This window comes from Stegostoma tigrinum, chromosome 7 (genome assembly GCF_030684315.1).
Source record: "Stegostoma tigrinum isolate sSteTig4 chromosome 7, sSteTig4.hap1, whole genome shotgun sequence".
In the NCBI taxonomy this organism is placed as follows: domain Eukaryota; kingdom Metazoa; phylum Chordata; class Chondrichthyes; order Orectolobiformes; family Stegostomatidae; genus Stegostoma; species Stegostoma tigrinum.
In genome coordinates, this window is record NC_081360.1 from 5,299,607 (window position 1) to 5,587,964 (window position 288,358).

The 288,358-nt window shown below is 43.8% G+C and overlaps 2 protein-coding genes, 1 long non-coding RNA gene and 1 pseudogene across 5 annotated transcripts; all 4 read right to left on the reverse strand.

Annotated features, from left to right (window-relative positions):
- Positions 1-51,673: 51,673 nt before the first annotated feature.
- LOC132209805 (uncharacterized) lies at positions 51,674-56,799 on the reverse strand. The gene is made up of 3 exons (XR_009445913.1): positions 56,686-56,799; positions 52,289-52,519; positions 51,674-52,171 (listed from the first exon to the last, which is right to left on the reverse strand). It is a non-coding gene; the product is annotated as an uncharacterized LOC132209805 (long non-coding RNA).
- A 9,854-nt stretch (positions 56,800-66,653) lies between these two features.
- On the reverse strand, positions 66,654-73,545 carry LOC132209836 (KAT8 regulatory NSL complex subunit 1-like protein; annotated as a pseudogene).
- Positions 73,546-98,691: 25,146 nt separating this feature from the next.
- acadl (acyl-CoA dehydrogenase long chain) lies at positions 98,692-184,668 on the reverse strand. Its single transcript, XM_059647641.1, has 12 exons — positions 184,480-184,668; positions 177,122-177,169; positions 169,702-169,780; positions 166,851-166,902; positions 165,538-165,714; positions 150,114-150,136; positions 149,799-149,962; positions 143,650-143,751; positions 127,804-127,917; positions 126,258-126,385; positions 103,493-103,579; positions 98,692-99,967 (listed from the first exon to the last, which is right to left on the reverse strand). The coding sequence occupies exons 1-12, from the start codon at positions 184,666-184,668 to the stop codon at positions 99,877-99,879; spliced, it is 1,254 nt and encodes a 417-aa protein (XP_059503624.1). The 3' UTR covers positions 98,692-99,876.
- Positions 184,669-206,469: 21,801 nt separating this feature from the next.
- On the reverse strand, positions 206,470-230,017 carry LOC125453934 (myosin light chain 3, skeletal muscle isoform-like). 3 transcript variants are annotated; one of them, XM_048534098.2, is made up of 7 exons: positions 229,725-230,016; positions 216,594-216,621; positions 215,042-215,185; positions 214,740-214,913; positions 208,725-208,802; positions 208,556-208,598; positions 206,470-206,772 (listed from the first exon to the last, which is right to left on the reverse strand). In XM_048534098.2, the coding sequence occupies exons 1-6, from the start codon at positions 229,845-229,847 to the stop codon at positions 208,570-208,572; spliced, it is 576 nt and encodes a 191-aa protein (XP_048390055.1). In that variant the 5' UTR covers positions 229,848-230,016; the 3' UTR covers positions 206,470-206,772; positions 208,556-208,569. The 3 variants fall into 3 exon arrangements, with proteins under 3 accessions (XP_048390055.1, XP_048390057.1, XP_048390056.1); XM_048534100.2 differs by lacking the exons at positions 216,594-216,621; positions 229,725-230,016 and adding exons at positions 216,761-216,785; positions 216,954-217,069; XM_048534099.2 differs by lacking the exon at positions 206,470-206,772 and adding an exon at positions 206,829-207,068 and having other exon boundaries at positions 229,725-230,017.
- Positions 230,018-288,358: the final 58,341 nt, after the last annotated feature.

The window sequence follows — 288,358 nt, forward strand, 5'->3', positions numbered from 1 at the left end:
ACAGAAAACAGAGGGTGGTAGTAAATGGAAACTATTCAGCCCGGAACTTGGCGATCCGCAGGGATCTGTTCCGGGACCTCTGCTCTTTGTGATCTTCATAAATGGCTTGGCTGAGGAAGTGGAAGAATGGGTTAGTAAGTTTGCTGATGACACAAAGGTTGGTGGAGTTGTGAATAGTGTGAAGGGCTCTTGTAGATTGCAATGGGACACTGACAGAATGCAGAGCTGGGCAAAGAAGTGGCAGATGGAATTCAACCCAGAAAAGTACGTAAAGAATCATTTTGGATGGTCAAATTTGAATGCAGAATATGGGGTCAATGGCAGGATTCTTGGCAGTGTGGAGCAACAGAGGGATCTTGAGGTCCACATTCATAGATCCCTCAAAGTTGCTACCTGAGTTGATAGGGTTGTAAAGGAGGGATATGGTGTGTTGGCTTTCATTGGCAGGGGAATTGAGTTTAAGAACCATGAGATTATTCTGCAGCTCTGTAAAATTCTGGTTAGACCACACTTGGAATATTTACTTCAGTTTTGGTCGCCTCATTACAGGAAGCATGTGGAAGTTTTAGAGAGGGTACAAAGCAGATTTACCAAGATGCTGCGTGGACTGGAGGGCACGTCTAATGAGGAAAGATTGAGAGGAGCCAGGGCTTTTCTCTTTGTAGCAAAGAAGGATGAGGGGTGACTTGATAGAGGTGTACATGATGGTATGAGGCATAGATAGAGTGGATATCCAGAGACTTTTTCCCAGGGCCAAAATGACTATTACGAGGGGGCATAAACTTAAGGTGATTGGGAGAAGGTGTAGGGGAGATGTCAGAGGTAGGGTCTTTACACAGGGAGTGGTGGATGCGTGGAATGCGCTGCTGGTGGTGGTAGTGGAGTCAGATACATTAGAGACATTCAAGTGACTCTTGGATAGGCACACAGATGTTAGTAAAATGTAGGGTATGCAGGGTAGTTTGATCTTACAGTAGGATAAGTAGGTACAACATCATGGGCTGAAGGACCTGCACTGTGCTGTACTGTTTGTTCTATGGATGCATCCTAGATTCTTACAGTTAAGGGAGAAAATTGCAGAGACAACAATTTTTTAGGCCTCTATGAACATAGGATTAGTCCCAAGGGACTGGAGGATTGCAAATGTTAACCTAATGTTTAAGAAAGTGATACAGATAACTCAGGAAACTACAGGCCTGTCAGCTTGTCTTCAACAATTGAAAAACTGATAAAGGCCATAGTATGGGGAGGTAAAAATACACTTAGAGAAAAATAAGTTAATACTAGACAGTCAACGTGGCTTTGTCAACAGTACATCATTTCTGACAAATTTAACTGAGTTCTTTGATGAGGTGACACAGGCAGTGGATTATGGTAACCCTGTGGATATTGTATATTTGGACTTTCAGAAAGTGTTTGATATGGTGCCATACGGTAGGTTGGTTAGCAAATTAGAAATGTTTGTGATTGACAGGTCTTTGGCAGAATGGATCAGATGTCCGCTAAAAGACGGGAAACAGACGGGAGGTATTGGATGGGTAGTTGTCAGGTTGGAGAAGAGTTGGAAGTGATTTTCCCCAAGGAGCGGTGTTGGGACCTTTGCATTTTATGATTTATAAAAAAGGGTTTGAAAAAGGGTGTTGATGGCTAAAATCTCTATGATACTAACAGTGAACAGGGAGAAGTGAATTACGAGGACGATGCTGAGCAGCTTCAGAGGGACATTTTCAAATTGCAAGTGGGCAGACACCTGGCAAGTGGATTTCAATGCAAAGATACGCAGGATAATGTGTTTTGGTATAAGAAACACAGAAAGATAATATAGGCTTAATGGCACAACTTCGAGGGGAGTACATGAGCAGCCACCAAGTTGAAACAGTTCTTAAGGTGGCCTATAGGATTCTGCATTATAGAGTCATGACATATGAAAGCAAGAAATGATTTACAAATCATTGATAAGATCACATTTGGAATGTTGTGTTCAATTCAGGACACTTTACTTAAGAAAAGATATGGAAAATTATGCAAAGATACTGGAGAGAATTTAAATGAGATTTACTAGAATGATATCACAAGAAAACATGACTGAGATTGAGCTTAATCTCCTTGGAGCAGAGAAGGAGGGGGTGACCTTACTGAGGTGTTCAAAACGATAAACAATTTCGACAGGGTCAAGAAGTATTCTGTGTCCACTTCCTGGTATGTCAATAACTAGGGGTCACAATTTTAAGATTGTCAGCAAGAGAACTAGAAGCGATATGAGGAGAAACTTCTTTATTCAGAAGTTAGGATTTGGAATGCCTTGCCTGGGAGAGTAGTGGAAGCAAATTTCACAGGAGGCTTCAAAAGAGAGCTAAATATACATTTGAAAACAATGAAGTTAGAGGCTAAGAGAGATAAGGATAAAGAGTAAGATTAGCTGGGTAGCTCTTTTGTGAGATAATATAAACACAAGAATGGCCTTCTTCTGAGCTGTAAAATTCTATGGTTCTATTACAGCAGGCAGTGAAGAAAGCTAATAGCATGCTGGCCTTCATAACAAGTGGAATTGAGTATAGGAGCAAAGAGGTCCTTCTGCAGCTGTACAGGGCACTGGTGAGACCGCACCTGGAATATTGTGTGCAGTTCTGGCCTCCAAATTTGAGGAAGGACATTCTTGTTATTGAGGGAGTGCAGCGTAGGTTCACGAGGTCAATTCCCAGAATGGCGGGACTACCATATGTTGAAAGATTGGAGCGACTGGGCTTGTATACACTTGAGTTTAGAAGGATGAGAGGGGATCTGATTGAGACATAAGATTATTAAGGGATTGGACACTCTGGAGGCAGGAAGCATGTTTCCGCTGATGGGTGACTCCAGAACCAGAGGACACAGTTTAAAAATAAGGGGTAGGCCATTTAGAACAGAGTTGAGGAAAAACTTCTTCACCCAGATAGTGGTGGATATATGGAATGCTCTGCCCCAGAAGGCAGTGTCTGGATAGTTTCAAGTCTCTGGATAGTTTCAAGAAAGAGATGGATAGAGCTCTTAAAGATAGTGGAATCAAGGGTTATGGGGATAAGGCAGGAACAGGGTACTGATTGTGGATGATCAGCCATGATCATAATGAATGGTGGTGCTGGCTTGAAGGGCCGAATGGCCTACTCGAGCACCTATTGTCTACCGTCTATTATTTAACAGAAACCCAAGATAAACATGACCAATGAAGGTCAGTCAGAACCATGGTTTTTCTCTTTTTTATATATAGAATCCCTACAGTGAGGGAACAGGCCCTTTGGCCCAACAAGTCCACCCCACCTAGACCCAACCCTCTATAACCCACCTAATCGACACATCCCTGAACACTACAGGCAATTTAGCATAGCCAATCCACCTAGACTGCACATCTTTGCACTGTGGGAGGAAACCCACACAGGCAGACAGTCGCCCAAGGATGGAATTGAACTTGGGTCTGGTGCCATGAGGCAGCAGTGCTAACCACTGAGCCATCATGCCACCTCTTACATGCGCCCATTCTAATTCTAGGATTGATGGCAATGCAGGTCGAATAGTTTCCCATCTGTTACACAGATTGTCTCTGTGTCTTGCTGGAGGCAAGATTAATATAATCAAGAAGACAGTCACTATAGAATCAGAGTCATACAGCATAGAAACAGATCTTTCAGTCCTACCAGTTCATGCTGAGCATAATCCCAAACTAAAGTTGTCTCACCTGCCTGCTCTGGCCCATATCCCTCCAAACCTTTCCTATTCATGTATTTATCCAAATGTCTTTTAAAATGTTGTAATTGCACCCACATCCACCACTTCCTCCGGAAGTTCATTCCACAGGTGAACCATCCTCTAAGAACATTTGCCCCTCATATCTTTTTAAAATCTCTATCCTCGCATGTTAAAAATGTGGTCCCTAGCCCAGAAATTCCCCAAAGGGTAAAGATAACTACCATTAATGCTATCTTTACACCTCATCATTTTATAAACTTATAGTCCCACCCTATCCTGCCTTGCTTTATATATCAAACCTTTCATACCTGGCAATATCCTGGTAAATCTCTTCTGAACCCTCTCCAACTTAATAATATCCTTCTTAGAACTGGGTGAACAGAAATGGACACAGTATTCCAGAAGAGGCCTCAATATCTTGTACAACCTCAATATGACTTACCAACTCAAAAGAAATGAGCAATGAAGACAAGCATGCCAAGTGCCTTTTTAACTACCCTGTTTGTATGTGAGGCAAACTTCAAAGAATTTTGTACTGAACCCCAATCTTCTACAATGCTACCCTATGCTATGCCATTATTTGTACAAGCCCTACCCTTGTTTGTTGTCACCGACTCCCACAGCTACCTAGAATACACCTCCTCCCACCCACCCTCCTGCAAAAATTCCATCCCCTATTCCCAATTCCTCCGCCTCCGCCGCATCTGCTCCCACGATAAGACATTCCACTCCCGCACATCCCAGATGTCCAAGTTCTTTAAGGACCGCAACTTTCCCCCCACAGTGATGGAGAACGCCCTTGACCGCGTCTCCCGTATTTCCCGCAACACATCCCTCACACCCCGCCCCCGCCACAACCGCCCGAAGAGGATCCCCCTCGTTCTCACACACCACCCTACCAACCTCCGGATACAACGCATTATCCTCCGACACTTCCGCCATTTACAATCCGACCCCACCACCCAAGACATTTTTCCATCCCCTCCCCTGTCTGCTTTCCGGAGAGACCACTCTCTCCGTGACTCCCTTGTTCGCTCCACACTGCCCTCCAACCCCACCACACCCGGTACCTTCCCCTGCAACCGCAGGAAATGCTACACTTGTCCCCACACCTCCTCCCTCACCCCCATCCCAGGCCCCAAGATGACTTTCGATATTCAGCAGAGGTTCACCTGCACATCTGCCAATGTGGTATACTGCATCCACTGTACCCGGTGCGGCTTCCTCTACATTGGGCAAACCAAGCGGAGGCTTGGGGACCGCTTTGCAGAACACCTCCGCTCAGTTCGCAACAAACAACTGCACCTCCCAGTCGCAAACCATTTCCACTCCCCCTCCCATTCTCTAGACGACATGTCCATCATGGGCCTCCTGCACTGCCATAACGATGCCACCCGAAGGTTGCAGGAACAGCAACTCATATTCCGCCTGGGAACCCTGCAGCCATATGGTATCAATGTGGACTTCACCAGTTTCAAAATCTCCCCTTCCCCTACTGCATCCCTAAACCAGCCTAGTTCGTCCCCTCCCCCCACTGCACCACACAACCAGCCCAGCTCTTCCCCCCCACCCACTGCATCCCAAAACCAGTCCAACCTGTCTCTGCCTCCCTAACCGGTTCTTCCTCTCACCCATCCCTTCCTCCCACACCAAGCCGCACCCCCAGCTACCTACTAACCTCATCCCACCTCCTTGACCTGTCCGTCTTCCCTGGACTGACCTATCCCCTCCCTACCTCCCCACCTACACTCTCTCCACCTATCTTCTTTACTCTCCATCTTTGGTCCGCCTCCCCCTCTCTCCCTATTTATTCCAGCTCCCTCTCCCCATCCCCCTCTCTGATGAAGGGTCTAGCCCCGAAACGTCAGCTTTTGTGCTCCTGAGATGCTGCTTGGCCTGCTGTGTTCATCCAGCCTCACATTTTATTATCTTGGAATTCTCCAGCATCTGCAGTTCCCATTATCTCTGGTATATCTCTTGTGTGGAGTTTGCGCATTCTCCCCGTGTCTGCATGGGTTTCCTCCGGGTGCTCCGGTTTCCTCCCACAGTCCCAAGATGTGCAGGGTAGGTGGATTGGCCACGCTAAATTGTCCATAATATCCAAGGATCTGTAGATTAGGGGGAACGGGTCTTGGTGGGATGTTCTGAGGGCTGGTGTGGACTTGTTGGGTTGAAGGGCCTATTTCCACATCATAGGGATTCTATGAGCTATGAATCTTCTCCAGTTTAGTAATACCCTTCCTATAGCATACACTGTACTCCAAAAGTGGCCTTAACGTCCTGCACAACCTCAACATGACCAAATCCTATGCTCAATGTTCTCAGCAATGAAGGCAAGCATGCTAAAGCCACTCTGTCTATTTGTGATACAACTTTAAGAACTATGTACCTGAACACAAAGGCCTCTTTGTTCAACAACACTGCCTTGGGTTGTATAAGTCGTGCCCTTGTTTGCCTTACTAAAATGCATTACCTCACATTTATCCAAACTGAACTCATCCACCATTCCTCAGCCCACTGGCTCGACTGACCAAGATCCTTTCGTAACCTGAGAAAACTTCCTTCATTGCCGACTACATCACCAATTTTGGAGTCATCCACGAACTTACTAATCATTCCTCCGAAATTCTCATCCAAATCATTTATATAAATAACAAATGAAGCAGACCCAGTACCAATCTCTGTGGAACACTGCTCTTGTTGTGAAGGACTCTTCATGTAAATAAAGGGCAATTTGGTGACAGGACACCAGTCTCAGTGGAGTTATTTCAGTAGCAAATTGAAGTAAGCCTGCAATCATCCAAAACTCCACTGCTGTGACTTAAACTTATACCAATGACCAGGGGCACAGATTTAAGGCAAGGGACAGAAGGTTTAGGAGGGGATGAGAGGAAAAACTTTTTCACTCAGACAGTGATGGGAATCTAGAACTCACTGCCTATAAGGGTGGTAGAGGCAGAAACCCTCATAACATTTAAGAAGGATTTTGATGTGCACTTGCAATGCCAAGCCAGAAAAGACTATGAGCCACATGCTGGAAAATAGGATTAGAATAGTTGATTGTTTTTGACCAGCATGGACACAAAGGGTCAAAAGGTTCTTTTCTGTGTTGTAGATCTCTATGACTCCACAGCATTCTCCTGTTTTAACATTGTGTGGAGGTCAGAGAGGTGACAAGAATTTTAAGCAATCTTTTTCAAAACAGGAGCTTCTCACATTCTGGAGTCAATAACCCTTTGTTGGTCTGTGATTTCTTTAGTACTGACAGCCTTTGGTATCTAGTACTCTTCGTAAGAGGGAGCGTGATTTAAGGCAGTCACATGAGGGGAGGCTAGATGGGTGTGGTACAAGGTTTGAGCCAAGCAAGGAATTAGCAGTTTTAGCAGACGACAAACTTTAACAAAATGACTGCTTGCAATACAACTAAGTATGGTACCTACTTAAAAAGAAACATCAAGGACAGAAGAAAACAGTAAACCAAATATATGGCAGCCTTGGGTCCTCCATATTGGTATGCTGCATAAAGAAGAGATAATACTGTACTCGATACTGGAACAATACACTTGCCTGTTGCCTCTTCGAAGACATCTGCTCTGCTCCCACAGTAACCACCTTGTCTGCTCCCATATACTTTTCATGCCGTAAGGAAAATGCTTCATCTGAAATGTCTTCCAGCTGTGAATAAAGTGCACATTGACCAACAGAAACTAAAATCTTGTTCCATTAACATAAACTTAAAAACATCAGCACAAGGAAATAGAAAAGCAGAAGCAGCAATGACAAAAAAAAAGTAGGGATGCTGATGCCCTGCCAAAATAAGTGCCAGGACTTTCAGGAGTTTTCCCCTTATTCCTCGCCTAAAAAGGCAACCAACTGCACAAGAGTTTCCACCTCCAACCAATTTAGGGTGGAAGTCCGGTTTATGTTGGTGAATATTGCAAATCTCCTAGCACGACATCCAAAAGCCACTGCCATGAAAATGACAGAAATCTCTCAGTAGTGGGGGGAAACATCTTTCATTGAAAAGAATAAGAAACAGACAACTGAATAGAGGGATGGTGGTTAATGTGGAGACAAAAATTTTTGAAGAAGGCTAAGATGGGTGATTATTACAGGATTGTACAATCCTTAAATTCCTGGGCGGCACGGTTACTATAGAGTTGTATAATCCTTAAAATGTTGGCACAATGAGAGCAACAACAATGGTATAAAATATTAGGTGGTACCAGTGATCTGGAAAGCAAAAAAGGGCAAGTACTACAACCAGTATCAATACTGGGAAATGCAACTGATCTAAAATCAGCTGGGCAGTTGCAGTCCCAGAGTTATCAGTATGTTTGTAGAGGGGTCATTAATAAAAGTTACTACCAGTTATTAGAACTGTAGCTGTTGACTTCAAACATACCACTTCCACTGGTGTGTGTTGTTCCTTTGATGGTTTGATGGGCACAATTCGCCAGCTGTTGACAAAAAGGAAAGCAAATTCAGTCAACAAACCTATGAATTGTATAGCATAGGAGTGAGCTATAGGTCTGTCGTTCTTGTGCTAGCTACTTATCCAGTTAGCCCCACTCCTCTGTGAATTCTCGTGGCCCTGTGAATTCTGCCCCTCAACTTTGTTTAATTCACTGTCAAATGTTACTGCTGAATTTCCATTCATCACCATTTAAATGCAGTGCATTCCTGACTGTTCCAATATTTATTGTGTAAGACATATTTCTCACCTCCTGTTTGATATTTTTGCTTTTTATTTTAAATTTGAGCCGCGTCAGAGAAAAAACATTCTATCTTGAGCAAAGCAGTGAGAACAACATATCACAAACTTTAGCAATGTAACATAGAACCAGACTGAAGTATCAATAAAGAGCTGGAGCACAGCTGTTTTATACTTTATGAAGAATGAGAAAGATCACAATAATTGATATCCAGTTGGAATCATGCAGACTAAAAACAGATTAAATAGATAATTGGATGAACACTGTACAGTGTCTTGGGATGATTCTGAAATGATTTACTTCTTTTGTCAGTTGGAGCTGGAGCACCACCTTTGGCAGAATCCACTGCAGACATCATAATACATCAACTTTTCAGTGAACAAGACTAATGTGAATTGAAAAAAAGTTATCACATCTTGGGAACATGGAGAAACACTCACCACCCCTCCAAAGACAAAACATAATCACTACAGAATCATTTCAAAGTGCTGAACTTGTTGATTTTGCTGCTGACTACAAAATCTACTCAAAAACAGAGGAAAAATGCAGTTTCCATTTATAACATATAACATCCTCAGTAAAACACTTTGCAAATGAATAAATGCCTCCAAACGGAAAAGTTAACTGTTTCGCTCTGCCAATCCTACTGAATATTTTCAGTAACTTTTGTTTATTTCAGATTTTCAGCAACCATAGCATTTTGCTTTTGTAGCAGGCTGGTTATTTCTGAAGTAGAATCATTACTATGCAAGCAATCATGTCAATCAATTTACTGTGACAAGCTTTAGCGGTGTCAGTGATGTACCAATCCAAAGTAGAACTAGTTTAAATGAGGAAAGGCAGAGCGCAGTAAGAGATCATTTTTGAATATGCTGATTGAAGAAATCTTAAAAGCTTTATCCTTTATTCTAGATCCTGCAACCCTGGAAAACATCCTCACCATTTACCTTAGCCATTTCTCTTTTTTTCGACAAATTTTCATTCAAGACACATTAAACAAGTACCTGGTGTCTACCGTTACAGTGTAGACAGCAAAGTGGATGAGGAGCAGGCTCAAGAGGCTGAACTGCCAATTCCTGTCCCTATTAAGGTTTTGGATCTGAAACATTCCAGAATAGCTCCCCATTTTTGCTCCTCCCTCTTTTTTAAAAACTGCAGGATTAGGTTTGTTTGCTACCTTCCAATGCTTGGAGATGTCCTTGAAGCCAAGGAACACTGGAAGGTATAAACCAACGCATCGACCATTTCTGTAACCAGCTCTTTAAAAACTCTAGGACGAAGGCTGTCAGATCCATGCGGTTGTCATTACCTACTCCTATTCATTCTTCCCATACTATATTTTACTTCTATTGATTTCTTTAAGACCCTCAATCTTGCAAAAACTAGACACACCATTCTTCATATATAATGGGAACTGCAGATGCTAGAGAATCCGAGATAACAAAGTGTGGAGCTGGGTGAACACAGCAGGTCAAGCAGCATCTTAGGAGCACAAATGCTGACGTTTCGGACCTAGAACCTTCATTAGAAAAAGAGGAGGGAGAGAGGGTTCTGAAATAAATGGGGGCGGGGGCACAGATCAAAGATGGATAGAGGACAAGATAGGTGGAGAGGAGACAGACCAGTCAAAGAGGCAGGGATGGAGCCAGTAAAGCTGAGTGTAGATGGGGAGGTAGGGTGGGGATAGGTCAGTCCAGGGAGGACAGGTCGAGGGGGCGGGATGAGGTTAATAAGAAGGAAATGAAAGTGCGGCTTGAGGTGGGAGGGGATAGGTGAGAGGAAGAACAGGTTAGGGAGGCGGGGACGAGCTGGGCTGGTTTTGGGATGCAGTGAGGGGAGTGGAAATTTTGAAGCTTGTGAAATCCACATTGAAACCATTGGGCTACAGGGTTCCCAAGCAGGTCCCTGCAACCTTTGGGTGGCATCGTTGTGGCACTGCAGGAGGCCCAGGATTGACATATCCTCTAAGGAACGGGAGGAGGAGTTGAAATGTCTAAGGAATGGGAGGGGGAGTTGAAATGTCTAAGGAATGGGAGGGGGAGGAAACCAGAGCACCCGGAGGAAACCCACACAGACACGGAGAGAATGTGCCAACTCCACACAGACAGTTACCAGAGGGTGGAATCAAACCCCGGACCCGGGTGCTGCAAGGGAGCAGTGCTGACCTCTGAGCCACCATGCTGCCGTATTTTTGTTACTTTTGTTTTTGCTTAGTACATATTAGTTCTTCAAGTTGTGTCTCTACCATAACGTCTTTTAATGTACAGTCCAAATCTACCCTCAGTCAATTCATGCCTCAAAGCAAGTTTTTTTTAAAGGATGCATTTTGTGGGATATGGGCGTCACCGGCTGGTAAGCATTTAATTGCCCATCCCTAGCTGCCCTTGAGAAGGCAGTGGTGAGCTGACTTCTTGAACCGCTGCAGTCCAGCTGCTGCAGGTTGACCCACAAAACTATTAGGGAGGGAATACCAGGATCTTGACCAAGGCAGTGAAGGAACAGCGATAAATTTCCAGGTCAGGATGGAGAGTGGTTTGGAGGAGAAATTGAAGATGGTGCTCCCAAATATCTACTGCCCTTGTCTTTCTAGATGGAAGTGATCGTGGGTTTGGAAGACGACGTCAGAGGATCTTTGGTGAATTTCTACAGTGCATCTTGCAGGCAGTACATCCTGCTGCAACTGAGTGTTGGTGGTGGAGGGCGTGAATGCAGTGTCAATCTAGCAGGTTGTTTTGTCCTGAATGGCATCAAGTTCTTGAGCATTGTTGCAGCTGCACTCATCCAGGCAAGTGGGGGACATGCTATCACAGTTGATTTGTGCCTTGTAGTTGGTGAACAGGCTTTGGGGAGTCAGTGGGGGAGTTACTTGCTACACTATTCCTTGTCTCTGCCCTGCTCTTGTAGCCACTGTTTATATGGTGAGTCAAGATGAGTTTCTGATCAATGATAGTGGGGGTATTCAGCGATGGTAACACTATTGAATGTTAAGAGGCAGTGGTTAGATTTTCTCTTGTTGGTGACAGTCATAGTGTGACATTTGTGTGGCGCAACTGCAACCTGTTACTTATCAGCCCAAGCCTGGATATTGTCCAGACCTTCTTGTATTTGGACATAGACTGCTTCAGCATCTCAGAAGTTGCAAATAGTGCTGAACTTTGTGCAATCATGGGCAAACATCCCCATGTGAAACCTTATGATGGAGGGAAGGCCATTGATGAAGCAGCTGAAGATTGTTGGGCTTAGGACACTACCCCGAGGAACTCCTGTAGAGATGTAGGTAGTTTGTTTTGAATTAAATTTGAGACCATAGTTTCTGACTTAAACAAATCACTTCCAAGCATGACACAAAATTCACATTGTGGCTATTTGTCTTGACACACCAGTTTATTAATAAACCTTTTCTCACAATGTATAACCAAATCCAAAATTGCTGGTTTGACAGGGAGCTTATACAGAAAACTATTTTCACACATTGCACCAACTCATCCTTCATACAATTAGATTTGTTTTGTTTAATCTGTAAGATAAATAAGATCTCTTTTCCCTTTTCTAGTTTGACTATCACTTCTAAAACTGAAGTATCCTGAAATATATTATTCCTAACCTAGGTCACTTTTTAAACTGCAGCTCAAAAATGAACATTCGGTCAAACCTATTAAATTTCCATCAGTGCTTTTGTAATGCCTGATTTGTTGAAAATGTTTGATGTTCCAATAACATGCCATTAGCTTTGAGATTATTCTAAATTTTACTTTACCTGCCCTTAGTCACAAATACCCATTACCTTTGTTAATCTCACTATCCCTTCACGATCCATTAATTTTAAAAAAACCTGCAAAGAGCCTTGGCCTCAAATTTTCAAACATTAAACAACCTTTAAGATGCAAAGGTTGAACATAATGGTATCAATCAGATGTGTAATGTACAGAGGTTAAGAAACTGACATCTGTCTCCTTAGAGCAATTAAGATTAAGGTAGCATTTAATTGGGCTATTCAAAATGTTGCAAGGGCTTTCAGACAGAGAGGGATAAACTGTTTCCACTGACATACGGGTATGAGTCAGAGGGCACAGACTGAAGGTAAGACTAGATTTCCTATAGTGTGGAAACAGGCCCTTCGGCCCAAGTGCCCCACCCAGACCCATCCCCCTATAACCCATATACCCCTGAACACTATGGGCAATTTAGTATGGCCAATCCACCTAGCCTGCACATCTTTGGACTGTGGGAGGAAACCAGAGCACCCGGAGGAAACCCACGCAGGCACGGGGAGAATGTGCAAACTCCGCACAGACAGTTACCCGAGGCTGGAATTGAATGCAAGTCCCTGGCGCTGCGAGGCTGCGGTGCTAACCACTGAGCCACCATGCCGCCCATGATTTGACAGATGAGCCAGAGAGGGACTAGAAAAGATTTTAAATACAGTGCCTGGAAGCAGATTCATTAGTAACATGCAAGAAATGAGTTAGAAATACACTTGTAAAAAGAACATAAAATTGCAGGCTGTGGGAAAAGATGGGAAGACTGACTTGGACTGTTCTTTCAAAGAGGGAGTACATGCGTTGTATACATCTCGGAATACATGGTCTGATCAACACTCTGGAAACTCAGTCAGTGCTTCTACTCCTGAACATTATCCAATGGCTGAGAGAGAGGGAGACACAGAAGTTCACATGATGAAACAGCCTGCCAGCACTCAGTGAAGGACGATGGGTTAGCAAAACAGACTGCTGTCAGGAGATCGTGGGGAGTTGGTGGGGGGGGGGTTAGAAATAGCAAATCATTCCTTCAGGAAAGGTAGTTTTCCATGTCTCAAAATCAAATGCATGTGTGATACAGGTTTTGAGATGTCAGGTAAATGGTACACAAGGTGTTAACACATCACAAAATCAACAAAGCTTAGAAAACCTGGTCAGCATTGATGGAGTTTATGTGCTGCATAACTCTACGACTGTGATAGGATTTAGGACAAAATTATCAAACTACATGTTAGATCTATGCCGCAGTCTGAACTGCCTGCATATTAACAGGAACATCAATTTAATTCTATGCAATCTAAGAGGAGATTCCGTGACATGCATCTAACAGGCTGAAGACAGGAAAATTTTTAGTTTTATATTTTGTACAGTTTTTGCACTATACACCACAACATGAGTAGGGACATGAGCAGCAGCATACACAACCTGGTCCAGTCAGTTATCTGTTCTTTTCTCAATTAGTATGATTTTATTGATGCAATTAATTATTAATAATTTTATTAAAAGACTGATATTTTTAATAAGGTGTATGTTCACTTCCTAATGAAAGAAAATGTACTTACAGTTTCATGATCAATTATACAACCTCAAAATAATTCTGCCATACATGTACTGTTTTATATTTACTCATTGTGTCCTCAAATAGTTGCAATGATTTAAGGTCAATGGTAATGCAACGTTTAAGTTACTGCTTGAAACAATACCTGGAGAACTCTTGATCCCTCAATGCTAGCCTTCTGCTAGATATAACAATAAAATCTTTAATTAAAAAAATCTACCTCGGTGTAATTATTTCCTCATACTGTAGCTTCTCGATCTTGGAGGTGGCAACCAATGACATCGGTATCACAATGTTATCGATATCATAACAACATTCACTCTGCTGTCTTTGCCGTGAAGGAATCTAGAATGGCACAATATAGAGCATTTTTCATTGTAGATGCAAGAATTTGCTTTACTACTTTTCTGAAAAAAAGTAAAAGTGACATCATCCCCATTTTGATAACATAGCAAGAGTACAATCCCATCAATTTTCTGCTGCCCTTCTTCTAGAAGGCTCAGGTTTTTTGCTACATGGCAATTCAATGAACACCAGAGCATTTGATAATACACAACCTCAGGACCATTGTATAAGATATTTAATCAAAATTATTTTAAAGCAGAAACAAATCTACTCATGTTATTCTCCCTTTATACTGATATTTGTTGAGAATTATCCTGATACATGCTTTGGCAAAACGCTGTTTTATTTTAAAAGCAATATTTAAACAACACCATGTTCAATACTTCTGAAAATAACCAATCACCATTGTATGAATTGAGAAAATAAATGGCAAAGGACTAGTTGACTGAATAGGGTGGTGAAGGAAGTCCCATTCCCACTTGATGAATTCGAGGGAAGGTCACTAAATCAGACTGGAAACTCTCAGCCAATTTCTCTATTCCTAACATGGAAATAACCAAGGTCATCTTGGGCAATCTCTCTCATCCTACTTAAGATGAATAGAGATCAACAATGAAATGTGGAACCTAATGATCTATGTGGCTCACCCACCTATATAAAATCGGAATCAATTAGGTTGCAAAAATCAAAAGTCTATCAGTCAGAATCAAATTAACATACAAAGTTATCACAATTCATTTCATTTTTTAAAAAGCTATTTCATTACAAACCCAATCAACTGTTGTGGGAGAGGATTTATGATCCTTTGTATGGTCAATTCACAAAGGACAATAATAACTCATGTTCTTAATTAATCCTAGCTAAGTTTATCCTTGTTCTTTCTCCTCAAATTCATCCTCACAAATAGTACATACAAACAGCTACTATGTCCATCGACTGGGATGCCCTCATCTTTAAACCGACCCCATTCAAAAAGCAATGAAGACACATCAGTACTCTAGCATCTGAAACAAACATGACTAGGATAGACATATCTAGATCAAATAACCACCTCCTGTGATTTAATCAAAATCATGCCTTTGTCAAAGGATAAATTTCTATTATTGCAAAATCTTTTGGAAAATGGCCACTTCATCCTTGCAGAAACATTCTTACATTATGGCTGTATTGAAAATAAAGTTTAATTGGTATAGAGAACATAGAACTGTAAAACACAGGAAAGGGGCCCATGATGGTGTGCTGAACATGAGGCCAAATTAAATAATCCTTTTTGCATGCCCTTGCACCCACATCTCTCCATTCCTTGTGTATTCACGTACTAATCTAAAAAAATCCCTTAAATGCCCCGTCGTATCAGCCTCCACCTTGGCTGTGTGCTCCAGGCCCTTACTGAAAAAAACGTGCTCCTCACAGTTCCCTTGAACCTTCCTCCTTTCAACTTAAATACATTTCACCACCCCCCTCCACCCCCCCACCCTAGGAGTAGACATTTCAACTCTGAGAAAGGGCCCTAAAAAAGGACTGCACAGTGACTCAATGGTTAGCACTGCTGCCTCACACGCCAGGGGCCAGGGTTTGATTCCGCCCTTGGATGACTGTCTGTGCGGAGTTTGCACATTCTCCCCATGTCTGCATGGGTTTCGTCCAGGTACTCCGGTTTCCTCCCACAGTTTAAAGATGTGCAGGCTAGAGGGATTGGCCATGCTAAACTGCCCGTAGTGTTCAAAGATGTTTAGCTTAAGGGGATGGATCTGGATGGGATGCTCCAAGGGTCGATGTGGACATAACCCTATCTATGCATCTTACAGTTTTAAAGACTTCTATCGAGTCTCCCCTCAGCCTCTGCCACTCCAGACAAAACAATGCAGGTTTTCTAGTCTCTCCTTATAGCTCGTACCCCCTAATCCAGGCAGCACCCTGGTATTTGACTATGTATAAATGACTTACATGTAAAAACAGCAAAAGGTCCAAGTATGGATACCTGTAGAACAGCATTAGGTCACGGATCTTCAGCCTGAAAAACACCCTTCCACCACTATCCTCTGCCTTCCATGGGTAAGACAATTCTGAATCCATGTGGCCAAGTCGCCATGAATTCCATGCATTTAATCTTTCTGATCAGCCTACTATGACAGACCTTACTGAAAGTCTTACTAAAATCCATATAGACAACATCCACTGCTCTGACTCATCAATCACCTTTGTCGCCTCTTCGAAATATTCAAAGTAAGAAAGACATCACCTGCCCTGCATAAAGCCACGCTGACTGTCCCTAATTCGGCCATGCTTTTCCAAATGCGCATAAATCATATCCTTAAGAATTCTCTCCAATAGCTTCCCAACCACCGATAAGAGACTCACCGGTCTATTTTTCTGGATTATCCCTATTTCCCTTGTTGAACAAAGGAACAAAATTAGCTACTCGCTGGTTATGTAGTACCTCCAGTTGCCAGCAAGGACTCAAAGATCTTGGTCAAGGGCCTAGCAATCTCCTTTCTTGCACCTCTATTGAGCCTGGGGTATATATCATCGGGCCCTGGGGACCTGCCCAGCTTAATGCTCTTCAAGAGACCCAACACCACTTCTTTCTTGATCTCAAAATGCTTTAGGATATCAGCACACTTCACACGAATCTCTCTACCCTCCATATGCTAATCCTCAGTGAATACCGACGCATTTAGGATCTCACCCACACCCTCATTGAATGGTACTACAATCTCCGTAGTTATTCTCATTTTAATGGATGTATGGTTCGCCTTGTATTCTCTTTAACTCTACTTGACAAGGTCATTTCACAGCCCCTTCTTGCTCTCCTAATTGCCCACTTGGGTATTTGCAATATTCAGAAGGTATTTCTCATTTATGTTATCTTCCTCCTCCCAGCACTCCAGTGTTAGGATACATCCAAAGAAGCATACAAGGACAAAACAAAAGCGATCGGTTTAGGCAATTCTAATAAATTACAGACATGAAATCTTACATCTTTTGTCTGTGGAAGTGATCTTTGGTATGTTGATGACCTGGAAGCTTCGGTACCTGTTGGGCTGGAACATGGAGTTTGTTGAATAGGGGAAAAGACTGATGTCTGTGCTGTTTTTACCAAACAGCCAGGAGTTTCTCTGGAATTTCGCAAAGAACAATGCCATTTACTTAGAGCTGAAATACAAAAAGACGTGCAGAAAATAGGAGAGATTACATCATTATGACAATGAGATTCTATAAAGCTATTTAACCAATCTGATTTTAGAAACTGGTGTGGGTACTCTTAAAACAGTGATTCAATAATATTAGTTGTGATTTATTATGAAGTTTCATTCATTTTAAATCTAAAATAAAATAAATAATTATGAAAAATTACAAGTAAATAATTTTCAACTCAAATTGATTAACAGAAAACCAAATGGGTATTATATATCACAGAACAGATTAATTAGAAAAGGCCTAGATAAATTGGGAGATATTGTTTAATGTAGCAAAATACAATGTGTAGGAACTAGGGAGGGGAATTACAAAGTAAGTGTTGAGAGTGAGAGTTTCTTCAGCGGAATCGAAAGGAGAATCTGGCGTCGTTGTGGACAGGGGAAGAAATAAAAAGGTAGAAAAAGTGTAGTTTCAGAAATACAGGCAAGAACAATCAAACTAACAAATGCACATTTTATATAGCCCCATTCACAGTCTCAACATATGACAAAGCACTTCACAGCAAATATAAATGACTTGACTTCAGAGTCATGAATTGGCTACCTGCAATTTGGCTGTCATATTTTCCAAAAACAGAGATAAATGATGCTCCGAAACTGAGCAAACTCCCAACCTTTTCTTTGAATAAGGCATCTCATCCAACTGACAGTATATCCAACGCAGGATTCACTCAGTACTGCAGTGGAGTGTCAGCCCAGGTTATATGATCAAGTCCTATAGTGAGTCCTGCACCATGATCTAACCCCAAGAGAGTATAAACACCGGTGTCTTTTTATTTTTATGCTTTTAAAGCATTGGCCTGAAATGAAACTGAATGGCGTTAAAACAGTGGATTTAGAAAGATGGCTGCATGCATTGCAAGTAAGAAATTTGATACCTATTGTGAACAGCAGCTGAGGGATCACTTACATATAAAGCTGAGATAACAAGGGTGTAGACCTGGACGAACACAGCAGGCCAAGCAGCATCAGAGGAGCAGGAAAGCTAACGTTTCAGGCCTAGACCCTAGTTCAGAAAATTGTGTAAAGCTGACTGGGTTGTGGACTAGGGACCAATTATCAAAGCCAATGGTCCTGAATGAACCTCCTAAGGAAGTGGTGGACGTGGGTACAATTACAATGTTTAAAATACATTTGCATAAGTACATTAATGGGAAAGGTGTTAAGGGATATGGGCCAGGAGTAGACGAGGCTGGAATCGAATCTGGGTCCCTGGCGCTGTGAGGCAGAAGTGCTAACTAGTGTGCCACCGTGCTGCTCTTTAGTTTAGTTTGGGATTATGTTTAGCATGGACTGATTGGACTGAAGGGTCTGTTTCCATGCTGTACAACTATGTGACTGTCAAACAGCTGAACATCTTGGACTGTGAATAACAGAGATGGCAGTGAAACCTGGAGAGAACCTAGGTCTGTATCAGACAAGAGCTCACTCTCAGTTCTCTACGGTAAGCACTTTAATCCTGATAAGAATGACTGATCTTTACTTCACCAGATGCTGACAGTTGGGAATTTGAATTGGATTAAGTCAGAGACCCTTCGTAAGCATTCCAGCCTTCTGCAAACCAGTGAAAACATTTGAAAAACCAAAGTCGAGGAGAAACTTTTGGACCAGCAAGAGCTAACCCTTGTGAATACAGGCTATTTTTACAATGATGTTTTAAGTTTCCCACCGCTCGTGTTTCCCTCCCCCTATTCGTCTTTATCTGCAGGTGTGCAAGGGGAGTTTATAAGGGACTTAGAATTTACATTTATAGATTTTACTTAGTGCAACTGCTTACCTATAGCTAGAATCTAATCACGTGTAATAAATAATAATTCTCATTAAGTGCAGAAACCTAGTCTGTGTCTTCAATCAGGACTGAAAACCAGGTAGGTTAGAAATTTTGTATTGTCCTCTTTGTGCTAACTCTGCAGTGCACTATCCAGCAAGCAAGACTGGGAAGATGGACAAGAGGTCACAAGTATTGGCAAATGAGAGAGGTCAACTAGAAGGGAAATATCAGATTAGCGGGTGAAAAAGAGAAAGATGAAACAGATGAAACTTTCAGAGGGAGGCAGACTCTGTGGATACAAGAAATGTGTTACTTATTATACTTTTCCCTCAACAGTGTATCTGCATTAAGAATAACTGATATACCAAATCAGGCTAGGTACCAGTATTAGTGGTGTATCGGCAAGGTTAGGTTGAAGTCAACATGCAAGCTTCACGCTTTCAGAAGATCATTCATGGAATGCAGCCATCACTGGTTGAGCCAGCATTCATTTCCCATTCCTAACTGCCTATGAGGAAAAGTGGTGGTGAGCTCACTTCTTAAACCACTGCAATACATTTGACGCAGGCACACTCACAATGCTGTTAGGGAGACAGATCCAGGATTTTGACACAGCACTCAAGATTATCCAGTAAATGTTGTCTAATTGCAGAATCTAATGTTGAACACTGTTGCAAGTTTTGCCAGCATGAGTTGTGTTGGGCATGGTCAGTACATTGTTGAGAAGACCTTAACAGAAATGGCAACATGATAAAATGTGAGGTTGGATGAACACAGCAGGCCAAGCAGCATCCCAGGAGCACAAAAGCTGACGTTTCGGGCTTAGACCCTTCATCAGACCCTCTCTGATGAAGGGTCTAGGCCCGAAACGTCAGCTTTTGTGCTCCTGAGATGCTGCTTGGCCTGCTGTGTTCATCCAGCCTCACGTTCTATCATCTTGGAATTCTCCAGCATCTGCAGTTCCCATTATCTCTTAACAGAAATGGCATTGTATATGATCTGTCAGTCTTTGGGACTGATGGTCTACATAGCTGGAATCTCACCAACACTGAAATTGTATATACCACTTAGGTATGATAGGCAGAATATCTTTTTGGCATGATGGTAATTTCCTGGTGGGGGCAAATACCATTTGTATTGTGCTGTTACTGCAAAGCTCACCTTCACCAGTTGCTCAAATCTTTAAAATACTCTACCCTTCTGGAGATATAATAAAGGACTTTTCAGGAGTAACAGACCCCACCTTAGAGCCTTTCATGAGTTTGTGCAATATGTGGAGAGAAATTGTCTGATATGGGTAGCTATTATCATGCAAGATGGCTTTTAATGTGCTTATCAGTTACAAGTTTGCAGGGTAAAAATGTGACTGTGGCCTTGTTCATAAGGTTGTGGTTTAGGCCAGTCCTATCGCAGATGAAATTGTAGGAATCTTAAAATGTATGCTGAAGGTAGGTTTGTGGTAAGGGAGTTAATTTGACTGTTCCACTTCAGATGTAAATTTAAACACAGGATAGAGCCCATTAAGACATGTAAGGAAATTCTCACACAAACTTTAGATTCAACTGAGCAAATCCATAATCTACATATCAAAATGTGCAAGAGGTTGGTGTCAATCCATCTTTCATTACACCTTTCATGGAAACCAAAGATGTTTGCAAAACTGGGCAAATCAGGAATCCTATGGTAACATCATTCACTTGGACTTACAAAAAGTTGTTACTGAACTCAACTGCATAAATTGCTGAATTCGAAAATTTAATGACAATGATTCACAAAATAGGGCGGGTCTAGATTGCCACAACATAATCCTGCAGTACAAACGTCTACAGATTCCTTGAGTGATGTATTGGAGAATAAGGCGGCAATGTCAAATGATCACACATTCCGTTGCTAGCGATATGGAAGTCCTGATTGGTCCTCACAAATGTGAAGGAACTCTTCAGTGTATCAGTAGAAAACTTGTTCAAGATTGTTTCTACTTCTAGCTTTTGTGCTCCTGAGATGCTGCTTGGCCTGCTATGTTCATCCAGCTTCACACTTTGTTATCTTGTTTCTAATCAGACCGTTTGTGCCTGGGAAGGGAATTTCATGAACTGAGCGTCAGCAAATTTGCTTCAACATATCAGACAGAAGAATGATTTGAAAATTTCTTTTGCTGACAGGAATGCATTATTTTACCCTATATTGTCTAAAATGCTGTTATATGAACACAACAAAGTTAAGTGACAGTGTCAAAATACGTAAACAGATAATGGAAAGGTGTAGGAGAAACAGGGTGGTGGTGATGGGAGATTTTAATTTTCCCAACATTGACTGGGAATCATACAGTGTTAGGGGTCAAGACAGAGCAGAATTTGTAAGATGTGTCCAGGAGGGTTTTCTAGAGCAGTATGTATGTAGTAAAACTCGGGAAAGACCCATACTGGACCTGGTGCTGGGGAATGAACCCGGCCAGGCAGTTGATATTACAGTAGGGGACTACTTTGGAAATAGCGACTACAATTCCGTAAGTTTTACAATACTCATGGACAAGGATAGGAGTGGTCCTAAAGAAAGAGTACTAAACTGGGGGAAGGCCGACTATACCAAGATTCGGCAGGATCTCAGGAATGTAGATTGGGAGAAATTGTTTGAAGGTTAAACCACATTTGATATGTGGGAGGCTTTTGAAGAGAGGTTGATTAGCCTGCAGGAGAGACATGTTCCTGTGAAAATGGGAGATAGAAATGGCAAGATTAGGGAAACATGGATGACAGGTGAAATTGTGAGACTAGCTAAGAGGAAAAAGGAAGCAAACATAATGTCTATGTGATTGAAAAGAGGCGAAGCTTAGGAAGAATACTGGGAATGTAGAGCAAATCTGAAAAAAGGAATTGAGGGGACATGAGATATTGCTGGCAAACATGGTTAAGGAAAATCCCAAAGCCTTTTATTCATATATAAAGAGCAAGAGGGTAACTAGAGAAAGGATTGGCCCATTTAAGGACAAAAGATGGAAGGTTATGCACTGAGTCAGAGAAAATGGGTGACATTCTTAACGAGTACTTTACTTCAGTATTCACCAAGGAGAGGGACATGACGGATGTTGAGATTAGGGATAGATGTTTGCTTAGTCTAGGTCAAGTTGACATAAGGAAGGAGGAAGTGTTAGGTATCCTAAAAGACATTAAGGTGGACAAGTCCCCAGGTCCGGATGGGATCTATCCCAGGTTGCTGAGGGAAGTGAGAGGGGAAACAGCCGGGCCCTAACAGATATCGTTGCAGTGTCCTTAGACACAGGTGAGGTCCCAGAGGACAGGAGATTTGCTAATGTTTGTCCCCTTGTTTAAAAAGGGTAGCAAGGATAATCCAGGTAATTATCGACCGGTGAGCCTGACGTCAGTGGTAGGGAAGCTACTGGAGAAGATACTGAGGGATAGGATCTATTCCAATTTGGAAGAAAATGGGCTGATCAGTGATAGGCAACATGGTTTTGTACAGGGAAGGTCACGTCTCACCAACTTAATAGAATTCTTTGAGGACGTGACAAAGTTGATTGATGAGGGAAAGGCTGTAGATGTCATATACATGGACTTCAGTAAGGCGTTTGATAAGATTCCCTATGACAGGCTGATGGAGAAAGTGAAGTCACATGGGGTCCAGGGTGTGCTAGCTAGATTTATAAAAATACTGGCTGGGCAACAGGAGACAGAGGGTAGTAGTAGAAGGGAGTTTCTCAGATTGGAGACCTGTAACCAGTGGTGTTCCACAGGGATCTATGCTGGGACCACTGTTGTTTATGATATATGTAAATGATCTGGAGGAAGGTGTAGGTGGTCTGATCAGCATGTTTGCTGATGACACTAAGATTGGTGGAGTAGCTGATAGTGAAGGGGACTGTCAGAAAGTACAGCAGAATATAGATAGACTGGACAGTTGGGCAGATAAATGGCAGATGGAGTTCAATCCGGGCAAATGCGAGGTGATGCATTTTGGAAGATCATATTCAAGGGCAAACTATACAGTAAATGGAAAAGTCCTAGGGAAAATTGATGAACAGAGAGATCTGGGTGTTCAGGTCCATTGTTCCTGAAGGTGACAATGCAGGTCAATAGGGTGGTCAAGAAAGCATATGGCATGCTTTCCTTCATTGGATGGGGTATTGAGTACAAGAGTTGGCAGGTCATGTTGCAGTTGTATAGGACTTTGGTTCGGCCACATTTGGAGTACTGTGTACTGTTCTGGTCGCCCCATTACCAAAAGGATGTGGATGCTTTGGAGAGGGTGCAGAGCAGGTTCACCAGGATGTTGCCTGGTATGGAGGGTGCTAGCTATGAAGGGAGGTTGAATAGATTAGGATTATTTTCATTAGAAAGACAGAGATTGAGGGGGGACCTGATTGAGGTCTACAAAATCATGAGGGGTACAGACAGGGTGGATAGCAAAAAGCTTTTTCCCCCCCCCAGAGTGGGGGACTCAATTACTAGGGGTCATGAGTTCAAAGTGAGAGGAGAAAAGTTTAAGGGAGATATGCGTGGAAAGTTCTTTACACAGAGGGTGGTGGGCGCCTGGAACGTGTTGCCAGCGGAGGTGGTAGACGCAGACCCGGTAGCATCTTTTAAGATATATTTGGACAGGTACATGGATGGGCAGGGAGCAAATGGACACAGACCGTTAGAAAATAGATGACAGGTTAGACAGAGGATCTTGATCGGCGCAGGCTTGGAGAGCCAAAGGGCCTGTTCCTGTGCTGTAGGTTTCTTTGTGGAAGAGGCTACTTGGCCTGCTCTCTATCTTAATGAGCTGTATTAAGTGGTTAAAGCAGCTTACCACCACCTTACTGGAAAAGAAAAATGAGAAAGGATGTGGATTGAACCCTTTTCTGCTTAACTGTTACTTCAAACACTTCCACATAATCAAATGCAAACTCACATCAGAAGCCAAGTGATATTCTCAAACAAACAATGTGTAAGTGGAATACACTAGAATTCCTTTAATAATAAGACATGTTTGGATTTATACAGAACCTTTAATTCTCTTCCAAAGTGTTTTACAGCCAGTGAAGTATTTCTGAAATGTGTTACTGTAGTAATGCAGGAAATAGCAGCCAATATGCACACAGCAAGCTCCCACATAGGGTTAGAACTGTTTCAGAGATAGTCGGAACTGCAGATGCTGGAGAATTTGAAATAACAAGGTGTAGAGCTGGATGAATGCAGCAAGCCAAGCAGCATCAGAGGAGCTGGAAGGCTGACATTTCAGGCCTAGATCCCCAACATCAGCCTTCCTGCTCCTTGGCCTGCTGTGTTCATCCAGCTCTACACCTTGTTATCCCACACAGGGTAATGTGGTAATAGCCAGACAAACACCTGTGAAATTAAATGAAAATATTGGACAGGGTACTCGGAATAACTCCGCTTTCACTTGAGGTTACTGATGGCCTTGATTTAATGTTTGAATGGAAGATGGAAAATAAATCATAAAATCAATAGTAATAAAACTAGTGTTTTTCTGAATACAAACTGTCCCCAAACAAAATACTGACATTCAACAAAACTGTTCTGGTGAGATAAAATCATAACTTAGGTTCAGAACAACCCAGGGAGTTTTTTAAAAAAAAACCTCTGCTTTATAAAAACAAAAAAGAACTGCAGATGCTATAAATCAGGAACAAAAACAATGTTGCCGATAAAGGTCAGCAGGTCTGGCAGCATCTGTGGAGAAGAAAATAGAGTTAACATTTCGGGTCCGGTGACCCCATGAGTTCTGAGGAACACAACATGTTAACGCTGTTTTCTTCTCCACAGATGCTGCCAGACCTGCTGAGCTTTTCCAGCAACTTTGTTTTTTCCTCCACTTTATAAGGCTGGCTTACAGATAAAAAAAACACTAATCATACAGAATGGTTCTTAAGAACCATCGGACTCTGCTCTCTCTCCACAGATGCTGCCAGATCTGTTGAGTTTCTCCAGCAATTTCTGTTTCTTCTTCAGATCTTCAGCATTCAGTTTTTTTTTAAAATTATAAACAGAAAGGTGTAGTTGATTGTTGTTTCCCTAAGGAGCAATCATCAATTTCAACAAAAAAGTCAGCACTGTGGGACTGAAAGACTCCTTTCGTGTTTGGCTATTGTGGAGTTCAAATCAACCACCAGTACGAAATACAAAAGAAGGTTATTATTATTTCTACAACCACATGTGACATCCACAATCCAAAGCAATGATGTTGATTGATTTTCACTTATAAAATCAAACCAGGAAAAGCTTGATAAAGAAAAAAAAAGGTTCAATCTATCATGCTGAAGCATCATTTAACCAAGACTCTGCTCGCAATTTACAGGGTCCATTTATCACAGGATGTTGAAAGCAGAATCATTGCCAATTGTTTTAGGCACTAAATCGGTCTTATTATAAAAGCCATACATAAGCCAAAAGAAATAAGCCATATTTAAATGATATTTAGTTGAAGATCCCAAACTAATGGATAATCCTTAAATAAATTTTGATAATGTTCAAAATTCTCTCAGTTTTCAACAGGTGGGGGGGGGAAAAAAAAAGGAAAAGAAAAACAGAAAAGCTCAGATTGCAGGAAGACAGGGCACGTCGGAGTTTCCAAGGCACAAGACCATAAGAATTACAAACAGGTATATGCCGCTTGGCTTTTCAAGCCTGATTATATCAGATATTCCTCACATCCACTTTCCTTCCCTTTTCCCGTAGCCCATGATTCTCCTACTAATCAAGGAAGTGTCTCAGCCTTAGATACACAATGACTCTGCTGCCATCTCCCGCCCCCGCCCTCGCCCTCACCCCCTTCCCCTTCCCCCCTCCCTCCTCCCTCCTCCCGTCTCTGTGGCAATGAATTCCAAAGACTGTGAGCTCAAGAAATTCCTTCTAATAGGAGCAGGTTGTTCGGCCCATCATGTCCAGCGACCCTCTGAAGAGCATACCAACCAAACCCACCCCTTACTCTATCTCTGTAACCCTACATTTCCTGTTGTTAATCCACCTAACTTGCACATCTTTGGGCTGTTGGAAGAAACGGTGGCATGGTGGCACAGTGGTTAGCACTGCTGCCTCACAGCACCAGGGACCAAGGTTCGATTTCAGCCTCGGGCGACTGTCTGTGTGGAGTTTGCACATTCTCTCCATGTCTGTGTGGGTTTCCTCCGTGTTCTCCGGTTTCCTCCCACAGTTCAAAGATGTGCAGGGTAAGTGGATTGGCCATGCAAAATTGCCCATCGTGTTCAGGGAGGTGTAGATTAGGTGGGTTATAGGGGGATGGGTCTGGGTGGGGTATTCTGAGGTTTGGTGTGGACTTGTTGGGTCAAAGGGCCTGTTTCCACACTGTAGGGATTCTAATTCTTAAACTGCAACATCTAGAGGAAACCCATATAGACACAGGGAGAATGTACCAACTCCACATAGACAGTTGCCAGAGGCTTAAATGTGGACTGTAGCCCACTGGGGATGATGTGGTTCCGTAGGCAGGTACTAAGAAAGGTGATGTGGCTGTAGCACCTGGTTTGCTTTAGGACATGGTCGAGCAGTTTCAAGGCCGAAGAGATTATGAGAGAGTTGCAGTGGGACAGAGTTCCACTGAGGATTTCCAGAGGGAGGATTAGATTAGACTCCCTACAGTGTGGAAACAGGCCCTTCGGCCCAACAAGTCCACACCGCTACTTGAAGCATCCCAACCAGACCCATCCCCCTATAAACCACACACCCCTGAACACTACGGGCAATTTAGCAAGGCCAATCCACCTAACCTGCAGGAGGAAACCGGAGCACCCAGAGGAAACCCACGCAGGCACGGGGAGAATATGCAAACTCCACACAGTTGCCCGAGGTGGCAATCGAACCCGGGTCCCTGGCGCTGTGAGGCTGCAGTGCTAACCACTGAGCCACCATGCCGCCCCAAAGGAGGAGGGTAACTTCTTCAGGGAGAGCATCCTTAGAAGAGGCTTCCAAATGGAGTTAAAATTGTTTCAGAGATAGTAGGAACTGCAGATGCTGGAGAATCTGAGATAACAAGGTGTAGAGCTGGATGAACACAACAGGCCAAGCAGCATCATAGGAGCAGGAAAGCTGACATTTCCGGCCTAGACCTTTCTTCTCCATTTCCAAAGAAGGGTCTAGGCCCAAAACATCAACATTTAAGGAGACACGTAGAAGACAGAACAGGCAGGGAGTTGAGGGATATGAAACAAACAGGCACAGGAAGGCGTCAGTTTTTCAGACTGCCATCATGGTCAGCAAAACTTGGTACAGCCCAGGGACAGGTCCTTTGGCACACTGTTCTGTTCTATGCATTGATCCTGTCAAGTCCTGTTAGAATTTTGTTGATTTCTTCGAAATTCCTCCCTTTCTTCTGAGCCCCAGCAATTATAATCCTAATTGTATGTCAGTCCTGCCATATCAGGAATTGGTTTGGTAAGCCTTTGCTGCCCTTGTGTAGCATGACCATCCCCTCCACAAAACTTCACATAATACTCCAGCTGTGGACTCACCTGTATAACTGCAAATATGCCTGCTCCTGTAATAGAATCCTCTCATAATGAAGGCTAATATAACATTTCCTTCTTTAGCACCTACTGCACCTGCATACACACTTTCAATGACTAGTATACAAGGACACATTCTTGTTACACATTCCCTTCTCTCAATTTATACCCAGAAGATAATCTGCCTTCCTGCTTTTGCTACCAATTATACATCGTATGTATCCACATCATACTACATTTGCCCGCTAACTCAATTTGTCCAAATCACACTGAACCATTTATTTCTCCTCGTCGTTTACCCTCCCACCCATCTTTGCATCATCTGCAATTCTGGAGATGATTTCTACAGCCATCTCAAGTACTCAAGGATGTAGACGATCAGGGCCTAGAGATTTATCAGCCTTCAACCCCAACAATTACACCAATGCCATTTGCCTAAAAAAATACTGATTCTCATCAGTTCCTCCCTCTCACTAAACACAGTATTCACCAACATTTCTGGTGTGTTATTTATATCCTTGTTTGTGAACACAGAACCAAAGTACGCAGTTAGTGGATCAGCCATTTCTTTGTTCCCCATTCTAAATTCCTCTTCCTTCTGACCGCGAGGATTCTACGTCTGTAATGACCAATTCTTTTCTCTTCACATCCTGCACCAATTAAAAACTTCAGTCAATTTTTGTTTTCTGAAGTGTCACCGAACTCAAAATGGTGGCTCTATCTGAAGATGCTACCAGGCCTGTTGAGTTTTTCCAGCAATCTGTTTTTGCCTCAGATTTTCAGTATCTGCAATTTTTTGTTTTTTGTTTAGAGATTATGCTGGAATTGCATACAAATGCTAGAGAGGAAAAGTCACCAGGTTTTTACCCCCCGCTTCACAGATGCTACCAGATCTGCTCATCTTTCCCAGCAACTTCTGTTTTTTGATCCTGATTTATCAGGATTTACAGTTCTTTCAGTTTTTATTTAGATTTCTAGCAGTTTGGGGTTCTGTTCCTTGGAGAAGCAAAAAAGGTTCAGACAGAACTTGATACAGATTAACAAGATTGAGGGGGCATAGATAGGGCAGTTAAAAAAGCAAATTTTCTATTAGTAGCAGGATCAATGATCAGGAGTATAGATTTAAGACAAGAGATAGAAAGCCAACAGGAGAGCTGAGGAGACTTTTAAAATTATGAGGATGGTGGTGATCTGGAACTCGCTGCCAGAAAGGGTAGTCAAATCAGAAACTCTCAGTCTTTGTTGACTACTGCAAACACAATGGGCCAAATGGCTATAATGGATCTATTGTGTGTAGTACAACACCCTAGCCAAAATCAATACACTTGGTGAGAATGCAAAGTTAAATTAAAACACAGTCAATGGTCTGTTAACATTCCAAAGTCAGAAGTACAAAGAAACATGCACTTCTTTGAAAAATTTTTGTAATAGGAAATTATGGCTACATAACCAAGTCAATAGTGTGGAGCGGGAGGAACACGGCAGGTCAGGCAGCATCACAGGAGCAGGAAAGTCGATGTTTTGGGTTGGGACCTTTCATTGGGACTGGATGAAGGGTCCCAAGCCAAAGCATCAACGTTCCTACTCCTCTGATGCTGCGTGACCTGCTGTGTTCCTCCAGGTCGACACTGTATGGACTTGGACTCCAGCATCTGTAGTTATTGCCATCTCCGAGTGGCTATATAACCAGCCTTACCAGTGATAAAACTGGATGGAAACAGGGGTCCAATATAGCTACTTGTTCTTCCAGTTTCATTATCCTTGGGTCCATTGCATCAGTTGTGCTATTAGGGCCACACATTTCACAGCACACTGGCCAGCAACATTTACATCGCACAGTTCTCACCTGTTGAACCTGTAAACGTAATTACTAGTTTAAAGCAATTTTACAAACAGCAATTTCAGTTATATCATTTTGTCAACTGGTCTCCCAGTAGACAACAATTTGACCCAAGCCAAACATTTAAAAAGGAGTCACAGACTGCAACTTAGGAAGATGAAAAATAAAAACACTATAAATTTTGTGTATTACCAATATTCCACTGATTTGAAAAATAGGCTAATATTTCCTTTGTATTTAACCATTATCAATATTCAAAAATGAAAGAGATGGTGTCCTTGTAATAACTTCCTTGCAGTTTATCTTTCCATACAGTGCGCTTCAGTCAGCAGTTATAAAGAGAACAAAGACTTTCATACTATCAGATATCTTAAAGTACTTGATAACCAAATGAATTATATAGCATTGTTGTTATATGGGCAAATATTGCAGTTAGCTTATCCAAAACAAGGCCCTGGCACTAATGAGAAAAATTATATGTTCATCTGTTTTAAAAATTGTATTGTAAAAAGGATAGCAAAAACAAGAATACCAAAAGGGCTCCCAGTTCCTTCAAAAAGTGCCTAAAGGATTTTTGACATTTCCTCAAAAAAGTCTTCTTGTTTCAATAACTCACTTGAAAGTCATACCCCTTATGGTCAAGAGATAAAAATAGAAATCGCTGGAGAAACTCAACAGGTCTGGCACCATCTGTGAAGAGAAATCAGTGCTAATATTTCAGGTCCAGTGACCATTCCTCAAAACTGATGATAGCTAGGAAAATGTTGGTTTATATGCAGAAGACAGAGTGGTAGTAAGAAGTAAACGACAGGTGGGGATAGAGCCCAAAAGTGAGAACAGCAGGTGGACAGAGAAAGGAATGGATAATCTGCTAGGAGGGTGAACAGCCGTTAATGGAGACTGCTCATGGCTAGCAATGGGTGGTGTGTAATAGCAGACTGAGATAAGAAGGCCTGGTCGTGGGGTTGGGGTAAGGACATGGGAGAGCTCAAGCCCTAAAGTTACTGAACTTCATAGAATTTGGAAGACTACCGAGTCCCCAGGCAGAAAATGAGGTGCTGTTCTGTCAGCTTGTGCTGAGCTTCACTACAGCACTGTAGCAAGCCTGAGACAGAGATGTTGACAAGAGAGAGGACGATGTATTGAAGTGGCAGACAACTGGAAGCTCAGTCTTTTTTTGGCAAGGTGTGTGTTAGATTTCATTTTCCAAACGAGAGTCCGAGTTGCGGGGTGGTTTTAGGAAACCTTAATTGCAGCTTTCATTTTCAGTGCGGCTTCACTTCTCCAGAGCAATAAAGCACGCGAGTGTATTTCGGAATGTCTTATCGAATTCAATAAATTATTATAACATAATAATACAATATATTATTGAATAATAATATATTATATAATTATACAATTCAGCACCTTCAACTCCCTTTGTTTACTATTGGTCAGCAGCACCAAGTTATCACTGTAATTGGATCACTGGTGCAGCATCTTACACAGTTGAAGCTTGCCTCAACAAATTTACTTGAAGCAGCTTGACTGTTGATAGTCCTTAAAAAGAACAAAACTGTATAGGAACAGCCTGCACGGCCATATTTTGCCCTTCCATACTAAAAGGTCTTCACTTACAGGATCTGTATCTCTCTAGTCCCTTCCCACTCATGTATAGGTCCAGGTGCTTCTTGACGCCCTGTCTGCTTACAAATCCTCTGGCAACACGTTCCAGGCACTCAGTATCCTTTGAGTAGAAAACTTGCCTTGCACATCTTAAATGTCTCCCTTCTTACTCCCCTTATCACCTATCAACGCCTCCACCCCCCAAAACATGAACCTGTCTCTCCTAGTAATTGACCCCTCCACCCTGGAGGAAGTGCTGCCACACTCAGCAATTTCAATGTATTTCCAATTAAGCTAAACATATCATTGAACAACAAAGATGGGCAAGCTCGTGATCCCCTCCCTGGTTCCCCAGGATTTAATGTTACCAGACTCTCATCTACCAGTAATGTTATGGGGACTGCTTTCACTGTTTGAGACTGATTTGAATCTTTATCTCTAATGCTTTTAGTGTATACAAGTGGACCTATAACCACAGAAACTTTAAAGAATATCTGAATTAAAACCTGTTAGTATCATAACAGATTGAATCTCTTGACATTTAATCATCGATTAAAATGTCTTATCTATACCCCGAGTAAAGAACTGCAGCTGCATATCCAACTTCAGTCCAGTAACTTTGAATCTACAGAGCTACTATTGTTCTACTAGTAAAGAATACAAAAAGCAAATATTTTCCCAAGGACCCTAACTACTGTCAGCCATGTTCTGCTGCATTAGTCATAGTAGCCATTGGCCATTGTGTGCTGCTGAATCATGGGCATCCCTGAAAGGGTGTTTTGGTCCCAGGATACTGAGGAGGGAGCAAGTGAACAGACAGGTGTTACACCTTCTGTGGTGCAGCATGGCAGTATTTTTTTTGGGGGGGGGGGGGGTTAGGAGTGAGAGAAAAGTGGACTAGGGTGCTCCGAAGAAAGTGGAAACAACCTCCTGAAACCGCCCCGCAACTAAGACTATCATTGGAAAATGATATCTAACACACATCTTCCAGGGGTGCTTCATACAATCTAGTCTACTGCATTCGTTGCTCACAATGCAGTCTCCTCTAACATTGCAGAAGATTGACAAGGGAGGGGGCAGAAGTGTGTGTTTGGTAGGGACATCTCGCTGGATGTGGCAGAAATGGCAGCTAATGATTCTTTGGATGGGAATACAGGTGGGATGGTAAGGACGGGCAAGAGGGCACTATCACTATTGTGGAAAGTTTCTGAGTTTTTTGAGAAGGTGACCAAGCATGTGGATGAGGGAAGGGCAGTTGACATGGTGTACATAGACTTCAGTAAAGCCTTTGATAAGATTCCACATGGTAGGCTATTGGAGAAAATACAGAGGCACAGGATTGAGGGAGATTTAGCAGTTTGGATTAGAAACTGGCTTTCTGTAAGAAGGCAATGAGTGGTGGTAGATGGAAAATATTCAGCCTGGAGACCAGTCACTAGTGGTGTGCCTCAAGGCTTTGTTTTGGGACCACTGCTGTTTGTCATTTTTATAAATGACCTGGACACAGGCATTGGTGGATGGGTTAGTAAGTTTGCAGATGACACTAAAGTCAGTGGAGTGGTAGACAGTGTGGAAGAATGTTGCACGTTGCAGAGAGACTTGGATAAACTGCAGAATTGGGCTGAAAGGTGGCAAATGGAGTTTAATGCGGATAAATGTGAGGTGATTCACTTTGGGAGGAATAATAGGAAGGCAGAATACTGGGTCAATGGAAAGATTCTTGGTAGTGTGGATGTGCAGAGGGATCTTGGTGTCCATGTACATAATTCCCTGAAAGTTGCCACCCAGGTTGATAGTGCTGTTAAGAAGGCTTACAGTGTGTTAGGTTTTATTGGTAGAGGGATTGAGTTCCGGAGCCGTGAGGTCACGCTGCAACTGTACAAAACGCTGGTGCGGCCTCATTTGGAATACTGCGTGCAGTTCTGGTCGCCCCATTACTGGAAGGAAGTGAAAGCATTGGAAAAAGGTGCAGAGGAGATTTACCAGGATGTTGCCTGGTCAGGAGCGCAGGCCCTATGAAGAAAGGCTGAGGGACTTGGGTCTGTTCTCATTGGAGAGAAGGAGGCTAAGAAGGGATTTAACAGAGGCATTCAAGATGATCAGAGGATTAGATAGGGTGGACAGAGAGAGTATTTTTCCGAGGATGATGACTTCAGCTTGTACAAGACGGTATTGCTACAAATTGAGGGGTGATAGATTTAAGACAGATGTCAGAGGCAGGTTCTTTACTCAAGTGTGGTAAGGACATGGAATGCCCTGCCTGCCAAACTCAGCCACATTTGGGGCATTTAAACAGTCCTTAGACAAGCATATGGATGCTGATAGGATAGTGTAGGGGTAGGGGCTTAGATTAGTTCACAGGTCAGTGCAACATCGAGGGCCGAAGGGCCTGTTCTGCCCTGTATTGTTCTATGGGAGAGTGGTGAGGGCCAAAGCGCAGGAGATGGGCAAGAACTTGGCTCAGGGTCCTGTCAGCAACGATACTGGGAATCCTCAGCTGAGCAAGAAGGTGGACATTTTGGAGGCACCCATATCGAAGTTGGCATCATCGGAACAAATGCGACAGAGACGGAGAAACTGGGAGAATGGAATGGACCGGAGGGTGTGAGGATGTAAGGATGTATAGGCCAGGTAACTGTGACAGTTGGTGGGTTTACAGTGGATATTGGTGGCCAGTGTATTCCCAGAAACGGGAAAAAATGTCGAGGATGGGGAGGAGTCAGAGATGGACCTGGTGAAGGCAAGAGTGGAGTGGAAATTGGAAGCAAAGCACCAAAGTTGGAGGAGTCACGCACAGCAAGGAGGGCTGTTGCAAGTTGCAATGGGACATTGACAAGAAGCACAGCTAGGCAAAGAAGTGGCAGATGGAATTCAACCCTAAAAAGCATGAAGTGATTTGTTTTGCAAGGTTGAATTTGAATACAGAATAGAGGGTTAATGCAGGATTCCTGGCAGTGTGGAAGAACAGAGGGATCTTGGGGTAAACGTCCATAGATTCCCTCAAAAGTCGCTATGATTGTAACAAAAGGGGTACTGTGTGTTGGCTTTCATTGGCAGGGAAATTGAGTTTAAGAGCTGTCAGGTTATGCTGCAGATCAGGAAAATCCACACTTGGAATATTGTGTCCAGTTCTGGTCGCCTCATTATAGGAACGATGTGGAACATTTAGAGAGGGTGCAGAGGAGATTTATCAGGATTTTGCCTGGACTGGAGGGCAGGTCTTATGAGGAAAGATTGAGGGGAGCCAGGGCTTTTCTTATTGGACCGAAGAAGGGAGGCAAGTGACTTGATAGAGGTGTATAAGATGATGAGAGGCATAGATAGAGTGGAAATCCAGAGGCTTTCCCCCAGGGCAGAAATGGCTATCATGAGGAGGCATAATTTTAAGGTGTCTGGAGGAACATATACGGGAGATGTCAGAGGTAGGTTCTTTACACAGAGTGGTGGATGTGTGGAATGCGCTCCCGGCAGTGGTAGTGGAGTCAGATACATTAGAGATTCTTAAGCGACTCTTGGATAGGCACATAGAGAATAGTAAAGAATAGGGTATACAGCATAGTTTGATCTTAGTAGGATAATAGGTCGGTACAACATCATGGACCGAAGGGCCTGCACTGTGCTGTGCTGCTCTATGTTGTACTATAAATCAGAGAAAGAGTTTTGGTTTGGGGCTAGACTAGGATTGGAACAAGGAATCTTCCACATAGCCCACAAAGACACTGGGGCCGATGCGCATACCCACAGCCACTCCTCTGACCTGAAGAAAAAGAAAAGAGAAGAAAAGAAGTTAAAATGAAGAAGCTCTTCAGGGTAAATACGAGCTCAGCTGGGCATAGGAGGCTGGTGGTGGATGGAGACAGTTCAGGCCTTTGTTCCAGAAAGAAGTGGAGAGCCTTGAGACCATCCTGATGGAGACGGATATAGAACATAGAACATAGAACAGTACAGCACAGAACAGGCCCTTCAGCCCACAATGTTGTGCCGACCATTGATCCTCATGTATGCACCCTCAAATTTCTGTGACCATATGCATGTCCAGCAGTCTCTTAAATGACCCCAATGACCTTGCTTCCACAACTGCTGCTGGCAACGCATTCCATGCTCTCACAACTCTCTGCGTAAAGAACCTGCCTCTGACATCCCCTCTATACTTTCCACCAACCAGCTTAAAACTATGACCCCTCGTGCTAGCCATTTCTGCCCTGGGAAATAGTCTCTGGCTATCAACTCTATCCATGCCTCTCATTATCTTGTATACCTCAATTAGGTCACCTCTCCTCCTCCTTTTCTCCAATGAAAAGAGACCGAGCTCAGTCAACCTCTCTTCATAAGATAAGCCCTCCAGTCCAGGCAGCATCCTGGTAAACCTCCTCTGAACCCTCTCCAAAGCATCCACATCTTTCCTATAATAGGGCGCCCAGAACTGGATGCAGTATTCCAAGTGCGGTCTAACCAAAGTTTTATAGAGCTGCAACAAGATCTCACGACTCTTAAACTCAATCCCCGTTAATGAAAGCCAAAACACCATATGCTTTCTTAACAACCCTGTCCACTTGGGTGGCCATTTTAAGGGATCTATGTATCTGCACACCAAGATCCCTCTGTTCCTCCACGCTGCCAAGAATCCTATCCTTAATCCTGTACTCAGCTTTCAAATTCGACCTTCCAAAATGCATCACCTCGCATTTATCCAGGTTGAACTCCATCTGCCACCTCTCAGCCCATCTCTGCATCCTGTCAATGTCCCGCTGCAGCCTACAACAGCCCTCTACACTGTCAACGACACCTCCGACCTTTGTGTCGTCTGCAAACTTGCTGACCCATCCTTCAATTCCCTCGTCCAAGTCATTAATAAAAATTACAAACAGTAGAGGCCCAAGGACAGAGCCCTGTGGAACCCCACTCACCACTGACTTCCAGGCAGAATATTTTCCTTCTACTACCACTCGCTGTCTTCTGTTGGCCAGCCAATTCTGTATCCAAGCAGCTAAGTTCCCCTGTATCCCATTCCTCCTGACCTTCTGAATGAGCCTTCCATGGGGAACCTTATCAAATGCCTTACTGAAGTCCATATACACCACATCCACAGCTCGACCCTCATCAACCTTTCTAGTCACATCCTCAAAAAACTCGATAAGGTTTGTAAGGCATGACCTACCCCTCACAAAGCCGTGTTGACTGTATTTGATCAAGCCATGCTCTTCCAGATGGTCATAAGTCTTATCCCTCAGAATCCTTTCTAACACCTTGCAGACGACAGACGTGAGACTTACCGGTCTATAATTGCCGGGGATTTCCCTATTTCCTTTCTTGAAGGGAGGAATTACATTTGCCTCTCTCCAGTCCTCAGGTACGACTCCAGTGGAGAGCGAGGATGCAAAGATCTTCGCAAGTGGCGAAGCAATTGCATTTCTCGCTTCCCAAAGCAGCCGAGGACAAATCTGATCCGGGCCTGGCGACTTGTCAATCTTAATGTTTGACAAAATTTTCAGCACATCAGCTTCCTCTATCTCTATCCATTCCAGCATGCACACCTGCTCTTCAAAGGTTTCATTCACTACAAAGTTGGTTTCTTTCGTAAAGACAGAAGCAAAAAACTCATTTAGGGCTTCCCCTACCTCCTCAGGCTCCACACACAAGTTCCCTATGCTATCCCTGATCGGCCCTACTCTTTCTTTGACCATTCTCTTATTCCTCACGTAAGTGTAAAATGCCTTTGTGTTTTCCCGGATTCCTTCTGCCAAGCCTTTCTCGTGCCCCCTCCTGGCTCTCCTCAGACCATTTTTGAGCTCCTTCCTTGCCTGCATGTAATCCTCTCTAGCTGAACTTGACCCTAGCTTCCTCCACCTTATGTAAGCTACCTTCTTCCTTTTCACTAGAAGCTCCACCGCTCTCGTCATCCAAGGTTCCTTAATCTTACCCCTTCTTGCCTGTCTCAGAGGGACATATTTACTCATCACTCCCAACAACTGTTCCTTAAACCATCTCCACATGTCTATAGTTCCCTTACCATGGAACAACTGCTCCCAGTCCATGCTTCCTAACTCATGTCTAATCGCATCATAGTTTCCTCTTCCCCAATTAAATATCCTCCCATTCTGCCTAATCCTCTCCTTCTCCATAGCTATGTAAAATGTGAGGCAGTTATGGTCACTATCACCAAAATGCTCTCCCACCACAAGATCTGATACCTGCCCCGGCTTGTTTCCGAGCACCAAGTCTAGAATGGCCTCTCCCCTCGTCGGCCTGTCAACGTACTGCGTTAGGAAACCCTCCTGAACACACCTTACAAAAACAGCTCCATTCAAATCTTCTGCTCGAAGGAGGTTCCAATCAATATTAGGAAAGTTAAAGTCACCCATTACAACAACCCTACTGCGTCCACACTTTTCCAAAATCTGTCGACCTATGCTTTCTTCAATCTCCCTGCTGCTATTGGGGGGCCTGTAGTAAACCCCTAACAAGGTGACTACTCCCTTGCTGTTCCTAATTTCCACCCATACTGACTCAGTAGGCAGATCTTCCTCGACAAAGGAAGCTTCTGTAGCTGTGATACCCTCTCTGATTAGTAGTGCTACACCCCCTCCTCTTTTTCCCCCCTCCCTATTCTTTTTAAATGTTCTAAACCCTGGAACATCCAGCAACCATTCCTGCCCATGAGAAACCCATGTCTCTTATGGCCACAACATCATAGCACCAGGTACTGATCCATGCTCTAAGTTCATCACTTTTATTCCTGATACTCCTTGCATTAAAGCAAACACACTTTAACCGATCCCTTGGTTCCTTCCCAGGAAAATTCTTCCCACTAGCTGGTCTACCTCTTGCTACTGCCTCACCTGCATCAACGCTCACCTCTGGTATACAGCTCAGGTTCCCACCCCCGTGCCATACTAGTTTAAACCCTCTCGAACTACTCGAGCAAACCTTCCACCCAGGACATTGGTCCCCTTCCAGTTCAGATGCAACCCGTCCTTCTTGTACAGGTCCCACCTTCCCCAGAAGGCATCCCAATTATCAACATATCTGAAGCCCTCCCTCCTACACCAGCTGCGTAGCCACGTGTTCAGCTGCGCCCGCTCCCTGTTCCTCACCTCGCTATCTCGTGGCACCGGTAGTAAACCAGAGAACACTACTCTGTTCGTCCTGCTCTGCAGCTTCCATCCTAACTCCCTGAAATCACTTTTTATATCCTCAAACCTATTTCTGGCTATATCATTTGTGCCAATATGTAACACGATTTCTGGCTGTTCGCCCTCCCCTTTCAGAACTTTATACACCCGATCGGAGACGTCCCGGACCCTGGCACCAGGGAGGCAACATACCTTCCGGGAATCCCGATCTTGCCCACAAAATCTCCTGTCGATTCCCCTAACTATCGAGTCCCCTACCACGAGTACTTTTCTATTCTGCCCCCTTCCCTTCTTTGCCACAGTGTCAGGCTCAGTGCCAGAGAACTGACTACTATGGCTTTCCTCTGGTAGGTCATCCCCCCCAGCAGTATCCAAAACGGTATACTTATTGCTGAGGGGAATGCCCACAGGGGATCTCTGCACTGTCTGTCTGTCCCCTTTCCTCCCCCTAACTGTAACCCATCTATCCTCATCCTGAGCCTTAGGAGTGACCAACTCCCAATAACTCCTCTCAATTACCCCCTCTGCCTCCCGAATGATCCGTAGTTCATCCAGCTCCAGCTCCATTTCCCTAACACGGTTTTCAAGGAGCTGTAGCTGGGTGCACTTCCCACAGATGTAGCCAGCGGAGACGACAGATGTAGCCAGCGGAGACGTATGTATGTAAAAAGATTGCACATCCGTGGTAAAGAGGCGGCAGCTGGAGCCCGCAAACTGGAAATTCTGAAATGGCATAAAGCATCTGAGGAATCATGGATTTAAATGGGCAGGGACTGGGCCTAGTGAGAAAAGACCGAGTCAAGGTTGGAAGAGACGAGTTCTATTGAATGAGAGCAGGCGGAAACAAAGGATTGCCCGGGCAGACCCAGTTTGAGAATTCTGGGAAGGTAGAGGTGGGCTGTGGTGCAAGGGTGTATCGGCATGGGTGGCATGGTAGCTCAGTGGTTAGCACTGCAGCCTCACAGTGCCAGGGACCCAGGTTTGATTCCAGCCTCGGGTAACTGTCTGTGCAGAGTTTGCACATTCTCCCAGTGTCTGCAGGGGTTTCCTCCAGGTGCTCCGGTTTCCTCCCACAGTCCAAAGATGTGCAGGTTAGGTGGACTGGCCATGCTAAATTGCCCATTGTGTTCAGGGGTGCGTGCGCGTTATAGAGGGATGGGTCTGGGTGGGATGCTCCAAGAGGTGGTGTGGACTTGTTGGGCCAAAGGGCCTGTTTCCACACTGTAGGGAATCTAATCTGTCTGTTAAGTCTCTCCCTCCTCAGTATCCGAGAGTCTCAACACACCTCCCAGGTGAAGTGGTGTTTTATCTGCACTTCACACAATCTGGTCTACCGCAGTCACTGCTCACAATGCGGTCTCCTCTACATTTTGGGGGAAAGACGAGAGGAGAGAGACAGAGCACAGACGAGGTGGCCACTTATGGCACACTTGTTCTCTACCTGCAAAAATGACCAAGCTTCCAGTTACCTGCCACTTCAGCATCTGTCCCAAGCTCGCTTACAGTGCTCCAGCAAAGCTCAGCACCTCATTTTCTGCTTGGGGACCCTGCAGCCTTCCAGACTCAGTATGGAGTTCAATAACTTCAAGGCTTGGGCTCCCCATGTCCTTACCCCAACTCTCACAACCAGGCTTGGTTATCACAGTCTGCTTTTACATACCACCCACTGTTAGTCACTACCACTCTCCAGCAACAGCTATTCATCCTCCTAGGAGTTAGGCAGACAAAAGGAGTAGATAACGACCTGCTCTTCTTTTTGGGTTTTACCCCATCTATGATTTACTCCTTACTCTCTCCCCACCACCCTATTTTCGGCATATAAACCAATATTTACCTGGCTACCATCAATTCTGAGGAAAGGTCACAAAGCATTAACTGGATTATTCTCCACAGATGCTGCCAGACCTGCCGAGCTTTTCCAGCAACTTCTATTTTCGTCTGATTTACAGCATCTGCATTACCATCACTGAATAATACAGCATGGAAGCCCTCTAATGTACAAGTCCCCAAGTGCTGCAAATGACAGATACACCTAGAAAATGTGCTAATGCACTCGTCTGGGAGTGACATGAAAATCAATGGCAGAAAAGAAATGATGTTGTCAAACTACACAAATTTATTCCATTGAGAAAAAGGAAAAAGTTACTGCAGAGTGGTTTACAAAGATAACCAATAACACTTCAACAATGGTTTAACTGGTCTCCTGCAGATCCTGAAGACCAATGTAAAATTTACTTTCACAAAAATCAGGACTGGTTCATTTAAAAATAAAGGAAAACACACAGATGTTGGGAATATGCAGAATCTGCAACCATCAGCAATGGTTGTCGCCTCACAGCTTAAGCACTAAACACACGTTTCCTCTCAAAAGGTATCAAACATCTCTAACCTTCTGGAATTCCTTCAAACCTAACTCTTTGACCAAGCTTTAGGACATCTTTCCTCACATTACAACACATGTGAGAAATTTTGCTTTAACACGCTCCTGTGAAGCATCTTCTGATGTTTTGTTAAAAGGAGCTATCATGAGGTAGCACGGTGACAATGGTTAGCACTGCTACCTCACAGTGCCAGGCACCTGGGTTCAATTCAGCCTTGGGCAACTGTGTGTGGAGTTTGCATATTCTCTGTATGCCTGAGCTTCCACCAGGTGCTCTAGTTTCTGTCCACAATCCAAAGATGTGCAAGTTAGGTGGCTAAGCTAAATTGGCCAGTAGTGCACAGGGCTAGGTGGGTTAAATATGATAAATATGGCTATGGCGGGTGCTCTTTTGGAGCGCCAGTGTAGATTCAATAGGCTGAACGGTCTATCTGCACTGTAGGGGTTTTATAATTCTCTGGAATAGTAATTATTTTTATTGTTTAGAAGGATCCACTCCAGGCATAGGGTCAGATTAGAAAGCCACATCTGAAACGTTAATTTCCCCATTTTATTCAGACATTGCTTAGGTAGAGGTTCACTTCTACATTTTTTATTTCAAGAGGGACTCAGCCTGTTTTTCCAGCCAGATGATGCTGGCCTAAATCACAGTCACCAGTCCTGTTTGCACATCCATTGACTCCCATTTTCCTTCATGTTCCCGCCTAAACTAGACTGTTGACAGTTTCTGTCACACATCAAGCATCTTAATCAAATGCTGCCTCCCTGAAGCCTTAATGTCTTCACATGTGTCAGCAATGTTGTACTCACTAATGGAGTTCTTAGGGTTCCACGTAGAGCTTCTAGCTTTCTTTTAATAAAGATAGATAATCCCAGCCACCAGCCTTAGTGAACTTGGGAAATCTACTTGCAGAAATGAACACAAATTGTGGAAATACCCATCAGAGGAGTCAGCATTTGAAACATTGTTCTGGGACATACATCATTTTCCACAAGTTCATTCATTCAATCTATTTCATTTTCGGATGCTGACTGCTCTGCCATCTAGTTACAGCATTTGCAGTTTTTATTTGTGTTATTTCAGATTTACAATTTTTAATGTTCAGGTTTGTTAGGCTTGCTGTCTGTTTCAAGAACCCATTCATAAAAAGCCAGCACTTAACTGCATACAAACATCAGGAGTAGAGTAACTTGTAATAAAAACCAGACTTAGAAGTTTAGATTTCATTTCATGTATAGTAAAAAATGTTATTTTGGCAGCATATGATAAGTACTCAAGAAATCCATGTCAAAGTTGTTGAACTGAATGTATACAATTAGCTTGCTCATGAATGAGCTTTGTAAACACTTGCTTTTCAGAGATGAACATAGATAAGAGATTTGGAACAGGTTCGTACTTTGGACTCCAAACTTCATTCCATGAATGGCAAAGCATCAAGAAAGGAAGGGAGTTAGGTTTAATTAACTGTTTGAGAGTTTGCAGCAGGAGCAGTTTCCAGTGATGTCAATCACTGCAAACAATCCACTCACTGTCTGTACTGTTTCCAGGGCAGCAAATGTGTGCATATTGGGAATGCAGTTTGGAATTTGCCAAGGAATAATATGAAAATAACCCTAAGACACTAGACAAGGGTAGTAGGAACTGACGATGCTGGAGAATCTGAGATAACATGGTGTGAAGCTGGATGAACACAGCAGGTCAAGCAGCATCAGACGAGCAGGAAAGTTTAGCATTTCGGGTCAAGGCCCTTGCTCAGAAATAGGGGAGGGGAAGGGGATTCTGAAATAAATAGGGAGATGGGGGGGAAGTGGATAGAAGATGGATAAAAGGAGGAGATAGGGTGAGAGGAGACAGACATGTCAAAGAGGTGGGGTTAGAGCCAGTGCAGGTGAATGTAGGTGGGGAGTTAGGGAGGGGATAGGTCAGTCCAGGGAGGACGGACAGGTCAAGTAGGCAGGATGACATTAGTGGGTAGGAGATGGGGGTGGTGCTTGAGGTGGAAAGGATTGGTTAGGGAGGCGGGGGCTAGCTGGGCTGGTTTTGGGACGTGGTCAGGGGAGGGGAGATTTTAAAGCTCGAGAAGTCCACTTTGATACCCTTGGGCTACAGGGTTCCCAAGCGAAATAGCAGATGCTGTTCCTGCATCTTTCAGGTGGCGCTATCGTGGCAATGTAGGAAGCCCAGGATAGACATGTCATCCGAAGAGTGGGTGGGGGAGTTGAAATGGTTCGCAACTGGAGGTGTAGCTGTTTGTTGCGAACTGAGCATAGGTGTTCTGCAAAGCGGTCCCCAAGCCTCTGCTTGGTTTCCCCGATGTAGCGAAGGTCACAACAGGAACAGCAGATATGGTATATCACATTAAAAGATGTGTAGGTGAACATCTGTTTGATGTGGAAAGTCTTCTTAGGGCCTGGGGTGGGGGTGAGGGGTGAGGGGCAAGGGGAGAGGGGCACGGCAGGTGTAGCACTTGCTTTGATTGCAGGGAAAAGTGCCAGGGGTGGTGGGGCTACAGAAGCCCTCCGCTTCAATCCTGACCTCAGAATAAAACCCGTAGGCAAGGGAGGCGCAGTAGTAGTATGGCACACTGACCTGTACATTGCTGAGACCAGGCACCAACTCTGACACCACCTCCTAGTCTTGGATCATGACCCCACCCCTGAGCACCAAACCATCATCTCCCAAACCATCCACAACCTTAAATCACCTCAGGTGACCTCCCACCCACAGCTGCCAATCTCATCGTTCCCCAACCCTACACCATCCGCTTTTATCTCCTTCCCAAAATCCACAATCGTGACTGCCCTGGTCGACCCATCGTCTCCGCTTGCTCCTGCCCCACCTATCTGGACTCCATTTTCTCCGCCTTGGTCCAAGAACTCCCTACTTACGTCTGTGACAACACCCATGCTCTCCACCTCCTCCACAACTTCCAATTCCCTGGTCCCCAACACCTCATTTTTACAGTGGACGTCCAGTCCCTATACACCTGCATTCCCCATGCAGATGACCTTAAAGGTCCTCTGCTTCTTCCTGTCCAGCAGGCCCGGCCAGTTCCCTCCAATGACATCCTCATCCGCTTATCCGAAGTCGTCTTCACCTTCAACAACTACTCCTTTAATTCTTCCTGCTTCCTACAGACAAAGGGGGTGGCTATGGGTACCCACATGGACCGAAGCTATGCCTGCCTCTTTGTAGGGTATGTGGAACACTCCCTCTTCCAAAGCTACAATGGCCCTATTCCCCCATCCTGTCCTCCGTTACATTGATGACTGTTTCAGCGCCACCTCATGTTCCCACGAGGAGCTTGAACAGTTCATCCACTTCACCAACACCTTCCACCATAACCTTAAGTTTACCTGGGCCAACTGTGACACCTCTTTTTCTTCCTGGACCCCTCTGTCTGCATCTCTGGCATCCACCTGGAAACTGATATCATTTTAAGCCTACCAACTCCCACAACTACCTAGAATATTCCTCCTCTCACCCACCTTCCTGTAAAAAGGCCATCCCCTGCTCCCAATTCCTTCGCCTCTGCCGCATCTGCTCTCAGCTGAGGCATTCCACTCCCGAACATCCCAGATGTCCCCTTTTTAAGAACCACAACTTCCCTCCACAGTGGGAATGCCCTCGACCATGTCTCCTGCATTTCCTGCAACTCATGCGACGCCCACTACCTGCAATAATAAATCCGCATTAAAACCAAAACAGAATCCCCCTTGTCCTGACGTACCACCCCACCAACCTCCAAATCCAACACATCATCCTCTGACATTTCCGCCATCTGCAATCTGACCCCATTACCAAAGACATTTTTCCTTGCCCACCCTTATCTGTTTTCCGGAGGGACTACTCTCTCCATGACTCATTTGTCCACTCCACACTCGCCTCCAGCCCCACCTCCCTGTGACCAAAGCAAGTGCTACACTTGCCCCTAAACCTCCACCCTCACTCCCCATCCTTGGCCCTAAGGCGGCTTTCCACATCAAACAGATGTTCACCTGCACATCTGCGAATGTGATCTACAACACCTACTGTTCCCATTGTGGCCTCCTCTACAAACAACTACACCTTCCAGTCGCAAAACACTTCAACTCCACCACCCCCCATCCCCAAATCCTCAGACGACATGTCCATCCTGGGCCTCCTACATTGCCATGATGGCGCCACCTGAAAGATGCAGGAACAGCATCTCCTATTTTGCTTGGGAACCCTGTAGTCCAAGGGTACCAATGTGGACTTCTCAAGCTTCAAAATCTCCCCTCCCCCAACAACATCCCAAAACCAGCCCAGCTAGCTCCCGCCTCCCTAACCATTCCTCCCGCCTCAAGCCCCACCCCCATTTCCTACCCACTAACCTCATCGAGCCTCCTTGACCTGTCCGCCCTCCCCGGAACAACCTATCCCCTTCCTAACTCCCCACCTACATTCACCTGCACTGGCTCTAACCCCACCTCTTTGACCAGTCTGTCTCCTCTCACCCCATCGTCTCCTTTATCCATCTTCTATCCACCTCCCCCCAACTCCCTATTTATTTCAGAAACCCCTTCCCCTCCCCTTTTCTAAACAAAGATCTTGACCTGAAATGTCAAACTTTCCTGCTCGGCCTGCTGTGTTCATCCAGCTTCACACCATGTTATCTCACTACATTAGACAAATTCTTTTTAAATATCTTCCGGGTTTAATTTCCTTCAATGGAGCCCCGAATAAGTCCTCAGGTTTATATTAAATTACCACAAATTGAACATCAGCAGTACAGTAGCAAGAATATTAAATTCCTGTGTGGATGTAGGCTATTTTCAATAATATGGAAGGCAAGGCAATTTTCTGGGAAAAGACAGGTAGAACGACAGAACGAGATTTGGCAGTTATTAGCAGCAGATATTTTGTGTCAAAAGATCCGTGGACCTAACTTGCAAAGCACAAAGAACAATACAGCACAGGAACAGGCCCTTCAGCCCTCCAAGCCTGGACCAACACATTTTGCCCTTCCATATTTAAAAAAAAATTGTCTTTACTTCCTAGTTCAGGAGCTTAAATACTGCTATTGCGTCTGCTTGCACCACCTCCTCTAGCAGTGCATTCCTGGTCTTCACCACCTTGTGCCTGAAAAACTTGCGTCGCATATTTCAAATTGCTTCCCCCTCAACCCTACCTTGGACCCATGCCCCTTACTAATTGACCCCTACACCCCAAGAGAAAGCCTTACACTTTCCATTCTAACCATGCCATTTACAATCTTATAAAAACTTTTATCAGGACACCCCTAAACCTCGTGTTCCAGTGAAAACAAATCCAGTCTATCCAACCTTTCTTCATACCCAACATCCCCCAGGCCAGCCAACATTCTGGTAAACGTTTTCTGTAGCCTCTCCAAAGCAAGCATGCCATAGGCCTTTTTTTTTTAAAAAACTAACTTATCTACCTGCGCCCCCACCTTCAGTGATCTGTACACAGAGATCCCTCTGCATAACAATACTCCTAAGGATTCAGCCATCCATTGTATAATTTCCACCTGACAGAGACTGGAATGGAAGTAGTATTTTAATCAGTAGGAAAGTGAATGTGACAAATACTAAAATAGGCAGGTGGTGGTTATGGATAAAAGGGTCGTTGCAAGGGTATTGCAGAAGCCTTATTCTGTAAGAAATAGTAATATGTGGTCATGCAGAAAGATGACAAATTACTGCGGATTTGAAAATGCAGGATGATTTGCTTTCAGTTTCCCTTCACCTCGATCCTTTGTGGTTTATGATTGCTTCTCCCCAGTACCACCAGCTGAAGAGTTTCACATGACACAACATATAGGTTAGCCATTAGTACAACAACCATGTATTTCAGCAGTTCTGATAACAAGTGCGAATGTTAACCCTGCTTTCTCACCACAGATGCTGCCAAACCTGCCGAGTTTCTCCAGCAATTTGATTCTGCATCTAGTTATTGTTTTATCATATATAACTATATGCCTTTCCTTTTGCCAAACATCTGACAAAAGGATGAGTGTTGGCTACATGAACAAAACTACCTTGACACCTGTTTTATTGCCACAAAGAAAGGACAAAGATTGGTACCAATTACCTAGGCAGAAAGAGGGATGAGGACCTGTGGAGCAAGTACAAGAAGTTAAGAATGAGGCTGAGAGGCAGGGCCTCAAGGGAGTTGGGAAGATAAAAAATTAAATCACCAGATGTTTAAGTCCCTGGGATAAAGTCCATCAGGACCTTGGCACTTGTCAACAGTTTCAAAAAGTTTACACAGTTTTCCAATACAGAGTCATAGTTATACAGCATGAAAAGTGCCCCATCGGTCCAAATTGTCCAAAAGATGAAGATGCATGGGATTCAGAACTGATTTGGCTATAGAAGGCAGAGGGTAGTGATGGAAGGGTGTTTTTCTGACTGGAGGTCTCTGGCTAGTGGTGCTCCCCAGGGATCTGTACTGGGATCTCTGCTGTTTGAGATTTAGATAAAATGACTGGGATGAAAATGCAGGTTGACAGACAATATAAAGATTGGTGGAATTCTCGATAGTGCGTAACATTGTCAAAGGACACAGTGGGATATGGATCAGTTGCAAGTATGAGCACAGAACACGCAGATGGGAGTTTAATCCAGGTAAAAAAGTGAGGTGCTGCACTATGGGAGATCAAATGTTAAAGGAAAAGTATACAGCTAAGGGCACGACTCTGAACAGTACTGATGTACAGAGGAATCTTGGTGTTCAAGTCCATAGCTCCCCGAAAGTGGCCACCCAAGTGCATTGGGTGGTTTAAAAACAAAAGGCATACGGCATGCTTGCCTTTATTGTTGGGGGAAATGAGTACAAGTCATGTTGCAGCTCTAAGACTCTGGTTAGATCACAGTTAGTATGTGCTCAATTCTGGTCGCCATATTTCAGGAAGGATGGGGAGACTTTGGAGAAGGTACAGAAGAGGTTTAGGAGGACGCTGCTTGGATTAGAAGGTATGAGCTACGATGAGAGGCTAGAAAAACGCTACTTTCTCGGGGGGGGGGGGGGGGGCAGAGGCCAAGGGGAGATTTCACAGAAGTTTATAAAATTATGAGATACATAAATCGAGGAAAAAGATTCTGACTGTCAACTCACAGTTTAAAATGTCTTAAAACTAGAGGACATGCATTTAAGGTAGAACCGTCTATAAACGCAGGACATTCCAGTCCTTTCTGTAAAGTAGGAAATCAGCAGTCAACTTTCAAACAACAATGTGATGGTTACCAGATAATTTGTTTATGTGATATTCAATGAAGGTTAAATAGTCTGAGTTCTGAGGAAGGGTCACCAGACCTGAAACGTTAACTCAGTTTTCTCCTTCATAAATGCTGCCAGACATGCAGAGCTTTTCCAGCAACTTTGTTTGTGTGAGCACTTCCTCCAGTTGTGAAATTTTGGAATTCCCTACCCCAGAAGGTTGTGAAAGTTTAGTATGAGTATATTTTTAAAGTAAACATTGGTAAATCTTTGATTGGCAGTAGCATGTAGGATTACCAGTCTGGGTTAGATAAGTACTGAAGGGTTTGAACTGGCATTATCATGTTAAATGGCAGAGCAGTCTCAATGGATTGAATGCCCAATTCCTGTTCATAAGTGTCTAGGAAAGCAAGCAAGAATTTGCATTTATGTAGCAGCCTCATCCTCTACAGAATAGACCAATCTAGAGACAGGTTGGGCTGGAACAGGACAGGGAGCGAGGAATGCCTGTTGGATTAAATTGAATCTCCTTTAATGCAAGAAGGCTGATAGGTAAGGCCGATGAACTCAGGGCATGGATTGGTACTTACAGCTGGGATATTACAGCCGTTACAGAAACACGAGTGGTGTGCCTCAGGAGTCAGTGCTGGGCCCATTGTTGTTTGTTATCTAAACCAATGATTTGAATGAGAAAGTCGAAGGCATGATTAGTAAGCTTGCAGATGACAAAAATAAGAGGTTTTTGGACAGTGAGGATGTTTCAGAAATTGCAGCAGGATCTTCAAGTGCTGTGTAAGTGGGCTAAGAAACAGCAAATGGAGTTTAACATAGATAAGTGAGGTGTTTCATTTCGTAAAGTCAAATCAAAGTAGGAACTTCATGGTGAATGGTAGGGCCTTGAGTGTAGTAGAACAGAGGGACCTTTGAGTTCAGGTACATGGTTCTCTAAAAGTGGAGCCACCGGTAGACAAGGCCATGAAGGCAGCTTTTGGCACACTGGCTTCCGGTCAGGACATTGAGTATAGAAATTGGGAAGTTATGTTGCAGTTGTACAAGACATTGGGGAGGTCGCACTTGGAGTACTGTATGCAGTTTTTGTCACCTTGCTATAGGAAGGATGTTGTTAAACTGTAAACAAAAAGAAGAGAGTGAAGAAATTTACAAGGATCTTGCCAGGACTCAAGGGACTGTGTTAGAGAAAGGTTGGACAAACTAGGCTTTTTTTCCCTTTAGAGCGAAGACAAGGGAGGAAATCTTATCAAAAAGTGTGTAAGAGGCACGGATAGGGTGAATGCACTCACCTCAGTCATTTTCCCAGGTTTGGGGAATAAAGGACTAAAGGGCATCAGTTTAAGCTAAAGTTGGGTGGGGGGGGGCAGGCATGGGAACTCAATTTTTTTTTAAGCAGAGGGCAGTATGCATATGGAATAAGCTGCCAGCAGAAGTGGTTGAGGCAGGTACATTAACAACATTTAGAAGGCATTGGATGACTACATGGATAGGAAAGCTTTATAAGGATATGGGCCAAGTGCAGGAAAATGGGGTTAGTGTGGATGGACATTTTGATCAGCAAGGACCAGTTTGGGCTGAAGGGCCTCTCTGTGCTATCGGACTCGATGACTATGAAATATGAAATAATGAAACAGGTAGGCACATGACATGAAACTTACTGCACAGAAATGTATGCACTTCAGTAGGAAGAAATAAAATGATACAATTCAGCAGAGCACAGGAATGAAGAAACATGTACAAACACAAACTTAAGGTGACACGACAAGTTGAGAAGACTATTAAAATCCATATACAGTATCCTTGGCTTTTCGAAGAGGTACACAATACAAAAGCAAGGAACTCATGCTAAACCTAAAAAAAATATCAATTTGCCCCCAGCTGGAATAGCGTGTTCAGTGCTGGAAAACATACTTTTGGAACAACGTCCAGACCAAAGGATGCGGACAACAAGCTGCTAAAACAGTATAAGGAATGTGGGACTTAAGTTAATGTAGAGAGAAGCTAGCTTAGTTTTCCTTAGGAAAAAAAAATACGTAGGTATTCAAAAATGTGATGGTATTTGTTAAGGACAAATAAGATTAAACTTATAACAAAGATGAACGATGGTTCCATTGACAAAATGGTCATGATCCCAAAGGACAGAGGTATGTGTAAATAAACTTTAAAAGAAAAAAAAAGGTGAAGAGAAAGCAAACTATGATAATCCAGAATACACTTAGGTTAAGTGTAGTCAAAGTAGCTTCAATAATACCATTCCAATGTGCAAAGAAATACCCTGTATAGCTGTGGAGCAAAAGAAAGGGTGTGAGTTATTGAATACCTTTTCAAAGGACAATTAATAGAGTGGTCGCTTTCTGTGCTGCGTCCTTCTACTATCAGAGTGTCCAGGGATGTTTAGGTTAGGTGAGTTAGGCAGGGGTTGGAGAATGAGTCAGGGTGGGAGGCTCTTCAGAAGGGCAATGTGGACTTGTTGGGCTGAATGGCCTGTTCCCACACTGAAGGGGTTCTACGATTCTATTCTGACACTTCATCTGTAAGTGGTTTCAGGAAATTTTCAAATAATTGATGACAAAAATGTAACGTGACTGCCAGCATTACACTGAAGTACAGTACACTGAAAGCACAATAAAATGGCTTTAATATGATATTTTAGCAATTATTTATATTCTGGACAATTAAGTTAAGGCTCCAAAAATTTTTATGTAGGAATACTACTGATATCTAGCAGCCTCAAAAGTACCACTAGCACCTGGAAGGTGGTGGTCAAAAGGAACAAGCTAATAGCGTTGGCACTGAATAGTTGAATTATACTCTGAGCATTTAAGCTAAAGATTGGTGCTACCATAGATATACTAGCCTAAGATAACCTGTTTGGTACAGTTAAGGTCCAGAATTATGGAATTTTAACTAATAATTCATATTTACACAATAGCTCAAAGCATTTAATGCAGTGCATTGCTGTTTTTGCCCATTGGCAGTAATGTAGGCAAATATTAAGACCAAATTTATGCCACAAATTAAAGTATATAAGTGCTTAGTCAAACTATTGCATTGACATAGGAAAAAGTTTTATGCAGGGTACTAGGAAAATTCACTGCTCTTTAGTATCATTACCTTTTGGAACTCCATTCTGCAAATGATAATTGAAATAGATAAAACTAAGTTATATATCTGAAAGAGATTTTTCTCAAGAAATAAATCGGACACAGGTCATAGGCCATGAACCCAGTAAATGGCTGAAGAGGCTCATGGATTAAGTGGCTTACTCCTGTTCTTATTAAATTTACATCAGCTTGGACTTCATAATTTGAGAGACATTCTGAAAAACATATCAGGACTAGAAGTGATTAAAATGTGTTGAGATAGTGGGACAATTTTGAATCTACAGAGAAGGCTGAATCAAGATTTAATAGAACTGCATAATTCATTTTAACAATAATCGGCAGGAAAACACTATCTTCCTGATCTGGAAAGCAATGAAACAGTGCCATCGATTGAAAACAATTACAGAACCCAGTGACTGCCAAGTCTGTCCAGAATGAAGTGTAAGTTTCCTTGTTGCTAGCTTTGTAACACTAATTATCGACACCTCAAGCCTAATCTTTTGTGACTTCTGCTCTTTAGTTTTTTGTCGTCATCAACATACCTTCATCACAACTCTAGCAGAAAAGCCCTCTGTCACATCCACTATTTGCAAACTCCTTACCTGCATCCTTATGTGACTTGATTTCATTCTTCACTTATAAATTCATTAAGCAACATACCTTTTCAACTAAACTTTAATCAGCTCTACTGATCATCACTGATTATTTATTCATCCCCCCCCCTCTCCATGCTTGCATAAAGAACTTTTATAGTCTGTAAAGGGTGCTGTTTCAATGGATGCAGAAGTGATAACTGTGCATGGTCATGTAGGGAAAATTATATCCAAATATAATTGTGTGAAATAAAATCATGATAGGTGTATGAGTTATTAGCTTCTTTATTAAAAAAAAATTCATTCACAGGATGAGGGCATCACTGGGTGGGCAGCATTTATTGTCCAGGGGACAGTTCAGAGTCAACAATGTTGTTTTGGGTCTGGAGTCACATGTAGACCAGACCAAATAAAGATGGCAGTTTCATTCCCTAAAAAGGACATTAGTGAAACAAATGGGTTTTTCCCAACAATCGACAACAGATTCACTGTCATCATTAGACTCTTCATTCTAGATACTGGCATTCAAATTCCACAATCTGCTGTAGGATTCAAACCCAGATCCCTAGAATGTCAGCAACTTTTGAGAAGATCCGTCCTAGGACAAGCCAAACACAGAGACATGCACGAGAATTCCTAGAAGCATGGCATTCCAACCGGAACTCCATCAACAAACACATTGGCTCCAAATCAATCTACCACCCTCTGAGAAAAAGAGCAGGAAATGACATCACCAACGCAGGGAAACCTAAACAAACAGAAAGCAGGACATAACACCGGTGCTTCACCAGAGGCTCACTGATGTTACCTAGAATGGTGACGAAACGACTGAAAAAGAACCTTCCAGCTCAGCGAGCAAACTTACATCCAGAACGTTATTCGGGTCTCTAGATTAGCAGTCCAGTGACAATACCACCAGGCCATCACCTCCCCCAGATTCATGCAATTTATTTAGCAAGTGATTCCTTGTTCTGAGCGTGAAGGGTGCTTCAAAATCACAGATAATAGGAGGAGGAGTTGTAATGTTTTTACTGTCATTAGTTGCCATTTTCAGTGTCTCACTTTTGCACAGCAATGCTCCTAAGCTATGAAATGCCTGCATAAAATAATGGAAGGAAGACATTACTTTAGAAGTTTGATCCAAGGATCCAAGTGAAATTATTAAAGCTGGTGTCAATGTCAAGGCACCTGAGGGTAGGAAGGGGAGATTGGTTGGTTGGGTGGGTGGGGGGAGGAGGAGTGGACCCGAGGGGTACGAAAGAAAAGCAGACAGGCAGTTTGCCATTTGTACTCTCACCTCTGCTGGAAGAGCTAACTCTTAAGACTTTTCTTGCAGGTGCGACTACCTTCCGTTGCCTTCATGCAGGAGACAAGCTGTAGGATATTTACTGTGTCACACATCACATTTGGAAGTCTTAAGAACGTAAGAACTAGGAGCAGGAGTAGGCTATCTGGCCCCTCAAGCCTGTCTGCCATTTAATAAGATCATGGCTGATCTTTTGAGACTCAGCTCCGCTAACCCGCCCACTCACCATAACCCTCAATTCCTTTACTATTCAAAAATTGTATACACAGATCGACTGGATGATTATATCCATGATTTGGGGACTAAGTGCGGTGTGTCCGTTTGCCTTGCCTTAAAAACATTCAGCGAGGTAGCTTCAACCGCTTCATTGGGCAGGGAATTCTACAGATTCACAATCCTTTGGGTGAAGAAGTTCCTCCTGACCTCAATGCTACATCGGTTTCCTTCATTTTGAGGCGACGCCCTCGAGTCCTAGTTTCACTTGCTAGCGGAACCAACCTCCTTGCCTCCACCTCATCATTTATTCCCTTCATAGTCTTAAATGTTTCTAAAAGATCACTCCTCATTGGATACAGAATTGGCTGGCCAACAGAAGACAGCGAGTGGCTTGGATACAGAATTGGCTGGCCAACAGAAGACAGCAAGTGGTTGTAGAAGGAAAATATTCTGCCTGGAAGTCAGTGGTGAGTGGGGTTCCACAGGGCTCTGTCCTTGGGCCTCTACTGTTTGTAATTTTTATTAATGACTTGGATGAGGGGATTGAAGGATGTGTCAGCAAGTTTGCAGACGACACAAAGGTCGGAGGTGTCGTTGACAGTGTAGAGGGCTGTTGTAGGCTGCAGCGGGACATTGACAGGATGCAGAGATGGGCTGAGAGGTGGCAGATGGAGTTCAACCTGGATAAATGCGAGGTGATGCATTTTGGAAGGTCGAATTTGAAAGCTGAGTACAGGATTAAGGATAGGATTCTTGGCAGCGTGAGGAACAGAGGGATCTTGGTGTGCAGATACATAGTTCCCTTAAAATAGCCACCCAAGTGGACAGGGTTGTTAAGCAAGCATATGGTGTTTTGGCTTTCATTAACAGGGGGATTGAGTTTAAGAGTCGTGAGATCTTGTTGCAGCTCTATAAAACTTTGGTTAGACCGCACTTGGAATACTGCGTCCAGTTCTGGGCGCCCTATTATAGGAAAGATGTGGATGCTTTGGAGAGGGTTCAGAGGAGGTTTACCAGGATGCTGCCTGGACTGGAGGGCTAATCTTATGAAGAGAGGTTGACTGAGCTCGGTCTCTTTTCATTGGAGAAAAGGAGGAGGAGAGGGGACCTAATTGAGGTATACAAGATAATGAGAGGCATAGATAGAGTTGATAGCCAGAGACTATTTCCCAGGGCAGAAATGGCTAGCACGAGGGGTCATAGTTTTAAGCTGGTTGGTGGAAAGTATAGAGGGGATGTCAGAGGCAGGTTCTTTACGCAGAGAGTTGTGAGAGCATGGAATGCGTTGCCAGCAGCAGTTGTGGAAGCAAGGTCATTGGGGTCATTTAAGAGACTGCTGGACATGTATATGGTCACAGAAATTTGAGGGTGCATACATGAGGATCAATGGTCGGCACAACATTGTGGGCTGAAGGGCCTGTTCTGTGCTGTACTGTTCTATGTTCTATGTTCATTCTTCTGACTTCCAAAGAGCATAAATCCAGCCTACTCAGTCTCTCCTCATAATCCAACCCTCTCAACTTTGGAATCAACCAAGTGAATCTCCTCTGCACCCCCTCCAGTGCTAGTATATCTCTTCTCAAGTAAGGAGACCAAAACTGCACCAGGTGTGGCCTCACCAGGACCCTATACGGCTGCAGCATAGCCCCCCCTGTTTTCAAACTCCATTGCTCTAGCAATGGCAGACAAAATTCCATTTGTCTTTTTAATTACCTGCCTACCTGTAATCCTACTTTTAGCGATTCATGCACAAGGACACCCAAGCCCCTCCGCACTGCAGCATACTGCAATTTTTTATCATTTAAACATAGTCCATTTTGCTGTAATTCCTACCAAAATGGATAACCTGACACTTATCAACATTGTACTCCATCTGCCAGACCTTGCCCACTCACAGACTATCCATATCTCTCTGCAGATTTTCAGTGTCTTCTGCACACTTTGCTCTACCACTCAGTTTAGTGTCATCTGCAAACTGACATACGACACTTGGTCCCCAACTCCAAATCATCGATGTAATCATCCAGTCCATCTGTGTGTACGCCCATGTATACGGGAACATCCAAATGCTGACAGTATCTAATTCTCAGAAGTAGAAAACGCTGCATAAATTTTCCTCCTTTTTAGGAGGAATTACAAATGAAATCTATTGAAATAGTACGTTTCACTATTCTAACAGATATTGCTTTCAGAAACAAAAAAATAGACATTGCTGGATAAGCTCAGGAGGTCTGGCAGCATCTGTGGAGAGAAATCAGTTAACGTTTTGGGTGGAATGCCCCTTCCTCAGAAATTTTAGCCACTGCTTGATAGGTTACAGTCCTTTTGAACACTGAAAACGTAAGTAAAACTGAAACTTTGAATGCAGATATCAATGTGCAAACTGAAGCAATTTTCATGATAAGTTAGTAACTGACAAGACAATGAAAAAAACCATTTTGTTTTGCATCCTACTTTGAAAATACTCAAGTGCAACAACTGACTCTTAACAGCTAACTGTGTTAAACCATGTCTTTCACACAAATTCAGTGTCAGGTCCAAAGCCACATTCTGTTATTTGTTCATGAGAAGTAGGTGTCACTAACAGACAACATTTACAGCTCAAATCTAAAAATGGTGACGGTCACTGGTTCGAAGGTGCTGCCAAGGGAGTTTTGATGAGTTACTGCAGTACATTATGCCGACATCACACATTGCTGCCACATTGCATTGACGAACCGATCAAGCCGACCGTTTTGTCCCGGATGGTGGTGAATTTGAGCTGTTGGAGCTGCACCTATTCGGGCAAGCGGAAAATATGCTATCATACCGCCTACTCGTCTTTTATAGATGGTGATGGATAGGCACCGGAAGTAAAGGAGGCAAGTTACTTAACAGATTCCTAGTCTGTGACCTGCTTTTGTAGCTAGTGTCTACATGGCTGTTTAGTTCAATTTCTGGTTAATGGTAATCCCAGGATGTCACTGATCGAAGACTCAGTGACAGTAATGCCATTGAATATCTAGGTGATATGGTTGTCTCTCATTGAAGATGGGCACCGCCTGGCACTTGTGATATGAATGTCACTTGCCATTTGTCAGCCCAAAACTGGGTGTTAAGATTTGCTGCATAAACTGCTTCAGTATTGGAGGAGTTGCAAATGGTGCTAGGCAGTGCACAATGGATATTCCCAATTTTGACCTTATGAAGGGGAGGTAATCAAGAAGCAGCTGGTTCTCAAAATACCATGAGGAACTCCTCCAAATGATATCCTGAAGCCAAGATGATCAACCATTCCCTTGCTATCAAAGGCGCTAATCAGCACAGAGCTCCCCCCCCTACCAACGTCCTGACTCCCAGTGACTCCAGTTCTGCTTTCACAGTAGTCAACAGTATGCAATTAGTAGAAGCAGAAGTATTTTACCAAGTTACCATATAATTACATTTAGTTTTTTGTAAGAAAAGCCAAAAATAATTTAATTAATTAACTACTTAGGTTTTATCTCTAATCCCTAGTTCAAGTCAGCTTAAACCGATAAAAGGATGATGTCTCCTTGGGAATTAATTGGGGAAGTTTCAAATTTGCACCTCATGCATACAGGCCCACAGTTGAAAACTGCCCATCTTTTGATACTAGATACCTCATATCTTCAATTTCTAACAACAATGTTGCCTTAATGAGCAGAAAGTTCACGTTAGGCTGGTACCTTCAATCACAAAGCAAAAACTTCCTGAACTTGGTTTTAAGCCAATCAACTCACCCATCTGCTTGTGTCATAAACATGACCAAAAGGCCTGTGCTTATGCTGCATCTGGAGAGGCCTGGTTCTGGCTGATGAGTCATCCACAGAAAGAAGTTGCTGCGTAGTTCTGTCTGGATGCTCTGTCTTAGGCGGACCTTCCCCAGAACCAAAACAGTCCAAGGAGCCAGACACATCACCTAAAACACTAATAACCACAGTGATTTTTATAATGTGCCTATTAGATAAGGTAACAAAAAGAAACAACATTGAAGCAGTTCCTTTTATCATGAATGCCAAAAAAAACACTGCATTAAAAGTCACTGTAATTAGACTTACAACATCAGAAGTTGTGAGCTTTAGCTTTAAGGCACTGCCCACTCATCCCTTTGAAATAAAGAGAGAGTGCTATTTCACATGCATGCTGTTGCCCCACTATAAATCAAATTAATTGTCCATGGCTCTGCTAGAACCATAAGTTATGAAGATTTGAGAAGGATTTCAAATCATCTAGAATGAACTTTTGAAAAAAATTCTACAGCTTTTGTAAACAGTTCAACATACCAAAAGAGCACAGCACAGGAACAGGCCCTTCAACCCTCCAAGCCTGCACCAACACATTTTACCCTTCCATACTAAAATTGTCTTCACTTACAGGATCCGTGTTCCTCTATTCCCATCGTATAGAAGTATTCATCCAGGTGTTTCTTCAATGCTGTTATTGTGTCTGCACTAGCACTTTCTCTGGCAGCACTTCCAAGGCACTCACCACACTTCGTGAAAAGCATTCCTCACACATCTCAAACTATGCCCACCCTCCACCCGCAAACCCACCTTGAACCGTGTCCCCTAGGAATCAACTCCCCCACCTTAAGAAAAAGTCTCATGCTTTCCACTCTATCCATGCCATTCACAATCTCAAATTTTTTTCAAGTCACCCTTCAACCTCCTGCATTCCAGTAAAAACAAATCCAACCTATCCAACTTTTCTTCATTGCTAAAATCCAAGAGACCAGCACCATGCTGGTAAACCTTTCCTGTACCCACTCCGAAGCATCCACATCTTTCTGCAGTTTTCTACCCAGGCCTCCAACTGATCTATATCCTGCTGTATCCTCTGGCAATCCTACTCAATCTGCAACTCCAATCTTTGAACCATCCACAAACTTACTAATTAAACCAGTTAGGTTTTATTCCAAATCATTTATTCACACCACAAAACAGCAGTGTTTCCAGCACTGATCCCTGTGGACACTACTCATCACAACCCTCCCTTCCAAAAAGCATCCCTCTTCGACTATGCCAGTTCTGTATCCATCTTGCCAGCTCATCCATGATACCATGTGACGTTTCCTTTTGTAGCAGTCTGCCAATGAAGGATCTTCTCAAAGGCTTTGTTGTCTACAAGGACTTCAAAAATCAACCACATTTCCTGCGGCCATCTTAGTCACCTCCTCAAAAAAGTGTCAAATTAGTGGCGCACAGCCTGCCTTGCACAAAACCATGCTGTCTATCACTCAGTGCATTTGTTTCCAAATGCATACGGATCTTGTCCTTGACAATCCAATAAATTCCCCTACTACCAACGTGAGGCTCACAGGCCTGTAGCTTCCTGGATTATCCCTGCTACCCTTCTTAAACAATGGGGCAACACAGTTATTCTCCAGTCCTCTAGATCAATTGTCAATGTTCCAGCAATGTGTTCTCTTGCCTCACCTCAATATACTGGGATAGATCACATCAGGACCCAGAGAATGATCTACCTTAGTACTATCAGTCAGCTGATTTTCACCTCATGGCTGGCCCCTCAGCATGGTTAAATCCCCAGCAGGTTGTTTAACACTTCCTCTGCCACTGTAAAATTACCAGCTGGAGTGGGAAAAGGCAAGAATGTAGCAGGCACAGCACCACAATCACGGCAAAAAAATTGTGCCCCCTCCACACTAGCTACCGTGCCACAGAATTCTAGCCAGTAAAAATTTGAATGGCTGCTTTCTGTGCTGTAAATCTTTCTCATTGCTAGCTGAAAGTGAGCTCTCTGGTCTAATCCAATTTTCTACCTATTATTTCTTTATAGCTTACACCTCTCCAAGTACATATCCAAGCATTTCTTTTTAATAAACAAAATGGATGACAGATCACCACCCTTTTCAATAGCCCTCTAATTTTCCTACCAATTATTAAAGCTCTGCTTTCTTGTTATTGATATCACTGCTACAGGTATTAAGGCATTCCTACTGTCTCTACCTAGACTCCTTGTATTTAATACACCTTTATTAAAATCTCCCGTCAGCCTCAGATTAAAACGTTTTCTTGCAGTCCAAGAATTCTCAATTCTTGGAAACATGCTCACAAATCTCTCATACTCTCTCTGCCCTGATCACAACCTTCCAATAATATTGGTAAGAACTGTGCACAGTACCTCAGCTGACCTAACTCTGCTTTTACACATTTCTGTCTGTTGTGCAATTAGATCTGTCAGGGTTATGAACGTTCAAACATTAAGTATGTTCAAAATTTGAGACTCAGATTTAAGAAAGATTCACCATCAACATCAATCTTTCCCACATGAAGAAATTCCTGCTCAGCTTAGTCCCATATGACTAAATTCCTACCCTGAGACACAGCCCCCAACTGGGTTCCACAGCATCCTCATGAGCAGCACTCCCTCTAATTTTCTTTCCAACTGTGTGGAACGCCCATGGGTATGACAGTGACTTCCAGAATATAAAGTCAATGCTGTGATCAGCATGCAGAAGGCCAACACCATGTGCGTTGGGGTGACTGTACAAACAAACACTCAGCTTTGCAGTTTAAATAAGGACAGTGCCTGCAAGTCAGGAAACACACTTCCCGCAATATATCCTATTGAGTCCTGTAAAAATGTGTTTGCCGCAACAAAGCCACTTCTCATTCTTCAAAGCAGAGTGATTCCTCCATCCCAGAAATTGGTTTGTAAAACTTTTGCTGAATTCCTTCAATGGCAAGTGCTTCCTTACAAAACAGCACACAATATTCCAGGTGCAGTCTCCCAAGGCTCTATAATTTGAGTAAGATATCTTCACACCTATACCCAATTCTCTTCCAATAAAGGTCAACATAGCACTTGTCTTAATAGCTTTCTGTACCTGCATGTTAATGTTCAGTGACTCATGAACAAGGATACTCTGATCTCTCTAATTCAAAACTTGCCAACTTCTCACCATTTAATTACAGTAATCACCCAAGTATCATTCACGTAGAGAACAGGGACTGCCAATGAGCTGAATCTGCAAAGTGACTGAAAAATATTAGTGGCAGCTAACAGATCTCAACTTTTAAGATGAAGGTTTTAAAAACAGAGTGGCCATGATTGGTTATAAAAACCTGATGAGGTCTTGGAATATCAATTATAGAGTTATAGCACCGTACAACACAGAAACAGACTCTTTGGTCCAACTTGTCTATGCCGAACAGATATCCTATCTAGTCTCACTAGCCAGCTTTTGGCCCGTAACCCTATTCATATACACATCCAGATGTCTTTTAAAGTGTTGTAATTATACCAGCCTTCACCACTTACTGTGGCACCCCTTATTCCATAAAGACACCACCCTGTGTGAGAAGGCTGCCCCTTAGGTCCCTTTTATATCTTTCCCCTCAACTTTAACCTGTGTCCTCTAGTTTTGGGCTCCCCACCTGGGGGAAAAAAAAAACTTTGGCTATTCGCCCTATCCATGATCTCATGATTTTAACTTCTAGAATGTCACCCCCTCAGCCTCTAATGACCCAGGGAACATAGCCCTAGCCTATTCAGCCTTGCACTTTAGCTCAAAACCTCAAATTCCAGTAATACATTTGTAATTTTTTTCTGAACTCTTCAAGCTTTGCAACATCCTTCCCATTGCAGGGAGACAAGAAGTGAACATAGCATTCCAGAAGTGGCCTAACCGACGTCCTGTACAGCTGCAATAGGGCCTCCCAAATCCTATATTTAAAGCGCTGACCAATACAGGCAAGCACACCAAATGCCTGCTTCAATATCCTATCTACCTGTAATTCTACTTTTATCTATGTTGTTTCATTAATTTCTCTTGGTTTTTTAAAAAAACGCTTTTGTTTGCACTAGTCCCTCAATGCGCCATTATCACAGCAAGGCTTTTTGTATTTTCCTCCAGGGAGGTAGTTCAGAATGTCTTTTGACATTTCCTTATTCCCTATTTCACATTTTCCTCATGTATTTCCTAAAATACACATGTTAGTTTTTGATAATCTTTTCCTTTTAAGGCATCAGGTTTTTGAAGAATGTATGTTTCTCGTTAGTTTACAATTTCCTTTTGTCAGTTTTAGTCCACATTTGTAGACTTCTAAAATGTTCCTAACCCTCAAAATTACCATATCTGTAGGCCACTTTATATGCCTCCTCACCTTAATATAATCTTTGATTTCTTTCATTAACCGCAGTTGGAACACTTTCCCCCTCCAAGCTGGGTTACTGAAGAATACAGTGTTAGCCATTGCCGCCATCTAAAATAATGCATGTTAAACAATTTCCAAGGCCGTAATGGTCATTTTTCCCCTCAAACCGACATGGTTTCCTTTGCTTAGATTAAAGCTCAAGTTTCTAACTGTACTAGATTATTTTCAAAACTTAGTATAAAATGCAGGTCAGTCCTTCATAAAGCTACTTTACAAGATTACTAAAATTAGCCTTTATTCATTATGAGATCTAAAATAGTTCCCTAATTGGTTAAAAAAAGACTCCACATACATTTCAAAAACTTGACCTACACAATTTCAGTTATGTTTACCCAGTCTACATATAGACTGAAATTCTCCAAGTTTACTAAACTGCTCTTAATTGTCTACTTTATACTGGTGATTTACAGTTCCACTGCTGTTTAGGGTCCTAAAAAGAAGTCCCACTGAAGTTTCCCCCCTCTTGCTGTTTCTTAGTTCTCCCTAAACCGATTCGACATTTTAAAAACTTTAGAACGAAGGCCATCTATCACAGCAGCTCTGATATCTTCTTTAAGAGCTACTCTTCGGCTCTTTCTCACATACCCCTAGCTATTCAGGTTCTAGCTTTGTAAGACCGGATAGCTACAAGGAAACCAAAGTTCTACCTGAACTAACAATTTGTCTGCTTTATTGCAAATGCTACAGCTATTCCAAAACAGAGCCATCAGCCTGCTTTTAACCTGTTTTTGAAAAATCTGACGTAACAGCTAGCACACAATCAAGTTTACGATCATTGTCCCTTCCAGACATACTCTTAGTTACTATCATTACCTTTACTGCTGCTTTGATCTATTACCTGTCTTTTCCCTTTATGAAGAGGTAAGATTGAGTAAATTAAACTATAAACCCCTTGTTACTTCCCTAGATATACACTCACTAGAACACTGGGCCCAGCATTATTCAGGTGAAATCTAACAGTGCAGCTTCTGCTTTTGCCATATGGTTCTTCTAAGCCAGGAAGACCCAGGTTCAAGTCCCACCTGCTCCAGCGGTGTGTAACAACATCTCTAAACAGGTTGTTTAGAAAACATTGACCATCCCCATGCTTTCCTGTTGGGCTAGTAGTTATGATCAACACTGTCATAGCCCTGGTTCAATTCCTGGAGAGGGCATGTATTAATTTAAAAGAATGTAAATTCAAAAACATTTTTAAATTTATTTCCAGAAGCATAAGAAAATGCCATGGGTCTATCAGAAGAATTTTTGAGGCTCTTGTGGTACAGTGATAGTTTCCCAAATCTAAACCAAACATGTAACATTATCTCCACTATCCTCATAGTGATTCTTGTGGTGGTAATAAAGGGGTAATGTCCCCACCTCTGTGCAAATTGGCCTGGGTTCAAGTTCCACCTGTTCTAGAAGTATGTAATATCTTTGAACATGCCGATTAGAAAATATCTGTACCACCTGCATTCCCAGTGCCAGTGCCCCACCAACAAGAACACACTTTCCTTATGCCATGATTTGCAACAACCCATTCAATTATCTAATCATCTTTAATCTATGCCATTTTGCACCTGGTTCAAGTAATGATGCAGAGGTCATCATCTTTGAAGTTCACCTTCTTACGTTAGGCAGCATGAAGATCTAGGCACTATTGAAACCTCTTTCCTATTCTTACCTATATCATCGGTAGTCAACGTTGATCATGACAACTGAATCTTCCCACTTCTACAATAGGTTCCTCTCCAATTTGGAGCATGATTTCTCACCAGAATACACTGAAAATGATTCTTTATCTGGGGAGTGCAGACACAGCAAAGTCCACAGCATCATGGATGATTCACAGCATAAGGCAGCAGAAAGACTGGGAAATAGTGACTGATAATAGTAACAAACAGATCTATCTGCGGTTGCAGGCTTGAAACCAGGATAGTTTCTTGTCTCCAGTATTATAGAGTCTAGGACTTAACTGAGCCACAGCAGAGCACTAACTATTTAGGTACAGAAAGGAATAGGTTCAACAAACAGATTTAGGGTACTAGCTAGGAGAGAAGCGAGACCTCAGAAAGGCATACTTTCTACATTATTCCTGGCAGCACATACACTAGTGAACACAGAAAATGATGCACAAGGAAGTTTTAGTTCCTTAAGATAAGGCAGTTCGAGGGGTACAAGGCTGGTAACAGAGACGCACTTGTAGAATTATCAACACCCGAAATGTTCAGGGCACAAAATTCCAAATACGCAGATGACTAAACTTGAAAATGTTGTAATTTACATGAAGAGTGTAGGCAGGCGATTTGGATGTAGAAATGGCTAGCACGAGGGGTCATAGTTTTAAGCTGGTTGGTGGAAAGTATAGAGGGGATGTCAGAGGCAGGTTCTTTACGCAGAGAGTTGAGAGAGCATGGAATGCGTTGCCAGCAGCAGTTGTGGAAGCAAGGTCATTGGGGTCATTTAAGAGACTGCTGGACATGTATATGGTCACAGAAATTTGAGGGTGCATACATGAGGATCAATGGTCGGCACAACATTGTGGGCTGAAGGGCCTGTTCTGTGCTGTACTGTTCTATGTTCTATGTTCTATTTAATACAGATAAATGCTAGGTGACGCATTTTGGAAGGTGTAAAGTAGGAGGGAAGCATACATTAAACCACAAAATCCCGAGAAGCATTAATATACAAAGGGATCCTGATGTTCAGGTCCACAGTTCCCTGAAAGGGGCAACACAAGGGAGAAGACGATCAAATAAAGCATAGTTACCTTCTTCCGTTCAGACAGTGTACAAAAATTGACAAGTCATGTTGCAGCTGTCGAAATTTAATAAGACCATATTTGAAAATTTGCCTACAGTTCTGGTTGCCTCACTACCTGAAGGACAAGGCGGCTTTGGAAAGGGTGCAGAAAAGGTTTACCAGAATGTTGTCTGGTTTGGAGGGTATGAGCTGTGATGGGAGAGTGGACATTGTTGGTTTGCCTTCACTTGAAGATGAGTGGCCTGATAAAAATTTACAAATTATAAGATGCATGGACAGACAAAGTCTTCCTCCCAGGATATGTGTATTAATTGCTTAGGAACGCAGGACAGCATAGGGATATATAGTGGTTGACACTGCTGCCTCACAGCACCAGGGGAGCCAGGGGTTCAATTTCAGCCTTGCTTAACTGTCTGCGTGAGATTTACACATTTTCTCCATGTCTGTCTGTATGTGTTTCCTCCCAGTTCTCTAAACGTCCTCCCACAGTCCAAGAGATATCTAGGTTAGGTGAATTAGCCATGGGTAATGTGGAGTTACAGGGATAGAATGAAGGTTGGGTCTGGGTAGGATGCTTTTTGGAGAGTTGGTGCAGACTCAATGGGCCAAATGGCCTCTTTCACCACAGTAGGGATTCTATAGGTTTAAAGAAAAAAAAAGGGGAAAGTTTAAAATGGAGATGAGAGAGAGAAATCTCTTTTACTCAAGGTAAGTTCCTGGAATGCACTGCCAAAGAAGGTGGTAGAAGCAGAGACAACAATGGTGTTTAAGAGGCATCTGGAGGCATCGTGTAGGCAGAGTATAGAGGGATATGCACCACTACAGGCAAAAGGTTGTGCGTTCAGAAGGGCATCAAATGATGGTGCAGGTTTGGTGGGCTGAATAATCTATTATTGTGCTGTACCATATTCTTTGCTCTTATTTGCCAAGCATAAATTCTTGTTCATAAAAATGTGTTAAAACTGTCTCAACTTATTAATTTTCCAAACGTCCCATTTCCATTTCCTTCATTATGGGTTGATATAAAAATTACAAATACAGGTTTGACCAATAGATCTATTTCTATGCTTTATGGCTATCTGTCCTCCAAGATTAACTGCACACGACTAAACTTCACAAATCTTCCAGGAAGGTTCTTGACTACAAAAACTTTCAATCACAATCACATTGTTCTAGGCAGAGCAATAAAAGACAGAAGCCTCAAAAATGTACCCGTTCTAAAATTTAGAATCAGCCAAGAGGATCTGGGGCCATCTTGGATGGACTGAATGACTTTGAAGTTGTTATCTCACAAGCTCATTATGTTTCCTATCAAGTGCGTGCATTTTTGACCTCCTACAAAGAATTAATCTAACACCCAAAGAGTTTTTAAACTGGTTTGCATGGATCAGTAATCCTAAAAGAAGAATTTTAATTAAAATTACTTTTCTCACAGTAAATGTCACGGTTTTGCCAAAGAAAGCAACTACTTGCAAATCACATTCCTAACTAGGAAATGCACAGGTTATCACTGAGAGTGAAACAGAGGCAAACAAACAAACTAACAAACAATCTTACCTGTAGACAAAGCTATCAGGATGTTTGCATGTCTTACAACACACAGGAGAAGAAGCAGGTGATAAATTGAGCGGAGGGATCAAACTGTTTACTGATTCCGTTAGCCGCGCACTCTGCAGACAATTAATAAATAATGCTTTTAAACTCAGGGTATGATTCTGCACATGAAGCAAATACCAATGCAGCATATTCCCCCTTGAACTATCCTTAGTATGATGTAACCCGAAGACAATCTCAGAAAACTTCGTCTCTTCATCTCAATTATTTTGCATGTTTTTGTATAATAGAGAATATAACATTACTGGCAGTTCCAGCTATCAACAGGTTACAGCTTTAACTTTTTGTTTTCTACCTGTTTATCTATATTCCTTAGAAGTAGCAAAGGGCTGCTTGGTGATATTTCCACATTGCATTCCAGAGCCGAATCCTTTATCCCCACAGGCACTTTATTATAAAGCTAATAAAGCTGCAGTTTCTGTCAACTCCACCTGCATTTTGACAAAGTCTCCAGAACACTGAGAATTGCCCGGAATCATTGTTGCCTGGGAAACAATCAAACAAAATGACTGGAATTAGGAAACATTGCTTCAAATGAATTACTTTTCTAATTAATTATAGAAAGGAAACCTTCAAAACCTTGTTCCGAAAGATGAAACACCCTCATGATGGAATGGTTGATTACATAGCCTAAAAATATTGAGGTTACAAGTGGCCAAGTGATCGGCCTACTTACGCATTCCAGATAAGGTGAGACAAAAGAGGACATATTTCAGGCCCCGTCTTGTTCTCATACAATGACCTCAGGTCACATTTTCCAACAGGAATGACTGGGTGATGAGTAGTAGTAAAAGCCCTGAAGGATTCTCTCTTGGTTCAGGAATGGAAAAAAAAATTTTTTAAAAATTCCTACTGCAATGTAACTGAATAGTAGTGCGTACAACTATAAAGTCGATGCACATTGGTAGGACACATGAAGGGAGTTTCAACCTAAGCTGTTACACTGGTACGGAGTATTTAATCTTAAAAAAGATATTGGCTGAATGTAAAAAAAAATACACAGCTGGTGATGCCAAGCTTTAAATTACAGAACACAGATCTGTACAATAACCCATACAAAATGGGTTAATGCTCTCAGGTCAGCTGGCTTAGACACGTTAAACATTTGCTTTTTTAAAATTTATTTCCACTGGCTCTCTATTTCACCTTTGCAACACGAACGTGCTTGTAGATTTTGTTTATTTGTCGTATCCTTAACTCCAACTCTGATATCTGGGCTTGAAGCCACGTCCAACGGCTTGCAATTTCAGCATGATCAATGGTCCATCTCTTCTTGGACCTGTACTTACTGTAAAACAAAATGATTTATAATTCCTTTTTGACCGATTTAACAACTTACCATCCTGGCCTACACTGAATTTGTATTGCTTCCTTATGTGATTTTAAATTGTCGTCCTGTAAGATCATTATCAATATACAGAAATACTATGCATAATTTAGAAACTGAAACATTTTTGATTTCATCTGTAAAGAGAGAGATACTGTTTTTTTTACCCCCACCTTTCTCAATGCTCTGAACAACATTGATGTACACAGAGGGATCTTGATGTTCAAGTCCATAATTCCCTGAAAGTGACCATATGTTTAGATAGGGTAGTAAAGAAGGTATATGGCCTGAGTATAAGAGTCAGGATATCATGTTGCAGCTTTATAAGACTTTGCGTAGGCCACACTTAAGAGTATTGCATTCAATTCCAATCGCAACAGCACAGGAAAGATGTGAAGCGTTCAATTACACATTCAGGCAACAGAATGTGGAGTTGCACATTCTCCTCGTGTCTGTGTGGGTTTCCTCCCACAGTCCAAAGATGTGTAGGCTAGGTGGATTGGCTGTGCTAAATTGCCCATTGTGTTCAGGGATGTGTAGATTAGGTGGATTATGAGGGAGGGGCTGGGTGGGTTGCTGTGAGGGTGTTGCGGACTAGTTGGGCTGAAGGGTCTGTTTCCACACTGTAGGGATTCTATGAACTACGATCTCAACTATTCTATGAATCTTCACGATGGACAAATTAAAGCATTGTGAAAGATTGTGTAATTCTTCGATAGCTGTCATAATGCCAAATATGGCTTTTTCACACTTTACTTATTGTCTTCCTCTACATCTGCTTATTCATATAGCCAATCTGGTAGCAAGATAATGCATTAGTAAAAACAGATAGCACAAGCACTTACTTAATGTTCACCAATTAACTCTGCAAAATAAAGAGTCAGGGAAGAATCATACACAAATGCTCAGAGGTATTTCAAGAAGAAAGTCGAGTAAGTTGCAAAAGCCGTATATGGCTTGTTTGTTGATCAAGTTCGCACTATATTAGTAAAGAGAATATGGCTCTAATTCTGCTAGACTTCTACAAATGAGCAGCTAACAGTTATAACAAAACTCCTCATTTCACACACCAGCTTCAGTTACCAGTTAAGCAGAGGAAGAATTTCATTAAGTTTCAGGTTTGGTTTATGAAGCAAACTGTTCATGTTCCTCAAACCTGGTTTTAAAAGTGCATGGTGATTTGCAAATGGACCAGCAAGACAAAGATAAACCAATCCGCTACTCAAGTTGAGTATTATGTAGGCAATTTCTGAACAAACACAGTCAGGAGTTCCCAAAGTAGGGACCAATGGCCAACAGTGAACTCTGACTGAATACTAAGAGCTATGCTCCAGCGCTAACAGGGCCCGTATTTCATAGCCCCGCTCATAACGCTTGCCTTCTGTTCACAATTAGTGGTGGTGACAACTTAAGTCTCAAAAAAGTAACAGGAGAAGTTGGGAAGCACTACACTAGGCATTGCTTCAATAAGTGCAAGTGTAAAAAGAAAACAAAAAAGTCTGAAAAAAAAAAATCACAGCTCAAGCCAGCCAAAGGCAGCATAGAGACAGCAAGACTGAGACAGACAAAGGGGACCTTCAGATCAGTTTGTTTCTATAATCTATAAAGATTGCACATTTGTTCTGTTCATTCTCATTTTTTAAAAATCTGTATCACTGCCAAACTTTAGAATCGTTGCGAAGTCTCTAAATTGTCGACTCAATTAAAACTGTTGTTCAATAAAAAAGTGCTCAAGATTGCAATAAACCCCAGGCTGCCTCTGACATTGAATTTCAATGTTCCTTAATGACCTGACAGCAGGCTCTTTAGAAAGAAAAGAAATTTCAAAATTTCTTTGTACACTGACATCCTAAACACTTATGGTTTATTCTTCCAAAATACTTTTACTGATATACTTTACAGAAAGGAGACATAAAAATTAATTCCAATAAATAGTGTAGCAAAGTTAAGCTTCAAGGCATTTACTTGGAGTAATTTTGCCTGTTGGTCTGGGTGGGATGCTCTTCAGAGGATTAACATAGGAACAATGGGCCAAGTGGCCTACTGCCACACTGTAGGGATTCTACAAGGTTCACTGAGCATTGAACGGATTGGCAAATCCAACTGTTGTGTTTCAAGTAGTGACTGTGCACTTACCTGAAGGGTATCAAACTACATACAGAAACTAGCTGCAGAGTGTGGCACTGAAGAGTCAGTGCAATGATAATCCTTCTTTCAAAACTGCACTAGTGAAAGGCAGTGTGAATGCAATCAGGTTACACAGTTGGAAAAATGCAAACAATGAACAATGAGGTGGTACTTTACCTTTCCGCTCCATAAAAACAAACTTAATTCCCACCAAAATTTTGGATCCAAACAGTGCAAACTAACCCAAGATTTTTGCAATAACTACCATAGCCAGTGCTATCCCAGAAAGTGATCACTCCATGAAGATAAGCAACAATTTTATTTTGCCAGTTTGCACCCAATTTTGTTAACGTCATTTTAATTGAGGATTTAAGCCATCCATTTAACTCAGTGCCTATACATTAAGGTAGTGAACATTAGAACAGAACAAAAGAAATATAAATCATTCACCTTCACTAATGGTGGAAAAATTCAGACTTTTCCTCAATCAGTCCTCTTCACAGTTATAAGCCCAATGTGTTCTTTATCTCTCAAGAAAGAGAGAGATTTCAAAGCAGAATTCAAGGTGCTTCCTGACCAAAGTGCAATATAGATTCAATGTACTGATCTAAGAGTTATCATCAAATGTTTTCATTTAAGAAGCTGCTGCTCACCCATGACCTGGCATGGTCAGAGCACACCATCATTCTTTCAGCCGGTTCCTATTAAAACTTGGGAAGAAAAAAAAGGGGAGACATTAAGGCACAATATGCATTAATTTCTGCTGTCATACCATCTACAAGTGGGCAGAAATATAACAAGACGGACTTCTGTGAACAGTGATTAGCCATCATTTTAGGAAATAAATGTAGCTCAGACCTCAAATCTGAACGAGTTTACAAGGAGAGTACAAAAAATTTATACATTTTAGTCAAGAGCATTCCAGACACAGCATTTAAACACAAGAGGAGTGGGAAGAGAGAATGCACACAAAAATGACAGCTTTCTTCTGTTCTTTTTAAAATTGCTCATCTGTTTCCAATAGTTTCTGCTTCAAAAATTACATATAATGTCAAAAAGGATCTTTACACAGAAAGTCAGAAAAACACTTACTGGTGGGCAATTACAGTCTACAAATCAAACTAGAATCAAGTACGTAGAGTATATATTTGAATTTTTACCTAGATAGGAGGGATTATTTTATGTTAACAGCAGATAAAAAAAACTGTATAATAACTGTTATATTACTGAGCAATTACCAGATTCATGACAAACTTGTGTGCGTCACAGAATACAATTACATTGTGATTTCCAATCAACTCATGTGCACCATTCCACTTTTAACAAAACATGGAAGTTACACTATTCAAGCACTTAGATTAAAATAAGCTAATGAACATTGTTCAATCTTTACTCGAAAACACACTGCAGATAAATGATCACATGCTGTTAAGCTTCAAAACGCAAACAGCTTTTCTGAGACAGCCTCACTATTGTCCACTACATCCAGGACTCAGCTATGGAATTATCATTAAGTGGATGCTCAGCAGTATCACAAAGCTTCTGGTAACTAAATCATGGAGGAACAAGGTACTTATCTAAATACAAGTTCCTAAATCAATTAAGAAAAGCTACTTTCCATTTCTTTAGACTTCAAAGCAATTTTGGCAAACTCACTTTTGCAAGATATGGCTATCACTGTCCAGACCAGCACTGATTGCCAATTCCCAATTGCCACTGAGACAGCAGTGGTCTTTGTGAATGACAGCAGTCTGTCTATTTTTTTTTGGAGGGGGGGGTTACACCTAGCATATCCACAGAATTACAGTAACCAATTTTGATTAACTCCATGACTGTTTATCATAGAAATATAGATATCCTAAATCAATCCTAAAAAGTACCCTACTCTGCTGAAGCTAAAAGCTGATAACAGAACCTGTACTACAACGAATCAATAACTCAAAGTTCATAAAACATTCACAATTTGTTTTGTTTTTAAATGTGTAAATGCCTTATGAAAACCATTACATTCAGTGGAAGCGACCTAATTTACAGGAGTCTTTCCCAGAGAACTTATGGAAGAAAGTTTTTTAAAGCATTCATCAAGCACACATGCTTCCGTTTTGATTTGCATCTAATTCCCCATGGTTCCCCATAGCAGGCTGATGGAGAAAGTGAAGTCACATGGGGTCCAGGGTGTGCTAGCTAGATGGATAAAAAAAACTGGCTAGGCAACAGGAGACAGAGTGTACTAGTAGAAGGGAGTTTCTCAAATTGGAGACCTGCGACCAGTGATGTTCCACAGGGATCTGTGCTGGGACCACTGTTGTTGGTGATATATGTAAATAATTTGGAGGAAGGTGTAGGTGGTCTGATCAGCAAGTTTGCAGATGACACTAAGATTGGTGGAGTAGCAGGTAGTGAAGGGGACTGTCAGAGGTTACTGCAGAATATAGATAGACTGGGAGAGTTGGGCAGATAAATGGCAGATGGAGTTCAATCCGGGCAAATGCAAGGTGATGCATTTTGGAAGACCAAATTCAAGGACGAACTATACAGTCAATGGAAAAGTCCTAGGGAAAATTCATGAACAAAGAGATCTGGGTGTTCAGGTCCATTGTTCCCTGAAGGTGACAATGCAGGTCAATAGGGTGGTCAAGGCGGCATACGGCATGCTTTCCTTCATTGGATGGGGTATTGAGTACAAGAGTTGGCAGGTCATGTTGCAGTTGTATAGGACTTTGGTTTGGCCACATTTGGAGTACTGTGTACAGTTCTGGTCGCCCCATTACCAAAAGGATGTGGATGCTTTGGAGAGGGTGCAGAGGAGGTTCACCAGGATGTTGCCTGGTATGGAGGGTGCTAGCCATGAAGAGAGGTTGAGTAGATGAGGATTATTTTCATTAGAAAGACAGAGCTGGAGGGGGGACCTGATTGAGGTCCACAAAATCTTGAGGGTTATAGACAGGGTGGATAGCAAAAAGCTTTTTCCCCCCAGAGTGGGGGCTCAATTACTAGGGGTCATGAGTTCAAAGTGAGAGCAGGAAAGTTTAAGGGAGATATGCATGGAAAGTTCTTTACACAGAGGGTGGTGGGTGCCTGGAACCCGTTGCCAGCGGAGGTGGTAGACTCAGACACATTAGCGTCTTTCAGATATATTTGGACAGGTACCTGGATGGGCAGGGAGCAAATGGACACAGACCCCTGGAAAATAGATGACAGGTTAGACAGAGGGTTTTAATCAGCGCAGGCTTGGAGAGCCGAAAGGCCTGTTCCTGTGCTGTAATTTTCTTTGTTCTTTGTAATTCACTCAGATAGAACTGATGACGAAAATGACAGTGTTAACAATTCTACTTACAATGGCGTATTCCTATTCAGTGTAATCTCTTCACTGTCTGAATCCTCATCAGTGCTACTGCTGGTTGCATCGGAATCCACATTTTCTTTAGCGTGTGAAAGCAATGCTTTTGCAAAGCATGCATATTCCAAGAGTTCAGAGTTGATTGAAACTGAAATGAATCCAGTCTCCACACCACCACTGTGTTTTATTCCATTAGGAGAGACAGACTCAGTATTTGAACTGTTGATTTTGCATCTTTCCGCCTGCCCTTCATGCTGGCACTTTATATAAACTCTTGAATTTTACACTTAAACTTGGTGCTCAACATGCTTTGCTTGGATGAGCTGTAGACGCTTTTTAAGCAGCTAGCCTTTTTAGTTAGTTCTTGCTGCCTGCCAAGGCACTTGAGTGCTCTGTATTACTTTCAATTTTCATTGTTTTTGTGGAATTTCAGAGTTGTTTCTCCTGGTTTCTCTGCAGGGCCAGTTGCCCGGCACTACTCAAACAATTTTCAGACTGAATGTACTGTGCTGGTACTGCATCCCAAATTTTGTTTCCTTTGGTTGGTTTCAACATAGCTTTTTGCTTTGTAGTTATTCCACCCGGATCATTAAGGGTCATCGAAAGGGAATCACAGGCTAATGTCACCTGATGAGCAATGGTTAATATGTCCATACACTCCAAAGCATTGTACTTCGGGAAGTTTAATTCTTTTATGCCATTATTGTTACTACTTAATTCTGTTTCAGTACAAAATACATTTTGCTAGCTTTAGAAGCAGGTGTTTGCTTAATTCAATCACAAGATTTTTTTGGCAAGAATGACAGCCGAGCTTTTGCTAAAATGTCTTCCTATTATTTAGATTACAGTTAAAAGACAGTACACTCAGTCGAGAATTAGGACCTGTTAATAAGTTGTTTGGAATTGCAGAATGTACAGTTCCAGATCCATAAGGTACATGTTTTGTTTCAGTTGCATCACTGCCAAGCACACGTGTTGCAAATGGATACACAAGTCGAGACCATGCAGATTGTGTGTGTCACTCCCCATTCAGCTTCTGCTATTTTTTTTAAATAGTGTCTTCTTCATGGAAGAATGTGTCAGGTTCAATGGAACTGGAAGATAAGGAGGAAGACGACAACTGGAATCCATGTGGCTCTGTGGCCGTTTCAGTGAGAGCAGGAGCCATTGTAGCTATACAGTGCTGCCCCAACAATCCCACTGCAATAAAGATATTGCCCCTACAGAACAGATGAGTAACAAAGAAGAGACTGACACTGCCAAGTACTTGAAGTCATTGCTTGACATAAAATAATGCTTAATTTAGGCTTTGCTAAAATGATTCCAGAATTGTTCCCTATAAAGCACAAACTCATCATCAACAAAATTATCTCAGATACACAAAATTAACTTCAAAGGTATTGAATCTATTCAGTTAAGTTGCCTGCCTATTTGTTATATTTTCTTATATATGTTAATTTTTAAATAGACTTGCAAGTGGCCAAGTATTCCTGATTCATTTCTAAAATTGAGTTGCTGGACATAACTGTTCTTAATGCCTTTGTTAACCTTACAATTGATAATCAACTTCAAATGCAGACAGACAGAATTTTCACGGTTGAAAGCATGAAATTCTAATCAAATTTATTCAGGATGGGAGATTTTGGCTATGTGGAAAGATGGAGACAGGTATTTTTCCTAAAAAATTTACACATCAGCAAAAGATGAGCACATCTCAAGGGTATCCTGTCTGAGCAATCAGTAAGGAGATTTAATAGCAGCTTTCAAAAGGAAATTGAATAAATACTTGAAAAAGGAGGAAGAGCAGTGGACTGGTACAATTCAACAGGTACTTCAAAAACTGAAGAACACTACGGGCTAATACCTTATTTCCATGCTACACGATTTCAGGGCTTGAAATCGCACCAAAGTCAGGCATCTTGTGCTGAAGCAATGAAACAACATTCCACATGGTACTGTAAAATAACCAAGTCATGCTAATCTGCAATCAACTTCAAACCATCTGCTTGAATTGAATTCATCCACAAGCCTAAAGGAAAAGGCAGCAGGGCATGTAACAACAGGAAAGTCATTAATGGTTGAGCATCACTGTGCTGAGAAAGCTTTGGCCTTTATTATTTCAAAGGGAAGTAGAAAATTAGGGAGGTCTGGCTAAAACTACAAGACACTAGTCAGAACCAGAGCTGGAGAACTGTCAATGTTTTGGACCCCTTATCTAAGAAAACGTATGAGCATCAGAGGCAGTCAACAGTAAGTTCACTACGTTGATCCCAGACGTTAAGAGCTGTCTTATGAAAGGTTGAGCAGGTTCTGTACTCTTAGGTTGAGAAGCAAACTTTTAGAGATAAAAGCTTCTTAACAGACTTGACAGGGTAGATGCAGAAAGCTTGTTACTCTTTGTAGGAGAATCTAGGACCAGATGGCATAATCTCAGTAAGGGGGTTATCCCTTTATGACAGAAATGAGGAGGAATTTCTTCTGAGGGTAGTGGATCTGTGGAATTCTTTAGTCGGAGAAAATGTTGAAGCTAAGCCATTAAGTATGGACAAGGCTGAGGCAGACAGATTCGTTATCAGCAAGGTTTATGAAGGTAGGGCAGCAGAGTAGAGCTTAGGATGATCAGATGTACCAGAATCTGATGAAGAAGTGTACATCTAATAGATGAATTTCAATACAGAGAAAAGCAACGTAAAACATTTTCTTTGAAGTAACATGAAGAAAAATACAGGTTCAATGGTACAACTCAGAGTACAGGAGGAGAGGGACCTCAGGTTCAAATGTCAACGAGGCCAGGCACAGGTAAGGCAGCTTATAGGATTCTCGGGTTTATGAATAGAGTATAAAAGCAAGGAAGTGATGCTAGACCTCTACAAATCATTGGTCAGGCCACATTCAAAGTAGCGTGTTCAGTTCCAGGCACCTTATCTAAAACGAGTGATGTTAAAGCCTTGGTGAGAATGCACAGGAAGTTTATTAAAATGTTACCAGGAATGAGGACTTTGGGTGCAAGGAAAGAGCAGAAAAAAAAACAAACTTATATTTGATATATTAGTATATCAAAAATATATTTGAAAGTGATGAATTTAGAGAGCAAAAAATTGGAACTAGCTGGGACTCATTCATTTGGAAACCAGTGCAGAGACAATGGGCAGAATGGTCTCTCTCTCCCCTGTAAAATTCCATAGTTCCACTTTTGCCTGGATTTCACAGTCGTATATGTTTCCATCTGTAAAAACTACATTCGGCAAGTCCAATTAAAACACAACAATATTTTGAAAGTTACTGCAGTAATCAAAGTCAACATTTTAAATTTGTCTCCCCTCAAATTATAGCTCCAAATATGAATTGACTAACAAAATTTTTCAAACTTCGTACCATTTTGGAGTCTGAAACTTAAAAGGACTACAAGCAGGAGAGTTACTAGAACAGAACCGCAAAACTACAACTGGGATCGTTCAGGAGGGCTCAGTGAAAACCTGGAATTCTTCCTCCAAGAAGTTGAAGAAACCAGCACTGAAATGAAAGTGACAAAACGCTGACAAACTTCTGCTGGGCAAGAACTTTCCGAGGCAGTTTTTTAAAAAACTGATTCATCTACAAAAGCCTCTGAACTAATATACGCCTTTTAAAAAAATGTGCAACCGAAACAATTTTTCTAAGATAAATTATGAAGGAAGAATTATTTAAGTGCTGCTTGATAAATTAAAAGCAAACTCACAAACTTTTTTTCAAAAGTTCACATTATTGAAACTAACGCACTAATGCTAACAATATTTCAACACATTTAACTTGTACTTTGAAGAATGCTTTTTAAACGGTCTCTTGACGGTATCAGCACTACGAAAACTTAAATAGCAGACTTTCGGATACGATCAAAGTAAATACGTCCAACATTTAATGAGTCCTTTCTCCATCGTAAGAGGCGGAAAATCTCGGTGGACATGACTGCGGAACAGATTCATTTTCACCTAGGTAATTCATAGAATTTGGGAGCAGATATAGTTCGAAAGAACTTCGAACTATTTTATTTAGCCTATCCCCGTCCCTAGCTTTTCTCCGCCCCCCATTAAACTCGTATCAAGCATTTATCGAGCTCACTTTTGAAGAAAGTATTTAATCTGCTGGGACCACCGTTACAAATGCAATGTACTCCTCAATGGCAAAGGCTAGGAGCCCCACTTGTTCGGGAATATGGCAAACATCTACCTCACTCGCTCAGCATCTACGCTCCGGTGTGAGCACAAAACGAACCGCGGCCATTGGGGGTGTGCATATACTTACCCACGTTGACCGCAGTGCCAAGCACCGCCCGCAGGCTGTTTTCTGCAGCGCGAGCCGCGTGGTAGGGGGTGTGGCTGGAAACGGACGGTTCTCGCTCACCCTCCCTCGGTTTTCCAGTTCGCGCAAAACACTTCGATCCTTCCCGTCGGCGAAAGAAAACAAACAAATTATTTTTTGGGAAAAGGTACCGTACAGGAAGGAAAGTGTCTGCGACGTCTTCTCCTACACTTAAGCCTTTTCTTGAAAGCAAAGCAAACACACTTGGATCTTTCCGAGACTATAGAAATGGTGACTGCCGCGGTAGTACGGAAGCCTTCACCAGCCTTTCTCTCCCTCCCTGACTTGACTGCTCGTTTTGTAAACAACGGCTGCTCTTGCGCTTATTATTGTTATCCACATATTTCCCCTCCCCCTTCCCCACGGGCCACCTTACAGGCCCGTCGACGGGTCAGGGAGCGGGAGCATATGACGTCTCGTGACGTTCCACTATCCCGATTTAGAATCAGGCTTTCCCACGCGTATCCATTGTCTGCCCAGTCGCCACACTGCTCCTGAGGAACGGGGCGGGGCGTAGCAACTGCCATTCATCACCCTCACCGCCGAGAAAACCGCGTTTGTACGTGAAGGTCCCACCCTGGTCCTGTTAACGATGGGTCAACGGGAGTGCGATTGATAGGATCTGCTCCATAATCTGCAACAATAATCCCCTTCTCCTTTACAAGCACTTGTACCTAAATAAGTCAATTCGGAATCGTTTTTTCTTTGAAAAGTTCAACTAGTCACGTCATCATTGATCTGGAAAGTTAGCTATGTCTCTGGCTACAGAAACTGCCGAACCTGCTCAGGAACCCTGCAGCCCAAATGGTATCAATGTGGACTTCACCAGCTTCAAAATCTCCCCTTCCCCCACCGCATCCCAAAACCAGCCCAGTTCGTCCCCACCCCCCACTGCACCACACAACCAGCCCAGCTCTTCCCACCCACTGCATCCCAAAACCAGTCCAACCTGTCTCTGCCTCCCCAACCTGTTCTTCCTGTCACCCATCCCTTCATCCCACCCCAAGCCGCACCTCCATCTCCTATCCCACCTCCTTGACCTGTCCGTCTTCCCTGGACTGACCTATCCCGTCCCTACCTCCCCATCTACACTCCACTCCACCTATCTTCTTTTCTCCATCTTCAGTCCGTCTCTCCCTATTTATTCGAGAACCCTCCCCCATCCCCCTCTCTGATGAAGGGTCTAGGCCCGAAATGTCAGCTTTTGTGCTCCTGAGATGCTGCTTGGCCTGCTGTGTTCATCCAGCCTCACATTTTATTATCTTGGAATTCTCCAGCATCTGCAGTTCCCATTATCTCTGTTAAAAGTAGTTATCCTGCTCCTCTGATGCTGCTTGGCCCACTGTGTTCATCCAGCTTCACGCCGTGTAATCTCACATTCTCCAGCATCGGCAGTTCTTTGTAAAAATTAATTATCGTTGGCAGCATTACTGTACATTCGGTAGCGATGTTCTTTCATTCTAGGCAATTCCGTCCTACTGAATTTATGATAATACAGCTATTTCAGCTTCCGCGGCATCTTGTTTATTGTTTGGCAAACAATTTAAATGCTGTAAAACATACAGTCGTTTGAAAGACTGCACGCTAAACTGCGGGCAATAATTTATTAGTTACTTGGAAATGAGAACTTTCTCACATGTTCAGTGTATCAGAAAAAAGTGAAACTTACAATGAAGATCTTGACGTGAGCAATTAAGAATTGGTGCGTAAAGCCCCCTGTCCGACCATAGTTACACCTGCTTGCTATGGACGTTTTTCGGACTGTGACCTGGGTAGACCAAGTGTAAAGTGTGAAGGAGTGGCTCCATCGTTTTTAGAAATAGAAGTTTTTTTTCAAGATCAGATCTGATTTAAACTGCTTCTTTACTGAAAAAAGACAAGAATCTGACCAGAAACTCATTAAAAATCATTTAAAAATCCGCAACGTGCTCCATATTATCGAAGTTTGTGACAAAAATCGTATTTAAAATAAACGTAGGGTAAAGAACTAACGAATACAGGGAAAGGTCGGCGCAGCGGGCTTCACTCATAATTTCTTGGTTGTTTTGACGCGTCCTTGGACAGTGAATTGTGGCTCAATTGATAACTAACGAATTTCTGTGGATTCCGTTAAAGAACAGGTCAAAAAACCTTTAAAATCCGTTCAAATTATTCGTTCTACTGCTTGATTCTGATCGGAGCTCAACACCAGAACCAATCTTCCAATGAAACGTGCCGAAGAGAGGTTTTTCCTCATTCAATCTGCTAATTAAATCAATTTTATGGTTGAAGCAGAATGCAAACCTGTTTTATTCAACTTGTCAATCTGAAGCCTCTGGATCATAGCTACATGTTCTGTCAGATTCTTACTTCTCTACATATTCCCAGGATTTACAGCCTTTCCTTTCACTGGAATATTAACACTGCCCACTGTTATACAATTGCAACTGTAAAGCCAAAAGATACCCGTGCCTTTAGGATAGTGTGGAATATTTTAATTAAACCAAAAAGGGGGTCCTCCAGGTGAGAAACAGCTCAAACATTATAAGCTCAAAATGTTGTCTCTAGACACCATTCAAAATGAGAAGAAATCTAAAATTGTACCATTGGATGTTTTTACAGTTTGAGATAAAGTTTAAAAGTTTCACAACCATTATGCCCTTCTGAAATTCTAGTTCAAACCTACGAATTAATCACAAATCTAGGCTGACACTCTAACGGTACCATTAGAGACACTATCCCTGAAATGAGATATCAAGATGATGTTCCATCTGCATCATTTTGTTCCACGTGCAAACTAAGTGGCACTGTTCAAAGAAACACAGGGAGATCTGATGCATCCCTACCTCAAACGCCACCAAGAAGCCCCATTCACTGGCCACTGTACTTCAGATAATTGATCATCAACCTGAAATGCTAATTCTGTTTCTCTCTGTATATGTTCTGCCAGGTCTGGCGAATACTTCCAGAATGTTCTGTTCTTATTATCCTGTGTGTTCCTGTTGCTGTTTGTGGAATCTTGCTTAGTTGTCAATCATATCTGCATAACATTTGCTGCAGTTGAAAGTAACTAATTTATTTTGAGCACTTTGGAACATTTGAGATACATGATACAGCACCATAAAAATGTAATTCTTAACAGATAAGACAGGGACCAAAATCTAAAAGCACTTTTATATAGCAACACAAAAATATTGATGTAGGTATAACTCTAAGTATTTCAAAATATTAGTCATTCATAAATTCAGGTTTCCTACTAACGCCATCTACAAAATACCTTGCAAGAACTGTGACAAACACTACATTGGACAAACTGGCAGAAAGCTAGCCACCAGAATACATGAACATCAACTAGCCACAAAACGACATGACCCACTATCACTCGTATCCTTACACACAGATGAGGAAGGACACCACTTTGATTGGGACAACACATCCATCCTAGGACAAGCCAAACAGAGACACGCACGAGAATTCCTAGAAGCATGGCATTCCAACAGGAACTCCATCAACAAACACATTGGCTCCAAATCAATCTACCATCCCCTGAGAAAAAGAACAGGAAATGACATCACCAATGCAGGAAATGACATCACCAACCCAAGGAAACCAAACCAGATAAATAGAAAACGGGACATAATGCCAGCACTTCGTTGGAGGCTCACTGTTGATGTTACCTAGAATGGTGATGAAACATCTGGGGACAAACCTTACAGCTCAGTGAACCAGCTTACATCTCAAACACAATAAAGACCCACTCTCTTGTGGACTGAGAGGACGAGAGTGCTGTCTTGGAGGTGAAAGGAGGACGTCGGGTTGGCTGTGCACCCTTGCGACCAGTGGATCTTAATGCTGGCTTCGGCCTAACGCTTGTTCAGGGGAGCAGCCAACCTGCAACGATGGCTGCGGCAAGTGCTCGTGCCCCAGGTCAGGGGGTCCGGAACACCATCCGTGTTTCTGTAAAGAAGGTGGATGAAGGTGCACCTGTGGACCGCACCTTCTTCGTGAAGAGGGTCCTGTTGGACTGTTGTAAGTTTGCAGCTGCGGACATTTACTGCCTGCAGGATTTCCCCGGAGGGGGTTTTTACGATGTGACCTTCCAGAGTGCCAAGCTTTGCGAGCGCTTCCTGGAGGTTTTCAAGGAGAAAGGAGGTGAGGGCCCCCTCTCTGTATTGACCGCTGTCCCACTGTTTGTGATGCCAGCACAGAGGAGCCGTATGGTGACTGTACACATGTACAACCCGCATGTGCCAGCAGTTGATGTCCTGACCTTCCTCGGAAGGTATGTGAAGGTGGAAGGGGACCTAACTGACATCGTGGACCCCTTTGGCATCTGGACGAGTAAGAGGCAGGTCAAGGTGACGCTGAGGATGGGCGCAGACGGGAATGTCGCACACCCACCGTCCAGCTTTGCGATCGGCGGGAGCAGGGGCTACCTGACCTATGCAGGGCAACCTAAAGTCTGCCATGCCTGTGGTAGGTCAGGTCACATGGCGGCCGACTGCAAAGTCACCATCTGCAGGGAGGAGGGACACCTTGCAAAGGATTGCCCACGAGAGAGAAGCTGCAACCTTTGCGGGGAAGCGGGCCACTTCTATAGGGCATGCCCGCGGCGGGGTACCACCTACGCCCAGGTCGCCGGCAGGGGAAATGCGGGGCCAGCCCCCCCGGAGGAGAGGAAGGCACCAGGGCCCAGCAAGGACCCCACTAATGTGCAGGAGGGCCAGGCCGTGCAGGAGGGCCCGGCCCTGCAGGATGGGCCCGAGGCCAGCAAAGCACCCCTGCAGGCTCCGATCCCCCCCGACAACCCGGAGCCAATGGAGGCGGCGACAGGCAACCCAGGGGAGTGGACTACAGTCCGGAAAGCGAGGAGGAAGGTGCGTCGACGGGCCCAGGAACCGCAACAATCAGGAGGGAAGAGGCAGCTACAGGGGGGCTATAAGAGCTCCTCTGACGAGGAAGATTCGGAGAGGGCCCACCCGAAGCAGAAGTTAAAGGTCTCGAGGGGGAAGGAAAGCAGCACCCCGCTTCCAGGTGACGGGAGGCGTCCTGAGGCTCACTCCAACACCCAGTCAAGTGCCGCTGGAGCACTGGAGGGCCCCCCGGAACTTCCAGGCGGGAAGGAGGAAACAGCAAGTCCCCAGCCTGATCCGGAGCCGGACCCTCCTGCCTCCGCACCCCTGGTGGGGGGATGCCACCCGGAAGGCAGCACAGACGGTTTCCTGAGCCCAGAGAGCGTCCAGCAGTTAGCCCGGGCAATGGGCATGAAGGGACAGATGGAGGGGCTGGACCTTGGACTTGGGGACGGTACTGCGGTCACTGCCCACAATGGGGGTACGAATTGCGAGCATTAATGTGCGCAGCGTCAAGTCAACCGCGAGATGTGTGTTCACGTTGGCCTACCTGACCACCATCAAGGCGGACCTCCTGTTTCTGCAGGAGTGTGGGATACCGCACCTCGGCAGATACGGGAAATGGTCCGGCGCCTGGACCTGTGGGCCTTCGATCTGGTCGGGGGGTAACGACTGTCGCTCCTCGGGCCTGGCTATTCTGCTGCGGGGGCACAACTTCACCATCTCTCAAGTTCAGGAGGTGGTGGGGGGGCGCCTCCTAGTGGCTGACATCACCTACAGGAATGCTCCCCTGAGGCTGATCAACGTGTACGCCCCAGTGGTACGGAGTGAGCGGTTGGACGTCCTGCAGCGGCTTCCACCCCTGCTGGCTACGTCCAGGCCGGTCATCCTAGGCGGAGACTTCAACTGCATCATTGATGCAGATGGAAGATCCGGCGTGGGGACAGCGGGTGGGGGGATTCAACTGGACGTCACGTCCAGATTCCTGATGGGCACGGTGAAGGACGCCAAGCTGCTCGACGTCTTCAGCACCCCTGCAGACGGAGCGCAGCAGAGGTACACCTGGTCGCGGCCAGACGGGTCTATACGCTCCAGGATAGACTTCCTGTTTGTGTCACGGACGTTCTCGGTCAGATCCACTGGTGTCGAGCCGGTGTTCTTCTCTGACCACTGCCTCCTGTTGGCCGACTGTCACTTACAGGACGACCAGCCAGCTGGCAAGGGGACGTGGAAGCTCAACACGACTCTGTTGACCCCAGAGAACGTCGAGGAGCTTAAGAGGGAGTACACCGGTTGGAGAACCGTGAAACCCCTCTTTGAGTCTCCAGGCGACTGGTCGGAGACGGTGAAGGAGAACATCAAGAGGTTCTTTGTCCTCAAGGGTGTTCAGAAGGCAAGAGAGAGGCGGGGAAAGCTGTCGCGACTCCAGAAAAGGGTGCAGAACCTGCTCCTTCTGCAGTTGATGGGGGTCGATGTCACAGAGGACCTCCGCGAGGTGAGGGGCCAGCAAGCCTCGCTCTTCGCCGCGGAGGCCTCCAGGATAATCTTCCGGTCCAGGGTCCGCTCTGTGGAGCAGGACGAGACGTGCTCGCGTTTCTTCTTTCAGAAGGTGCACAAAGAGAGCTCTGTGCTGAGCCGGCTGAAGGAGGACGACGGCTCGGTGACGTCGTCTCGGCCCGACGTTTTGAGGATCAGCAGATCCTTCTATGCCGGACTGTACGACACGAAGCCCACGGACAGCACGGCCTCCGAGTCGTTCCTGTCGTCTATCACGGAGGTCTTAGACGATGGCACGAGGGAGTGGCTGGACCGGCCAATATCCCTGGACGAGCTGGCCAGAGCCCTCATGTCCTTGCAGAGGAATAGGACTCCCGGAAGTGATGGCTTACCGGTCGAGCTGTATTCTGCTCTGTGGGGCCTGGTCAGCCAGGACCTGCTGGAGGTGTACGATAGTGCGCTTCGGGCAGGGGAAATGTGCAAGTCCATGAGGAAGGGCATCATCACCCTCATTTACAAGAGGAAGGGGGAGAGGGAAGAAATTAAGAATTGGCGTCCCATTTCACTTTTGAACGTGGACTACAAAATCCTGGCCAAGGTCATTGCCAACCGGGTCAGGTCTGTCCTGGAGTCAGTGATTCACCCTGACCAAACCTGTGCTGTGCCGGGCAGGAAGATCGCTGAGAGCCTCGCGCTCATCAGGGATACGATCGCCTACGTACAGGACAGGCAGGTGGACACCTGCCTCGACAGCCTGGACCAGGAGAAGGCCTTCGACAGGGTCTCTCATGCTTACATGAGAGACGTCCTCTCCAAATTGGGGTTCGGGGAGGGCATCCGCAATTGGATCCGGCTGCTCTACGCCAACATCGTTAGCGCAGTCTCGATCAACGGGTGGGAATCAGACAGTTTTCCTGTTAGATCTGGAGTCAGGCAGGGCTGCACGCTCTCTCCTGCCTTGTTCGTGTGCTGTGTGGAGCCCTTCGCCGCCTCTATCAGGAAGGGCGTGAGCCTGAAGGGCGTGACTATCCCAGGCAGCGGAGGCCTTCAGGTCAAGACCTCCCTGTACATGGATGATGTCGCCGTCTTCTGCACCGATCGTCGGTCGGTGAGTAGGCTGTTGGACATCTGCGGCCAGTTTGAACTGGCCTCGGGTGCCAAAGTCAATAGGGGTAAGAGCGAGGTCATGTTCTTTGGGAACTGGGACGACCGCTCCTTCATCCCTTTCACCGTCAGGACAGACTACCTGAAGGTGCTGGGTGTTTGGTTTGGTGGAGCTGGGGCATGCACTAAGACTTGGGAGGAGCGTATCTCCAAATTTAAGCAGAAGCTGGGCAGGTGGACGCTCCGGTCCCTCTCCATCGCGGGTAAGAACCTGGTTGTCAGGTGCGAGGGGCTTTCGGTACTGTTGTATGTGGCGCAGGCCTGGCCTATTACCTGGACCTGCGCCGCTGCGGTCACCCGGGCCATCTTCCACTTCATTTGGGGGTCGAGGATGGACCGGGTCCGCAGAGATACCATGTACAAAGACCTGGGAAATGGGGGAAAGGGCGTACCGAACGCCACCCTCACCCTGACGGCTACCTTTGTGTGTGGCTGCATCAAGCTGTGCGTAGATCCTCAGTACGCAAACACCAAGTGTCACTACTTACTGAGGTTCTACCGTCCCCGGTGTTGCGAAGGATGGGCCTGGCCTCGTTGCCGCGGAACGCTCCGAGTAGTTGGACCGTTCCGTACCACCTGTCCTTCGTGGAGAAATTTTTGAAAGGAAACACCTTTGACCACAAGGCCGTCAGGCAGTGGTCAGCACGTAGTATCCTCGGGACCCTTCGGGAAAAGGAGAGGGTGGATCCCGTCGTGTGGTTCCCCACGCAGACTGCCAAAGTCGTTAGGCAGAATGCCTCATCGCCAGAACTTTCAAACAAGCACAAGGACATTGCTTGGCTGGCGGTGAGAGGGGCTCTGTCAGTGAGATCCTTTATGCATGCCCGGAATCTCTGCACCACCGCACGCTGCCCTCGAGGTGGCTGCGGGGGGGACGAGACTGTCGATCACCTCCTTCTGGAGTGTGCCTATGCGCAGGAGGTCTGGAGGGGGATGCAGTGGTATTTGTCGAGGTTCGTCCTGAGCAGCTCCATGACATGGGACTCCGTGCTCTACGGCCTGTTTCCCGGGACGCTCACCGAGACCAACATCAACTGCGCCTGGAGGACCATCAATGCGGTGAAAGATGCTCTTTGGTCTGCCTGCAACTTGCTGGTCTGCCAGCTGAAAGTACTGACACCGACCGAGTGTTGCAGACTGGCGCACTCCAAGGTCCAGGACTACATGCTGAGGGACACGCTAAAGCTTGGGGCAGCCGCTGCCAAGGCGCAGTGGGGAAAGGCCACGGTATGAAACCCCTCGTCCAGAATGGAAAAAAGGGCCCTATCTGGTAACTGGGCCCAGCTTGCGTCTTCCCCAACTGGTCAGGGGGCCAACGGGGACTGTGCAGGGTGACGACTGCCGGGGTATTTTCTTTGCTTTGTTTTTTGCTTCTTTGTTTTTTTTCCTTTTAGTTGGTGTATGTACTCCCTGGGTAACCCAGAGCGGCTTGCATGACTGGGTAGGTGTATAAATATGTTTTATTTTTTGTACATCTTATGAATAGAGTATTTTTTTTTCAAAAAAAAAGTGACGAAACGTCTGAAAACTCACATCCAGTTTTCCTACTGTCTATGCCTTGCAGACTCACTTAACAGTTGTGTATCTTATTAAATCATGTAACTGAAGCAATATAAATTGAGAAAATCTTAAACTATATGACTTAAATTCAGTATCAAACAATCACATTATATTACTAACAGTGCTCAACAATTTAAGATGCATTTGAGAACAAAGTGCTAGTTCATTGGAAATTCTGTTTTTTCTATTACAATTGGAGCAGTATCAATTTTATTTGCATAATAAGTAATCGTTCCATCTTGAAATTGCTGTGAAGTGCAAAACTGACGGTACAAAACAGAATAATTTGTTTCATTTAATTTTAATGGCTTTAGACTTATCAAAAGAAACACAATTTTTAATAACTTCCATTCCCAACACTTAATTTTAAAACAGTCTTGTTTCTGGGTAGTAATCTGAATCTGATGCAAAGACTGATAAACGTATTTTACCCCAAATCAACTTCCAAGTATGTGTTGCCTCCACAAGATACTATTACAATTTATTTGTTGTTATGTTTTGGGACAAAATGAACGGCCCATGTGATCTTTCCTGAAATCTGCTTAACAACAAGCTTGTGTGTTCATAATGAAAGAACAGATTGTTTCACTGAGAAGAAGGTGTTTACACTTTGAGACAATGGCAATAGTCTGCGAACTAATAGTGGATGGAGAATGACTCCCAAATTCCAAAAAGATGTTGAAAATTTTGAATTGTAGACAGTTGTGCTTTAAACTCTCTATTCATTTCCGAGATGAATGATGGTTGGGCACTTAACATGGCAGCACCTGTAGCTGGATACAAGGCCTGTGCAATTCATGTTGCCATGGTAATGGACTTTGAGAAAGCAAGATACAAAAGAAGCCATTTTGACATTGAGTCACAGGGTTTCTTAAATGTAGGACCAGACGTGGACAACTTTGTTCTGCCAGTCATTGAAATCACAGCTGATCTGATTATCCTCAACGCAACCTGCCTGCCTTTTCCCCATAACCCTTGATTCCCTTGCAGATTAAAAATTTATCTCAGCCTTAAATATACTTAATGATGCAACATCAACAGTCCTCCGAGATAAAGAATTACATAGATTCATTAACCTCAGAGAAGCAAATCCTCCTCATCTTTGTCTTAATTGCACAAACTCTTATTCTGGGATCATGTTCTCTGGTCCTGGCTCTTCGACAAGGACTCCCCTGTCAAATCCCTATTATATGTTTCACTATGTCACTTCTCATTATTCTCCAATCTAACAAGTAGAGGTCCAATCTATTCAACCTGTCTTCATATGATGATCCCTCCATACCCAATATCAGCCTTGTGAACAATCTCTGGACTGCCTCCAATATCAGTACATCATTCTTTAGATAAGGGAAGTAAAATTCATCTGGAGCATGACTCATACCTTGTATAGTTTTAGCAAAAACTAAGGTCTTTCAGTCCACCACATTCACACTGAACAAAAATAACCACCTAATCTTTTTAAATCCCATTTTCTAGCTCTTGGCTCGTAGCCTTGTATGCCTTAACGTTGCAAATGTTATGTGCGATTCTGCCTCTGCTACCATCACATGCAGTGGGTTCCAGCTTCCTAACACCCTCTGAATGAAAATATTTTTCCTCACATCTCCTATAAAGCTTCTGCCCCTTACCCTAAATCTATGACTTCTGGTTATTGATCCTTCCATTAAGGGAAAAGTTTCTTGTATATGCTATTTATGCCCCTCATAATGTCCCCTCTCAACCTCCTCTGTTTTAAAGTAGGGTCCAGATCCAAAATGTCATCTTTCCTGCTCCTCCTGATGCTGCTTGGCCTGCTGAGTTCATCCAGCTCTACACCTTGTTACCCCATATGTCCTATCTCTTTTCATAATTGGCAACATCCTGACAAATCTCCTCTGCATCCTCTCCAGTGTTATTCTATTCTTCTTATAAATGTGGATTTCAGAACAACACACAAAATTCTTGCTGTGGCTGAACTAACATCTTATACAGTTCCAGCTTAATGACTTTGCTCTTAAACGTCATGCCTCAGTTAATAGTGAGAAATACTCCATAACCCTTCTTAACCACATTATTCACCTGTCCTGACATCAAAAGGGACTCCACAGCTAGCAACCCCAGAGAAGACAGTCACACTGAACCCTGCCGCATCTTCACCATCCCCCCAGATCTCCCACTGACTGAGGACGAACGGTCAGTCCTTAGCAAGGGGCTCACCTTTGTCCCCCTACAACCACACATCAACGAATACCAGTCACGGTGGGACATAGAGCAGTTTTTCCAACGTCTTCTCCTCCATGCCTACTTCTTCAACCGGGAACCCAACCCTCCCTCCACTGACCCCTTCACCCGCTTCCAACACAAGTCCTCCTCCTGGACACCACCCCCAGGCCTCCTACCCTCCCTCGACCTCTTTATCTCCAACTGCCGTCGAGACATTAACCGCCTCAACCTCTCCACCCCTCTCACCCACTCCAACCTCTCTCCCGCAGAACGAGCAGCCCTCCGCTCCAACCCCCACCTCACCATCAAACCCGCAGACAAGGGTGGCGCAGTGGTAGTATGGCGCGCTGACCTCTACATCGCCGAGGCCAGACGCCAACTCTCCGACACCACCTCCTACCGCCCCCTCGATCATGACCCCACACCCGAGCACCAAACCATCATCTCCAACACCATTCATGACCTCATCACCTCAGGGGACCTCCCACCCACAGCCTCCAACCTCATTGTTCCCCAACCCCGCACGGCCCGTTTCTATCTCCTTCCCAAAATCCACAAACCTGCCTGCCCTGGTCGACCCATCGTCTCAGCCTGCTCCTGCCCCACCGAACTCATCTCCACCTATCTGAACTCCATTTTCTCCCCTTTGGTCCAGGAACTCCCCACCTATGTCCGTGACACCACCCACGCCCTCCACCTCCTCCAGGACTTCCAATTCCCTGGCCCCCAACACCTCATCTTCACCATGGACGTCCAGTCCCTATACACCTGCATTCCGCATGCAGATGGCCTCAAGGCCCTCCGCTTCTTCCTGTCCCGCAGGCCCGACCAGTCCCCCTCCACCGACACCCTCATCCGCCTAGCTGAACTCGTCCTCACCCTCAACAACTTCTCTTTTGACTCCTCCCACTTCCTACAGACTAAGGGGGTGGCCATGGGCACCCGCATGGGCCCCAGCTATGCCTGCCTCTTTGTAGGTTACGTGGAACAGTCCCTCTTCCGCACCTACGCAGGCCCCAAACCCCACCTCTTCCTCCGGTACATTGATGACTGTATCGGCGCCGCCTCTTGCTCCCCAGAGGAGCTCAAACAGTTCATCCTCTTCACCAACAGCTTCCACCCCAACCTTCAGTTCACCTGGGCCATCTCCAGCACATCCCTCACCTTCCTGGACCTCTCAGTCTCCATCTCAGGCAACCAGCTTGTAACTGATGTCCATTTCAAGCCCACCAACTCCCACAGCTACCTAGAATACACCTCCTCCCACCCAACATCCTGCAAAAATTCCATCCCCTATTCCCAATTCCTCCGCCTCCGCCGCATCTGCTCCCACGATAAGACATTCCACTCCCGCACATCCCAGATGTCCAAGTTCTTCAAGGACCGCAACTTTCCCCCCACAGTGATCGAGAACGCCCTTGACCGCATCTCCCATATTTCCCGCAACACATCCGTCACACACCGCGCCCCCCCACAACCGCCCAAAGAGGATCCCCCTCGTTCTCACACACCACCCTACCAACCTCCGGATACAACGCATCATCCTCCGATACTTCCGCCATTTACAATCCGACCCCACCACCCAAGACATTTTTCCATCCCCACCCCTGTCTGCTTTCCGGAGAGACCACTCTCTCCGTGACTCCCTTGTTCGCTCCACACTGCCCTCCAACCCCACCACACCCGGCACCTTCCCCTGCAACCGCAGGAAATGCTACACTTCTCCCCACACCTCCTCCCTCACCCCTATCCCAGGCCCCAAGATGACATTCCACATTAAGCAGAGGTTCACCTGCACATCTGCCAATGTGGTATACTGCATCCACTGTACCCGGTGTGGCTTCCTCTACATTGGGGAAACCAAGCGGAGGCTTGGAGACCGCTTTGCAGAACACCTCCGCTCAGTTCGCAACAAACAACTGCACCTCCCAGTCGCAAACCATTTCCACTCCCCCTCCCATTCTCTAGATGACATGTCCGTCATGGGCCTCCTGCACTGCCACAATGATGCCACCCGAAGGTTGCAGGAACAGCAACTCATATTCCGCCTGGGAACCCTGCAGCCTAATGGTATCAATGTGGACTTCACCAGTTTCAAAATCTCCCCTTCCCCTACTGCATCCCTAAACCAGCCCAGTTCGTCCCCTCCCCCCACTGCACCACACAACCAGCCCAGCTCATCCCCCCCACCCACTGCATCCCAAAACCAGTCCAACCTGTCTCTGCCTCCCTAACCTGTTCTTCCTCTCACCCATCCCTTCCTCCCACCCCAAGCCGCACCCCCATCTACCTACTAACCTCATCCCACCTCCTTGACCTGTCCGTCTTCCCTGGACTGACCAATCCCCTCCCTACCTCCCCACCTACACTCTCTCCACCTATCTTCTTTACTCTCCATCTTCGGTCCACCTCCCCCTCTCTCCCTATTTATTCCAGTTCCCTCTCCCCATCCCCCTCTCTGATGAAGGGTCTAGGCCCAAAACGTCAGCTTTTGTGCTCCTGACATGCTGCTTGCCCTGCTGTGTTCATCCAGCCTCACATTTTATTAACCAAAAGGGACTAGTGTACATACACACCAACTTTCCTCAGTACTTATCCATAGATCCTTGAAAGCAACATGACAGGTAGATAGGTAATTCAGACAACATATGAGACACTTGCCTTTATTGGTCAAGAGATTGAATTCAAGAGCAGGGTGGTTGTGATGGAGCTGCAGATGATGTTAGTTAGGCCTCAGCTGAAGTAATATGTGCAATTCTGGTTATCACACAATAGAAGGATGTGATTGCATGGGATAGGGTGCACAGGACATTCACCAGGATGTTGCCTGAACTGGAGTGATTCAGCTATGAAGAGAGATTAGGAAGGTGTGGGTTGTTTTCCTCAGAGCAAAGAATACTACAAGGGATCTCTTAGATGACACGTTGTCTCCTGGGTGCCAGGGTCAGGGATGTCTTCAGGATTTTTAAGGGGGAGGGAGAGCAGCCAGAAGTTGTGGTACACATCAGTACCAATGACATAGGTAGGAAATGGGATGACGACCTAAAAAGTGATTACAGGGAGTTAGGATGGAAGCTGAAAGCCAGGACAGGTAGAGTAGTAATCTTAGGATTACTGCCAGTGCCACAGGCTAGTGAGGCTAGAAACAGAGAGGGAGCGCAGCTGAATACTTGGCTACAGAGCTGGTGTAGGAGGAAGCGCTTCAGGTTTGTGGATCATTGGGATACATTCTGGGGAAGGTGAAACCTGTACAAGAAGGACGGGTTGTACCTGAACTGGAGAGGCACCAATATCCTAGGTGGGAGGTTTGCTAGAGCTCTTCAGGAGGGTTTAAACTAGGTTGGCATGGGGATGGGAACTGGAGCTACAGATCAGAGCATGGGGTAACTGCTGTACAGATAGACAGAGCATGCAGAGAATCTATGAAGAAGGATAAGCAGTTGATAGGGCAAAGTGGTAGTCAGTGCAATGGGTTGATGTGTACCTACTTTGATGCAAGAAGTGTCAGGGATAAGGGTGTTGAACTTACAGCATGGATCAGTACTTGGAACTACAGTGGTGTGGCCATTCCAAAGACTTGGATAACACAGGAGCAGGAGTGGTTGTTGGATGTTCCGGGGTATAAATGTTTCAAAAGAAATAGGGAGGGAGGTAAAAGAGGTAGGGGAGTGGCATTGCTAATCAGGGATGGTATCACAGCTACAGAAAGGGAGGTCGTGGAGCAGGGTTTCTCCACTGAGTCACTATGGGTGGAAGTCAGAAACAGGAAAGGAGCAGTCACTTTGTTGGGAGTTTTCTATATGACCCCTCAATAGCAACAAAGACACTGATGAACAGATTGGGAGACAGATTTTGGAAAGGTGCAGAAGTATTAGGGTTGTTGTCATGGGTGACTTCAACTTCCCTAATGCAGACTGGAACCTCCTAAGTGCAAATAGTTTGGATGGAGCAGATTTTGTCAGGTGTGGCCAAGAAGGATTTCTGTCAATATGTGAATAGGCTTACTAGAGGGGAGGCCATATTGGATTTGGTGCTTGGCAACAAACCAGGTCAGGTGTCAGATCTCTCCGTGGGAGAGCATTTGGGTGATAGCGATCACAACAACCCTGACCTTCACCATACTCATGGACAGAGATAGGAGCATACGGTATTGGAAAGTGTTTAATTGGGGGAGGTGGAATTACAATGCTATTAGGCAAGAACTACAGAGCACCAATTGGGGTCAGATGTTCTGAGGAAAATGCACAATAGAAATGTGGAGTTGTTTAGGGAGTAGTTGCTACGGATACTTGATAGGTTTGTTCCGCTGAGGCAAGGAAAGGATGGTAAAGTGAAGGAACCTTGGATAACAAGACATGGTAAACAGCTAGTCAAGAGGAAGAATTAAGCTTACTTAAGGTTGAGGAAGCATGGATCGGACAGGGCACCAGACCCTACAAGGTGGCCAGGAAGAAGCAGAAGAATGGACTTGGAAGAGCTAGATAATAAAATGTGAGGCTGGATGAACACAGCAGGCCAAGCAGCATCTCAGGAGCACAAAAGCTGACGTTTCGGGCCTAGACCCTTCATCAGAGAGGGGGATGGGGGGAGGGAACTGGAATAAATAGGGAGAGAGGGGGAGGCGGACCGAAGATGGAGAGCAAAGAAGATAGGTGGAGAGGGTGTAGGTGGGGAGGTAGGGAGGGGATAGGTCAGTCCAGGGAAGACGGACAGGTCAAGGAGGTGGGATGAGGTTAGTAGGTAGCTGGGGGTGCGGCTGGGGGTGGGAGGAAGGGATGGGTGAGAGGAAGAACCGGTTAGGGAGGCAGAGACAGGTTGGACTGGTTTTGGGATGCAGTGGGTGGGGGGGAAGAGCTGGGCTGGTTGTGTGGTGCAGTGGGGGGAGGGGATGAACTGGGCTGGTTTAGGGATGCAGTGGGGGAAGGGGAGATTTTGAAACTGGTGAAGTCCACATTGATACCATATGGCTGCAGGGTTCCCAGGCGGAATATGAGTTGCTGTTCCTGCAACCTTCGGGTGGCATCATTGTGGCAGTGCAGGAGGCCCATGATGGACATGTCATCAAGAGAATGGGAGGGGGAGTGGAAATGGTTTGCGACTGGGAGGTGCAGTTGTTTGTTGCGAACTGAGCGGAGGTGTTCTGCAAAGCGGTCCCCAAGCCTCCGCTTGGTTTCCCCAATGTAGAGAAAGCCGCACCGGGTACAGTGGATGCAGTATACCACATTGGCAGATGTGCAGGTGAACCTCTGCTTAATGTGGAATGTCATCTTGGGGCCTGGGATGGGGGTGAGGGAGGAGGTGTGGGGACAAGTGTAGCATTTCCTGCGGTTGCAGGGGAAGGTGCCGGGTGTGGTGCGGTTGGAGGGCAGTGTGGAGCGAACAAGGGAGTCACGGAGAGAGTGGTCTCTCCGGAAAGCAGACAGGGGTGGGGATGGAAAAATGTCTTGGGTGGTGGGGTCGGATTGTAAATGGCGGAAGTGTCGGAGGATAATGCGTTGTATCCGGAGGTTGGTAGGGTGGTGTGTGAGAACGAGGGGGATCCTCTTGGGGCGGTTGTGGCGGGGGCGGGGTGTGAGGGATGTGTCGCGGGAAATGCGGGAGACGCGGTCAAGGGCGTTCTCAATCACCGTGGGGGGGAAGTTGCGGTCCTTAAAGAACTTGGACATCTGGGATGTGCGGGAGTGGAATGTCTTATCGTGGGAGCAGATGCGGCGGAGGCGGAGGAATTGGGAATAGGGGATGGAGTTTTTGCAGGAGGGTGGGTGGGAGGAGGTGTATTCTAGGTAGCTGTGGGAGTCGGTGGGCTTGAAATGGACATCAGTTACAAGCTGGTTGCCTGAGATGGAGACTGAGAGGTCCAGGAAGGTGAGGGATGTGCTGGAGATGGCCCAGGTGAACTGAAGGTTGGGGTGGAAGGTGTTGGTGAAGTGGATGAACTGTTCGAGCTCCTCTGGGGAGCAAGAGGCGGCGCCGATACAGTCATCAATGTACCGGAGGAAGAGGTGGGGTTTGGGGCCTGTGTAGGTGCGGAAGATGGACTGTTCCACGTAACCTACAAAGAGGCAGGCATAGCTGGGGCCCATGCGGGTGCCCATGGCCACCCCCTTAGTCTGTAGGAAGTGGGAGGAGTCAAAAGAGAAGTTGTTGAGTGTGAGGACGAGTTCCGCTAGGCGGATGAGAGTGTCGGTGGAGGGGGCCTGGTCGGGCCTGCGGGACAGGAAGAAGCGGAGGGCCTTGAGGCCATCTCCATGCGGAATGCAGGTGTACAGGGACTGGACGTCCATGGTGAATATGAGGTGTTGGGGGCCAGGGAATTGGAAGTCCTGGAGGAGGTGGAGGGCGTGGGTGGTGTCACGGACATAGGTGGGGAGTTCCTGGACCAAAGGGGAGAAAATGGAGTCCAGATAGGTGGAGATGAGTTCGGTGGGGCAGGAGCAGGCTGAGACGATGGGTCGACCAGGGCAGGCAGGTTTGTGGATTTTGGGAAGGAGATAGAAACGGGCTGTGCGGGGTTGGGGAACAATGAGGTTGGAGGCTGTGGGTGGGAGGTCCCCTGAGGTGATGAGGTCATGAATGGTGTTGGAGATGATGGTTTGGTGCTCGGGTGTGGGGTCATGATCGAGGAGGCGGTAGGAGGTGGTGTCGGAGAGTTGGCGTCTGGCCTCGGCGATGTAGAGGTCAGTACGCCATACTACCACTGCGCCACCCTTGTCTGCGGGTTTGAGCTAGAGGTGGGTTTGAGAAAATCTTGCCGGGTAGGATCAAGTAAAACCCCAAGGCTTTCTGTCCTTGTGTGAGGAACAAGAGGATGGCCAGAGGTAGGGTAGGGCCAATCAGGGATAGTGGAGGAAATTTGTGTGCGGAGTCAGAAGAAGTAGGGGAGGTCCTTGGTGAATACTTTCCTTCAGTATTCACCAGTGAGAGGGATCTTGATGTTTGTGAGGACAGCATGAAACAGGCAGATATGCTCAAACAGGTTGATGTTAGGTAGGAGGATGTGCTAGAAATTTTGAAAAACATGATAGGTAAGTCCCCTGGGCCAGACGGGATATACCCAAGGTTAGTAGGGGAAGCAAGAGAAGAGTTTACTGGCCCTTTGGCAATGATCTTTGCATCCTCACTGTCCACTGGAGAAGCACCAGAAGACTGGAGGGTGGCAAATGCCATTCTCTTGTTTTAAAAAAAGGGAATAGGGATAATCCTGGAAATTACAGTCTTACTTCTGTGGTGAGCAAATTATTGGAGAGGATTCTGAGAGATAGTATTTTTGATAATTTGGAAAAGCACAGTTTGATTAGAAATAATCAGCATGGCTTTGAGAGGGGCAGGTCATGCCTCATAAGCCTTATTGAATTCTTTGAGAATGTGACAAAATACATCCATGAAGGTAGGGCAGTGGATGTGGTGTATATGGATTTTAGCAAGGAATTCAAAAAGGTTCCACATGGTAGGCTCATTCAGAAAGTAAGGAGCCATGGGATTCAGGGAAATTTGGCTGTATGAATACAAAACTGGCTGTCCAATAAAGACAAAGGGTGGTAGTACATGGAAAGTATTCAGCCTGGAGCTTGATGTGGTGTTCCGCAGGGATCTGTTCTGGGACCTCTGCTCTTTGTGATCTTTATAAATGACTTGGACGAGTAAGTGGAAGGGTGGGTTAGTAAGTTTGCCAATAACAAGGTGGTTGGTGGAGTTGTGGACAGCATAGAGGGCTATTATAGGTTGCAGTGGGGCATTGTCAGAATACAGATCTCAGCAAAGAAGTGGCAAATAGAATTCAACCCAGAAAACTGTGAAGTGATTCATTTTGGAAGGTCAAATTTGAATGCAGAATACAGGGTTAATGGCAGGATTCTCAGCAGTGAAGAGAATTCTGAGGGCCCACATCCATAGATCCTTTAAAGTTGCTACCCAAGTTGATAGGGTTGTAAAGGTGGTGTATGATGTGTTGGCTTTCATTGGCAGGGGAATTAAGTTTAAGGGCCGTGAGGTTATGCCTCAGCTCTATAAAACTATGGTTAGACCACATTTGGAATATTGTGTTCAGTTCTGATCACCCAATTATGGGAAATAATTATAGGAAGCTTTAGAGAGGATGCAGAGGAGATTTACCAGGATGCTGTCTGAACTAGAGGGCAGGTCTTATGAGGAAAGGTTGTGGGAGCTAGGACCTTTCTCATTGGAGCAAAGAAGGATGAGAGATGACTTGATAGAGGTGTACCAGATGATGAGGCATAGAATGGATAGTCAGAGACTTTCCCCCCCCCCAGGGCGGAAATGACTATTACAAGGGGACGTAATTTTAAGATGATTGGAGGAAGGTATAAGGGAGATGTCAGAGGTAGGTTCTTCACACAGAGCGCAGTGGGTGTGTGGAATGTGCTGCCGGCAGTGGTAGTGGAGTCAGATATTTTAGTGACTTTTAAGCAACTCTTGGATAGGCACATGGAGGATTGTAAAATGTAGGGTATACAGGGTAGATTGATCTAAGGAGGATAATAGGCTGGTGCAACGTTGTGGGTCAAACAGCCTGTACTGTGCTGTACTGTTCTATGGAACCGGAGGTATGCAAAATCATGAGGAGGATAGGTAGGGTTGATAGGAATAAACCTTTACCCTTAGTAGAGGGGTCAATTACTAGGGGGCATAGATTTAAGGCAAGGGCTGGAGTTTAGATGGATTCAAGGAGAAATATTCATCCAGTGGTTGCTGGGTAATTTGAACCATCAAAGCATCCCACAGTCCAAAAATGTGCAGGTTAGGTGGATTTGCCAGGCTAAATTGCCTGTAGTGTCCAGGGATATTTAGGTTAGGTGAGTTAGGCAGGGGTTGGAGAATAAGTCAGGGTGGGATGCTTTTCAGAAGGGCGGTGTGGACTTGTTGGGCTGAAAGGCCTGTTTCCACACTGAAGGGATTTTATGATTAAGTGTTTAAATGAATATCTGAAGTAACACAGCATACAAAAGCTGGGCAATGGCATTAGATGAGATTAGACAGGTACTTGATAATCGATTCAAAACAGGATGGGCCAAAGGGCTTCTTTCTACTCATTTTTCTTTCTTAAATTTTGGCAGGAACAATGAGTAAATTATAGTATATATTACATAATAATGAGAGTTTGCAGAGTGCTGAGATGCAAGGGGATCTTTCAGTATGCAGTTACAATAGTTTTGTTTATTGTGAGAAGAAGTGAACGCTAAAGTAGGAAGACTATGCTTCCATTTTATTGGGCATTGCTGAGACTACATCTCAGATACTATTTGCAATATGTTCTTATTATTTATGGATATAACTGCTTTTGAAGTAGTTGAGGGTAAGTTTAATAGATTAATGCCTGGAATAGTCAGGTTGTCTTAAGAAGAAAAGGTTGAACAGGCTAGACTTGTAACTACTGGAGTTTGGAAGACTAAGAGGTGACTTGATTGAAACATGCAACATACCTGAGAGGGAGCTTTACAGGGTGGATGTGGAGAGGGCAGTTCTTCTGGTTGGGGAATTTAGAACAAGAGGTCACTGTTTAAACATTTGGGGTCATGCAATTAACACAGAGGTATTCCTTTTTCTCTGAAGATTGAGTACCTTTGCAATTCTCTTCCTGAAGAGCAGTGGATGCAGAAGCTTTGAAAATTTTAAAGCAGGGTCAAAGAGATTCTTGATAAGAAAGGAGGTTAAAGTTTATTGGAATAAACTGGAATATATAGAGTTCTGGTTAAAAACATCAAGGAAGAATCAGATCATATGCATAACATCTAGTGGTTTTCTCCTGGTCAAGTGCCAAAAAGATAATTGAAATTCAGAGCTCATTTGTTAACTTGTTCTGAGTCTATAGTTGCTCAGTCAAATAAAACAAAGACTCAAGTCAGTCACTTGGTGCCTGTATTAACTCCTCATTCAGTTTCACACCATAAATATGGGAACAACTGAAACAGATCCAATCTTTTCAAAGAGCAAAGAGTAAATTGCCACTGTAACTTTATACATTTACATATTTATTGACCTGTAACACCAATGTTAAATTGGCTTCATAAATTTTACTACGTGACAATATTTTGAGAAAAATCAAGCAACTTACTTTACAACACACTCAAAAGATAATCTCCCCTCACTGATGGTCGAAAATCAATAGAGCAAACCATCTCCAAAAGGAAGTGTACGGAGAGTTATACAGTAGTTCATTGGCCCATCTGATCAAGGTCCCATTGTACTATGAGATAACGTCTCCAGTACACCACCAATTTTGGTGTCATCTGCAAACTTACTAACCACACATCCTATATTCACATCCAAATCATTTCCATAAATGATGAAAATCAGTGGACCCAGCAGTGATCCTTGCTGCATACTGCTGATCACATCCTCCAAACAACAATTCAGTTAGTCCTAAATTAATCCATCATAAATTATTTAATTGATTTTAATGTAATTTTTAAATAATCCAATTCCTGAGTGAGAAGCAGAATTTCAATTTGGAGTTAGAACACAAGTACATAATTTGCTTTAGTTTTTAAGCAGATCGTCAAAAGTGTTTATGAAAAATGTGTTCATGGAATTTAAAGTAGGTTATTTTAAAACTTCTCTTTTATGCATCTAGTCACAAAAATTCATATTGGATACCAGAACATTCATTATCTCAGTTTCTAATCTTTATTATCTGGAATAGTGTAGAGACTAGAATGTCTCCATTCCTTATTGTCAATCTGACTCAATACAAAGACTAACTTTACAGTGAATATAACAAAAAAAGACAATATTAAATTGAAATCTGTTGAATATATTGAAATTTATTGATATGAAAATCAATTTGTTCAAATATATGAATTCAAGTACATTCTTTTGCAGTTAGAAATTATGAATTATGACACTGGCATGACAATTTATTGACACTGCAATTTACCTGTTTCTGGGAACAAATGTATCCCATGCTGTCTAAGGAACCCATTAGCATTTTGGAAAATTATATTTTTTTAATTGCCGATTTTGTTTCTCTCCAAGCTGTAGTTCTACAGATGCTGTTCTCCCTTCAGTAACTCACTCACAGGACCATTCTTCAGGTGTGAGCCTAGACATTGTTGGTATGCAAAAATCAACATGCAAGCTACAATACAGAATACATTTCACATACAAACACACTTCCCAACAAGAGTCTCTAGACAGCGATTAGGAGCAAGAACAGCGGCGGATTGCCCCTTCTTGGATAAGAGGTACAAACTGGATGGTAAACATGGTAGCCAGTAAGACACACTCTAAGGGACACTGAACTAATACATTATTTACCTCAAGTCAGCTATTGGGAGCTTTGAGATTTCAATAGACTACAATGAATGGCGTAATTACTCAATGCGTGATTATATCGGCAAATACTCATTTCAATTCAAATATTACACCAAGCGAAGCAATGTTATGCTGTACAGCTTTAAGTCAATACTCTCTGCCACATTCTGAGTACCAATATTTAAATTTATTACAGTTGTATCAGATCAGTGTCCATTAGCATTTTAAAATGAAAGTGCACATATAAAAATGGACAAAAAAACAAAACTCAAGTTAAAAAGTTCACTGGAACATTGTTAACTTGTCCCCGCTTTCTTCAAAATGAATGCCGACCTTAGTTGAACAGGTTAACCATTCCAATGGAAACACTACCACTGTGTTCTGGTTTGCTGCCTCAACAATAAATTCATGGACAGGTTTGTTTTGTTCAAGCCAACAACAGAATGAGCTGTGGCCATCACAGTTTCAGAAACAGCAAGTAAACAAAGGGAAATTTAAAAGGAAATAGCACATATCTAAGCCACACAATATGGATTCTGCATTGAAACAGGAATCACATTTAAAAAATCTATTGTTTTCTCTTATCAATATTCAATTTCTCATTTCTAAAATTCCTTGTAGTTTATACAGATTTCTCTCAGTTTTGCATAAATTTAATAGGTAAACGGTATACGTTTTCAGATGCAAAGGTACTTCAACAGAAACAGTGACATTGCAGATCCTATTTTCCCAACATTTCATCAGTCACTTGTAATTCCTCGAGCAATAAGCTCCTTCATTACTTCATTTGTACCACCATAAATCAGCTGAACACGGGAATCCACAAAAGACCTGAAATAAAAAGGTAACATAAGATTCATGGTGTATGATTAATGGGTGCGGATCATAAATTTAAGTAATGGTCGTCCACTTGCCAATTCTCCAAACTAACTAGTAAATAAGTTTTTAAATATCTCCCTCATATTTACTCCTATTATTGACAGGAATGTTATTTCTAAAAATGATGGAACCATCACTTATCAAATAGATCAGGATATGAATCTATACATGGTTTTCCCTTAAAACATATTATGGGAATAAAGGGGGTACTTAACAAAATGTCTATCAAGAAGTGATGTCATCTGTCTCAGATGTAATCCAGTTCCTTGGGTATAGTTCAGAGAGCAGAGGATAGGGACGTCAGACCAAGTCATCGTGCATACTTCACTTATTACCTTAAGACAATAGACAATAGGTGCAGGAGTAGGCCATTTGGCCTTTCAAGCCAGCACCACCATTCATTATGATCATAGCTGATCATCCACAATCAGTATCCTGTTCCTGCCTTATCCCCATAACCCTTGATTCCACTATCTATAAGAGCGCTCTCTCTTTCTTGAAACTATCCAGAGACTTGGCCTCCACTGCCTTCTGGGGCAGAGCATTCCATATATTCACCACTCTCTGGGTGAAGAAGTTTCTCCTCAACTCTGCTCTAAATGGCCTACCTCTTATTTTTAAACTGTGTCCTATGGTTCTGGACTCCCCCATCAACGGAAACATACTTCCTGCCTCCAGATTGTCCAATCCCTTAATAATCTTATACATCTCAATCAGATCCCCTCTCATCCTTCTAAACTCAAGTGTATACAAGCCCAGTCGCTCCAATCTTTCAACATATGATAGTCCCGCCATTCTGGGAATTGACCTTGTGAACCTACGCTGCACTCCCTCAACAGCCAGAATGTCCTTCCTCAAATTTGGAGACCAAAACTGCACACAATACTCCAGGTGCAGTCTCACCAGGGCCCTGTACAGCTGCAGAAGGACCTCTTTGCTCCTATATTCAATTCCTCTTGTTATGAAGGCCAGCATGCCATTAGCTTTCTTCTCTGCCTGCTGTACCTGCATGCTTGCTTTCAATGACTGATGTACAAGAACAGCCAGATCTCATTGAACTTCCCCTTTACCTAACTTGACTCCATTTAGATAGTAATCTGCCTTCCTGTTCTTGCCACCAAAGTGGATAACCACACATTTATCCACATTAAACTGCATCTGCCATGCATCCGTCCACTCACCTCTCCTGTCCAAAGTGGATAACCACACATTTATCCACATTAAACTGCATCTGCCATGCATCCGTCCACTCACCTCTCCTGTCCAAGTCACCCTGTATTCTCATAACATCTTCCTCATATTTCACCCTGCCATCCAGCTTTGTGTCATCAGCAAATTTGGTAATATTACTTTTAATGCCTTCATCTATATCATTAATGTATATTGTAAATAGCTGCGGTCCCAGGACCAAACCTTGTGGAATGCCACTGGTCACTGCCTGCCATTCCATACTCTTTGCTTCCTGTCAGCCAGCCAATTTTCAATCCAAGCCAGTATTTTGCCCCCAATACCACGTGCCCTAATTTTGCTCACTAATCTCCTATGTGGGACTTTATCAAAGGCTTTCTGAAAGTCCAGGTATACTAAATCCACTGGCTCTCCCTTGCCCATCTTCATAGTTACATCCTCAAAAAATTCCAGAAGATTAGTCAAGCACAATTTCCCCTTCGTAAATCCATGCCGACTCTGACCTATCCTGTTACTGCTATCCAAATGATTCATAATTACATCTGGCATCTTTCCCACCACTGACATCAGGCTAACCAGTCTATAATTCCCTGTTTTCTCTCTCCCTCCTTTCTTGAAAAGCGGGACAACATTAGCCACCCTCCAATCCACAGTAACTGATCCTGAGTCTATAGAACATTGGAAAATAATTACCAATGCGTCCACGATTTCTAGAACCACCTCCTTAAGTATCCTGGGATGCAGACCATCAGGTCCCGGGGACTTATCAGCCTTCAGACCTAACAATCTTTCCAACACCATTTCCTGCCTAATATAAATTCCCTTCAGTTCATCCATTACCCTCGGTCCTTCAGCCATTGTAACATCTGGGAGATTGCTTGTGTCTTCCCTAGTGAAGACAGATCCAAAGTACCTATTCAACTCTTCTGCCATTTCCTTGTTCCCCATAATAAATTCACCTGTTTCTGTCTTCAAGGGCCCAATTTTAGTCTTAAAAGCTTTTTTAGGTATGTGAAAAGAAAAAAAAAGTTACTATCCTCCTTTATATTTTTGGCCAGTGCGCCTTCGTACCTCATTTTTTCTCCACGTATGGCCTTTTTAGTTATCCTCTGTTGCACGGAGTGGACCACTATTTTAATTCCAGCTGGGTTAGTAAGTGATGTCTTCATTAATACCACACATCTAAGTTGCTGAATTCTGACAAATATAAATCACCTCAAATCCTGAAGTATTCTTTCAAGATAACTTTTTTTTAAAATCATAGTTGTAATTTGAAGCCCACTTCTTTTTATGTCATTACAACATGGCTCCCAGATTGCTTTAAATCAGAATTGTCCAACATATACCTGGCCAGGCACGTATTCAGAAATAGCCCAAACACCAGTGTTTGACTCACAAGGGCTTGCGCTCTGCCTGCACACCAATTGTGTTTGATCTGCAAAGCAGTGCTCAAAATACAGGCCAAGAAGTGAAAGATACTGCAAAGTGCTGCCCCTCCCAACACAGGTCGTTTCTCTCCCACGTATGCTCCTCGTTATTGAGCCTATCAACATCAAATGCAGCAAACAGGCAGTCTGACACTGGAGGGCTGCAGAGGACAATGGTACCATTTTTATTATCTCAGGATGCATTTTGGATGATGTAACCAATGCACGTCATGACGCACACAGACACTGCCCTCCTAAAAGACTACAGGGGAGGCAACGAGGATAGTGTTTGCAGCAGTGTGGCTCAGGAAGTTGTAGTGTTAAACAGTGTTAATCTCCAGATCCTGAGGAGGACTCGTTCCAGGGGAAAAGTGTAAGAGAATGAGTGATCATGTCTGTGAGAGAGTAATGGAGAGTTTAAGTGCATGAGTAAATGTTTACACATGAGACAGAGTGAATGAACAAATTTGACAGCCAGCACAAATAAAAATGTGACAGTGAAAAGTGAGGATGAGAAACAAAATTGGAAATTGAGGATGAGGGTGAGCAAAAGTAGATGTGCATGATAAAGCAAGAATGACAGTGTGTTAGTGTGGGAGTGATGGAATTAATGAGAGTGGAAGGGTGAGAATGAACTCAAGAGACTGGGAGAGAACTGAACACACAAATACACACATTGACCTATAGTGGTGAACTGAATTTGTTTTGACTAATAGCAGTATCATGTTATTGAATTATTGAAAAATACCACAAGTGTAGGCACAACATAGTAGCAGTGTGAAATGGCTTGGCTTCAAATGTTGTTTTACATCTAGACCTACATTATTGAAGCAACTGCAAATTATCTCAGATTCAGACTTACTTAGCAATTGGATATTCCCACATGTAACCCCATCCACCATGAAGTTGTACACATTGATTGGCTACATTAGTCTGTTGCTCAGAAGCCCTATAAAAAAGTTACATTTATCTTTTATTAGTAATATCTCGATACATAGAGCTTGAATATTGCTGAAATGAGAGAAAAACTTTGTCAACACTCATCAGGACATAGCAAGAATGTCAAATTTTAAACAATCTCACCAATTTATATTGCAGCAGAAGACAAAGCGTTAAAATGGACTCAGCAACAAGGAATTATCAGCTACCCACACTCCCAGGTCATTTAAAAAGGTGCAAAGCTTGAAAATATTTCTTTTGTTTGCACAGAACAGATCTCTGCATATGAAGGTAATACACTTCTAGCAAATGTAGATTAGCCAAGTTACAAGTTCAACTAATTATCTTTAATTGGCTTTCAGTATACTACTAGTGCAATCAAGATTGTTTAGCAAGTGTTGTCCAGTTGGAGAATAACATCTAACACTAGACTTTCTGTAAGGAGAACATATCCCCATCTACATTAACAGAACTGAGGCTAAGAGGGTGAAAAGCATCAAATTCCTCGGACTGATGATAACCAACCTGTCCTGGACTTCCCATGTAGATGCAATAGTCAAAAAGGCACAAACACCTCCACTTCCACAGGTAATTCAGGAAGTTTGTTATGTCCATAAAGTTACTCACCAACCTCTGCAGGTACCTAATGGCCTGGGATGGCAACTGCCCTGCGCAATACCATAAATAAATCACAGAAGGTGGTATGCACAACCCATACCATCATAGAAGCCAACCTTCTATCCATGGACTCCAATTACATGGTTCACTGCCATGGAAAGGCTGCCAACATCACCAAAGACCCATCGCACTCCGGTAATGATCTCCTACGTCTTCTGTCAGGCAGAAGATATAGAAGCCTGATCAATGCACGAGCAGGTTCAGGAACAGCTTCTTCCCAGCTATTATTAGACTGATGAATAAACTCTCTAGACTCAAATAATGCTGATCTTGCTAACGTTGATCTCACCTAGCTCATGCCCTATGCAATGTAACCTGTATGCATCCAAGTCTTTTGATCCGTACATCTTTTGCTTACTATGATCTGCCTATACCGGTCGTAAACAAAGCTCTTCACTGCATTTCAATACAGGTGACAACATATAAATCAATAGTGTGATGAAGTACTGTCTGTACTCGAGCAAGCGAAGAAACGTGCCTTTTGATTCAAATCAGCTGATCACAGGACATATAGCCTACGTATCTGGCATTGCACTCACACTGAAATTCATAGATAACATTGTCAAATTGCATGATAGACGCAGCTTTATTTTAAATGACAACTGTATCCTATTACTGGAAAATACCACCTAGAGAAGACAGAATAAAAAGTATCAGAGATAATGGGAACTGCAGATGCTGGAGAATCCAAGATAACAAAGTGTGGAGCTGGATGAACACAGCAGGCCAAGCATCATCTTAGGAGCACAAGAATAAAAAGTAGGCCATTTAGGTCAGAATTAAGGAAGGCTTTCTTCAATTAGTGGGTGATGAATCTTTGGAATACTCAACAGACAGGACTGTGGAGGATCAGTCATAGAGTATGTTCAACCAAGAGATATTAAAGGTACCAGAGGATATGGATATAGTGTGGGCAAACAGTTTTAAGGTAAATACCAGCCACAATCCTGTTGAATGGCACAGCAGGCGAAATGCACCTGCTCCTACTCCCCATTTCTCATATTCTTGTAGGCCCATATTTAAAGTGAAGTCCAGATCTTGTCAACATTACTTGTCTTAGGGGAGGTATGGCCTAGTGGTATTATTGCTGAACTGTTCAACCAGAAACTTAGCTAACGTTCTTGGGACCTGGATTCAAATCCTGCCACAGCAGATGGTGGAATTTGAATCCAATAAAAAAAGTCTGGAATTCAGAGTCTATTGATGACCATTAATCCAATGTGACTTGTTGGAAAACTCATCCAGTTCACTAATACTCTTCAGGAAAGCTGACCTAAATGGCCTACATTTTAATCTGTCTTCCCTGGTCTTAGACACCCAGCAAGGAGAAACATCCTTTTTGCATATCCCATGTTGAGTGTGTTAGAATTTTGTATGTCTCAATGAGGTCACTTCTCATTTTTCCTAACTCTACAGAATTCAGGCCGAGTCTCCACAATCTGTTGTCACTTGGGTAATCCTGTGAACTCAGGAAACAGTTTGATGAACACTCATTGCACTCGTTCTGTGGCAACTTGATCCTTCCTTAGGTAAGGGTACCAAAACTCTGCAAAATAGAACACAAAGGTACAGCACAGTACAGAGCGTTCGGCCCACAATGTTGTGCAGTGGATTAATCCTAATCCAAAAATAAAATAACCTAACCTACATTCCCCTCAATTCACTGCTGTCCATGTGCATGTCCAGCAGTCGCTTAAATGTCACTAATGACTCTGCTTCCATGACGACCACTGGCAAACCATTCCATGCCCTCACAACTCTCTGGGTGAAGAACCTCCCTCTGACATCTCCTCTATACCTTCCTCCTAACACCTTAAAACTATGACCCCTCATGGCAGTCAATCCTGCCCTGGGGAAAAGTCTCTGGCTATCGACTCTATCCATGCCTCTCATTACCTTGTACACCTCGATCAGGTCCCCTCTCTTCCTCCTTCTCTCCAGAGAGAAAAGTCCAAGCTCAGTCAACCTCTCCTGGTAAGACAAGCCCTTCAAGTCCAGGCAGCATCCTGGTAAACCTCCTTTGCACCCCCTCCAAAGCCTCCACATCTTTCCTATAATAGGGCGACCAGAACTGGACACAATATTCAACATGTGGTCTCACCAGGGTTTTGTAGAGCTGCAGCAAAACCTCATGGCTCTTAAACTCTATCTCCATTAAGAAAGCATACGGTGTTTTAGCTTTCATTAACAACCTTATCCACTTGGGTGGCAACTTTGAGGGAGCTATGCACTTGAACACCAAGATCCCGCTGTTCCTCCACACTGCTGAGAATCCTGTCTTTAATCTTATATTCAGCATTTAAGTTCGACCTTCCAAAATGCATCACTTCGCATTTATCCAGGTTGAACTCCATCTGCCATTTCTCAGCACAGCTCTGCATACTGTCAATGTCTCGCTGAAGCCTGCAATAGCCCTCGATACTATCAACGGCACCTCCAGCCTTTGTGTCATCAGCAAACACACTAACCCACCCCTCAACCTCCTCATCCAAGTCATTTATAAAAACTACAAAGAGCAGAGCCCTGCAAGACACCACTCAGCACTGGCCTCCAGGCAGAATACTTAGCATCTACAACCATTCTCTGCCTCCTGTCAGCCAACCAATTCTGAATCCAGACAGCCAAATCTCCCTGTATCCCATACCTCCTGACTCTATGAATGAGCCTGCCGTGCGTGGGGAACCTTATCAAATGCCTTGCTGAAGTCCATGTACACCACATCCATTGCTTGACCCGCGTCAACCTGTCTTGTGACCTCCTCAAAGAACTCAACAAGATTTGTAAGGCATGACCTGCCCCTCACAAAGCCATGCTGACTCCCTTTAATCATGCTATGCTTTTCCAAATAGTCTTAAATCCTATCCCTCAGAATTATTTCCAAAACCTTGCTGACCATAGACGTAAAACTGACTGGTATGTAATTTCCAGGGATTTCCCTATTCCCTTTCTTGAAAAGAGGAACAACATTTGCCTCCCTCCAATCTTCCGGTACGACTCCCGAGGAGAGTGAGGAAGCAAAGATCTTCACCAGCAGCTTAGCAACCACCTTTCTCGCTTCCCAGAGCAACCTAGGATAAATCTGGTCTGGCCCTGGGGACTTATCAATCTGACTGTTTGCCAAAAATTCCCAGCATATCAACTTCCTCAATCTCGATCTGTTCAAGCCTGTTTCCCTGCTCCTCAAAGTTCTCAATCACAGCAAGGTCCCTTTCCTTCGTGAAAACCAAAGCAAAAAGCTCATTTAGGACATCCCCTATCTGCTTAGACTCCACGCGCAAGTTCCCTACGCTATCCCTGATCGGCCCTACCTTCTCCCTGATCATTGTCTTATTCCTCATGTATAAGTAAAATGCCTTTGGGTTCTCCCTAATCCTTCCTGCCAAACCCTTATCGTGCCCCCTCCTCAGTCCACTTTTGAGCTCCTTCCAAGCAAGCCTGTAATCCTCTAAAGCTGTACTAGACCCTTGCTTCCTCCACCTTCTGTCGGCTGCCTTTTTCTTTTTGAGAAGCACCTCTGTTCCTGTCATCCAAGGCTCCTTAATCTTACCCCTTCTTACCTGTCTCAGAGGAACTATTTTATGCATCACTCGCAACAACTCCTCCTTAAACAGTCTCCGCATGTCTGTTGTGCCCTTTCTGTGGAACAATTGCTCCCAATCTATACTTCCCAACTCCTGCCTGATACCATCATAGTTTCCTTTCCCCCAGTTAAATATCTTCCCCAGTAACTGCTCCTGTCCCTTGTCATGGCTATGGTAAACGTGAGGCTGTTGTGGTCACTGTCGCTGAAGTGTTCTCCCAGCGCGAGATCTGACACGTGTCCTGGCTCATTGCCGAGCACCAAATCCAAAATGGCCTCTCCCCTTGTCGGCCTGTCCACATACTGAGTAAGGAAACCCTCCTGAACACACCTGACAAAAACGGCTACATCGAAACCAACTGCACTAAGGAGGTTCCACTCAATATTGGGAAAGTTGAAGTCACCCATAACAACAATCGTGCTATGTTTTTAAGTGGGAGTGCAAATGATCACTCACCTTCCCAGCAAGCTCCACTTCTTCCGCTCTCTGCTCCTGCTCGTCCTGCCGTCCGAACCAAAAAGAGATTTACTCACCTACCCAGCAGCTTTTGGTCCTCGCTCCGCAACTGCCGCCACACCACGCTAACTTCGATAAATTCTTGCCAATGTTCCAAACAATTGCAGCAAGACCTCTTCCCTCCAGTACTTAAATCTTCTTGCAAGTGCCATCATACTACTTTACTTCTAATTGTTTGCTGTACCTACATATTAACTTTCAGTGGTGGAAAAATAAGGATACCCAAGTCGCTCCGCACACGAGCACTTCCCAAGCTTTGACCATTTAAGAAATTATTTGCATTTCTTTTTTTTTTAAAATAAGGTTGAGGATCTGGTCACCAGATGAAGTTGAGACAGACAGTTGTATGAATGGTACCTCCAAATTTTAAAGATTTAAACATAATGCTAATAAGGGATACATGTTGCTGGAGTTTTTAATCTTGCACTCATCTGGACAAATGCAAGGATGCAAAATTTTAAACAATCTCAACATTTTGTACTACAAGGCAGAATGGTGATGATTGGTTGGCAAGTTGATTTTGACCGGTGAGGCAATGCCATGGAGAAAGTAACAGGTAACTAGAGGCTCCACAAACTAATAGATAATTCAAAGAAGGCTCAAGACATGAAACAATAAAATGTGAGGCTGGATGAACACAGCAGGCCCAGCAGCATCTCAGAAGCACAAAAGCTGACATTTCAGGCCTAGACCCTTCAATCCAGAGGGGGATGGGGTGAGGGTTCTCGAATAAATAGGGAGAGAGGGGGAGGCAAACCGAAGATGGAGAGAAAAGAAGATAGGTGGAGAGGAGACTATAGGTGGGGAGGTAGGGAGGGGATAGGTCAGTCCAGGGAAGACAGACAGGTCAAGGAGGTGGGATGAGGTTAGTAGGTAGGAGATGGAGGTGCGGCTTGGGGTGGGAGGAAGGGATGGGTGAGAGGAAGAACAGGTTAGGGAGGCAGAGACAGGTTGGACTGGTTTTGGGATGCAGTGGGTGGAGGGGGAGGGGAAGAGCTGAGCTGGTTGTGTGGTGCACTGTGGGGAGGGGATGAACTGGGCTGGTTTTGGGATGTGGTGGGGGAAGGGGAGATTTTGAAGCTGGTGAAGTCCACATTGATACCGTTGGGCTGCAGGGTTCCGAAGCGGAATGAGTTGCTGTTCCTGCACCTGTTCTTCCCTAACCTGTTCTTCCTCTCACCCATCCCTTCCTCCCACCCCAAGACGCACCTCCATCTCCTACCTACTAACGTCATCCCACCTCCTTGACCTGTCCGTCTTCCCTGGACTGACCTATCCCCTCCCTACCTCCCCACCTATCTTCTTTTCTCTCCATCTTCGGTCTGCCTCCCCCTCTCTCCCTATTTATTCCAGAACCCTCACCCCATCCCCTCCTCTGATGAAGGGTCTAGGCCCGAAACGTCAGCTTTTGTGCTCCTGAGATGCTGCTGGGCCTGCTGTGTTCATCCAGCCTCACATTTTATTATCTTGGATTCTCCAGCATCTGCAGTTCCCATTATCACTCAAGACATGAAGCACACTCTTTTTGTTGTAGAGTGCAAGACCTTACAATATGGTATATGTTTATCATGTATACAATGTATATCACTTCAAGCAAATTTAATGAGCCTTGTTATGCACTTGACTGATTATCATTGATTAATCAATTAATCTTAATCTGTTGGTGCACTCAGGTGTTACTCAATTGTGGAATTACTCTAGAACTAAATGTTGAATCAAGCCATTTAATGCTCCAACTATGCAGTGCCCACACGGGTGGTATTTTCCAGTAATAGATACTCTTGTCATCCTTACCTCACAAGGCCTACATGCAACTCCAAACCCACAGCAATGTGGTAATTCTTAACTGCCCTCAGGGCAATTAGGGATAGGCAATAAATGCTGGCCTAGCTAGCAACACCCTCAGCTCAGGAATGAGTTAAATAAATAAATATTCAATTTTTAACATGCATGCTCATAGATGCAGAGGTTTTGGTAATTGGTTTTAAGCAACAGAAAGGCAATGATCAGTAAAGAGAAAACGGCATACAATCAAAATCAATTTTCTGAACCAAATTCCAATTAGGGCAGACAAGGCAGCAGAAAACGTGAAAGCCCAAGAGCAAATTATCTAGTTGGCTTTGTGGTTTATGGTAAAACAAAGGAGATTGCAAACAGAAAGAGGAAAATGGAGACACAGAGAACAGCAACGTATAACCTTCGTCTGACAAAAAAATCTTCCGTACATTCTAACAAAAAGCTTTCAGTTGAACTTGCTATAAAAATGCAAGGCACTGGCCAGACAATTTTTAAGGGGTGCTCTTTAGATTTCTCTTCATGCAATTTGGTGGATGATTTTAAATAAATCAGCAGTTGCTTTCTCCATGGCATTACCTCACCAGAGGCAACTTGCCAATCAATCAGCACGTTTTTAACCCTGTAGTAATCAAAAAAAGTAATCCCAGAAAAATATGCCTACATTGCTTCCTTATTTAAACGAGATGCTGAAGCACTTTTTAAAATATGATTAGCCATCTAATTACATAATACAACAAACATTCAGGAGGTGGACTTGTGGTTAGTCAACACAGAACTTGCCACTTCCTCACATTTAGTTTCACATATCTTAATAATAGTTTATACAGTACTGATGTGCATAATCAACTAAATATAAGCTAATTGCATGAAATGACTTATGTTACTCTGGACAGCAGAATTTTGTTCCAAGTTCTCACATACCACAAGCACAACACTATTTCTGATGTGACATTCATTAGCACTAAAATCAATGACCCCTTTCAGAATTTCACTTGGGAAAAAGTGCAAGAGTCATCTTTTCAGATATTTCAGAGGGAGTAGACAGCTTTTTTTGTGAATGCATTATGTCACACCGGAAATGGCAATACCAGATGTTAATCATTGTTAAACCAAAATTGTTGCATTCACCAGTGTCAATAACTCACATCTTAAAAGCAAAATAAAGTAGGAAACTGCAAAGAAGACAGCTCACTGCAAACTCCAGAATGTTTGTACCTTAAGAAGCCATTTAAAAACGATCAAGTTGCAAAGAAATTCTGCTTTACCTCCATTTTGTTTTATTCCATTTCTGTAAATACAGTGAGTGATTTAATTCAAACAAAAGCTGAACAAACTACTGAACCAGAAGAGCTACACAGCTGACATTAAGGATGGCAATACTGATTTATGATTATGAAATTAACTTAGAATGATGGCTGGCTGCTCCTCACTAACCTCTCCCAACAATGTAATCCTACGTTACTGACAGATATTTTTAAAAACCTCGCTTTATCAGCAATGTATTTGAAGACTTCTTTTCTAAACCACTGCAACACAAAAATATAGATATTAGATAGAGAGGTTCAATAAAGGTTACTCCAGGAAACCATTTGGATACAATGACCTTGAGACACTAAAAGCTCTCAATGGTTCCACAGTAACAAGATATGAGAGTCTGTCTGCTTAAACATGCAGGTTTTAATTATTATTATTGCGGTGCTGTCTTAGCATTTTTCCCTCAGTGCGACTAGTAAAAACAAAAGAATCTAAAATAGAGTACTACATGAAACTTGTTTGAATTACAGGTGTAATTTGCATACAATTCAGATTTCCTTCTATCAACGTGTTATATTTGCTTGGCTATACTTGACTTCACTTTTGTTAACTATCAAAACATCTGCTTTTGCTGAGACTGAGACTGCGAGGAGGAGGAGCTGCAACCATGTCATGTCCCTCAAACTTCCTCCATGTTAGATGCCATTTGGCCCATCAGAATTTTGTGTCTTAAATATTTCTAGCTGAAATACTTTTCTCATATAATCAAAATGCTCCAAAAACTTTTCTTTAAAGACAGTTTTTTTTAATATTTAACAATTGTTAGGATGCGGGGGGAAGCTAAGGAACATAAGTCAAAATGAACAAATTTAGTGAATGACACACAGATCAACAAGATTTCACTTTGTACAGGTTTTAGCATTAATTAGAAGCAATGCAAATTAAGCATGAATTAATAGGCAAATGATATTTCAAATAAAAAAGGTAAATTTCATAAAGATATGTCTTTCACAGTCATAAACACCCTCATCATTGCCCGCAATTGTGACACTAAGTAGTGACACTGTTCCACAATATTCTGCGATTTATTCACAAAGAATAGATGAGGAGTTTTACCAAGGACTTTTTCTCTTCACAAGAATTCTGTGTTCATCGTTCTGCTTTCATTTTGCATCTGTATGTCTGTGCTTTTTGCTTTCATCTTCAGCCCCCTGCTTGTAATTTTCACTTGAGTTTGCTGCATAGCTTCTTCAGTAACTTCCTTCCTGCTGGCACTGCTTGTAGGACAACAGTCAGCAGGTCACATAGACCAGCATTTCAAGTTTATTTCATTCTCTCTATATCAAGAAATGCTCTTACGCACATCTGAATGCAAGACCAGTATTTCTCACTTTTCAAGAAACTTAGTCAAGTCCTTTATAATTGATGCAAACTCTTAATAATCCTTTTTCAAACATTCCTGAAGTCAATTCCTTAGATCTTTCAAAAAACTTATAAATGTTCCTGACTATACTGTCACACATTATATTTTCCTACTCACCACTATTTTTACCTTCTAGAATTATAGTTTTCACTAACTACTGTGTAAACTAATTGACACCACACAAATATTTTAGTAATCAGTTACCTTTTGTTTCAGGATTTTCCTCAAAGGCTATTTTGGGACCCTTAACATGTCTGGCAAAACATTTCACAATACCTATAGCACAGGAACTGGTCATTTGATACAAGTATCATGTTGGTCTTTATGGTGCAAACAAGGATCTCTTGACCACTCTTCATCTAAGCCCATCAAATATTCTTCCATTACTTTCTTCCTTTTCATATCCACTCACTTGTGGTTATGGCATCATTGGTCAACCAGCATTTATTGCCTACCCCTAGCTGCCCTTAGGAAAAAAAAATGGTGGTGTGCTGCCTTCTTGAACCACTGCAGTCCATGTGCTGAGGGTAGACTCAATACCATTAGGAAGGGAATTCCAGGATTTTGACCAAATGACACTGAAGGAACGGTGATATATTTCCAAGTCAGGATGGTGAGCGGCTTGGAGGGGAACTTGCAGGTGGTGGTGTTCCAATATATCTGTTGCCCTTGCCCTTCTAGATGCGTAGTGCTGTCTCAGGTCTTTGGCAAATTTCTGCAGCACATCTTGTAGATAATCTAATAGTGCTGTTACTGACCTTTGGAAGTAGAGGAAGTCGATGTGGTACCAATCAAACAGGCTGCTTTGTGCAATGATGGTACTAAGTTTCTTGAGTCTTGTTGGAGCATCCTGGTACGTAAGAGAGTGTTCCTTGTCAATGATTCACAGGCTTTGAGGAGTCAGTTGGTGAGTTACTTGAGTTTCTGGTCAATGGTAACCCCCAAGATTCTGACAGTGGGGTTTCAAATAATGGTAACACCATTGAATGTCAAGAGACAATCCTTTATTGAAGATGGTCATTGCCTGGCACTTGTGACATGAATAAGACTTGCTATTTTTCAGTCCAGGCTGTGTGTTTATCATGTGCATATCTAGTTTCTCCATAAATTAATCTATGCTTGTTGCTTCCATTACCCTGTGGTATGAGTTCCATATTGTAGCCACACTCTTGATAAAGAAGTTCCTCTTAAATTCCCTTTTGGATTTATCAGTGGCCATCTTACTTATGGTCCCAAGTACTAGTATTGCTTGTAGATGAATTTGTATACCTCACTGGTGCTGAAAACCAAACTCCACTACTCCTGAAGTTGTCACAATAATTCAAGGTTTTAAAAAGTACCAGAATTTCTCAATTTACCTGTCTTTTAGACCGAAGTTGACAATAAGCATCGATCAGGTTTCTCCACTTAACAGGAATGACCATTTATTAGAAATAAATATTCTAATTACACAAACAATTATGAACATTTAAATCTACAAGTGTGACACTTCACTGATGCCTGAATGTCTGCAAAATTATTGCATTGGCAACAAGGCATGAATCTTTCCTTCTGGTGTTTGGAATGAGACCTTTCAAATAGATGTTAAGTATGATAGAGTTCATACTTTTCTCTTGCATTAAAAGCTTGAATCTTCTAGGGGTTTCAGTAACATGACATATAATGAGATGTGTGACAGAATTGGGTGACAAGACTCATTTCAACATTGGGATCCTCTCTTCATTGTTTATGATTTTCACAACTGGTATGCATATATTCTGACTGGACAGTGGCCTAATGCCAAATAGATGGTGATTAACATTTGTTAAATGCCTTGTTAATGCCAGGATGCACCTCAACAATAGTCAGACTCACATCTTACCAAACTCAGCAAACAAACTAAACATTTAAAAAATTCAACAAGGAAATCAGAGTGTGTACGTAGTGGACCAGCTTGCCAAATGCTCCAAAACACTTTCACATCGGACAGCAAACAACATCTGAGGGCACATTCCATGGGGACTAGCTGCTCGCACCCTTCATTTACGGATATCGGCAAATGGCATCTGTCAGCCCATCATGACCATCATGCCACCCCACAAATACACTGGTACGCTACTGAGGAAGAACAGACTTGACTGTAGGGCAGATTGGCAACTGGCATTGAGAAGTCTACACAATTTTTACACAGGGGCAGGCAGTCAGCTCAAAGGCAGACAAGGCTACATTTCAGAGCTGCTCACGTGTTCTCTTAGCACTCTATTTTGCACAAAAACAAAGTTGCTGAAAAGGCTCAGCAGATCTGGCAGCATCTGTGGAGGAGAAAACAGAGTTAACATTTCAGGTCTGGTGACCCTTCCTCAGAACTCTTCATTTTGCACTCACCTGCATGCTCACAGCATCCCTTCCTTGTCTTTCTGTGCCATGCCTACACTAGTGCTTCAGCCAGTCAACAAAGGCCAAAGGCTTTTGTGCAGATGTTTTAATGGGGTATTCAGCACAAAAGCTACAGCCAAGTTGCTTGCCATGTTTGGCTGTATATTACATTCTGGCAGTGGGGTAGAGATAGAACATCTTGGTGAACAGCACATCAAGATGCCAATGTGACACGTACTGCATGTGCCAGTTGTCTGCACAGCAAACATTCAACTAAATCGTGTGGTGGGGGTGGTCCTCAATGTGTCAATGTGGCGTGTGTGGGGGCACACAGGTGGGGCAAGGGTAGGTGCTAGGTGGTGGTCTATGCATTGGGCTGATGGATGCGTGGGTGGGTGGGCATGTGGCAGGGGGGTGATGGGTGTGCATGTGTGGGGATGGGGGTGCATGGGGTGTGTTATAAAGTGGAGGTTGACACACCCCACCCCCACGCAAGAACTAAAACCAAAATAACTAGAGGAGTACATTGCCCTACAATCTATGAGTGTGAAAAGTGGGGTAACCTGCTTTTCAGCAACTTCTAGTGGTTAAACAAAATAAACGCCTGACACTCACTTTAAAATCAACAAATAACAAGGAAATCATCGAACTCTAACAGTGAACAAATTAACTAAACTTTAACAAACAGAATAAATCCCTTCGAACTACTAACAATTCTGAACTACAAGACTCCAGTGTTGTACTGTTCCAAAAAATACAAGTCACACTTATATAAAATATGAAAAAGAATTTAGTGTCTTGAAATTACAGCCAGGTTACATGTCTTCTGAAATGTTCAGTGCCTTCTCCGTCACTTCTTCTGTCAGGAATGGCATAATAGCTCAGCGGTTAGCACTGCTGCCTCACAGCGCCAGGGACCCGGGTTCAATTCCACCCTCAGGTGACTGTCTGTGTTGAGTCCGCATGTTCTCCCTATATCTGTGTGGGTTTCTGCTGGGTGTTCCAGTCTCCTCCCACAATCCACAGTGGATTAGGTGGACTGGCTATGCTAAATTGCCTGTAGTTTACAGAGTTGTGTACATTAGGTGGATTAGCCATAGTAAATGTACGGTAGGGGGATACATCTGCATGGGATGCTGTTTGGAGAGGTGGTATGGAGTTGTTGGGCCGAATGGCCTGTTTCTACACTGTAGGGATTCTAATAATATTAACTAGTCATACCACTGCTATTCAGATGGTGTTTTCTTTAAGACATAGAGGAGGCCGTGAGAGCGAGTGATTCCCATTTGAGAGGTGAGAGGTTAGCTCTGGGGTCTTTGTCCAACTGCACCTTTCTTCTATACCCTTGACAACATATCAATATTTCTTACAACAGGATTGGTCTTACGTTGTCAAAACCATCAGATTTAAATTTAATTGGTTTTTGGCATACAAGTGCCTGGTTCAAACTGATTGGCTAAATTCAAAAGCTTGTTGTCTCGGTAAAAACTGCCGCTTGGCCTACTAACTGTACAGCATGTTGATACAAATGGTCCAATTCGGATGTTTTGTGTACTTGCAAACTTTCAAGCTGCAGCTCACAGACAACTATTTTAAATCTGTAAACACAGAGAAAGCACATGATCTTTTAAAGGGAACACACAATACTTACTCCCTAGCATTTTACAAACACCAAATTCAAACTTCTGCCTCCCAATCCACAAGTAGTCTACCCAACTTTGCATTACCTCTGCCCTTAAGAAAAAAAGAGAATGAACCATCATTATGAAAACATGGCTTCAATTCATTTTTAAAACCTTAACTCCATTTTACTACTAGATCAATAGGTCATTAATCTAGAGTTACTCATATTAATTCTACTTATATATAACATTGAACACTACCATTTCTATCTTTTACTAGCATTTCGCTTTTTAAACTCACGATAAAGCATCTGTGATATTTTCACAATCTGCAACACGTACAATCTGTAAATTAAAGGCTTGTAACATGAGACTCCAATGAAATAATCTGGTGTTCTTGTCCTTAAATCATTCCAGAAATGTCAAACCATTGTGATCGGTATACACAATCGTCTCTGATGCATCGTTTGCAACATAAACATTAAAATGTTGTAAGGCCATTACTAAGCTCAACAGCTCTTTTTCAATGGTTGAATCTCTTTTCTGGCAAACATCCAGTTTTTTTTTTGGAAAGATAACCAATTGGCAGCTCAATTCCACAATCATCCACCTGTAACAACACAGCTCCAACATCTACAGAGATAACAAGGTGCAGAGCTGGATGAACACAGCAGGCCAATCAGCATCTGAGGAGCAGGAAGGCTGGCATTTCAGGCCTAGACCCTTCTTCAGAAAATTGAAGGGTCTAGGCCCGAAATAGCAGCCTTCCTGCTCCTCAGATGCTGCTCAGTCTGCTGTGTTCACCCAGCCCTACACCTTGTTACCTCAGATTCTTCCGCATCTGCAGTTCCTACTATCTCAACACCTACATCCTTGCATCAGTGGCAACATTGAATTGTTTCAAAATACTTGGTGTGGCTAAAACGGGTGCAGTGGTTCACACTGCTTTTCAATTCCCAAATGTCTCGTGGCATTATTCTGTCCACTGAAACTTCATGGTTTTTCTTTTAACAAATCCGTCAGTGGTGATACGATGCTACTTGGTACAAAATTTCCTGTAAAATCTGCTCAACCCTCAAAATTGTAGCACTTCCTTCTTTGAGAATGGTCTTGAAAATTCCTCGATGGCCTTTGTCTTCATATTCCTCAATGTCGTCTGTCTGTGCCCTAAGAATGTCACTTCCGCCTTCACAAATTCTGTTTTTGCCAAATTTATGATCAACTTTGCTTTCCTTGGTCTCTTAAAGAGCTCTGTCAAATGCTCCATGTGATCGTTCCATGAATAACTGAAGATCACTATGTCATTTATATAGACAGCATACCTAGTCAATCCTGCAACAACTGTTCATAAGACTTTCAAAAGTGGCTGGTGCATTTTTCATTCCAAAGGGGTTGCTTTAAATTGACATAGCCCATTTACACAGAAACACAGACGATAGGAGCAGGAGGACGCTATTTGGCCCTTCACCACGATCATGGCTGATCATCCATTCAACTCATTCGCCGAATCCTACTTTCTCCCCATATCCTTTGATCCCATTTGCCCCAAAGTGCTATATCTAACTGCCTCTTGAATACTTTCAATGTTTTGGCATTAATTACTTCCTGTGGTAATGAATTCCACAGGCTCACCATTCTTTGGGTAAAGAGACGTCTCCTCATTTCCATCTTAAATGGTCTACCACGAATCTTCAAACTGTGACCCCTGGTTCTGGACACATCCACCACTGGGAACATCCTCCCTGCACCCTGTCTAGTCCTATTAGAATTTTGTAACTCTCTATGCGATCCCTCCTCATTCCTCTGAACACCAGCAAAAACAATTTTAACCGAGCTAAATTAAAACTGAAAGAAGTGCAAATGCTGTAAATCAGGAGCAAAAACAGAAGTTGCCAGAAAAGCTCAGCAGGTCTGGCAGCAGCTGTGAAGAAAAAAAATCAGTTAACATTTCGGATCCAGTGACCCTTTCCCAGAACTGATGGTAGCTGGGAAAACATCAGTTTATAGGCAGAAAATAGGGAGGGTGACAGGGTAGGTAGTAAATTATAGGATAAAAGATATTTTTTCCTCTCTATTCATTTCTGGGACATGGGCATCGCTGGCTGGCCAGCATTTCTTGCCCATCTCTAGTTGCCCTTGAGAAGGTGGTGGTGAGCTGTCTTCTTAAACCGCTGCAGTCCTCCTTCAGCAGGTAGATCCACAATGCTATTAGGGAGGGAATTCCAGGATTTTGACCCAGCAGCAGTGAAGAGACAGTGGTACATTTCCAAGTCAGGACGTTGAGTGACTTGGAGGTGGTGGTGTTCCCATATGTCTGATGCCCTTGTCCTTCTAGATAGAAGTGGTCATGGGTTTGGAAGGTGCTGTCTGAGGATCATAGAATAGATCACAAAATCTCTACAGTGTGAATTCAGGCCCTTCAGCCCAACAAGTCCATACAGACTCCCAGAGCATCCCACCCAGACCCATCCCCCTATAACCCACCTAATCTACACATCCCTAAAAGCACTATGGACAATGTAGCATTGTCAATCTGCCTAGCCTGCACATTTCTGGACTGTGGGAGGAAACTGGAGTATCTGGAGGAAACCCATGCAATCACAGGTAGACTGTGAAAACTCCACACAGACAGTCACCCAAGGGTGGAATTGAATGCAGGTTGCCGGCACTGAGGTAGCAAAGTTAACCACTGAGCCACCAAGAATTTCTGCAGTGCATCGTGTAGATGTACACATTGCTGCTACTGAGTTTTGTGATGGAGGCAGTGAATGCTTGTTGACGTAAGGCCAATCAAGTGGACTGCTTTGTCCCGGATGGTATAAAGTTTCTTCAGTATTGTTGGACTGCACTCATTTAGGCAAGTGAGGAGTATTCCATCACACTTCTGCCTTGTGCCTTGTAGATGGTGGACAGGCTTTGATAAGGCAGCAGATAAGTTAATTGCCGCAGTTTCCCTAGCTTCTGGCCTGCTCTTATAGCGCTGTATTAATGTGGTGAGTCTAGTTGAGTTTCTGGTCAATGATAACCCCCAGGATGCTGATAGTGATAATAACTCCATTGAATGTCAACAGAGGGTGGTTAGGTTGTCTCTCACTGGTGATGGTCATAGTCTGGCATCAGTGTGGCACAAATGTCACTTGCCAATTGTCAGCCCAAGCCTGGATATTGTCCAGATCTTGTTGCATTTGAACATGGACTGCTTCAGCATCTGAGAAGTCACAAATGGTGCTGAGCATTGTGCAATCATCCGCAAACATTCCTACTTCTGACCTTATGATGGAGGGAAGGTCACTGATGAAGCAGCTGAAGATGGGTGGGCCTAGGACTCTACCCTGAGGAACTCCTGTAGAGATGTCCTGGAACTGAGATGATTGACCTCCAACAACCACGTCTATTAGCCTGTGTGTCAGGTATGATTCTGCCCATTGCAGAGTTGCTCCCTGATACCCACTGATTTCTTGATTTGACCCTTCCATTTCTTTGTGCAGCAGCAGCGCGAGCAGGAGCTTGGACCAGCGGCCTATCGGGAAGCTGGTGAGTCAGAGATTTTACATCTTTGAAAAGCTTACCTTGAGCGTCAGAGCCTTCCATTTCACTGTGCTGCAGTAGCACCTCGGAGCAGAGGTTTCCGGGAAGGGAGGGACCTTTTTTATCATCCCTCAGCTATATAAGTGATCGTTGTGTAAACCCGAGACCCTACCCTTGAAGGGCCTTCCACCCATCCACCACCTCTAACGTTATACACCAGGGACAAATCAAGGTAAGCTTCTTTTTTTTGACTCTCTGTTTAGGGGATTAGCAGGGATGGCAGTGTAGGTAGAGGAATGTTCCTCCTGCATGATGTATGAGGTGAGGGATGCCATTAGTGTCCCATCCAAATACACCTGCAGGAAGTGCACCCAACTCTTGCTCCTCCAAGACCAGGGAACTGGAGCGGGAGCTGGATAAACTTCAGATCGTTCGGGAGGCAGAATCAGTGATAGACAAGAGTTACAGGGAAGTAGTTACTCCAAAGCGTGAAGAAAGCTGGGTTACTGTTAGAAGGGGGAGAAAGCAGTCAGTGCAGGGATCCCCTGTGGTCGTTCCCCTGAAAAACAAGTATATCGTTTTGGATAGTGTCGCGGGGGACGACTTACCAGGGACATGCAGTAGCGTACAGGTCTCTGGCACAGAGTCTGTCCCTCTTGCACAGAAGGGAAGGGGGGATAGGAAGAGCGTGATAGTCATTGGGGGCTCAATAGTTAGAGGGGCTGATAGAAGGTTTGCTGGGAACGAAAGAGACTAACGGTTGTTGAGCTGCCTCCCAGGTGCCGGGATCCATGATGTCTCGGATTGTGTCTTTGGGGTCCTGAAGGGAGAGGGTGACCAGTCCCAAGTTGTGGCCCACATAGGCACCAATGACAGAGGTAGAAAGAGGGATAGGGATGTCAGGCAGGATTTCAGGGAGCTAGGGTGGAAGCCGGGAGCTGGAACAAACAGAGCGGTTATCTCTGGTTTGTTACCCATGCCACGTGATAGCAAGGCAAAGAATGAGGGAGAGATTTCAGCTAAACACGTGGCTGCAGGGATGGTGCAGGAGGGAGGCCTTCAGGTACATGGACAATTGGGACCTCTACAAACAGGACGGTCTCCACTTGAACCAGGGGCACACTAATATCCTGGGTAGGAAATTTGCTAGTGCTAATCAGGTGGATTTAAACTAGCTCAGAAGGGGGATGGGAAACTGAGGTGTAGTCCTAGTACACAGGAGGATGAGCGTCCCCCTCCCATTCTTTAGATGACATGTCCATCATGGGCCTCCTGCAGTGCCACAATGAGGCCACCCGAAGGTTGCAGGAACAGCAACTCATATTCCGCTTGGGAACCCTGCAGCCCAATGGTATCAATGCGGACTTCACCAGCTTCAAAATCTCCCCTTCCCCCACCGCATCCCAAAACCAGCCCAGTTCTTCCCCTCCACCCACTGCTTCCCAAAATCAGCCCAGCCTGTCTCTGCCTCCCTAACCTGTTCTTCCTCTCACCCATCCCTTCCTCCCACACCAAGCCGCACCTCCATTTCCTACCTACTAACCTCATCCCACCTCCTTAACCTGTCCGTCTTCCCTGGACTGACCTATCCTCTCCCTACCTCCCCACCTATACTCTACTCTCCACCTATCTTCTTTTCTCTCCATCTTCGGTCTGCCTCCCCCTCTCTCCCTATTTATTCCAGAACCCTCACCCCATCCCCCTCTCTGAAGAAGGGTCTAGGCCTGAAATGTCAGCTTTTGTGCTCCTGAGATGCTGCTGGTCCTGCTGTGTTCATTCAGCTTCACACTTTATTATCTTGCACTTTTCTATGTTCTATGAAACTGACAGGGCAGTAATTAGCCAGGTTGGATTTGTCCTGCTTTTTGTATACAGAACATACTTGGGCAATTTTCTATATTGTCGGGTCGATACCAGTGTTGTAACTGCACTGGAACAGCCCGGCTAAGGGAATGGCAAGTTCTGGATCATAAGTCTTCAGTACCATTGCCAGAATGTCATTAAGTCCCATAGCCTTTGCAGTATCCAGCGTCTCCAACCATTTCTTGATATCACATGGCATGAACTCAATGGGCTAAAGACTGGTATCTGTAATGCTGGGACCACTGGAGGAGGCTGAGATGGATCATCCACTCAGCATTTCTGCCTGAACATTGCTGTGAATGCTTCAGCCTCATGTTATGCACTGATGTGCTGAGCTCTTCCATCATTAAGGATAGGGATATTTATGGAACATCATTCTCCATTGAGTTGTTTAATTGCTCACCATCATTCATGACTAGATGTGGCAGGTCTGCAGAGCTTAGATCTGATCCCCTGGTTGTGCGATCGCTTAGCTCGGTCTATTATTTGCTGCGTTCCCTGTTTGGCGTGCTAGTAGTCCTGTTTGGTGGCTTCACCAGGCTGATACCTCTTCTTCAGGTATGCCTAGTGTTGCTCCTGGCATGCCCTCCAGCAATCACCATTGAACCAGGGTTGATCCCCTGGTTGTTGGTAATGGTCGAGTGGGAGCTCTGATGGGCCATGAGATTACAGACTGTTCTGAAATACAATTCAAAGAGAGAGAACAACGGTTGGATAGACAAAGCAGTTGGTAACGATCTGGCTAGGAGGGTGAACATGTGTTAATGGGACTTTTAGTGTCTAACAATAGATAGTGTGTAATGGCAGACTGTGTGATAATAAGGTCTGATGTGCACGGTAGCGGACTAGGACAATTGAGAGTTTAGGCCCCAAAGTGACTGAACTCGATACTGAGTCCAGACAGCTGGAGGTCCCCGGAAAATGAGGTTGTTGTTCTTCCAGCTTGCAATGAGCTTACTGGAACACTGCAGCAAAGATGTTGGCTAAGGAACAGGATGGTGTGTTAAAAATGGCAGGCTACTGGAAGCTCAGAACAGCACAGTGGCACAGTGGTTAGCACTGCTGCCTCACAGCACCAGAGACCCAGGTTCGATTCCGTTCTTGAGTGGCTGTCTGTGTGGAGTCTGCATGGGTTTCCTCTGGGTGCTCCAGTTTCCTCCCACAGTCCAAAGTTGCGCAGGCAAGATGGCTTGGCCATGCTAAATTGCTCCAAGTGTTCAGGGATGCGTAGATTAGGAGGATGGGTCTGGGTGGGATGCTCTGATGGTCAGTATGGACTTGTTGGGCCTAAGGGCCTTTTTCCACACTGTGGGGATTTGAAAATTCTATGAACTGTAGCTCCACCAAAGCAGCCTGCTTGACTGGCACCAATACTCATGTTTTCCACCACTGAAAGTCAGTAACAGCTGTGAGAGCTACAAGATGCACTGCAAAAATTTCTCAAGATGCTGAAACAGCACCTTCTAAACCCATCCATTTAGTTCCGTCCGGAAGGTCAAGGGCAGTAGATACATAGGACACCAACACCTCCCCTCCAAGCCATTCACCATCCTGACTTCGAATTATATTGCCATTTGTAAACTGACAATGTTTCAAAATCCCGGATATCCCTCCCTGACAGCATTGTCAATCAACTGACAGCACATGGACTGCAGCAGTTCAGGATGGCAGCTCACCACTGCCTTCTTAACTGTACATAAGGATGGATAATAAATGCTACCTAGCCAGTGACACTCATGTCACATGACAAGTTAAAAAAAGAGCCTTGTTGTCCACGTTTGACCAGAAGCCATACAACTTTATATTCATGGGGTCTGTATTCAATGTTGAGGGGCCCCCAAGTCAACTCCTTTATGAATAAATACCACAGTGCTACCAATGGATAGGACATACCAGGAGTGATGGTGGTAGATAGTATCTGAAACAATTCCCAACTGTAGGATGTGATTCCACAAATATCACTATCAGGCAGCTCCTTGACTAGCATGCAGCCCTGAATACGTTAGCAAGGAGGATTTTACAGGGTCTGCAGGAGTGCCTCTGCCTTAGTTGTTTCAAGGCCCTGGATTGAGGCTGGGTAATCTGTGCAGTTTCATTCATTTTTTACTTTGTTGAAGTTTAACATCACTGAATATCTTATTAGGCTATTTCAGAGGAAGTTAAGAATCAATCACATCATTCTAGGTCTGTAGTCATATGTAAACCAGAGCAGGTGAGGATGGCAGGTTGTTTATGACAACTAACAATGTTTTCATCGGCAGCCCTGTTGTGTGAAACTTTATATTCCAGAATTATCAATTCAATTTTAAGTTTTACCAGATGACATGTTGGGATTTGAACCCATGTTCCCTGTTGGATTGTCAGTCCAGTGATTTTACATTCTACTAACATAACTACCACTGGACTATATATATTCATTCAGAACATAAATTGAAAAGTAAACGGAAGTTTTGACACTGCTGTGTTGCAGAGAATGAACCAGTTGCTTTTAAAACAACTCAAATGTTAAAAGTAAATTTATGGATGTTCACTGATTGGTTGCACTTTTGGAGCACCTGGATTTGATACTGCTGGTAGTCAAGACAGCAACAAATGCTTTAGGGCTGAAAAACCTAGCAACAAATTTTGGATAGGTAAGTTGCAGTTTGTCACAGAACTGAGAGGGGGCAGTTCCACTCCATACCTCCAGAAAGGTTGTAAGCTAATACAAGTCACGACCTCAGAGTGGAGGAAAACTTGCATACAAAGACCCCGAAAGGAAGAACTTCTAACTCATGTAAAGACCTAGGTCCAACTGACCAGAAGGTGAATTGAGGAGCTTCTACGATCCTTTTTACCTATGTTTCCATCTAATATATTTCTGGAGAACTGTCTCGTCTGTCTTGTTTATGAAACAGTGTATCCGTGTTTGGATTTAAAGGGGTTATAGCTTAAGTTTGTACAGTTAATAATCTGGTTTGCTACTTGTTAAAAATGATAAGCTTGTTTGTAATAAATAAGTTTTGTTTTCTTGTTTAATTTATAAACTTTATTAGAGCTTGATTTGTCCTGGACAACAGTAAAAAGTCATGTCAATTACTTGTCTTTGTAATTCAGTTATTTATACACTTATGGCAGCTTATGAATTGGTGGTACTTGATGATCAGGATACTCTTCCTATCAGGGACACAACACCACTTTACTGTTGCACAAGCTATTTGGTTCCGAAAGGCCTAATGCCGAGCAGTACATTAATCGCCACTCAATGTGATAAAGTCATAACATCATTGGTTTGGAAAACAGATCTGAATCTTTAAGGAGATAGTTCTACCATGTAGGTCTCCTCATACTATAGAAACATTATATATGATACCAATGTAACATGTATCTGATTACTAGCATGCAAAAAACTGCATCTTGTTTAATTCAAGGCCCCTTTCTCTTTAGGCTACTCATGGTTTTCGCCTACACAGTAGGCAAAGCAGGCCCTTTAGATCCTAAAAGGAGGATGGTGGCAGCAAATCTACTTTACAGAAATTGAGAATCCAGTGAGCTCATACAATATGATGAACTGTGGCGAGGATTCAGCATAGAACATTGAACACTTCACACCACTAGTCACAAAATTCTAATCACCTAACTCAAAATAACCTCCTGTTAGAAGCCAAGTTCTCAAGGTCAAAATTTGCAAAAGAAATTTCACTCCTCACTGTTCATACAGAGTTCAAGTGGACATGGAACAAACATTTCTATACAGAGACTTTCCCTACATTACAACAGAGCCTACACTTCGAAAATACTTCAGATGTTGTGAAAAGCCTTGGAGCTCCCCATGATTATGCAACGTAAACATCAACATCAATTTTTTTCTTATTTACCAATACTCATGGCAAAAATTCTAGCGGGGATGGAGTAGTTTAATCAAATGTTCATAGTATCATAACTCAGTACTGAAGTACTAATAGCAGCATACCGTGAAAATTAACAGAACAAGCCTTAATATTTTTACTGGAGTGAACTAATGACAGCATTAAGCCTTTATACTAAAGAACTCGACTGAAGTACACACAGAAATCAATGCAGCACAAATACCAGTATTTGGCCATGGAAGCCGTAGCTGAATCCAGTCGTCGCTCTTTATGCAACTGCAGGCAGCTGTCAACGAATGCTCTCCCCACACAAGTCTGTGTCTTTATTTCCGCCAGTTTATGCTGCACAGTCTACAAGTGAAAGGAAGAACCACCCCTTACCATAATTTCCAAGGCATTGTCTCATGACTAGATAGCAAATTGTAACATCATTTCTAATACTTCATCATAAGATTTCAGACAAATTAGAGACGATCTTAAGTGTCAACAACAGCTGTTTCACTAAATTTTAAAAATTGTTCATCAAACTGAAAGCAAATAAAAAGGAATCTTTAGTTAGCTGACAAGAACTGAATTTTTCTTTTATTATGCTTTATCCTCCCCTCCAAAGTTAATTGTGGTGGAATGCTAGGATTGCCCTGACAATGACATTTCAATTTGTGAGATTAACTCCTTGCTTACAAAATATCAAAAAAAAGCTTCAGCAAACCATTTGGCATACTTCTTCTGTCATTCAATGTGACCAAAGTTGATTATCTATCTCAAAAGGCTTTTTTGCCCCCATTCCTCTTGATCATTCAGAGCTTTTGTGTTCGTTTCAGATTCAAGTCTATCACTATCATTTTCCAAAGGAGATTAAAAATCCACAAAAGTCGCATACACCACAAGGTTCTAGATTTATCTTCCAGTTCATGCCGGGCACAAAGGGCAACAGAATAGGAACAATGGGAATAATTGGTGGTCCCATTTTCAAGGTTCAAAGCTAGAAAGTCCATCAAGATTTTGTACAAGACTGATCACAGGGATACTGCCCATAGGGATGGAACGGTCAGCAAATATTCATTGCTAAAGTTCACACATAAAGATTGATTACTTGAATAAATTATTGAGTGTTACTGGCAACTATGTAACTTCTCAAAACTCTTGATGAAAAAGGATTAAAAGAAACACAATAATTCCAGAAATAGATACCATGTGGAAATCCACATCCCACTTCTGAGCAAAGAAAAAGGTCTATCATTTTAATGGAAGGTTTTCACAAATATAAGAACCAATCTCTTTCACAACATTATTGTTAAGAACTCGTCAAATTCAATGTCAATTGCTGCAAACTAACCAGGTTGTCAAATCCTATTCATTCAAACTTTTAGATTAGATTTCCTACAGTGTGGAAACAGGCCCTTCGGCCCAACAAGTCCATACTGCCCCTTGAAGCATCCCACCCAGACCCATTCCCCTGTAACCCACACACCCCTGAGCACTGTGGGTAATTTCCCATGGCCAATCCACCTAGCCTGCACATCTTTGGACTGTGGGAGGAAACTGGAGCACCCGGAGGAAACACTCGCTGACACGGGGAGAATGTGCAAACTCCACACAGACAGTCGCCCGAGGTGGGAATCGAACCTGGGTCCCTGGCGCTGTGAGGCTGCAGTGCTAACCACTGAGCCACCGTGCCGCCCATTTCATACAATCTTATTATCTCTTCCAGAAGTTAACATTAAATTTAGTTGACTGATTTTCTTGAATGTCATAGACTATAAACTCACCTGCAAATCAGCAACAGTTTTTCCAAAAACCTTTCTCTGTCTCACATACTTTCTAGTTTCCTCAAACATGAATTCACAGTTTGCAAGAGCCATGTCAGCAATCAGCAATCGTTCCTTTAAACACACAGAGTTACACTTTATTTCAGACAAGAATAAAATGCAACAGAATTCACCACATTAAGTTAACCATCCATCACAGATGATACAAAAAGAAATAGGTGGGGGGATAAATAGTTACAAGGATAATCTTAGATTATAGAAGGATATAGACAAGCTGGTTAGATGACTGATCAGTGGCAAATGGAATTCAATCAGGATAAATGTGAGGTGATGCATTTGGGCAGGACAAACGAGACAGTGGAATACATGATTAACAATAGGATCCAGGGAAGTACCAAGGATCAGGGAGACATTGATGTGCACGTACACTGATCCCTTAAGGTATCTGGACAGGTGAACAAAAGGCCAGACTACAGCCAAAATATTGTGTGCTGTCCTGGAATAGCACTGGAGAGGGAGAAGAGGTGACTTACCAGGATGTTAGTATCAGAGATAATGGGAACTGCAGATGCTGGAGAATTCCAAGATAATAAAATGTGAGGCTGGATGAACACAGCAGGCCAAGCAGCATCTCAGGAGCACAAAAGCTGACGTTTCGGGCCTAGACCCTTCATCAGAGAGGGGGATGGGGAGAGGGAGCTGGAATAAATAGGGAGAGAGGGGGAGGCGGACCGAAGATGGAGAGTAAAGAAGATAGGTGGAGAGAGTGTAGGTGGGGAGGTAGGGAGGGGATAGGTCAGTCCAGGGAAGACGGACAGGTCAAGGAGGTGGGATGAGGTTAGTAGGTAGCTGGGGGTGCGGCTTGGGGTGGGAGGAAGGGATGGGTGAGAGGAAGAACCGGTTAGGGAGGCAGAGACAGGTTGGACTGGTTTTGGGGTGCAGTGGGTGGGGGGGGGGGAAGAGCTGGGCTGGTTGCGTGGTGCAGTGGGGGGAGGGGATGAACTGGGCTGGTTTAGGGATGCAGTAGGGGAAGGGGAGATTTTGAAACTGGTGAAGTCCACATTGATACCATATGGCTGCAGGGTTCCCAGGCGGCATATGAGTTGCTGTTCCTGCAACCTTCGGGTGGCATCATTGTGGCACTGCAGGAGGCCCATGATGGACATGTCATCTAGAGAATGGGAGGGGGAGTGGAAATAGTTTGCGACTGGGAGGTGCAGTTGTTTGTTGCGAACTGAGCGGAGGTGTTCTGCAAAGCGGTCCCCAAGCTTCCCCTACCATATGGTATCAATGTGGACTTCACCAGTTTCAAAATCTCCCCTTCCCCTACTGCATCCCTAAACCAGCCCAGTTCGTCCCCTCCCCCCACTGCACCACACGACCAGCCCAGCTCTTCCCCCCCCACCCACTGCATCCCAAAACCAGTCCAACCAGTCTCTGCCTCCCTAACCGGTTCTTCCTCTCACCCATCCCTTCCTCCCACCCCAAGCCGCACCCCCAGCTACCTACTAACCTCATCCCACCTCCTTGACCTGTCCGTCTTCCCTGGACTGACCTATCCCCTCCCTACCTCCCCACCTACACTCTCTCCACCTATCTTCTTTACTCTCCATCTTCGGTCCGCCTCCCCCTCTCTCCCTATTTATTCCAGTTCCATCTCCCCATCCCCCTCTCTGATGAAGGGTCTAGGCCCGAAACGTCAGCTTTTGTGCTCCTGAGATGCTGCTTGGCCTGCTGTGTTCATCCAGCCTCACATTTTATTAACTTACCAGGATGTTGCCAGGTTTCAATTATGGAGGAGAGAGGTTGGGCAGACTGGGTTGCTTTTCTTAGAGCAGATGAGACTGAGAGGGACATGGCTGAGATGTATAAAATTATGGGGACATAGAGTACTCAAAGAAATTTTTCACTTGATGGAGGGATTATTGACAAGTGGCATATATTTAAGAGAAGGGGCAGAAGGTTTAGAGAAGATGTGGGGGAAAACGTTTTCATTCAGAAGGTGGTGAAAATTTAGAACTCTCCGCCTTCATGGTTGGTAGAGGCCGAAATCCTCATAACACTTAAGCATTTAAATGTATTCCTTGCCACCTCAAGTGCACAAGGTTTTGGCAAAGTGTGGAAAATATGACTAGAATAGGTGGTTATTTTTGACCAGTGCAGACTCAATAGGCCAAATGCCCTTTTTGGTCTGTGCTGCAGACCTCTAAAATAGATTCTATTTTAATTACATCTTATAAGCAGAACACTTCAACATAGGCAGCATAGGTCATATTATATTTTTTTGTGCATTTTGAAAACATAAATTTCATGGCAGGTTATACCAAGATGTGTGGTCCATTGTACCCTGAAGGTGGCAGCACAGGTGGATACAAGATAATGAGAGGCATAGATAGAGTCGATAGCCAGAGACTATTTCCCAGGGCAGAAATGGCTAGCACGAGGGGTCATAGTTTTAAGCTGGTTGGTGGAAAGTATAGAGGGGATGTCAGAGGCAGGTTCTTTACGCAGAGAGTTGTGAGAGCATGGAATGCGTTGCCAGCAGCAGTTGTGGAAGCAAGGTCATTGGGGTCATTTAAGAGACTGCTGGACATGCATATGGTCACAGAAATTTGAGGGTGCATCCATGAGGATCAATGGTCGGCACAACATTGTGGGCTGAAGGGCCTGTTCTGTGCTGTACTGTTCTATGTTCTATGTTCTATGTTCTAATGTCAAGGCGGCATATGGCATGCTTTCATTCATCGGACGGGGTCACGTTACAGTTGTATACAACTTTGGTTTGACCACATTTGGAATACCATAAGACCGTAAGACATAGGAGTGGAAGTAAGGCCATTCGGCCCATCAAGTCCACTCTGCCATTTAAATCATGGCTGATGGGCATTTCAGCACCACTTCCCTGCACTCTCTCCATAGCCCTCGATTCCTTCTGAGATCAAGAATTTGTTGATCTCTGCCCTGAAGGCATCCAACGTCCCGGCCTCCACTGCACTCTGTGGCAATGAATTCCACAAGCCCACCATACTCTGGCTGAAGAAATGTCTTCTCATTTCAGTTTTAACTTTACCCCCTCTAATTTTAACGTTATGCCCACGGGTCCTAGTCTCCCCGCCTAACGGAAACAACTTTCCAGCGTCCACCCCTTCTAAACCATACATTATCTTGTAAGTTTCTATTAGATCTCCCCTTAACCTTCTAAACTAATGAATACAATCCCAGGATCCTTAGCCGTTCATCATACGTTAAATCTACCATTCCAGGGATCATCCGTGTGAATCTCTGCTGGACACGCTCCAGTGCCAGTATGTCCTTCCTGAGGTGTGGGGCCCAAAATTGTAGACGGTATTCTAAATGGGGCTTAACTAGAGCCTTATAAAGACTCAGAAGCACATCACTGCTTTCATATTCCAACCCTCTTGAGATAAACGACAACATTAGATTCACTTTCTTAATTAAGGACTCTACCTGCAAGTTAACCTTTAGAGAATCCTGGACCAACACTCCCAGATCCCTATGCACTTCTTTTTTGCGAATTTTCTCACCATTTAGAAAATAGTCCATGCCTGTATTCTTTTTTCCAAAGTGCAAAACCTCACATTTACTCACATTGAATTTCATCAGCCATTTCCTGGACCACTCTCCTAAACTGTCTAAATCTTTCTGCAGCTTCCCCACCTCCTCAGTACTACCTGCCTGTCCACCTATCTTCGTATCATCGGCAAACTTTGCCATAATGCCCCCGGCCCCTTCATCCAGATCATTAATATATAAGGTGAACAGCTGTGGCCCCAACACTGAACCCTGCAGGACACCACTCATCACCTGTTACCATTCCGAAAAAAAGCCTTTTATCCCAACTCATGCCTTCTGTCAGACAGCCAATCCTCAATCCAGGCCAGTAGCTCACCTCGAACACCATGGGCCCTCACCTTGCTCATCAGACTCCTGTGAGGCACTGTATCAAAGGCCTTTTCGAAGTCTAGATAGATAACGTCTACTGGGTTTCCCTGGTCTAACATACCTGTTACCTCTTCAAAGAATTCTAACAGGTTTGTCAGGCACGACCTCCCCTTACTAAATCCATGCTGACTTGTTCTAATCTGACTCTGTACTTCCAGGAATTTAGAAATCTCATCCTTGACAATGGATTCTAGTATTTTACCAACTACCGAGGTTAGGCTAATCGGGCTATAATTTTCCGTCTTTTGCCTTGATCCTTTCTTAAAGGAGGGAGTTACAATAGCAATTTTCCAATCATCTGGTACTTTCCCTGACTCCAGTGACTTTTGAAAGATCACGACCAAAGCCGCTGCTATTTCCTCAGCCACCTCCCTCAGAACACTAGGATGTAGCCCAATCGGGGCCAAGGGATTTATCAATTTTTAGACCCTTTAGCTTTTCTAGCACTTTCTCTTTTGTAATGCCTACCGTACTCAACTCTGCCCCCGGCTCTCCCTAATTGTTGGCATACTCATGTCTTCCACTGTGAAGACTGACGCAAAGTACTTAAGTTCTTCATCTATTTCCTTATCTCCCATCACTAGCCTTCCAGCATCAATTTGGAGCAGCCCAACAACAGCTAATGGAACTTAAAAGACCCTATACAGACAACAAACAAAACAAACGTCATCTACAAACCTTGCAAGAACTGTGACAAACACTACATTGGACAAACTGGCAGAAAGCTAGCCGCCAGAATACATGAACATCAACTAGCCACAAAACGACATGACCCACTATCACTCGTATCCTTACACACAGATGAGGAAGGTCACCACTTTGATTGGGACAACACATCCATCCTAGGACAAGCCAAACAGAGACATGCACAAGAATCCCTAGAAGCATGGCATTCCAACCGGAACTCCATCAACAAACACATTGGCTCCAAATCAATCTACCATCCCCTGAGAAAAAGAACAGGAAATGACATCACCAACCCAAGGAAACCTAACCAGATAAATAGAAAGCGGGACATAACATCAGCGCTTCGTCCGAGGCTCACTGATGATGTTACCTAGAATGGTGACAAAACGTCTGAAAACTAACCTTCCAGCTCAGCGAACAAACTCACATCCAGAACCTCAACCTGAGCTACAAATCTTCTCAAAACTCTCTAGCACCTATGGGCGCAAAACGCTAAAACTGGCCTGAAGATGTGGATGCTTTGGAGAGGGTGCAGAGGAGATTCACCAGGAGGCTGCCTGGTATGGAAGGTGATAGATATGAAGAGAGGTTGAGTAGATTAGGATTATTTACATTAGAAAGACGGAGGTTGAGGGAGGACTTGATTGACGCCTACAAAATCACAAGAGATACAGACAGGGAGGATAGCAAGAAGTTTTTTCGGTAGATTGGGGGACTCAATTACTAGGGGTCACGATTTCAAGGTGAGAGGGGAAAAGTTTAAAGGAGATGTGCATGGCAAGTTCTTTACACAGACCGTGGTGGGTGTCTGGAACGCGTTGCCAGTGGAGGTGGTACAGGCAAGCATGATAGCATCATTTAAGATGTATCTAGACAGAAATATGAAAGGGCAGGGAGCAGAGGGATACAGATCCTTGGAAAATAGCCAACAGGCTTAGATAGAGGATCTGGATTGGCACAGGCTTGGAGGGCCGAAGGACCTGCTCCTGTGCTGTAATTTTCTTTGTTCTTTGTTCTAAGATCGTCTAAAACTGGACAAGGCAGAAGTCCCAATCTACGCTGTATTTTAAAGAAGCATTGCAAATGATGGTCACTTAAAGGTGCTTCAATCGTTCTTTTCCATCACTTTCCCTACTTTGCAATTTTGCCTACATTTTCTCAGTGTCAAGCTTGGTAACTTCTTTGGACAAGTCCACCTCTTTCCATAGATGCCAGAGACTTCACAATTCAAATGATAAACTGACTGACGGCAATTTATTCCTAATACTGAGCATGTCAACTCTTACTAGAAGGTGAATCACTGGACAATAGTAGACCTGTGGTATGTTTCTGATATATCGTTCGAGCAAAAGAGTAAAGAGATAAAGAGGAAATGAACAGCAGTCGGTGTGGTCAATCAACAGAAGAGGTTGCAGGTTCTTTTTAAAACAAATGTAGGTCAATTAAAATGACCATGGCTGATCAACACTCCAATGCTTTTTACCCACCTCACCCCTACAACCCAGTAATGAAAAAAATCTATCAATTTCTAAACATACTTGAAGACGCAACCTCCATGGCCCTCTGTATAGAGAATTCCAAAACTTCATAATCCTCTGACTAAAAAGACTATCTAATTTACATAAATGATTTGGATATGAATATGGGAGTATGGTTAGGAATTTTGCAGATGACACCAAAATTGGTGGTGTAGTAGGCAGTGAAGAAGGTTATCTCAGAGTACAACGTGACCTTGATCAGATGGGCAAATGGACTGAGGATTGGTAGATGGAGTTTAATTCAGAAAATGTGAGGTGCTGCATTTTGGGAGAGCAAGTCAGGACAGGACTTAGATACCTAATGATAAGGTACTGGAGGGTGTGGCCGAACAAAGAGAACTTGGAGTGCAGATTCATAGTTCCTTGAAAGTGGAGTCCCAGGTAGACAGGATAGTGAAGAAGGTATTTAGTACACTTGCCTTTATTGGTCAGTGCATTGAGTACAGGAGTTGGGAGGTCATGTTGCAGCATACAGGACATCGATTAGGTGACTTGTGGAATACAGCATTCAACTCTCGTCTCCCTTGTGAAACCGGAAAGGATTCAGAAAAGATTTACAAGGATGCTGCCGTAGTTGGACAGCTCGAGCTACAGAGAAAGGCTGAATAGGCTGCAGCTATTTTCCTGGAGTGTCGGAGGCTAAGAGGTGATCTTTTGAAGTTTACAAAATCGTGAAGGGCATGGATAAGGTAAACTGTCAAGGTCTTTTCCCCAGGGTAGGAAGTCCAAAACTAGTAGGCAGAGATTTAAGGTGAGTGGGGAAAAATTTAAAAGGGACCTAAGGGGCAACTTTTTCTACACATAGTGGTGCATGTATGGAATGAACTGCCAAAGGTGGTGGAGGAGGCTGGTAAATTACAACATTTTAAAGGCATTTGGATGGGTATGTGAAGAAGAAGGGTTTGGAGGGATATGGCCCAAATGCTGGTAAATGGGACTAGATTTATTTAGGATATCTGGTCGGCATGGACAAATTGAATATAATTAATTATTTGGCTGCTTATCTGAGTGCAGCAGTCTGACAGCTGTACTTTCAGGCCTCTCTCTCTGATGGAATTTTTTTTAGAAATTTGTTTGGTTTTTGCAAATATCTCTTTTATCAGACATCAAAGGCCTCACCATATGACCTTGCATGAATTGTTGAGTCATAGAGTAGTTTATAGTCAGTCCCACTCCCTCGCTCAGTTGCCACAGCTTTATTTCCTTCCTGTTGTAATCCTTTTGAAATCATTTGTCATTTCTGCATCCACCCACATTGGCTGTTTGTTCCAGGTCATAACCATACATTGTGCTCCTTACATTCTCCTGCTTTTCTTGCCAACATCTTATATCTGTATCCCATCATCCTTGTTCTATAAGCTATTACGAGTTTATTCTTATTTACATTGCTTAAGCCTGTCATAATCTATCAAATCCTACCCAAGTTCCCATGCTCTGTGAACAACAATCTTAGCCTTCCTAACATAACTTTGTAACTAAACCCAAACCCCTCCCCGACAATGCTGAAACTGTTTGATTTATCTTTGTGGAGTTTCACAAGGGCCTTCAGAAGTCTGATAATTAGAAGTGAACACAACATAATAGCCAAGACGCTGCCTAACCTTGGCACCAGAGTGTCAGGCCACATTATACAGTCAGGTACTGCTGCTACTTAAACCTACGATTTCCTGGTAAAGATGAGCATGACTACTTGAGTCAGTAGTACAATTTTTTTGTTAAGAAACAGAAACATTTAGGATGGACAAGTCAAGCTGAGAGTACGACAGAGATTTAAAATTACACAGTCCCAAAGTGCAGGTTCATTCTTGAAAGCATTCTGAATTTGGATTATTGTAGTATTCTAATGAACTTCACGTAATGGGTTATAATGTGGATAAAACCATATATCGATGTAGGTTACATTTGTACTTCTATACTGTGTGTGTCAATAAGGAAAATAATTTAGTTTCATTTCTGAGTTCTGATAGAGGTGTTGAGAGACTGAAAATATGTTTGTATACAATTAAATGAGGTCCTTTCTTACAAACCAAACACCTTGAGGTGATCAGTTCAGTACTTTACAAAAACAAGGGCAGAAGAATTAGGCTGTTATTTAGCATCAAGATGTCCTTTGATACAGAAAGATAGAGGCAGAATAGTTTTGCTTTAGGAAGAATGAACCTTCCAGATGGTCAGAGAGTGTGCAAGTTTCTTTCAGATCAGTGCAGATTATTCAGGGAGAAAAAAAATGCTAATAGAACATAGAACAAAGAACAAAAGAGAAGTATGGCACAGGAACAGGCCCTTCAGTCCCCCAAGCCTGTGCCAATGATTATGCCCAAACTAAACAAAAAAGCAAACCTTCTGCCTTTATTCGGTCAATATCTCTCTATTCCCTCCCTATTCATGTAACCATCCAGATAAATGTCGTCAATGTGTCTGCTTCTACCATCTCCTCCGGCAGTGCATTCCAGGCTCCTATCACTCTTTGCACGAAAAACTTTCCTTGCAAATCTGCCTTAAACTTTCGCCCTCTCACCCTGAACCTGTGCCTCCCCCTTGTAATTGAAACTTCAATCCTGGGAAAAGGCCTCTGACTATCCACCCTATCTATGCCTCTCAATTTTGTAGACCTCTATCAAGTCTCCTCTCAGTCACCATCTTTCCAGTGAAAACAGTCCTAGTCTTTTTAACCTTACCTCATAACCAATGCCCTCGAGATTGGGCAACGTCCTGGTAAACCGTCTCTACACTGTTTCCAAAGCTTCCACGTCCTTCTGGTAATGTGGCAACCAAAACTGCACAAAATTCTTCAAATGCGGCCTAACAAGGGTTTTATATACATGCAACATGTTTTACCAACTCTTGTACTCCATGCCTTGACCGATGAAAGCAAGCACGCCATATGTCGATAGAGTCGGCATGGATAGAGTCGATAGCCAGAGACTTTTCCCCAGGGAACGATTGACTGCCACGAGGGGTCATAGTTTTAAGATGTTAGGAGGAAGGTATAGAGGAGACGACAGAGGGAGGTTCTTCACCCAGAGAGTTGAGAGCGCATGGAACAGTTTACCAGTGGTAGTCGTGGAAGCAGAGTCATTAGTGACATTTAAGCGACTGCTGGACGTGCACATGGACAGCAGTGAATTGAGGGGAATGTAGGTTAGGTTATTTTATTTTTGGATTAGGATTATTCCACGGCACAACATAGTGAGCCGAAGGGCCTATACTGTGCTGTACTGTTCTACATGTCTTCTTAATCACTTTAGCCATCTGTGTTGCCACTTTTAGGGAACTGTGGACCTGCACGCCCAGATCTGCCAGTATGTTAATTTTCCCAGGGGTTCTGCCATTAACAGCATAATTCACACTTAAATTTGATCCTCCAAAATGCATCACTTCGCATTTGGCTGGATTAAGCTCCATCTGCCATTTCTGTGCCCAAGTCACCAATCTATATGTACCCTGTTGTATCCTTTCACAATCATCAGCACTATCAACAACTCCACTAATATTCGTATCATCTGCAAACTTACTCATCAGACCACCCACATTTTCTTCCAGATCATTTACATATACTACAAACAACAGAGGACCCTGTGGAACACCAGTAATTACCGGTTTCCATTCTGAAAAACACCCTTCTGCTGCGACCCTCTGTCTTCTATGGCCAAGCCAGTTTTGTATTCATCTAGCCAACCACTCCAACTTCCATCTGATTTTAGTTTTTGTACTGGTCTGCCACGTGGGGCTTTATCAAATACCTTACTAAAGTCTACATAAACTACATCCACAGCTCTTCCCTCATCAATTATCTTGGTCACTTCTTGAAAAAATTCAGTCAGGTTGGTGAGACATGACCTTCCACGTATGAAACCATGCTGCCTGTCACTAACTAGTCCATTTTCTTCCCAATGTGCATACATCCTGTCCCTCGGTGCTTCCCCAACACAGATGCCAGAATCACTGATCTATAAATTTCCTGGATTATCCCTGCTTCCTTTCTTAAACAAGGGAACAACACTAGCTAAATCGCCAGTCCTCTGGAACTTCTCCTGCAGTCAAGGAAGATGTGAAGATATCTGCTAATTCCCCAGCTATTTCTTCCCTTGCATCTCACAGCAACCTGGGATAGATCCCATCTGGCCTGGAGACCTGTCTACCTTAATGCAATTGAGGAAACCCAAAACTTGCCATTTTAATATATCGACACTCTCTAGTGTATTTGCACACTCATCCCTGACCTCAACATCAGTCATGTCCTTCTCCTCAGTGAATACCAATATAAAGTATTTATTAAGGATCTGTCCCACTTCCTGTAGCTCCATGCATAACTTCGCTCTTTTGTCCTTGAAGGGGCCTACTCTTTCACTTGCTTCCCTCTTTCTTCTAATATATGCATAAATAGCCTTGGGATTCTCCTTGACCCTATTTGCTAAAGACATTCCAGAAGACCATAAGACATAGGAGTGGAAGTAAGGCCATTCGGCCCATTGAGTCCACTCCTCCATTAAAATCATGGCTGAGGGGCATTTCAACTCCACTTCCCTGCACTCTCCCGGTAGCCCTTGATTCCTCGTGAGCTCAAGAATTTATTAATCTCTGCGTTGAAGACATTTAATGTCCCGGCCACCACTGTGCTCCATAGCAATGAATTCCACAGGCCCACCACTCTCTGGCTGAACAAATGTCTCCTCATTTCCATTTTAAATTTACCCCCTCTAATCCTAAGGCTGTGTCCACGGGTCCTAGTCTCCCCGCCTAATGGAAACAACTTCCCAGCATCCATCCTTTCTAAGCCATACATTATCTTGTAAGTTTCTATTAGATCTCCACTCTAATGAATACAATCCCAGGATTCTCAGCCGTTCATCGTACGTTAAACCTACCATTCCAGGGATCATCCGTGTGAGTCTCTGCTGGACCTGCTCCAGCGCCAGTATGTCCTTCCTGAGGTGTGGGGCCCAAAACTGGACATAGTATTCTAAACAGGGCCTAACTAGAGCTTTATAAAGTCTCAGATGCACATCGCTGCTTTTATATTCCAACCCTCTTGAGATAAACGACAACATTACATTCGCTTTCTTAATCACGGACTCTACCTGCAAGTTATCTTGGACCAACACTCCCACATCCCTTTGTACTTCTGCTTTACGAATTTTCTCACTGTTTAGAAAATAGTCCATCCCTGTATTCTTTGTTCCAAAGTGCAAAACCTCACATTTGCTCAAGTTGAATTTCATCTGCCATTTCCTGGACTACTCTCCTAAACTGTCAATCTTTCCGCAGCCTCCCCACCTCCTCAGTACTACCTGTCTGTTTACCTATCTTCAAGTCACCGGCAAACTTCGCCAGAATGCCCCCAGTCCCTACATCCAGATCATTAATATATGAAGTGAACAGCTGCGGCCCCAACACTGAACCCGGCAGGACACCACTTGTCACTGGTTGCCATTCTAAAAAAAAAGAGCCTTTTATCCCAACTCTCTGCATTCTGTCAGACAGCCAATCCTCAATCCAAGCCAGTAGCTCACCTCGAACACCACGGGCCCTCATCTTACTCAGCGGCCTCCCGTGAGGCACCTTATCAAAGGCCTTTTGGAAGTCTAGATAGATAATATCCACCGGGTTTCCCTGGTCTAACCTTCTCATGACCTCTTCAAAGAATTCTAACAGGTTTGTCAGGCACGACCTCCCTTTACTAAATCCATGCTGCCTTTTTCTAACCCGACCCTACACTTGCAGGAATTTAGAAATCTCATCCCGAACAATGGATTCCATGGCTCCTTTTGGCCTTCCTATTTCTGCCTTATAGGAACAACTCTGCAATTTAATAAACTCCAGAAGAATTGGAGCAGGACAAAAGAAGTCAGGAGGAGAAACCTTCAGAACCACAAAGCTACAGAAAAGGAGTTTAATGAATCTATGTTAAGGAATAAGTAGGCTGTGTTAACAATTTCTTAATCAGTCTTAAGGACAGAAATCAACTGAAGAAGGTAATACTGATAAAATACAGAGGTTTGCCATAACAGAATCAAGTACAGCCCTGCCAACTGAACATGGAAAACAAAATGACGTTTAACTGAGATTATGGAATCTAAGATCATAAAATATCAGAGCATAATTAGGCTATTCAGCTTATTTTCTCACACCTCCATTCAGTCATGGCTGATATGTTTCTCAATCCCGTTGTCCTGCCAAGACCCTATAATCTTTGATCTCAACATGGATCCCTATGAAACTCCAGTCAGCATCTGCCATTCTGAAAAAGACCCCCTTAACCATATTCTCTGCCTTCTGCCAGTCAGTCAATCCTGTATCTATGCCAGTTCCTTCCCCCTAACACCATGGGCTGTTCTCGAAATTGAAACAGATCGCATCCACTGGCTCTCCTTTGTTTAAGTTACTCATTACCTCCTCAGAGAATTCAAACACATCTGTCAGATATGATTTCCCCTTAATGAAGCTGCGCTAACGATGCATTTCCGAGTATTCTGCAAACGTAACCTTTGTAATGGACTCTAAAATTTTATGAATGACTGAGGTCAGGCTAACCAGCCTGTAGTTTCCCATCTTCTGCTTCCCTCCCTTCTTTAATTGGGGTGTTTCATTGCCCATTTTCCAGTCCTCTAGGACCCTCCCTGACTCCAGTGGTTGCGGAAAGTTCATCACAGTGCCGCCACAATCTATCTCAATCACTTTCAGAACCCTGGGTGTAATGGATCCAGTCAGGACAATTTATCCACCTTCTCAAAATTCCCCTGGAAACCCCTGCCATTGCTGATCCACCATCTTCCTTGGGAGGTTCCCATTCCAATCAACTCTGGACAGCTCCTCCCACATTTACGCAATTATACTACTGTTACATAAAAACCAAAAGAACTATGGATGCTGTAAATCAAAATCAAAAACGTAAGTTGCTAGAAAAGCAGGTCTGGCAGCTCCTAAAGAGAGCTCAGAAGAACCAGGAGGAGACATGAGAAGTTGTTGGCAGATAGGATCAGAGTAAACCCTAAGGCTTTCTATAGGTAATTAAGGAATAAAAGAATGACGAAAGAAAGATTAGGCCCAATCAAGGATAGTAGTGGTAAGTTGTGTGTGGAGTCAGAGGAGACAGGGGAAGCGCTAAATGAATATTTTTCAACAGTATTCACTCTAGAAAACGACAACGTTGTCGAGGAGAATACTGAGATACAGGCTACTAGACGAGGTGGGATTGAGGATCATAAGGAAAAGGTATCAGAAATCCTACAGAGGGTGAAGATAGATAAGTGGGCCGGATGGGATTTATCCTAGAATCGTCTGGGAAGCCAGGGAGGAGATTGCCAAGCCTTTGGCATTGATCTTTAACTCGCCATTGTCTACAGGAATTGTGCCAGATGACTGGAGGATAGCAAATGTGGTCCCCCTGTTCAAGAAGGGGAGTAGAGACAATCCTGGTAATTATAGACCAGTGAGCCTTACCTCAGTTGTTGGTAAAGTGTTGGAAAAGGTTATAAGGGATAGGATTTATAATCATCTGGAAAAGAATAAATTGATTAGGGATAGTCAGCACGGTTTTGTGAAGGGAAGATCGTGCCTCACAAACCTTATTGAGTTCTTTGAGAAGGTGACCAAACAGGTAGATGAGAGTAAACCAGTTGATGTGGTGTATATGGATTTCAGCAAGGCGTTCGATAAGGTTCCCCACAATAGGGTATTGTACAAAATGCGGAGGAATGGAATTGTGGGAGATATAGCAGTTTGGATCGGAAATTGGCTTGCTGAAAGAAGACAGAGGGTGGTAGTTGATGGGAAATGTTCATCCTGGAGACCAGTTACTAGTGGTGTACCGCAAGGGTTGGTGTTGGGTCCACTCCTGTTTGTCATCCAGCCTCACATTTTATTATCTTGAGGGCGTAGAAGGATGGGTTAGTAAATTTGCAGATGACACTAAGGTCGGTGGAGTTGTGGACAGTGACAAAGGATGCTGTAGGTTGCAGACAGACATAGATAAACTGCAGAGCTGGGCTGAGAGGTGGCAAATGGAGTTTAATGCAGACAAGTGTGAGGTGATGCACTTTGATAAGAGTAACCGGAAGGCAACGTACAGGGCTAATGGTAAGATTCTTAGTAGTGTAGATGAGCAGAGAGATCTCGGTGTCCATGTACACAGATCCTTGAAAGTTGCATCCCAGGTCGACAGGGCTGTTAAGAAGGCATACAGTGTTTTAGCTTTTATTAATAGAGGGATCGAGTTCCGGAACCAAGAGGTTATGCTACAGTTGTACAAAACTCTGGTGCGGCCGCTCTTGGAGTATTGTGTACAGTTCTGGTCACCGCATTATAAAGGAGGATGTGGAAGCTTTGTAAAGGGTACAGAGGAGATTTACTAGGATGTTGCCTGGTATGGAGGGAAGGTCTCACGAGGAAAGGCTGAGGGACTTGAGGTTGTTTTCATTAGAGAGAAGGTAGTTGAGAGGTGGCTTAATTGAAACATATAAAATAATCAGAGGGTCAGATATGGTGGATAGGGTGAGCCCTTTTCCTTGGATGGTGACGGCGAGCACGAGGGGGCATAGCTTTAAATTGAGGGGCAAAAGATATAGGACAGATGTCAGAGGTGGTTTCTTTACTCAGAGTAGTAAGGGAATGGAACGCTTTGCCTGCAACGGTAGTAGATTCGCCAACTTTAGGTACATTTAAGCCGTCATTGGATAAACATATGGGCGTACATGGAATAGTGTAGGTTAGATGGGCTTGAGATTGGTATGACAGGTCAGCACAACATCGAGGGCTGAAGGGCCTGTACTGTGCTGTAATGTTCTATGTTTTGTTTTTTTTTGAATATGTGAGGAGAAATCAGAGTTAATGTTTTGGGTCCAGTGACGCTTCCTCAGAATTATTCAGAACAGCTTATGAGGCTTTTACTTTTGAAAAAAAGAGAGTTGGAATGAAAGAAGCAGCCTGAATGGGTGGATTCAAGCTCCAAGACCAGGATTTTTAGTTTCAGCTTTCAGCAGTTAGTCGGGTCTTGAAGTTGGATATAGAAGCTCTTATTTCTCTCTCTGTTATAGCTAGGGGTTATCTTCCTGCTGCTAGAATTGTTCATCAGATAATCTATTATACTGAATTCGGCTTTGTATATGGGATGTTACTATTATAGAATAGTTCATTTGTAGTAGTTACTGAATGCATTACTTTGTTAAACATTTCAATAGAGTTACAGTTAAACCAAATCTTTTATCTTATTTATATTTTGTCTGTTCTTAACTGTAATGTAAAAATAAGGTGCATTTTGCTAACAGTCAAATAGTTTGACCAATTAAATTGCATCTGGAACACAATGCTTTACACTTACCTTTGACGTAAGTAAAAGTTAGGGTCTAGGCTATCTTCTTCATATATTTTGAGGGGGTGTGATCTGGTCTATAAAACAGTATCAAGTTTTTCTACACTTCAGTGGTTCCTAGGTATAATACGATATTCACAAATCTGTCCCTTCCATTTATTTTCTGTTTGCAACCAATCCCGTCTCTAACCACCAATGCTACCTTTTCCCTTAACTCTGATTTTATAATTTTCCATACAACTGAGCCAATATTTAGTTTATCCTCAGAAATATATTCATCATAAGCAAATAAAAGTAAATACACAAATCAGCACATCACAGAAGTTACAACAAAAATCCAAATGTTACCTGTGGAAGTTCTGTCATAAGATAGTAGAAACCCTTATTAACCTCTCCAAGCAAAGCATCAGGTGGCAAGCATACATCCTCAAAGAAGAGCTCAGCTGTATCCTTTCCATATAAAAAAAGGACAATTATCATCAGTCTAGGTAGCACAGTTTACAACTTCTTTATTCTTTGCCATTACTTCAAATGAATATCCATAAAGCTTTCACACGGTATCCAAATACAAATAGAGAAAATAAAAATCTCTCTCTGAAATATATAGCAAATAGAAATAGAGCAAAGAACAATACAGCACAGGAACAGGCCCTCCAGCCCCCGAAGGCTGCACTGCCACATTTTGCCCTCCCACAAAGGCATTTTACACTTACGTGAGGAATAAGAGAATGATCAAAGAAAGAGTAGGGCCGATTAGGGATAGCATAGGGAACTTGTGTGTGGAGCCTGAGGAGGTAGGGGAAGCCCTAAATGAGTTTTTTGCTTCTGTCTTTACGAAAGAAACCAACTTTGTAGTGAATGAAACCTTTGAAGAGCAGGTGTGCATGCTGGAATGGATAGAGATAGACGAAGCTGATGTGCTGAAAATTTTGTCAAACATTAAGATTGACAAGTCGCCAGGCCCGGATCAGATTTGTCCTCGGCTGCTTTGGGAAGCGAGAAATGCAATTGCTTCGCCACTTGCGAAGATCTTTGCATCCTCACTCTCCACTGGAGTCGTACCTGAGGACTGGAGAGAGGCAAATGTAATTCCTCTCTTCAAGAAAGGAAATAGGGAAATCCCCGGCAATTATAGACCGGTAAGTCTCACGTCTGTCGTCTGCAAGGTGTTAGAAAGGATTCTGAGGGATAAGATTTATGACCATCTGGAAGAGCATGGCTTGATCAAATACAGTCAACACGGCTTTGTGAGGGGTAGGTCATGCCTTACAAACCTTATCGAGTTTTTTGAGGATGTGACTAGAAAGGTTGATGAGGGTCGAGCTGTGGATGTGGTGTATATGGACTTCAGTAAGGCATTTGATAAGGTTCCCCATGGTAGGCTCATTCAGAAGGTCAGGAGGAATGGGATACAGGGGAACTTAGCTGCTTGGATACAGAATTGGCTGGCCAACAGAAGACAGCGAGTGGTAGTAGAAGGAAAATATTCTGCCTGGAAGTCAGTGGTGAGTGGGGTTCCACAGGGCTCTGTCCTTGGGCCTCTACTGTTTGTAATTTTTATTAATGACTTGGATGAGGGGATTGAAGGATGGGTCAGCAAGTTTGCAGACGACACAAAGGTCGGAGGTGTCGTTGACAGTGTAGAGGGCTGTTGTAGGCTGCAGCGGGACATTGACAGGATGCAGAGATGGGCTGAGAGGTGGCAGATGGAGTTCAACCTGGATAAATGCGAGGTGATGCATTTTGGAAGGTCGAATTTGAAAGCTGAGTACAGGATTAAGGATAGGATTCTTGGCAGCGTGGAGGAACAGAGGGATCTTGGTGTGCAGATACATAGATCCCTTAAAATGGCCACCCAAGTGGACAGGGTTGTTAAGAAAGCATATGGTGTTTTGGCTTTCATTAACAGGGGGATTGAGTTTAAGAGTCGTGAGATCTTGTTGCAGCTCTATAAAACTTTGGTTAGACCGCACTTGGAATACTGCGTCCAGTTCTGGGCGCCCTATTATAGGAAAGATGTGGATGCTTTGGAGAGGGTTCAGAGGAGGTTTACCAGGATGCTGCCTGGACTGGAGGGCTTATCTTATGAAGAGAGGTTGACTGAGCTCGGTCTCTTTTCATTGGAGAAAAGGAGGAGGAGAGGGGACCTAATTGAGGTATACAAGATAATGAGAGGCATAGATAGAGTTGATAGCCAGAGACTATTTCCCAAGGCAGAAATGGCTAGCACGAGGGGTCATAGTTTTAAGCTGGTTGGTGGAAAGTATAGAGGGGATGTCAGAGGCAGGTTCTTTACGCAGAGAGTTGTGAGAGCATGGAATGCGTTGCCAGCAGCAGTTGTGGAAGCAAGGTCATTGGGGTCATTTAAGAGACTGCTGGACATGTATATGGTCACAGAAATTTGAGGGTGCATACATGAGGATCAATGGTCGGCACAACATTGTGGGCTGAAGGGCCTGTTCTGTGCTGTACTGTTTTATGTTCTATGTTCTATAATAAAAGCATCTTCACTGACAGGATCCACAACCCTCTAGGCCCTTCCTTCTCATTATTTGTCCAGGCGTTTCTCGAATGCTGCTATTGTGTCTGCTTCAACCACCTCCTCTGGCAACATGTTCCAAGCATTCATCACCCTTTGTGTGAAAAACTTGACCCCATCTCCTACCCTGCAGAATAACCCCACCGCCACACCTTGAACACAAGTTCCCTAGTAATTGACCCCCCCACCCTGGGAAAAGGCCTCACACTTTCCACTCTTCCTATATCATTCACAATCTTATAAACTGCTATCTGGCTGCCTTCAACCTCCTGCACTGTGTTGAAAACAAACCCAGTTCCTCCAACTTCTCAAAGTGTGGCCTAATTAAAGATCTATAAAGCTGCAGCATAACTTGCCTATTATTATACTCAATGCCCTTTCAAATGAAGGCAGGCCTTTTTTACTATCTTATCTACCTGCGCTGCTGCCTTCAGTGATCTGTGGACCTGCACACCCAGGCCCTCCTGTACATCAATACTCCTAAGGGTTCTGCCAATCGTTGTATAATTTCCACCTGTACTTGCCCTTCCAAAATGGATCACCTCATATTTGTCCAGATTTCCTCCAAATCATTTATGTTGCCTAGTACTGAGAAGTGAAACCAATGTAGATTTAGTATTGACAATGCAGACTTGATGGCCTGCCATACCCTCTGATTCTAGCAGTTTTAAAAGAGTAATCAGGGATTGACAGTAAACACTGGCCTAGCAAAAAACAATCACATCAATGAAACAGTAGAAAATTAATGATTGACATTGTTAAATATCTGACAATGCATAGTATTTCCTAAGAGAACAAAGGCAACTTGACTAAGAGTAGGTCATGCCTCATTAATTTATTCATGATTTAAGAAATCACAAAATAATACTGCACAAAAAGTTATATTATTCAAGGAATAAATTGAGTATATAAAGGGACTAGTCTATTGAGCAAGAGGAGAGAGAAGCAACAGGGAAAATTGAGGAGATAAGAGAATCAGAAAGAATAAATTTACATTTATATAGCATTTGTCACAGCTTCAAGTCATTGCAATTAAATATTTTCCTGAAGTGTCATCAACTTGATAGACATCAAAACGTACCATTTAGGAAGAGTATTTCAGAACCAAAATATTAAGCTGAAGATGACAATTTTGGTTTCTTTGACAGCAGTGAGTACAACACTGTTATAGAGTCACAGAGCTTTACACCATGGAAACAGGCTTTTTGGTCCAACTTGTCCATGCCAACGAAATATTCTAAACTGTTCGAGTCCCCTTTGCCACAATTTGACCCACATCCCTCTAAACCCTTCTTATTCACATACCCATCCAGATGCCTTTTAAATGTTATAATTGTACCCATCTCCTCCACTTCCCTATGGCAGCTCATTCCATATATATATCATCTTCTGCGTGAAAATGTTGCCTCTGAGATCCTTTTTAAATCTTTCCCCACTCACCTTTAACATTTGCCCTCTAGTTCTGGACTTCCCAACCAAAGAAAATACCTTGAATATTCACCATATCCATGCCCCTCATGATTTTATTAACTATTACACGTTGGACTTTAAGTATTCTATGGCATTACAGTGCATTTGGTAATCTACAGAGATACTTTCCACACCACTGGGCAGGTGGTACGTGAACCCAGATCTCCTAGCTCAGAGGCAGGACACAATTACTGCAGCAGAAGGTACAACATGGCTATCACTTTTGAACTGAGGCCAACTTTCAACTGCAGATGTATTAAATGAATTTAAATTGCACCAGCTGCCATAATTTGAATGTGTGCAGAGTGTTAGCCTGAGTATCTGGAGTACGATCCCAGTGACAATTCCACTATGCCTCTTTGTAGTTTACGCGGAACAATCCCTCTTCCGTAGGTACACTGGCCCCAAACCCCACCTCTTCCACTGTTACATCAATGACTGTATCGGGACTGTATCGGCACCGCCTCGTGCTCCCATGAGGAGCTCAAATAGTTCATCCACTTCACCAATACTTTCCACCCCAACCTTAAGTTCACTTGGACCATCTCTGATACCTCTCTCCCCTTCCTGGAACTCTCTTTTTCCATCTCTGCAACCACTTGGAAACCGATATCCATTTCAAGCCCACCAACTTCCACAGCTACCTAGAATACACCTCCTCCCACCCACCTTCACCTCTGCTGCATCTGCTCCCAAGATGAGGCATTCCACTCCCAAACATCTCAGATGTCCTCGTTTTTCAAGGACCGCAACATCAACCCCTCAGGGGTCAAGAAAGCCCTTGACCGTGTCTCCCGCATTTCCCGCAACTCATCCCTCACACCCCGTCCCCGCAATAACATCCAAAACAGAATCCCCCTCATCCTCATGTACCACTTCACCAATCTCCGAATCCAACGCATCATCGTCCGACACTTACGCCAGCTGCAATCCAACCCCATCACCCCAACTCTGTGTGACTCCCTTGTCCACTCCACACTCCCCTGAACCCCCACCGCATACGCCACTTTTCCCTGCAACCACAGGAAGCACTACACCAGCCCCTACACCTCCCCTCTCACCTGCACATCTGCTAATATAGTATACTGTATCCACTGTTCCGTTGTAGCCACCTCTACGTCGGAGAAACCAAGCGGAGGCTTGGGGACTACTTTGCAGAACACCTACGCTCGGTTCGCACTAAACAACTGCACCTCCCAGTGGCAAACCATTTAATTTCCCCTTCCCGTTCCTTAGACGACATGTCCAACCTGGGCCTCTTGCACTGCCACAACAATGCTACCTGAAGGTTGCAGGAACATCACTTCATATTTCGCTTGGGAACCTTGCAGCCCAATGGTATCAATGTGGACTTCACAAGCTTCAATACCTCCCCTCCCCCAACCGCATTCCAAAACCAGCCCAGCCTCTCCCTGCCTCCCTAACCTGTCCTTCCTCCCACCTATCCCCTCCTCCCACCTCAAGCCCAACCCACATCTCCCGTGTCTGCTTGGGTTTTCTCTGGGTGCTCCGGTTTCCTCCCACAGTCCAAAGATGTGCAGGCTAGGTGGATTGGCCATGCTAAATTGCCCGCAGTGTTCAGGGGTGTGTGGGTTACAGGGGGATGGGCCTGGGTGGGATGCTGCAAGGGGCGGTGTGGACTTGTTGGGCCGAAGGGCCTGTTTCCACACTGTATGGAACCTAATCTAATCTAATCGAACCTAATCTAATCTACTACCTACTAGCCTCATCCCACCTCCTTGACCTGTCTGTCCTCCCTGGACTGACCTAACCCCTCCCTAATTCCCCATCTACACTCACCTTTACTGGCTCCATCCTTTATCCATCTTCTATAACCCCTTCTCTCCCTATTTACTTCAGAACCCCCTTCACCTCCCCCATTTCTGAAGAACGGTCTAGGCCCGAAACATCAGCTTTCCTGCTCCTCTGATGCTGCTTGGCCTGCTGCGTTTGTCCAACTCTACACATTGTTATCTCTATACAACTATGCCACCATCTCACTGCCATTCTAAGTCACAGGACTTTGGAAATTCAGCCTTTAAAATACTCAAAGTTGAGGTGGATAAATGTGGATTGGCCACGCTAAATTGCCCGTAGTGTTCAGCGGTGTGTGGGTTCTAGGGGGATGGGTCTGGGTGGGATGCTCTAAGGGGCAGCGTGGACTTGTTAGGCCGAAGGGCCTGTTTCCACACAGTAGGGAATCTAATCTTAAAAAAAATTGATTATCAATGGCATAAAAGTTAATGTAGGTAAAATATGTTGAAGTGCTTCATCAGCCATAGTTATATTGAATAGGCAAGCAGGTTTGATTGGCTGAATTGCTGTTCCTATGTTCTTATTCCCCCTCTCTGTGCTGATTGGAGACTTCACCCCCATTCTGACATCCAGAACACGAGTAAAGATTTTATTTATTTCAATTACATTGAACGAAACATTGGATAAACCCAATGCAATCAAAGAAACGTTTAAAATGTCAAGTCAGGCAAACCTGTGCTTTCAAACCAATCTTCTCCAATTTCTTTCCTTTGATGAATCCATTCATGCCATTATCCACAAGAAACAGACTTAACCCATGGGCTTTGGAATGTGCCTTATGATCTGTTACAGCTACAACGATTACCACATCACACATCCAGCCATTTGTTATAAAAACTTACAACAGAAAAATGAATGATATACTGGAGGTATCTCTAACATATTATAAGAAACAAGCAGCCCAATTTTGGTTGCAGCAGCAGCACGAGCAGGAGCTTGGACCAGGGGCCTGTCGGGAAGCTGGTGAGTCACTGCTTTAAAAACTTACCTTGTAAATAGGCGGAGCATACGCTGAGCAGGAGTGGACACGGGACTGCTGAGTAAGTGAGGTAATATATTTGTATGGTCGCGCATTGGTAAGGTAACTAGTTCATTTTTTTTCCTTTATTTTACAACAGTCTCTTTGGGAATTTAGAATAATGGGAATGGAGGTCAGGGCAGTTGAATGTTCCTCCTGCAGAATGTGGGAGGTAAGGGTCACCACTAGTGTCCCTGCTGACTACATATGCGGGAAGTGCTCCAGCTCCTCGAAAACCGCATGAGGGAACTGGAACTGGAGCTGGATGAACTTCGGATCATTCGGGAGGCAGAGGGGATTATTGAGGGGAGTTACAGGGAGGTAGTCACTCCTCAGGTACAAGAAAAAGGCAGATGGGTTCTGGTCAGGGGATGGAAAGAGAACCGGCAGGCAGTGCAGGGATCCTGTGGCCATTCCCGTCAATGATAAGTATACCGTTTTGGATGCTGTTGGGGGGACGACAGGGGAAAGCATTGGGGCACAGGTCTCTGGCACAGAGTCTGTCCCTGCTGTTCAGAAGGGAAGGGGCAAGAGGAGCAGAGCAGTAGTCATTGGGGACTCCATAGTTAGGGGGACAGATAGGAGGTTCTGTGGGGACGGGAGAGACTCATGGTTGGTGCGTTGCCTCCCAGGAGGAAACATGAGAAGTTGGTGGATAGAGTCAGGGTAAATCCTAAGGCTTTCTATAGGCATTTAAGGAATAAAATAATGACGAAAGTAAGATTAGGCCCAATCAAGGATAGTAGTGGTAAGTTGTGTGTGGAGTCAGAGGAGATAGGGGAAGCACTAAAGGAATATTTTTTGACAGTATTCACTCTAGAAAACGACAATGTTGTCAAGGAGAATACTGAGATACAGGCTACTAGACTAGGTGGGATTGAGGTTCACAAGGAAGAGGTATTAGAAATCCTACAGAGGGTGAACATAGATAAGACCGCTGGTCCGGATGGGATTTATCCTAGGATCCTCTGGGAAGCCAGGGAGGAGATTGCCGAGCCTTTGGCATTGATCTTTAACTCGTCATTGTCTACAGGAATAGTGCCAGACTACTGGAGGATAGCAAATGTGGTTCCCCTGTTCAAGAAGGGGAGTAGAGACAACCCTGGTAATTATAGACCAGTGAGCCTTACTTCAGTTGTTGGTAAAGTGTTGGAAAAGGTTATAAGGGATAGGATTTATAAATCATCTAGAAAAGAATAATTTGATTAGGGGTAGTCAGCACGGTTTTGTGGAGGGTAGGTAGTGCCTCACAAACCTTATTGAGTTCTTTGAGAAGGTGACCAAACAGGTAGATGAGAGTAAACCGGTTGATGTGGTGTATATGGATTTCAGCAAAGCATTCGATAAGGTTCTCCACAGTAAGCTATTGTACAAAATGCGGACGAATGGGATTGTGGGTGATATCGCAGTTTGGATCAGAAACTGGCTTGCTGAAAGAAGACAGAGGGTGGTGGTTGATGGGAAATGTTCATCCTGGAGACCAGTTACTAGTGGTGTACCGCAAGGGTTGGTATTGGGTCCACTGCTGTTCGTCATTTTTATAAATGACCTGGATGAGGGCGTAGAAGGATGGGTTAGTAAATTTGCAGACGACACCAAGGTCGGTGGAGTTGTGGATAGTGACAAAGGATGTTGTAGGTTACAGAGAGACATAGATAAGCTGCAGAGCTGGGCTGAGAGGTGGCAAATGGAGTTTAATGCGGACAAGTGTGAGGTGATGCACTTTGATAGGAGTAACCGGAATGCAAAGTACTGGGCTAATGGTAAGATTCTTAGTAGTGTAGATGAGCAGAGAGATCTCGGTGTCTATGTGCACAGATCCTTGAAAGTTGCCACCCAGGGTGACAGGGCTGTTGAGAAGGCATACAGTGTTTCAGCTCTTATTAATAGGGGGATCGAGTTCCGGAACCAAGAGGTTATGCTACAGCTGTACAAAACTCTGGTGCGGCCGCACTTGGAGTATTGCGTACAGTTCTGGTCACTGCATTATAAGGAGGATGTGGAAGCTTTGTAAAGGGTGCAGAGGAGATTTACTAGGATGTTGCCTGGTATGGAGGGAAGGTCTTACGAGGAAAGGCTGAGGGACTTGAGGCTGTTTTCGTTAGAGAGAAGAAGGTTGAGAGGTGACTTAATTGAGACATATAAAATAATCAGAGGGTTAGATAGGGTGGATAGGGAGAGCCTTTTTCCGAGGATGGTGACGGCAAGCACGAGGGGGCATAGCTTTAAATTGAGGGGCGAAAGATATAGGACAGATGTCAGAGGTAGTTTCTTTACTCAGAGTAGTAAGGGAATGGAACGCTTTGCCTGCAACGGTAGTAGATTTGCCAACTTTAGGTACATTTAAGTTGTCATTGGATATGCATATGGACGCACATGGAAGAGTGTAGGTTAGATGGGCTTGAGATCGGTATGACAGGTCGTGACAACATCGAGGGCTAAAGGGCCTGTACTGTGCTGTAATGTTCTATGTTCTATGAATTCGGCTTGAAGCAATGGGCAGCACTACCTTGTCCTGTAAGTAGATCTAGTAGGTGTTTGTGGTGTGTTATCATTATAAATTTATATGTCGGTTAAGGTATTGATAGAACTTCCTGCTTCCAAATATATCTGTCAAACCTTCCTTCTGCATCCAAGCATATTTACACTTAGCACTATCCAACGTCCTGGATGCATATGCTCGTGGTCATTCCTCTCTATTGGGCCATCTGTGAGCTACCACTACCACAATGCCATTACACAGGGAGGCATCGCATATCAATACCAGATCTTGTTTGGGGTCAGTGTACCAACAGCTTAGCAGATGATAGCTGCTTCTTGATTTCCCTGAAAGCTATGGCTTGGTTACATGACATTTTCAAGGCTGACACTTTAAGGGTTGATGCAAAGGTACCAGGAGGAAGGCCAGGTTATACATAAACTTTTCAGTCACCTGCCAAAGTAAGAACCTAAGCTCTGGCATGGACATAGGAGCCAGGACACCTTTGATCACTCTCACTTTATCTTCCAATGGGTAGAACCAAATCTTATCAACTCTGTAGCCTAAATAGGTCATTTGGGGTGCCTGGTACACACATTTTTCTCTTCTAAGACATACGACTGCTTGGAAGAAATGTCTAAGAACTTTTAGTGTTAAAGTTTTGACTTTAGTGTTTGTGATCAAAATTAAAAACAACATATGAAAGGCTGAAGAAGTTAGTTCTAGTTTCTTGTTCAACAGATGCTATCAACCCGTTGAGTTGTTCTGTCAGTTTATTGTTCTCATTTCAGATTTCCAACATCAGTGGTAGAACATCGAACAGTACAGCACAGGAAAAGACATTTCGGCCCACAGTGCTGTGCCAAACATGACAACGAATTGAACTAATCTCTCTTCTGCCTACCCACAATTCCTATCCCTCTTTTCCTTGCTTATTCATGTGCGTACCTAAAAGCCTTTAAACATTCCTATCATATCCAACTCCACCACTATCCCTGGCAGCGCGTTCGAATAACTTTCCTTTGTATGCATTTCTTAGTTGTCCTGCTCAGCTGTTGCTGAAATGTTGTCTGTCTGCATTAATCCCCCTCCTTATGGTTTGTGTTTTAAAAACCATAAACCATAAAAATCCATTACTATTCAGTTCCTTGTAATTTCCATAAATCCAGCCTAAACTGATCCTTTTTTGTAGCAGAAAGACTTTTATGGCTTGTAATCTTGTAGCAATGGTATCCACGATTAAGTTTTTAGTCCACAAACAAGTGTGGATCTTTAAATGTACTAGGAAAACTACACTCCACTGCAATAATACTCTCAAATCTATAGAAATTATTCATCATAACAATGTTGAACACATACATCTAAAAGTGGAACGACATGGAAATATTCTTTCACCAATCTTCATTCCCTCTCCATTGATTATTTGCATAAATTTTATGAACAATTACTTCAAATGTAGGATTATAATAACTAATTTTCTTTGGGTTATACATTTTATCACTGACATATGTTTCATTGGGATTGGGACTGAAGCAATTCATACACAGAAATGTCCCTAGAAATACAAAAAGAGGCATATGTAAGGATCAAGTTGCCAATTAAAACTTGCTAGCTAACCTCATGTGAATAACTACAGTGAAAGACAGTTTTACCATCCCCAGGTGTACTGGTTTCCATAACAAAATGTTAATAACGAAATCATCCATTCGTATCTCATCGCAAATCCTTGGAGTAGGGGCTTATCACCTACAAATCAAGGTAAAGGCTTGAGGGCATTCATAGTGGAGGCTGAGTTGAATATTTTACTAACAACCTGGTTCAGAGATGTTATTACACACCTCTGGAGCACTTGGGACTTGAACTCCGGTCTCCTGGCCCAGAGGTAGGTTCCCTACCACTGCACCACAAGTGCTGTGCCCTGAGCAAGGTGTGACAGCGGGTGCAGACAGAAGCCGAGCTCTGCATCGTGTGTGTGCAGAAAATCTAACACGTGCTAGGTGTTATGGGATCATTTTCAAATAACAACTGAAATCAGTGAGCGGCAAAAATGACCTTTTTATTGAACATCAGCAGTAGCACAGTTTGAGGCAGCAATGAAATCCCAAAGTTCAGTTCTTACATATATTAAAATTCCACCACTATGGTGTTACACAGTTTTATCTGTTGTACACAGAAATGTGTGTGACATCTGTCCTGTGGAAGCAGGATATTATTTAAACATTTGCTAAATGCTGGCTGCGACATGGATTAGTGTGTCTGTCTGGGCTGCTTGCATTGTTAAGAAGTGTTAGTCCTTTTATCTTTTAAGGTTAATAAATGTTAGTTAAATCTAGACTTATATGATCTAAATAAGTTAGCAATTTTACATACACTAAATAAAAGTATAAAAAGGATATTAAAATGAATACTGCTGCAGGGTCATGAGGTTGTTTACTATTTGCCAGCGTTTCATTCATTCATGCAATTTCACAGAAGCACTGTTTTGATAGCAACTTTCCTATAGGGGACAGGAGCCCATTTAATATGTATTTTAACAGTACATGCTAGTGGAGGAAGCTGATTTGATATTCCACAACCTATTCAAGTCCCGAGAGATGGTTGCCAAGAGACTTATGAATAATATTATTTTTTCATAGTTTTGGGTGAGTCATGGAGACACCATGGCAGTGAGGGTATTGTTTCTGAATAGGCCAGTAGTGTTTGATATTTATTCAGAGGGAGATTTTGATGTAGATAGGTCTGACAAGGGTTGAAGGTGTGAAGCAGTAGTAAATGGGTTTGGAAGGAATGCTGTAATTTAGTCTATTTGGCAACAGTAAACTGGGCTACAAACACCACGATGGATGGATGAATGAATGAAAACGCATTATAATAAACAGTGAGTTAATAAAAGGTTATGAATGAATGGGAATGTGGCTTTAGTGAATATAGTGAGCTGGAGGGTGAGTTAATAAGCAGGCCTAAAATACAATATCTCAGTGTCAAAACGGTTTCTTTTAAAACATAATCTTTAACAAAGGTGAAATTGCATGTTTTGAAAAGGAGGGGTGGCGGGGGGGGAAATCAGCTCAGATAACTGTTACATGGTCTAGTTACATGAGTAGTTATGGAGTCATGGACTCATACAGCATGGAGCAAACCCTTCGGTCCAACCAGTCTATGCAACCTGTGCCAACACAATCCCAAACTAACTAGTCATACTTACCTGCTCCTAGCCATATCCCTCCTAATCCTTCCTATTCATGTAAGGTTGACACTGTTATAGATGTTTTACTTTAACTTCGTTAATTAAATAGGAATATATCCACTTAAAGTTGTGCAATTCACTATGACATTTGCCAAAGACATCCCATGACATTCTCCTAAAGCTTCCACTTATAGCCTCCTTTCTGACTTGCTTCATTCCATCAGCTGCTGTTCCTACCCTCTGTTCTTACAGCACAAGTCCCCATTGTCTGTTGCCACCTCTAGGGACTTTTGCTGCTCTTCTTTCCCATTCTCATCTCAGCTGCAGTGGAGTTCTGGGACGTCTTCAGCACTACCTGACAAACTTAACCACTAGATGGAGACAAGTAATTCTGAAACCAGGCAAGCAATTCTTTGACAACAAAAATATACACTGCTGGAAAAACTCAGCATGTCTGGGCAGGATCTGTAGAGAACAAAACAACAAAGCAAATTACAGCACAGGAACAGGTCTTTCAGCCCTCCAAGCCTGCGCCAATCGAGATCCTCTGTCTAAGCCTATCATCTATTCTCTAAAGGGTCTGTATCCCTTTGCCCCCTGTACCTGTACAGATACATCTTAAAAGACACTACCACGTCCACTGGCAAAGCGTTCCAGGCACCCACCACCCTCTGTGTAAGAGCTTTCCACGCATATCTCCCTTAAACTTTCCTCCTCTCACTTTGAACTCATGAACCCTAGTAATTGAGTCCCCCACTCTGGGGGGAAAAAGCTTCTTGCTATCCACCCTGTCTATACCCATCATGATTTTGTAGATTTCAATCAGGTCCTCCCTCAATCTCTGTCTTTCTAATGAAAATAATTCTAATTTACTCAACCTTTCTTCATAGTTAACACCGTCCATACCAAGTAACATCCTGGTGAACCTCCTCTGCACCCTCTCCAAAGCATCCACATCCTTTTGTAATGTGGCGACCAGAACTGTACACAGTACTCTAAATGTGACCCACCCAAAGTCTTATACAACTGTAACATGACCTGCCAACTCTTCTAATCAATACCCCGTCCAATGACGGAAAGCATGCCAATTGACAACAGACAATAGGTGCTGGAGTAGGCCATTCAGCCCTTCAAGCCAGCACCACCATTCATTATCATCATGGCTGATCATCCACAATCAGTATCCTGTTCCTGCCTTATCCCCATAACCCTTGATTCCACTCTCTTTAAGAGCTCTATCTATCTCTTTCTTGAAACTATCCAGAGACTTGGCCTCCCACTGCCTCCTGGGGCAGAGCATTCCATGTATCCACCACTCTCTGGGTGAAGAAGTTTCTCCTCAACTCTGTTCTAAATGGCCTACCCCTTATTTTTAAAACTGTGTCCTCTGGTTCTGGACTCATCCATCAATGTAAACATGTTTCCTGCCTCCAGAGAGTGTCCAATCCTTTAAATTATCTTATACATCTCAATCAGATTCCCTCTCATCCTTCTAAACTCAAGTGTATACAAGCCCAGTCGCTCCAATCTTTCAACATACGACAGTCCTGCCATACCGGGAATTGACCTCATGAACCTACGCTGCACTCCCTCAATAGCCAGAATGTCCTTCCTCAAATCTAGAGACCAAAACTGCACACAATACTCCAGGTGCGGTCTCACCAGGGCCCTGTACAGCTGCAGAAGGACCTCTTTGCTCCTATACTCAATTCATCTGGTTATGAAGGCCAGCATGCCATTAGCTTTCTTCACTGCCTGTGTACCTGCTTTCATTGACTATTGTACAAGAACACCCAGATCTTCCCCTTTACTATCTAAATGGAGTCAAGTTAGGTAATCTGCCTTCCTATTCTTGCCACCAAAGTGGATAACCACACATTTATCCACATTAAACTGCATCTGCCATGCATCCGTCAACTCACCTAGCCTGTCCAAGTCACCCTGTATTCTCATAACATCTTCATATTTCACCCTGTCATCCAGCTTTGTGTCATCAGCAAATTTGCTAATATTACTTTTAATGCCTTCATCTACAAAGAACAAAGAACAATGAAAATTACAGCACAGGAACAGGCCCTTCGGCCCTCCAAGCCTGCGCCGATCAAGATCCTCTGTCTAGCCTGTCATCTATTTTCTAAGGGTCTGTGTCCATTTGCTCCCTGCCCATCCATGTACCTGTCCAAATATATCTTAAAAGACGCTAACGTGTCTGGGTCTACCACCTCCGCTGGCAACGTGTTCCAGGCACCCACCAACTTCTGTGTAAAAAACTTTCCAGGCATATCTCCCCTAAACTTTCCTCCTCTCACTTTGAACTCATGACTAAAATAGCAGAGGCTTTGATTAAGTATATGTGTATGTTCATGGTAGAATACTTAGAAAAGTAGGAAAGATGGTTTAAAATCAAGAGATGATAGGATGGGATGAATTTGAAACAATTACCATCACACCAGAGAAGAGCCCATGTACAATACACGATCAAGATCCCAGGATCAGATCATAGAATTCCTTCAGTGTGGAGGCCATTGAGCCCATCAAGTCTGCACTAACCCGCTGAAGAGCATCCCATCCAGACCCAGCACCCCCCAACCCAATAAGCCAGAAGTCACAAAGGCTAATCCACCTAGCCTGCACATCCATAGGCACTCAGGCGTTTTGGCATGGCCAATCCACCTAATTGCGCATCTTTAGGTTTCGGGAGGAAATCAAAGCACCAGGCGAAAACCCACAGAAATACACGGAGAACGTGCAAACACACAAGGACAGTGACCCAAGGCTGGAATCGAATCCGGGTCACTGGCACTGTGAGGCTGCAGTGCTAACCACTAAGCCACCATTCCACCCAGATGGCTGGCATCCTATGGTCGTAAGTAGTACAAGCAGAATTAATAGATTCATCAATTATAATCTTTCAAAGTTTGTAGGCTCTTCAGCCCCTCGAGCCAGGTCCACCATTCTAGATCATGGCTAATTTGGTTGTGGTCTCAGCTCCAGATTCCCACATACACCCCCATTAAATCTCTCTCATCTATCAAAATTCTTCACAACTAGGCTTGAATAAATTTAAAGACACATCTCACTTACCTCTGAGCAAGGGAATTCCACATTCTAATAAGCCATGTCAGAAAAAAAACACACGTCTTAATTTAGTGACATCTTATTTTTAAAATGTATCCCCAAATTTTAGTCACCCCTACAAGTGTAAAAATCCTCTAGGTATTCACCTTATTAGACCCTCAAGATCTATTCCAATCATATCACCTACAGAGATTATAGGAACTGCAGATGCTGGAGACTCTGAGATAACAATGTATAGAGCTGGATGAACACAGGCCATGCAGCATCGGAGGAAGGGGAAGGCTGACGTTGCAGGCCTAGACCCTTCTTGAGAAATGGAGGAGGGGAAGGGGTTTCTGAAATAAATAGGGAGAGAGAAGGAGGCGAATAGAAGATGGACAGAGGACAAGATAGTTGGAGAGGAGACAGACACGTCAGAGAGGTGTGGATGGAGCCAGTAAAGGTAGTGTAGGTGGGGAGTTAGGGAGGAGATAGGTCAGTCCAGGGAGGACGGAAGGTCAAGGGGGCGGTCAAGGAGATGCGGGTGGGACTAGAGATAAAGGAAGGACAGGTTAGGAGGCAGGAACAAGCTGGGCTGGTTTTGGGATGTAGTAGAGAGAGGGGAGATTTTGAAGCTTGTGAAGTCCACATTAATACCATTGGGCTGCAAGGTTCCCAAACGAAATATCAGGTGCTGTTGCTGCAATCTTCGAGTGGCATCACTGTGGCACTGCAGGAGGCCTAGGATGGACATGTCATCTGAGGAATGGGAGGGGGAGTTGAAATGGTTCGCGGCAGGGAGATCAGTTGTTTAGTGCAAACCAAGCGTAGGTGTTCTGCAAAGCAGTCCCCAAACCTCTGCTGGGTTTCCCGGATGTTGAGGATGCCACAATGGGAACAGTGGATACAGTATACTATATTAGCAGACATGCAGGTGAACATGTGGAAAGTCTTCTTGGGGCCTGGGATCAGGGTGAGGGGGGAGGTGTAGCACTTCCTGTGGTTGCAGGGAAAAGTGCTGGGCATGATGGGGCTGGAAGGGAGTGTGGGGTGGACAAGACGGTGCCGGACAGAGTGATTCCTCTGGAAAGCAGATAAGGGTGGAGAGGGAAAAATGCCTTTGGTGGTGAGGTCGGACGATGATGCGTTGGATCCAGAGGTTGGTGGGGTGGTATGTGAGGATGAGGGGGATTCTGTTTTAGTTGTTATTGTGGGGAGTGGGTGTGAGGGATGAGCTGCGGGAAGTACAGGAGACATGGTCGAGGGCATTCTCGACCACTGAGCCGGGGAGAAGTTGCGGTCCTTGAAAAACGAGGACATCTGAGATGTACAGGAGTGGAATGCCTCATCCTGGGAGCAGATGCAGTGGAGGAAAAGAACTGGGAATAGGGGATGGCATTTTTGCAGGAAGGTGGGTGGGAGGTGGTGTACTCTCGGTAGCTGCGGGAGTCGCTGGGCTTGAAAGGGGTGTTGCTTTCCAGGTGGTTGCCAGAGGTGGAAACAAAGGTCCAGGAAGGAAAGCGAGATATCAGAGATGGTCCAGGTGAACTGAAGGTTGGGGTGGAAAGTGTTGGTGAAATAGATGAACTGTTCGAGCTCCTAGTGGGAGCACAAAGCAGTGCCAATACAGTCATCAATGTAACACAGGAAGAGGTGGGGTATAGACCCAATGTAGGTACAGTAGAGGGACTGTTCCACGTAACCTACAAAGAGGCAGGCATAACTTGGGCCCATGTGAGTACCCATGGCCACCCCCTTTGTCTTTAGGGAGTGGGAAGAATTGAAAGAGAAGTTGTTGAGGGTGAGGATGAGTTTGGCTAAGCAAATGAGGGTGTCAATGGAGGGGGACTGGTTGGGCCTGCAAGACAGAAAGAAGCGGAGGGCCTCTAGGCCATCTGCATGGGGAATGCAGGTACGTAGGGACTGGACGTCCATGGTAAAGATGAGGTGTCGGGGACCAGGGAATTGGACATTTTGGAGGACGTCGGGGCATGGGTAGGGAGTTCCTGGGCCAAAGGGGGAGAAAATGGAGTCCAGATAATTAAGACCATAAGACATAGGAGTTGGCCATTCACCCCATCAAGTCCACTCTGCCAGTTAATCATGGCTGGTGGGCATTTCAACTCCATTTCCCTGCACTCTCCCCGTAGCCCTTAATTCCTTGCGAGATCAAGAATTTATCAATCTCTGCCTTGAAGACATTTAACGTCCTGGCCTCCACTGCGCTCCATAGCAATGAATTCCACAGGCCCACCACTCTGGCTGAACAAATGTCTCCTCATTTCCATTTTAAATTTACCCCCTCTAATTCTAAGGCCGTGTCCACGGGTCCTAGTCTCCCCGCCTAACGGAAACACCTTCCCAGTGTCCACCCTTTCTAAGCCATACATTATCTTGTAAGTTTCTATTAGATCTCCCCTCAACCTTCTAAACTCTAATGAATACAATCCCAGGATCCTCAGCCATTCATCATACTTTAAACCCACCATTCCAGGGATCATCCATGTGAATCTCTGCTGGACATGCTCCAGCGCCAGTATGTCCTTCCTGAGGTGTAGGGCCCAAAATTGGACACAGTATTCTAATTGGGGCCTAACCAGAGCTTCATAAAGTCTCAGAAGCACATCACTGCTTTTATATTCCAACCCTCTTGAGATAAACAACAACATTACATTCGCTTTCTTGATCACAGTCTCTACCTACAAGTTAACCTTGAGAGAATCCTGGACCAACACTCCCAGATCCCTTTGTACTTCTGCTTTCCGAATTTTCTCTCAGTTTAGAAAGTAGTCCATGCCTGTATTCTTCTTTCCAAAGTGCAAAACCTCGCATTTGCTCATGTTGAATTTCATCTGCATTTCCTGGGCCACTCTCCTAAACCGTCTAAATCTTTCTGCAGCCTCCCCACCTCCTCAGTACTACCTGTCTGTCCACCTATCTTCATATCAGCCGCAAACTTCGCCAGAATGCCCCCAGTCCCTTCATCCAGATCATTAATATATAAAGTGAACAGCTGTGGCCCCAAAATTGAACCCTGCAGGACACCACTTGTCACCGGTTGCGATTCCGAAAAAGTGCCTTTTATCCCAAGTCTCTGCATTCTGTCAGACAGCCAATCCTCAATCCAAGCCAGTAGCTCACCTCAAACACCATGGGCCCTCATCTTACTCAGCAGCCTCCCGTGAGGCACCTTATCAAAGGCCTTTTGGAAGTCTGGATAGAACATAGAACATAGAACATAGAACATAGAACAGTACAGCACAGAACAGGCCCTTCAGCCCACAATGTTGTGCCGACCATTGATCCTCATGGATGCACCCTCAAATTTCTGTGACCATATGCATGTCCAGCAGTCTCTTAAATGACCCCAATGACCTTGCTTCCACAACTGCTGCTGGCAACGCATTCCATGCTCTCACAACTCTCTGCGTAAAGAACCTGCCTCTGACATCCCCTCTATACTTTCCACCAACCAGCTTAAAACTATGACCCCTCGTGCTAGCCTTTTCTGCCCTGGGAAATAGTCTCTGGCTATCGACTCTATCTATGCCTCTCATTATCTTGTATACCTCAATTAGGTCCCCTCTCCTCCTCCTTTTCTCCAATGAAAAGAGACCGAGCTCAGTCAACCTCTCTTCATAAGATAAGCCCTCCAGTCCAGGCAGCATCCTGGTAAACCTCCTCTGAACCCTCTCCAAAGCATCCACATCTTTCCTATAATAGGGCGCCCAGAACTGGACGCAGTATTCCAAGTGCGGTCTAACCAAAGTTTTATAGAGCTGCAACAAGATCTCACGACTCTTAAACTCAATCCCCCTGTTAATGAAAGCCAAAACACCATATGCTTTCTTAACAACCCTGTCCACTTGGGTGGCCATAGATAACATCCACTGGGTTTCCCTGGTCTAACCTACTTGTCACCTCTTCAAAGAATTCTAACAGGTTTGTCTGCAAGACCTCCCCTTACTAAATCCATGCTGACTTGTTCTAACCTGACCCTGCACTTCCAAGAACTTAGAAATCTCATCCTTAACAATGGATTCTAGAATTTTACCCATGCCCCCTAGGTTAGGCTAATCAGCCCATAATTTTCCATCTTTTGTCTTGATCCTTCCTTAACCAAGGGGGTTACAACAGCAATTTTCCAATCATCTGTGACTTTCCCAGACTCCAGTGACTTTTGAAAGATCACAACCAAAGCCTCCTATTTCCTCAGCCACGTCCCTCAGAACTCTAGAATGTAGCCCATCGGGGCCAGGAGATTTATCAATTTTTAGACTTTTAGCTTTTCTAACACTTTCTCTTTTGTAATGCCTACCATACTCAACTCTGCCCCCGACTCTCCTTAATTGTTGGGTTACCACTCATGTCTTTCATTATGAAGACTGACACAAAGTACTTATTAAGCTATTTCCTTATCTCCCATCACTAGCTTTCCAGCATCAATTTGGAGCGGCCCAATGTCTACTTTTGCCTCTCGTTTGTTTATTATGCATTGAAACAGTTCAGTGGAGCAGGAGCGGGCAGAGACAATGGGTCAACCAGGGCAATCAGGTTTGTGAATTTTGGGAAGGAGATAGAAGCGGGCAGTGCGGGGTTGGTGAACAATGAGGGTGGAGGCTGTGGGTAGGAGGTCACCTGAGGTAATGAGGTTGTGGATGGTCTGGGAAATGATGGTTTCGTGGTCAGGGTCAGGGTCAGGATCAAGGGAGCGGTAGGTGGCGGTGTCGGAGAGTTGGTGCCTTGCCTCAGCAATGTAGAGGTCAGTGCACCATACTACAACGGTGTCTCCCCTGTCCGCAGGTTTTACGGGGAGGTCGGGATTGGAGTGGAGGGAGAGCACGGCGTGACATCAATTGCCTCAACCTCTCCACACCTCTCACCCACAGAACGTGCAGCCCTCTGCTCCAACCCCAACTCAACATCTGCAGCTCCCAGTTGCAAACCATTTCAACTCCCCCTCCCATTCCTCAGACAACATGTCCAACCTGGGCCTCCTGCAGTGCCACAATGATGCCACCCAAAGGTTGCAGCAACAGCACCTCATATTCCTCTTGGGAACCCTGCAGCCCAATGATATCAATGTGGACTTCACAAGCATCAAAATCTCCCCTCCACCTTCTACATCCCAAAGCCAGCCCAGCTTGTTCCCACCTCCCTAACCAGTCCTCCCTCTCACCTATCCCCTCCTCCCACCTCAAGCCCCACCTCCACCTCCTACCTACTAACCTCATCCTGCCGCCTTGACATGTCCATCCTCCCTGGATTGACCTATTTCCTTCCTAACTCCCCACCTATACTCACCTTTACTGGCATCATCCCTGCCTCTCTGACCTATATTCTCCTCTATCCATCTTCTATCCACCTCCCCCTCTCTCCCTATTTAATCCAGAACCCCCTTCCCCTCCCCCATTCCTGAAGAAGGGTCTAAGCCCAAAACATCAGCCTTCCTGGCTTGCTGTGTTCATCCAGCTCTACACCTTGTTACTTTTTATCACCTACGGATGACTGTTTAGTTTTGGTCTCCTTATTTGAAAACATATAGTTGGTTTAAAAAGTTCAGAAAAAGATTAATTTAATTCTTCATCTCAGGAATGAATTTACCTTAGTGAATGGGTTAGGCTTATATTCATTGAAAGATGAGAGTTGATAATGTTGGAATTTAGAAGAATCAAGCAGCCTGTCTGACTTGGATGGTGTTGAGCTTAGGTTCTGGAGTTGCACTCATTAAGCATTTGGAGTGAGATCCATCACTCTTGATAGTGCTTTTTTTTGTATGCCTACTACAGATCCTGGCAAACTCTCCAGTATGCCTCCCTGAACCAGGGTTTGATTCTTAATTTGATGGTACTGGTAGTGAGGGAGGCCTCGGCCTGAATTAGATTAAAATTGTATGCCACAATTTGAACATTCCAGATGGTCCACAGCTCTTTATAGACGTGGACTACTAGATATGTTGAGTCTATCCCAATGAGCATGGTATTTGTGTTACACAAGAAGATAGATGATGCCAGAACAGAAGTTGCTGGAAAAGGTCAGGAGGTCTGACAGCATCTGCAAAGGAAAAAAAGTCAGAGTTAACGTTTTGGGTCCAGTGACCCTTCCCAAGATGATTAACTGGTGGGACAGTCTTCCCAACTTTGATGTTAGTAAACAGAACTTTGCTGAAATGACTAGGCAGGGTGTGTGAGCTATGTTTCTCCTGATGCCTAGGTCCATTTCATCTTCGTCTGATTCTTTCAATCTGTGATGGTTTAGTACAAGTGGGTAGCTTGCTTGGTTATTTCAGATGGCAGTTAACAGTCATCTACATTATTATGGATCTGGAGTCACTGTAGGCCAGAGTAAGACAATAGATTTCCTCCCCTGAATGGCCTTCATGAAGCAGATCGGGTTTTGCAAAATTCCCTTGGTTTCATTATTCACAGGCTAGCATTTTATTAGTTGTTTGAATTTAAATTGGATAAGCTCAAGTCACTAACGACTTTATGAACCATCAGTCAATCCATAATAGTTTGTGTTTGAAAAAGTACTACCTCAAATCATTTGAAAATCCAGTACATGTCATAATTTGGCACATCTGCAGTAGGTAAGAATAGCAGCTAGGAAATTACAATTAACCTTATTGTATCATTTGTAATAATTTATCAAAACTTCGCAAGGTTGCTTACTGTGTATGATATGGAAGCACTTCTGCTTCAAAGAATCTTCTCATGCTTTGTCTGAATATGTCATGCTCTTCAGAAAAGATGCGACGAGTGCCAATTTCCATCAGATTCTTGGTGAAGGAAGGTTCTGGGCGAAAAACCTTGTGGGTTTCATCACATTTGGTTTGTGTACTCAGCGGTCTAAGAAGAAAAGCAGAGGGGTAGGATAAGAATTCAAGTATTTACTAAGATAGAACTGTTAAAAAGAAAGGATCGAGGAATGCTCGGGTCATCACGTCTATCCAGGTTCTCCTCATGAATTATTCACTTAGTGCCATACCCCCACACCTCTTTGCTGGTAACCCTGCATTCTGCCTTTTCTGATTTAGATTTTGCTCTTTCAACAGACAACTCAATTCTGCAATTTAATGCCCATTCCTAATAATCTAATTCCTTTTTTAATGACTTGATTGAACCCTTTTCCACCACACTAAGACTTGAACCACTTGTTGCATGAAGATAGTTTTCCTCCTGTCATTTTGATTGGCTGAATAGGCGCTTCCTTTGAAGTGACCTCAATCTACAGTTTTTATTAATAATGAAATATTAAGTCAAGTTTGAAGTGATTAGCTGATGACAAGTTTGAATTTTGAAAACTTCAGGATTGTGAAGGGATACCATTGTTTAGGAGTCTAGTGGAAAACCACAGTCATTGTAATGTCTTCAAACATTCATAGAATATGGTCGATTTAAAAAAAAGCTGGACTGAAACATCACAGCAATGACTTTCTCACAGAGCACCAAGCCTTCAAGGTGAGGGTAACACAGCCTCTGCCAATTATATCAACTACCCGGAATCCTGACCAACATCTCAACAGAACAACATGCGTGTGGTATTATGTAGCTAGTGACAGGAGGCCACAGCTCAGAACTTTCAAAGCAGTGGAAATTGATGGCAAGGGGCAGGAATTGGGCTGGAAATAGACTCAGTAGCTGACAGAAGGGGAGGCAGGATGATGAGGGAAGGGTCTGAAGAAAATTCAGAGGCTTTAACTCAGCACAAATGATTTCAATAGACACTTATAATCGGCTGAAAGAGCCATCCTGGTCTCTTTAGGAATTTTAAAATTGAACTTTAGTGCTAAGTCCCCGAGTTAGGATCCTGTATCTGACAAGATTGCCATCACTGCCATCCTATTCAGCTCAGATTGAGCTGTAAATTCACTAAGCAGTACAAACTCATTATCACCACATGATCCGAGGAAACAAAGGCTTAGGAAAAAGAATAACAGCTAAAACAACCCTCAAAAACTGATAAGACAAAAGAAAACTCATACCTTGCTTTACTGTCACACTGATCTACACCTTTCACGCTGAACACAGGATTGTCTACAGGGTTAATGAGAGGACGAAGATACACGACATCTCTGTCAAGTAAAACCCTTCCAAGTGACCAAGAAAAAGACAGACAACTACCTGTTGCAAAGCTAAAAAGAACTTAACATTCTAATAAAAAATTAAAATCCCTGCCTGAATTATTGAAAGGAGAAGCTGTTTAAGTATAGGATCCAATCATAAAAAAATCTTAAAAGCATTTGAGAAAGCAGAGTCAATGTTTCGAATCCAACAACCTTTCAGCTGACGAAGGATCACTGGACCTGAAATATTGACTCTGCTTTCTCTTCACAGATGTTGCCAGGCCTAGAGTTTCTCCAGCAATTTCTATTTTTGTTTCAGATTTCCAGCATCTTCAATTTTTGGTTTTATCTTATTAAAGGTATTTAAAGCTGAAACTCCAAGGTCATATGTCAGCGACACTGAAAATGTTACGTATTGAGTTAGAACAGAGTCCACGTTTGACATGCAGCTGAGCTAGTCAGCAGATAAGACCATCAAGGTCACTGTGCAGCAAGCCAACTACAACAATATCACAAACAGCAATGTCACAAGCAGTAACACACTATTAGCAAGATTAAGTAAGACTTACTATAGCCGGGGAACACGGTTAAAACAGTGAGCCAAATGGCCACGAGGTGATTTATGCTAAATCTGAAAGGAGGAGGCACAGTAACCCACCACCTAGACGATACTGCAAAATAATATTTTCTATAAAAACAAGCCATAAAATACACTTAAAAAGGTGCTAAGACTGAGGTTGGATGGCTGCACCACCTCCTTTCGAGTCCCAATTCACTGGTAGTCACAACAAAATTCAGATGTAATAAATATGGTTAATTATGTAGAACTCAGATTGAATTAAGTGCCGTAGTAAAAAAATGTCAAGCAGGTTCTTTTTTAAAATGAACAAATAACTGAATTATTATCAAAAATAACTGTCAGCTTGGATTGCATAAATATTTATCCTTTAGGAAAAAAAAACTCAAATTGGGGCAGGTGATGTTTTTCTAAGGTATTCCAATGAATAACTCCATCCAAGCTCTCTGTTCCTCGCAGGCGCAAAACCGTTCCTGTTGCATTCAGTGACCTTTCTTGGGCAAAGCTCCTTCATTTATAATAAAAAGCAAAAGAACTGCAAAATGCCGTTAATCAGAGACAAAAATAGAAATTGCTGGAAAAGCTCAGCAGGTCTGACAGCATCTGTAGAGAGAAACAGAGTTAACATGTCAGACCCTTCTGGAAGGGTCACTTGATCAGAAATATTGAGCTGATGTTTCGGGTCGTGACCCTTCCACAAAACAGCCGAGTGCTGACATGTTAACTCTGTGGAGGAATGGAATTGTGGGAGATATAGCAGTTTGGATTGGAAATTGGCTTGCTGAAAGAAGACACAGGGTGGTAGTTGATGGGAAATGTTCATCCTGGAGACCAGTTACTCGTGGTGTACCACAAGGGTCGGTGTTGGGTCCACTGCTGTTTGTCATTTTTATAAATGACCTGGATGAGGGTGTAGAAGGATGGGTTAGTAAATTTGCAGATGACACTAAGGTCAGTGGAGTTGTAGATAGTGACAAAGGATGTTGTAGGTTACAGAGAGACATAGATAAACTGCAGAGCTGGGCTGAGAGGTGGCAAATGGAGTTTAATGCAGGCAAGTGTGAGGTGATGCACTTTGATAGGAGTAACCAGAAGGCAAAGTACAGGGCTAATGGTAAGATTCTTAGTAGTGTAGATGAGTAGAGAGATCTTGGTGTCTATGTACACAGATCCTTGAAAGTTGCCACCCAGGTTGACAGGGCTGTTAAGAAGGCATACAGTGTTTCAGCTTTTATTAATAGAGGGATCGAGTTCCGGAAACAAGAGGTTATGCTACAGCTGTACAAAACTCTGGTGCGGCCGCACTTGGAATATTGTGTACAGTTCTGGTCACCGCATTATAAGAAGGATGTGGAAGCTTTGTAAAGGGTGCAGAGGAGATTTACTCGGATGCTGCCTGGTATGGACAGAAGGTCTTACGAGGAAAGGCTGAGGGACTTGAGGCTGTTTTCGTTAGAGAGAAGGTGGTTGAGAGGTGACTTAATTGAAACATATAAAATAATCAGAGGGTTAGATAGGGTGGATAGGGAGAGCCTTTTTCCTAGGATGGTGACGGCGAGCACGAGGGGGCACAGCTTTAAATTGAGGGGTGAAAGATAAAGGACAGATGTCAGAGGTAGTTTCTTTACTCAGAGTAGTAAGGGAATGGAACGCTTTGCCTGCAACGGTAGTAGATTCACCAACTTTAGGTACATTTAAGTCGTCATTGGACAAGGAAATGGACGTACATGGAATAGTGTAGGTTAGATGGGCTTCAGATTGGTATGACAGGTCGGCACAACATCGAGGGCCGAAGGGCCTGTACTGTGCTGTAATGTTCTATGTTCTAGGGATAGTAGAAACTGCAGATGCCAGAGAATCAAAGATAACAAGGTGTAGAGCTGGATGAACACAGCAGGTCAAACAGCATCAGAGGAGCAGGAAGGCTGACATTTCGGGCCTAGACCCTTTTCTGAAGAAGGGTCTAGACCCAAAACGTCACCCTTCCTACTCCTCTGATGCTGCTTGGCCTCCTGTGTTCATCCAGGTGTACACCTTGTTGTCTCCAATTTCTAGGGACCTGGGTTCAAATCCTACTACAGTAGATGGTTGAATTTGAATTCAATATAAGAAATTCTAGAAATCATTGCCAATTCTCAGAAAAAACAATCGGTTCACTGATGTCGTTCAGGGAAGGAAATCAGTCATACTTACCTGGAAGTTCCTGAGAAGTGTGGTTGACTCTCAACTGCCCTCCGAAATGGCGCAACAAGCCACTCGGTTGTATGAAACTCTACAACGTCGCAAAGAAATGTGACCAGAAGATCAGCTGGCATCAACTTAGGCACCAGAAAAGACATTGGCAGAAACAGCTCCGTTGACCCTCCAAAGTCGTCCTTACTAACATATGGAGGCTAGTTCCAAAATTGGGGCAGCTGTCTCACAGACTAGTCAAGCAATAGCCCGACAGTCACACTCACAGAATCATACTTTACAGACAATGTCCCAGTCACCACCATCACCATTCCTGGTATGTCCTAGCCCACCAGCAAGGCAGAGGTGGCAGCACAGTGGCATACAGTCAGGAGGGAGTTGCCCTCAGAGTCCTCAACATTAACTCTGGACTGCAAGAAGTCTTTTAGATCCAGGTTAAACACGGGCAGGAAATCTCCTGTTGTTTACTATATATCAGTGTCTCTCAGCTGATGAATCAGTATTTTTCCATATTGGGGAAACCCTACAGGGAGCACAGAGGGTGGTAAGGGCACAAAATGTATACTTGTCTGGGGGATTTCAATATCTACCAAGACTGGCGAGGCAGCAGTACCACAGATAAAGCCGGTTGGGCCCTAAAGGACATACTGCTGAACTGGGACTGCAGCAGGTGCTGAGGGAATCCAGAAGAGGGAAAAAACATACTTGACCTCATCCTTACCAATCTGCCTGCTGCACATTCATCTATCCATAACGGTTTTAGGAAGAGCAACCACCACGCAGTCCTGTGGAAACAAAGTCCCACCTTCACACTGAGAATAAACTCAATCATGTTGTTTGGACTCTCACCATATTAAACGGCACAAACTTCAAACAGATCCAGTAACTCAAGAGTGGACAGCAATGAGGCACTGTGGGCCATCAGCAGCAAAACTGTGCTCCAGCACAACCTGTAACCTCATGGTCCAGCATATCCTGCACTCAACCATTACTATCAGGCCAGGGAATCAATCCTGGTTCAATGGAGAGTGCAGGAAGACATGTCAGGAGCAGCATCAGGCAATCCTGATGACGAGCTATCAACTTGATAAAGCTACTGAACAGGACTACTTGCAGGCCAAACAGCGTAAGCAGCTAATGATAGATAAATGAGAGCTAAGCAATTCCACAACCAATGAATCAAATCTACGCTCTGCAGTCATGTCACTTCCAGTCATGAATGGTGGTGGACAGCTAAACAACTAACTGGAGGTGGCTCCATGTATATTCCTATCCTCAATGATGCAAGAGCACATCAGTGCAAAAGACGAGGCTGAAGCTTTTGCGGAAACCTTCAACTAGGAATGCTGAATGGATGATGCATCTCGGCCTCCTTCAGTGGTCCTCAGCATTACAGATACCAGTCTTCAGACAATTCAATTCACTCCACTGATTCGACTCTGGGTCAAATTCTGGTATGTATCTTGCACTGGCTGACCTCAATCTGAGTAACAACTGTGCTAGACAACTGGCCTTGAGAAGAAATAAGGGGAGAACCTGCTTATAAGAAGAACTGAATACACAATGGGTTAATAATTTTGCTTCATACAGACTAGAGGAACACACTTCGTTCAACAAACGTGCCAACCAACCATATCACAGCAAAAGATAACACCCCTAGAGCAGATGGATACCCGGCTAAAACTGAAACAAACTAAAGCAACAGAAAATTAATTACATGGTCCAGTTACGCTTTCTATAGTTTGCTCTGAACATCGGAGTCATGGTACATAATGCTGGGAACACATGGTAAGCGAACTGTGACAGGAATTCCAATTCTGGTTTTCCTTATTTTCTCCCACATATAATTTGAACACTTACATATTAACGAGACTGTAAACAGTGTGTGAAGAGGAAGGAGTTGAGGTCAAGCATGGGTCACTGAACTAACAAAGTTATTGCTATAGAAGTAGTTAAGTTCAAATAGGTACAGGTATTTCCATGGTAATTAGGCATTCATAATGCAAACTTTAGGCTATGTAATCACAGTTGCTAAATTTACAAACTTGATGTGCCTACAAAACAGCAAGAGGGATTCAGATTTATCAGTTACATAACTGGTACCTGAGATTCTTGCCAGCATATTAAGAAGATTGAAACTTTTCATTTTGCAACGTCTTCACAATATGCACAGACCATTTTGATACACTCAAACTGTAGAATTAGAAACACGGAACATTAGAACATAGAACGTAGAACAGTAAAGCACAGAACAGGCCCTTCAGCCCACAATGTTGTGCCGACCATTGATCCTCATGTATGCACCCTCAAATTTCTGTGACCATATACATGTCCAGCAGTCTCTTAAATGACCCCAATGACCTTGCTTCCACAACTGCTGCTGGCAACGCATTCCATGCTCTCACAACTCTCTGCGTAAAGAACCTGCCTCTGACATCCCCTCTATACTTTCCACCAGCCAGCTTAAAACTATAACCCCTCGTGCTAGCCATTTCTGCCCTGGGAAATAGTCTCTGGCTATCAACTCTATCTATGCTTCTCATTATCTTGTATACCTCAATTAGGTCCCCTCTCCTCCTCCTTTTCTCCAATGAAAAGAGACCGAGCTCAGTCAACCTCTCTTCATAAGATAAGCCCTCCAGTCCAGGCAGCATCCTGGTAAACCTCCTCTGAACCCTCTCCAAAGCATCCACATCTTTCCTATAATAGGGCGCCCAGAACTGGATGCAGTATTCCAAGTGCAGTCTAACCAAAGTTTTATAGAGCTGCAACAAGATCTCACGAATCTTAAACTCAATCCCCCTGTTAATGAAAGCCAAAACACCATATGCTTTCTTAACAACCCTGTCCACTTGGGTGGCCATTTTAAGGGATCTATGTATCTGCACACCAAGATCCCTCTGTTCCTCCACGCTGCCAAGAATCCTATCCTTAATCCTGTACTCAGCTTTCAAATTCGACCTTCCAAAATGCATCACCTCGCATTTATCCAGGTTGAACTCCATCTGCCACCTCTCAGCCCGTCTCTGCATCCTGTCAATGTCCCGCTGCAGCCTACAACAGCCCTCTACACTGTCAACGACACCTCTGACCTTTGTGTTGTCTGCAAACTTGCTGACCCATCCTTCAATCCCCTCATCCAAGTCATTAATAAAAATTACAAACAGTAGAGGCCCAAGGACAGAGCCCTGTGGAACCCCACTCACCACTGACTTCCAGGCAGAATATTTTCCTTCTACTACCACTCGCTGTCTTCTGTTGGCCAGCCAATTCTGTATCCAAGCAGCTAAGTTCCCCTGTATCCCATTCCTCCTGACCTTCTGAATGAGCCTACCATGGGGAACCTTATCAAATGCCTTACTGAAGTCCATATACACCACATCCACCGCTCGACCCTCATCAACTTTTCTAGTCACATCCTCAAAAAACTCGATAAGGTTTGTAAGGCATGACCTACCCCTCACAAAGCCGTGTTGACTGTATTTGATCAAGCCATGCTCTTCCAGATGGTCATAAATCTTATCCCTCAGAATCCTTTCTAACACCTTGCAGACGACAGACGTGAGACTTACCGGTCTATAATTGCCGGGGATTTCCCTATTTCCTTTCTTGAAGAGAGGAATTACATTTGCCTCTCTCCAGTCCTCAGGTACGACTCCAGTGGAGAGCGAGGATGCAAAGATCTTCGCAAGTGGCGAAGCAATTGCATTTCTCGCTTCCCAAAGCAGCCGAGGACAAATCTGGTCCGGGCCTGGCGACTTGTCAATCTTAATGTTTGACAAAATTTTCAGCACATCAGCTTCGTCTATCTCTATCCATTCCAGCATGCACACCTGCTCTTCAAAGGTTTCATTCACTACAAAGTTCGTTTCTTTCGTAAAGACAGAAGCAAAAAACTCATTTAGGGCTTCCCCTACCTCCTCAGGCTCCACACACAAGTTCCCTATGCTATCCCTGATCGGCCCTACTCTTTCTTTGATCATTCTCTTATTCCTCACGTAAGTGTAAAATGCCTTTGTGTTTTCCCGGATTCCTTCTGCCAAGCCTTTCTCGTGCCCCCTCCTGGCTCTCCTCAGACCATTTTTGAGCTCCTTCCTTGCCTGCATGTAATCCTCTCTAGCTGAACTTGACCCTAGCTTCCTCCACCTTATGTAAGCTACCTTCTTCCTTTTCACAAGAAGCTCCACCGCTCTCGTCATCCAAGGTTCCTTTATCTTACCCCTTCTTGCCTGTCTCAGAGAGACATATTTACTCATCACTCCCAACAACTGTTCCTTAAACAGTCTCCACATGTCTATAGTTCCCTTACCATGGAACAACTGCTCCCAGTCCATGCTTCCTAACTCATGTCTAATCGCATCATAGTTTCCTCTTCCCCAATTAAATATCCTCCCATTTTGCCTAATCCTCTCCTTCTCCATAGCTATGTAGAATGTGAGGCAGTTATGGTCACTATCACCAAAATGCTCTCCCACCACAAGATCTGATACCTGCCCCGGCTCGTTTCCGAGCACCAAGTCTAGAATGGCCTCTCCCCTCGTCGGCCTGTCAACGTACTGCGTTAGGAAACCCTCCTGAACACACCTTACAAAAACAGCTCCATTCAAATCTTCTGCATTATTTCTTAAAAAATTCTTAAGGGTTCACAAAATTATGAATTATAGGATATGTTCAAAAAATAATGTCATAGCCAATGTCCCCTCACCAGAATGCTTGGTATCTGCTCCAGCTAGAAATATATTGTTCCCACAGTTCCTCCATACTCTTTACACTGTCCACTTCAATGATATTACCTTACAACTTGGCTCTTTATATAGCAATTGCACATCCCTAGGACATCCAGTGAATCCCGTTTGAATAGAGGCAGTTGTGTAGTTGTAAACTTCTGACAGACTGTGCTCCTTATTCGCCACTCCCCTTTTCTTTAAACTTATAGGTGTTGGGGTTAAAACCCTTCTTGCAATTTAGGTTGGTCCATTTTGTCAACTTCCTTCATCATCATTGCTTATGAGGGGATTTATGTTGAGCACAACAGCCACAGAAAACTGCTTTCATGATCTCAATTTATACAAGCTTCAACCACTTACACAATCGCTTGCTCCACACAAGGCAGGAATCAGACTTATGCATCGACAGTCATTCATTGTGATTTAGAAATAAAGTTTAGTTTAGAGTTGCTTACTGTTTGAAAACTCAAACCAAAAACATTTAGGTTTACGTTTCTTAAAAGAAACCATTTCTTCCACTTCTGTCAAACTGTAGGGTCTGATGCCCCATAGTATAAATTAGCAGCATCAGCGGGTCAAACTCATCCACACGTCTAATGTTGAACAATGATGTGACTGGTGACACCTTCAACAGCTCAAAAGGCCTCGAATTAAGTAATAACTGGATATTATTTCAAAAATATTGTATAAAGGCTTGAGTTTCCAGATATGATTTGGACATGCAAACATGGTGCCATAATGGTAATGTCACTGGACTAACAATCCTTGGGCCCAGCCTACTGCTCAAAGGACACTGGTTCAAATTCCACAATAGCACCTCCGGAATTTAAATTCAATTAATGAACCTGTAATTGAAAACTAGTCCTAGTAATGGGGACCGTAGCAACTATCATTAGTTATTGTTTTAAAAATCTGATTCACTGATGACTTTTATACAAGGAAACAACTCCTTACACGGTCAGGCCTACATGTGACTCCAGATACACAGCAATGTTATTGACTCTTATTGCCCTCAGATTAAGGGCAATTAGAGATGGGCAGCAAATGTTATGATCCAATTTTTTCCTTTTGGTTTTCATGGGAATACAGATTAAAATATCTAAGTTTGCCAATGACACCAAATGTGGCACGAGAAATAGGAGCAACAGTAGGCTATTCAGCTCAAGTCTGCCCTAGAATTCAGCAAGATCATGGCTGATCAGTGCCAGACCTCAACTCCTTTATTGTGCCTGCTCAGTGCAGTAGTCAACTCTGACATTTCAAAAACATAATCGACCTACCAAAAAAATTTAGTGATCTAGCCTCCACAACTCTGAATTGGACAGTTCCAGACATTTACTTTTCTCTCGGAAGAGAAAGCCCTTTACATCTCAGTTTTAAATGAGTGTCCATTATCTTGTAACTATGTCCCTGAGCTCAAGATTTCCATTCGTGGAAAAGTCTTCAACACCTACCCTGTCAAGTCCCCTCAAAATCTTGTACATTTCAATAAGGTCACCACTCTTCTTTTAAAAGAAATTCACTAGGCTGTTTCTTAGGATGAAGGAGCTGAATTTTCAAGAACGGTGGAACAGGTTCGACCTTTATTCATTAGAATTAGAAGAAAACTGTCTCCAATGCCAGTATATCCTGTTTTTAAATACATGGAGCAAAAAAGAGTACATAGTACTCCAGATGTGGCCTCAACAACAGTTCAAACAATCGTAACATAGCTTTCTTGTGTTTTAAACTCTGACCTCAAACACAAAGGGTGATTTATCCACCTTCAGACCCTTCAGCTTCCACAGCACCTTCTCCTTAGCGATGGCCACTAGTCTCACATCTGCTCCAACTCCCTGGTATGCTGGTGGACTCCACTGAAAACTGATGCAAAGTACCTAAACAGTGCCTCCACCATTTTTTCGCTCAGCATTACTACTTCTCCAGCCTCGTTTTCCAGTGGTTAATGTCCACCCTTGCCTCTCTTTTACTTTTTTTTCTTATATTTAAATAAATCCTCGCAGCCTTCTTTTATATTACTAGCTAGATTGTTCACATTTCGTCTTCTCACCTCTTATTGCTTTTTCAGTTACCTCTGCTGGTTTCAAAGGTTTCCCAATATTCATGATGTGGAGTTGCTGATGTTGGACTGGGGTGGATGAGATCATAAGTCACAACACCTGGTTTATATCCAACAAGTTTACTTGAAATCACAAGCTGTCAAAGCACTGCCCCTTCATCAGGTGAAATGATCATCAGTTGAAATAATCTTCACCACAGTTTTTCCTCATGCTGTCCCCAACTTCACTGGTCAGCCATGGCTGCCTCATCCTCAACTTAAATTTCTTCTTCTGCCTTGGGATGAATTTCTACTGAGCCTCTCAAATTCCCCCAAGAAACTCCTAATATTGTTGCTCCAACATCTTCCCTGCAAGGCTGCCCTTCCAATCAAGTCTGGCCAGCTCCTTCCTGATTCCAGTTTCTCCATCTCAAACTACAGGATAAATGCTATCATATAACAGTTACTGCCCCCTAAGGGTTTCTTCATCTCAAGCTCTCTAATCAGGTCTGCCTCATTAGGATTGAGGAGGGAGAAAGGAAATAGGTGACCAAAAGGCAGAGAAAAAGCAGGAAGGCAGTGCAGGTGTCCCCTGCGGTCATCTCCCTCCAAAACAGGTATACCATTTTGGATACTGTTGGGGGAGATGGCTCACCAGGGGGAGGCAGCGGTATCCAGGTTCATGGCACCGTGGCTGGCTCTGCTGTATAAACAGGGGGGAAAAGAGTGGAAGGGCTATAGTCATTGGGGATTCAGTTGTAAGGGGAGTAGAAGGCAGTTCTGTGGTCGAAAACAAGACTCCCAAATGATATGTTGCCTCCCAAATGCACGGGTCAGAGATGTCTCAGATTGGCTGCAGAACATTACGAAGGGGGAGGGCAGACAGCCAGTTGTCGTGATGCACATAGGCACCAATGATACAGGTAGAAAACGGGATGAGGTCCTGCAAGCAGAATTTAGGGAGTTTGGAACCAAGTTTAAAAAGTAGGACCTCAAAAAGTAGTAATCTCAGGATTGCTACCAGTGCCACATGCTAGTCAGAGCAGAAATGAAAGAACAGCCAGGATGAATGCATGGCTTAAGAGATGGTACAGGAGGGAGGGCTTCAGATTTTTGGGACATTGGAGCCGGTTCTGGGGAAGGTGAGACTATTCCAAATTGGACAGTCTACACCTGGGCCGGGTTGGAACAAATGTTCTTGGGGGGTGCTTTTGCTCATGCTGTGGGGGAGGGTTTAAACTAATGTGGCAGGGGATGGGAACCAAATATTGGACAGAAAGGAGGTAGTAACTAAAGCCTGTAGGGAACTAAATAATGGAGTCAGCATGACTAAAGGGCATAGTAGTCAGGGAGCAGATGATGAACACAAAGGGACAGGTGTTCTGAGGTGCACTTGGAATACTGCGTCCAGTTCTGGGCGCCCTATTATAGGAAAGATGTGGATGCTTTGGAGAGGGTTCAGAGGAGGTTTACCAGGATGCTGCCTGGACTGGAGGGCTTATCTTATGAAGAGAGGTTGACTGAGCTCGGTCTCTTTTCATTGGAGAAAAGGAGGAGGAGAGGGGACCTAATTGAGGTATACAAGATAATGAGAGGCATAGATAGAGTCGATAGCCAGAGACTATTTCCCAGGGCAGAAATGGCTAGCACGAGGGGTCATAGTTTTAAGCTGGTTGGTGGAAAGTATAGAGGGGATGTCAGAGGCAGGTTCTTTACGCAGAGAGTTGTGAGAGCATGGAATGCGTTGCCAGCAGCAGTTGTGGAAGCAAGGTCATTGGGGTCATTTAAGAGACTGCTGGACATGCATATGGTCACAGAAATTTGAGGGTGCATCCATGAGGATCAATGGTCGGCACAACATTGTGGGCTGAAGGGCCTGTTCTGTGCTGTACTGTTCTATGTTCTATGTTCTATGTTCTAATGCGAGAAGTGGTTAGGTGTGGCATGTGAGCTTAGGGCAGGGATCGGTATCTGGGAGTATGATGTCATTGCTATTACTGAGACGTAGTTGAGGGAAGGTCAAGATTGGCAACTAATTGTCCCAGGATATCGATGCTTCAGGCGGGATAGTGAGGGAGGTAAAAGGGGTGGAGGAGTTCCAATACTGGTCAAAGATGATATCACAGCTGTAATGAAGGAGGGCATTATGGAGGACTCAAGCAGTGAGGCAATATGGGTAGAACTCAGAAATAGGAAGGGGGCAGTAACAATGTTGGGGCTGTACTACAGGCCTCCCAACAGCAAGCGTGAAATAGAGGTACAAATATGTAAACAAATTATGGAAAGGTGGAGGAGCAACAGGGTGGTGATGGGAGATTTTAACTTTCCCAGCATTGACTGGGATTCAGTGTTAGGGGTCAAGATGGAGCAGAATTCATAAGGAGCATCCAGGAGGGTTTTCTAGAGCAGTATGTATGTAGTCCAACTCAGGAAGGGGCCATAGTGGACCTGGTGTTGGGGAATGAGCCCAGCCAGGTGGTTGAAATTACAGTAGGGAACTACTTTGGAAATAGTGACAATAATTCCATAAGTTTTACAAATACTCATGGACAAAGATGAGAGTGGTCCTAAAGGAAGAGTTTAAACGGGAAGGCCAACTATACCAAATTTCGGCAGGATCTGGGGAATGTAGATTTGGAGAAACTGTCTGAAGGTAAATCCACATTTGATATGAGGGAGGCTTCTAAAGAGAGGTTGATTAGCGTGCAGGAGAGATGTTTCTGTGAAAATGAGGGATAGAAATGGCAAGATTAGGGAAACATGGATGACAGGTGAAATTATGGAGACTAACTAAGAGGAAAAAGGAAGCATACACAAGGTCTAGGTGACTGAAGACAGATGAAGCTTTGGAAGAATATCAGGAACGTAGGGTGAATCTGAAACGAGGAATTAAGAGGGGACATGAGATATTGTTAGCAAACATGGTGAAGGTAAATCCCAAAGCCTTTTATTCATATATAAAGAGCAAGTGGGTAACTAGAGGAAGGATTGGCCCACTTAAGGACAACGAAGGAAAGTTATGCGTTGACTCAGAAAATGGGTGACATTCTTAACGAGTACTTTGCATCAGTATTCACCAAGAAGAGGGACATGACGGATGTTGAGGTTAGGGATAGATGTTTGCTTACTCTAGGTCAAGTTGGCATAAGAAGGGAGGAATTAAGAACATAGAGCATAGAACATTACAGCACAGAACAGGCCCTTCGGCCCTCGATGTTGCGCCAGCCTGTGAATTCATCTAAGCCCATCCCCCGACACTATCCCATCATCATCCATCTGCTTACCCAAGGGCTGTTTAAATGCTCATAATGTGGCTGAGTTAACTACATTGGCAGGCAGGGCGTCCCATGCCCTCACCACTCTCTGAGTAAAGAACCTGCCTCTAACATCTGTCTTAAATCTATCACCTCTCAATCTGCAGCTATGTTCCCTCATACAAGCTGACGTCATCATCCTCGGAAAAAGACTCTCACTGTCCACCCTATCCAATCCTCTGATCATCTTGTATGTCCCTATTAAATCCCCTCTTAGCCTTCTTCTCTCCAATGAGAAAGTCCCTCAGTTGGAATTGTTGGGTATCCAAAAAGGCGTTAAGGTGAACAAGTCCCCAGGTCCGGATGGGATCTATCCCAGGTTCTCAGGGAAGCGAGAGAGGAAATAGCCGGGGTCTTAACAGATATCTTTGCAGCATCCTTAAACACAGCTGAGGTGCCGGAGGACTGGAGAATTGCTAATGTTGTCCCCTTGTTTAAGAAGGGTAGCAAGGATAATCCAGGTAATTATCAACGAGTGAGCCTGACTTCAGTGGTAGGAAAGCTGCTGGAGAAGATACTGAGGGACAGGATCTATTCCCATTTGGAAGAAAATGGGCTTATCAGTGATAGACAACATGGGTTTGTGCAGGGAAGGTCATCTCTTGTCAACTTAATAGAATTCTTTGAGGGATTGACAAAGTTGATTGATGAGGTCATATACATGGACTTCAGTAAGGCTTTTGATAAGGTTCCCCATTGCAGGCTGATGGAAAAAGTGAAGTCACATGGGGGCCAGGGTGTGCTAGCTAGATGGATAAAAAACTGGCGAGGCAACAGGAGACAGAGAGTAGTAGTGGAAGGGGATTTCTCAAATTGGAGACCTGTGACCAGCGGTGTTCCACAGGGATCTGTGCTGGGACCACTGTTGTTTGTGATATACTTAAATGGTTTGGAGGAACGTGTAAGTGGTCTGATTAGCAAGTTTGCAGATGACACTAAAATTGCTGGAGTAGCAGATAATGAAGGGGTTTGTCAGAGATTACAGCAGAATATAGATAGATTGGAGATAGATTGGAAAGTTGGGCAGATAAATGGCAGATGGAGTTCAATCCGGGCAAATGCGAGGTGATGCATTTTGGAAGATCACATTCAAGAGCAAACTATGGAAAAGTCCTGGGGAACATTGATGTTCAGACAGATCAGGATGTTCAGGTCCATTGTTCCCTGAAGGTGGCAACGCCGGTCAATAGGGTGGTCAAAAATAGACAATAGGTGCTGGAGTAGGCCATTCATTATCATCATGGCTGATCATCCACAATCAGTATCCTGTTCCTGCCTTATCCCCATAACCCTTGATTCCACTCTCTTTAAGAGCTCTATCTATCTCTTTCTTGAAACTATCCAGAGACTTGGCCTCCCACTGCCTCCTGGGGCAGAGCATTCCATGTATCCACCACTCTCTGGGTGAAGAAGTTTCTCCTCAACTCTGTTCTAAATGGCCTACCCCTTATTTTTAAACTGTGTTTTATGGTTCTGGACTCCCCCATCAACGGAAACATACTTCCTGCCTCCAGATTGTCCAATCCCTTAATAATCTCATACGTCTCAATCAGATCCCCTCTCATCCTTCTAAACTCGTGTATATAAGCCCAGTCGCTCCAATCTTTCAACATATGATAGTTCCCGCCATTCCGGGAATTGACCTTGTGAACCTACGCTGCACTCCCTCAACAGCCGGAATGTCCTTCCTCAAAATGTGGAGGCCAGAACTGCACACAATACTCCAGGTGCAGTCTCACCAGGGCCCTGTACAGTTGCAGAATGACCTCTTTGCTCCTATATGCAATTCCTCTTGTTATGAAGGCCAGCATTCCATTAGCTTTCTTCATTGCCTGCTGTACCTGCATACTTGCCTTCATTGACTGATGTACAAGAACTGCCAGATCTCGTTGAACTTCCCCTTTACCTAACGACTCCATTTAGATAGTAATCTGCCTTCCTGTTCTTGCCAAAGTGGATAACCACACATTTATCTACATTAAACTGCATCTGCCATGCATTCGTCCACTTACCTGGCCTGTCCAAGAGTCACCCTGTATTCTCATAACATCTTCCTCACATTTCACCCTGCCACCCAGCTTTGCGTCATCAGCAAATTTGCTAATATTACTTTTAATGCCTTCAACTGTATCATTAATATATATTGTAAATAGCTGCGGTCCCAGGACCAAACCTTGTGGAATGCCACTGGTCACTGCCTGCCATTCCGAAAGGGACCCGTTTATCACTACTCTTTGCTTCCTGTCAGCCAGCCAATTTTCAATCCAAGCCAGTATTTTGCCCCCAATACCATGTGCCCTAATTTTGCTCACTAATCTCCTATGTGGGACTTTATCAAAGGCTTTCTGAAAGTCCAGGTATACTACATCCACTGGCTCACCCTTACCCATCTTCATAGTTACATCCTCAAAAAATTCCAGAAGATTAGTCAAGCACAATTTCCCCTTTGTAAATCCATGCTGACTCTGACCTATCCTGTTACTGCTATCCAAATGATTCGTAATTTCATCTTTTATAATTGACTCCAGCATCTTTCCCACCACTGACATAAGGCTAACTGGTCTATAATACCCAGTTTTCTCTCTCTCCCTCCTTTCTTGAAACATGGGACAACATTAGCCACCCTCCAATCCGCAGGAACTGATCCTGAATCTATAGAACATTGGAAAATAATTTCCAATGCGTCCACGATTTCTAGAGCCACCTCCTTAAGTACCCTGGGATGCAGACCTTCAGGTCCCGGGGACTTATCAGCCTTCAGACCTAACAATCTATCCAACACCAATATAAATTCCCTTCAGTTCATTAATTACCCTAGGTCCTTCAGCCATTATAACATCTGAGAGATTGCTTGTGTCTTCCCTAGTGAAGACAGATCCAAAGTACCTACTCAACTCTTCTGCCATTTCCTTGTTCTCCATAATAAATTCACCCATTTCTGTCTTCAAGGGCCCAATTTTAGTCTTAACCATTTGTTTTCTTTTCACATACCTAAAAAAGCTTTTACTATCCTCCTTTATATTTTTGGCCAGCGTGCCTTCGTATCTCATTTTTTCCTCCACGTATTGCCTTTTCAGTTATCCGCTGTTGCTCTTTAAAGCTTTCCCAGTCCTCCGGCTTCCCGCTCATCTTTGCTACGTTATACTTCTTTTTTATCTTTATACAGTCCTTAACTTCCCTCGTCAGCCATGGCCGCCCCTGCCTCCCCTTGGGATCTTTCTTCCTCTTTGGAATGAACTGATCCTGCACCTTCTTGTATTATATCCAGAAACACCTGCCATCATTGTTCCACTGCCATCCCTGATAGGGTATTGAACCATTGAACTTCGGTCAGCTCCTCCCTCATAGCTCCATAGTGCCCTTCCACTGCAATACTCACATTTCCGATTCTCCCTTCTCCCTCTCAAATTGCAGATTAACACTGATCATATTATGGTTACTACCTCCTAATGGCTCCTTTACTTTGAGGTCCCTGATCAAATCCGGTTCATTGCACAACACCAGATCCAGAATTGCCTTCTCCCTGATCGGCTCCAGTCCCAGCTGTTCCAAGAATCTATCTTGGAGGCACTCCACAAACTCCCTTTCTTAGGGTCCAGTACCATCCTGATTTTCCCAATCTACCTGCATGTTGAAATCCCCCATTACAGCTGTAGTAATACCTTTGTGGCAGGCCAATTTCAACTCCTGATTCAACTTACACCCTACATCCAGACTACTGTTTGGGGCCTGTAGATAACTGCCATTATGGTCTTTCTACCCTTAGAATTTCTCAGCTCTATCCATACTGACTCTACATCTCCTGATTCTATGCCCCCCCTCACAAGGGACTGAACATCATTCCTCACCAACAGGGCCACCCCACCCCCTCTGCCCATCAGTCTGTCCTTTTGATAGTATGTATAGCCTTGAATATTCATTTCCCAGGTCCTGTCCACTTGAAGCCATGTCTCAGTTATCCCCACAACATCGTACCTGCCAATTTCCAACTGAGCCTCAAGCTCATCCACCTTATTTCTTATGCTTTGTGCACTCATAATATTTTTAATGTGTTACTCTCCTCACCCTTATCAATCCCTATTTCACCTGGCCACTCTGTATGAGTTTTCTGCTCGGTTGATTCTGTTGTCTTTCCTAACTTCTCTTATTTTCACTTTCCCTTTAACTTACTTCTTACATTTCCAGTATGTCCCCTCCCCACCACTACTTAGTTTAAACACACCTGCGCTGCAGTGGCAAACCTGCCTGCCAGAATGTTGGTACCCCACCTATTAAGGTGCAACCCGTCCCTCTTGTAAAATTTATCCTTACTGCAAAACATACCCCAAAATTTGAATCCTTGTTTTCTGCACCAGTTCCTCAGCCACACATTCAAGTCCGTTATCTCCCTGTTGCTACCCTCTCCAGCCCGAGGAACTGGAAGCAAACCGGAGATTACCACCCTGGAAGGCCTGTTTTTCAGCCTTCTTCTGAGTTCTATGAAGTCCCACTGCAGAATGTCCCTCCTTTTCTTTCTAAGATCATTTGTGACGACATGCACCACCACCTCTGGCTCTTCAGCTTCACCCTTGAGGATTCTCTGCACTCTGTCAGTGATGAAGTGGATCCTGGCACCTGGAAAGCAACACACCATCCTCAAATCCTGCCTGTTGCCGCTGAAACCCCTTTCTGTCCCTCACACTATGGAGTCCCCTATTACCACGGCTCTGCATGATGTCTGCCTCTTCAGCTCTGCCTCCACGCCAATTTTCGATTGGCAGACCTGTCCGCCTCTCGGACTGGCAGTGTCGTCTGTCTCGACGGTTTCCAAAAGATTCAACCTGTTCATGAGAGGTACTTCCCCCGGCGTGTCTTGTACTTGAATGATCTCTTCCTTCCTCATCGTCATCTCCCTTCTCTCTTCTGGTATCCTCGGTGTAATGACCTCGCTGAAGATCCTGTCCAGAAAATTCTCATTCTCTCGGATGAGCCTGAGGTCACCTAGCTCTTTCTTTAGTGCTGCAAGATGCTCCTTCAGAAGCTGAATGTGTTCACACTTTCCACAGCTATAGGAGCCAGAAGCATCATCAGTGTCCCTGACCTCCCACATCATGCACGAAACACACTGAATCAGTTTGGCAGTCATGTCCTTGACCCTCTTCACCCCGGCATAATCTCCTCACTCAGCCTCTTCACCAAGACTCCAGAGCCAAAGACGCACACTTCTCTCACCAGACACTTCCCTCAACTCCCTTTTTTCCTTGCTGCGAGTCTGTGGACTCTTAATTAGGTTAGAGGAGGAGGGTGGGAGGGAGACCCTACCGTGTCGGACCTGGGGCCTAGAACACACCTCCTTAAATAGCAGTCACCGACCTTCCCGACTGCCTGTGCTGCAACCTCACTTCTGCCCGGCACCCGCTACTCTCTGCTGCAAAAAGGCATACATCAGAGATAGTGGGAACTGCAGATGCTGGAGAATCTGAGATAACAACGTGTGGAGGTGGATCAGCACAGCAGGCCAAGCAGCATCTAGGGAGCACAAAAGCTGATGTTTCGGGCCTAGACCTTTCATCAGAAAAGGGGGACGGGGAGAGGATTCTGAAATAAATAGGGAGAGAGGGGGAGGCCAACCGAAGATGGGTAGAGGAGAAGATAGGTGGAGAGGAGAGTACAGGTGGGGAGGTAGGGAGGGGATAGGTCAGTCTGGGGAGGATGGACAGGTAAAGGGGGTCGGATGAGATTAGTAGGTAGGAAATGAAGGTACCACTACTGCATCAGAAACCCAGCCCAGCTCGTCCCCACCTCCCTAACCCGTTCTTCCTCTCACCTATCCCCTCCTCCCAACTCAAGCTGCACCTCCATTTCCTGCCTACTAACCTCATCCAGCCCCCTTGACCTGTCCGTCCTCCCCAGACTGACCTATTCCCTCCCTACCTCCCCCCCTACACTCTCCTCTCCACCTATCTTCTCCTCTATCCATCTTCGGTCCACCTCCCCCCCTCTCCCTATTTATTTCAGAATCCTCTCCCCATCCCCCTTTTCTGATGAAGGGTCTAGCCACGAAATGTCAGCTTTTGTGCTCCTAAGATGCTGCTGTGTTCATCCAGCTCCACACTTTGTTATAAGGCATACGGCATGCTTTCCTTCATCGGACAGGGTATTGAGTACAAGAGTTTGCAGGTCATGTTACAGTTGTATAAGACTTTGGTTCGGCCACATTTAGAGTACTGTGTACAGTTCTGGTCGCCACATTACCAAAAGGATGTGGATGCTTTGGAGAGGGTGCAGAGGAGGTTCACCAGGATGTTGTCTGGTATAAACGGTGCTAACTACGAAGAAAGGTTGAGTAGATTCGGATTATTTTCATTAGAAAGACGGAGATTGAGGGGGGACCTGTCTGAGGTCTACAAAATCATGAAGGGTATAGACAAAGTGGATAGCAAGAAGTTTTTTCCCCCTCCAGAGTGGGGAACTCAATTACTAGAGGTCATGAGTTCAAAGTGAGAGGAGGAAAGTTTAAGGGAGATATGCATGGAAAGTTCTTTATGCAGAGGGTGGTGGGTGCCTAGAACGCGTTGCCAGTAGAGGTGGTAGACGCGGACACGTTAGTGTCTTTTAAGATGTATCTGGGCAGGTACATGGATGGGCAGGGAGCCAAGGGATACAGACCCTTAGAAAATAGATGATAGGCTTAGACAGAGGATCTCAATTGGTGCAGGCTTGGAGGGCCGAAGGGCCTGTTCCTGCGCTTTAATTTTCTTTGTTTTTTATTTCAGGTCACTAAATGCAGATTTACCTTTTCCCTTGTGGGCTCTACTACAATCTATTCCAAACAAACACAATCTTGTAGACATTCTACAAATTCCTTTTCTTGAGATCCACTACCAAACTGATTTTTCCCAACACTTGCACACTGAAATCTCCCTTGATTGTTTTAATAATGCTTTCTTATATGCCTTTTCTATCTCCTGATATTTCTGCCCCACACATGACTACTGTCTTTTTTTGCATTGTGGTTCCTTAACTTTACCCACATAGGTGCTACACCTTCCAGTTCTACAATCCCTTCTTGCTATTGCATTAATTTTGTTTCATACTGACAAGACAATCCTGCCCACTCTGTCCATCTGTCTGTCCTTTCAATTTGGATAGTTAGTCCATAGTCCTGTTCCCATTGTAGCCACTTCTGTGATACACAGGAGATCCTCCTGGCCAATTTGTCTGTGCTACAAATTCATTTGCTTTGTTTTGTTTACTGCATGCATCTAAGTACAACATTCTCAGTACTAAGATACTTGTCTGCCTTCTCGTAGGTTGTCACCTTATCTGTTATACCTGAAGTTAGATTCCGACTTTCCATATTCTGCCCTAATACTTGTCCTCGAAACTTTAATAACCTCTACTCAGCTCTCCCACCTATTTGCTTTTTCCATAATTTTCCATGCAAATGACATTCCCCCGCACCTCCATTTAGTTTACAGTCTTTTATCCACAGGTACAATTGTTATTCACCAGAACTTTGGTCTCAGCATGATTCAGGTAGAGCCCCAAAACAGTACTAATGCCATACCACACGAATCCTAACCCATTTCTCTCACACCAATCTGTAATCTTGTTGACCCAGTGCCAAATTCCTCATTGGTTATGGCTGAGGTAGTAATCCAGAGATTATCACACTTTTGGTTCTGGTTTTTAAACTTCATCCCTAGCTCCAAATAATTCTCACTGCAGTACCTCTTTCTTCTTTCTGCCTATATTGGTGGTACCTAGATGGACCTCTTAAGGACTACAGTACACACCTCACACCTCTTTCCCACCATCCCATGTTTCCCCCGCCCATTCTTTCCCACCTGTCCCTCACAGCCCCAAGCACTCTAAGTCGCCTTTCCCTGTACAACACTCTCCTCTTTCTCTTTCCCTCTACTCCCGATCCCCTCTTTAACACCCGCCACTTTTCCCTTTTCTTCATCCCTCTCCCCATCCACCTACCACCATTTCCCCACTTGCCCCACCTTCACCCGCCCCCTGCGCCGCTTCTGGACTCTTCACCTTCCCCATTTACCCCACCTTACCTTGCCATCCTGTCCTCCTCGCGCTCACCACTCCCTGCACCCCATTCGACCCTGGCCCCACTGCCGGTTTCCCTCCTACCGCCATCGATCGGCCCCCGCCTCTTGAACACCCTTCACCCGGAGGTGGCAGCGAGACGTCTGACGCAGCGACGGGCCATTGCCTAAATACATCGCCCCGCGGGTTCCCTCACCTGGAGGAGCCGGCCCGGAATAGCCTCAAGCCCACCTTTCTCAACGGTTTGCAACAGAATAACCGCACAACGATCATAGAACATAGAACATAGAACATAGAACAGTACAGCACAGAACAGGCCCTTCAGCCCACAATGTTGTGCCGACCATTGATCCTCATGGATGCACCCTCAAATTTCTGTGACCATATGCATGTCCAGCAGTCTCTTAAATGACCCCAATGACCTTGCTTCCACAACTGCTGCTGGCAACGCATTCCATGCTCTCACAACTCTCTGCGTAAAGAACCTGCCTCTGACATCCCCTCTATACTTTCCACCAACCAGCTTAAAACTATGACCCCTCGTGCTAGCCATTTCTGCCCTGGGAAATAGTCTCTGGCTATCGACTCTATCTATGCCTCTCATTATCTTGTATACCTCAATTAGGTCCCCTCTCCTCCTCCTTTTCTCCAATGAAAAGAGACCGAGCTCAGTCAACCTCTCTTCATAAGATAAGCCCTCCAGTCCAGGCAGCATCCTGGTAAACCTCCTCTGAACCCTCTCCAAAGCATCCACATCTTTCCTATAATAGGGCGCCCAGAACTGGACGCAGTATTCCAAGTGCGGTCTAACCAAAGTTTTATAGAGCTGCAACAAGATCTCACGACTCTTAAACTCAATCCCCCTGTTAATGAAAGCCAAAACACCATATGTTTTCTTAACAACCCTGTCCACTTGGGTGGCCATTTTAAGGGATCTATGTATCTGCACACCAAGATCCCTCTGTTCCTCCACGCTGCCAAGAATCCTATCCTTAATCCTGTACTCAGCTTTCAAATTCGACCTTCCAAAATGCATCACCTCGCATTTATCCAGGTTGAACTCCATCTGCCACCTCTCAGCCCGTCTCTGCATCCTGTCAATGTCCCGCTGCAGCCTACAACAGCCCTCTACACTGTCAACGACACCTCCGACCTTTGTGTCGTCTGCAAACTTGCTGACCCATCCTTCAATTCCCTCGTCCAAGTCATTAATAAAAATTACAAACAGTAGAGGCCCAAGGACAGAGCCCTGTGGAACCCCACTCACCACTGACTTCCAGGCAGAATATTTTCCTTCTACTACCACTCGCTGTCTTCTGTTGGCCAGCCAATTCTGTATCCAAGCAGCTAAGTTCCCCTGTATCCCATTCCTCCTGACCTTCTGAATGAGCTTCTTAACTTTACACTGGCAGCAGAGGGGGGACCGTGAAAAGGGTTTGTATGGGGAAGAGGCGGGCCTTGGTGTGGTGGGTGGAGCTTTTTGCGCATGTGTGGGGAATGGGGAAAGTAGGTGCGGCCTGCGCACGCCCTCCCCACATGGGCGGTGCCTGTGTGGGTGCGGCCAAGTATGGATGCAGCGCATGGTTTACGTGGCGGCCGTTGGAGGGGGGAATAGGTGAACACGGTGGGCGGGGTTTGTAGGCTGAAGGGTGGGATTTGTGGGCTGGTGAGCGTGACTTGTATGGAGATGGTGTGTGGGTGACTTCGAGAGAGTAAGGGCTGGGGATGTTTGGAAGCTGGAGTAAATAAATGTGGACCAGGAGAAGCACAGCAGGTCAGAAAAATAGAAAATAGGAGCAGGAGGAGCATTTTGAGCCTGCTCCACTGTTCATCACGATTATGGCTGATTGTCCAATTCAATAGCCTAATCCTGTTTTCTCACCATAACCTTTGATCCCATTCGCCCCAAGTGCTAAACCTGCTGCCTCTTGAATACATACGATGGTTTGGCATCAACTGCTTCCTGTGCCAATGAATTCCACAAGCTCAACACTGGATAAAGAAATGTCTCATCTGCATCCCCAATGGTTATACAGGACAGAACAGTACAGTACAGGCCCTTCCGCCAATGATATTGTGCCGATCTGTTATCCTATTCTAAAATCTAACTGTCCTGCATACCCTACATTTTGTTATCATCCATGTCCCTATCCAAGAGTCACATGAATGTCCCAAAAATATGCGACTCCACTACCACTGCTGGCAGCACATTCCACACACCCACCACTCTCTGTCCAAAGAACCTATCTCTGACATCTCCCCAAACCTTCCTCCAATCACCTTAAAATTATGCCCCCTCGCAATAGTCATTTCTGCCCTGGGAAAAAAATCTTCAGCTATCCACTATGTTTCTCATCACCTTGTACACCTCTATCAGTTCACCTCTCATCCTCCTTCACTCCAATGAGAAAAGTCCTAGCTCCCGCAACATTTCCTCATAAGATCTGCCCTCCATTCCAGGCAGCATCCTGGTAAATCTCCTCTGCACCCTTTCAAAAGCTTCCACATCCTTCTGAGAATGGGATGTCTACCCCAAATCCTCAGACTATGGCCTCTGGTTCTGGATACACCCACGATCGGGAACATACAGCATCCAAGGAGCAGGAAAGTCAACATTTTGGGCCTATACCCTTGGTCAAGACAGGAGTGAGGCAGCAGAGCCCCGAAATAAATAGAGGTGGAGGAGTGGGGATGAGGATGGGGGTAAGATAGGTGAGATGGAGATAGGTGGATACATGAAGGGGGTTATTGTGGTTGGTCAGTGGGAAATGTGAAATGGATAGATAAGTAGGAAGACAGTCAGATTCAGGGTGGAGAGATATTGAAGCTGGTGATGGATTTAGTGGTTTATTGTGGTTAGTCAGTAGGAGTGGTGGAGAGGATAGGTGAATCAGAAGATGGACAGATTGGGGTAAGAGAGATTATGAAGCCAGATGATATCAATATTCAGGCCAATGGCTGTAAGCTGTCAAGGTGAAATTTGACATGTTGTTCAGAGATAGTAAGAGCTGCAGATGCTGGAGTCAGAGATAACATAGAGTGGAGCTGGAGCAACACAGCAGGTCAGGCAGCATCAGAGAAAGAGGAAAGTTGATGTTTCAGGTCAGGACACTTCTTCAGAAAATGTTGTTCCTCCAGTTTACATTTGGCTTCATTCTGACAGTGGACGAGGCCAAGAGTGGACATGTCACCAGGGAGTGGGAGGCAGAAACTGGAAGGTTGGGTTGGTTGGTGCATGCAGAGCACAGATGCTGTGCAAACTGGCCCCTGAGTATGCGTTTGATCTCCTTGATATAGAGGAGACCACATCAGGAGCAACGGATGCAGTAGATGAAGTGCAGGTGAATCTCTGCCAGATTTGGAAAGATTGTTTGGGGCCTCAAATAGAGGTGAGAGAGGAGGTGTAGGGCAGGTGTAGCACCTCCTGCGATTGTAGGGAAAGATACTGGGTGTAATGGAACAGTTTGTGTGGAGTGTGGAGCTGATGAGGGAGTCGTGGAGTGAATGGTCCCTGCAGAAAGTGGACAGAGGTGGGGTGGGAAATATCCTTTTGGTGGTGGGGCCTGATTGTAGGTGGTGGAAATGTCGGAGGATGATGCGTGTATTTGGAGGTTGGTAGGGTGGTAGGTCAGGACCAAGGGGATGCTATCCTCATTGTTGTTGAGGGGGAGAGGGGTTGAGGGCAGAATTGTGAGAAATGGAAGAGATGTGGTTGAGAGCAGCCTTGATAACAGAGGAGGGAAAACTACGGTTTCTAAAGTAGGAGGATATTTGGGATGTCCTAGAGTAGAATGCCTTTTCCCAGGAGCAGATGTGGCAGAGGCGTAAGATTTCCAAGTATAGAACAGAATTTTTGCGGAAGGGTGGATCAGAGGAGGTATAGTCAAAGTAGTTGTGGGAGTCAGTTGATTTGAAATAGATGTCACTGGTGAGTCAGTTACCAAAGATGAAGATGGAGAGATTCAGGAAGGGTAAGGAGGTGTCAGAAATATTCCAGGTGAATTTGTGGGTGTGGCAGAAGGTGTTGACCAGGTTGATAAACTGTTTGAGCTCCTCGCGGGCACGTTAGACAGCACCAATATAGTGATCAGTATAGCAGAGAAAGGCATGATGGAAGTGCCAGTGTACTTGTTGAAGCAATCCTACAAAGAAAGCAGGCTTAGCTTGGGCCCATGTAGGTATGTAGGAAGTGGGAGGAATCAAAGTGAAAATTGTTGGGGATGGGGACTAGTTCAGCCAAGCAAATGAGAGTGTCAGTGGAGGAGGACTGGGTGGACCTATGGGAGAGGAAGAAGCAGAGGGCTTTTAGACCACCCTTGTGGGGGATACAGGTGTACAGGGACTGAATGTCCATGGTGAAGATGATGTGTTGATGACCGAGTAATTGAAATTTAAGGAAAAGGTGGAGGGTGTGGGTTACATCCCGAACATAGGTGGGAGTTCCTGGACCAAAAGGGAAAGAACGGTGTCGAAATAGGAGGAGATGAGCTCTGTGGGGCAGGTCAGGCAGAGACAATGGGTCAACCGGGGCAGTTGGGTTTATGGATTTTGGGTAGGAGATAGAAATGGGTGGGAGCAGGGTTGGGGAACTATCAGGTTGGAGGCTGTGGATGGGAGCTGTCCCAAGGTGATGAGGTTGTTGATGGTCTAGGTGATGATGGCTTGATGATCAGAGGTGGGGTCATGATCGAGCGAATGGTAGGAGGAGGTGTCAGTTGGTATCTGGCTAAGTGACGTAGAGGTCAATTCACCATGCTACCACTGTGCTGCCCTTGTCGGCGGGTTTAATGATGGAGTTGGGGTTGGAGCAAAGGGAGCGGAGGGCTGTGTATTCCAATGGGGAGAAGTTGGAGTAAATGAGAGAGGTGAGAGTTTCAGGCAATTGATGTCACAGCAGCAGTTGGAGATGAAGAGGTCAAGGGAGGGTAGGAGGCCAAGATGGTCATCCAGGAAGGTAGAGTTTACTGGAGGCAAGAGATGAGGTTATCAGACGGTGGGTTGGATTCACGTTCAAAGAAATAGGTGCAGAGGCAGTGGAAAAAAAGCTTGCCATCGAGGCTTGCATGGAATTCATTCACCTGTGGGCACAGGGGAACGAACGTGAGTCCTTAATGAAGACTGACTATTCAGACTCAGTAAGGGGGAGGTCTGGGAGGGGACGGTGAATACACAAAGGGGCTTGGGGCTGGGGCTGGGGCTGAGTGTTGAGCTGGAGCGGGAGTGGAGACTGCAACTGGAGTGGGTGTGTGCAGAAGAGCGAGTGGTCTCATGGACAGAGTGGAAGTGACGACTTGATTGCCGGTCATCACGTAATTGGCAGCATCAATGGTTGTCATGTGATTGGCATTGTCGGTGGAAGTGACCATCACAAGATCCATTGGGGTGGTTGGAGCAACTGCGTGGTTAATGGCGTCAGGCAGATCCCGGAGAAAGGTCGGAGATGAGATTAGGATCTCGAATGTTTGAAGATTTCTGTGTAAGTACGAGAGAGTTTGGCATACTTAGATGTCTGTTGGTTGAGGGTGTGGACCCTCCTGAGAACAAAGATGAGTAGAGAATCTCTGCAGGTCTAAGAAAGAGAAGTTCTGAGCTAGAGCAGGGCCAACTACAGGGAGAGAAGGTGTCAATGCATGGCTGCGAGCGTGGAGCTGAGAATCCGCAGGGAGAACTGTTTCTGAAGGCCCAGGAGATGCTGCAGATAACAGTTGTCACTGTTGGGTCCTAATTGTGATGGTCTGAGCATTATTTGGAGTCTATGGGAGATGTGCCAATTGAGTAGCTAGGTACTGGAGAAGGAGAGATGGCAGTAGTAGCAGAATTGCTTCAGAATGTGGTCAAAGAACTTCAAGGCAGAGGAGACAGCCCGGAGGTTGCACTGGGAGAAATACTGAGGTCTCTTTGGAGGGAGGTGGAAAACTTCTTCAAGGTAGGCATCCTTAGCAGAGACATGTCACCAGGGAGTAGGAGGGGGGAGTTAAAGTAGGCAGCAACTGGAAGATCAGGTTGGTTGGTGCATGCAGAGAACAGATGCTCTGCAAACTGGTCCCTGAGTATGCATTTGGTCTCCCTGATATAGAGGAAACTGCATCAGGAGCAACGGATACAATAATTGAGGTTGGATGAAGTGCAGGTGAATCGCAACCAGATTTGGAAGTATTGTTTAGGGCCTTGGACAGTGGTGAGAGGGAAACAGTAGGGGCAGGTGTAGCACCTCCTGTGGTTGCAGGAAACGGTACCGGGTGTGGTGGAGGGATTGGTGGGGAGAGTGGAGCTGAAGAGGGAGTCGCGAAGTGAACAGTCCCTGAGGAAAGTGTACAGGGATTAGGCAAAGAAATGTCTTTTTGTGATGGGGTCTGATTGTAGGTGGTGGAAATGTCAGAGGGTGATGCATGGTATTCGGAGGTTGGTGGAGTGGTATGTCAGGACCTAGGGGACTCTATCCTTAGTGTTGTAGAGGGGAGAAGGTTTGAGGGCAGAATTGTGAGAAGTGGGGCAGATGCGGTGGAGGACATCATTTATGACAGAGGAGCGGAAACTAATGTCTGTAAAGTAGGAGAATGACAGAGGAGGGGAAACTAATGTCTCTAAAGTAGGAGAATGATTTGACATGAGAGATAATGGGAACTGCAGATGCTGGAGATTCCAAGATAATAAAATGTGAGGCTGGATGAACACAGCAGGCCAAGCAGCATCTCAGGAGCACAAAAGCTGACGTTTCGGGCCTAGACCCTTCATCATGATTTGACATGATGGGTCGTGTTTGTATGGTAATAGTCATGCTTGTGTGGTAATGGGCATGGTTTGTGTGGAGATGGGTGCTTGTGGCATAATGGGAGGTGTTTGTGACATAGTGGACAAGGTTTGTGCTGTGGTAGGCGTGGTTTGCATGGGTGGGCATGGCTTTGAGGTGATTGGCAAGGGGTTCAGGTAATGGGTGGAGTTTGTGAAGAAACAGGGTGGAATCGTAGTCGGGCTGTGGGATGGTGTGAGGCTGTTGCAGTTCAGCAGTTTGCAAATTGCGTTAATGTGGTGGTACTTCTTAACTTAAATGATAATTCAATCAGTACCCTGAGAAAAACGCTTGGAAAAGTTGGAAAGTACATGAACAAAAAGGATAAAGACTTCAACAATGTCGAGATCTAAGCACAGGTTTAACACTATTCTTTCTTTGTGGACATATGAATCGTTAAGGATAGGTGAATTAGGCACCTAAAGGAGGTTTAACAATGGGTAGCAGAGGCCATGGTTAAATTAATATTTTGCATCTGTCTTAATCAAGGGAGAAGTTGCAGAGAATTTCATAATGAAAAAGGAGTTTGTTTGGTCACTAGAATTGATAAGGATTATAAGACATCTATTAGACAGACTGTCTTCTTAAAGCTAATAAGACACCAGATTGAGTGAGATGCAAACTTATTGTTGGGAGCAAGAGTGAAAATTGTGTGGCATTGGCCATAATTGCCCCATGTTACAGGTGTTGCCACAGGACTAGAAAATCTTTGTTCAAAGAAGAATGTAAGGATAAGCCCAGCAACTGCTGACGAGTCAGTCTTTCTCTGGCACGCACGCACACACACACATACACACACACACACTTTTTCTCCCCCCTCACTTGCACACACACTCACTCTCTTCCTCTCCCCTTCACATAGACTCACACACTCTCTCCCCCCCTCACATACACACACACTCTTACTTCTGTCTTCCCCCCGCCTCACACACACAGTCTCCTTCCCCCCTCACACTCACTCTGTCTCTCTCCCCCCAACTCACACAGACACACATCAATGTAAGGGGTGAATTTGAATTTGCAGATACATTCTATTTTGTTCAAAAAGCACACAATTCATAGACAGTCAGTCAATGTGGTGTTTTATAAATTCCTACTTTAGAAATAAAACCAGTCTGACTCCAAACCAAAACAACCAAAGATTCTTAACAAGGCCTCACACCTAACATAGAACATAGAACAATACAGCGCAGAATAGGCCCTTCTGCCCTTGATGTTGCGCCGACCTGTGAACTAATCTAAGCCCATCCCCCTACACTATCCCATCATCATCCATCTGTTTATCCAAGGACTATTTAAATGCCCATAATGTGGCTGAGTTAACCACATTGGCAGCAGGGCATTCCACGCCCTTACGACTCTCTGAGTGAAGAACCTGCCTCTGACATCTGTCTTAAACCTATCACCCCTCAATTTGTAGCTATGCCCCCTCGTACAAGCTGACATCATCACTGTCCACCCTATCTAATCCTCTGATTATCTTGTATGTCTCTATTAAATCCCCTCTTAGCCTTCTTCTCTCCAGTAAGAACAGACCCAAATTCCTCAGCCTTTCTTCATAAGGCCTTCGCTCCGACCAGGCAACATCCTGGTAAATCAACTCTGTACCTTTTCCAAAGGATTGTCTGACCTAAAATGTCACCTCTTCTTTACATTAATAAAGCCTTTAGCTCTCTCAGGACAGTAACTTGAAAGGAATTCGGCGATTTACATATACATATTAATCAATTAAAACCTAAGTGATTTAAGATTTGACAGCATCTTAGATTTGTTTAATACATCCTCATCAGTGGTGTGAACCTTTGATCTTTTATTTATAAATTCTGTGTCTGATACTACCTCTCTCACTAACACCTGAAGAAGGAGCGAGGCTCCAAAAGCTTGTGGTTTCAAATAGACATGTTGGACAATAACTTGAGTGCCATCTGGTTTCTGATCTTGGCCACCCCAGTCCAACACTAGCATCTCCACATTACAGTTTCTTCAACTCAGTATTATAGGATCTGCTACATCCATCAGAAAAGGCAGAACAGGACCTCACCTTTAATATCTCATCTGAAGTATGGCAGTACTAACAGAACAGCCTTGGAATGTCAGCCTACCTTGTGTGTTCAATCCCTGAAATAGGACTTGAGCCCATTGTCACTTGACACCAAGATCTGAGTTCTGCTGCCATTGAACTGCTCACACATAGATCAAAGCAAGGTGTCTACAATAACTACAGCAAGTGCTGCCTCCTGACATAAGCCCACCAAAAGTCACCAAACTTCAAGGTAGCATGCCACATAGACGTATCATAGGTACACAGTCAATAATTTTTTGTCTATTCATAGCAATTGGCATATAGACAACAAGCAGCTAACGTTCACTTGAATAAAAGCGAAATGCTGCAGATGCTGGAAATCTGAAACAAAAACAGAGAACGTTTCAGATCTGAAGAAGTCATACCGGACTCTAAGCATTAACTGTTTTTGTATCCAGAGATGCTGCCAGACTTGCTGAGTTTATCCAGCATTCTCTATGTTTGAGTCAAATGTTCATAGCTGGGTCTTCAGGCACAGTATTAGTATCTCTACCACTTGACCAGAAGACCCAAGTAGGTTCAAGTTGTTGCCCTAGTGATGTATGATCATGGTTTGATTAAAAATGCAGTTTTAAAATTTCACCCGACAAGTCCAAAAAAGTCAGAAAAATACATCAAATGGACACAAAGAGCACTGAATAAGGAGAAAATTTCATGGTTAATATTCATTGAGGTTTGTCATTGCTTTATTATGCATCAAATGAAACCACACATCATATAGTCAGAATCATAGAGATGACCAGCACAGAAACAGACCCTGTGGTCCAACTCGTCCATGCTGACCAAATATCCTAAATAAATTTCACGCCATTTGCCAGAATTTGGCCCATATCCCTCTAAACCCTTCCTGTTCATGTACCCATACTTTTAAATGTTGTTATTGTACCAGCCTTCACCACTCCCTCTGGCAACTCATTCTGTTAGTTCAATCCGCTCTGTGAAAAAGTTGCCCCATAGGTCCCTTTTGAATCTTTCCCCTCTCACCTTAAACCTATGCCCCCTAGTTTTGGACTCCCCTGTCCTGGGGAAAATACCTTGGCTATTTACCCTAATGATTTTAAAAGCCTCTATAAGATCACCCATCAGCCTTTGATCTATCAGGAAAGTCCAGAGATTTTTCGACCTTTGTGTATTTTAGTACATCCAGCACCACCTCCTCCGAAATATGGACACTTTTCAAGGTATCAATGTTTCTCCAAGTTCTCTGGTTTCGATATCCTTCTCCATCGTAAACACTGATGTGAAGTACTTGCTTAGTATCTCACCCATTGCTTGTGGTTCCAAACATAGGCAACCTTGTTGAATTTTTAGGGGTCCTATTCTCTCCCTGTTGGCTCTTTGTCCTTGGTGAAAAGTAAGGTGCCTGTTACAATGTATCCAGATACCCAACCCTCGGTCATAGTGTAAAGGCAGTTTCTGAAACATGTTTCCCGAGCACAGGTTTTTAGGTGCTCACATCTGAATCACCTTTTCTTTTCTATGATTGCTCTATTGGTCATAACTTTCCAATAAAACACAGAAATTGATCCATAAACAGGACTACTCTGGTGGTTCCCTCATTTCAAACTGTTATTGCCTTACTAAATGCTCACTTCTCGACAATTTTTTCTCCTCTTGTCCAGTCCCTTCCTACGTACATGGCCATGCACATTAAGAGTTTCATTTTCCTGTCTTTGGCTGTCTCTCTGTACCCCGCCTGTCCAATCTTCCTGTTCCTGAAGTCCCATTGGGACAGTCTGAGGACTCTGTTCCTTCCTCCTACAAATGCCCAGCTAATCCACATCTACCCCATTCTTCTGCACCCAGGTGAACTTGCCATTTTGCTATGGATACTGCTTGGCTGTGCATTCATTTTGTAGTATATGTCAAACATTTCTTGTGGCAGTTCTACTCAGAACACAGAACAGCACAGGAACTCAGGGGCCTACTTCCTTAAATCCCTTTTTCATACATTGATTTCTATATTGGTGTCACTTACTGCTTTTGCCCCAAAAGGGAAAACTTCTTCATCATCTCTCTTCCCATGTCCAACCTTCTCCCAGTTTCACAGGGCCCATGCCTGACTCTTTACTCACTCAACTTCTCTGTCTCCATTTGTGGTATAGGCTATCAGACAAAATTCATTACAAGCCTGTAGACTCCCGCCATTCCCTTGAATGCACTTGCTCATAGTGTAACATACTGTAAGGTCACCATTTCTTTTCTCCCAGTTCTTCCATCACTATTTCCTCTACCTGAATGATGCAACCATCAATAACCTGTCTTCTTTTTCCTTCAATAAAAAATTTCTCTGCACCATGTTTCATGCTCAAGATGGCAGCAGAGTAGGATGCTCCGGTCTTTGGCTCGCCAGTCCCTTTACCTTTATCCCCCTCTTTGTGGCTTTCTCTTTCTCCCTATTTCCCACAACACCCCTTCCCCCGGAGAGTGGAGTTGCAGCACAATTGGGCCAAGTCCCACAGAGGACCGGAGAGAGCAGGCTGAGTCCCGTGTGGACCAGGGTGGCTACGGGCAGAGTCCCACAGTGGACTGGAGCGGGCAAAGACCAAGTCTCACAGTGGACTGGAGCGAGTGGGCCAAGTCCCGCGGTGGACAGAAGAGTGCATGGGCTGAGTCCTGCAGCAGAACCAGCACTGGTAGTGTGACCTTGTACTCTAGGGCCTACAGGCATGCCCTGTGAGCCCCAGAACACCGTGAGCAGTGAGACCATGAGCAGCACATGGGTTGTGAGCCTGGAGCAGCGCAGAGAAGAAGCCTGGCAGCAGCACATGGGAAGCAGCCTTGGAGCAGTACACAGGGCAGCAGGCCCTGGACTGAGACCGGAGTGAGGTTACAATCCTTACCTTAGAACAATTTAATGTTAACCCCTTCATAGTTTCCTATTTTAAACTTATTTTTCAACTCTGTAATTAAGCTGCTACTTCTATTCCTCCCCTGTATTCAAGAATCGTACCGAGGTACTCGTAAGATATCACCATAAGAAGGCAGACATTGTAAATGTACTCCTACAACGGAGTACACATGATAATAAAAGGGTATTAATATTGATTGACAGGGCCCTTGAACATGCTTGCCACATTTCTTGCACCTCTGTTCTCACCCCTTTTCAGAACCATGTTAGGGTTACCCATCCCCACCAATCTCCACATTCACTGGATCATTCTCTGCAATTTTCACCACCAAATAAATCTTCCTCTCCCCTCACCTTTCAGCACTTTGATGGAACCATTTCCTTCCTGATAGCCTGAATCATCGTCAGTCACTCATTGTCTATTCACCTCTCCATGAAAATTCAGGAGCTGTAACAGCTGCCTTTAGACCTTGCGCCTCATTTTTCAGTGGCCCAAATGTTTCATTCAGATGGAACAGCAATTTGATAGAGATAATAGGAACTGCAGATGCTGGAGAATCCAAGACAACAAGGTGTAGACTAGATGAACATAGCAGGCCGAGCAGCATCTTAGGAGCAGGAAAGCTATTTGATAGTACTTTCAATCCAATCTATTAGAGTCAATATTCACAATATTATTTCCTCTGCACTGGGGAGACTAAACACAAATTGAGTGACTGCTTTGTAAAGTAGCTCCATTCTATCAGCGAACATGATCCCAAACTTCCAATATCCTCCTGTCCTTTTAATTTTCCATCTTGCTCTCACACTGACATCACTGTCCTCATCCTGCTGCACTGTTCTAGTCAGAATCAGTGGAAGCTTCAAAAACAGCTCCACATTTTTCAGTTGGACACTTCATAGCCTCTGCACTCAACTTTGAGTTCAGTAAGGAGACAATAACAACTGCAGATGCTGGCAGCCAGAGTCAACAAATGTGGAGCTGAACAAACACAGCAGGTCAGACATCATTAGTGGAGCAGGAAAGTCAAAGTGATGAGAGGTGGGATCATGATCAAGGGGACGGTAGGAGGAGATGTTATAGAATTGGCATCTGGCCTCAGTGATAGTAATGATAAAAAAAACTTAGTCTGTCAAAATTACGGCCAAGACAAACCTTCCAGAATGTCCTTTGCCTTCTCTGCTGTTTTCTAATCAGGAACACCTTTTTTGAATTCTTGTGTCAGAAATATTAGCTAAGAATGCCGTAGTACCTTTATTTGGATGGTACTTACTCTGGGATCTTAGCAATTTCCGTGGGAGCCAGTGAGTTTCTTTTCATATGGCAGTTCAATCTCACACTGATTTTCAAATGTCCTCTTCTTTTATACTCTTGATGACCTATTAATTTCTTACAATAGGATTGGTTCTAGGTTGTCAAAACCATCAGATTTAAATTTAATTGGGTTTTGGTATCTGGGGCCTCGTTTAAATTAATTGGCTAAATTCAAAAACCTTGGTAAAAAAGCTGCTTTGCCTACTAACAGTAAAACCTTCAATTTTAAGAACTCTCTGTGAATCTGCTACTGCCTGCTGACATTTTTAAAATCTCCAAGCCTAAAAAAACTCATATTTTTAAGGAACCACGCACTCTTACCCCCTATCATTTTACAAACATCAAATACTCGACTCAACTTCGCAACAAGGGCCAGACTGATCTAAGCAGGATGACCTGGAAGGACACGTCCCTTCACTCCATTACATAGATGACAAAAATAAGAAAGGAAGCCTACGTCTTTCCTTAGGGTTAAGACAATTAATAAAATCTCACTCCAGAGCTCGGCCAGAATTCTAGGATGATAGTAACAATCAACAGCCAGATCCTACCCTTCTCTTCAGGGTAGACTGTGACTGAGGGTTGTTATCTTTTATAACAGTCAGAGTCTGCATTGTTTTCCAAGTATTGTAATAGAACATAGAACATAGAACATAGAACAGTACAGCACAGAACAGGCCCTTCAGCCCACAATGTTGTGCCGACCATTGATGTATGCACATGGACTGTAACAATCAGATTCTGCAATTTTCCTTGGGGTTGTAATGGGCTGTGATAGCCAGATCCTATACTATTCCTGAGATTTATAATGAACAGCGACACTGAGATAATGTACTGTTCCTGGAGGTTGTACTGGGCTGTGACTGTCTAATTTTGCACTTATCTAAAGTAGATTCAAATAATTTTTTTTTGGAGGGATGTGAACAAAGGACCCCAAGATTGAAATTACAATTGTTACATGTTCATCATCAAGCCAACTTTTAATTCCAAATTTTATCAGACTTAAATTTCACCATCTGCCATGGTGAGACTTGAATCCATGTCCCCAGTATATTGTCTGGGCTGCAAGGTTACTATTCCTGTGACAGTACCTCATGGCCTGCCTCAGGTCCATGTAGAGGTATTTAACCGGAGCAAACAAGAAAGTACCTCAGGGTTGTTCTTATTATGCTATGCATTAAGGAGAGGTCAGGCAGCATGCCTCTATTTAAGATGCAGAGTACCCATTAGAATAAGACTTTGTTCTTTGGTTCGTTTACTAATCAGCATGAATTCAGTTCGCAGATGTGTGATAACAATAAGCAGGAACAAGCTGTGCATTCCTATTGAATTCTCTGACATCTGCTTGTCCTTTCGTTGCCGGTTTTTTTTGTTTCTAAAATCTGGGCATTGTTGGCTGCATTGCCCGTCCCTAGTTGCCCTTGAGAAGATGGCGGCGAGCTGTCTTCTTGAACTGCTGCAGTCCACCTGCTGTGGGTTGACCTACAATGCCATTAGGAAGGGAATTCCAGGATTTTGACCCAGCAATAGTGAAGGAACAATGATATATTTCCAAGTCAGGGTGGTATGGTGAGTGGTTTGGAGGGGAACTTGAAGTTGGTGGTGTTCCCATGTATCTGCTGCTTTTATCCTTATAGATGAAAATGGTCATGAGTTGGAAGGTGCTGTCAGAGGATCTCTGGTGAATTTTTGCAGTGCATCTTATAGATAGTACACACTGTTGCTACTAAGCATTGGTGGTGGAGGAGTGGATGCTTGTGGTGTGGTGCCAATCAAGCAGACTGCTTTGTCCTGGATGATGTCAAGCTTCTTGAGTGTTGTTGGAGCTGCACCCACCCAAGCAAGTGGGAAACATTCCATCACACTCATAACTTGTGCCTTATAGATGATGAGCTATGCTATGGGGAATCAGGGGATGGATTGCTTGCTGCAGTATTCCTAGCCCCTGATCTGTTGTTGCAACCATTGTGTTTCTGTGGTGAGTCTAGTTGAGTTTCTGGTCAATGACAACCCCCAGGATGTTGATGGTGGCGATTAAATGATGGTAATGCCATAGAATGTCAAGGGGCAGTGGTTAGATTGTCTCTTATTGGTGATAGTGATAGCCTGGCATTTGTGTGGCACGAATGTTACATGCTGCTTGTCAGCCCTAGCCTGGATATTGTCCAGTTCTTGTTGCATTTGAACACGGACTGCGATGAACAGTGCTGAACATTGTGCAATCATCAGCGAACATCCCCACATCTGACCTTATAAAGGAGGGAAGGTCATTGATGAAGCAGCTGGGGGTGGTTGGGCCGAGGAAACTACCCTGAAAACCCCAAGATGTTTGGAATCATCACTTTTATGCTTGGAGAGATGAGAGGTCTTTGTTTAGAATATCTTTAATAAACCTGTTCAAAGATATTACTGTGAGTTTCTGGAAAAGGTGGACTTGAACTCTTGCTATACTGCTTGATGGAAAATCATTTTGGCTAGTGTGACGCTCATCAAAAAGCTTACTTTCCAGCGCAGCTGTGCACGTTGCTTACAACATGCATGCACATAATTTGGTTCCTGGTTAATTATTCCTAGCTGTTTACAGACAATGCAACTATATCACATGATCTTCTAATCCCCATTTAGGTGCAGCATCAAATGGGTGTGCTTGACACAATAATAGTGAATACTGAATCTTACAATAGCATTCTGTGGACAGCTTGTGTGGTCTGGCAGGATTACAATCTGCAATACCTCATCCTTCAAATTGAAACATCCGAGCAGAAGTGGCCTATTCAGCCTACCGAGCCTGCTGTTCCATTTGAGATCATGGCTTATTATTTACTTCAACACCTTTACTCATGGTACCCCCATATCCCTTGATGTCATTACTTTCCATTTCTGTCTCAAACCTACTTAATGACTGAGTTTCCACAGCCTTTGGGTAGACAATTAGTGGAGGCCCTTTTTCTAACACTTTCTAGCTACAAGCATATTGCTGGAGATCTGGGGATTCCTAAGGTTCCTATAAAAAGGAACAAAGTAAATTTACAGTCATCAGCTCTTTCCAGAGATGGGCACATAATTAGACAACTTTCTGACAGTCAGCATAGTTCATACTTCATTAGTCATGAAATAATCAAGAACGAAGGAGACACAAGGGGTAATATTGTGTATGAACTGCTGCTTTAATGCTCCCATGGGATATACGTGTTGCTCACTGGGCCAGCATTTGTTGTCTATCCTTAATTGCCCTTGAGAAGGTGGCTGTGAGCTGCCTCTTGAACCACTTAAGTCCTTGGGTGTCGGGAGACCCATGATGCTACTAGGGAGGGAGTTCCGGGATTTTGACCCAGTGACTGAATGAGCAGATATATTTCCAAGTCAGAATGGTATGAAGCTTGGAGGGGAACTTGGAGGTGATAGTTTTCCTATGTAACTGCTGCCCTTGTCCTTCAAAGGGGCAGTGATCACAAGTTTGTAAGGAACCTTGGTGAATTGCTGCAATGCATCCTGTACAAATTGATGCTACTGTGAAGATTGATGCAAATGCTTCAGCCATACCTTTTGCATGATGCGTAGGGCTCCTACACTGTTGAAGATGGAAATATTTGTACAGATTCCTCCTTCAGTGAGATATTCATTGTTCTGTAGAAGGGTCACTAGACCCAAAATGTTAATTCTGATTTCTTTTCACAGATGCTGCCAGACTTGCTGAGCTTTTTCAGCAATTTACGTTTTCGTTTCTGACTTCCAGCATCTGCAGCTCTTTCAGTTTTTACCATTCATAAATGAATGTGGCAGTCCCGTAGAGGTTAGATCTAACCGATAGGCTATGGGATTGCTTAGCCGTGTCTGGCACTTAAGTAGTCCTATATCGTAATCTCACCAGAAATTTACCTCATTTCCATGCCCAGTGCTGCTCCCGATATGCCTTCCTCTACTCTTCATGGAATGAATGTTTATCTCCCATTTTGATAGGGCATTCCCAACTATGAAGTGCCGATGCCAATTATGGTCAGATACAATTCTGGTGTTAATGTGGTCTGTAGCATCTCAGTGATCCCCACTTGCTAGATCCATTCAAAGCTTGTCCCATTTAGCTCCATGCATACCACACAACTAAGGAAATCCTCAACATGAAGACAGAACTTTATCTTCACAAGGATTGTGCAGAGATCACTCCTGCGATAATGTCACAGACAGATTCACCTGCAGCAAACAGACTGGTGAGGATGAAGTAGGTTGTATATTTTTCCTTAACGTTAGTTCCCTCACCACCTGCCACAGACCCAGCTTAGCAGCTATGTCGTTTAGGACCCGGCCACATCATCCAGTAGTGGTACTACTGAGCCATTCTTGGTGATGGTTATTAACATCCATAAACACAAGTTACTGCAGATACATTTTTAATAACAATTTAGAACAAGAACATTCCAGCTGAAAGGTGGTGTTTAAAGACAGAATTGGGCCAGAAGTGTTGATGAAGACAGGATCGGGCCAGTTGTCCTTATGAAGGGGTCATTTGATTTGGTAATTATAGGACTTTTAGTCAGTTATGCCAGTGATGGTAGGATTGGGGTCAGTTGCATTGTTGGCAATGGCTGGTTGTGACCGTGTGACGAGTGCTCAAGTCACCTTATTGAAATGCAACATTCTTTGGTTTTTTAAAGAACAGGATGTTCCTCAGTTTCTTATAAGTTGGTCTCTACTGGCTTGCTTGACCACCAAAATTTAGATTTGCATCAGTTCAGACTCGAGGTTTCTCATTCAGATCTGTCACCATCAGAATGTGATGGAAGCCACCATGGAAAAAGAGAAAGGGTGCCTGTTAAAGAGTGGCTTCAAGTAGGATGGCTGACCACAGTTTGCATATAGCAAAGGACTTTAGACATAGCTTCAGGGTGAATTACCCAAACTTTACAGGTTTACTACTAGTTACAGGAAGTTATAGGTGCAATGAAATACTATCCTATGAATTACAGATCAATAAGTTATTATTGTAGGAGCAAGAGGAGACCTTTCATCTGCTGGAGTCTGCTCTTCTAATTTAGATCATGGTTGATCATCAACCTCGAAAACATCATGCTAGAAATCTATCAATCACTGTTTTGAATTTACTCAGTGATCAACACTCCCCAGACTTTGGATGGAAAATTCTAAAGATTCACCACCCTCTGTGAACAAATTTCTCCTCGTCTTAGTTTTAAATAGCTGGTCTTTTAATTCGGAAGCTGCTGTCAAAAAAAAATCTTGTTTCTGGAAATCTATTTTAAAGCAGCAATTGCTGCAGATCATCAGAAATCAAAAACTCAACCTTGTGAGACTCAATGATACCAGATCAATAATTCAGTGACATAATTGGTTGAAAGTCTAAGGAATTCATCTTTTCTGAATAAAGAGGTAAGGTTTATTAAACTCCCAGCTCTATGATAGAGGTGTTAACAAAGAGCAGTCTTCCCAGAACCCCTGAGGAACGGAATCATCACAGCCATATGCTTGATGAAAATTAAAGCAGAACCAAAGTTCTTTGACATTTTACGTGTATTTTGTTTTTTAAGTGCACTGTACAGAGTTAAAAGAAGAAAGAGTCGCATGTAGGATATAATATAGATGATACAGCTGCAGAGTAGCCACCAGACTTTATTGGATGTTGACAGCCACGTGCACTTTCCAACTGTGTCAAACATCATGGACAAACTAAGTAGTTCTATCCATCAGGTTTGCCACTGCAAATTTCAACATTTTTCTGTTCTTCCTCATTTTGTTGTTTGAAATGCGGTCCATTAGATACAAGTAAAAAAATGTGATTCTTGCACAGTCCAAAACAAAGGAGATTGCTTGCATTGGTCAGAAAGGCACAAGTTCCACGATGTAATGTCTTGGCCCTGTCAGGTGTTCAACCATTTAGAACCATCTGCACCAATTCTGGGAAACAAATGACAAACAGCATGAGTGATGAGGTGGAATACTCTACCAGTCACTCAGACTTGGCTTTAAAAGCACCAATTTCCTATACACTACTGCTCTTCCTGAGAACTACAATACTCCCTCTTTCCCTCTAAAATGCAACAAGGCCAGCATTTATTGTCCATCCCCTAATGCCCTTGAACTGAATTATTTGCTGGGCCATTTCAGTGGGTAACTAAGAGAACAGTCATCACTTTGTTGTGGTCTGGAATCACATGTAGACCAGATCAGAAAAAGATGGCAGATTTCTTTCCCTAAAAGAAGAAAAAAGGGCATTAGCAAACCATGTGAGTTTTTAATAATAAACAGTGGTCAGTATTTGTCGAGCTCTTTACTCTAATTCATTTTGACTATCCACCTGGAATTTTAGATTACTGTTTCAGCTGCCTTCCCTTAATTCTGCACCATTCCTCATCACTGAGTCAGAATTCTTAACTAATAGTTTCATGGGAGACATCTTCGCCTCACCAATTGTGGAATTCATTGAAAATGCACATCACCACCTTCTGTGTAACAATTAGGGATACGTAATAAATGCTGGCCTTACCCTGTCACCCCTATCCTGAAAAGGGTGAAGAAATTTCATGCAGACCTTGCCTCTTGACCTTGCTCAAGTAATTTTCACATTTAGAATGGTTGAAATGTTACACATCCATGTGATAGAAACCATTATAGTGCAAAAAAAGAAGCCATTTGGCCCATTGAGTCCACATCAACCCTCCAAAAGAGCATCCCAGCCTGATCCAGTACACCACTTTATCCCTGTAACCCTACATTCACCATGGCTAATCCACCTAGCCTGCACATTATGGACAATTTAGCACAGCCAATCCACCTAACCTACACATCTCTGGACTGTGGGAGGAAACCGGAGCACCCGGCAGAAACTCATGCAAAAATGGGGAGAACGTGCAAGCTCCAATCGTAGACAGTCACCCAAGGCTGGAATCAAACCTCGGTCCCTCGTGTTGTGAGGCAGCAGTGCTGACCACCAAGCACCATGCTGCCCTTATAATTAAAGCTGACACTTTCATAAAACCAGTTTAAACATTTTCTGAAGGCACGGGTTATTTTGAAAACTGCCACAATTAAATGTGATGTAATTCCATTGTGCTGGAGCCTAAACAGTCCCACTGAGCAAGAATAGTGGCAACTTGGTGCACCAAGACCAAACCAGTTCTATTTATTCCTCCCACTCATGTCTCTGTATGTCCCAATTCTTAAAAAAAATAACATTCAGGCTATTTGTTCACTCAGACAGGACTCTCTGGACTTCATTAATGGGATGAGGGCGCCACTGTCCATGCAGCATTTATTGCCAGAGGGCAGTTGAGAGTCAACCACATTACAAGGGGTCTGGAGTCACGTGTAGGCCAGACCAGGTAAGGATGGAAGTTTCATTCCCTAAAGGACCCTAGTGAACCAGATTGGGTTTTCCTTGACAATTGACAATGGATTCATGGTTATCATTAGATTCTTAATTCCAGATATTTTCATGGAATTCGAATTCCATCATTTGCCTTGGCAGGATTAGTGCCCAGGTCCCCAGAATGTTAACTGGGTCTCTGGATTAATAGTCTTGCGATAATATCACTAGGTCATCGCCTGCCCTCAGATTTGCAGAATAAAATGGCTACAGGTGATCAATTGGTGCACAGTAAAACAAATCCTGCTAACACTGGCAAAGAAGAAATTGTGAAAATTAAAACAGGCAACTAAAAGAAAACAAGCAGATGCATACCATGGGGATCCACTTTAAATGGACATGATGTGTTTGACAAACGCTGCCAAAAGGAAACAAAACAATTAATAACAGAATAGAAAGAAAGATTCCAAAATAAAATTGAACAAACTGCAAAAGATGACACAATTTAATTATGGGAGCTGCCCACGTTTGTTCAAACACCTACCCTCATAGTTAATGCACCCATTGGGATCCTCTTGACCTGACAGTAGTTGTTCTACCTGTTCCTCTGTCAGCTTCTCACCTGGTGGGCAGAACAGCTCACTATTAAAATCTCCTTCAAAGCAAACAATGCCCTTCCTCACAGTTTCAGTCCAGTGATTACAATCCTACAACTACTTTCCCCATTCCCAGATATATTAAAAAACAGTGCCTTGGCAATATGGAGGTGTTGCATTTTGATGTCTAAAACAGGCCAGAAAAATAAAACAAAAACAGAAATTGCTGGACAAATTCAACAGATTTGACAGCATCCATGGAGACAGGAAGAGTTAACACTGAGGTCAGTGACCTTCAGAACTCAGTTAACTCTGGTTTTTCTCCACTGATGTTGCCAGACCTGCTGAGTTTTTTCAGCAATTTCCATTTTTGTTTCACATCTCCAGCACCCACAGTCCTTTGTTTTATTCCAGGAAAACAAAAGCCTTGCATTAGACTGATGAAATTCTCAGCAACAGAAGAAAACTGGCACACAAAAAAAGAGAATGAAACATGTGTTTAAAACAAGCAGATCACACAAATTCCAAACTCACAGGAGAATACAATGCAATGGTTATTTGCTCACTGAGCAGGGTCGCCAGTGAAATTTTATAACAAGGCATGTCTAAATCAGGTTACATAAACATCCTATGACATAGAAACAGACTATTAACCCCTCATGTCTGCTCTGCCATTCAATGGGATCATGATAATCCTTCGGCTCCACTTTCCTGCCTTTTCCTCATAACCCTTGATCTCCTTACAGATTTAAAGTCTATCTGTCTCAGCCTTGAATATACTTAATGATCCAGCCTCAACAGGCCTCTGTGGTAAAGAATTCCACATATTCATCCCCCTCAGAAGAAATTCCTCCTCATCTGTCTTAAATGTACAACCCTTTACTCTGAGATAATGCTGTCTAGTCCTAGACTCTTCCACATGGGGAAACAACTTCTCAGCATCTACCCTTCCAAGACCTGTAGAGTCTTGTGTCTTGATGAAGTCATCTATCTTCCTGTAGACTCCAATAAGTACAGACCCAACCTATTCAACCTCTCCTTACAAGCCAGTCACTCCACACTTGGCATCGGCCTAGTGATTCTTCTCTGGACAGCCTCCAATGCGTATCTTTAAATTTTAAAAGAGGGCCAAAAAATATTTAACAGTATTCCAACTATTGTCTGACTACTTTGTTGTTTTGCTTTACAAAACCTATATTTTTATATTCCATTCTCTTTGAAATGAAGGCCAACATTCCATTTGTCTTTCCAATTAACTGAACTTGAATTGCTTTTTGCAATTCATGGACAAGGACTCCCAAACCCCTCTCAAAAGCTGTAACTTTCTGCCATCTTCTTTGAATTATTGTTGTCACATACTGTAATACAGTGAAAAGTGTTGTTTTGCCTACTATACAGGCAGATCACATCATACAAAGTACATCAGAGCAGCAGAACAGAGTGCAGTATACAGTGTTATAGCCACGGAGAAGATGTAGAGAGAGAGAGAGATCAGAAGTAATATTTTTGAGGTCTGTAATATTCAGCTCCTCTAATCGTCCAGCCAAAATGCATAACCTCACATTTTCACACCTAATATCCATTCACCAAGCTTTTGCCAATGAACTTAACCAGTCTATATCTCTGTGTACTTTGTCATCCTCAACACTAGCCATCCCATCAATTGGTGTCATCCACAAATCTGGTATTGTACATTCACTTTCTTGATACAAGTCATTAATATGGACTGTAAATAACTGTGGCCCCAGCAATGATGCTCATGGCTCGCCACTAGTTACAGCTTGCCATCCTGAAATTGGTCCTTTATCCTAACTCTATCTTATAATTGTTAGCCAATCCTTCATCCATATTAATAAACTACACCCAGCAGCATGGACTCCTGTCTTATTTTGTACCCTAATGCTGGATATTATCAAAATTCAAATATGTTACACTAACTGGTTGCTCTTTATCCTATTTGTTACCTCCTCAAAAGAATTCTATAAATCTGTCAGGATTAATTTCCCCTTCATGAAGCCATGCTGACTCTGACTATACAGCATATGTCTAAATGTTCCACAATTACATCCTTCATAATAGACTCTATTAATTTCCCAATAACAGATGTTAAACTAACTGGCATATACTTACCCGTTTTAATTTGTTTCCCTCCATTCCTGAATAAAAAGATACCATATATTGGCAGTTTTCTAATCCTCTGGGACTTTTTCAGAATCTAAGGATTCCTGGAAGAGTATTACCAGTCTTTGTAGCTACTTATTTTAATATCTTAGGATGCATCCCATAACATCCAGACGACTTATTGGCATTTAGCACCATTAGTTTCACGAGCGATAGTAATGATGTTTGTTTCCTTCCCACCTTTAGCCCCCTTGACATAGTTCATATTTTTGGAATGCTACAAGTTTCCTCTACCATGTGGGCTGATGCAAAAAATTTGAGTCACTGTTCCCTAGGAAATCTTTTACTGGTATCATTTATTAAACTTACCTCAGATCCAAAATAGCCTGATCCCCAGTTGGATAATGTTCAACATTCCCAAATAAACTTACGAATTCTTCCTCATCACTACCTTTGCTCATTTGACTTTCCCAATCTACACAAAGGTAAAAACCAAGAACTATCAATAGGCATTTGATAAGGTTCCCCATGGAAGGCTCATTCAGAAGGTCAGGAGGAATGGGATACAGGGGAACTTAGCTGCTTGGATACAGAATTGGCTGGCCAACAGAAGACAGCGAGTGGTAGTAGAAGGAAAATATTCTGCCTGGAAGTCAGTGGTGAGTGGGGTTCCACAGGGCTCTGTCCTTGGGCCTCTACTGTTTGTAATTTTTATTAATGACTTGGACGAGGGAATTGAAGGATGGGTCAGCAAGTTTGCAGACGACACAAAGGTCGGAGGTGTCGTTGACAGTGTAGAGGGCTGTTGTAGGCTGCAGCGGGACATTGACAGGATGCAGAGATGGGCTGAGAGGTGGCAGATGGAGTTCAACCTGGATAAATGCGAGGTGATGCATTTTGGAAGGTCGAATTTGAAAGCTGAGTACAGGATTAAGGATAGGATTCTTGGCAGCGTGGAGGAACAGAGGGATCTTGGTGTGCAGATACATAGATCCCTTAAAATGGCCACCCAAGTGGACAGGGTTGTTAAGAAAGCATATGGTGTTTTGGCTTTCATTAACAGGGGGATTGAGTTTAAGAGTCGTGAGATCTTGTTGCAGCTCTATAAAACTTTGGTTAGACCGCACTTGGAATACTGCGTCCAGTTCTGGGCGCCCTATTATAGGAAAGATGTGGATGCTTTGGAGAGGGTTCAGAGGAGGTTTACCAGGATGCTGCCTGGACTGGAGGGCTTATCTTATGAAGAGAGGTTGACTGAGCTCGGTCTCTTTTCATTGGAGAAAAGGAGGAGGAGAGGGGACCTAATTGAGGTATACAAGATAATGAGAGGCATAGATAGAGTCGATAGCCAGAGACTATTTCCCAGGGCAGAAATGGCTAGCACGAGGGGTCATAGTTTTAAGCTGGTTGGTGGAAAGTATAGAGGGGATGTCAGAGGCAGGTTCTTTACGCAGAGAGTTGTGAGAGCATGGAATGCGTTGCCAGCAGCAGTTGTGGAAGCAAGGTCATTGGGGTCATTTAAGAGACTGCTGGACATGCATATGGTCACAGAAATTTGAGGGTGCATCCATGAGGATCAATGGTCGGCACAACATTGTGGGCTGAAGGGCCTGTTCTGTGCTGTACTGTTCTATGTTCTATGTTCTATGTTCTATGTAATACAATGCCTCCCTGAGGCTCCAAACACAGACCACTCTGCATGGCTCCAAGAGGCTTTAGAACTTTCCCAGCTGGCTTTGGCACCTTCTCTTTGCTGTTTGAAACACAATTAGATCGGATCATGACTTATCAGCTTTATTCACCCTTCTTTGTGCATTACTTGGGGGCCTCTTAATTTTATTTCATTGATTGTTCCTCAATCCTCATCTTTTGTTATATATTTCTGCTGCTTTTTTAGTGTTTGCTTTCTCATTTTCTAATCCATCTCTCACATCCATCTCTCAAATGTCTCCATGAAAGTCATTAAAGAGGTTTGGAACACCTGTTGCATCAGGTATTCAAGATCCCATGCCACTGGAGCAGGGAGCTCCCTCAATGTTCCTGCCAACATTCTTCTCTCAGCAGCACCACTTACAGGTTCCCTGGCCATTTACTGTAAGAACTCCACAGAGGCCGGTATCTGGTCACCAAGTCACCTTTAATTTACACATGGGGAGTCCTTGACACTGATCCAGCTACCCCAGAGTCAACTCAGAATAAACAGGATGTCTGTCAGCCAGGACCCCCTAATCAGGCCAAATTAACAGCCCCAGTCAGTGATCTCATTCTATGAAGTCCACCTGGCTGACCTTGTTGCAATCACTACATTTATCTCCTTACTTTTTGAAGAGGTAACAGAGAGTTAGTAGGAGAAGGCTGTAGATGTGGTATACATGGGACTTACAAAAAGTGATGTAGTGCTACACAGACTCGAGGAATGTTTGAGATCACGAAATGGGACGGTCAGTAGCAGATTGGATACAAAATATTCTGGGTGATACGGAATAGTGAATAATACTGAATGGATATGTTTCAGATTGGAGGAAGGTTTGCATTGGACCCTTGCTTTTTTTCCCCAATATAAAATTGTCTAAGTCTTGGTGTGCAGGGAACAATTTCAATATTTGCGGCTGACAGGAAACTTGGAAGCATTGTAAACAATGAGGAAGAACAGTCTAGAGTTCAAAAATGACATGGACAAGTTGGTGGATTGGTGGCTGGTAATTTCCAATGAAGAAAAGAAAGAGACCTGGCTTTCAGTAGCACAAACAAACACTGATAGACAGTAAAAATGGGAGTACAGTTTCTAAAGGCGGTTTCGGAGCAAATGGATCAAGGTGTATATCAGCACAGATGATTGAAGGTAACAGGACAGATGGAGAGGGAAGTATACAGTACTCTTTATTAATAGGGACATACAGTACAAGAGAAAGGGGTGGTTAGAATTTGTATCAGGCCTCAGCAGCAGTATTATGTACAGTTGTGGGCACAACGTTATATGACCAATGTGAAAGCATTGGAGAGACTGCAAATGTTACTTATAAGAATTATTCCAAGAATGAGAAACTTCAGTTATGAGGATAGATTGAAGTAGTTAGGACTGCTCTCCTTACAGTGAAGGAGACTGACAGAAGATCTGACACAGGCTTTCAAAAATCATGAGTGGGCTGGATTAGTGAATAGGAAGAAGTTATTCCCACTTGTTAAAAAGGAACAAGAAAGAGAGGGCATTAAATTTAAAGTGATCAGTAAAAAGGAGCAAAGGTAATGTGAGAGAGAAAAAAAGACCTTTTTCCCTATACATGCATAGTTGGAGTATGGAATGCACTGCCTGAAAATGTAGTGGAGGCACATTCAATTGAGGGATTGGGTGATTAGTTGAATAAAAATAATCTGCAAGGGTATGGGCAGAAAGCAGGAAGCTGGCACTAGGTAATGATGCACATTTGGAGTGCTGGCATTGGGGCCACAATGTCTAATTGGCCTCTTTCTGCATCATAACAATTCTGTGAACTTTATGGAATCTTGCTATGCAAAAGTGACATGTGGTTGGATCTCCTGGAGCCATACAGAGATATTCCTTGACAATTTTTTTTATTAAACGAAACCAAATGAAATACAAATCCCCCATCCAATTCCTTCACATGGAAAGCAGGCACATCCCAATTTTAGCAACATTTAACTTAAGTGGAAAAGTTGTATTGTCTGCAACTTGTCCAATCAACGATAGCAAACATGGAGTAGAATCTCAACAGGAAACATATAGATTTAAAAATGCAAGTAATGTTCCTAAATGCTAAAATCCAGTTATGCTTAGGGCCATAAACCTTTATGGTTTATGATCACAGTTAGACATTGCATACCCAGTGTGGCCAGGACATGGCGAAGTTCAGCCCCCATCACAGTGCCGTTGCCCTCCTTGTCAAAGACACGCAGACCCTCAACAAAGTCTTCATAGGAACCCTGGTCCTTATTGTTGGCCATCGTCTGGAGCATGGGCAGGAACTGGTCAAAGTCAATGAATTTATTGACCATCTCTGAAACAAAGGCAGCAAAAGATGAATGCTATGAAGCTCTGATAGTCCCCTCATAGAACAATGGTTTTTAATTAAAAACAGAAAAAAAAAGTACAGATGGATGCCACTGGCCAAAGCCAGGGTCCTACCCTCATTGCTGGGGTTGTTCAGGATCTTTTTTACTTCAGCGTTGGTTGGATTCTGGCCAAGAGCACGCATGACATCTGCAACCTGGCTGAGGGTGATCTTGGAATTGCCGGTCCTGTCAAACAGGAGGAATGCCTCCTTGAAGTCTATGGAAGAGAGAACATGACACTGACGAACATCACAGAACGGATAAAAAAACTTGTAATGAAAATCTCTGATAGCACTAAAAGCACAGATCCAGTCCCACTGCTGTACAATTCAGAATGAATTTAAGGGTTTAGGCTATAGATGCCACGTGAAGATGAAAATTAATGTAGAAACGGAGCAAGAGGAGCCATAGTAAATATATCGGACCATGTCCAAACTGTTCGCTTGGATTTGCATATTCAAGTCTATGTTTTCACCTTTTAAGGATGACGAAAGATCCTCCTGGTGAAGTGCAGTCTGGGAGTGGATAACAAGGGAAAGAATCGTGAATAACAATACCCAGATGTTTCATCATGATTCAGTCGAAGATACGCAGCTATTTATGAGCAAACCCAGCAAACAAAACGTGGATGGCTAAAGTTAACATACGCCAGCTCTGTATAGCTGACAGTTAGCCTGCTGCCTGACAACTGTTCTTTCTACTTATTTAGCGTTTTTTAAAATCCGTCTGGTGCCAGGTCCATTACAAACATCAGCAGATTCAGCCTTCAAGACTGACTGTGACCTTTAACATTTCTTACGTTGCGGGGTTCACTCAGAACAGAAGCAATGACTCTGTGGGGCAAACTGAACCACGAAGCTCCCACTGCCACCAAGGGCCCAGTGGGCACTTCCCAGGCTGGGATGGTTTAACCAGCCGTACATCACTTTAAACATTTTTTTAAAAGTTGATCAGTTTAATTGTAAAGGGTGAATTTTCTGTTCAGCATAGCACTTTGACAACTGTACTAACCACCCACAAGGATTTTTCTGTGACTCGAACGGGTCTGCGAAATCTCTCAGACCCTAAATCATGCCCATATGACAACCGCTCTGCCCTCCAACCCTGGTGGTTCTCCGTGTCAGCACACAATCGTATTTCACACCTTTACAACAAGGAAAATCAAAAAACTTACCAAGCACCCACACGGCCAGCATTCTCCAACACGCCTCCGCCTCCCCGGGCCCCACACAATTTCCACCAACACATTCCCTAGCATGGTACATATCCCGTTCCTTCCATACACACCCCCCGAGCTCGGACGCCTCAGCCCCACCACACAAGGCCTCGGTCAGATCTGGCACCTGTTCAAACCAACCTCCAGGACTGATCCCTTCTCCTGACTCACCGATTCACTCTCCCTCTCCCCCCAGACTGACCGAACCCCTCCCCGAAACTGACCGATTCATCTCCTGTTCCCCGGGAGTGACCAATTTCCCCCCCCCCCCCCCCCCGCCAAGGCGGTGTTCAGGAACCGGCCTTCCTGCTCCCACTCCCCACCCACCCCAGTTACCACTCGGGGCGGGGAAGAGAAAGCTAGGTGGGGAGGAGAGGTAGGGGGTGGTTGGTGAAGAGCCGCTGCTCACCTTCCTGCTGCTCCGCACTGAACTCGATCTGAAAGAGAGAAAGAGAGAAACCCAAACGGAGATAGAGAGAGGGAGGGTGGAAGAAGAGGTGACCACCCCCGGGCGCCGCGCTGGTTACCCTACTCATCGATGGAGCCAACCCCCAGGGCTCCTGATCAAACACTTACCCGCCACCTCGTCTGCTGAGAATGACTGCAAGGCAAGAAGAAAACAGAGATTGGAAACATTGCAAAGGCACCGAGAGGAGGAATGAGTGAGTGAGTTAATTGAGAGGGAGGGAGAAAATGACTGAATGCGAGGAAGGGGTAGGATGAGTGAACGAATGAATGAGGGCGCGAGAGACGGAGCAGGGACACCCACCATGGCTGAGGATCCGCAGGAGCTGCGACGGCGAGGACAAACTCTTCCTTCTCACACACGGTACTCTCCGAAGAGCCCCTTCGCCTCCTATTTATGTGGCTGCTCGGCTGCTGGGGCCAGCGGCATCAGGTGTCGGCTCCGCCCGGACCCTCCCCCTACTCCCGAGTTCTTTAACTTTCTTAGGGCACGAAGACGGCGGCCAGAAATACACCATCGCCCTATTTTGGGACCAAGACTTTTCAGGCAGCAAGGAGCCTGCAATGTGTCAGCACATTCGGCCGGAAAGTCTCTGCTCAGTCAATGACCCCCAGCTGGAACGGTCCTCCTTACATTGACCCCTCAACTCAGCACTGACTCCCACTTGGCGGGTACCCCTTGAGGAGGGCCTCACTCTGTAAAAGGCGCCGGATAAATATACAAATAACCCTTTCTGTAAAAGGATTTAAAGCATTTTTACGGGGAATTATTTATATCATGTTACAGGATTCAATATATTGTAAAGCAGGAGTGTGCTCTCCCTCTCCTTCCTTCACACGTCATTCGCCTTCTTGCCATGCCCTCATAAACTTAAGTAATAAGCTGTTCAGCTCTACCTCTGACCCCTAGCCTACTCAGGACTTTGGGGGGAGAACCTCAGGTTTCTGTAACCTTCTAAGTTAAAACCTGCTTTCTGATAATTTTCCTAAAATATGTACCTTTACAATAGAGGACTGTTTAGACTACATACATGGTCTGATTAAAATCTGCCACAGTGATAGAAATTAAACAGTTATTGAAAAAACACCGATGAAATTTAGTTGTCACTTCGGATTCCTAGATCTCTTGGTGTGGTGAAGAACTGAGGACTGAATCTGAGCCCAGCATTGGATGATAGGTCACACAATCACAATGGGCTGATTGTGAATCGCCAGTATCTGCTAGTGTCAAACACACATCATGGAGGACTGTTGTGGAGTAGTGGTAGAGTCCCTACCTCTGGGCCAGAAGGTCCCAGTTCAAGTTTCACCCGCCCTGTATGTGGGTTATAACATATCCAGATGGGTTGAGTGAAAATGACTAAAATTCATTCTGAGCAGGTAGTTATTTCAAAGCACTACAAATGCTGCACTTCATCAACAGCCAATGAAATCCTTGGTGTAAAACTGGAATACTGTTTTTCAAGAAGTTGTCACTTCTGTGAATGCATGAAGTATGTGTTCCACAGAAGTGTTTGAAATAAGGACAAGCATTGTAAAGTCTAGGCTTTACTGGACCAAAAGTCAACATAGATCAGTGAGTGCAGAGGTGAGCAGAATTTGAAGTGAGTCTGCAAATGGGCAGTGGAGTTCCAGATGAGCTAGAGTTTACAGAAACTGCTCAGCAAAGCATCGAAGGATGCAATGTTCAGCACATTGTTCTTAGGCCAGCTCTTGGGAGTTATTGAATAACTCCCACAACCCTTGTCTGTTCATAATGCAAACATTTCCTTGATAAAAATATATCTTTATGAAAGCTAATATTGAGTCGACTTCTCCCAACTTTTCACTGTTTTTCGGAGTATGCAGCAGACAAAAATTTTCTCATCTGCCCTCTCTTCCTTTTGGCAAATATGTTAAATCTGTGTCTCTTAGCGACAGACATCCTTCCAGTGGTGAAGTATCAAAACATTGCAAAATGTGAAGCACCTCTGTTAAATCTCTCCTTAACCTTCTTTGTCTAAGAATGAAAAGCTTTTCTCCATGTAACTATTCTAATATAGCCTCCTCTGTACCCGACATCTTTGATATATGTTTTAAAGTGTAGTACTTTTTGTATAAGGCAGTCATTACATAGACGAGATAACTCTTTACACTGCAAGTGAAGATCTGCCCATCAGGTTATAAAGAACTGTTCCATGAAGAGCCTGAATTCCTTTACCCAACCCCCCCCCCCCCCCCCCGAGATTATTATGAATTAATTAAAATCAATTACTTTAAATGTCAGTATTTTAATATCCCAGATTTTCCGGACAAGAGTTCTGACCACAGACTACCTCCTTCATTCAAGTAAACCCAATTACACCTGTGTAACATTTCCCGGCTTCCAACTGCCTTAACTCCATTCATCAAAGGAAAGTACCAAATATGATGCTTCCCTAGAACTGAAAAAGAGTCAGACCAGACTTGATATGTTAACTCTGTTTCTCACTCCTGCATTCTCTGTGTTTGCCTCAGTTTCTCTGCTGATGAAACATTTATCATTATATTTTGTATCTCCAGCCCAGCCTACTTCATTGTTCTCTGAGCTGGTCATCCATTAACTATATACTTAACATAGAACATAGAGAACATAGAACATTACAGCATAGTACAGGCCCTTCGGCCCTCGATGTTGTGCCGACCTGTCACACCGATCTGAAGCCCATCTAACCTACACTATTCCACATACGTCCATATGCTTATCCAATGACGACTTAAATGTACCTAAAGTTGGCGAATCTACTACCATTGCAGGCAAAGTGTTCCATTCCCTTACTACTCTCTGAGTAAAGAAACTACCTCTGACATCTGTCCTATAACTTTCACCCCTCAATTTAAAGCTATGCCCCCTCGTGCTCGCCGTCACCATCCTAGGAAAAATGCTCTCCCTATCCACCCTATCTAACCCTCTGATTATTTTATATGTTTCAATTAAGTCACCTCTCAACCCTCCTCTCTAATGAAACAGCCTCGAGTCCCTCAGCCTTTCCTCGTAAGACCTTCCCTCCATACCAGGCAACATCCTAGTAAATCTCCTCTGCACCCTTTCCAAAGCTTCCACATCTTTCCTATAATGCAGTGACCAGAACTGTATGCAATACTCCAAGTGTGGCTGCACCAGAGTTTTGTACAGCTGTAGCATAACCCCTTGGTTCCGGAACTCGATCCCTCTATTAATAAAAGCTGAAACACTGTATGCCTTCTTAACAGCCCTGTCAACCTGGGTGGCAACTTTCAAGGATCTGTGTACATGGACACCGAGATCTCTCTGCTCATCTACACTACTAAGAATCTTACCATTAGCCCAGTACTTTGCCTTCCGGTTACTCCTACCAAACTGCATCACCTCACACTTGTCTGCATTAAACTCCATTTGCCACCTCTCAGCCCAGCTCTGCAGTTTATCTATGTCTCTCTGCAACCTACAGCATCCTTCGTCACTATCCACAACTCCACCGACCTTAGTGTCGTCTGCAAATTTACTAACCCATCCTTCTACGCCCTCATCCAGGTCATTTATAAAAATGACAACAGCAGTGGACCCAACACCGACCCTTGTGGTACACCACTAGTAACTGGTCTCCAGGATGAACATTTCCCATCAACCACCACCCTCTGTCTTCTTTCAGCAAGCCAATTTCCGATCCAAACTGCTATATCTCCCACAATTCCATTCCTCCGCATTTTGTACAATAACCTACTGTAGGGAACCTTATCGAATGCCTTGCTGAAATCCATATACACCACATCAACCGGTTTACTCTCATCTACCTGTTTGGTCACCTTCTCAAAGAACTCAATAAGGTTTGTGAGGCACGACCTTCCCTTCACAAAACCGTGCTGACTATCCCTAATCAATTTATTCTTTTCTAGATGATTATAAATTCTGTTTCTTATAACCTTTTCCAACACTTTACCAACAACTGAGGTAAGGCTCACTGGTCTATAATTACCAGGGTTGTCTCTACTCCCCTTCTTGAACAGGGGATCCACATTTGCTATCCTCCAGTCATCTGGCACTATTCCTTTAGACAATGACGAGTTAAAGATCAATGTCAAAGGCTCGGCAATTTCCTCCCTAGCTTCCCAGAGGATTCTAGGATAAATCCCATCTGGCACAGGGGACTTATTTATCTTCACCCTCTGTAGGATTTCTAATACCTCTTCCTTGTGAACCTCAATCCCACCTAGTCTAGTAGCAAATTTACTATCTCAGCCTATCTCAAATTATCAGCAAATTTACTAACCCACCCTTCCACTTCCTCATCCAAGTCATTTATAAAGATCACAAAGAGCAGCGGTCCCAGAACAAATCTCTGTGGAACACCACTGGTCACCAAGCTCCAGGCTGAATACTTTCCATCCATTACCATTCTCTGTCTTCTATTAGGCAGCCAACTCTGTTTCCAGACAGCCAAATTTCCCTGAATGCCATGCCTCCTTACTCTCTGAATGAGCCTACCATGGGGAATGTTTTCAAACGCCTTGCTAAAATGCATGTACTCCACATCCTCTGCTCTACCTTCATCAATGAGTTTTATCACATCCTCAAAGAATATAATAAGGCTTTTGAGGCATGACCTGCCCCTTAGAAAGCCATGTTGGCTATCTCTAATCAAACTATGCTTTTCCAAATAATCATATTTACTGCCTGTCAGAATCCTCACCAATAATATGCCCACCACAGAAGTAAGACTGACAGGTCTGTAGTTCCCAGGGTATGAGTAAATTAGTTTGACTAATTAAGAATTATCCTTCCTTGGGTGTAAAAGTGAAGGAATCTAGGGATATGTGGGAATATGGGATCAGGTCCAATATACAAATACACATAGCAGTAGACCATTCTGCCCTCTAACCTGTTCCACCATTCAACAAGATCATCACTGATCTGATTGTAACCTCAAACTCAGGTTCCCAACTATCCCGTTATTTCTCACCCCATAGATGACAAGAATCTGTCTAACATTGCCTTAAAAATATTCAATGTCCCCCCCAACTCCATTGCTAACTGACTGGAGTGTTCCAAAAGACAGTCTCCATCTTAGTGAGAAACCCCTTACTTTTAAACTATATTCTTTAGTTCTAGCCTCTTCCCACAAGGGAAAGTATCCTTTCAGACCCATCATGTCAAGTCTGAGATGATAACCTGCTGTTGGGAAGCTGGAAAGAAAACCACCCAACTCTGACAAACTCAAAAGTATTTAGTAGAAAAAGTAACTTTATCCACTGATGATTCTTGAGTCTAGGTGATTCTATAACTGTTGCACAATGGTCCCAATACCAGTCCTTACAGAATATCTTTTGTCAGTAACTACCTTTGAGCCCCACTTTCTTTTCCAAGTTTTTGTTGCCAGCTTGTTACTAGTGTTACCTGTCTTCTGACTCTGCATCCTCTGACCTTAATCATGAGTTGATAATGGTGCAGTGTATTGAATGTGCCTTTTGAAAATGTAAGCATTTTATATTTGCCATATTACCCTTACCTACTCTTTCTGTTACTTTCTTTAAGAATTTGTTAAGATTGCTCAAGTGAAAACATCCCTTTTATAATTTATGCTGTCTACTCTAGATTTCTTGATGATCTTTATTTGTAGTTTTGAGTATAAATTCCATTATCTTTCCTCCCACAGGGACATGCAAACTGGTGTGTTCATCCCTGAAGCTGTTATATATTATCTCTGAAGTATAGGAATCACTTTTTTTTGTTGACCAGATTGTGTGGCTGTAATGCCTTAGTGAATGATTGTTTGTGTCTATAATGGCGCCAAACAAATAATCCCACCTTCAAAATCTACCCTCTGCCTGCCCCAAGCACCCACGCCCCCCCCCCCAACTCCCGCAGGAAGCCTCACCCCACTTTTCTTTAGCACTCTCTGTGGAGTTATTCAAAATTTTTAGTGGGGTTAGAGAATAGATACACAAACGTATCCATCACATTGAATCTTACACTGACATTTCACTCAACAGTGATGTGGAAATTGGGATCTGAAACTCCTGTTAGAGCCATCCTGATATAGAGCGAAAGGAGCAGAAATCCTTTGCAACCAGAAGGCTCACTTCACTTTCTTTCATAATAATTTGGGGCCATGACACCCTGTATAGAGGTTCAGTATCAGAATATGCATTCTTTATGTGTGGTTTCAACTAGCACGTCGTGATTGCCAAGGATCACGTAATGTTAGCAGAAGCAGAAACAGGGGTCACACCAGTTTAAAAGGGAGTGATTTTCTGAGGTTGCCTGAGAAAGTGAATCTAAACATGTCCGTGGCTTTGGTGAGATTGTAGAGTGACCAAAGCAAAAAATGTATTTGATTATATTGTGCCTCAGCAAGCATGGTGGACTCCTAATTAAAGAAAAACTCATTTTAGACTATTTAAGATTCAACGTAGTAATGGCATATACAGAAGGCATGTGGGAGGATGAGATCTACATCGACTTATCAGTGTGGATGTGACTGCAGCTTAGCTATGTAGCAACTCCATATTGCCATGATGGTGACAAAGCATGCCTGACTGTCTCCCTGTCTATCAAAGCCACTTGGTTTCCTGTTCAGAAGAACAGATTTTACAGTGGTTGCAGCTTTCACTGAGTGCAGTGCATTTGCAATGTTCTGTTTCCATCTTCCAATTCTCAGCAGACCCTGTGACGAAGAAGTAAAGCACAGGCACATTTTGATATCAATGAGCAGTCAACAAGCAAATCAGCGGATGCCAAGCAATTGCACAATGTCATTGGAAAAGTGAATTTTCCATAGAGTTAAATGATATGAGACAGTTTCAAACAACAGCTGAGTTTGCAGGCGAACCCATGTTAATGGACAGACAGCAGCAACATGACTTGAGGTCTGAAATTAGCATATACACATGGTAATCATTTCAGGGTCTTAATTTAAACATTTTATTTTCACATACATTCATCAGAATGATTGGACAAATTAAGATAAGGCAGATGAGCAAGCTGTGAAGGATAGGAGGTGCTGTTGTGGTGCTATGATGTGTGCCAGGAAAGGGGATTGTCAACAGGGCATCCACTCATGTTTAAACAATCTGAGACCAGAGGATAAATGATGGTCCAGAGCAATGACCTTATCCAGCCTCCAGCTACGGAGACATGAAGTAGACCAGTACAGTCCCAGAGTGAAGCAGCACTGGCACAGTGATGATCAATAAAGTTCTCAGACCTTGCCACACAAAGAATTTCACATCCCTGGGAGACAGTTTGGACTCAATCATTTGTCTTGTGAATGGAGTGATGAAGAAAGCACTTCACCAACAACCGCTTCAACATTTCACCACCACTCTTGTACTGGATCCACACTGGGACTTACAACACAAGTGAGCTCACCCCACCCCTTTTCCAGACGAAGCATTGATTGGCATGAAACATCATCCCACTCTGCAACTGGGCATTTTCCATTTACCAGATTTAAAACATGTGACAGCAACCCTTCCCGTGAGATGCAGTTGATGGGCAGACAAGCCCAATAAGTTGATCGAGATCAATCACAATCTGTACAGAAAACATTCCTACACTTCAAGATTCCCTCACTGAGCCTCACTCAAATATACTTTTGTCTGAGCCTTTTACACATATACCCTCACTGAGCCTGTCACACATATATACTCACTGAGTCTCCATTACATTATATTCACATTCAGCTTCCTGCATATCTACCCTCCATGAGCATCCCTAACCTGTATCCTTACTGAGTCTCTTTCTCATATTCTCTTATTAAGCCTCTGTCACATCTACCTTCAATAACTGTCTTTTACGTATACCCATATGCTCAAATATATCATCTCTGAGCCTCCATCACATATACCTTCGATGAACATTTTATGTGTACCCTTGCTGTGCCTCATTCAGATCTTATGTCCACCTTCACTTTTTCTCATTTGCTTATACCTAGCCTGACCCTCTTTCATGAATACCTTCACAGATCCTTGGCTGCATAGACTTTCACTTAGTCACTTTACATACCTTCATGAGTGACTTTCACATTTACCCTCACTTTGACCCTCTCATATGTACTTTCCGTGATCCACTCTCATAAAGCTTTATAGAGCCTTCTTCACATCAATGTTCGCTGAGCCCCTTTTACATTTGCCCACAGAACCTCTGTCATATATACCTAAATGACCTGCCCACTTAATATATCTTCATTGAGCTACCCTCACGTATGCGTTCACTAAGCTCTTACATATACACTCAGTTAGCCTCTCTTAGAAACAGCCTGACAGAGCCTCTCACATATGCCATTAGATCACCTCTCTTACATATCCCCATTAAGCCTCCCACATATTTACCCTCACTGAGTAACCCTTACCCTTAACCTTAGTGAGTGTCTCTCAAATATATCTTCTGAGTCTCCATTACATGTACCATCACTGAAAATTTTTGTATGTACCCTGGCTGTGCCTCACTCACAGATTGTCTCTTAAATATATCCTCACTGTTTCCATTTGCAAATACCTGCCGTGAGCCTTTGTCACGTATACCCTCACAGACCATCTCTCAAATATACTTTCACTGATCTACATACATGTACCCTCACTGAACCTCACAGACATATTCCCATTGAGTCTATCACATAAACACCCTCACTGAGAACCTCTCATGTATTCTCACTCAGCCTCTCATACATAGAGTCTCAGATGTACAGCACAGAAACAGACCCTCCAACTCATCCATACCAACCAGATTTTCTAAATTAATCTAGTCCCATTTTCCAGCATTTGGCCCATTATTCCTCTAAACCCTTCCCATTCATATGCCCATCCGGTTGCCTTTTAAATGTTGTAATTTTTCCCACCTCTTCCACTTCCTCTGGCAGTTCATTCCATTAATGCACCACCCTCAACATAAAAAAGTTGCCTCATAGATCCCTTTTAAATCTTTCCCCTCTCACCTTAAACCTATGTCCTCTAGTTTTGAACTCCCCTACCCTGGGGATAGGACTTTGACTATTCACCCTATCCATGCCCCTCATGAGTTTACAAACTTCTATAAGGTCACCCCTCTGCCTCCAATGCTCCAGGAAAAATAGCAGCAGCCTATTCAGCTTCTCCCTACAGCTCAGAAACTCCAACCCTGGCAACATCCTTATAAATCTTTTCTGAATTCTTTCAAGTTTCACAACATATTTCCTAAGCAGGGCAACCAGAATTGAACGTAGAATTCCAGAAGTGGCCTAACCAATGTCCTGTACAGCTGCAACATGACCTCCCAACTCCAGTACTCAATGCACTGACCAATCAAGCCAAGCATACCAAATGCCTTCTTCACAACCCTGCCAACTGTGACTGCACTTTCAAGGATCTATGAACCAGCACTCCATTGTCTTTATGTTCAGCAATACTCCCCAAGACCTTACCATTAAGTGAATAAATCCTGCCCTACCAAAATGTAGCATCTCACATTTAAACTCCATCTGCCACTCATCAATCCATTGGCCCATCTAATCAAGATCCCATTGGACTCTGAGGTAATCTTCTTTGCTGTCTACTATCCCACCATTGTTGGTGTCATCTGCAACCTTACTAACACTTACTAACTATGCTGTCACTGAGGCCCTTCCACATATATCCTCACAGTCCCCCTCATGCATATACCCTCGCTGAGCCTCTCACACAGACACCAACACTGAGCCTTTCACACAAATACCCTCACTGAACCTCTCACACATGCACCTTCACTCGGCCCCTCACACCTGCACCCTCACAGAATCTCTCACACATATAACCTCACTGAGCCTCTCTCACACATATACCTTTACTGAGCCCCTCACATATACATTCAAAAATATGCCCTCTCTGAGCTTCTCCCACACATATAACCTCTCACACGTATGCCTTCACTGAATGCCCCTGACATGTACTGTCACTGAACCTCCCATACATATACCCTTGGTGAGCCCCTAACACATATACCCTCACTGAGTCTCACATATATCCAAATTGAGACTCTTGCATAGCTATCCTAACTAAGCATATCTCACATATACCCCTCAACTTCCCTCACATGTACAGCCTCAGTGAGCCCCCCCCCACACATATAATACCCTCACTGAGCCTGTCTCACACATACACCCTCAATGAGCCTCTCACACTTTTACCCTCTCTCACATATACCCTCACTCATCCCATTCACTAATATACCCTTATTGAGCCTCTCACATAAACTCACTCACTGATAGTCACACATTTACCCTTACTGAATACATCTCATAGATGTCATCACTGAGCTTCTCACATATATACGCTCAATGAGCTTCTCTGACATATATACCCTCACTGAGTGTCCCCTATATATATCTTCACTGAGCATTTTACACGTATACCATCACTGAGCCTCTCTCACACATATACCTTCACTGAGCTCCTTACATACTCACTCACTGAAGGGTCCTCACACATTTACCTTCGCTGACCCCTTTACACGTATACCGTCACAGAACCTCTCATACATATATGGTCTGAGCAACTCACATAACTGTCCTCGCTGAGCCACTTATTTATATATCCTCAATGAGCTTCTATGACACATCTGCCCTCATGAGCGTCCCCCACATATACACTCACTGAGCCTCTCAGACGTATACTATCACTGAACCTCTATCACACATACTTTCACTGAGCCCCTCACTAATATACTCACAGTGTTCCTCACATATAACCTCACTGAACCTCTCAAAAATATATCCTCACCGAGATTAATATACACTCATACACTGGCATTGAACCTCTCCTACATGTACTCTCACAGAACCTCTCACATATATATCCTCACTGAGCCCCTCACACATATACTGTCACTGAATCTTTCACAGAAACACCCTCAACTATGCTCCTCACAAATATACCCTCACTGAACCTTCTACACATACACCATCAATGAATGTCTCTCACAAATACCCTCATCTGAGCTTCTCACATGGACACTCACTAAATGCTTCACAGATACCCTCACTGAGCCCCTCACACATATACCTCACTGAGCCCCTAACACATATTTACCATCATAGAACTTCTCACTAATCTTGCCTCACTGGACCTCTCACACATACACCTTCAGTGACTGTCTCTCACACATACCCTCACTGAGCCCTTCTCACATATACCCTCACTGAACCTCTCAAACATACCCTCTTGAGCTTTCCTACACATATAACTTTACTGAGTCTCTCACAAATATACCCCTACTGAGCCTTTCACATATATTAACATATTTCACATACACCCTAAACTGAGCCCCTCTCACATATACCTTTATTGAGTCTCTCACAAAACAGAATATTTTCATATGCCCTCACTTACTGTCTCACATATACCCTCATTGAGCCCCTCGCATATTGACCCTCACTGAGAAACCTTTACATGTACCCTCCCTGAGTCTCTCTCAAATATATCATTTCTTTGCCTTCATCACATCTTCCATCATGAAAATTTCAGGTGTACTCTTGTTGTGCGTCACACAGTTTGTCTCTTATATGTACCCTTATTTTCACAATTTGCATATCTCTACCCTGAACCTTTTTCACATACACCTTTACAAGGCACCTCTCACATGTAACCTTATATATACCCTCAGATCCTTACCTACATATCATTCACTGAGCCACTTCACCTATGACTTCATGAGTCGCCCTCATATATAACCTCACAATGCCTGCCTCATAGCTCCCCTCACTGAGTCCCTTACGTATACATTAACTGAACCTCTCTTAGAAATAGACTGACAGGGCCTTTCACATATGCCTTTACAACACTTGATCCACATATATCTCTCATATATACTGAGCCGCATCTGCATATACCTTTACTGCACCTCCCTCATGTATTTCCTCTCTGGTATGTAGTACACTGAAAGTTGGGGGTGTATTATTTATCAGTTTGTCCTGCATACTAGTCACTATTTAGACTGACTGTACATCGTTCTCTCGCTGCACTCAGTGCCATCCCTCCTAACAATTCATTCGACTGAGGAAGGGTCACGGGATCCGAAATGTTAACTCTGCTTTTATCCTTCGCAGTTACTACCGGACCTGCTGAACTTTTACAGCAACGCTGTTTTTGTTCCATTCATTCGACCGGCTGCGAACCAGTTTAAACAGTGTTATCAGAACACCACTGACGGGAGGAAGACGAGGCAGAAACGTTCAAGGACTCACAAGTGTCCGTTTCTTAGGTCACGTTCTGCCTACAATGTAGCGTTGAGACCTGTCTGCTTTTTTTTCTTTTTGCGGGGATATATTGCCTAGAAACAACGGACCCAGGGTTATAATCAGGAAAGACATGCTCCTAAATGAAGAGTAATCCAGTTCCATTGCAATGGCCATCCTCTAAATGTTAAAAACGAATAGAATAAAACTGGGGGTGCTTGTTTCGTAAGGCACTGGATGAAAACAAAATCTTGAAATTTTCCCGAGTTATTTTTTTCACTGAAACTCGGGAAAGTAAGAGTGTGATAGTAGCGTGGGGCGCAGATTACTGTTCTTGAATCTCGTAACGACTCGGGCTGACAAGTGCTGTATAGAATATCAGCTGCTCTGTCAGGGGGTCAGGGTGGCCGCATGAACGAGCCACAGAAAGCAGCAACATTCCCGTTTGAAACGTTAGCCGTGGTGTATTGAGTGTTGTTCCCATATTTAGTGATATTTCTGCAGCCACTTTGTCGCCCCGTGTTGTGGGCGGGGAGGAGGGCACTGAGCAGCCCGGGAAATGGGGGTCTGTAAGGATTTGATCGAAGCTCAGTCGGCTGCAAGGTGAGAACTTGGCAGATCCGGACAAGCGACAACCATAACAAATAAAAGCAAAACCTAATTTCAGGAAAATGCTCAATGGAGCAGAAGGGCCAGCTAGCTCACTGAGCTCACACCTTTTATTGCCTGGCACTTGTCAGTCATTTCTTAATCTATGCCACATGCATTTGTGAAAGGATGTTTGTTAAAAAGGGGGACACTGGCGCGCACACACTGACACATCCACACTCACACGAATTTTCACACGGCCTCACACACACTTACACATACATTCAGACTGAGGTATTACTCACCTTGACTGAGGACAGATCGATGGCCGGTTCTTTGGGCTTGACTGGTTCCGGGGGTGGGGGAGCTGGAGCTGGAGCCGCAGCCGCTTTGGGCTCTGCTTTCTTTACATCCTTCTTGGGTGCCATTTAGGACAGAGAGGTGTGCGTGTGTGTGTGTGTGAGGGAGGGTGTGTGTGTGTGTGTGTGTGTGTGTGTGTGTGTGTGAGAGAGAGAGAGAGAGGGAGAGGGAGGGAGGGAGGAGGAGGACGCCTGGAGTCAAGCAGAGGTTGCTGGTGCGGAGCTGGGACACTGCGTGCCTGAGAGCGGGGGTATATATGGCGCTTTCTGATAACACACAAGGCTGTTAGACGCGGCTCGATTGGACGGCGGGCAAGAAGGTGGCCACTCTGGCACGGCTATAAATGGAGCCGAGACCCGAGACCAAACCAGCAGGAATTCTCCCTTAATGCTGTCTTCTCCATTAAAAGCCCCAATCCCCTCCCCCATCCTCTAGGATCATTGTGGTTATCTTGTGTATGGTTTGGAACCCCCTGAACCCCAGTCCGGATCTGCTGAACCCATACATTCCTGTGCAGTACCAGGGGCTGATCCGGTTTCACCTTGGCATTTGGGGAATGGGCGGGAATTCCTCGGTCTTTGGCGGACGTGCCAAGGTCCCCTCTTCTGCAGAAAGTGTTGATCAAGCAGCATTGGTCGGGGGTTAAAAATAAAAAAATAACGACATCTCTCCCCGCCCCCCACCTCCGGGCATGTGACAGTCTCTAGGCACTTAGAAGCTCCCGCACAAGTGGCTAATGCTTCTCCCCTCTTCCATGGAGCGAGTTTCTGATCAGTGCAGCTCCTTTGTCCTTGTCCCTGAACAAAAGAGACACAGAAGATCAGTGCCTCGAGACGCGCAGGCGGGATCTGATAGCAGTTCCCGGTGGAGACAGAGGGAGAGAAACGGACTTCACCTTGCTAGTTACAATTAATCTCTCCCTGCTGATCTCCAACCTGTCGAGCTTCTCTAACACTTTACGTTTCAGATCTGCAACGTCCTGTGCTTAACAGTTTCAACGCAGGAAGGACCCAGATTGGTGCCCACTGTCAGGGGCTCAGGGACTAGTTGCTCTCCGCTAAGAAGGTAGATCTATCCAAACTCGTCCTAAACTGTACACCCTACACGTACACGGATACACACACACACACACCTACATCACACATATATATGCACACACATATACACGTTGTCCAGGGACAGTGCAGAATCTCCTGATTCCCCACCTCTCTGGCACTCAGATGTGCAGCTTCGGGCTCTGCCCACTTTCTGTCCCTCCTATTAAGCGGTTAAAATTAGCACAGCGTGAAGCGTAGTTCTCATTCCGCCGTACCCCGCGCTGTCCTGTAAGGTCGAGTTTGCGAACTGCATCCCAAAGGGACTGGAATCGGTCCCGTCTTCCCTTAGCGGCTGCAACTTTCTGACAGCTCCGAACACTGACTGTCACTACCACAGAAACACACAGTCCCATAGTAGGTTTTCAGCGCTTTCCTTATCCTGGACAGAACGAGGTCATTCAGCCCATCAATGGAACGGTTGTCCACGTCCCCATATCATGTGTTCTAATTTCTGCAAAATCTTTTGATGAGGCACTTTATCAAATGCCTTCTAGAAATTCAAATACAGTACGTCTACAGGCTCTTCTTTATCCACAATGTATGCTTTTTTTCAAAAACTCCAATAAGTTGCTGTACTGACTTTCTGATTACCTTGAATGTTTGCAAGAGACCACTATATGAGTGGAAGCAATGGTCTAGTGGTGTTATTGCCAGACTATTAATCTAGAGAACCAGGTAATATTTCAGGGACACAGTTGAACCTGCACCAGAAGATGATGGAATTTAAAATCTATAAAAATCTGATATTAATATTCTAATAATGACTGAAACTTTTTGGGAGAAAACCTCACCTGGTTCACTAATGCTCTTTGGAGAGGGAAACTGCCATCCTTTTCCTGGATCGGCCTATGTGTGACTTCAGACCCACAGCAATGTTGTTGACTCTTAATTGCCCTCTAGTCAATTAGGGATGGGTAATAACTGCTGGTCAAGCAAACAATGTCCACAACCCTAGACAAGATTTATACACTTAATGGTAAATTCAAATAGAGATAATCCCAAAGCTACAGCTGTCACTTGCCCCAGTACTGGTGTAAGCGACCCAAGAATCAGAACCCACTTCTCCCAAACCAGCCTGAAAGCTATGTACACAACTCGCTGATTTTATGACCATCTGCCAACTTGTGCACAGATCAGGTAATGCAGAGATCATAATCTCAAGTTTCAGCTTTTTTGATTTAGTGCCTGGCTTTGCATCCTGTTAATGCATAACCTATTCTTTGACCCACCCATGTCATTGGTACCTACATAGGCCATGACCATTAGATCCTCCTCCTTCCACTGCAAGTTCATCTCCTACCCTGAGTAAGTATGCTGAACACCGGCATCAGGCATCAACACAGCTAACATTACTGAAGCAAACACTGTCAATTCCCCCCATTATAGTTGCCTCTTTCAACACAGCATATTCCTTGGCGCTCCTTCCATTTGAATGGCTTCCTGTACCATGACATTTTAAATTTAACTTCTTCATTTATGGGAAGTGGCCTTTGCTGGCTGGCCAACATTGATTACCTGTGCCTAATTGCCTTTCAGAAGGTGGCGGTGAGCTGTCTTCTTGCACTGCTGCCGTCTGCCCGCTGTTGGTTGATCACAATGCCATTGGGGAAGGGAATTCTGGCATTTTGACCCAGCAACAGTGAAGGAATGGTGATATATTTCCAAGTCAGGATAGTGAGTGGCCTGGAGAGGAACTTGGTGGTGTTCCATATATCTGTTGCTCTTGTTCTTCTAGATGGATATAGTCATGGATTTGGAAGGTGCTGTCTGAAGATCTATGGTGAATTCCTGCAGCTCATCTTGTAGGCAATACACACTGCTGCTACTCAGTGTCAGTGGTGGAGAGGATGCTTGTGGGTGTAGTTCCAATCAAGTGGGTTGTTTTGACCTGGATGGTGTCAAGCCTCTTGAGTATTGTTGGAGCTGCACTCATTTGGGCAAGTGGGGAGCATTCCATCACACTCCTGTCTTGTGCCTTGGACAGCTGATGGGTTTTGAGGAGTGAGGAAGTGAGTTACTTGCAGCAGTACTATTAGCCTCTGACCTGCTGTTGTAGCCATGTGTTCATGTGGTGAGCCCAGTGAGTTTCTGGTCAATGATAACCCCCAGGATGTTGATAGTGGGGGATTCAGTGATGGCAATACCATTGAATGTCAGTGGCAGTATTTAGATTGGTGATGATCATAGCCTAGCATTTGCGTAGTGCCATGATTCCAGGGTAATTTAGCACATCCACCTTGCAGCCGACATGCTAATCCAAAAAGGCTGAGAGAAGAGACCTGTTGGACAGTTGTAGAGGCTGGCACCCCTGCCCTCTGGGTACAATTATGTGCCTCATTCACAGTCAGGCCCTCAGTCCTTGATCACTGAACAAATCAGAATACCCTATGCTAAGGGGTGTGACTACCTCCTGGTACAAATGATCAAGGTAACTGAATCCCTCTTGATAACCATGTGTGACATTTAGCCTGCAGCTAATAAAATCTGAGTAGAAGCTGCTTGAAATTCAAACACTGATTGCAGTCATGTTTGCCCTGCATTACAATGATATCCAGGAGTTCCAACAAACTTCAGTCTTGACATATCATCTTCCCTGCCATCTTAATGATTAATCTTAATTATTTACTTACATTGCTCACTTCTTCAAATTGCTTTTTTATATATTTATTTCCAGCTTTACATCACTTAGAAAGTGATCACTTAGTAACTCTTATAGGTCAAAAGTGGCTGATTTCCTATTTGCTTACAGTGAAATCTATTTTCTAGTTTCTTCAGTTCACTTAATCTATTTATATCTCATTATAATTTTATGCTTTTATTACTATCAGTGGATTGCCACTTGAAAGTGGCAGAAGGGTTTGTGCACTCTCTCAATCCCTTGACCCATTGGCATTGGGAGCTCCTTACTCCTGGTAGGGACACACATGGTGGTAAGGCCAGAGAGCAAGTCACAGACAAAGTGCAATTGAGAAAAATGTCCTCAACAACAGAACAGGAGAAAGAAGATTTGCCAGCTGCCAAATCAGAAGAAGGCTACAGTGGCAGGGTGGGACTTGTCAATGTGGCTCACTGTGTCACCAAAATCTGACACCAATTCATCAAGACCATGTATGCAATGACAGTGTCCCTCATCTCCATAATAGACACTTTCAAGCTCAGGCTTCTACCATAGTCTATTGGCCAAGCCCTGTGCTAATGGGGAAGTGACAATAGAGTCAAGTCTGTGACCTTGCGAGTTCCCGGTCAAGAATTTACAATGAAGAGCTAGATGGATGATGGTTGCAGGATATTCTTGTTGGGACAGGAAGGTCTTTGGGCAGCAACATCTCGCACTGAGCAGTTCTTATTTTTCCTGACACTGCATGGACTTTCAAGGTCCATGTGCAGCTGTGACCTCTGGAACTTGAAGTAAATGTGTCCACATGTTCAAGCAGCTACACAGCTGTGCACTTTGAGGGAACATTTTTGAGCAGTCTTTTTCAGGATATCCTCAGCTCACTCCAAATGAGATGGGCTGGTGAGGTAAGCTGCCCGATAAATAGATTGTCTCATTTCTCCTGGCTGACAAACCACCCCTGGTGGTACCACTATTTTTGAAGTTAAAAAAAGAAAGCTTTATATTTGCAACTCGGCATGTTCAAGTACTCATGGATAATCTGAAGAGGGACCATCCAGAAAGAAGAATGACAATCATAGCATTCGTGTAATAAAGACTCAGAATTGACATCATCACCCCAGAGAGAGGTAGCCGAAAGAAGAGGCAGGGTCTTGCACCTCTACTGGAAAGGAAAGGCTGACAGTGACATTTGTATCCATAATGCTTGGCTTTAATGTCAGTATAAGATCTTTGATATGCTGCCAGAACTCCCCAGTTATATAACTGAAAGCCTCATATCTCACCTGGAGTTCAGCCATAATCAATGTGCCCCGATTAGCAACATTTATCCCTTGACTCTGATGACAAATTAAGTATGTGTTGTGTTCTGACCTTGTTGAAGGCCTTACTACCATCACAAAAGGAGAAAAGATTGTTCTCTTTGTTGACCTTAATGCCTGGATTATTTGTGAATCCAATGCCTGAAGAGGACACATTAGGAAAAGCAGGATGGAAAAAGCGAATGGTAACTAGTGAGAGATAATGGGAACTGCAGATGCTGGAGAATCCAAGATAAAAAAAAGTGTGAAGCTGGATGAACACAGCAGGCCAAGCAGCATCTCAGGAGCACAAAAGCTGACATTTCGGGCCTAGACCCTTCATCCGTGAAGGGTCTAGGCCCGAAACGTCAGCTTTTGTGCTCCTGAGATGCTGCTTGGGCTGCTGTGTTCATCCAACTTCACACTTTGTTATCTTGGGAACTAGTGAGCCCCTGCTGACAAAGTGTGCTCAGTGTGGTCTCAGTATAATAAATACTGTCCTTGGCCAGAAGGACAAATACAAACCCACATGGAAGCAAGCTAGGTCACAGCCCCTGTGCATCATGTCAATCATCAGATCAAAGTTCTAGGTGATGTCAGTATCACTGAAACCATGCAGGCATTGACTAGTCTGACTGGTGAGGAACATCCATTAAGCACCAAGAAACTACACAAATCCAAGAGGAAGAGGATCAAAGTCCCAGCCGTAAAGCAGTGCAAACAAAGAGAGGAATTCCAAAAGCAGTTCACAACCAAACTGGAAAATCTTCACACCCCTAATACAACTACCAAACAGCGTGATCAAGTAGAGGGCTGGATTGACAAAAAAAGTGCAGAAATAGGTGATCTCTTAGAACAGAAACAATCAGCCATCATTGCTAGCCAGAACAACCAAAGGTTCAAGAACAGCTCATTTCCGCCATTATTAGACTGATGAATGGCCCCCCTAACTTCAAATAATATTGATGTTATTAACGTTGATCTTGCTTCATGCACCCCCTGTGCTGCGTAACCTGCATGCCTCAGACTGTCTGAGCACCATATGATCTGCTCACAGACAAAGCTTTTCACAGTATTTAGGTACACGTGACTACAATAAATCAAATCAAATCCACAGTGACAGCTGATAGCCTCCAGGATATCACCCAGCAGTCTCTATTAGAATCTGTGCAAAGACCATCAATTGGTGGGACAGTTGCAACAAGCAAATAAACAGATGAAAAATGGCAAGCCCCTAATAGTATTTCAGCTTGAAGTCTTCAAAACTGGCAGGAGTTCTGCTCACATTAAGACATCCATAATATATTAAACTGAACTGAAATATCAAGCTATATGAACTTGTTATTAATCCAGTAATGTAACCTCTAACAAGAGGCTTAGCTTGCTCTGATAGCACCACAACTCTGACTGCACTTTTATACAACACTTGACAACTTCCATGTGACAGCATTAGTAGTGATCACTGATACATCAGGTAAATTATTAAAGATTGTTGTGGGTGGAATTATGATTGAGGTTGTTTCAAGGATTGAGATTTCCCATTGGTTACATAGACCACAAATTCTGGATTGACAGCACAACTGTGAAATGTGGTCAACAGAAAATAGCAGTAGTGACAAGTAAATCACAAGTCATTAGTCTAATAATCCAAAGGCCCCAGGTTAAAATTCTGGAGCTATGGGGTCAACTCCCACCATGGCATCTGCTGGAATTTAAATCCAATAATAAAGTTGGTCTCTATAATGCTGCCATGTGCTAGCACCGATTGTCATAAAAACCCATCTGGTTCACTAATGCCCTTTTGGGAAGGAAATCTGCTGGTCTTACATGGTCTGGCCTACATGTGTGATAACAAGTCCATACAATTTACATGACTCTTCTCTGCCTGGCCTAGCAAGTCATTCAGTTCAAGGGCAATTATTGATTGGCAACAAATTCTGGCCTTGTCCATGAAAGAACTTAACAAAATAAAAAACAGAAAATATTATGAAACTACCTCAGTAGGTTAGGTAGCATCAGCGCAGAGAAAGAAACAGAGTCTGTGACCTGGGCAGCATGGTGGTTCAGTGGTTAGCTCTGCTGCCTCAGCGCCAGGAACCTGGGTTTGATTCCACCCTCTGGTGACCGTCTGTGTGGAGTTTGCACATTCTCCCCATGTCTGCCTGGGTTTTCTTTTGGTGCTCTGGTTTCCTTAACAGGTAGATGGGATTAGCTATGTTAAATTGCCCCATAGTGTCCAGGGATGTGTAGGTAAATTGGGTTAGCTGTAGGAAATGCAGGTTAGTGGGGTGGGTCTGGTGAGAGGGTCAATGTGGACTTGATGGGCTGAACACTGTTTCCACACTTTGGTGATTCCATCACAGTATAACACTTTGGTTCGGCCACATTTAGAGTACTATGTACAGTTCTGGTCGCCACATTACCAAAAGGATGTGGACACTTTGGAGAGGGTGCAGAGTAGGTCCACCAGGATGTTGCCTGGTATGGATGGTGCTAGCTATGAAGAGAGGTGGAGTTGATTAGGATTATTTTCATTAGAAAGACGGAGATTGAGGGGGAGCTGATTGAGGTCTACAAAATCATGAGGGGTGTAGACAAGGTGGATAGCAAGAAGCTTTTTCCCAGAGTAGGGGATTCAATTACTAGGGGTCATGAGTTCAAAGTGAGAGGAGGAAAATTTAAGGGAGATATGCGTGGAAAGTTCTTTACGCAGAGGGTGGTGGGTGCCTGGAACACGTTGCCAGCGGAGGTGGTAGACGCAGACACGTTAGCGTCTTTTAAAATATATCTGGACAGGTACATGGATGGGCGGGGAGCAAATGGACACAGACCCTTAGAAAATAGATGACAGGTTAGACAGAGGATCTCGATCTGCACAGGCTTGGAGGGCCAAAGGGCTGTTCCTGTGCTGTAATTTTCTTTTGTTCTTTGTTCTAAACATTTTTTTCACTTTTGAGATTGTAATTATTCCATTGTTTGATGTCCAAAGTTATTTTTAATTCATGTTTCCACACTTGCAGTATTTTCTGTTAATAATTTGAAATGAATTGATGACCTAATGCTCAACCCACAAGTGTAGAAAAACAAGAAAAATTGTCTCTTCTTCCATAATATTAGGCTCTCTTGGTCAATTAGAAGTAGCTTTGGCAATACGGAGCAGTCAGAGTCCCTGGACACCCACGTGTTTGAATAGAGGCATTTCACAAATGCAAGATAGGACCCCAAAGACCACTTGGACGTTAAATGTAGTGAAACATAAAATCTCACAAGCCAACAGGTGCAGGGAGGAAAAGACCTAAAGTTAAGCGAAGAACCTTGCTTATCGCAGTCAACAGGATAGTGTTGCAAATTTACAACATGTTGCTATTTAATCTGCTATCAGGGCTCACCATTGGCAGTGAACCTGTTGCTTCCTCCTTCACATACTCCATTTGCTCAGTGATGTGTTAACTCATAGTGATCTTATGACAGTCATTCTCATCAGTTTTTTAATCACTTTTGTCCTTCCATTTCTCTGAGCCTGCTAAATCCTGTTTCGCTGGGATTTATAGCCATGTATACAAATGTCTGTGCAAGGCTTGTATGCCAGCAAGGTCCTGGGAGGGTGTGGACAATTGCAACACATATTGTGTTTCAGAATAACATCTCCATGAATATTGTTACTTCCGTAGACCACATTGAATCCAATGTTACATTTTTCAATATTTGAAAGTACAATGTCATATTTTCACATAAATATATATTTATAATTATTTAACTTACCATAAACCATATTGTGACAGGTTCTATTTTTTGTTATGTTTTGTATTTATTTCATGTTTATCTTCCATTTTTATTATTTTTCCCAATGCCGAGCTTTCTTTTGGTTTTGAGCATGGAGCAAATAGTATTCCTGCCTCTGAGTTACAATGCTATGTGTTTGAGCTAGTGGCAGAACCAGCCTCTCAATGATGGACTGACATTCAGTGGGAATCTCTGTAAACATAGGGACAAAGATGTAGTGGAAATGGTGATGTGGGCCATGTACACAATTACCATACCTGTATTGTATGTCTTGCGCTGAAGAGATGAAGAATTTCAGTTCTCTAAGTGAAGAAATTCCTCCTCATTGCTGCCCAGACTGACTCATTCTGAGATTTCCCTGGAAGTTTTGGGAGCTCAATGTTGGGACCACATTGTGCCTTAAACCTGTGGGGCAGGGCAGTGGAAGTTCATTTCTCAAGAGGTAGCCTGCTACCTAGGCTCTTGTGCTCACAATGAAGGTCCCTGATGCAGTTGGTCCAATCACAGGCTTGCGTCCACTGTAAGAGATGGACATTGCTGAGTCAGGTCAGAAGCAGCTGAAATGATTAACCACACTCCCCTGGTATGGGAGAGGCCTCAGAGTCCATTCAGTCACTGATGTGCCTCAGGACCCTGAGGAAATCTTGATGTAAGCACATTCACAGTTTGGATGCAGGAAGTGGAAAGTTTCACTCACTGGTTTTGTCTGGATTGCCTCTGTGATTGACCTTCCCCGGTTCTTTACTTTGTAATTACCCTGGAATTTACAATTATTCCAGGGCAACCATTCATTACGGAACAGCATGTTTATCAGCTGTGTGTATCACATAAAGTCAGCATTCCCATGGCATTGCAAATGCAGCCCCCAATAGATCAATGCCTCCACAAAGTGCAAACCACCCCACCCAAAAAGCAATGTACCCCTGAGGGCAATGGCCTCAAACACCCATAATGCATTTCTCCCTCCCGCAGAATAAGAGCCCCCAAAAAGACAATGCCCCTTTCCCCCCACATGGCGGTCCCTCCTTCATTGCAATATCCCCCGTCACAGGACAATGCCCCCTCCACATCAAAGGACAATGTCCCCCCACACAACAGAATATTCCCTCCCAATACAAGACAATGCCTTCCATAAAATAGGAAAATGTTGCCACACAGAAGAATGCTGCCTCCACATAAGATGAACTATTCACACACAAGACAATTCACAGGATAATGCCAGGCCCTCACAGGAGAATTCCCACCCACCCGATAATAATGATCCCTCCACCACAAGTTTGTAACCCCCGCTATCTTCCACAGCAGGGCATTGATCCCCACACAAGGTATTGTACCTCCCACACTTGTCAATGACATTTTCCCAAATAGGGCAATGTCCCACCTACAGATGTCAATGACCACCCTACGCAGGACAATTTCCCCACACAGAGTAATGTTCCTCCTGCAGAGGTCAATATTTCCCCCACACAGGACATTGTTCCTCCCATCATAGATACGGCTCATCTGGCCCTGTCATCACTCGTCAAATTCACGTGCTGAATTCTTGTCAAGCAAAGGACCAAGAGTTATTGGGGGTAGAGGGAAATGTGAAATTCAGAACTCAAACAGAATAGCTATGAATGGCAGAGCAGATTCAAGAGACCGAATCCCTGCTCCTGATTCATATGGTTGTATCCCTGGCACCTCCTGATGTCAATAGTCATCATTGGGAAGTCCAACACAATGACAAAGATGTTAGTTCTCACTGGACAATGGCCAAATGCCAAATATTGGTGATTAACATTTTGATAATTGCCTTGTTAATGCCACTACTCATATCACTAATGTTTAAATTCAAGTTTTACCAAATTAACCAAACAAGACAGGCATCTGGAAAATACGACAAGGAAATCAGTGCCACTTGCCCCAGTCCACCTTCGTGTTAGACACTGGATAAGGTTGAAAGTTCACTTCTGTCAGCTCCCATCTTGCCCTGAGTGAGGTCAGTGCTACAGCCCAGGCAATACGATTCAGGAACATAGCTGGGATACCCCTAAGTGTGAGGTAACATTGACTGTGCTGGCCATTGGCATTGAGAAGGCTATGTCACAACACTGCAGAATTTATCAACAAGAAGGGTTTTATTCTGTCAATGTTGAACTGATCTGTTATCTCTGTTATTCACTTGCTGGAGGGGTGGCACTACGGGGCTGGCACTTTTGCCTCATAGTGCTAGGGACCTGTCTTTTATTCCAGCCTTGGATGACTGACTATGTGGAGGTTGCACATTCTCTCTGTGTCTGTGTGAGTTCTGTCTGGGTGCTCTGGTTTCCTCCCACAGTCCAGGTTAGGGGTAGACTGGCCAGGATAATTTGCCCCGTAGCATCCAGGGATGTGTAAGTAAAGTGGATTAGCCATGGGAAATGCAGGGCTAAAGGGATATGGAAGTGGGTTGGCTGTGTGGAATGCTCTTCAGAGGGGCAGTGTGGATTTCATGGGTTGCTGCTACACTGTAGGGATTCTATGCTACAAGAGTGATACAGCATAGAAGAGGCCCCTTGGTCCATCGAGTCTGCGTTGACCTATCCACATCAGTCACACTTTTCTGCACTTACCCATAGCTTTGAATTCCTCAGGAAATTTAAGTTTCCGATGGACAATTCCCTGTATACAGAGCTGCCCAATCTCTTCAATCCAGACCTGGAGACTTTTCTCAGATGGTTTTAACGCATTATCCTGGGTATATTTTGTGGAGATTTCCTGGATTAAAGCCTGCTCTAACTGCTAGCTAACCATACAACTGAGCCTTCCATTAACTGACTCTTGCTCCACTTCTGACTCTTGTCCTTACCCTATAACACTCAGCCCCTCGAAAGACCAGGCATCCGATTCTTTCCCCCTAACAACCGATACCCCGTTAACAAACCTGACAACACCCTCCCCTCTCCACCTGACTCAACCTTACTCCAGTGAGAAATGTAGGGTTGAATTTTCTCTGGGTCTGAGCAACATGACCTATATATAATGTGATATATGATAGAATCGGGTGACAAGGCCCACCTCAACATTGAGATCATTTCTTCATAGCTTATGTTTTTCACAAGTGGTATGGGTAGATTCTCACTTGGCAGTGGCCAAATGCCAAATGATGATGATTAACATTTGATAATTGCCTTGCTAATGCCACTGCTCATATCATTAATGTTTAAACTCATGTTTTACCGAATTAACCAAACAAGACAGACATCTGGAAAATACGACAAGGAAATCAGTGCCACTTGCCCCAGTCCACCTTCATGTTAGACACTGAGCAAGGTTGAAAGTTCACTTCTGTCAGCCCTCATCTCGCCTGCTGTGCACTGAGTGAGGTCAGTGCTGCAGCCCAGGCAGTAGGATTCAGGAACATAGCTGGGATCCCCCCAAGTGAGGGGTGACATTGACTGTACTGGCCATTGACATTGAGAAGGCTATGTCACAACACTGCAGAATTTATCAACAAGAAGGCTTCCATTCTGTCAATGTTGACCTGATCTGTTATCTATGTTATTGACTTGCTGGAAGTGTGTGCCCTCTCTCCTGACAGCTGCCAGAGCTCCTGTACTACTCTGGGGCACTGTCATGTACCTGTTGTGTTTGGGGTTCCCAAGGGTCTTACCTAACGGATTACTGAAGAACAAGGGCTACCCACTGTAACCTTAACTCATGATACCTTTGCCCAACTGTGCTGCAAAATGCAGATACAACAGCATCCATGCCTCAACCTGAGCTGTGGTGGATTGGAATATCTATCTTCGTAAATATCTGTCCTGAGATAAAGAAACAAAACTGCACACTATATTCCAGATACAGTCTCGCCAAACTCCTAAACAACTGAATTAAGATTTTACTTTTCTGGTACTGAAATCCACCTATAATAAAGGCTAACATTCCATTAGCCTTCCTAGCACATGCATGATAGTTTAGACAAGTCACCTAGATCCACTTGTAACATTTTGCCATAAAAGTACTCTGCATATCTGTTCCTCCTACCAAAGTGGATGACCTCATTTTTTTCCACATTACATTCCATCTGCTACATTCTTGCCCATTCACGATGCATGTCCAAAACCTCCTGAAAACATTTTACACCTTCCTCACAACACATATTTCCATTTAGCTTTGTATTATGCACAAATTTGGAAATATTATATATTGATGCCACCTCTTTATGATTGATTACATATTATGAAAAAACTGGAGCCTAAGTGCTAATCCTTGGGATTACAATTTGCTGATTCAAGAATGACTCTTTTATTTCAATTCTCTGTTTTCTGTCTGTTAGCCAATTATTAATCCATGCCAGCACATTACCTCCTAACCCATGTTTTTGCTAAATCAACTTCCTGTATTGGACTTTATCAAAGCCTTTTGAAAATCCAAATATACCACATCTAACGATTCTGCTTTATCGAATTGGTAAAGATTTTAATTACAAATTAAAAGTGGTTCTTAAATACAGATAATACTATCAATATTATGATATCTTGGAGCTGTATTCAACACCGTCATTGAAGGTTGGAGCATAAGGCACTATAATCCAAATTTCTATAAGTATTAAATGCAACATTTACTGTGCCAGTGTAATGCTGAAAATGATTTCTTAGATTTCATGCTGCTTACAGTTATTGCCTGACAATGGACCTCTCACCATCTCCCTGTTGTGTCATAGTTTTTAATTCCAGAATTGCTCTAAATGACAGTTCCAATGTCCTCACCTTTGATTAGTACCCCCCAATACCAGTCCAATGTCCACAGCCCCTGTCCAGTGTCAATAACTTTTGTCCAGAGTTCCTAATCCCTGTCCAGTGCCCTACACCTGTCTAATTTATCCAACCCTTCCAGTTCTTCCTTCTTGCCCATTCCCCTAGCCCCTGCCCAGTTTCCCTGCTCCTGTCTAGTTACCCAACCCTGTTCAATACCCCATCCCCATCCAGTGACTTCACCTTGTCCAGTACCTCCCAACCCTGCTCAGTGAACCCACCCCTGTCCAGTGCCCTCACCCACCTGCTTCTCAGGTATTCCAAGCCCATCTCCAGCATTAGCCTCCTGAAGCTGTCAGGCAATTAGGAGACGGGAACAGCCAGGCTGGCACTGGAAATTGTTTAATAACTCCCTGATGTCCCAGCAATGAGGTAGCATACTGCAGCTCTTCACAAATTCACAGCATGATTCAATTACCAACACCAATGCTACCTTAATTTTAAATCTCACCTGAGCTCAGTACAACAGTCACTTGGCTGCCTGCCCCTCACCAGTCTACCACTTTACACTGTCTGTAGGAGGCAGGTGTGTATTAGGGGAATGCTTGGAGGAGGAGGAGGAGGAGGACAGAGATGCTCAGAGGTGGTGTGGTGGGGAGGGTGGTGTACATCGGGGAGGCTCAGGGAGAGGGGGGTGTACATTAGGGAGGTTCAGGATGTGGGAGGAATGGATATTAGGGGCAGGCTAAGGGGGGAGAGATGTGCATTAGTGGGAGGCTGGGGAGTAGGGGAGAGGTTATAAGCAGAGTGGTGTGACTTGTGCAAGGAGTTGGGTCTTGGTCATCAGTATGTCCTATCTACATTAATGATTGGGATTCTGAAATCAACCATAAACTGGCCTATTCTCTGAGATGCTGTAATAATCATGTCCTGACAATATGAAGAAATGCAATCTGCACATGACAGATCAGTGGGAAACAAAACTGACTCTGATTAATGTAAAGTGTACTGGAGAATATCTCAGTCAAATCCCTTGGAGCTGTTTAACACATTGAGCAATCAACAACACCATTAAAATGCTACAGCATATTCAAGTGTGAGGGTTTTGTTTATCACACTGTGGGACCAGCACTGGATAGACTATATTCAGTTCTCTTTTCACCTTAGGGGGTAGAAATACAAGAACTGATCCCACGCACTATTACTGAGAAGTTCAGAGTTGTCCCTGGTGTACTAGCCCATCATTTATCACTTAAATAGACAGTATTAATTCCTTTGTGGGCAATTTCAGTTTTTAAGTGGATGTTTTATATGTACTGAGCTTTCAAATAACCAGAGCCATGGAAAAACTACAGTGTAGGAAGAGGCTATTCAGGCCATTGTGTCTGTTCTAGCTGAATTCTAACATTTCAACTCCCATGGAACTGGCCCATAACCTTGCAGGTTCTAACACTTCAGATTCATATTCCTTCGAACTGAGTCGACGGTTTCCACCTCACCCCCTAAACAGTGAATTCCAGACATTCACCACCTTCTAGGTGAAATGATTTCTCCTCATGTCCCCTCTAATCCTTCAACCTTTAAACTTGTGTCCCCTGGTAACTAGCCTCTCGGCTAAGATAAATGAGGAATCTCTGCCCTCTCTTGCAAAGCACCTCATTATTTCATACATCTCAATGATGTCAACCCTCAGCCTCCTCTATTCTAAGGAAAACTATACCAGTTTTTCCAAATTTTGCTCACTGCTGCAGTTTTCAAACCCCGGCAACATTCTGGTAATTTTTCTCTGTACTCTGGAGTAATATCTCCTTCCTGTGATCTAGTGGCCAGAACAGTACACAAACTTTTGGCTGTGGCCAAACCAGTGCTTTTCATGTTTCCAGCATCACACTCTAACTTTTGTACTACATACAATTCTGGTCACCCTCCTGCAGGAAGGATGTTAATAAACTGGAAAGAGTGCAAAATGCATTTACAAGGATGTCACTGAGACTGGAAAGTTTGAGGTATAAGGAAAGGTTGCACAGGCCGGAACATTTTCCCCCGGAGCATGGGAGGCTGAGGGGTGACCTTAATGAGGTTCGTAAATTCATAAAGGGCATAGACAAGGTGAAAAGCAAATGTCTTTTCACCAGGTTAGGGAAGTCAAAAACTAGAGGGCATAGATTTGAGGGAGGAGGGTAACTTCTTCAGATTAGGCATCCCTGGAAGAGGCTTCGCAGTGAGTTTAAAATTGTATCAGTGATAATGGGAACTGCAGATGCTGGAGAATCCAAGATAACAAAGTGTGGAGCTGGATAAACATAGCAGGCCAAGCAGCATCTGTACTCCTGAGATGCTGCTTGGCCTGCTGTGTTCATCCAGCTCCACACTTTGTTATCTTGGATTCTCCAGCATCTGCAGTTCCCATTATCACTGATACAATTTTAACCTCACTGCAAAGCCTCTTCCAAGGATGCTTAACCTGAAGAAGTTACCCTCCTCCCTCCCTCTCTGATGAAGGGTCTAGGCCCGAAATGTCAACTTTTGTGTTCCTGAGATGCTGCTTGGCCTGCTGTGTTCATCCAGCTCCACACTTTGTTATCTTGGCATAGATTTGAGGTGAGAGGTGATCAGAGGGGTAACTTTTTCACACAGGGGGTGCTGCATATAAGTTGCCAGAGAAAGGGATAGAATGGATACAATTATAAGATTTAAAAGACATTTGGACAGGTACACGGATAAGAAAGGTTTAGTGATATGGACCAAATGCAGACAAATGGAACTAGTTCAGTTTAGGAAACCTGGTCAACATGGACAAGTTGGGGCAAAGGGCCCACTTCTGTGACTGTATAACTGTACGAAGGAGAGCATCTCAGATGTCTGCTTTACCACAATTTCTACCAGTCCTCCTGCTTTCAGGGATCTGGGGACCTTTTTTATTTTAAGTTTAATTTTTTTTTAGATCATTAAAAAGAGGAACAGGAGTAGGCCATTCAACTCTTTCAGTTTGCTTTGTCATTCAGTATGATCATGGTCGATCATCCAATTCATCCCCAGCTTCCATTTTCTCCCCATGCTCTTTGATCCCTTTAGTCATAAGAACTAAATTTAGAGTCACATAATCATACAGTAGAGAAGATCTCCTTCAGCCCATTAAGTTTATACCACCAAAGTTACAATAATCAACACTAGTCTCACATTCCAGCATTATTTAACTCTTTCCTGAAAAGATTCAATATTTTGGCCTCAACCTCTTTCTTTGACAGTGAATTCTATAGACTCTCCACTCCCTGGGTGAAGAAATTTCTCCTCATTTAAGTCCAAAAAAGGACTACTCTGTACCCTTAAAATGCGACTCCCTGGTTCTGGACCCCTTGGTCATTGGAACATCCTTCAAAGATTTACCCTGTCTGGTTAGAATTCCAATTAGAATTTTACAGGTTTCTATGAGCTCCTCATTTGTTCTTCTAAACTCCAGTGAACATAGCCCAAGCTCATCCAATCTCTCTCATATATCAGTCCCGCCATCCCAGGAATCATTTTGTTAAATCTTCATTGCACTCCATCCATAGTCAGAACATCCTTCCTCAGATAAGGAGACCAATACTTCACATGTGATCTCACCAAGGGCCTGTAAAATTGCAGCAAGACATCCCTGCTCCTGTACTTAAATCCTCTTACTATGAAGCCCAATATACCATTTACCTTCTTTGTTGTCTCCACCTGCATGTTTATTTTCATTGACTTGTATATAAGGACATCAAGGTCTTGTTGTATCTCCCCTTGTCCCAATCTGTTGCTTTTCAGATAATAATCTGCCTTCCTGTTCTTGCTACTGAAGTGTACATATTGCACTACATCCGCTGTATATTTGCCCACTCACTCATATTGACCATCCCTGCACCAGTTTCACAGGATCTGTCCCACCCATCTTTGTTTTGTCTGTAAACTCAGGTATTATAATTAGGTCCCTCATCTAAATCGTTAACATACACCTGAATATCTGAGGCCAAGCACTGATCCCTGCACTTAACTAGTCACACTCAGAAAAGTACTCAATTGTTCCCACTCTTTGTCTTCCGTCAGCCAACCAGTTCTTTATCCATATTGGCGCACTACCCCCAATTCCATGCGCCTCAATTTTACACGCTAATTTCCTATGTGTGACCGCACTGAATGTCCAAATAAATCACATCCACTGGTTCCCTTGATTAACTCTACTAGTTACATTCTTGAAGAATTCCAGTAGATTCATCAAGGATAGCCTCCCTTTTGTAAAATCATGCTGACTCTGTAAGATCCTGCCAGTATTAAATTATGTAATTAAATCTTTTGTAATAGACTCTAGCATTTTCCACACTACCAGTGTCAAACTCACTGGACTGTAATTTTCTGTTTCTTTCCACTTGCAAATAGTAGGGTTATGTTGGGTACCCTCTAATCTGTAGGAGCTGTTCCAGACTTTAAAGGCTCTTGAAAGGTGATGACCGATGTCAAAAGTCGACATTTTTGAGTTGAAAATGAAGGCTATGGAACTGGGGAAAATGATATATTGTGCAACATTTTGATGCGAGATTTAACAGTTTCTTTATCAAATTTAGGCTAGATGAGGGGCTGAGGAGATCTAGAATAAAGAGGCATAGTTTCAGAGTAAGAGCCCTCTCATTCAAGACAGAGATATGGAGGATGCCCTTCTCTCAGATGGCCATTACTGGAAATCTCCCAGAGAGTAGGCAGCTGAGTCATTGGAATATTCAAGACTGATTTAGACAGGTTTTTGAACTACAGTGGAGCCGGGATTATGGATGACAGGTTGGAAGGTGGAACTGAGGCCAAGACCTGATCAGCCATGATTTTATTGAGTGGTGGAGCAGGCTCCAGGGTCTGTACGGGCAAACGAACAAGCCCCTGCTCTACATTCCTAATGTTCTCCAGCCAGTTACATTGTACCCAAATCCATGACTGTTCTGATTGCATTATTACAAATTTATAACTCTTCATGCTATAAATTACTAAGGCCCTGGGAATGTAACTGTTCAGGACACAGCTGAGATCCTTCAAATAGCTGTGAAATATTAGCTGACTTTTTCAACTGAAAATAAGTTTCATTTACTCTTGGTTGTTCAGTATTTGGAATAAGTTTATGCAGAAAATCACAACAACTAAGAGTTCAAGGATTGTCTTCCCCATGGATATTCTGATTTTGTTTCTGTTCAACAGCATTAGAAGTTCAGAGGTTGGGAATCCTGCAATAAATAAGCTACTCCTGATTCCCCAAAGCATATCTGCCAATCACAAGTCAGGAGCGTGATGGAATACTCCCTACTTGCCTGGATAGGTGCAGCTCTAATAACATTCAAGAAGTTTGACACCATCCATGACAAAGCAGCCCATTCATCTGCCATCTTCAAGCCACACATTTTAATAAATGGGGCACTGTTCTTTACAGACAGAAAGAACATATGCATGCACTACACCTGTTCCTAATGAACAAAATAGGCAAAAAGTCTTTCTTTGGTTCATTATTCTGGCAATGCCTAGACCAATTAGATTCAACCTGCTTGGTTTATATTTGAACAAACTAGAGGATTAATTGTCAGTTATCACTTAACTGGGGCATTCACTTTGAAAACACCTATACCGCAAAGTCTACTTGACAACCAATCAGCACTGTCTTCTCATACATTAGAAAATATTGTTTTCATTTACATTCATAATTTCACAAACATCCTGATGATTGCAATGCAAAAATCTATGGCAAGAAATCTTTTTTTTCAGCAATGCATTATCTTGCCTTTGAATTATTTCACTGTTCTTTCACTGTCACGAGATCAAAATCTTGAAACTGCCTTCCCAACAACAGCCCAGCTGTCCTTCGGAAACAGGCTTTTGGTCATTGTTCTATCACTATTTTACCTATCTACACACAACATCGCCTGTGTACTTTTTACCTTTCAAGTGGCTACACTTGGAAAAATATTTTAGATGTCAATAACAGAAATTGGTGGAAAATCCCAGCAGGTCTGGCAGCATTTGTGGACAGAAATCCGAGTTAACATTTTGGGTCCAATAACCCTTCTTCAGAACTAATGGTAGCTAGGAAAAAGTTGTTTTTTAATGCAGAAGATAGGGTTGGGGGAGGGGGTAAAGGATAGGTGGAATTAGAGCCCAAAAAGCGAGAAAAACAGTTGGACAGAAAAAGGAATGGAAAACGGTCAGTCTAGGAGAATGAATGGCTGCTAATGGGCACCATTAGTGCTAACAATGTGCGTAATAGCAGGCCATGTGATAACAAGGCCTGGTGTGTGGGAGTTGGAGTGAGGACATGAGTGAAGGTGCATCAAGCCCTAAAACTGTTGAACTCAATATTGAGTCCAAAAGGCTGTACAGTACTTGGGGATTATCAGATCAGTCTCATTGAAAGACACAGCACTCATGATGGGCTAGATGGATTACTTCTGCTGTTTGGTCTCATGGTCTTATATTATTATTATAATCCAATGCTGCTCTGATGTGCTGTGGGGAGGGTGATCTGCTGGCCCCAACCTTGAATAGCTGGCATGAAGCTCTAGGTCTGTACTACATAATTACTTCTGAAGGCTTTTAAAGTAAGTCACACAGTTTGAACCACAGTTGCTGTGGGACTCTATTTATACCTTTTCAGCAAACTAGGACTGAACATCAAGTGTGACCTGGTTATCTGTCACTTAAATTCTGAAGAATTTTTCAGATACCCTGTGAAGGAGAGCTGGGTACGTCTGAGGCCACAATTGTTGGACCTCCAACCAATGCTGCTGCCCTCCAAGGAATTATTTTGGTCACATTGTGGAGCAATGTGAGAGGAAATGATCATTCAGTATGTTGCAAACAAATTGTGGCAACTGGAGGAATCAGATGGCAGATGATAAATTCTTGTGATGATTAATGGTCAACAGCAATAAAAGGTAATGACCACTGACTGTTCTTATTGGCACAACTCCTGTCCAGACACAGAACAAGACCCAGCAAGGAGTTATCACTTTGAAGTTGACTGCTGCCTTACTCAGATGCTCTGTTTAATTTGCTGACAAATGATGTCTGAAGTCAAGTTGCTCACGAAGCAGGTCAAAACAACAATGTGAAGTGGATCCAACCAGGGATCAGACTATTTTGGATCTGGTGATGAATAATGAGACAGTTTTAATAGATGATGTCAGAGTCAAAGATCCTCTTGGAAACAGCGACTATATGGTAGAATTTAGCATTGAATTTTGAAAGGGAGGAACTTGAGTCAGAAATAACTGTGTTATTTAAATAAAGGTAGTTACAAAGGATTGAAGACTGAGCTGGCTGGGATGGACTAAGGAAGGAACTTAACAACAAAAGGGTTTAGTACAAAGGACAAAGAAAAATATAGCACAGAAACAGGCCCTTTGGCCCTCTAAGCCTGCGCAGATCCACATCCTCTATCGCCTATTTTCCAAGGATCTGTATCCCTCTGCTCCCTGCCCATTCATATATTGGTCTAGATACATCTTAAATGATGCTATTGTGCCCTCCTCTACCACCTCCATTGGCGACGTGTTCCTGGTACCCACCACCCTCTGTGTAAAGAACTTTCCATGCATATCTCCCTTAAACTTTTACCCTCTCACCTTGAAATCGTGACCCCTAGTAATTGAGTCCCTGACTCTGGGGAAAAGCTTCTTGCTATCCACCCTGTCTATACCTCTTATGATTTTGTAGGCCTCAATCAGGTTCCCCCTCAACCTCCACCTTTCTAACGTAAATAATCCTAATCTACTCAGCCTCTCGTTACAGCTAGTGCCCTCCATACCAGGCAACATCCTGGTGACCCTCCTCTGCACCCTCTCCAAAGCATCCACATCCTTTTGGTAATGTGGCGACCAGAACGGTATGCAGTATTCCAAATATGGTTGAACCTATACAGTTGCAACATGACCTGCCAACTCTTGTACTCAATACCCCGTTGGATGAGTGATAGCATGCCATATGCCTTCTTGACCACTCTTTCCACCTGCGTTGCCACCTTCAGGGTACAATGGACCTGAACACTCAGATCTCTCTGTGCATCAATTTTCCCCAGGACTTTTCCATTTACCATATAGTTCGCTCTTGAATTAAATCTTCCAAAATGGATCACCTCGCATTTGCCTGGATTGAACCCCATCTGCCATTTCTCTGCCCAACTCTCCAATCTATCTATATTCTGCTGCATTCTCCAATAGTTCCCTTCACTATCTGCTACTCCACCAATCTTAGTGTCATCTGAAAACTTGCTAATCAGGCCATCTATCCCTTCCTCCAGGTTTAAGTAACAATGGTATAAGTTTAAGAAAATAGGTCATGGCTCACAGTAACAGTATATTTGATTGAGGAAGAAGCATTCTAGGAAGTGAATAAGTCAATAATGGTTAACCAGGAAAGTTAAGAGTAGGAAAATGGATTTGAAGATGATCAGACTCGTCATGGTCTCATTGAATGGCAAAGCAGTCTCGATGGGTTGAATGACCTACTTCTGCTCCTACATCTTACGGTCTTATGGTAACAGTTCCATATTACTAACAAATGCCGAACTTATCCACAAAATCTACATCAAACCTAACTCCTTTTCATTTGGACGTTTGACACATCTAAGGCACTTTAGAGGATTGTTACCAATCTGATCCCAGCATGAAGCCACCAAAGGTGAGAGGCAATGAGATTTAAGGAGGGTGTTCCACAACTCATAGGTTTGACTGCCGAAGTCATGCTCAGTAATGAATAAGCAATTAAAATCCGGCATCAGCAAGAGGTCAGAATTGGAGAAAAACAGACGCATTATAAGAAAGATGATTAGAGTAGATTATGTTGAAGAGGTATTGTGGCCCTACCCTTGTTCATTGCTGCATGAAGCAATGCTACATCTCTGGTCAAACCACTCTGTAAAAACCTTATAGCACTACCTCTGTCCATTGTTGTCATCTAATCAAGTTTTTCACCTGGATGAAAAGATTGCAATAATTCTTTACCATTTAGGGGCAGCATGGTATCACAGCGGTTTGCACTACAGCCTCACAGTACTAAGGACTCAGGTTCAATTCCAGCCTTGGGTGACCATCTGTGTGGTTTGCACATTCTCCCCATATTTGCTTGGGTTTCCACCAGGTAGACTGCTTTCTTCCCACAGACCAAAGATGTGCAGGATAGGTGGATTCGTCATGATAAATTGTCCATTGTGTCCACAGCCGTATGTTGGCTGGATCAACTGTGATAAATACCGGGGTGGGCTGGATCTGGGTAGGGTGATCTTTAAATCGTTGATGCAGGCTCAATGGGTCAAATTACTTCTATCTGTACTGTAGGTTTTATATGAATTATGCTTCATTGTGTCAGTAGGAATTTGAAATCAGTAGTTCTCAGAATTACAAGCAAATTTCTCTCCTTTAATAGCTGCTGGCATCAGATTTGAGAGAAATATGTTGGTTTTATTCCTCTGGCTGCATGGGCCACATCCCCATTGTAGATACAATTCTGTTTAAGGGTGAACACCTTTAAATTAATCTGATGTTTATCTGAAATCCTGCCTCTGAGCATCTGAATAGATCCAATGGAGAGAATCGTGAAATCTTAGAAAAGTATGATCAAGAAGCAGGAGTAGGCCATTCAGTCCCTCCAACCTGCAGTATAATTCAATAAGATTATAATCTCAGATTCACTTTCCCCTGCCCCAATACTTTTCAGGTATCCTCCTCACTCAACAAGAATCTCTCCATGGACAGAGAGAGAGCATGTTAACGTTTCGAGCATAGATGACTCTTCATCAGCTTTGTTAGCTTGCTCTCTATCCATGGACATGACCTGACCCACTGTGATCTCCAGCATTTGTTGTCTTCTGTACGCATTCCAGCATCTGCAGTAATTTGCTCCCCTAAAGCATCTGCCCACCTCTGCCTTAGAAAGGCTCAAGGACTCTGCTCGCACTAATTGTTCAGGAAGAGAATTCCAAGGACTCACAATGCTCCCTGAGAAAATACTTGCCTTATCTTGGTTAAATGGGCAACCCCTTATTTTTAGAGAGTGAGAATCAGAGTCATAGAGGTCCATAACGGAGAAAAAGGCCCTTTGGCCCATTGCATCGACACCAGTCAAGAACACCCATTTAACTATACAAATCACATTTTCCAGCATTTGGTCCATAGCATCATATAGCTTGACATTGCAGGTGCACACTTAATTACTTCTTAAATTTATGAAGATTTCTGCCTCTACCATCCTTACAGGCAGTGAGTTCCAGATTCCCTCTGGGTCTGAAAGTTTTTCCCCTCTAAACCTTCTGCCTGTACCTAGCTCAAAATTCACACTGCAGAGTAAAGGCACAGCCACCCTGTCTATATGATCTCACTTGTTTCAAAAAGGTCATCTCTTATTCTTCTACTCTTACATCATGGATGGTAACAGCCAGGAATCACATGACAGCAGGTTATAGTCCTACAGGTTTATTTGAAAGCACAAGCTTTCAGAGCCCCACTCCTTTTTCACGTGCAAGTGAAAGAGATGGCATCAGAAACACAATTTAAAAGTAAAAGATCAAAGGATCACACAACTAATGAGGGTGCATTAAGCAAACCTAAGATGCTGTTAAATCTTTAATCAGTTCAAAGGTTTTAATTGATTAATATGCGTACGTAAATCCCCAATTGCCCTGAGAAAACTAAAGGTTTTATCAGTGTAAAGAAGAGGTGATATTTTAGGTCAGACGATGCATATTAGGTGTGAGGCCTTGTTTAGAATCTGCTTGCATTTTGATTTAGAGTCAGGCTTGTTTTTCTTCTAAAGCAAGAATTTATAAAACATCACATTGACTAACTGTCTATAAATTGTGTGCTTTTGGAACAAAATAGAATGTACCTGCACATACAAATTCTCCCTGTAGATTTACGTGTGTGTGTGTGTGTGTGTGTGTGTGTGTGTGTGTGTGTGTGTGTGTGTGTGTGTGTGTGTGTGTGTGTGTGTGTGTGTGTGTAAGAGAGAAGGAGAGGTTGTGTGTGTGTGAGAGAGAGAGTGTGTGAGTGACGGAGCAGAGGGACAGAGAGTGAGCATGTGTGTATGACGGGGGTGAGAGAGAGACAGAGAGAGAGATAGTGAGCATGTGCGCATATGTGCTTATGTGAGTGAGTGTGTGTGTGTGTGTGTGTGTGTGTGTGTGTGTGTGTGTGTGTGTGTGTAAGAGAGAAGGAGAGGTTGTGTGTGTGTGAGAGAGAGAGAGTGTGTGAGTGACGGAGCAGAGGGACAGAGAGTGAGCATGTGTGTATGACGGGGGTGAGAGAGAGACAGAGAGAGAGATAGTGAGCATGTGCGCATATGTGCTTATGTGAGTGAGTGTGTGTGTGTGTGTGTGTGTGTGTGTGTGTGTGTGTGTGTGTGTGTGTGTGTGAGAGAGAGCATAATGTGTGGTGGGGTCACCTGTAGTGCGACATGAACCTAAGATCCGGTTAAGGCCATCCTCATGGTTACCAAGTATGGCTATCAGCCTCTGCTCGGCTCCTCTGTGTTATTGTGTATTCCAAAGTACGCCTTGGAGGACATTTACCTGAAGATCTGAGGCTGAATGTCCTTGACCACTGAAGTGTTCTCCCACTGGGAGGGGACATCCTGTTTGGTGATCGTTGTGTGGTGTCCATTCATCTGTTGTTGTAACGTCTGCATGGTTTCACCAATGCACCATGCCTCAGGGCATCCTTGCCTACAGCATGTGAGATAGACAACATTGGCCAAGTCACATGAGTATCTGCCGTGCACCTGGTGCTTGGTGTTCCCATGTGTGATGGCAGTGTCCATGTTGTAGATCTAGCATGTCTTGATCAGGTTGCCATGACAGGGTTATATAGTGTTGCAGTTGATGTTATCCTGAAGGCTGGGTAGTTTGCTGCAAACGTTGGTCTGTTTAAGCTTCGGTGGTTGTTTGAAGGCAAGAAGTGGAGGCGTGGGGAGGATCTTGGCAAGGTGCTCATCATCATGAATAATATTTTGAAGGCTGTGAAGAATATGACGTAATTTCTCTGCTCCGAGGAAGTACTGGATGACGAAGGGTACCCATTTGGTTGTATCTGTGTCTGTCTTCTGAGGAGGTCATTATGGTTTCTCGCTGTGGCATATCAGAACTGGTGATTGATGAGTTGAGAATCATATCCCATTCCTAAGAGGGGGTCCTTCAGCACTTTCAGCTGTCCGTCATGTTCCTCCTTATCCAAACAGACCCTGCATAGGGCTAGTCCATAGGGGATGGCTGTTTTAATATGTTTAGGGTGGAAGCTGGGGAAGTGTAGCATCATGAAGTTATCCATAGGCTTGTGATAGAGTGAGGTTTTGAGGTGCCTGTCCCTGATGAAGATGCATGTGTCCAAGAATGAGACTGATTCTAAAGGGTAGTCCATGGAAAGTCCATGGTGGGATGAAATTTGTTGATATCACTACATAGTTGTTTCAGTGGTTCGTCGCCATGAGTCCAAAGGAAGAAAATGTTGTCAGTGTATCTGATGTATAGCATTGGTCTGAGGCACTGTGCGGCAAAGAAGTCTTGTCCAAACCTGTGCATGAAAATGTGGCATGTTCGGGTGCAAATCTGGTTCCCATGGCTGTTCCATGTGTCTGGATGAAAAACTAGTTGTCAAAGGTGAAGGAGTTGCAGATGGGGATCACACACTCACACCACTCAAGCATACACGTACACTTCACAAACACACACACACACACACACACACACACACACACACACACACACGTGCACACACATGCATGCACACCACACATGTAAATGTATGTGGTGAATTTTTATTTACAGATGCATTCTATTTTGTTCAAAAAGCCCACAATTTAGAGACAGTCAGTCAATGTGGTGTTTTACAAATTCCTACTTTAGAAGTAAAACCTAGTCTGACTCCAAACCAAAACACAAAGAGATTCTAAACAAGGCCTCACACCTAACGTGCATTATCTGACCTAAAATGTCACCTCTTCTTTACACTGATAAAACCTTTAGTTTTCTCAGGGCAGTGACTTGAAAGAAATTTGGGGATTTCCATATACATATTACCCAATTAAAACCTTTGAACTGATTAAAAATTTAAAGCAACTTAGGTTTGTTTAATATACTCTCATCAGTTGTGTGACCCTTTGATCTTTTAAGTATAAATTCTGTGTCTGACCCACCTCTCTCAAGAACACCTGAAGAAAGGGCAATGCTCTGAAAACTTGTGTTTTCAAATAACACAGTAGGACTATAACTTGGTGTTGTGTGACTTCTGATGTTGTCCACCCCAGTCCAACACCGGCACCTCCACAACATCATGGATGGTAGTCATTGACCGATTGTAATGGCATTGGCTCTTTGGAAAAGCTGTAGAATTAGCCACACTACCCACCTTCCTCCCATGGCACTCCCAATTTCCCCCTTGCAAGAATGGATGAGAGTCTGGGTGGTAGTAGGGCTATCCACTAGGCAGAATTCCAGAGAAGAGGTTAGCAGACATGGTTCTGGACTGCATGTGGTATTTGGTGCTCAGATTAATGTCAAACAGGACACATTACACGTCAGGATATTCAGTTTGAGCATCCAGAATGCAAAAATATTGGAACTTGAAGCCCAAAGTCCTTGATTGTAGCTGAGCAACATCAGAAAATAATACCACTGAGAAAAAAACAAGTCAACACTTTTTGTCTTGCAGTCATCAGGACAATTTGTGAGAGTGCCAAAATAAAGGGTCACAACAGTTTTATCCTGCATCAGCAAAGCATGTTGATGGGTTCTAAGTTAGATTCTGAACTACCAAACAACTGCAGGAAAATAGATTAATTTAGTAAACTTTCCATTGAAGTTTGTAGGGTTCCAAGACAAGGAACTGTGTTAGTTGTTTGGACAAGTTTAGAGTAATCTTGTTCTACTTGTCTCATTAAAAGAGATTGAGCAAATTAGGCCTGTACTGTCTGGAGTTTATAGGAATGGAGGGAGAATTGATTGAGGTACATAAGATTAAAAACAGAAATGATAAGAAATTATTTCTTGCAAAAGGTTGTGAATCTGTGGAATTCACTGCCCCAGAGTGTAGTGGATGCTGGGCCATTGACCAAATTTAAGGAGGAGGTAGATGGATTTTAACTTAGAGATAATGGGAACTGCAGATGCTGGAGAATCCAAGATAATAAAATGTGAGGCTGGATGAACACAGCAGGCCAAGCAGCATCTCAGGAGCACAAAAGCTGACGTTTCGGGCCTAGACCCTTCATCAGAGAGGGGGATGGGGGGAGGGAACTGGAATAAATAGGGAGAGAGGGGGAGGCGGACCGAAGATGGAGAGCAAAGAAGATAGGTGGAGAGGGTGTAGGTGGGGAGGTAGGGAGGGGATAGGTCAGTCCAGGGAAGACGGACAGGTCAAGGAGGTGGGATGAGGTTAGTAGGTAGCTGGGGGTGCGGCTGGGGGTGGGAGGAAGGGATGGGTGAGAGGAAGAACCGGTTAGGGAGGCAGAGACAGGTTGGACTGGTTTTGGGATGCAGTGGGTGGGGGGGAAGAGCTGGGCTGGTTGTGTGGTGCAGTGGGGGGAGGGGATGAACTGGGCTGGTTTAGGGATGCAGTGGGGGAAGGGGAGATTTTGAAACTGGTAAAGTCCACATTGATACCATATGGCTGCAGGGTTCCCAGGCGGAATATGAGTTGCTGTTCCTGCAACCTTCGGGTGGCATCATTGTGGCAGTGCAGGAGGCCCATGATGGACATGTCATCAAGAGAATGGGAGGGGGAGTGGAAATGGTTTGCGACTGGGAGGTGCAGTTGTTTGTTGCGAACTGAGCGGAGGTGTTCTGCAAAGCGGTCCCCAAGCCTCCGCTTGGTTTCCCCAATGTAGAGAAAGCCGCACCGGGTACAGTGGATGCAGTATACCACATTGGCAGATTGGGCCCCAGCTATGCCTGCCTCTTTGTAGGTTACGTGGAACAGTCCATCTTCCGCACCTACACAGGCCCCAAACCCCACCTCTTCCTCCGGTACATTGATGACTGTATCGGCGCCGCCTCTTGCTCCCCAGAGGAGCTCGAACAGTTCATCCACTTCACCAACACCTTCCACCCCAACCTTCAGTTCACCTGGGCCATCTCCAGCACATCCCTCACCTTCCTGGACCTCTCAGTCTCCATCTCAGGCAACCAGCTTGTAACTGATGTCCATTTCAAGCCCACCGACTCCCACAGCTACCTAGAATACACCTCCTCCCACCCACCCTCCTGCAAAAACTCCATCCCCTATTCCCAATTCCTCCGCCTCCGCCGCATCTGCTCCCACGATAAGACATTCCACTCCCGCACATCCCAGATGTCCAAGTTCTTTAAGGACCGCAACTTCCCCCCCACGGTGATTGAGAACGCCCTTGACCGCGTCTCCCGCATTTCCCGCGACACATCCCTCACACCCCGCCCCCGCCACAACCGCCCCAAGAGGATCCCCCTCGTTCTCACACACCACCCTACCAACCTCCGGATACAACGCATTATCCTCCGACACTTCCGCCATTTACAATCCGACCCCACCACCCAAGACATTTTTCCATCCCCACCCCTGTCTGCTTTCCGGAGAGACCACTCTCTCCGTGACTCCCTTGTTCGCTCCACACTGCCCTCCAACCCCACCACACCCGGCACCTTCCCCTGCAACCGCAGGAAATGCTACACTTGTCCCCACACCTCCTCCCTCACCCCCATCCCAGGCCCCAAGATGACATTCCACATTAAGCAGAGGTTCACCTGCACATCTGCCAATGTGGTATACTGCATCCACTGTACCCGGTGCGGCTTTCTCTACATTGGGGAAACCAAGCGGAGGCTTGGGGACCGCTTTGCAGAACACCTCCGCTCAGTTCGCAACAAACAACTGCACCTCCCAGTCGCAAACCATTTCCACTCCCCCTCCCATTCTCTTGATGACATGTCCATCATGGGCCTCCTGCACTGCCACAATGATGCCACCCGAAGGTTGCAGGAACAGCAACTCATATTCCGCCTGGGAACCCTGCAGCCATATGGTATCAATGTGGACTTTACCAGTTTCAAAATCTCCCCTTCCCCCACTGCATCCCTAAACCAGCCCAGTTCATCCCCTCCCCCCACTGCACCACACAACCAGCCCAGCTCTTCCCCCCCACCCACTGCATCCCAAAACCAGTCCAACCTGTCTCTGCCTCCCTAACCGGTTCTTCCTCTCACCCATCCCTTCCTCCCACCCCCAGCCGCACCCCCAGCTACCTACTAACCTCATCCCACCTCCTTGACCTGTCCGTCTTCCCTGGACTGACCTATCCCCTCCCTACCTCCCCACCTACACCCTCTCCACCTATCTTCTTTGCTCTCCATCTTCGGTCCGCCTCCCCCTCTCTCCCTATTTATTCCAGTTCCCTCCCCCCATCCCCCTCTCTGATGAAGGGTCTAGGCCCGAAACGTCAGCTTTTGTGCTCCTGAGATGCTGCTTGGCCTGCTGTGTTCATCCAGCCTCACATTTTATTATCTTGGATTTTAACTTAGTTGGGTTGAAGGGTTGTGGAGAGATGCAGGTAAGTGAAGTTGAGGCCAAGATGAGATCAGCCATGATTGTATTAAATGGTAGAGCATGCTCAAGGACATGAATTGCCTACTCCTGGTCCTGGTTCTTATGTTCTGACTATACAGTTAGAGAACAACTTTGTATGATATTGTATGGCATTTTTAGCACCTATTGTGATGTTACTGTGGGCAGCATGGTGGCTCAGTGGTTAACACTGCTGCCTCCCAGCACCAGGGACCTGGGTTCAATTCCACCCTTGGGTGACCATCTGTGTGGAGTTTGCACATTCTCCCTGTGTCTGTGTGGATTTTCCTGGGTGCTCTGGTTTCCTCCCCCAGTCCAAAGATGCGCATGGTAGGTTGTCTGGCCATGCTAAATTGCCCATAGTGTCCAGGGATGGTTAGGTTAGATGAATTAGACATGGGGAAATACAGGTTTAGGGGAATGGGTCAGGGTGGGATGCCCTTCAGAGGGGTGGTGTGGACTTGATGGACTGAATGGCCTGTCCCTGCACTATATGGAATATATGGTTAACTTGTGTGAAGCCTGGCACTAATCTCAATTGTCGGTTTCATACACTATCTGAGTGCTTCAGATTAATGATTTTATTCTGTACTGTATTTAAGAAGTCCCTTAACATCATATTTGTAGTATTTTTCTCTTGCGAAGCTTGCTGAATCGAGATGGCATGGAGAATAATCATTAATCAAGTAATATGATCAGTCAATGAACACAGGGGCTGACATGATATGGTGCAGCATTGGCACAGGCCAACAACTAGAACCTCCCAATTTCCCAACTTAAAGACTACTGAATTAATCCACATAGAAACAGGACGATGGAAGTAGTAATCAGCTTGAAGAGTTGACAAATGAAGTACAGCAACAGGTCAAAAACCTGAATGTTGGACAGAGGCAGTAAAGTGACATTTATCAATGTCACACTCTTGACTGTAATTTAAACTTGTAGCCTGCAGATGCATTCTATAAATATTACACAAGTTAATTTTCTCCTTATGGTAATCTTCCATCTCCAGTTAAAAATAAAGAGTTGTCCTAATCCCATGCATTTAAACTTTACAGAAAGAGAAAAACACATCGACAGAGCATGCAAAGTTACATTTAGTCTCCTTTTAGTGAAAGTTTTGATCTAGTCTGTGTTGATGCCACATCAGATATCTGAATCAAAAATAGGGAAAGAGCCAGGGATTTGCAAGTAGCTGCCAATTTATGGAAATGTCCTTCAACAATTAGTGTCCACCTGTGATCAGAGTATGTGTTCATTTGTAGCAGTTTTACACACACAATACCTGTGCAGTGTTCTTAAAGGGACATGCCAGTTTTCCATATCGCTGCATATGTTTCTTCTGTCAGCATTCACCCCTCCCCTTTTAATAGTTACTGCTCAATCTACTTCCATAGCCCTTCAAACAAACAAAGAAACAAAGAAACCCACAGCATAGGAACAGGCCCTTCGGCCCTCAAGCCTGCGCCGATCAAGATCCTCTGTCTAACCTGTCATCTATTTTCTAAGGGTCTGTGTCCATTTGCTCCCTGCCCATCCACATATATCTTAAAAGACGCTAACATGTCTGCGTCTACCACCTCCGTTGGCAACGCGTTCCAGGCGCCCACCAACCTCTGTGTAAAGAACTTTCCACACATATCTCCCTTAAACTTTCCTCCTCTCACTTTGAACTCATGACCCCTAGTAATTGAGTCCCCCACTCTGGGAAAAAGCTTTTTGCTATCTACCCTGTCTATACCCATCATGATTTTGTAGACCTCAATCAGGTCCCCCCTCAATCTCCGTCTTTCTAATGAAAATAATCCTAATCTACTAAACCTCTCTTCATAGCCAGCACCCTCCATACCAGGCAACATCCTGGTGAACCTCCTCTGCACCCTCTCCAAAGCATCCACGTCCTTTTGGTAATGTGGCGACCAGAACTGTACATAGTACTCCAAATGTGGCCGAACCAATGTCCTATACAACTGCAACGTGACCTGCCAACTCTTGTACTCAATACCCTGCCCAATGAAGGAAAGCATGCCATATGCCTTCTTGACCACCCTATTGACCTGCGTTGTCACCTTCAGGGAACAATGAACCTGAACACCCAGATCTCCCTGTTCATCAATTTTCCCTAGGACTTTTCCATTTACTGTATAGTTTGCCCTTGAATATGATCTTCCAAAATGCATCACCTCGCATTTGCCCGGATTGAACTCCATCTGCCATTTATCTGCCCAACTCTCCAGTCTATCTATATTCTGCTGTAATTTCTGACAGTCCCCCTCACTATCAGCTACTCCACCAATCTTAGTGTCATCAGCAAACTTGCTGATCAGACCACCTACACCTTCCTTCAGATCATTTACATATATCACAAACAACTGTGGTCCCAGCACAGATCCCTGTGGAACACCACTGGTTACAGGTCTCCAATTTGAGAAACTCCCTTCTACTACTACCCTCTGTCTCCTGTTGCCTAGCCAGTTTTTTATCCATCTTGCCAGCACACCCTGGACCCCATGTGACTTCACTTCCTCCATCAGCCTGCCATGGGGAACCTCATCAAACGCCTTACTTGAAGTCCATGTATATGACATCTACAGCCTTTCCCTCATCAATCAGCTTTGTCACGTCCTCAAAGAATTCTATTAAGTTGGTAAGACATGACCTTCCCTGTACACAACCATGTTGCCTATCATTGATAAGCCCATTTTCTTCCAAATGGGAATAGATCCTATCCCTCAGTATCTTCTCCAGTAGCTTCCCTACCACTGACGTCAGGCTTACCGGTCGATAATTACCTGGATTATCCTTGCTGCCCTTTTTAAACAAGGGGACAACATTAGCAAGTCTCCCATCCTCTGAGACCTCACCTGTGTCTAAGGACACTGCAAAGATATCTGTTAGGGCCCCGGCTATTTCCTCTCTCGCTTCCCTCAGTAACCTGGGATGGATCCCATCCGGACCTGGGGACTTGTCCACTTTAATGTCTTTTAGGATACCTAACACTTCCTCCTTCCTTATGTCAACTTGACCTAGATTAAGCAAACATCTATCCCTAATCTCAACATCCGTCATGTCCCTCTCCTTGGTGAATACCGATGTACTCATTAAGAATGTCACCCATTTTCTCTGACTCAGTGCATAACTTTACTTCTTTGTCCTTAAGTGGGCCAATCCTTTCTCTAGCTCCCTCTTGCTCTTTATATATGAATAAAAGGCTTTGGGATTTTCCTTAACCATGTTTGCCAGCAATATCTCATGTCCTCTCTTAGCCCTCTTAATCCCTTTTTTCAGATTCGCTCTACATTCCAGATATTCTTGCAAAGCTTCGTCTGTCTTTAGGCAGATGTATTCCATATTATAACATTTTTCACGTTGTTTCTGGGCCAAACCTCTTGAATCCTTATTTTCCACTTCCCCAACCTCCAACCCCTGGTGACAGTCCATTCATATCTTGCTCTCATGACCTTGACCCCCAGATTCTAGCTCCCCACTGACTCTCCAGGCAGATTTTCTCAAGCTTCAGTACAGTAGAATGAAGTTGGGAGTTTAAGGGAGGAGCCACAACAACATGTCTCCCAGTCTCTCTATGGGGGAATTTCAGCAACTTTTTAAAAATAATAATTCACTGGATGAAGCCAAATCACTATTTTGTTGCCCATCCCTCATTGCCTTTGAGAAAGTAGTGGTTCTCCTTCTTGAGAAGCTGCCTTCTTGAACCATTGCAGTCCATGTGATGTAGGTTGACCCTCAATGCCATTCGGGAGAGAATTTTTAGCCAGCAACAGCAAAGGAACAGCAATATATTCCCAAGTCAGGATGGCGAGACACTTGTAGGGGGCCTTGCAGTTGGTGCTGTGTCACTGATCTACTGCCCTTGTCCTCATTGTGGTAGCATCAAGGATTTAAAAGGTGCAGTAAAAAACCTTTGGAAATTACTGCAGTGGCTGTTATGGATGGTACACACCACTGTGAGCCATGATAAGGGGAGTAAATATTGGAACTGTGGATGAGGTGCCAATCAAGCAGGCTGCTTTGTCCTGCATGGTGTCAAGATTTTAAGTATTGTTGGAGCTGCACACATCCAGGCAAGTGGGGAGTATTTCATCACACCCGTGACTTGTACCTTGTGGAAGGCGGTCAGGGATTCAGGAGGTGAGTTACTCACTACAGGGTATCAAGCCTGTGACCTGCTCTTGAGCCCAAAAATTTTAGGTATCCCTGATACTGCTGCTGGTTTGATGGTAATGCTAGAGTGGGGACCTGCCTGGTATGAGGTTGCAAATTATGTTGGAGTACAGTTCTGTTGCTGTTGATGGGCCACAGTGACTCAGGGATGAATTTTGAGTTGCTGGATCTGTTCAAAATCTGTTTTATTTAACATCGTGTCATACAACACGATGGAGTGTATTTTCAATGTGAAAGTGAGACTGTCTCCTCATGGACTATACAGTGGACAGACCTATCTGCATCTAGCACATTGATGAGGATGAGGTCAAGTACGTTTTTCCCTGTTGTTGGTTGCTTCACCACCTGCTGCAGACACAGTCTGGCAGCTATGGAAAACAACTTCGGATTAGAATTTGCAAAACCTCCTTTAACAGCTCTTTTCAAACCTATGACATCTCATATCTAGGTGCTCAAGGACAGCATATGCTTCAATATCTGCAGTTACCCCTCAAAGTCTCTTAGCAGCCTGACATGGAAATATGTACAGTTCTTTCACAGTCATTGGACCTTACCCCGACTCACAACACTGTGGAAGTACCTAAATGGAATGGGCTACACAAGAAAGGCAGCTACTCAACAGCAAGGAATTAGTTTCTCTTATAAATGATTTTTCCACTCTATAATGTATTGACGTCAATACACCATAGTAAAAATCATATTGATGACTAAACACTGAGCTAGAGGTGACAAGGACAATAAAAGTCTGAAAATCCATGAGAGCAGCAGCAACAACTGATAATGCAAGGAATTTTTGTAGGCCTTCAGAAACATGGTTGACTTGTGTGACATATGCGCCTTTATAAAGAACAGCCACAGCTGCTGAGTAACCAAAGACATGGTGCAGGAGAAAGTTCTTATCTTGTTACACATTTTAAAGTGAACACAAGTCAGGGCAATGTTACACATCATTCCTTACATTCTCAAGTATCCTCAATACTCCTGGCGGACAAGGTGCCTTTAGATATCCTGTAGCACTGACAGGTCCCAGATTTTCTCCAGGTTAAACAGTTGAATCTTTATAGAATTTAACCTACAGCCCTTGCAGGTGATGAGTTCTCTCTCAGTTTTGAACACCAGTTAGACCAGCTTTTAATAACTCTGTCACCAGATTTATATCTCTGGCTGTACTGATTGATTGATTAGGATTCTAAGTAGTGTATTCGAATGTCAGTTATTCTATGGGAGTAGCATAGTCACAGTTTTCAAGAATTTGACAATGTCACCGTATGCAGGAAGCCCACTTCTTCTCATTAATAATTATTCCAACACCTATTTAATTCTGTCAGCTAGGGTCTTGAGTGAGGAAAGAAGCTGTTTCTTTCAAGTTTTGTTATTTTCTCATGGGATGTTTGCTAGCCCAGAGTTTGTTGCCCATGCCTAAATGCCCTTGAACTGAGTGCCTCACTGGGCAATTTTCAGAGGATAACTATGTGGGTCTGGAGTCACCTGTAGGCAGATGCCCATACCTAAAGGACGTTCGTGAATCATACTAATGCATATTTACAAAAATCAAGCAGAGAGGTGCTAGAGCTGAAAGAATTTAAACATTAAGATCTAGAGTAGCCTGATCCATAGTGTTCACCCTCAGTGTTCACCTCAAGTATAGCCTGAAGGGTTTCAGTTTGAGCCGTGTTTGAAGTCAGTCCTAAGAATAGGACTTTGCACCTTTCAAACTGTTCATGATGTTAACAAAAGTTTTTGAATAGATCAAGAGGTTAGTAAGACAGAATTAAAGCATGTGTGATAGCAGGTAATGTACTGGTATGGACTGAGGGTCAGCGAATTGGAAGAACAGAGTGTAGAAATAAATGGTTTCTCAGGCTGGTAGGCTATGACCAGTGTGGATCTGTTCTTGGTCCACAATCTATTATCAATGTAAGAATGTGAGGTCAATTGCAGTGTTTCCGAGTTTGCAGATGACACAAAACTCAGTGGTGACATGAATTGGGAAGGAAGCTGCAAAGAGGCTTCAAGAGTACTTGAACCAGCTCAGTGAGTGACATCTGGAATATACAGTTGGAGAAGAAAAGTTTTACATTTTTAAATGATGTGATATTCAGATTGTTGATATCTAAAGTGACTTGAGCATCCTTGTTCACAAGTCATTAAAAGCCAGCATGAAGAAGCAGCAAGCTATTAGCAAGGCACTGGTACGTTGACCTCCATTACAAAGGGGAGGAGTCACAATGTCCTGCTGAACTTGAATAGCTAGGCACAAACTGCACATAGGTTTGATGGAATATTGCTACAAGATGCTATCTGAAGGTAAGGGAAGATAGATGATGAGCAATTCCTTCATTCTGAAAGATATAAATCCTTTAGCCCATGCGGCTGAATATTCTCAGTTTCAGTATATTCAAGGTTATTTTTCCTTTACCCACCTCTCTGAATTTCTGCACTGTTTGCAGCTGTTAAATTTACATTCTCCTTCTCTCTCCCAATTCTTTCCATCTGTTTAGTTTAACAGATAATGTTTCAATGACAAATAGAATCAGACAGCACAGGTGAAGGTCAGTTAGTGCATTATGCTTGGTCTCTGCAACAGTTCCCTAGTTTGTTCTAGCCCTCCGCTGTCAACTCCTAGCATTTCTTTATTGAGCATCTATTCAATTCTATTTTCGAAGTTACTGTTGAATTTACTTCCAATCACCTTTCAACTAAGCTGATCCAAATCTCATATCAAGACAACCAAGCATTTGACTTTCAGCTTTCAACATTTTTGCCAAAAGACCAAATTGTTTCTCTCAGGTCTCCACAAAAGTAAATTTCCTCATAAATCTTCTATACTCCCAAACTAAGTCCTCGGCACCAGTTCCAAGATAAAACCAGAGTGGAGCATGACAATCTGCTGAGACATAACTGGTGATTTACAAATCTTTATCAGAACATCCTTGATTTTGAACTCTGTGCCAATGTTTATCATACTTAAGATCATGTTTGTGTTTTTGACATATGTATCGACTTGTTGATTCAAGATTTATGTATGTACCTCAGCATGAGCAACAGTGACCACATAGAACAAAGAAAGTTACAGTACAGGAAGAGGCCCTGTGGCCCTCCAAGCCTGCACTGACATGCATCCCATCACAAATAAAACCGCCTATCCTTCTGGGGGCTGTATCCCTCTATTCCCATCCTATTCATGTAGTTGTCAAGACGCCCTTCAAAAGTCATTATTGTGTCTGCTTCCACTACGTCTCCCGGCAGTGAGTTCCAGGCACCCACCACCCTCTGTGTAAAAAACTTGCCTCGTACATCACCTTTAAACCTTGCCCCTCACCCTGGTAACTGACTCTTCCACCCTGGGAAAAAGCTTCTGACTGTCCAGACTGTCCATGCCCCTCATAATCTTGTAGACCTCTATCAGGTCACCCCTCAACCTCCATTGTTCCAGTGAGAACAACCCAGGTTTCTCTACCGTCTCTTCATAGCTAATGCCCTCCATACCAGACAACATCCTGGTAAATCTTTTCTGTGCCCTCTCCAAAGCCACCACACTACCGGAATGATGTGGTGGCTTTGGAGCCTAACTAAGGTTCGATAGAACTGCAATATTACATGCCAATTTTTAAACTCAATGCCCTGGCCAATGAAGGCAAGCATGCCATAATGCATTGTTGACTACCTTTTCCACCTGCATTGCCACTTTCAGTGACCTGTGTACCTGTACAGGTACACTGCCTATCATTATTCTCAAGTGTTTTGCCATTTACTGTATATTTTTCAATTGGATTAGACCTTCCAAAATGCATTACCTTACATTTTTCCAGATTAGCTCCATATGGCGTCTCGCTGCCAAAGTCACCAACTAATTTATATCCAGCTGTATACTTTGACAGCCCTCATCACCATCCTCAATTCCCTCCAATCTTTGGCAAACTTATTAATCAGACCAGTTACATTTTCCTCCAAATCATTCATATATATTACAAATAGCAAAGGTCCCAACACTGATCCCTGAGGAACGCCACCAGTCACAGCCCTTCATTCAGAAACACACCCTTCCACTGCTACCCTCTGTCTTCTATGACTGAGGCATTCATCTTGCAAGCTCAGCTCTGCTCCACGTGACTTTAACTTCTATAACAGCCTGCCATGAGGCACCTTTTCAAAGTCCTTACTGAAGTGTCTGCAGCTCAAGAGTTGATGAGCTGGAATTAGAGCTTCAGACACTTTCGCACATCTGGGAAGGGGAGAGTTACTTTGATGCTGTCTTCCAGGCAAACACACTTAAAGCTTAAATATTTCAAAATTGACCAGTGGTCAGGGACAGGAAGGTGTGACAATAAGTGAGATAGGTAAATGGATTCTGAATGTAGCATTGGAGGAGCCCCAATCCTTAACCTTGTCCAGCAGGTATGAGATACTTGCTTCCTGTATGGATGAGGAAAGAGTCTGCAGGGAGGAAGTTCAAACGGACCTTGATCCAAGAAGCCACTCATGCAGAGAAAAACACAAGGAAAAATGATAGTGGTAGAGGATTCTTTCATTAGGGAGACAGAAAGCAACCTTCATGAGCAGGATTGAGAGCCCTGCATGATATGTTGCCAACCTGGAGCCAAGGTGAAGGACATATTGAGCTGACTTGAAAACATACTGGAGAGGTGGGGGGAAAGATTCAGTTATTGTGGTCCATGTTAGCACCAATAACATGGACAATTGTAAGTAAGAGGTCGTGTTTGGGGAATATCAGAATAATAGAATAGAAATCCTTACAGTATGGAAAGAGGCCATTCAGCCCGTTAGGTCTACACCTACACTACCCTATCCCATGACCCTATGTTTACTGTGACTAATCCATCAGGCAATTTAGCATCACCAATCCACTTAGTCTGCACATCTTTGATTGTGGGAGGAAACCAGAGTACCCATGGAAACCCGTGCAGACATGGGGAGAATGTGCAAACTCCACACAGTCACCCAACGCTAGAATCCAACCTGAGTCCCTGGCACTGTGAGACAGCAGTGATAACCACCGAGTGCATAGAATAGAATCCTTACAGTGTGGAAACAGCCCTTTTAGCCCAACAAGTCCACACTGACCGTCAGAGCATCTCACCCAGACCCATCCCCCTTTTACCCACCTAATCTACATATCCCTAAACACTATGGGCAATTTAGCATAGCCAATCCACCTAGCCTGCACGTCTTTGGACTGTGGGAGGAAACCAGAGCATAGGGAGAATTAGGAACAAAATTAAAAACACAGGACCTCAATGGTTGTAATCTCTGGATTATTACCTAAAACATGCAAATTAGCAGAGAGATAAGAAGATTAGGTAAATAAACACTGTCTAAAGGAATGGTGTGGGAAGGAGAAGTGCTATTTTATGGGGCACTAGCATCAATGTTGGGACAGGAGGGAACTGTACTGTCAGGATGGGTTCCACCCAAAACAATCAGAGACCAGGATCCTCGTGGAAAGGCTAAAGAGGGCAGACACAGCCCTCTTTAGACTAGTGAAAGGGCTGGGTTTGGTTGTGGGGGGAGGAGCTCAGGAGAGGTTATTAAAGTTTTCAGAATAAGTAATAAGACAGGGTAAGGGAATGATCACGAATCTAATTTCAGACACAGCAGATAAGGGGACGACTATAAGAAGGGGTCAGTCTACACAGAACGAAAGGTTTTGCACTTAAATGCATGCAGTATATGAAAAAAATTGTGCTCGTAGCACAGATTGAAATTTATGGGTGCAATGTTGTGGGTATCACATAAACATGGTGACCGGGCTGGGAGCTAAATATCCAAGGATACAAGTCCTGTCAAAAGGACAGGCAGATGGGCAGTGGTACCACGTTAGTAAGAAATGAAATTGATAGCAAGTCAGAAGGCATAGAATCTGTGTGGGTTGTTGAGATACGGCGAAAAGGAAGAAACCTTGATGGGAGCTAGGGATAGACTTCATAACAATAGTCAGTATGTGGGGAAGAAAATAAATCAGGAGCTAGAAAAGGTATGCAAGAAAGACATAATTAAAATAATCATGAGTGCTTTCAATGTGTAGGTGGACTGGGAATATCAGGTTGGCAGGGACCCCAAGAAAAGGAATAAATGGAACATGTAGAGTTGTAGTTTGCGATCAGTAATTTGCTGATTTTTAGGTGGTTCAAATCACCCCCAGACCCGTGGTTCGGACACTGGACTTATTTCGGAATGTGAAATAAAGAAGGCAGTAGACAGGTATTTCCGGGCATTTATTAAATACAAGAAGTTAAAGGAAAATGAAATAAATTGTGAAATTAACACAACTATACAGAAGACAGTAATTAAATAGGCCATTAAAAATTTAAACACAGATTAAACACTTTTGGAACATAAACAGCCATTTTAATCACAGACACTTTAATCAGGCTTCATACTGTTGGGCTCCCTGCGCTGTCACCACCTGTCTTCCACTCCCTACTAGGTAACTTTGATACTTTGGGGTCTTGAAAGTTTCAGCTCACCACTGAGGAAAATACACTTTTAAACTGCGTCCGGATGCTGAGATTCTTGCCGTCGGTTCTCTTGCTTGGGACAGGCCTATATCTCGATTGTAATATTGTTACATCTGATCCCAGCTTCTCCTTGTTTGGATAGTGCTTGGTTGGCTTCTCTCCTCTTGAATGAACTTTGTTGCTTGTCTTTCCGAATCAGCTTCTCTATTCAGCCTCTGTGGTTCTTCGTTCCGAAGCTGCTTGTTGGGGCTGGAAGCCTGCGGAGAAGCTGTTCTCTGAAGAAACTTGTTGATAAAAACAAATGCTCTCTCACAGGTAAGATCGGGGCTATCAGTTATACAGACCGTGTACCCCATTATTTCATCTATGATCTTTATTGCCACTGTGTTCTCTTTGAGGTCAATTGACTTCCTGATTGTTAAGAGTATGTTTGAAAGTATTTTGATTGAAGTTGAATGTCCAGTATCACTGAGGCTCCAAATTGTCTCTGTTGGGTAGCCTGAGGAGTAAAGGTTGGTTCTGATCCAGAGTGCTCAGTTTAGGTTGTTGTCTTAGAGTGGAGGTGTAAATTGGTGAACAAAATCCCAGACAGAAATCTTTTTGCTCTGTGTATATTCGATAGAGCCTGAGCTCAGGATTTTGTCCAGTATTTTAAACGATGGGAATTTTTGCACATTCCTACAAATGTCTGCAAAGTAGTTTTTTTTGAAGCAGTCTGTGATAATCCCGCTAGTAAACAAGCAGTTCTCAATTTGGCAATGTTCAATGAAGCAAACGCGATTAGGGAGCTTAAGACGAAGAAACGCTCGGAGGCAGTAACCATAGTATGATAAAATTCATCCTGCAATTTAAGAGGGAGAAGCTGGAATCAGATGTAATGATACTACAATTGAGTAAAGGTAACTACAAAGACATGAGGGAGGAGTTGCCAGAGTTGATAGGAGGGAGACACTAGCAGGGAGGGCAGTGGAACAGCAGTGGCATGCATTTTGGCGGTAATTTGAGATGTACAGCAGAAATTCATCCCAAGGAACCTACGAAGAAGAAACAATCCCACCATGGCTGACAAGTGAACTCAGACAGCATAAAGCAAAACAAAAAGCTTACAATGTGGTGAAGATTAATGGGAAGCCAGAAGCCTTTAAGAACCAGCAGAGGATGACTTAAAGCAATTAAGGGGGAAAAGATGAAATATGAGAACAAGTTAGTTAGTCAAACAAAAGAAAATGTAGGGTTTTTTTTCGTGGAAAAAAGTTAAGGGAGAGTCAAGAGTGAACATTGGACCACTGGAAAATAGGACTGGTGAAGTAGTAATGGGGAACAAGGAAATGGTGGATGAACTGAATAGGTACTTTGCATCAATTTTCACAGTGGAAGATACCAATAGTACACAGAACTTCAAGACAATCTGGGGACAGGGGTGAGTGTAGTAGCCTTTATATGGAGAAGGTGCTGAGGAAACTGAAAGGCATGAAGGTGGATAAATTACCCAGGTCAGATGGACGACTCAAGAGTACTGGAGGGATGGCTGAGAAGATTACAGATATTTTGGTGGTGATTTTTTGGGAATAACTGGAGTCATGGAGGGTCCCAGTGGGGCCCTGTTTAAGAAGGGAAGGAGGCAGAAGATAGGAAACTATAGGCCGGTTAGCCTGGCCTCGGTTGTTTGTAAGATTTTACAGTCCATTATTAAGACTGAGACTGCAGCATACTTGGAAGTGTGTAGTAGATCAAGATGAGTCAGTATGGCACTGTCAATGGGAGGTCATGCCTGATAAGTCTGTTTGAATTCTTTGAGGAGATAACATATAAGTTAGACAAAAGACAGCCAGTGGAAATGACTTGTTTGGATTTCCAGAAGGCCTTTGACACAGGAAGCTGCTAAATCAGATAAAGGCCCATGGTGTTAGGGGCAAGGTTCTGGCATGAATAGAGGATTGGCCGACTGGCTATTTTCTAAAATGGGGAAGGGCTTCGGAAATTTGAAACACAAAGAGACTTGGGAGTCCTTGTTCAGGATTCTCTTAAGGTTAACCTGCAAGTTCAATTGGCAGCTAGGAAGGCAATGTCACATTTATTTCAAGAATACAAGAGTAGTGATTCACTGCTAAGACTATATAAGGCTCTGGTCAGGCAGCCTTCGGAATATTGTGAGCAATTTTGGGCCCTGTATCCTAGGAAGGATGCACAGGCCTTGTAGGGAGTCCAGAGGAGGTTTACAAGAATGATTCAGAGAGGAAGTTCTTGTCATTTGAGAAGCAGTTGGGGATTCTTGGCCTGTGCTTGATAGAGTTTAGAAGGCTGAGCAGGGGATCTCATTGAAACTACTGAGAGACCTGGATAGGGTGGACGTGGAGAAGATATCTCCACCAGTAGGAGAGACTAGGACACGAAGGCACAGCCTCAGAATGAAGGGTCAATGCTTTAGAACTGAACGGAGGAGGAATTTCCTCAGGGTGATATATCTGTGGAATTCATTGCCACAGAAGGCTGAGGAGGCCAAAACATTGAATGAATTGAATGATAGATGAATTCTTGGTTAGTAAGGGGATACAAGATCATAGGGAGCAGACAGGAGGTCAGTTGTGTAACATACTAGCCATGATTGAATGGCAGAGAAAACTGGCTGGGCTGAATGGCCTAATTCTGCTCCAATATCTTATGATAGGCATACCCTTTAGAGATGAACCCTTCAGATTATACAAGCAGACCTGATATCCCCCAGTCTTGCAACCAAAACGCATCACTTTTACAAATTGGTACAAACTTCATTAATCCCATGGCTGCCCAGTCCTCTGGCACCACTCCCAGTTCAAAGGGATTTTGGAGACAGGGATTTGAGCATTGATTATTTCTACTCACAACCCAAGATGTATCACATCTAGATCAGGTGTCTTTTAGAAACCTTTTAAGCGTCCTGTCTTTATGGACATGCATCATACCTAGTATCAGTTGTTATTGTATCCTATATCTGTTCTTATCCTGTTCAATAACTTCTTATCATAGCCAATACCTGTTCTTTTCCCATATGAAATCTATTCTTTTCCTATCCAATATATATAAATTTGAAAATCCAATAGCATGTATTCGTAGAAAAGGACATGTGCTTTTCCACCCAGGATCCTGGCCAATATCTATCATTTACCCAACTGCCTGAGAACAGATTATACAGCCATTATCTCGGTGCTGTTTAAGAGATCTTTCTGTGTACAAATTAGTTGCTTTGTTTCCTTACTTTGCAACTATGATGACAGCCTGGAATTTATCTACCAGGATGGGCAACAGAGGGTATGAAATTTCCAGATCACAGCATCTGTTCTGGGACAGGATGATGGGGTCAGCATGATGACCCCCTGCTTCCAGATGCAGGTCAGAAGTGAGGGTAGGTCTGCTGAGTGCAAGGACGCAATCTGAAAGTCTCGCCTCAATTCTAGGAACCTTTTCCCAGTCGTGTGAAACATTAGGCTTTCTAATCCTTACCCATCACCTACTCCACATGTGCACACATGCTATCTCACTGTAACTTACGAAAAGCTCCACGGCCTTTTCTCTCAAGGTCCTTGCCAACCTGTCTACTAAGCACCATCGGCAGCTCCAGGAGCCATGTTGAAATGAAATAACGTAAATATCTATTGCAGAGTCCCATTCATGAAAATGCATTTAAATTCCCTTCAGTATTTAAACCCTCACTAAAACAAACACACTTCATAAGTCTTCATCAAAGACAGCTAATCATTTAATAAACTATTTGAGCTATCAATCAAGCTGTGAACATTATACCCCCTGCATCACTGTGTTAATGAAAGGTTATGGAAGTCAGACAGCCCTAAAATGATTGTACAAGAGTTTATGTCAACAAACAGCTAATGAAACTACTAGAACAGATTTTTTCCAATCTTCACAGATATAGGCACACAGTTTATTTCAATCTTTAAATGCTGACCATTAAAATAATGAGACAGTTCTATAGAGAATTCTATTTTCTCTTCAAGAGTATTTGCAACTTCATTAAATGTTTGCAACTGCCCCATTGTGAGATAAGCTTGTTGCAGCAAAACTGGGTTTGTTTGAATTCAGTACTGATTCCAAAAGGCCTTAGCAAGTTCAAGGTTCCATATGTATGTGCCATGACCACCCCTTGGGTATTTGTCTGACAAATTCCCTGAAAAAGTGGGATCTGTTGGAAATAGGGATGGAAATTCAAGATTGGGATATGAGCCTTCATTTTGGAATGTCCCCAGAAAATCCAGGCCTACATTTCAAAACTGCATTGATTGTAATGTGCATTTGGACCTTGTGAACGGTGCTTTATGAATGCACATTATTTGTCTCTTATCATTTATCCTCAACATTACCAAATCAGATGAAGTGACGATGACCTCATCGCAGTGTGGGATAACGTGCGATACACAAACAGGCTCAAATGTTCATCTACAGAATCACTAACAACTCTTCACAAGTAATTTATTGTGAGTTTCTATGAGTCTTTCTGAAGGCATTTCCGAATTACAAGTCTGTTCATTGTTGGAGTTTGGGAGGGAATTCTGTCAACGAATAAGACTTGGAAATGATAAAGGCTGTGGATGTTGTAAATCAAAATTGCTGGGAAAATCAGTAGGTCTGCCAACATGTGTAGAGACAAAGGAATGTTAATGTTTTGGGTTCGTTGACTTCTTCAGAACTGGAGAAAGTGTTCTGGAGGGTCACTGGATGCAAAATGAAGATTTTAATTATATTAGAAAGATTTGAGATTCAAATAGAATATGTTCTCAAAAATCAACAGTGGACTGGTTGATCTTTGAATCAAATGTCCTAAACATAGAACATAGAATATTACAGCACAATACAGGTCCTTCGGCCCTCGATGTTGTGCCGACATGTTATACCGATCTGAAGCGCATCTAACCTACACTATTCCATGTACATCCACATGCTTATCCAATGACGACTTAAATGTACCTAAAGTTAGCGAATCTACTACCGTTGCAGGCAAAGCGTTCCATTCCCTTACTACTCCGAGTAAAGAAACTACCTCTGACATCTGTTCTGTATCTTTCACCCCTCAATTTAAAGCTATGCCCCCTTGTGCTCGCCAGCACCATCCTAGGAAAAAGGCTCTCCCTACCCACCCTATCTAACCCACTGATTATTTTATACGTTTCAATTAAATCACCTCTCAACCTTCTTCTCTCTAATGAGAGCAGCCTCAGGTCCCTCAGCCTTTCCTCATAAGACCTTCCCTCCATACCAGGCAACATCCTAGTAAATCTCCTCTGCACCCTTTCCAAAGCTTCCACATCCTTCTTATAATGTGGTGACCAGAACTGTACAGAATACTCCATGTGCGGCCGCACCAGAGTTCTGTACAGCTGTAGCATAACCTCTTGGTTCCAGAACTCGATCCCTCTATTAATAAAAGATGAAACACTGTATGCCTTCTTAACAGCCCTGTCAACCTGGGTGGCAACTTTCAAGGATCTGTGTACATGGACACCGAGATCTCTCTGCTCATCTACACTGCTAAGAATCTTACCATTGGCCCTGTACTTTGCCTTCCGGTTACTCCTACCAAACTGCATCACCTCACACTTGCCTGCATTAAACTCCATTTGCCACCTCTCAGCCTAGCTCTGCAGCTTATCTATGTCTCTTTGCAACCTACAGCATCCTTTGTCACTATCCACAACTCCACCGACCTTAGTGTCGTCTGCAAATTTACTAACCCATCCTTCTACGCCCTCATCCAGGTCATTTATAAAAATGACAAACAGCAGTGGACCCAACACCGACCCTTGCGGTACACCGCTAGTAACTGGTCTCCAGGATGAACATTTCCCATCAACTACCACCCTCTGTCTTCTTTCAGCCAGCCAATTTCTGATCCAAACTGCTATATCTCCCACAATTCCATTCCTCCGCATTTTGTACAATACCCTATTGTGGGGAACCTTATTGAACGCCTTGCTGAAATCCATATACACCACATCAACCGGTTTACTCTCATCTACCTGTTTGGTCACCTTCTCAAAGAACTCAATAAGGTTTGAGGCACGACCTTCCCTTCACAAAACCGTGCTGACTATCCCTAATCAATTTATTCTTTTCCAGATAATTATAAATCCTATCCCTTATAACCTTTTCCAACACTTTACCAACAACTGAGGTAAGGCTCACTGGTCTATAATTACCAGGGTTGTCTCTACTCCCCTTCTTGAACAGGGGAACCACATTTGCTATCCTCCAATCATTGGCACTATTCCTGTAGACAATGACGAGTTAAACATGAATGCCAAAGGCTCCGCATTCTCCTCCCCGGCTTCCCAGAGGATCCGAGGATAAATCCTATCCGGCCTAGGGGACTTTCTATCTTCACCTTCTGAAGGATTTCTAATTCCTCTTCCGTGTGAACCTCAATCCCACCTAGTCTAGTAGCTTGTATCTCAGTATTCTCCTCGACAACATTGTCGTTTTCTAGAGTGAATACTGTTGAAAAATATTCATTTAGCGCTTCCCCTATCTCATCTGACTCCACGCACAACTTGCCACTACTATCCTTGATTGGGCCTAATCTTATTTCGTCATTCTTTTATTCCTTAAATACCTATAGAAAGCCTTAGGGTTTACCCCGATCCTACCCGCCAACAACTTCTCATGTCTCCTCCTGGCTCTTCTGAGCTCTCTCTTTAGGTCTTTCCCGGCTACCTCGTAGCGCTCAAGTGCCCTAACTGAGCCTTCATATCCTATCCTAACATAAGCCTTCTTCCTCCTCTTGACCAGAGATTCCACCTCCTTCCTAAACCACAGCTCCTGCGCTCTACAGCTTCCTCCCTGCTTGACAGGTACATATTTATCTAGGACACACAGCAGCTTTTCCTTGAATAAGCTCCACATTTCTAATGTGCCCATCCCCTGCAGTTTCCTTCCCCGTTCTATGCTCCCCAAATCTTGCCTAATCTCATTGTAATTGCCTTTCCCCCAGCTATAACTCTTGCCCAGTGGTATACACCTAGCCCTTTCCATCACTAAAGTAAACATAACAGAATTGTGATCGCTATCACCAAAGTGCTCACCTACTTCCAAGTCTAACACCTGGCCGGGCTCATTACCCAGTACCAAATCTAATGTGGCTTCGCCCCTTGTTGACCTATCTACATACTGTGTCAGTACACAGTACTGCACACTCTGGACCAAAACTGTCCCATCTATAGTACTCGAACTATAGTGTTCCCAGTCAATATCTGGAAAGTTGAAGTCCCCCATGACACCTACTCTGTCTCTCTCACTCCTATCGAGAATCATTTTTGCTATCCTTTCCTCTCCATCTCTGGAACTATTCAGAGGCCTATAGAAAACTCTAACCTCAGTCCATACTACCTCAGTTGACGAGTCCCCAAACATCCTTTCTGCAACTGTAATACTGTCCTTGACCAACAATGCCACACCTCCGCCCCTTTTACCATCTTCTCTGTTCTTACTGAAACATCTAAATCCCGGAACCTGCAACAACCATTCCTGTCCCTGCTCTATCCAAGTCTCCAAAATGGCTACAACATCCAAGTCCCAGGTACTAACCCATGCTGCAAGTTCACCCACCTTATTCCGGACGCTCCTGGCATTGAAGTAAACACACTTCAAACCAACTTCTTGCTTGCCGGTGCCAACTTGCTTCCCTGAAATTCTATTTCAGACCACCCTTCTCTCAACCTTTTCTATAGTCAAACTACAATTTTGGGGCCCATCCCCCTGCTGAATTAGTTTAAACCCACCCGAACAGCCTTAGTAAATTTCCTCCCCCAGGATATCGGTACCCCTCTGGTTCAGGTGAAGACCATCTTGCTTGTCGAGGTTCCACCTACCCCAGAAAGAGCCCCAATTATCCAAGAATCCAAAACCCTCCCTCCTGCACCATCCCTGTAGCCACGTGTTCAACTCTTCTCTCTCCCTATTCCTCGCCTCACTCACATGTGGCACGGGCAACAAACCAGAGGCAACAACTCTGTTCGTCCTAGCTCTCAGCTTCCATCCTAGCTCCCTGAATTTCTGCCTTAAATCCCCATCTCTCTTCCCACCTATGTCGTTGGTGCCAATGTGGACCACGACTTGGGGCTGCTCCCCCTCCCCCTTAAGGATCCCAAAAACACGATCAGAGACATCACGCACCCTGGCACCTGGGAGGCAACACACCAACCATGAGTCTCTCCTGTCCCCACAGAACCTCCTATCTGTCCCCCTAACTATGGAGTCCTCAATGACTAATGCTCTGCTCCTCTTCCCCCTTCCCTTCGGGGCAGCAGGGACAGACTCTGTGCCAGAGACCTGTGCCCCAATGCTTTCCCCGGTAAGTCGTCCCCCGCAACAGTATCCAAAACGGTATACTTATTGTTGAGGGGAATGGCCACAGGTGATCCCTGCACTGCCTGCCGGTTCCCTTTCCGTCCCCTGACCGTAACCCATCTGCCTTTTTATTGTACTTGAGGAGTGACTAACTCCCGGTAACTCCTCTCAATAACCCCCTCTGCCTCCCAAATGATCCGAAGTTCATCCAGCTCCAGCTCCCTAACGCGGTTTTCAAAGAGCTGGAGTTGGGTGCACTTCCTGCAGAGGTAGTCAGCAGGGACAATAGTGGTGACCCTTACCTCCCACATTCTACAGGAGGAACGTTCAACTGCCCTGACCTCCGTTCCCATTATTCTAAATTCCCAAAAACTTTAAAAAAAATAAAGAATGAAAAATAAACTTGTTACCTTACCAATCAGGCACACAAATATATTACCTCACTCACCAGTCCCGTGTCGGCTCCTGCTCAGCGTCCCTCCGCCTATTCACGAGGTAAGCTTTTTAACGATTCAAAAACAGTGACTCACCAGCTTCCCGACAGGCCACAGCTCCAAGCTCCCGCTGCTGCTGCAACCAGAAATGGAAGGCACCGGCACTCGAGGTAAGCTTTTTAACGATTCAAAAACAGTGACTCACCGGCTTCCCGACAGGCCACGGCTCCAAGCTCCCGCTTGCACTGCTGCTGCAACCAGAAAAAAAACATGATATTTACAAAATATGTCCTCATCACAGCATCAGTGCCTTCAGTGTTGTTGGGTCAAAGTCCTGCAAATTCCCCCCTAACAGCACTGTGGGCTGCAACAGTTCAAGAAGGCAGCTCAACACTACCTTCTCAAGGACTACTAGGGATGGGCAATAAAATATGATGCACACGAATCATGAGTGAATTAAAAAATAAACTAATCCTGCTTTTCTCGAGTTGAACGGTACAGTTCAAGGAAAAGTCAATGATAGGGAATAGATAAATGCGTCATCTAAGAGACAATGTGATGCGTTTTAAGAGGAGATGAAGAAAAAAAAAGGAAAAGCAATTAGAAGGATTAGTATCTGAACACTTGACAGATTGTTGTTCCTGTCAAACCATTCCTGGTGGGTGCTATCAAAACCCCTGAAATCTGCCAGTCCCCAGTTGGACCAGCCACTCTTGCCCATTGTTCTTTATGAGAGGGCAAGTGCTAAGGCGACCAGTCAGGAGGCTGGCTTGGCTCCCAACAACTGCAGACTGAAGACCCCGATTTAACCTCAAAACCGATGGGAAGCCCTGCCCTGTTCAGTGTCTCCTTCCTAATTTTGCTCATAGTCAATTCTACACTTTGGATAAGCATCCTGATTGTCTGAAGGAATTCAGGCCAGTTGACTGATGTCCTTTTTACTTAAGTGCCACCTCATGGCTAATATGAACACTGTTTTAATCTCAGCCATTGAGATGTAGTGATTGAATGCTCCAGCTGTTCTTCTTCTGGGACTTGGCAGCAAGTAACATTGTGTAACCTCACAACACTAGGATTACCCTTTCTGGGTCAAATACTGGGAACTAGAAATGTGATGCCAGTTTAATAATACTCTCCTGCAGGAATCATTAATAGAATATTAAGTAGTTCTTTCACTTTAATAGTTAATGTCACCCAGCAGGAGCTGAGGAAGTATCAGTATTCATGCTCAGAGCAGCTGTTGACATGTGCTGAACCAGGGGAGATCTTGGTTCTTGTGAAAATCATTGCAAATATTTTATGACCTTTCGACAAACACAAGTGAGCCGAATCCCCTATAAATGTGCTACCTGTGATGAGTCATTATGTTTAAATCAAAATCATTTGACAATGATAGATAAAACAGAATAGTATATAGGATACAGTTATATGCAGTACATTATAAACCAAGTGACAATCTTTAACACAGTAATGCATGAATATGTTTGTTTTAGATGCAAAACACAGCCAACAGCTAACAATTCTATTGGTTTATCTGTTTTTATTGCCATTACAATGTCTGTATCTTCCATACGTATTCTAGTTTGTTATTCTTGCCATGAGGGTTGATATATGTGCCATCATTTTATTGTAGTATCTTATTGATTGCTTTGTATAATACACTTATTTAACTGATATTTGATGCATCAGAGCATGTATTAATTTAGTAACTTTACCAGTTGTGATTGAGAATTTTCTCCTGTATCTTGTTACATAACGGAACCTCTGTATTATGGAAAGAAACACCACTGTAGTGTCAAGTTTAATGGGCTTGAAGCAGAGCGCAAAATTCTTTCCAGAGAAGAGACGTTTTAGAACCAAATCATAGGTAGTGGAGTTAGAAGTCAGTTTTTCTTATTATTCATTCATGGGACACAGGTGTTGCTGCCCGGGACCTCGTTGCCAGGTGGTGGTGAGCTGCATTCTTGAACCACTACAGTCAATGTGATGTAGGTAGACCCATAACACAGTTAGAGAGGGAATTCTGGGATTTTATCCCACTGACAGTGAAGAAATGGCAATATATTTCAAAGTCAGGATGGCGAGGGGCTTGGAGGGGAACTTGCAGGTGACAGCATTCCTCTGTAGGTTCAGTCTACATTTAGACTGGGCAAACAAATTGAGCTCTAAAAGTATGGACAACAAGTTTCTGGACTACGTTAAAGATAATTTTTCTGGGGCAGGATGTTAAGGTGCCACCTAGAGAATATGCTGTTTTAGATCTACTAATGTGCAATGAAGAGGGCTAATTAAGAATTCTGTTGTAAAAGAAGCTCATTTTTCACAGAATCCCTACAGTGTGGAACAGGCCCTTCAGCCCAACAAGTCCACACGAACCCTCAGAGCATCCAACCAGACCCATCCTTCTATAACGTACCTAAAAAACACATCCCTGAACACTATGAGCAATTTAACATGGTCAACCCACCTAGCCTGAACATTTTTAGACTGTAGGAAGAAACTGGAGCAAACTCTCCCAGACACTGGGAGAATGTGCAAACCCCACACAGACAGATGCCTGAGGGTAGAATTGAACCTGGATTCCTGGCACTGAGGCAGCAGTGCTAACCATGAGCCACCGTGCCATGGGGATGAGTGACCACAATATGATAGAATTTTACAGGTTGTTTGAAAGTGAGGTAATTCAATCCGAAGCAAGGATGTTACATTTCATAGATCAGAGAATCCCTACAGTGTGGAAACAAGCCTCTCGGCCCAACAAGTCCACACCGACCCTCAGACATCCTGCCCACAGCCATCCCCCAATCTACATATTCATGAACGCTATGGGCAATTTAGCACGACCAATCAACCTAGCCTGCACATCTTTGGACTATGGGAGGAAACCGAACACCTGGAGGAAACCCATGCAAACACAAAGAGAATGTATAAATTCCACACAGTCGCCTGAGGGTGGAATTGAACCTGGGTTCCTGGCACTGAGAGGCAGCAGTGCTAACCAATGAGCCACTGTGCCGCCCTAATTGGCTGAGGTGGATTGGGAAAATTAATTAAAAGGCATGAATGTACATAGGCATTTATAGGACCTATTGCCTGATTTACAGTGACTTTATATTCCTTCATGGTGCAAAAACTCTTAAACTTCAGTCAACTATCGGTAACAATGGAAGTTAAGGATTGCATAAGATTAAAAGAAATAAAATTTCCAGAAAAATTAGCAATTCTGAGGATTGTGAGGTTATGTGAAAACAACAAAGGAGGACCAAGAGACTGATAAAGAAAGGGAGAATAGAATATAAATACAATTTAGCAAAAACCGGAATAAACTGTTAAAGCTCATATAAGCATGTAATAGGAAAGCTTTTGGCTAAATGAATTTGAAGTCATTCTGGGCAGAGTCAAGAGAATATATAATTGTTACTGAAAGCTAATATGCACGTGCAGCAAACTGTTAGAATGGCTAATGAAATGTTAGCCTTTATTTACAAGAGATTTTGAGTACAGTGATAGGAAAATCTTACTTCAATTGTATAGGAGCTTGGTGAAACTGCATCTGGAACACAGTGTGCAGTTTTGGTCTCCTTATCTCAGGAAAGATATTATTTTCTTAGAAGGAATGCCGTGAAAGGTCATCAGACTTGTTTCTAGGATGGTGAGACTGTCCTTTGAAGAGAGATTAAGCAATCTGGGCCTGTATTCTCTCAAGTTTTGAAGAATGCAAGATGATCTTGTTGAGGTTTACAATGTACCTAAAGGGATTAGACAGAGTCAATGTAGGCATACCATTTTGCCCAGTAAGGGTGTCTAGATCCAGAGAGGGTGCCATTAGGTCTGAGGTGAGGAGAAATGACTTTACTCAGTGGCTTGTAGAGATTGATTTCTCATTACCAATGGTTGACATGGTGCTGGGGATGGAGTGGGTAAAAGACATTGTTCAATGAGCCATAGACTAGATGGGCTGAATTAACTCCTTTCCTGTGTTCCTAAATGACTGTGTTGAATTGATCCAGTTTTGTGTACAGGACATATCTGGGCAATTTACCACACTGTTGGGTCAATGCCATAGCTGTACTGGAACAGCTTGGCTAGGGGCAAAGTTAGTTCTAGAGCACAAGTTTTTGATTCTATTTCCAGAGTGTTTTTAGAGCCGTTAGCCTTTGCAGTATCTAGTACCTCCAACTGTTTCTGAATGTCACGTGGAATGAATAGAATTGGCCACTTGTATCATTTGCTGATGCTGGGGACCTGTGGAGGAGGTGAATGCTTTTGCTTTGCCTTTTGCACTGATGTTCTGGGCTCTCATTGTTGAGGATGGAGATATTTGTGTGGCTTCCACCTCCTCCAGTGAGTTGCTTATTTGTCCATTAGCATTCGTGACTGGATGCAGCAGGACTACAGAGCTTAGATCTGATTGGTTGTTTGTGGAACTATTTGATTAATTCGTTCTTGGTTGGTAAATCATTTGAAAGCAAACACAAAGACTCTTTCTGAAGTCCTGATCAGAGTCATCAACTTTCCTGCTCCTACAATGAGCAAAGAAAAAAGAATAATAAAATTACAGCACAGGAGCAGGCCCTTCGGCCTTCCAAGCCTGCACCAATCCAGATCCTTTACCGAAACCTGTTGCCTATTTTCCAAGGATGTGTATCCCTCTGCTCCCTGCCCATTCATATATCTGTCTAGACACATCTTAAATGATGCTATTGTGCCTCCCTCTACCACCTCCGTTGATGACGTGTTCCAGGTACCCACCACCCTCTGTGTAAAGAACTTTCCATGCATATCTCCCTTAAACTTTTATCCTCTCACCTAGAAATCGTGACCCCTAGTAATTGAGTCCCTGACTCTGGGAAAAGGCTTCTTGCTATCCACCCTGCCTATACCTCTCATGAGTTTGTAGACCTCAATCAGGTTACCCCTCAACTTTCATCTTTGTAATGTAAATAATCCTAATCTACTCAGCCTCTCTTCACAGCTAGCGCACTCCATACCAGGCTACATCCTGGTGACCCTCCTCTGCACCCCCTCCAAAGCATCCACATCCTTTTGGTAATGTGGCGACCAGAACTGTACGCAGTATTCCAAATGTAGACAACTGTAACATGACCTGCCCACTCTTGTACTTAATACCCTGTCTGATGAATGAAAGCATGCCGCATGCCTTCTTGACCACTCTATCCACCTGCATTGCCACCTTCAGGATAAAATGGACTTGAACACCCAAATCTCTCTGTGCATCAATTTTCCCCAGGGCTTTTCCATTTCCGTATAGTTTGCTCTTGAATTGGATCTTCCAAAATGCATCACCTCGCATTTGCCTGGATTGAACTCCATCTGCCATTTCTCTGCCCAACTCTCCCATCTATCTATATTCTGCTGCATTCCCCGACAGTCCTCTTCACTGTCTACTGCTCCACCAATCTTAGTGTCATCTGCAAACTTGCTAATCAGAACATCTATCACTTCCTCCAGATCATTTATGTATGTCACACCCTTTGATGCTGCCTGGCCTGCTGTGGTCCTCCAGCTCCACACTGTGTTATCTCTGACTCCAGCATCTACAGCTCTTACTATCTCTCATGAAGACTACAGAAACTTGATTGTACATATCTTGGTTCCAAAGGTCCTGAATGATGTGTAGGATTTCACTTCGATTTCACTGTTTAAAAAAAGGTGCAATCCATTGGAAAACTATATTCAATAAACATTTCAAGTAGGGTTTTGACAGTATGCCACAGCATAATTTACTTGGTGATCTCTGCAAGATTTTCTGACCCTAGAATAGATAACAAATTGGTCATATTGTTGAAAGCACAGGGTTATGACTGGTAAGTGTGCAGTTACAGAAATCTGACAATAATCAACAGTGAGACTTGTTTTGTTAACACGAGTGGATTCAGTTCAGGGAAGTTCATTGTTGGCACAAATATTTGCACTAATGTTAACACGTTGAAGGAGGACAAGTAACAACAACTGATGGGGAAATGGCTCCCTGTATGGAAGATAACTTTTAACAGATTTGGTTATAGAAAAATGTCAAGCATCTGCAGAGTGCACAGCTCTCCATCTACCTGAGAGGGAGGAAAGTACGAAGAGGTTATTGTGCAGGAGTCTGTCATGTTACTGCTGATGGGGTATGGTTATGGTAAAGGTAAATACAGAGTGTGAGAATGAATATTGAGGATGTCCAAGTATAAAATGAGAGCACCCTTGTATCCAGAGACAATGCCTTGATTTAGGCTTCTTTTTAAAAAAACTAGGCCCCATTTGATTTACATAGAACATAGAACATTACAGCACAGTACAGGCCCTTCGGCCCTCGATGTTGTGCCGACCTGTCATACCGATCTCAAGCCCATCTAAGCTACACTATTCCATGTACGTCCATATGCTTGTCCAATGATGACTTAAATGTACCTAAAGTTGGCGAATCTAGTAGCGTTGCAGGCAAAGCGTTCCATTCCCTTCCTACTGTCTGAGTAAAGAAACTACCTCTGACATCTGTTCTGTATCTTTCACCCCTCAATTTAAAGCTGTGCCCCCTCGTGCTCGCCGTCACCATCCTAGGAAAAAGGGTCTCCCTATCTATCCTGTCTAACCCTCTGATTATTTTATATGTCTCAATTAAGTCCCCTCTCCACCTTCTTCTCTCTAATGAAAACAGCCTCAAGTCCCTCAGCCTTTCCTCGTAAGACCTTCCCTCCATACCAGGCAACATCCTAGTAAATCTCCTCTGCACCCTTTCCAAAGCTTCCACATCCTTCTTATAATGTGGTGACCAGAACTGTACACAATACTCCAAGTGCGGCCGCACCAGAGTTTTGTACAGCTGTAGCATAACCTCTTGGTTCCGGAACTCGATCCCTGTATTAATAAAAGCTAAAACACTGTATGCCTTCTTAACAGCCCTGTCAACCTGGGTGGCAACTTTCAAGGATCTGTGTACATGGACACCGAGATCTCTCTGCTCATCTACACTACTAAGAATCTTACCATTAGCCCAGTACTTTGCCTTCCGGTTACTCCTACCAAACTGCATCATCTCACACTTGTCTGCATTAAACTCCATTTGCCACCTCTCAGCCCAGCTCTGCAGCTTATCTATGTCTCTTTGCAACCTACAGCATCCTTTGTCACTATCCACAACTCCACCGACCTTAGTGTCGTCTGCAAATTTACTAACCCATCCTTCTACGCCCTCATCCAGGTCGTTTATAAAAATGACAAACAGCAGTGGACCCAACACCGACCCTTGCGGTACACCGCTAGTAACTGGTCTCCAGGATAAACATTTCCCATCAACTACTACCCTCTGTCTTCTTTCAGCAAGCCAATTTCTAATCTGAACTGCTATATCTCCCACAATTCCATTCCTCCGCATTTTGTACAATACTCTATTGTGGGGAACCTTATGGAACGCCTTGCTGAAATCCATATACACCACATCAACTGGTTTACTCTCATCTACCTGTTTGGTCACCCTTTCAAAGAACTCAATAAGGTTTGTGAGGCACGACCTTCCCTTCACAAAACCGTGCTGACTATCCCTAATCAATTTCATCTTTTCCAGATGATAATAAATCCTATCCCTTATAACCTTTTCCAACATCTTACCAACGACTGAGGTAAGGCTCACTGGTCTATAATTACCAGGGTTGTCTCTACTCCCCTTCTTGAACAGGGGAACCGCATTTGCTATCCTCCAGTCATCTGGCACTATTCCTGTAGACAATGACGAGTTAAAGATCAATGCCAAAGGCTCGGCAATCTCCTCCCTGGCTTCCCAGAGGATCCGAGGATAAATCCCACCCGTCCCAGGGGACTTATCTACCTTCACCTTCTGAAGGATTTCTAATAGCTCTTCCTTGTGAACCTCAATCCCACCTAGTCTAGTAGCCTGTATCTCAGTATTCTCCTTGACAACATTGTCATTTTCTAGAGTGAATACTGTTGAAAAATATTCATTTAGCGCTTCCCCTATCTCCTCTGACTCCACACACAACTTACCACTACTATCCTTGATTGGGCCTAATCTTACTTCCGTCATTATTTTATTCCTTAAATACCTATAGAAAGCCTTAGGGTTTACGCTGATCCTACCCGCCAACAACTTCTCATGTCTCCTCCTGGCTCTTCTAAGCTCTCTTTAGGTCTTTCCTGGCTACCTCGTAGCCCTCAAGTGCCTTAACTGAGCCTTCACATCTCTTCCTAACATAAGCCGCCTTCTTCCTCTTGATCAGAGATTCCACCTCCTTCGTAAACCACGGCTCCCGCACTCTACAGCTTCCTTCCTGCCTGACAGGTTCATATTTATCTAGGACACACAGGAGCTTTTCCTTGAATAAGCTCCACATTTCTAATGTGCCCATCCCCTGCAGTTTCCTTCCCCATTCTATGCTCCCTAAATCTTGCCTAATCTCATTGTAATTGCCTTTCCCCCAGCTATAACTCTTGCCCAGCGGTATACACCTATCCCTTTCCATCACTAAAGTAAACATAACAGAATTGTGATCGCTATCACCAAAGTGATTTAATTGTATGTTGAAGAATACAGAACCCTTGAAAAACTACCAAAACAATACTGAATTTAAAATCTTTGTTCTAATAGGCCATAATAATAAGGCCTTTACAAAAAGCATAGATTCAAGAAGATTTGAAAGAGGTGTTTAAAGTAATGAATGTATCTGGTATCCAGTCACCAAGTTGCCCTTTATTTCTTCATGCACAGTATACTGGCTGTGGCCAACTAGCTCGAAGTCAGTCCCTAATCTGAGGAGATTCTAAATCCCCTGTTGATATTAGTCAGCCAGGGCTTCTTGATTGGACCAGGCTAACAGCCCCAATGAAGAATCTCGTAGTCAACAATATTGGCCTGGTTCCAATCATTACATCCCTCCACAGTGCACCCCAACCCCCCAAGTCAAGGGAAGTAGGCCTGGTCCTTCTCTTGTAATTTTTCTTGCGCCATTTTCACACAGGTCCAATTCCTCTGACTCAGTCTCTGACAAAGACGTTGTATACTGGACCGTAGCTGTTTCTTTTGTTTGGAACATCTTGGGAGACTTT

Excerpts from the sequence above, each read along its gene's own strand:
- acadl (XM_059647641.1), bottom strand. The coding sequence starts at position 184,668 with ATGACGATGAGGAAGGAAGAGATCATTCAAGTACAAGACACGCCGGGG. Across the intron at positions 166,903-169,701 it reads CACTTCTCAGGAACTTCCAG|ACAATCCTGTGTTCAGCGTG; the intron begins GTAAGTATGACT and ends TTAACCCTGTAG. Across the intron at positions 143,752-149,798 it reads AGATTGGTTTGAAAGCACAG|GATACAGCTGAGCTCTTCTT; the intron begins GTTTGCCTGACT and ends TTATATGGAAAG.
- LOC125453934 (XM_048534098.2), bottom strand. The coding sequence starts at position 229,847 with ATGGCACCCAAGAAGGATGTAAAGAAAGCAGAGCCCAAAGCGGCTGCG. Across the intron at positions 216,622-229,724 it reads TCGATCTGTCCTCAGTCAAG|ATCGAGTTCAGTGCGGAGCA; the intron begins GTGAGTAATACC and ends TCTCTCTTTCAG. Across the intron at positions 208,599-208,724 it reads TGGGTGCATTAACTATGAGG|CGTTTGTCAAACACATCATG; the intron begins GTAGGTGTTTGA and ends TCCTTTTGGCAG.